Below are 281675 nucleotides of genomic sequence, written 5' to 3'. Positions count from 1 at the left end.
ATCTCTCTCTTCTCCCTCCTAAGTTACTCTTTCCTTGTGCCTTCACTTTGAATTTCTGATGAGGAACCTTTGATTGACCCAGTAAATCTCCATCATTTCTGTTGGGGTAGAGCTTTCTTGCCAGGATACCTCAAAGGTTTTTGGTTGCTGCATTTGGGTCAAGCACCAACTGGATTCTAATCAGGTATGCCAGGTTGGGCAGGGGGTGTGTCACTGAGAACAGATCATGGCCACTGCTCTATAAGGCCTTGTCTAGGAATCCTCCTGGGAGAGACTGTAGGTGAGGACGTTCCCTGAGAAGTTCGTTGGAGGTATGACCATCCCTATTGTCAAGCATGGATGAGTGGATTTAGGGAACAAGTTGGATCAAGCTATCCGTTAACTTGCCGGAGCCCTCTTGGGATAGGTTAGTAAGATGACTAGCTGTGTTTAGAAATCCACTGTGTGGCTTTCTAACTCATTGTGTGGCCATGGAATACAAGAAAGCTAACTGTCCCATGCCTGTCCTAAACATGCCCCATATTTAAAACTTGAAACTTAGGCCTTATTGGTCTTAGTTCAACCCAGCTAACTGGTATCAGTGACTGTGAAAAGCACAGACACTAGAACAAAGTGTCTTTATTTCTGGTCCACCATAGACTCCTACTTGTCTCAAGTCGGACACCATAGATCCAAAGACAGATAAGACTTGCAACCAGTCCTTGCAGAGATCACATAAGAATAGACGTTATATTGTTTGATATAAATAACTGAATTGAAATGGCAATAGGCTGGGAGCCAGAGGGCCGGAGTTCTGGTGCCGACTCTGCCACTTACTGGTTGCATAAGCTTGACTCAGTTATTTGAATCCTCGAACCACAATTTCCTTATTTTTGAATGGGGATAATAAAACTCACCCTGCTTGTCTCTGTGCTTGTCAGAGGGACTAAATAAGATAATATATGTGAAAATGCTTTACTTTAAATTGCCAAAGCAAAACAAGGCTTTAAAAAATTATTGCCTTAGTTTTGGGTATTATTGGCAGGACCGAACTACTTATTACTGGCGCCATGCTAGTTCCTATCATTAAATACATTCTTTGTCCTCTCAAGGTCTTTGTGAATAGATTTAAAAGAAATCTGATCACGCTGGAAACATGTATTTTAGTGGTATGCATTTGGTTTCAAAGAACATCTGATAAAGGCTTTAAAAGTTTAAAAGTACAAACTGAATATTAAAAGCACCAGTTAAAAGTTAACGAAGCAGGGGCTGGCCCCGTGGCCGAGTGGTTAAGTTCGCGCGCTCCGCTGCAGGCGGCCCAGTGTTTCGTTGGTTCGAATCCTGGGCGCGGACATGGCACTGCTCGTCAAACCACGCTGAGGCAGCGTCCCACATGCCACAGCTGGCAGGACCCACAACGAAGAAGATACAACTATGTACCGGGGGGCTTTGGGGAGAAAAAGGAAAAAATAAAATCTTTAAAAAAAAAAAAAAAAAAAAAAAAAAAGTTAACGAAGCAAGGCCCATCAGGAAAGAGGCTGTTTCCTGAGGGTGACACCGTGCCTCTGTCTTTTGAAGAAGTTTTGAACACTCAGAGTTATGCTAGAAATTTCCAGAGGGGTTGATTGGTATAATGCCTACAGTTGTATCAAACTTTATGTAGGACTTTTGCCCATGGGCCCCCAAAGTTCCAGAATGATTGTGATTTTAAATGATTGATTCATGCTGAGTAAGGTATGTGAATAAGAGTGCCTTTTCTGATTTTAGTCTGGTAGAATGAGGTCTGTGAGTTGGTTGTTCACATAACAAAGTAGCAAGGACTTTTTTTTTGAGATTTTTTGATTCTCTGCATGTCCTTAGTACTGTCTGGGCCAGTGAGGACTTAAATTGTTTATGTTCTTGAGTGTTACTGAACTCTGTCTCCAGTCTCCCCAGTGCAACTGTAAGATCCTTGGGGACATAAACTGTGTTCGACTCCTAAAACTACTTACAATACAGTAATGGATACTGCGTTGAGAGACCATAAGCCATATTGAGGCAGAATTCTGAACAGGGGATAGTTATGCATTTTCACCCTTTCTGAGTTCCAGAATCTCACTGATAACAGTCCGGTATGGTTTGCTGGATCAGGTGTCTGTATGTGACAGCACTTGAAATGGTTCCTTAACTTTAGATTTTACGAAGCCAACAAAAGGATCTGTTGAAAATGACTCATCTACCATTGAAATGAGGATCATATGTAGTTTACTGATCATATCTCTAAACAAGGAACTAAAAAATATCCATAGTGGTATTCACCACCAGTTATCCTTAACTGAGGAACTGGCAGTGATGCTCAACCAGCATTGTGGTTAAAGAATTTAGGTTCTGGAGTCAGGCAGACTTGAGTTTGAATTTCAGCTCCACTACTAATCAGTTCTGACCTTGGTCAACTCACTTAATTCCTCTAAACCTGTTTTGCCATCAGTAAAATGGGGACAATCATAGTATGTCCTTGATAAGGGCTTTTGGGAAGATTAAATGAGGTGATATATGCTATAGTGCTTAGCAGAGAGCCCAGCACATGAGATGTGATCAAGGACTGGTAGTCATTACTGTTAGCTGAGGGACTAGTCTTTGAGCTGGTCCAGGCTGCAACCCATTTAACGTGCCCCTCAGCATCCTGTCTCAAGGGCTCTGTGCTGGGTCTTCTGTTGTTGCTTTATTAGTCACTATAGATTATTCCCTTTGTTTTTGGAGCCTAAGAATGGCTGCATAATGAATGTTCCTGTCGCTACCCTGAGTTAGAGTTAATCCTGTCTCATCTACTGATTGTATGCAGGGTCAGCCATAGTGACTGGAGGAGGATTTAAATTTCTGTAGCCAAAAGGAGTCACTTTCTGCCGGGAATGTAAACTGAAAACAGATTCACCATCCACTCAGGGCTCATGATGCGTAGCATCATTAAATAGCCCAGCAGCAGAGGCTCCGGCCATTATAGTTCAATCACTTCATGCCAAGCGCCATATGGCAGAAGGCAACTTCACGCTGGATACTGAAGCTCTCCATTAAATGAATGCCTTTTAATTTAATAATCATTAGCATTACATAGATGCTGAATTCAAGCATGGGCTTGAGGGAGAGGTGAAATCCGGAATGCTCTTTTAAGGTCTTTACTTTGAGGTAGGCCTCCGTCTGAATTGACGTCTCTTGAACTAGCCCAAAGTGAGTGGCCTTTTGGCATTAAGGATCATTTACTTCACAAAAGCATTGGTTTCTTGTTGGGCTGGGGTGCCACTGCTGCCAGCTGGATGTCAGAATCTCCTGTGAGCTCTGAGGTTTATGCCAGATCCGGTTCGTTTGGCCAAGGAGAATGTTAAGAGAGGGAACGTGACTCATTCCAGGTAAGCTTGTAATGAGTTGATACAGCTCTGCTGTGGGAAAAGAGTAATCCCCAGGAGCAGGTATCTCACCCTAGAACCGTTGGACTAGAGGAAAGTGGAGCTCTCTTTCTATGAACTCACACCTGTTCTCTGCTGACGTTCCAGACTTCTACCAGCCTTCCCTCAGCTTTCTCTCCCAGCACTGTTGGCACACTGAGGGCTTCTAGATTCAGGTCAAGGAATCATAGTTACATCTGGTCCACTAGGTTAGTGTAACAAAGGCATCAGCTAATCAGAACCCTCAAGCTTGGAGGAATGATTGTGGTCCCTGAGAATTTTAATATACTTTGAAATTTAATAGAGTTTGTAATGTTGCCAGATGGTATCCAACCAGTCTAGTTCTCACTTAACTGAAAGTCCCTTGAGAGTGGGGACTGCTTTTTGTATTCGTATACACCCCATCTAGCCAGTGGCAGACCCACAATACATGCATGTTGAATAAATGAATGAATAAATGGGTGGATGGATGGAAGCATCTGTAATGGGCTATTAAAGATACTGTAGTTTACATTTGGTGGAAGAAGCAACATTGAAGGGAATGAAATGGTTGCCAGAAGGATAGTAAGTACCAACCAATCAATGTGGAAGTATTAAGGGAAGGTGAGGAGAAGACAGTGAAGCCAAAAATAGATTGAGTTTGGTAGAACAGAAGCTCACAAGTAAAGATCGAGGCAAAATTCCCTTCTAAACAGACGCAAAGCCTATTCTTTGTCTTAAAGAAATTCTCTAACATCACTCATGCTTCCTTCTTGAGTCAAAATGTTTTTGTCTCTGTTTCAAAATAGTCCCTTTATTTCTATACTATATTTTGAGCACATTTTAATCTTTTCATGAAGGCAGTGGACAAGAAAAATGTTCTTTCTGTAAAAAGCTGCTCACCTTTTCTCATTTGTTCATTAAAAGTAGGATTTTCAAAGTGACACATCCAGACCATCCCATAATAGATTTCCCTGGAAGCAAGTATGCAAATGAAGGTTTGAGGTGAATTCAGTCCTTGAGCTCCACAAGTTTGAAAGTTCTTACAAATATTTCACAGCAGTCTAATAAAATCTTTCTGTTTTCCTAGGATGAAAGACCACATAAGTTTCCTCCTCACTTTCAGCAACTTCTCTAAGAACATAAGAGGAATTAAGCCTCGATACATTGACAGTGGCTATTGAAGATTTAGTTTCAAAACCATCAATTACTCTCAGCCCAGCCTTAGAAGTATTAAGTGAAAGCCATCATGTAAAGTTATAATTAGAGATCGAAAATGCTGACCAGGGAGCTCATACGGCCTTTCAAAATGTTCCCAGGAGCTTGCTCAATTTCAAAAGAACAAAATTAAAGTCAACAGGGGGAAAAAATCCTCTAACAATTTCAGGGTGAGAGAAGGGTAGCAGCCAGAAGTAACTTTGATTAGAAGCTTGTCCCCTCAGCTTCCCTTTGAGACCATCAATAAAAACTACTACAACATAAGACTGAGTGACATCCAGAGTTTCTTTGTATATCAAACCTTTTGGGTGTGGAGTTAAGAAGCTTAATTCTGCCGTGTGGAAGAGCAGAAGGCCAGCTCCCATATGGGAATTATTTCATGGTATGAAGAATTAGAGAGCAGAACCAAGCACATGCCTAAGAACTGGGGAAAATTTCCTACAACTTAGTAAGATAGTATAGTTTTCATTTCTGTCACCCTGGATAAGAGGCCTGTGATTTTCAGCCCATTAGGTCTGTAATTTAACACACAAATGTTTATAAAGACCTACTATGTGTTAGCCATCATAATGGCATGGGGACGCAAAGACTGGCCTTGTCCTCAAGGAAATCGCAGTCTAATGGAAAGAGAAAGGCAAATAAATAGGAAAGTGATTGAGACAAACGCATGGTCTCTGTAACTGGAAGAGAGGGGCAGGTACAGGGAGATAAAGAGAGATCTTTTTGTCTGTATGGAAAGTGGCTGCCTGTTTGGTACATCCAAGGCAGTGCAGGTTAGGTCAAGATTTCATGAGCGGGGTGGGAAAGCTAAGCAGAGTCAGCATGAAGGCACTAAAGAGGAAAATGGCTTCTCTTTCATTTTACCTCCTTTCCTCTCCGTGGTGCCCTCTTGTGGGAATGGCAAAGAGCCAAGAATGCTTAAATAATTGACTTCTAAAATGTACATTCACTGACAAAAATGCTGGTGAACAATTAGGTCTGTTTAAGTAAGACATCTGACACCCTCCATTGCAATGCTGGAGGGGAGAAAAGCCAAGGGCAACATAAAGCTCATGACTTTATCCCTAGGGGTTTACAGTAAGAAACAATTGGCAACAAGACTTTCAAAAGTTAACTCTCTGATAGCAACACCATCGAATGAACCTAAAATAATGCACTTTGTCACCTGTCACCCTTACCCTCCCTGTGAGAGGCCTGCACATGCCTTCCTTCCTAATTATTTATCTGGAGCCCAGGGCCAGGATTGGGAGTGCCGTCTATGGGCTGTGTTGGGGGAAGAGTGCGGTAATCAATTACTGATGTCTGCTGAGGGCATGGGATGGGGTGGGTGACAGCACCTGTGCTATGTATTTGCCAACCCTGGACTAGGGCATATTCTCAGTAAACTATGTCTGCAATGTAACTGTTGCCTATAAAGCTAAAATGCATTCAATTGTAACTTCTCTGGCATGAGATAATGGTGATTTTGGTGACATACAATGGGAATTTTCACAGACTTTACCAGCATTTTTCACTATGACAGACACACTGTGGTAGATACTAATAGTCCTGCGATTAGATAGATGTACTCCGTTGTAGAACAGAGACGGTTCATTTGTAGTGCTCACATCCTGGAGGATGCATCTTTCGAGACCTTTAAGTCTCCTGTGGTCTGGTTTGATACTTGCCAAATGCCTCTGAAAAGGAAGGATCCTGATTAATTGAAACCTGTATTATTGTTACTGGAAAGTTATTTCTTCAATGGCGACAATAATAGTATCTCCTTGATAGTAAGTTGGCTTTTGGAGATATATGCCAACTCTTTGTAAGTGCAAATTGTAAAGAGATTGATCTCTCTGGGGGTTTGGTTAATTAAGTTTTTCAGCTTAATTGCTCTGCAGTGGGACTTCCACCCCGAGAACGCTCTCCCACATAGAGCTCTAACTTCAGCAGCAATAGGGGCTGAGTTGCTTGCTTGTTGCTGATTCAAAGTTGGTCGCTGTTCCTAACAGCAGTGATAACCAAGCTGGTCAGTGCTGCTCTCAATAGTAGATGATATTACAGTTGGTAGCAAAAATGATTCAATTACGTTGATAATAATGTATCCTTTTTCATAATGTACTTTTTAGTTCATACTTTTTTTGGTTAAAGATGGAATTGCAGACAGAGGCATATTTTGGGCACAGTCAAAATTTCTTTACTAGTGAATAATCTAACATCATCATCATTATCTTTTTTAAATCTTATTTTTAAAAAATTATTTATATATTTATTTATTTTTTCTTCTTCTTCTCCCCAAACCCCCCCTAGCATGTAGTTGTATATTCTAGTTGTGAGTGCCTCTGGTTGTGCTATGTGGGACGCTGCCTCAGTGTGGCCTGATGAGCGGTGACATGTCTGCACCCAGGATCCAAACCAGCGAAACTCTGGGCTGCTGAAGCAGAGTGTGCAAACTTAACCACTCAGCCACAGGGAAGGCCTCTAATATCATTATTAATGTTAGAGATTTAATTACCTTTTTGTGTTTAGTGGCATAGTAAATAAAAAGAAGTATAAGACAAATAGCTCCGTGTTCTACCATGTATAATCTAGTTGGGGACACAAAAGATGAGAAGAGCAATAATGATGCAAGGTAGTATACACTTCATTACAGAGGTGTGCTGGGGTTGCTCAGACTGGCTTGCAAGAGCCAACTGCTAAATTTTCCAGAGTTTTGTTAGCTGGTTGCTAAACACAGCCATTATTAAAGATTAAATTATATAAACTTATAATTACAGAAGTTATATTAAAAGCAAAGGTAATAAATGGCTGAAACTCATCACTCCCTAACTATTTGACTACATTTTGCTAATATCTCTGATCTTGAAGTTACTCATGTCTATTGTATCCGTATGGTGGAAATTCTCTATAATGGCACGCACTGTGCATCTCTTCCCAACTGTGTTCAGTGACATCCGGTTGGGGGCTTGAAATCAGCCACAGAGGGAACATTTACCCTACGGAAACTGATGAGCTCTACAAACCAAGACTTCCTCCTCTCTCTCTGCTCCAACCAGTTGTTAAACATTTGTATAGCACGCCACTGGATTCAAATATCGAATAGGAAGAACAGACACTAGGAACTATCACAGGTCAGAGGAGAGTGCCGGGGTCAAGGAGGCAGGTTTACTAAGTTGGCTCTGGAGCAAACTTGTTTTGATGTGGGTCAAGACCACCCTCAGGGACATTTAGAACCAGGACAAATCACAGAATGCGCACATGTCCCCAAACATTTCTATACAGGCGAAATCAGGTTAACGTAAATATTAAAAGCCTCTGAAGGTGAAACAAAGTAAGTAAGAAAGTAGCGGTGAGCCTGAGAGGGGAGTGTGTGAGGGTGTAAGGTACTAGAACAATCTCGCCCACTCTGGCTGGGGGCCAGGAAATGAGCAGATAACGATGGTGATGGCCTGTCGAGGGTTAAAGGCCTTTCTGTGCTTCTCTTCCTGCCAGTAGCTGAAGCCCCAGGGTCGAGGTGTTCCCTTTGATCTTGCTGTATAACTGTAACAGAAAAAAAGAAATTGAAATAAGAAAAAAAAGGTAGGCTAATCGAGAGAGTGTATTTAGGTGGCTTTCTGGAAGTGGGAGAAGCACCGTCTTTGAACTAGCACCCTGGGTCACTGTTCTTTTCTACTCCAAATCATTGCAGGCCTCGAAAGCCTCCTGGGAGAGAACAGGGGCAGTTACTGGTTTTTAATCAAGAAGGTTTTTCTTGATGTAAAGAAAAAGAAACCTAAGAAAAAAATTAATAAACAAAGAGTAATAATAGTGAAACAAGGTGATAGTGACGAGCATTAAGGAGTTTTGGAAAAGTAAAAAGTAAAAAAGAAAGCATGAGCCTTAATAACTGGCCGCTGAGTAGGCTCTGCAGCCAGCCCTGGGAGGACCATCATGGGGAAGACAGAGGAAGAGGAAGCCTCCAAGGACATGGATAGGATCCATTTGTCCCTTGGGGCTGGAGCTGATGTCAGGTGAGGAGAGGCTATTAATGGCATGAGATTCTTATCTGAAGAATACAGGTACCATATTTTATCGATGCTGAAGTGCCATTTTCTTACAATTTAACAACTTTGAAATTAGGTTGCAGCTTACCATTGATGGTGTCAAAGTCACTGTTGGTCAGGTGGCAGACATGACATTGCTGTGCTCACAGAAACTTGGCATAGGTGTTCATATCATGGTCAGGTGTTGCCTCATAATCATGTATTTATATCAAATAAATTTAACACAACAGAAAATGAAAATTTCTAATAAGAAAGCATGGGGTCGTGGTTTAATTGGTGTCTCTTTTCCTCCACGACAGATTAAATAATGGTGTGTCTTGTGATCAGTGGCACTTTAGCTTCAGTGAAATACAGGTTAATTTGCTGTTTATGTATCTAAGTTAACTGTTTATAAATTTGTGTCCTATTTACACACATTTGGGGCTTCTCATGTAATATTAATAGTTTCTGTTGAAACAGAAATGTGTGAGTTTGATCCAGATGATCATCCAGAGGTGACTATTCTGTGTTCAGAGTTGGCTGACCATTTACTAAGTTTCGTTGTTCATTTATAATAATGCGTGCCCAAACAGAGACCATTTTGGCTTGGTACTGCTGGCTGCTAAAGCTTATAATTATATGTAGATGGGTGAGTTTCTGGGGTTTTCTTGGCATCAAAGAGTTGAGCCACACTCTCATCTGTCCTCTTTGTGATGGTGAGCTGCCGCTGACTACATCAGATCAGTGTCCTCCAACGTGGGCGGCTGGGACAACACCCAGCAATTTGGTATTGGCTCCCAAATGGCTCTGCAAGCAGAGTGAATGGCGTAGTGATCAGAGAGCGAAAACTCTGGAGATGGTGGGTGGTCATGTGTCTGGAGTGGATTGGGTTGGTACGGGAGAAGGGTTACAGGTAAAGATGGTGAGTTTGACTGGTGCCGTGTATGGGGACAGGTCAAAATCAAGGCATAAGATGCACGCTGACATCCATGGACAAACCAGCATACAGAATCTTTTGTTAAGTGAAATGAGCAGGCTAATGAGGGAGTAGGAAGCAGCCAGTCAATGATGCAAAATTCTTGGCAGGCTTTGTCAAAAATCAGGGCTTCTCTTCCGGGTGCAGAGTTGTAGGGCATAATCCATTTCACAGCTGGTGGCCTGTTTTATTTTTCAGAAGGGATCGGAGAGGGACGTAAGAAACCTATCCCCTGGTGGCACAGCAGAGGCAGAGGTGGGGAGAGGGGATCCAGCTCATTTATTTCCCTGTCATTAGGCCCCTGCAAAAATACAGACTAAGGATTTAATTGCACTGTTGGCTTCTATCTCTAGAGAAGCTGAATTAGTAATTGCATTAGCTGGTTACTATGCTTTGCTCGTATGGGGTAATATAATTTTAACTACTGCTTCTAATTATAGGGTTTTCATTATTCTGAAAATCCCATTCAGCATGTGTTCCATTTTCACTTTTATGAAGTGTATCGTGGAAAAACGGGGCCTGCTTCTTTGAAAGACCCAAGCTGAGCTGAAGCTGTGACTTGCCCAAAGCCATTACCTACTGTGAAAAGCAGGGTGCGATTGTGATTTTTATCCTCCTTTGATGAATAATGCTGTTGGCAAAGACCATATGCTCTGTTGCACGCTGGAGCACTGCACAACAGAGGGATAATCAGCTCGAGCCAGTGATGGTTTTTACTGGGTGGTAGTAACGGCGGAAGTAACGACGGTCATTAAAATCATGCTGCAAATGGCCTTGGGCCTTCAGACCACAGTTAAGTCAGGATGTGTCAAGGACAGGTCAGTCCCAAAAGCTGTCTGGAAGGGACTGCCCATCATCTCTTGTATCTATGCTGGGGTGCTTTTGATGTTTCCAGAAGATCTTTCTTAGGTGAGAATCAAAGTGGACTGATACAAAACCGAGTTCTTTATGAAAAGGTAGCAATATCCTCGGGAGGTGTCCCTTCAATTCAGCAAATATAAACTTTGCAATAACTGGATGCATTTGTTGTTATCAGCGCTGTTGAGTTGATTCCGACTCCTAGTGCGCTCGTGGACAGCAGAGCGGAACCCTGCAGTCTTTTTGCGCCATCCTCTCACCTTCCGGCGCTGTATCAGACAATCCTCCACTGCTATTCATAGGGTTTTCACGGCCAGTGTTTTTGGAAGTGGGTGGCCAGGTCCTTCTTCCTGATCTGTCTTAGTCTGGAAGCTCCGCTGAAACCTGTCCACCATGGGTGACCCTGCTGGTATTTGAAATACTGGTGGCATTGCTTTCAGCATCACAGTAACACTCAGCCACCACAGTATGACAACTGACAGATGGGTGGTGTGTTTCCCCCGGGGGGAAACAAACCCGGGCTGCAGTGGTGAGAGCACTAAATCTTAACCACCAGACCAGCAGGGCTGGGTATCTTGGTGCATAAACAATGCTAAAAGCTAGGAGAGGTTTGGAGACCAGAGTGGTTACTATCTTGTGGGTCCTACTGTCTGTGGCGGGAGGAATCTACTCACAAGGAACTCTGGAAGGCAAGGCAACAGGTGCTACTCTATATGTGTTACAAGGAACTGGACTAGTGAGGGGGCTGTAAATTGGTTCAGACTACAGGGATTTGAGAAGACATACCTGGGGTACAGGGGGAAATACATGAGTTAAACCTTTCTGTAAATGACACAAAGGTGACCTAGAACAAATCATTTAATCTCACCGCTGTCAGTGTTATCATCTTTAAAAAGGGAATAACTATCTTAAAGATTATTGATAGGAGAAAGAACCACTCAATACACCTCATTGAAAATTTCAGATTTTAACAAAACCCTGAATTCTAGGTATGACTGGATAGGTAGAGATGGAAGAAAAAAGAATTCCAGGTGGAGAGGACAGCAGGAATAAGGGCCCAGCAGTAGGAAAGTGCTTTTCTGGTTGGAGCGTGGAGTTTTTGTGGACGTTGGTGTCTATGTGTGTGTATATGTTGGGGTGTGTGTGTGTGTGGAGGGGTATATGCACGTGCCCTTTCTTCGTGAGGATAATCCTCCTTTACCCTCTCTCTTTACAAGAGCCCCTTTAAGATGTTAAGAAACCCCAAGAGAGAGGTAGATTTCTTCTTAGGTTATATCTGCAGAGATGTTTGCACAAAGAAGGGGAAATGAACAAACAGATGATTCTTAGACTTCTTGACTCATACAGAGTCGTGCTTGGACAATGACTCAGGGGCGAATTGAAAATGTGTAGCTGTCACCTTAACTAAGGGAAGATGTTGCTTATAGTAGACAGTCTGAGTGCCAACAAACACATTTTTATAGTCTGGTTCCAACCTGCGGATTTCTACCTGCAGGAGCACCAACGCTTGAAAAGATTATAGGAAAATGAGAAGACTGAGCATAAAAATTGGAGTAAATAGAATTTTATTAACAATATTACCTTACATTTATTTAGTGCTTTATAGTTTGTAAAGGGCTTTCTTCATTATCTAATCTTACGCTCACCAAAAACCTGGGAGAGGAGTTTTTCTGATATGACTGTGCCCATTTTCCAGATGTGGAAACTGAGGTTCCACAAGGATATGTGACTTGCTGTGAATTTTACACCCAACAAGTGCTAGAATTAGAACTTGAGCTTTGGACTCTCTCTCCAGGCTCCTTTCTAGCCCATTCTGTCGCCTTAGGATGATGCAGTCAGCCCACTTTTCTTATTTTTTTTGAGGAAACAGGTCCAGAGGGTTGAAGTGATGCACTCAAGATCACATAGGTGGTGGCCGCGTTGGACCTCGAACTTGAGCTTCCTAACATCTTGCTCAGCGCTCTTTTCATAATGCAAGACTTTGTTACAAAGGACACAAGTGTGAACTAAAAGCACTGTGGAATTCTTCCACACGGTATTGCTCCCATAGGACAATCTCACTGTCAATGTCACATGGTAAAATTCCTACAGGTCATTTGAAGGAAAATGAATAACGCACTTACTGTGCATTTGGCTTTTAAATTATTTTACATGAATTAACTCATTTAATCCTCCCAGCTACCCTCTGAGATAACTGTGATGATCATTTTCATTTTGTCATTGGGGAAACTGAGGCACAGAGAGGTTAAGTAATCTGGCCAGGGATAATCAGCCAGAAAATGGCAGGCTGGGATGCAGATCTAAGGAGTAAGGCCCTGAAATCTATCCTTAGACACTCGGTTATTAAGCTAGAATACACCAATACTCGGAATTCAAAACAGGTGCCAAAATGAAGTCACATCTGCTTAGGAAACTCTTTTAACAAATTGAGCAAATTAATAACACAAAAAAGCAGTGTAGGGTAAATGTTCAGACCCATTGAGCACATAACTAACTACTATCAATTATACATCATCTGATCCAGTCACTAGCTGAGTACATCTACTACTTGCTTAGACGACAGCAGGTTTGGAAATCACACGCCGTTGCATTTTTAAAAACACAGTCTATGCACTGCCTTTTCGCTCATTCAGATCAGCATTTCTATTGTTAGTCTGACGTCCCAAAGTTTCCTATCCATTATATACTTGCCTTCATTATCATGTAGTAACGGTATCTTGGGATTATGAAGAATTGTCTTCTCAGGACCTTGGATCATTTTATTTATTTTCATGGCACATCAGAGCAGGTAAGTGTGCACAGGCTTTTTTCTCTCTGTCAGAGATGGGGAAATGGGCTAAGGGATTCTCAGACGTCCTGGAGGAAAAACGGTCAGGGGACAGAACCAGGGTAATTGCGCCTGTCTTTAGAATGCTGCTCCAGGGGTCAACCGAGAGAGGGAGGGAGCAGTGCCTTTGGAGTCACACGGGCATCTGATGAGGTTATCTTCTCTCCTGGTGAGACTCAGCCACTGTCTACAGATTCTGTAGTCAGTACAAACACTCAAGGAATTCTTCTGGGTTTTGTATGTCCCAAAGCAGAAGCTTGCTAGCTTCCCCTTGCTAGAAAATTTACTAGTTCAACTGACACTGAGCACAGTGAATGAGCAGAGACCTCTGAGTCTCCATGAAGCATTGACTGTCCGTGTGAGACACCGTCCGGAAAACTCTCTGTGTTTGCAAGAGTTGGCTTCTTCCTGAAGATGTGCAGCTTGTGGAGAGCTCATTACCCAAGCATCCCTGGGGGCGTGCAAATATAGACCCAGCCAGAATCATGATGAAGAAGAGGAGCCCTCATTTTCGCTCCTTTTGGTTCTCTTATTTCCGTAAGTACAAATTCTACCAACAACTTCAGTCATTTAGTAGTTCCTGAATTATAGGAAAGCTAAAAGCCACTTATTTTGCTTATTACTTATAAAGAGCAATAAAAAGTTTGAGGGACGTCAAAATTTTCTAACTATGTTTGTCTTGTCTTTCCAAATAAATTAAAACGGATAATAATGATAATGTTATTATTTAGTCCTTGTGATGTGGCAGACCGTATAGAACCACGCTCTCATTTACTCCTTCCCACAAGCACCAGAAGTGGGTCTTATGATCTTGAGGACTGTGACAACCGCCATCAACATGACATAGCTATTTGGATTTAGAGCTAAGATCATTCATGTCAATATGACTAAGTTATTTGTTCCATAAAACATTTGCCTCGGAAAGATAAGACTGTAAACCAGTAAATAACTTCCCTGTTTGCTTCAGGAAATTTCTGCAGATCAGTTTATCTGAGGTAACAGTCTGCTCACCCTGGTCAAACTTCTTGTTCACATCAAACCACAGTTATCCATCGAGACTTGCTTTAAGATGCTCACCCAGCTGTATCCACCGATCCTAAAGCATTATGTCGATATCCTGGCCCAATTCCAGACAGTTCCCTTCTTGAAAGACTCTCTTGCAGTCGTTTGAACCCAGACCCCCAAACCCATAAACATCCTCCTCTGACTTCCCTTTTCTGAGATGCTACCAAGAGTTTGCCAAGGTGATGTCTCCCTTATTTAGTTATCTCGTAATGTTTTGGAGAGTTCCATAATCCTTAACTTACAAATGAGCAAAGAGAAGCCCAGAGAGTTCCAGTAATTTGTCCAAGTTCACCCTCATATTTAAGGGGTTCCTATCCAGGACTGTCCGACCCCATCCCACGTTGCTCATTAAACTTTAATTTTTTCAGTTTTACTCCTCAACTTATTTGGCTTTCTAAGATTACAAAAATCCCATAATGCTGTATGTCAATTATATCTCAGTAAAAAAAATTGGTCATTTTTAAAAGATGATAGAAAACTAAGTCATTATCTTGGTAACTGCTAAATAAAAGGAAATATTAAGCAAAAAAAAAAAAAATTCAAACAAAGGTCTAGTTTACAATCCTGTAAAATGCAGTTGCTATGTGACCTTATGCATCTAATTAGCCATAGAAATTTAACACTCTATTCCTTTTATATATATATGTTTTAATTATTTTGTTTTATTTCATTTTATTTTTATTATGGTAACCTTGGTTTATAACATTATATAAATTTCAGGTGTACATCATTATAGAGTTCGTTTTCTGTGTAGATTACATCATGTTCACCACCCAAAGACCAATTACAACCCATCACCACACACATGCGCCTAATCACTCCTTTTCCTCTCTTCTCTCTCCCCTTGCCCTCTGGTAGCCAGCAATCTAATCTCTGTTTCTCTCTGTTTGTCATTTTTTGAATTTTCTACTTATAAGTGAGATCATATGGTATTTGACTTTCTCCCTCTGACTTATTTCACTTAGCATAATGCCCTCAAGGTCCATCCATGTTGTCACAAATGGCCGGATTGCATCATTTCTTATGGCTGAGTAGTATTCCAGTGTGTATATATACCACATCTTCTTTATCCATTCATCCCTTGATGGGCACCTAGGTTGCTTCCGAGTCTTGGGTATTGTGTATAATGCTGCAATGAACATAAGGGTGCATGTGTCTTTATGCATTGGTTAACACTCTATTTCAAAACAAACTCCAGCAATGGTGACTCACCAACATTCTCTAAATAAAGGACGTAAGTCAAGCAAGAGCTAGGAGAACCAAACTTGTGATTGGTGTGACTTTAACACTGTTAATAAATTATTCTACTGGTATATTAGTTTCCTGGGGCTGCTGTAACAAATTACCACAAAGTTGGTGGTTTAAAACAACAGAAGTTTATTCTCTCACCATTCTGAAAGCCGCAAGTCCAAAATCAAGGCGTCAGCAGGGCCGTGCTACCTCCGGAGGCTGCGAGGGAGAATCCGCTCCATGCCTCTCTCCTAGCTTCTGGTGGCTCCTGGCAACCCTTGCCCTTCCTTGTCTTGAGATTCATAATTCCAATCTCTGCCTCTGTCTTCACGTGGCTTTCTCTCTGTGCCTTCTTTTCTGTCTGTTATAAGAACATTCATCATCGTGTTTAAGGCCCACCCTCATCCAGGATGATCTCATCTTGAGACCCTTCTCTTCTTTACGTTAGCAAAGACCCCTATTCCAAATAAGGCCGCGTTCTGAGATTCCAAGGAGACTTGTCTTTGAGAGCCACAATTTAACCCACTATAGCTGGTAACATTTATTACCGACCCTATGTTATCATCAACATTAAATGAAATAAAAATGCCAATGAAAAATAATATAAAGAATAATGTAAAAATGTCTCCTTTTAAAAATATGCAGTCTTTGGAAAAAAATTGATATTAAAGCACCATTCTATGGGGTATTCTAGTGATCATATGGAAATTCGTATATGGAATTTTCAAATACTTTATTCATATCATTGATTGTGATGCACATACAATGACTTTGTGAACAGATCATTTTTCAGAACGTATCGATCGAATGCTTATCCAGAGCCTTTGATGTTCCAGGCGCTGGGGAGGTACTCCAGTGATAACAGTGCTGTCAAGACTCTTCCCTTCTTTAGTTTGCAAAAAAGGGAAAGCAGGAAGGAAGATGATGAAATGGTTACTCGGTGGCCAGTCCTAACTTAAAACCATCAGTGGAAGGACAGATTAAGTCCCAAAATATATGATCCCTATACATGTTAGCAAAATTATTTACAAAAACTCAGTGTTTTCTTCCTTTTTTACCCCCACGTTGACAGTGTAGCAGAGTAATTTCTGAATCACAGAGTTTAGTTAGCTAGAATTTTTCAGGTTTTTTTGACCCTATAGAAATGCATTTTACATTGGGAATCTAATATATGTATCACTGAAATAAAATTTCACAAAACAGTATTGACTCTTAGAACCACGATGCCTTCTGACTTTTCTATTCCATTGTATTTCATTAGTCATCTAAACTCAAAAGTTACTAATGGATAACCATAGTTTATTAAATAGTGTTGCCCACTCCTCACCATATCCACTCAACACATACTCTATTAACAAGATTTCAAAATGAGTAGCATTCTTGCATTTTGTGCAGTAAATATTTAACCGAAGTCTCATTTACATGACTTTGGTGGGAACAATATTTCTGGGGACTTTAAAGATAGTTCAATAGCTGTGAAAACCATGTTGGATGATTTTACATTAGATTGTATATTGTTAGAACACATTTTTTCCTGGATATATTAAAGCCTTTACAACATCAATAAACGACACTTTGCATCTGCTCCCTTTCGTCCCTAGACAAATTTTTCGACTGTCCTATAGAAGCTTTGGCTTCCTCCCAGTTTTGGGTTGCCATGGCTCCGACTCTTTCTCTACCTCTGCAAGATCTTATAATTTTCGAGCTCTCCTCTGGTTCAGTCGCTCAGTTTCTGTGACTCTATTCCAATTCTCAGCAGAGAGCTTGATCAGCTGCTCACCTCTGGTCTCGTCTGCGGTGACCTGAGTGTGTGGGCTCATGTAGGATACGTGGCTGCCTTTCCACGGGTCTCTGAGAGAGTAGGTAGCAGTCAGGGTCCCAGCAGAAGTAGAAGACACACGGAAATTGGGAAAACTGGAGAAGATTTTAACAAAAAGGTGATTTATAAAGGTCCGGGCAGGGCGTAAGAAAACCACAGGAAACCACAAGGGAGAGTAGCGCAGGATCCTTGGGTCAGTAACATGGGGTGCCATTACCACTCCTAGGCCCAAAGCGGCAGTGGGAGGCAGCAGTTACCAGAACGTGGGGAATGAGAGAGCTGGGTGGAGAGGACTGCTCCACAGCAACTGTGACCTTTGGTGGGTGGACATAGCCAGTCCACAGGGACCCCCCCCCAAGAGAGGGCACGAAGGGAACAAATATCCCCACCTCACGCTCTTTCACCCTCCAATTTCCTGCTGGTTCTCTCCCCCCGACTGGCCCCACTCAACTGGAAGCAGAGGGCAAAGGCAGCACACTGTGGTGGGTCAGGATCCAGAAGAGGAAAGGAGTGGGGATCTGGAGGAGCAAATGCGAAGTCTCTCGAAGCATAGGAAGTGTGGAAAGGAGGGAATGACTGGCATCGCAAGTGCAGGGGGAGATCACGAGTGCTTTCTAGAGGCACTAGCATCTTTGGTTGTACATACTGCCGCTAAAGATTTAGAGACCTCCTATGTGCCAGGCACCATTCTAAGTGTGTTATCTGTTTTGATTCACTGAATACTACAATAGCCCTCCGAGGAGGACATTATTGTCCTCCTCATTTTGGTGGGGAGGGGGTACTTTTTATGGAAATCTAACACACATATAGGAAAGTGCACACAGAAGTGACAGCTCAATAATTTTCACACAGGCAACCCACTCAGGTCACCAATCCCCAGATCAAGAAACAGAACATTACCAGGCTCTCCGAAGTCCCTTCCCAGTCTCCACCACCCTCAGTGGTACTCACTGTCCTGGTTTCTAACACCATGGATGATTTTCGCCTGTTTTTGAACTTCATGTACTGACGTCAAACAGCACTAATTCTTTTGTGTGACCTCTTTACTCAGCATTATGTTTGCAGCAACAGCCTTATTTTTTTTAATGTGGTAAAATATATATAGCACAAAATTTACCGTTATAATTTTTCTTGCTTTATTGAGGTATAATTGACAAATTAACATTGCATATATTTAAAGTATATAACTTGATGTTGTGATATATGTATACACTGTGAAATAATCACCACAATCAAGCAAATCAACATATCTATCACCTCACGTACTTACCATTTTCTTTTTTCATTTTAACTGTTTCTAAGTGTGCAATTCAGAAGCATTAAATATATTTACAATGTTGGGCAACCATCGCCACTATTCATTTCCATAACTTTTCATCATCCCAAACAGAAACTCTATCCATTAAACAATAATTCCCCATTCTCTCCTCCCTCCAGCCCTAGAAAGTTCTATTCTACTTTCTGTCTCTATGAATTTGCCTGTGCCAGATGCTAGACCTTCAAATACCCAACACATATCTCCTCCACACCCTTCTCTTCACCAACTCAGTAATCATCTCTTCCATCTAACAAGTTGCTCCAGTCAACTTGTTGGAAGTGAGCCTGAATTTCTCCTCTCCTCTCACACTACATCCAAATCATCAGCCAGCCCCTATGGCTATACTTGGATCATACAATATTGGTCCTTTTGTGTCTGGGTTTTTTCACTTAGCATAATGTTTTCCAGGTTCAAATTGTCATCCTCATTTTACAGGTGAGGAAAGTGAGGTGCAGAATCATTAGAGGAGGCAAGAGCAGGCACGCTGCTTCAGAACCTGAGCACTTAAGTGCTTCCTTAGGCTGTTTATCAGTGGGTCTTGTTTTCGTAAAGTCAATGATAGCTATTTAAATCATAGGCCAGCTGGATGGCTCTGACTATTCTCAGAGTCTACCCATCTAGAGTAAGATGACTTGAAATCCACATTTTCTCTCCTGTGTTGCAAAAGGAAGAGTTTCCCTTTGTTTTCTTGTGTCTGATTAAAAGGGCAGACTTCTTCTAATTGCAGACTCTGCCTCCACTGTTTCCGCAATCCCTGCCATTTGTCAACTCTAGGATAACTCTGCTCCCGTTCCTAAGCCTGGCTTCCCACTCCAGAGCTGTCATTTGGTTGTCTCAGTTCCCTATTGGGTAGAACTCATCATCCCACCACTCCTAACTCCGGACCATTTGCTCAAATTATCAGTGTGCTGCAGAGCCTACTGTTGACATGGGAACCAGAACAATCCCTTTGGAAGCCAAAGATGGCAGCCTGGCCACTGTTAGGAACTGGGGAGCCTTGTTGGGAGACACCAGTCTGTCTCATCCGAGGTGAATTCAGGGGCCAGCAGAGCCCGAGTCAAGCTCCTCCCTGTCTTTGAGCAGTCAAACCGCAGAGAGCTCATACATATTTACAAACAGTCTGCACATGTCTGACTTCTCCCAGCCAAAAGTCCTGAATCCCCACATCTCAGAATGCTGAGTGCCAAGAGAAGGCAGGTAGCCAATGATCGCTATCTTGGATGGCATGACTCAGCGGCAACGGAGCTCTCAGCAAAGAGGTGCTGTCCTTTGATTGCAGGAGTGATGCAGCAACAGCGCAACACAAGTGACTTTTTAAATTGAGAATTTTCAAACATAAGGAATATTTTAATTTGGGAATTTTCAAACTATGTATCTATCATTCAGTTTAAAAAATATCAATATTCTGCCAACAGATTTTCTTCCTGCAGTACAAATGAATTATCTTATCTTTCTGGTCCCATTTGTCATCAAAGACAAGAGACAATCTACCAAAATGCTGGTTCCTCTCTTCTACTGGATCTGTAATTCTCCCCCTCTATCTACATTCTCCTCCTGTGTGGTCTCATCCAGCTAAGGGGGCTGTAAATACCATTCGTTCTTGTCAGAAATCACTTGGCTGTGAGTAACAGAAAGTCAACTCAACTATCTGAAGCAAAAATGGGATTTATTGACTGACATAATCATGAAGTTAATTTCAGGAATGACAGCATCAAGGGCCTCAATGCTGCATCAACACATTGCCTCTCTCTTTTGGTCACCTGAATCTGTTTTCTGCTGTATTGACCTCATTCTCATCAGACTATGGCCCCAAGGTGGTTAAAAAAAAAAAAAGGCCTGGTGGCTCTAAGCTTGCATTGTACCAGTTTAGCAATCCTGCCAGAAAGAGAACTCTTTGTTCCTGATTGTTCTGTCAAAAGTCCTTTGGCCAATTCTTACTGAACTGACCTAAGCCATTTGAGCATCCCTTAAGAATTTCTGTGACAAGCCGAATGATGTAAGCTGACTTTCCAGGCCTGAGATCCCCGATTGCTATTCGGCCAGAGGAGGGTTTGGCACTTGATTAATAACACCATCAAGATTACTAACCAAGAAGGAGGAATATTTCCCCCAAGGAGATTCAGGATGCTTTTAGCAAAAGACATGGGACATTATGCGAGACACCACTCTATCATCTACGTATTGACAATCCACAAGTTTATTCCTCTCCATCCCAGATTTCAACCCTGAGCTCCAGGTGCATTTATCTAACAGCCTCCTTGATTTCTCAAACTTGACCTGTCCAAAACGTATCTCTTGGTTCTCAGCACCCTAACCCCACCCTGTTTCCACCCTGTACTCCCTTTGGTTACAAGCAACAAGAACTGGCCCCAGCTAACTTAGGCAGAGGGAAGGTGCTGGAAGGCTTTGGGACTCACAGAATTGACGGGAGGCTGGAGTCCCGGGGTTGGGAAGTAGGAAGCACAGCTACTGCCTTTTAAAGGAAAACTTTGTTAGCAGGCTGCCCCTGGAAAGACTGAATTTTGTTCTTCTGCTCGATTCATATTCCAAGAAAGGAATATCTAATAGGACTACCTCTTGGCTTGGCTGCTACCCATAAGAAAGAGGTGTTCCCCAACAAGAAACAGGGATGCTGTTAGGGAAATGGATGCTAGACCTTCAAATACCCGACACATATCTCCTCCACACCCTTCTCTTCACCAACTCAGTAAACATCTCTTCCATCTAACAAGTTGCTCCAGTCAACTTGTTGCAAGTGAGCCTGAATTTCTCCTCTCCCCTCACCCCTACATCCAAATCATCAGCCAGCCCCTACGGCTATACTCTGAAAAGGTTTCCTGGCAATCCCAATTTTTGTCTCTCCTCACCGCCCCCTGCCTCATCCACACCATCATTATCTCTCACCTTGACCCCCACAATGGCCCCTAACAGGGCTCTCTGCCTCCCCTTTTGCTCCATGCAGCTGCCGTTATGATCATCTCCAAATATAAAGCAGGTCCTGTCACCTCCCTGCTTAATGCCCTTCAATGATATCTCGTTGCTCTTAGAATAACATCCAAACCCCTGATCACAGGATGGCCATATAGCAGAGCGGTTATGAACTCAGATCCAGGAGGCAGATTGCCTGGGTTTAAATCTAAGCGGTCTCCCTTGCCAGCTGGATCTCCTTGGGAAAGTTACATAACCCTTCTGGGTCATAGTTTCCTCATCTGCAGAGTGGGGATAAGAATAGTATTTAGTTAACAAGATTGTTGTGATAATTAAATAACTAATACATATAAATTGCTTGAATAGTATCTAACATATAGCAAGTGCTCTATAAACGTTAGCTACCATTGTTATAAGACCCAAATGATCTCAGGTGCCTGGTCTCCTATCTGACCATGTTTCCCTCCACTCTCCAACCTTCGTCTCCATGGTCCCACCAGACTGACATCCTGATCTTCTTAGAACGGTCCAATTCTTTTTACCTCAAGGCCTTTGTATTTGCTGTTCCACACACCCACACGTTCTTCCACCGGGTTTCATACGGCTGGTATCGTCTCAACTTTAGGTGTCAGCTTAAATGCCACCTTTTCCAGAGCGGCCTCATGCCATCCAAAGTCATCCTCCCTCTCCCCGCCTTGCTACTCTGTCCCATCACCCTGGTGATTTCCTTTAGTGCACTTATAACATTGAAATGGTCCTGTTTCTTTCTTTTTCTATTTACTGCCTGTCTCCTTCTCTAGAATTTGAGTTCCATAAGAGCAAAAACCTTAGCAGCCTTGTTCAAAACCCTTAAAAACATGCTTGGCACCTAATATGTGCTCAAGAAATACTTGTTGAATGAATGAATGGAGGCTGACGGGAGGAATGAAATGTCTGCTAAGTCAATAGGACTGACTTTTATCAATGAAACACACACATTTCTACTCCAAGAGTTCCCAGTGGTACACTGCGCTGTCACTACTATGAGAACAACTGGGGTGGTAACTCCCAGAAATCAATTCTGTCCCAGATGCAGTTCTGCTTGCTGTAGGTTTCAAAGGGCTTCTGCTTCTCCTGTTCTGTGACTGAGGCAGCCGTGGGGCCAGGGAAGCGTGAGAGACTTGGAGTCAGGAATCCTGGCTTCCCACGCGGGACCTGCTCCTTAGCAGCTGTGTAACTGCGAGGAAGTCACTACTTCTCTGAGTCCCAGTTTGACTATAATACGGAGCTAAAAAAATAATACGTTCCTAGGATGTGGAGAAATTGGAACCCTCGTGTATTGCTGGAGGGAATGCAAAATGGTGCAGCTGCTGTGGAAGACAGTAAGGTGGTTCCTCAAAAAATTACAGACAGAATCACCATATGATCCAGCAATTCCATTTCCAGGTATAGACCTAAAAGAATTGAACGCAGGGACTCAAACAGATACTTGTGCACCAACGTTATAGCTGCGTTATTCACAATAGCCAAAAGGTAGAAGCAACCAAAGTGTCCAACAGATGAATGGAGAAACAAAACGTGGTATGTACATACAATAGAAAATTATTCAGCCTTAAAAAGGAGGGAAATTTTGGGACTGGCCCAGTGGTGCAGCAGTTAAGTGCGCACATTCCGCTTTGGCGGCCCGGGGTTCGCCGGTTCAGATCCCGGGTGCAGACACGGCACCACTTGGCAAGCCATGCTGTGGTAGGCGTTCCACATATAAAGTAGAGGAAGATAGGCACGGATGTTAGCTCAGGGCCAATCTTCCTCAGCAAAAAGAGGAGGATTGGCAGCAGATGTTAACTCAGGGCTAATCTTCCTCAAAAAAAAAAAAAAAAAAAAACCCCAAACAAACAAACAAACAAAAAAAAGGAAGGAAATTCTGATGCATGCTCCAACAAGGCTGAACACTGAAAACATTATGGTGAGTAAAATAAGCCAGACACAAAAGGACAAACGCTATGTGATTCCACCACATGAGGTGCCCAGAACAGACAAATTCATAGAGACAGAAAGTGGAATGGTGGCTTCAGGGATTAGGGGGGAGTGAAAATGGGGAGCTGGTGTTTAACGGGCACAGAGGTTCAGTTTGGAATGATGGAGAAGTTCTGGAGATGCATGGTGGTGACGGTTGCACAACAATATGAAGATACTTAATGTCATTGAATGGTACACTCAAAAAGGGTTAAAATAATAAATTTTATGGTAAGTATATTTTACCACAGTAAAAAATAATAATAGCTTTCTCACAGGGTAGTTTCAAACAGTAAATGAGATGGTGTACATCGCCACTTACCATAGTTGGTATTCAGTTAAATTGGTGTGAAATGAGTGGCAAACAAGGAGCACCTTTGAGCCTTGAGACATCGCTCAGCAGAGACATTACATGCAGGGAAGGCCTAGTAAAAAGCCTTTAGCACTAGTGGATGAGGTGTGCACCCAGTTGGTCTTTACCAATATTCCGCCGCGACCTGACCCAGGTTGAGGGGAGGGAAGTCTTTTTCCTGAGCGCACACCGGGTCATTACACTGGTTGACTCTAAAGCAGGCCAACAGGCCAGGGAAGTAAATCCTGTTTGAGAACGGTGACAAGACGCCAGGGTGTCCCCCACACTCAACAGCAAGGCCTTCGCCACCGTCTCGGAAGGGTGGCGGTGGGGGCAACATTGGGAGTGGGCTTCTCTGGACTTTTCTCTGCAAATAGCACCCTGCCCCGTCTTCTTCCTTCATCCCCCTTCTCAGTAAGGAACCATCACTCACCCAGCCCGTGAAGTGGAAGGAACTGATTCTTAGCTCCAGGGTGAAAAGTCACAGAGTATGAAGGGTGCACAATTACACAACAATAGGGGCTCAGTGAAGTCACAGAACTGGTGCTTTACCTCCCGATGGTTCCTCTACCTCCAGGCCTCTCTAAGTTTTCTTGCTCCCATTCCCTGGGTCCTAGAGAAAACGATACTCCCTCTGGCAGGTTCTGGGCCCTTGCCCTCGGTTTAGGAAAATACTGCTCTTTGGTTGGCTTCCTGCGTCCCATCTGAAGACAACTGCCCTGCCTCTTGAGTCCCCAGACCAGTTGTTCCCTGGCTGGCCTGGTGTTTATGTGCCCAACATAGCTCAACCGTCTAAGGATTCTCCCGCAGTGCCCGTGCCTCCGGCCACTGAATCACTCCAGGTCTCAAGACCTCCGCCCCGCTCTTCCTTTTGTGGCTTCATCTCTAGTCATCTCTTTTACTTGTTAGTTGGAGGTGAGCCTCTGTGTCTTCTGGTCCATTTTTGCTGTCGACTTCGGTAAGGTGACTGCCCCTTGCAAGCCTCAGTAGATTGCATGCCAAGCAGGGGAAGGACCAGCACTCAGCAGTGTAACCCATGTGAAACTGAAGCGTCTCACTTTGCCGTCTCAAGGCTGTGTGAGGAGAGGCGGGATGGCATCACTGCGAAGAGCACAAGCTCTGGGGCCAACCTGTCACTCACAAAGTGGGTAACCTTGGGCACATCTCATAACCTCTCCAGGCCTCAGTTTTCCTCTCTGAAAATGGGAAGAATATAATAATAGTACCCAACTCACGGGGCTGTTGCGAGGACTGAGTTAATCTTCTGAAAGTACTTAGAATACAATCGGCATATAGTAAGTCCTCAATAAATATGGCTTCATCAAAAAAGTTATGGAAATTTGTCCCTAATTGTTTTGAGGGGGTGGCAACGGAAGGGTGGGGGACACAGTCCCTCACGTTACACAACATGTAACAAAACCTCTTGTATTAGGACACTTTTGGTTGCAAGTGACAGGAACTCAGTTCAAACATCTTAAGGAAAATAGAGAAAGAAAGGAAAAGGAGGTTAATTGATTCCTGCAGTTGGGAAAGATACTAGAGCAGCTCAGGGAAAGGCTTTAGGAATCGCTGTTTCAAAAACCGGAAAGAGACTCACCAGCTGGAATTTTCTCTCTCCCATCTGGCTCTATCTCTACTCCTGTGTGTTGGCCTCATTGTCTCCTGTTGCAGATGGCACAGGGTTTTCTACATAGCAAGGAATGTGTCTGCTGGCCACCCTAGCACAGCCATGTCAGCAGAAAAAATGTCCTGCCTCGATTCTGTATCAGCTACACAGGCCAGGATGCTGTAACAAACAGACCTGACCATGCTTTTTGTTCACACTGTGCCTCAGGGGGGCTTCTCCAAGAAGCAGACTTGGAAAGCTTCGAGTGCGGGATGTTTATTATTGTTAGATTGAAAATCTGTAGAAAAGAAAGAAAGGAAGCAGGATTGGAGAAGAGAGAAGTTGAGCTGCAAATCAGGCGTGATGACAACCTTGGTCAACCCCACAGAAGCGTTGGACTGCAGTGGCTGGACGTGAGCTCTCACATTGCTTGGTCTCTGGATGTGGTCTTTCCCTGGAAGGGCATGACCTTGGATGAGGCAACTCTCTGAGAGCTGAGGCAGTCCCTGAAGGGGCTGAGAACTGAAGGTTCTGCCGACAGCACTCCCTTAGCCGGGGTAACAAGTCCTTCACTGAAATGGAATCTAGGTGGTGGATCACAGAGTCCACCATGCAGTAGAAATTTATTTCTTGCTCGTCTAACAGTCCTGGTAGGTGTTCAGTTAGGGAAGCAGGCTCTCTTCCATACAGTCATTCAAGGACCCAGGTCCCTTCCGTCTGTGGCTTCACCCCAAAACATAGGATCTCACCATCGTTTGCATCCAGCTGAGAGAAGATGATAACACACAGAGGAGCATGCACCGGAGGATTTTATGGGCCAAGTCTGAAAGCGGCACACATCATTTCTGTTCATATTCCATTGACATGGTGACATTAAACTGCAAGGGAGGCTGTGTGCCAGGAAGAAGAGAAATGGATTTTGGTGAACAGTTACCCAGATGTTTACCCCTCCCCTGTCACCCCTGGCTTCTGACACCAGACCTTCTCATGACATAAACCTCCTGGAAAGTGATTGCTTTTTCCTCAGGTGGGGGCTTCCTCTTCCTCACCCACTTGCAAATCCTGATGAACATGATCCTCTCGTTACCTATTCACGTCCTCCAAATTCCCTTGGTTTGCTTTTCATACTGGAGACTTTAAGCCTTCAGAGTAGATAGCATCCCTTGATAATGCTTCTCTCAGGAGCCCCATAAGCCTCCTCTTTCTAGAGCCTTTCCAATCTGGCAGCTTCCCAGCCTTCTCTTCTTCTCCCTCCCTCCCTCAAGCTAAGACACGGAACTCACTCAGACATACTCACACCCTCGTCTCCTACTCCTGAAACCTACCTTCCTCTTTCTGTGCTTCAGACATGAAACAGCTATGGGTTTCCCCGTATTTTTATTTTTATTTTTATTTTTATTTTTATTTTTAGTGTGTTCTGAGTTTATTGTTTAACTGCTTTCTACATCTGGGTTTTTCTGGTTTTTTTTGAGGAAGATTGACCCTGAGCCAACATCTGCTGCCAATCTTCCTCTTTTTGCTCAGGTAGACTGGCCCTGAGCTAACATCCGTGCCCATCTTCCTCTACTTTATATGTGGGACGCCTGCCACAGCATGGCTTGCCAAGCAGTGCCATGTCTGCACCCTGGATCTGAGCTGGCGAACCCCGGGCCACCGAAGTGGAATGTGTGAACTTAACTGCTGCACCACCAGGCTGGCCCTACATCTGGTTTTAAGAGTCTAACAGATGGGAAATTTGAGCAGAATTCTTTGCACGGAGCTTACAAGCTAGTGCTTATGTATCTTGCCATTAAGTTCTTCCCTCCTTTTCTCCCTCCCTTCTTCCCTTCTCCCTGCAGCAGACTTAGCTAGCTGTCTACCAAAGGCGCAGACTCTCTTTCCGTTGTGTGAATCTTGCCCAGCCAGGCCCCGTTAGTGACGGAGTGGTGCCATGTGACTTGTTCAGGCCAGTGGAACAGGGGTAGAAGTCATTTTTGTCACTTCCAGCCAAGGTGGTGAGTGTCTACGGTGCCTTCCCCTGCCCTGTTTCCTATGTGCTGTGCCCTTAGGGACCACACGCTGATGACGGCAGTGTTACAAGTTGGAAGCAGACTGGATCCCTGAGTTACCACTTGCAGGAGAGCTGCCCAACCAGTCACATCTGCTTCAGACTTTGCGTGGTCTTTGCATAAGTTGGGCTTGTTTGTTACTGGACATACATTTAGCCTACTCCGACCAATACACTTTCTTGCCTTTGTCAAGTATTTCTTAGCCCCTACTATTTGCCAAGCACTATGCTGAGTATTAAGGATGCAAAGATAAATAAAACACAGTCTCTATCCTCAAAGAGCCCACAGTCTAGGGGAAGATATTGATGTATACTTAAAAGTTTTGTAACAGTGTATTAAGTCCTATGTTACAGATATGTACAGGGTATTATGGGAGAGCAGAGGAGGACATCTAAGCCAGCCGCATGGGGATGGCAGTGTGAACGGAAAGATGATAGAGATCAGCTAGGCCCATTCCAAAGAGATGGGCATAAACAAAGGTGGAAGCAGAGAGGGCAAGTTCATGGGTCTATATGTGCTGTGGGGGGAAAAGGCACAAGAGATAACAAACTAGGAAATGTTGATTAGGATGGGCTATTAGTGAAATTCCACGGGAGGAGACATTTACTCAGAGGGGAAAATTATAACAATGTCTCAAATGTAATTAAAGCTCTACTTAAAAATAATAGTTGCCCTGTGGGACCATAAATCCTGTGACTCTCCAGGGACAAATATTATTGGGACTCAGCTTTGGAGGGTTATTTTCACATAATCCTTAAACTCTAATGTGTGCTTGATCCCAATGGAGCATAACTCCACTTAAAGGGGACCAAAGTGCTATTTTGGAGACAGGCAATTACATGCTTTTCATTTCCTGCGTGCTTAGCAAATCTACCTTCTAATGGGGTATTTATCTTATGCGCTGCTTTCCAGGGAGTTCTAGTAGCCAGTAGACGAAAAGCTTGGCTTAAGTCTTAGTTCTACTGATGGCATTACATGAAACCATATGAGATGGTCAATAGTCAAACATTTTGTACCTAAAAGATGGCAATTTCACAATGATCTACGTGATATAAACGTGAGCTGTAAATTGAATTCTTGGTCTCCCAATTCTTCACTCCCGGTAGTAATATTAAACCTTCACACCCTTGTCCTAGCCTCATCATAGGAGCAGTAACTTCCCTGACCTTGGGTTTTGCCGTGGAATTTGCTTTGGGCAATGGAATGTTAGCAGATGTAATGTAAGCAGAGGCTTCAAATGTGCATGTGTAGTGGACTTTTCTTGTGCTTCTGTATCGTGAAGAGAAGTACATGCTCTCAGGTAGCCCCTGTGCCTTCACGCTGGGCCTAGAAGGAGGGAAGTTTCATCTTGATTCTAAAAAGGGATTCAAGACAGAGATATTCCTTTTCTACCTCTCATGGTTGTCATCTGCATGTTGATTAGATCTAGGCAGCCTTCTTGGGACCATTATAGGAGCCTGCCTTAAGAAGACAAGCCATTGTACAGAGGATGGTAGAGAGGCAAGATGGGAGAAATATCTGTCCTGATAATGTCACTGAGCTACTGAATTCGCTGACCTTGGAACAGCTCCATCTCATGCTTCTTGCTACATGAGATAATAAACATTCCCATTTTTTAAAGCACTTTTGATTTTCTATTACTAGTACTTGGTAGCATCCCAATGAATCACTCAAGAATCATGTCATGACTTTAAATTGCTAGAGATGTTTAAGGTTGTAAAAAGTCTTAAGTGAAAAATTGAATAATTATCCCCACCTTAGAGATGGAGGTCCTCATCAGCCTTGGTAGGAAGATGCTGCTGGAGAAGGTCCTTTGAGGGTGGATCAAGTCTGATTTCTTTTGGCCTGAACCAATCATTTTGGTCCATCAGCAAATTCTGTCTTGTGTTATCATTTCCACTCTTTTTAAGAGCCTAATTTCCTTAAAGGAAGGAAACAGTCCTAGGGTCTAGAAGTTGTATATTATGCATTTTGTTGGTCTGGAGCTTACAAGAGAGGATAACTTGTGATTAATGTCCAGGCACACTCTCACCCTGCTGCACCCACCTTAGGGAGAAGGTAACACTGCATAGATGGAGGACAGGGTCTTTGGAGTTCCTCAGTCCTGAGTTCCGGTCTTGGCTAGCTGGGGAGATCTGGTGCAAGTCACTTAATATCTTTAAGCCTCGGCCTCCCCATCTGTGACATAGGGATAATGATATAGACTTTTAAGTTTGGGGAGTGAAATATAAAGTGTCTGGCACATAACAAATGCTCTGCAAGTGATCATTGTCTTCTTTCTCCTCATCTTCCAGCGCAAAATGTATCTTTGATTATAAAGAAGACTAGGCTAAAAATAGTAAGTCGCTGGGCTTGGAAAAGTCCATCCTTGCTACTAAAATCAGTAAAAATCATTTTCAAAAACCAGGAACAAGACAGGGCTGTCCTCCTGAAAAGTATTATGTGTTCTCAGGAAGAAAGATGGAACAGTAGCACAAGGAGGTATTATAGCTACCCTCACCTCTGTCCCCCAAACCATATATTTATTTTTAATATAAAGCATGTGATGAGTTAGACATCTTTGAATATGGCAAGTTATTTCTAGATTCTTCTGCCACCCAAACTCAGGAGTTAGGTTCCTTTTCCCCATGACTGTTCTAAATGTCATTTTTCTCAGGACGTCTCTCCCAGTTAGTTTGGTTCTCTGGAATTTGGTGATGTCAGTTCCTTCAGCCAGGGTGTAACATGTGCACACGCACATGCACACACACACACATACACACACAAGTCTTCTAAGGGCAAGAGTTCAAAGCTAACTGGTAGAATCCAAGCTCTGTGGACCAAACTGGAACGACCTATCCCCTACAGGATCCCTGACACTGACTCCTATTGGTTTCTTTGTACCTTTCTTTCATCCCTCAACACCGCCTGAAAATCAGAGATTGCCTTTGGGCTGTATGAGCTAAGGCTGTGGCCTAACAGGTTAGGCAGCTCATGACATCAAGTGCATAGTTCAACAGCAGGAATGGGGCCTCTGGGTGGAGAACAGACTTGAGGTAGAATCACCAACTCATAGACTTTTTACAAAGGGCAAAATTAAGCACAAAGAGGTAAAAATGACTGCTCAGTCTCCCACTAACTGGTGCCAGTGAAAGGCAAATGATTGCGAAGATTGCGTAAAATCACCCACCATACATATATTGTGTGTCAATTACAGGCAATTCTAGTTATAGTCATTCTAGGCAATGGGGCTACAGCAGTGAGCAAAATCCTAATTTCAGGAACTTACATGCTAGGGAAGAGAGACAAATGATATATAAGAAAATAAGTATCAGTTTCAGTGTAAGGGCTTTGGAAAACAAATAAAGAAGGAAAGGGGGCTGGGATGGTGTATGGGGAGGGTTTTGCCATCTTAAGTAGGGTAGTTGGGAAAGCCTACCCCAGGTTACATTTCAGAAAAGTCTTGAAGGAATGAGATGTAGGGGACAAGGATTCCAGGCAGAAGGAATGGCCAGTGCAAAGGCCATGAAGTGGGGACATGCCTGGAAGCTCAAGAGAAAGCAAAGAGGTCTGTGAGACTGAAGCAGAGTGAGCAAAGGGGTATTGTCAGATGGTTTCAGGGAAAGAATGTGTGTGGTCCAGTTGCGGGGCTGCCTTGCAGCACCGTAGACTTGAACTTTTCCTCTTAGTAGATGGGAAGCTGTTGGCTAATTTTGAGCGGTAGAGTGACATGATTTGACTCTCATGTTGTAAAGATCCTCTGGCTGCTGTAGTGAAAACAGATTGTAAAGGGACAAGGGTGGAAGTGAGGAGACCACTGCAATAATCTGAGTGAGACACGAGGGTGGCCTGGACCAGGCTGGTGGCAGTAAAGGTGGGGAGAGGTAGAGACATTCTGCATTACATTTTGAAGGTAGAACCAACAGAATTTCTTGACAGATTGGGTACAGAGGAAGAGAGCAATAGAGGAATCAAGTATGACTCCAAGGCTTTTGACTTGAGTAATTGGAAGGATGGAGCTGCCATCAGTTGGAATGAGGAAGACTGTGCGTGGAACAGGATTTGGCGGGTAAGAGAAGCAACTCAATTTGGGATGAGTTTGAGATGCCTCAGACATACAAGTGAGAATGTTGGGTGGACAGCTGCTTATATGGGTCTGGAATTCAAAGGTCCTGAATATGAAGTCCAGTCATCCCCCCAGCCCAGTGCCCGGAGCAGAGTGGATGCTCAGTAAGCGGCAGTTCCCTTTTCTCCCCATATCCTTGACTCCCGGATTTGGCTCATAAATACTACACAGAAGAGAAAACGCCCAAGTCAGTACTGACTGTAATACTACATGGCATCTCCTTACTTGTACAAATCTGGAGTTGCTTTATTAAAAAAAAAGAAGTGTCTTGATCCAAGGACCAAGTTTGTTTTTTCAATCTCATCTTTATAAAGAGGATGACATAATTATGGACACAATTCCTTTTCTCACCTTCCAAAGGAGTAGTCAGTAAAAAAATTCAACACCCCCACTGAGCTTTCTCCATATATTCTCTCTCTAGCCCTTAAACACATACCTTGTACCAGGAGAACAATTTCCTCCCTGGATCCCTCAGAACAGCTATCCTTCATTTTCTGCTTTAGCACCGCCCCCCATCAATAGTTTTAGTTTCTTCTTTCCTGTCTTGGAACGGTCTTCCTCTTGGCCCTCTCCTTTCTCTAACGCTCCCCACTCTCCCTAAGCCTCAGAGCTAGTCATCTTCTGGGGTTTCTATTTTTACAGTCTTCCTTGGACACTGAGTCTTGGTTTCCTTGGACAAGGTGATAAGGAATTATTTGGGAAATTCATCTGGAATTAGCTCCTGAAGGCAGAGCTGCTGGAGAAGTCTCAGTCCAACGACCTCTGGGAATTTGAGTGATGAAGGTGGTCATAAGAGACTCGTGCTTCTGTTCCCAGGAGCGGTAGGTGTCCCCACTCTGCAGGCCCTTTAGGTTTGCAAAAGCTGGCCGTGAGCCAAGAGGTGGACGCCATTCAGCTTAGAGCATTTAGCCAGTATTTACTTTGGGGTGGAAATTTTATCAGAAGGCCAGCTCCTTTGGAGTTTCAGCTTTGAAGTTGGTCCTCAAAGTTTGGGGAAAGTACACCAAGTGGAAAAGGAGGTAAGAGGGGGCACATGTGGAGGCAGCTCAGACTTCTTACCTCCTGACTTCTGTCTGTGCAACAGGGGAGGGGATTGCAGAGGGCCAAGGGACCCGTGGGTTTTCTGCCTGTGTTCGTGCTTAGTGCCATTTCAGCAAAGTCCTTGTTTCCCAGGATCAGCTCTAAACAGGAGGCACCTGATGTTTTCTGAATGGCTCATTGGCTTTTACATGACAGGTGTGTCTGGTGGCAGGAACAAGAGCTCAGTGTGGCCAAGTCTGGTCAAGAGGGCTTCTCAGCACAGTCTTCTCTTCTGTTTCAGCTGATCCTTGGGTCTGTGCTTGTGAGCATCTGGGAAACTGGGCATGGACGTAATCCCACCCTTTGTTCAGTAACTAGCAGACACACAGGCGAGACAAGCCAGGAGCACAGCCAATTCCCTTAAGGAGTGTGGGCAGAGACCACACCGATGGGAGGAACAGGGCGGATGGGCACTCAGCACTGCCACAAGGGCACCAAGCCAAGCTGGCAGCCTCAGCATCTGGCATGGGCTCCGAGTCTCTGACCCCCATCTTATTCCATCCTTCCTGACGATTCATTAAGAGTGCTTAGGGGAACACAGAAGGCTTTTTATAGGCATCCTGGTTCAGCCTTGGTAGGGTTGCTGAAAACAAAAAAATATTTCTGGAGTGGAAAGATCTTTAGAAATGTCCTTGCAAAGATTTTTTATGTAGTTCTCCATCACGGGACATACTGAAGCAAGGAGGCTTTTCCTAACACCTTCAGAGTTCAGAGGGGTGTTGTGTGCATGAGACGTTTGCGTCAAGAAGATCAGAGGAGCAGAGGGGAGGGAGCATTTTAGCTTCAGTTCTGACACTTTTAAACCTGTGGTGATTTCTGGAAATACCAAGTCCTGTGGGGACCCTCAGCTACCACACTCATTGTTTCCATGGAAACAAAAGAAATTTCTGTTATAAAATAGAAGGCAACCTATGGACATCATCCTTAAAAAAAACAAAGGTCTGGTTTTCATCTCTGCTTCTTGAGCTGGGGCCAGCTTTGCTTATTGTCTCCTTTCTGGAATTTGGAAGAAGGAGTGAAAGGAAAACTCCTAAATGGGAAAAAGACGTTCTCTCTGAGTCCAGACAGGAGTGAGTAAACCGGTTTCCAGTTCACAGGCAAGTTTTAACTAGCGGCTTCGCTCACGACCTTGGAGACCCCACACTGAGCTTGTTTTGAAGTGGACCCCTGAGTTTTTCTTCCTGTTTTCCGGCGTAACTGTCTGGACTTCTAAATTACAGGGGGATCAGCCCAGGAACAGAAAAGCTGCTCTCATCTGCTTTCAGTCCTGCCACAGACTAGAGAGAGAAACTGCCACTATCTTGAGATTTCCAGTGTGGCCTCTCGGATCGGCTGGTTGGAATAATCCTCATGAGATTTGGAGAAAGGGCACGGCCACATGAGCATTTACAACCCCTGAGTAGAATCTTTATCCCTTTCAGGTTCATTGGAATGTCACTGTCACCACAGATAAATCAAGTGCGTCATCTTTTCTGCTACCTCAGCCCTGTGCTTGGAGGGCACCACGTACTGGAAGGGACCCCGCAGCCAGGGGCAGAGTCCCAGGTTCTGTCCTGATTCTGCCTCCATGAGCTGTGTGACTTTAGATGAGTCCATTACTTTCTCTAGGCTTCACTTTATTCATCACAAAAGTAGGGGTGGGAGGATGCTAGATTATTCTATTAAAAAATTTTTTTTAATTGTGGTAAAAACACAACATAAAATTTACCACTGTAACCGTTTTTAAGTGTCCAGGTCAGTAATGTTATGTATATTCACATTATCGTGAAACAGATCTCCAGAACTTCTTCATCGGGCAAAGCTGAAACTCCATACCCATTAAACAACAATTCCTCTTTCCCCCTCTCCCAGCCCCTGGTAACCACCATTCGACTTTCTGTTTCTACGAATTTGGCTACTTTAGATATGTCATAAAGTGGAATTGTACATTATTTGTCTTTTTGTGACTGGCTATTTCACTTAACATATGCCTTCAAGGTTCATCCGTTGAGTATATGTCAGAATTTCCTTTCTTTTTATTTTCTTTTTGAGGAAGATTAGCCCTGAGCTAACATCTGCCATGGATCCTCCTCTTCTTGCTGAGGAAGACTGGCCCTGAGCTAACATCTGTGCCCATCTTCCTCTACTTTATATGTGGGATGTCTGCCACAGCATGGCTTGACAAGTGGTGTGTAGGTCCGCACCCAGGATCTGAACTGGTGAACCATGGGCCACCGAAGCGGGACGGGCAAACTTAACCACTGTGCCAGTGTGCTGGCCCCGGAATTTCCTTTCTTTTAAATACTGAATAATATTCCTTTGTACGTGTGTTCCAAATTTTGTTTCTCCATTCATCTGTTGATGGACATTTGGGTGGCTTCTACCTCTTGGCTATGGTGAGTAATGCTGCTATGAACATTGGTGCACAAGTATCTATTCGAGTCTCTGCTTTTAATTCTTTTGGATATAGACCTAGAAGTAAGATCGCTGGATCATCTGGTAGTTCTATTTTTAATTTCTTAAGCAACCATCATACCTTTTCCCACGGTGGCTACACCATTTTGCATTCCCACCAGCAGTGCACAAGCGTTCCAATTTCTCTACATCCTCCCCAACTCTTGTTATTTTCTTTCTCTTTTTTAGATGGCAGCCATTTTAACGGGTACGAGGTGGTAACATTGTGATTTTGATTTGCATTTCTCTGATGATCAGTGATGTTGAGTATCTTTTCATGTGCTTATTGGCCATTCGTATATCCTCTTTAGAGAAATGTCTACCCAAGTCCTTTGCCCATTTTTAATGCAGTTATTTGATTTTTGTTGTTGTTGAGTTGTACACTAGATGAATCCATTGGCTGTCATCTTATCGTTTATAACTCTAAGTTCTTACTGTCTTCAACCAACTTTTTCATCTCTCTTTCCTTCCTCTCAGGGGACAGATAATGGTTGATTGCCATAGGATATGTTTGCAAGAAATTGAATCTATCAAGGACTCTGACAGACTTTTGTGTTTTGCCTGCTGAGTTTTTGCTCCACGTGAGTGACAGGAAGTGAAGGGGCATTGCTCAGGGTTTGATATAATTGGATGTCCATCCCTTGAGGGAAAGTGTGCAGTGGGAATCTTTTTCCTCCTAAAGCAAATGCTGCTTCAGGACTAACTATATGCTGATCAATTTTCTAAGTATTTTACATGTATTAACACATTTAATCCTCACAGCAACAGTACCTTATGAGACAATTGTTAGTATTATCCTCATTTTATAATGATGAAACTGAGGCACAGAGAGAACAAGTAACTTACCTAAAGTCACACAGCTAGTAACTTGAGGCCAGAGGTGTCTCTGCCTCCGTCCCTCTCGTCTTTAGCTGCTGCCTTGGATACAGACCTCTTTAGTCTTTATTCTGTTATATGGTATCTTTCCAGGATGCTTTCTGCCTCTTTCCACTTCCTCCCTTCCTTCCACACCTTTCCACCATGAACCCTGGAACACTATTCCACGATACACAGAGTCCCTATATCTTTATCATTCCTACTAAATGCTCCTCCTGCTTTCAGCCATCAACTGAGACCTTGGTTTCCTCTGAGGTTCCTGCTTCCCTTTTATCCTTCTCAATGGCAGGGAGCTCACGCTTATCTACCCTCTGCCCCTCAGCCTGGGAGTTGGGAATTAATGTCTCGCTTGCTCTCCTGTTGCCAGGCCACTATTCCACCCCCTCATATACAATTCCCTTTGGCTTTGAGGCTCACTTCTCATCCCTGTGTCATCCCTGTCATGTGTCAACCTGCTGATCAGTCTCTGCTTTCACAAAAGATTTTGGCGCAGGCTCGTGACCTTTCTCTCCCCCAGGTTCTGCCAGCTATCAACCTGGGTGACTCCAGTGTCCAGGAGGAGGACCCTCCTGACCCATTAGGTCCTCTGAGTTTTAGCTTCAAGCCCAGTATTTTTCACTTGGCCTCTACTTTGCCGTGCTGGTCTTTCAACTGCCCTGACCTGCCGTGCCATCACTCAGGACTATCCTATCCCCAAATCTCAAACTCCAGTGTCCTCCCAGCTCATTCATACCCTCACTCCCACTAGTTAGTTCACGGAGGTGTCCAGATACTCGATTCTTCCGTGTCCGCCAGTCTATATCACCCTCCTGGCCAACCTCCCTCCATCCTCACTTAACCTAGACCTGAAGTGATCATCTGAACTATTTTCTCCTTAACATCCTCAGAAGCATTTACACTCATCTCCACCCTCTTTCCTCCTGTTTTGGAGAATGAAGCATCTCTCCTTCCTCCAAATTTAGTGCTTCAACTTGTGCCCCCCACCTCCTTCTCTGTCAATCATTCCCTCTGCCCTGCGTCTGTACCCTCTCCCTAGCTCCCTACGAACATTCTCAGCTCTCTCCATTCTCCATCCTTCCCTTGACCCTGCACCCGTACCCCAGCTTCTATCCAATCTTGCTCCTTCCCCTCCTCTAAATTTCTAGAAAGAGAGTCTCTACTTACTCAACTCTTTTTCACCTCTCAGTCCACTGCAATTTGGCCTCTATTTACAAGGAATTTAGGTACATGTGAGGCTGAGTGAGACATTTGAAGAAGTGAATGACTGGTTACCTCCACTGACTCAGTGGAGGGGAGGCCAAGTTGTTTATCTAGTAAGAATGCAGGACAAGGAGATGGGTGAACTTGGGGAGCACAGGAACATTGCAATGTGTCTGAGGGGGGACGAGAGCAGAAAAGGATACTAAGCGCCACTCTGTGCATCTTAATTGAAGGTTAACTTGCACAGCGCCGGGACATAGAAGATATTCAGTAAATGAGTTCCCCCCTCCCTTGTTCCCTCTCTTTGGAGCTCAGTTTTCTTCTTTGTACAGCGTGGGGTTGGACCGAATGATCATTAAAGCCATTCCAGCTCAACCCGTCTTCATACAACAGAATTTCTCCTAGCAATGTCTTGAGTTTGCAATGCCTTGGAGACAAGCCTTTCAAGAACTGCTTACAAAAAGGCCTGTGTTCTTTCCACAGAGCATTCTAAACAAATGTCAACAAAAAATGTTTTTTAGGAGACATTGAAACTCATTGCATAATAGCCTCTTACCTTATTGTGCCTCTTCTCGAGTAACCTAAACCAACGTGTGTGTGGTGGTGGTGGTGGTGTTGTAAGGATTAAAGCAGTGTTGCAATTTCCATCCAAGTCAGTATATGTCCATTTCAAAGCAATATTTAGGGTTTAGCCCATCAACCTTGAGGAGTAACTTGATTTGGTCCAATTTTGGACTAAACAAAGAAAGGCTGATCGCTTTTAGACAGATAGGGGCTTTTGTGGACAGAGCTGGACAAAAAGAATAGGAAAAGAATGTAGAATTCAACCAGGCGTTAAAGAGATTAGTTGAATCCAGCCTAGGCTGGAGGGTTGCTGAATTCCATCTACCCAAATTAAGCTTCTCTAAAAAGGGCCAGGATGTTTGCTATTTCAAGAGAATGTAGCATATTCTGACCCTAAAAGATTGTCTTTGTGATTTCAATATAAAATGGGTAGCATTTTAATCTTGAGGTTTTAAGTTGAGAGGTATAAGAGATGATGATGAAGTTCATAAACAGAACTGGATTATCTAGGAGAACTCAACTTATGATTTATTTTTATTTTTATTTTTGGTGAGGAAGATTATTTCAGAGCTAACATCTATGCCAATCCTCTTCTTTTTTGTATGTGGGATACTGCCAGAGCATGGCTTGCTGAGTGGTGTGTAGGTCTGCACCCAGGATCTGAACCCGTGAATCCCAGGCCGCCAAAGTGGAGCACGCGAACTTAACCACTACACCACCCACCTGGCCCCAAATTTATAATATTTTTAAATTTATTTGATTAGAGTTGCAACAAGAGAGCTTTAAATGCTAGGAAAGTTTTTGCTTGTTATGGTTGTAAAGTTGTCCTGTAAGACATTGGAGGCATGTAAAATAAATTTGAGTATATTACATTTATACGTGCTGTTTAAAATGAAGACTATTTAGTTGATTAAATTTGTAGATGGGGCTGATTATTTAAGAAGTTTAGTCTATCAATTGGAGTTTCTGGAAACTTGTCAGAGAAAACTTGAAAGTGATTTTCCTATTATACTAGTTTTATAGCTAGAGTCATAGGTTGGACTGAAAGTAATGAAAACCAGGCTTTTAAATTTGTAACTTTGAGAACTTGAGTCAAATAACTGAAAATCCTTTCTATGGGAAAGGCTCCCGTTAGGAATTGGATAAGCCAAGACGGGAAGGATGGAACTATCAGAGTGTACGGGCAAGGTGAGCTGTCTCGTGCCGCAGGAAAGTAGGTACCCAGGGATGTAATGGCAGATATCATGGGGAATAATGGAGTGTATTGAGTGTCCTGAGGATTGTGACCTAAAATATTTTCTCTTAGATATTTATCATGTGAATACTTCTGAGAACACTCTAATTCTTTATCTTTGTGTCTCCTTATTTTACAGGTAATAGGTCAGGATTAAACAGAACAAGTCAACACTCAAAACTGGCTGACGCGTTAACTCGATGGGGAGTATTAATTGGTTTTCCAGCAGTTCAAGTGCAATATTATCTCACTGTCAAATGGTTTTCTTATTTTGACTCTTTTGGAAATTGGGGACCAGAAAGAGGTAAAGAAGAAATGAACAGAAGTTCCTAAATAACCAGCAGACAAAGTTAAATCCATTATCCTTTCTCGCTCTCTCAATTGACTTGGACCCGATGGTGAAGCAGGAGAAGCAATTGTCTTTGAGATGCCCCAGATTTCCCACTCTCCTTCCCCACTTAGAGTTAGGCCTTTGTCTTCGCTGCTCATCAAATTCTGCTCTCAGGAAGAATCTGAGTGTTGATTGACATTTTAACGTAAATTAAAGTTCAAGGTGTAGTTTTTCTCTAAGTCTGGCCTTTAGTGGCGGAATGGAAGTAACTAACGGTATGCGGCCATCACCATCACGTTCGCTGAATGTGTCTCCGGGGAGGGTGAGGTGCAGGTGGGAGAACCACCTATACTTAATGTTCATCTCTTTCGAGAGATTTGTGTAAGAGAAGGGGGGTCTGGTAATAATGACTCTGGGACTGTCCGAGTAGATGGGATAGATGGTGGTCCTATGTATAGGCCAATAGTTCCTAAATCTGGCTGGTCATCATAATCACTTGAAGAGATGTTTTTTTAAAAATTCCAGGCCCGACATTCTGCATTCAAATCCCAAGTCAGTTGCTCTGGGGTGTTGTTCATGGTCAGCTCCCTCAGGGGGACGCTGTCGTAAGACCAGTGATGAGTTTACTATCCTGTAACGACTAGTAAAGAAGCAAGTTTATACTCCATTCACCTCTTTTTATTCTAACAACACAGTTATGATTTAGGGGCACAGATTTCCTCTGCTCTTGCTTATAAGCAAGCAGAAGCCCTGATGGCTATAGGTTCCAACGATCTCTACACAGTTTCTGTCTCGCCCTTTCTCTCTCTCTGTCTGTCTCTCTGATCTTCCTCTTCTCCCTCTCTGTTTCTCTCTAATACTCTCAGAGGCTGCCTCAGCCTCTTTTTAGTCGCTATCTGTCCTTCTTGTTTTTATATCCTTCGGAAGAAGTAAATCTGAGTACATCCCTACTAGTTATGGAGAATAGGGTGCTGATAATCTCTCCTCCCCTCCTAGATGAAGTGATAGGAGTATCTACTATACGCCAGACACAAGAGTGCAGTCTTACATGCATACTACTCCATTTCCTCCTCAGCACAACCCCGGAAAGCAGGAGCTTGACTCAAAAAAGTTGCCCAAGATGACTCTGCTCAGAACTGACTAATTTTAGTTTTCTTCATCATCCGCCAGCACTGATTGAGTACTAGAGGAGGCAGAGCACCGAGACCTGCCGAGGCTGTCCTGAGCTTGTTAATTAGATCATGCTGCTCTTTCTTGGGTACATCCTGTCTTGTGGTATTGATTAAAACCAACACATTAAAAATAAACCTGGAAAACTTTAGACCTTTGTCTAGCTTTTTTAAAAAAACATTGTACTCTCTCCAATCCCACAAGTGCTACAATTTGAAAAGTTCAAAAAAGCACAAAGGAGAATCTAAAGATCATCAATAATTCTATTAATCAGAGAAAATCACTGTTAACTTTTTCATGTATCTCTGACCTGCTTTTTGCTAAACACACACACACACACACACTTATGCATCCTTATACTTTAAAAACATGAATTTGACAAATCCAGGTTTATGTATCATTTTCTATTTTCCACAGTGGGTGCAGCAAATGTAATGGCTGTATGAACCAGGGTTCCATTATTTAACTGAGCATACTTTGTTTATTTAACCAATCTCTGATTGTTGAGAAATTGGATTGTTTCCATTCCCACTTTTAAAAACACGGCTGTGTTATCTAGCCCAGTTGTCAAGACTATAGGCAAATAGTTTTAAACACGCGAGAAGTCAGCATGTACGCAGTCCTGATCCCATCCGGAGAAATCTATCAGACAATGAACTGTCTCCCACCAGGGATGACTGGGGAAAGAGCAGCAAACCACTGGTGATGAGCTCTGATTATATTTAACTGTAGCTCTAAGACTTAAACAAAGATGGGAAAAAAGTGGAAGAATAATATGTAAATTTTAAACATTCTGATAAATTAGAAATAGCACAACTGAAAATACCGGCAAAAAGAAAGGGAAAAGTGAAAGTAAAATAAGACTAATGATTGGCATGTAGGTAATACACAATGACAAGTGGGAGTCAAAAGCTACCACTTAAAAGGTCTAAACCAATTGCAGGAGTCTAAGTAAGGGAAAAGGGGATTATGACCATTAAAAAATAAAGTATTAGTGTAAAGGTAACCACTATAGTAAAAACATAAACTTCTTAAATGCTGAAATACATAATAATAAAAAGAGAGAAATATTTGCAAAAATAAATATATTAAAGATAATCTACAAACTCATAAAAATAACCACCTAAGAGAGTTAGAGGTAGTAAGGGTATAAAAGATAGAAATGGGAATACGACTTCTCTGAATTTGCCTTTTTATAAAGTTTTGACTTTTGAATCATGTAAAAATTATACGTATTCAAAAAATTAAATTCAATTCAAAGAATAAAAAGGGAAAACATTCAAGCTGAATATAGACAGAAACAATTCAACCTAGCTGCATATCAGATTATACATCAAATATAACTACGTAGAAAACGAAATTAATTCAAGTATACTTTAATACACGATCATAGAATCTAGTCTAGGAACAGAAAGAATTTTAAAGAAATATTATTTCATTTTACTTAGTCTTCTTTGTTATCAGTAAGTAATTCTGAGACTATTCTGTGTGTATTGAAGTATTATAGGAAGTGAAAAAATATCTTAAACTTTTTGAAAACTAGGATTCTCACTATGGGAGAAGATAAAAATATAAAATGGGGTAAGAGAGGAATATTTCTGTAATATTGCATTTGAATTAGAGGTGTCAGTATGAACTCGTGATTTTTTGAAAAAAAATATATTTCTTGATTGTGTGCCCTGAAAGGGTCTAGAAAGAGTGATACCCCACTAGCAATGAGCATACCAAATGCCAGATCTTGGTGTCTAAATATTGTTCTTCATTGAAAAGAACCAAGATTCCCTGGAGAAATAGCTGATTCCAAGTCTGAGACAGGAAAAGTAGAAGATGAGCCTAGAATCACGTGTGCCAGAAAGCAAGGAAGTGCTCAAAGGCCAATGCGACAGTGTTGAAATGATGCAGAAGCCAGATTATAGCAGCTCCCATTGGACAAATTTGTGTCAATTTGAGAACCTAAAAGAATAATGATGGTAATAGGGGAAAAGAATACAAACGAATGCCAGCTAATAAATGCAGAAATGATGAAAATAGAAAATTATGAGACATGATACCACTGCAGTGCATATATACCTTGATAGGACTCTGGATTTAAAATATACATATTATAAAGACCATTCTGGGATAATTGCAAAAGTTTTTCTTGAATTCTGCATTAGACGATATTGAATCAATGTTAAGTGTCTTGAGTGTAATAATTGTGGCTATGGTGAGAACGTCTTTGTTATTAGGGACAGAGGCTGAAGTATTTTTAAGGTGAAGTGTCACAATGTCTGTGTTCTACTTGGAATGGAAGAGCAAAAAATAAGAATATATGATGAGAGTGATAAAGCAAATGTGGCAAAATGTTAGCAACTGGTGACTCTAAGTGAAGGTTTATGGGTATTCATTCTATTGTGACTTCAACATTTTTCAAAGTAAGAAGCAGGGTGGTGGACAAAGGCTACTTCATTATAGAAGAAACAGATCTAATAAAACAAGAAGGTATTACAAAGTTACAACATCATTTTTAAATTTCTGATGAAATAATGGATTTAGGCAATGATCAATCAATCACTGCTAAAACCATTAGGTGAAAAATTGATGAGAAAATGTAAAATTGGGGGATTAAGCTGAGAGCATCTGAATCCATTAAGCGATGTAAACATCACTAAAAGTTAGGTGAATAGGCCTTACAAGCACTTGATATTTGACATGATGTAATATGACATACACAGAGCCACCTACGCAGCATTCTTGACAAAAAAAAAAAAAAAGAACCTGAATTCAATCAAAATGCTAGCTCTGGCTACCAGTTTCAAGGAGATAGAGGAAGATATTAAATGATACAAGGCAGATACAATCAGCTAAATCCAGAAGATGAGAAATTCTACAGGCCAAAATGACCTGATTTTTTTCAACCAATAAATAGCATAATAAAAAGTTAAAAAATTGTAATAGATTACAAAGACTTAAGAGAAATAGGAACTAACTCTAATAAAGGAACTTTTGGGATCCAGATTTGAATAAAGTGTAAAAGACATTTCTGACATCTTGCAATTACACATCAATGGGTAGTAGATGATATTAAGAAATTATTGCTAATGTGGATTGGTGAAAGAATGATGTGAGGGGATATCACCTTACACTGGTTTGAATGGCTATAATGACCAAGACAAAAAACAACAAATGTTGGAGAGGATGTGGAGAAAAGGGAACCCTCATACACTGCTGGTGGGAATGCAAACTGGTGCAGCCACTATGGAAAATAGTATGGAGATTTCTCAAAAAATTAAAAATAGAAATACCATATGGTCCAGTTATCCCATTACTGGATATTTATTTATCCAAAGAACTTGACATCAATGATCCAAAGAGATTTATGCACCTCTATGTTCGTTGCAGCATTATTCACAATAGCCAAGACGTGGAAGCAACCCAAGTACCCTGCTACGGATGAATGGATAAAGAAGATGTGGTATACATATACAATAGAATACTACTCAGCCATAAAAAAAGACAAAATCATCCCATTTGCAACAACATGGATGGACCTTAAGGGTATGATGTTAAGCGAAATAAGCCAGACAGAGAAAGACAAATATTGCATGATTTCACTCATATGTGGAAGATAACAACACATGGATAAAGACAACAGACTAGTGGTTACCAGAGAGGATGGGGGTTGGGAGGGTGGGTGAAAGGAGTAAAGGGGCACATATGTTTGGTGACAGCCAAAATTAGACTATTGGGTGAGCACAATGAAGTCTATTCAGAAATTGATAAACAATAATGTCCACCTGAAATCACGCAATGTTATAAACAATTATGATCTCAAGAAAATTATTGGGAAAAAAAGGAGTGATGTGAGAGTAAGGCTAATTTTAAAAATCCTTAGTTTTAGAGATTCAAACTGACATATTTAAGAGTCAAATGCCACAATGGCTGGGATTTGCTTTAAAATATTCCAGCAAGAACAACAGCAGAAAAGATGGGGATAAATGAAACAAGAACTGGGCAAAAGGTTGATAATCTGTAAGGCTGGGTGGGGGATACACAGTGGTTTGTTACATTATTCTTTGCACTTTTGTGTATGTTTGAAAATTTACATTATAAAAGGTTTTTTTTAAAGCTATAATGAAATTTGAAGTACATATATCTTTATAAAGCTTTCTGATTATTTATCGGAAATAAATTCCTGGAAGAGGAACTGTGAAGTCAAAGACTGTGCAGGTTTTGAAAACTCTTGATGTCTATTGCCTTATTGCAAAAAAAAAAAAAGAAAAAAAAGGAAGAAGCTCTCTTTTAACCAAAATTATATATTAGCTTCTTCAGAAATATGTCATTCATATTAAAGAAATCTCAACATCAATGAGCACATGAGAGTGATTTTCATTTGTTTTGTTATTTGTCAAGGGAAAATTGTCAGTGCCTCTTGTGATGACAGTCCCTATTCTTATAGAATAACCCCTCAGTACTGTCTTGTGGATGCTGAATTAGTTGCAAGGCCGTGCAGGTGCTTTCACCAAATAAACTTCTATTCAGGTTTTGAGTAAGAAGTTAAGTTGGCTTCTGTATTTGACTTTTAGTTAAGAGAACTTAGGTTTTTGTTTCTTAAAATAGGGACGTCAGGGGGATTTCATTCTACAGTGTAAGAATCATTGAACTGTGATTCCTTTCCTAGGGGAATCTAAGAAGACAGCACAGGTGGAAGTTATGCCTGGGGAGAAACAAAAGGATCAAAAGGTAGTAAGGAGGATGAAAGGACTAACAGAGAAGGCCGCCAAGGGTTTCAGGCAAAGTATGATAGCCAGAACTCAAAGGAAGATAGAAAGGGAAAGAAACGATTCTTTCTTAGCTCTCATGTGTCAGTGATTTGCTGACGGTGGCCGACATGAGAGATATCGTAGTTGCAAGAGAGATAAACATAAAATTCTCAACGATTTCTCTGACTCCTCCACTACCGTCCATCCCCACCCGCCCCTCACTGACAGCCAGCACTGCTCTCCTCCAAGATGGAAACTCGGGGTTCGGGGAAAGCGTCACAGGATTTGTTCAGACACTGTTCTTCAGTAAGTATGTCAAAGTGACAGTCAACATTCTCTGCTTAACAGCCGTAGGGCATAAAGTGAGGAACACATGCATATTGGGAAACAATTTTGCCACAAAACTGAAGTCCAAAGGTTCCTGTGAATACTCACGATAAATGTGATTTTGAAAGATGACTTGTACCTTGCAGATGCATTGTCGTGTGTAGACCCAAAATATTGTATGGAGAAACTCTTCGTGGCATAAGGGGGTTGTAGATACTCCCCAAATATGCCCACCTGTCACTTCAGCTGGTCTCACTTTGTTACACCATAGGTTAGTTCCTATCTCATAGTTCCTTCTTGGGGGATCTTCCTTATAAGGTGACTTGGTCTGGCAGTGGAGTCTTCATAGGAGCTTCGATGCCCCTGAAGATTAGAGGATGGAGTGGTCAGGAAATCAGCCTGCAGGAGCTCCAGTCTCCAACCCTCCAGAATATCTGGCAGCATGCAGTGGTCTAGGTGCCCTCTCTTCACCTGAGATCTCTGGAGGCCCAGCTTTCCTGGAGTTGTCAGAGCACGAGGTATTCGTATCAGCCGCCTCAACAACCTGGAGGCAAATTTGTTTAGATTCAAGATTCTGGTTGAAATGAACTGAAACCCATTAAAGCTAACTTCCATAAAATTTAAAAGAAGAAAAGAAGGAGGGATGGGAGGAGAGGAAGTGAGGAAGGGAGGAAAAGACAAAGACATTTTATAAAAACACAGGGTTTCTCACAGAGACCAAAGGCACATTTACAGCTGAGCCTCAAGAAGGAATTGGGACTTAGGAGTTGGAAAGCCAGGGAATTCACTCTTTTTTCTCTCATCTTCTTCGTTGAGTTTCAGTAGACCATGCTTCCGAGTTCATGTGTTACAAGTACAGCTGCCCTAAGAAACTGTCTTAAAATCTTAGTGCCAATCTCATCGGCTCAGCTTGAATCATGTGTAAACTTCTGGCCCAATCACTTATGGCCAGAGAGGAGAGTACATGTACAAGTACAGCTGCCCTAAGAAACTGTCTTAAAATCTTAGTGCCAATCTCATTGGCTCAGCTTGAATCATGTGTAAACTTCTGGCCCAATCACTTATGGCCAGAGAGGAGAGTACATGTTGCAGATATGGCCACCATGCCCAGGGCCCAGAGACGGGAGAAAGGTAGTAAGCAGGGCAGCATACTAAAAGTTATCTACTCATCTTGTCCAGTGTTGTAATCTAGGTGTGCATTTCCACCCTTCTAGGCCATTCTGTTTCATTGTCAACTATATATTAAGTACCTCTGGTGGGCATGCTTATGAATTAGATGCCACGAAGACACAAAGAAAAAGTCAGCTATGTCCCATCAACTTGGGAAAATGGGACACTTAGAAATTAAAATAGAAATTTAAATTTTTAAAAAGTAATAGTTTAAACTTTTAAATAAAATAGACAGAAATTAAAATAGAAATTAAATCAGAAGTTAAAATAGAAATTGTTAATCTATTTATAGATTATTTATATATTTATATTATGATCTTGTGTTAAAGTAACTATATATTAGGTGCATTAATCAAATCAATATTAATAAAATTAAAATAGAAATTAAATTGCACTCCAAGGTGTTCAGCAGAAATGACCATAGTAGAAAACTAACACAAGTCAGTTTGCAGACGATGTGAATGGGAGATCACAGCACATCTTAGGGGTCAGCGGTACAGGCTTCCTTTCGCTTGCGGGATTCCTTCTACAATACCAGTGGCAGATACTGGGTCCACCAGCCTCTCCTTGAATGTATTCAGAATGCTTTGTGAAGCAGAGAACATTTTGCGTTGAGGCACAATGTTAATTATTAGACTGTTCTTCCTTATAACAAAACAAAATGAGCTTCATAATTTCTGATCATTGATGCTACTTTGAGTATCCTTTACACATGACAACCTAACCAATATTTGTAGGCTTATGATGGCTTCCTCTCCCCACACACACACCAAAGAGTTGACTACCTTCCACCCTAAATCATCCCAAATTCTTCAATGCTTACTTAGAAAACTTGTTTAGATTCCTCTTGACACTCATTCCCCTCATGTGAATGTTTTATCTATATCCTTCTTAAATTAGGGAACCAGTCCTAGACACTATGTGGGGCTTGACCTGTGCAGACTACAGAGAGAATCTGATGAGATATTTCTCTGATGCTGCATAAAAAAGACGGATGGCTTTTGGAGATGGTGGGTCTGGGGCTTCCAGAAAATGAGTGTTTTTTTAAAAAAATCAGACTGCTGCCCAAATGATAGCTAATCCTATGGTCTCTCATGAAATGCGGTTCACAGACCACCTGAATCCAAATTAACTGAGATTATTTGTTAAAAATGAAAAATAAGGGCTCCTACCCTAGACTATGGAATCAGAATTTCTGGGTGTGGAGTCTGGGAATCCACAGTTTTAATAACTCTCCTGATGTTTCTTACATACACTGAAACTTCAGAACCATCAATATGGTGATTGGGAATACAGGATTTTCCAACTTCTAGCTGTGTGACTGTGGGCAATTTACTTGACTTTTTGAGCTTCGGTTTCCTCATCTATAAAATGAGGATAATAACTCCTTGGAAGATAATTAATTAAAATGATAATGTATGTGTTAGCAGATACTGTTGCTTATCTACCCAATTGCCATTTCCCAGCCCATCCTCCCCTTCTTTGCATGTGAGGCCCAGTTTTGTTTGGGTAGGGTGGTCACCATCCCATGTGTTCAAGGAAGGAGGGCCAGGGATGAATCAAGATTAGTCTAAGATGATATTGGCGATCTCATTCCCCTTGCCACTGATTGGTTTAGGTATGTGTAAGTGCTTTGATCCTGGACAATGAGATGTGAGGGAAATCTGTAGGGACCTTCTGGATAAGGTTTTCCAAACCAATAGAAAGAGACATGTAGGAGATCTACTTGTCTAGATGTTGAGGTATCTCTGTGGCACCTGGAATCATTGCAGCCATTGTGCAGCCACAAGGGGAGATGTTGCCCACATACCGAGAATAGCCATTGGAGGTTGGATCCTCCATGATGCTGTTATGCTTCTCAATCAACCAACCCTAGAACAGCCACTCCTCACCAAGGGTTATGAGATAGGAAACCCCTACTACTTAAGCCCATTTTGCTTAGGTACTCTTTCTTGCTGCTGAAAGCATTCTAATGGACATGGCATATAACGCCCTGAGTATAATGTCTAAAACATAATATTTGCACAATAAATGGCAGCTGTCATTATTTTATTATTATTATTATTAATGAAAATATTGGACTTCTTGTATATTAAATTTAGGGTAGGGATTATAGTGCCAATCTATCACAAGACACGTCTCAAAAATATTGGCTGAAAGTTTGCATTAATTCTCCTTGGCTTACACATTTTGTTTTAGCCTATTGAAATCATGGTGGTTCTATTATAGAATGTATATCAGCTCTTCTTCCTAGCCTTAAATTTGCCAAAAATTTGACATTTTTTTAGCCTTTTAAGTTTCCCTTAAATTTGGCCTCTCTTAAAAGGTGGTTATGATTTGAATAGAGAGAGATAGGCGTCTATGTTGGAGGTGGGAACACACCATGACTGCGAATTATTCAGGGAACAAGCCTGGTTTCATGATTTGTCATGGGTGATCCTAAACTAAGCATTGTAAAGGCATTTGAAGAACAGCTTGTGAAGCGTAAGTGTTGGAAATTTATCCCATAAATTCCTGGAGGTTTTTGTCTGGTTAGGCATCCGAGGCAGTTAGCTGAAGTGAGGTGCCCTGCCCAAGGTCATTCAATGATGCTGTGACCCAAGAGGGATTAGAATTCACAGTCACAGTTCCTGGAATTCCTGTACGTGACTGGACTATGCTACGTGATGTTACTTGGGGGCAACAGTAATTATTGTGGCAACAATATCTCCAGAGAACAAGGGTAGGGACAATGGTGGAGACAGACTCATTGACTCACAGAATGGTACAACTAGAAGAGATCCTGGGGACTGTCTAGTCCAACACTCTCATTTTATGGAGGAAGAAATTAGCATCCATAGAGGTCGAGTGACACATCTAAGGTCATCTATCCACCAAGTGGCAGAGCGGAGATGATGACTTCTGTCTTATGATGCTTGGCTTCCTGCTTTTTCCCTTCATCATTTCTGCTGAATTTATTTAAAAATACTCTTTCTAGAATTTGAAGACATGAGAACTGCAAACAGTTGGGAAAATTGTGAAGTAGACTGCATTCTCTGATTAGAGCCATTGCTTAATTTTCATTTGTTCGACTGTCTGGTTTTATCAGAACTTCTTGTATTTCTTTTGAATTTGTAGCAGATGTGCTAGGCCAGTGCTTACTTTCATGGCTGGTTTATCAAGCCATATTTGAAAGTATGTCCATAAGGTAAAGAGGCTGACTCTTTTGGGGCTCCAGAAAGGAGTGTTATTGCTTTATACTCAAATAGCATATGTGAAAATTGGGGAACTATTTCTTCTGACTGAACTATCAGGATAGTGCACCAATTACGTGTTGCAAATTGATTTTGGCACAGCACACATGGTCTATCATTTTTATCCTTATAAAGAAGCTGAAGTTCGTGCTACTTTGGCAGTTTTACAGATGAGGAAAGTGGGGATCAAGGTCACACAGCTAAAAGTCATAGAACTATAATTAGAAGCCAGGCCCATTTGAATCCAGAAAACTTGATGGATTTTTTGAAAAAGAGGGAATGGGAATTCTGATGGGTTTAGAGATACAGAGAAATAATTTGGGGCCTCAGGCACAAACCACAGAGGACAGTGTTGGGAGTGGAGTCATCTGGGTCATCTATAGAGGTGGTGAGGGCATGGAATTCCAGGAAAAACGATCACCAGAAATCAAGAGGGTTGCCTATTTCACAATAGTGCCTGGAATTGGCCCTGCTTCTGAACATCTACCAAAAATATGTTCGGTTTGGAAGGCAACATGACACCATGTACCAGCCAATTGAAGATGCCAACTAGGGGTTGTGGTTTTCAGACTGACGCTTCATTCACAAAAGGAACCGTGCTCTTGAATTCTGCACCGGGGGGAGAAGGAGCCTTATTCAGTTTTGACAGATGTAGTATCACGCAGGGCCTTAGAGCGTGGCCTATGGGTTTAGACTTGGTCTGTCTAGTTCCAGGTCACCAGTTACCAGATATGGGACCTTGGATTGGTGACTTTCATCTCTAAGTTCTCATCTCTAAAATGGAATAATAATAGCACTTACCTCATAGCCTTGTTGTGAGTGTTCAATGAGATGATGCGTATGTAACACTGGGCACAGAGCAAGGCTCTCAGTAAATAACCGTTCACAGGGATCGTCATCATCGGTGTTGTTAATCTGGTGGCTCCATGTGAGGAATCAAGGAGAACAGGGCTCTACGTTTTCACTTCTACAGATCTGCATTCTGATTTTCTTGAGTAGGTCATGCAAGTTTTCTGGACTTTGGTGTCATGATGGAAAGTCAACATGAGAGTGTGTGTCTCAGCGCCTCACTGTGCCACGTGGAAATAGGCAGAGATGAAGAGAGAATGCCTGGCTCCCATTCTGGGCTGTGTGTTAGAGTCGCCCATGATGCTTATGTGAAAGTACATCATCTCTGAGCCAGATTTGGAAGCCAACCTGCCATGTTCCTAAAAATGACTGCAAAGGCCCACTGTCTCCTTTGTGTCCATAGGATTTTAATTTATGGAGGTGACTGAGTGACAACACGGAGAAGCCAATACCACTGAAAGAACAATTTATTACTTACATTTCCTGAGAGGAGTGGGCAGGCCATGTCATGCAGGGCCACATGGGGAGCACCAGGTTTGGTCAGGAAGCAGAAAGGAGCAAGAGGAAAGCCATTATTGGGGTATCTGCAGAAAAGACAAGGCATGGCAGAGTAAACAGCTAAAATTGGCTACTTTGAGTAATTCTGGCAGGCTTTGGGCTACAGGGGTCGTCTCCAGTTGCGTGGTGCCTGGCCCTGGGATGATTTAGGGCAGAGGAAATATTGGCTTGGTGTGTGCTAGTTAGATAATGGAAGTGACTGGGGGATATGGGCTCAGGATTGATTGATTTGCATATGAAAGATGTGCTCAGGGGTAAGATGGTATCTTTAGGAATTAGATAGTCCTGGGAGGGGCACTCTCTGCCTGGGTCTACAAAGTCCCCAAAATGTCAAAACAGAAATTAAAGAACATGATTAATACACCCATTCATCTGGTCCCTACTCTCATTCCCTGGTCCCCCAGCCTTCAAAGTTCTCTAAAAAGTAGACGAACGAAGTCATAGATATGAAGGTCAAGAGCACAAGTCAAATTGTTTTGGGTAGAAAAGCAAAACTTATATGTTCTGGTAGATGATGCTAAAAGTAGCCTTGCATTATCTCTCAGGGTCTGTGGTGTCACACAATCTACAATCTGTTTACAGCTTGCACAGAGTAAAGAAAAAGAAAGGCAATGACTAAGAGTCCCGAGAAAACCTACTGCAGCCGCTGTAACTTTTTGGTAGTGCTACCAGGCAAGCAGCAAATTCCCATCAGCCCTGCAGCTGCCTGTTGCTGGCTTAGAATCTTCATGTTGCCATATCAGAAAGGAGTCTATGTGATAACTGCAGATTTCATCATATAAAAGGTGACAAAGGCAAACACCACTTCACTCCCACCCACACAAGAGCTTTTGTGTTGTGAATTATTCACCGTATCTGATTTTCTTTTATGGCAGCTATTTTTGTAGCAGGTGTAAAAGATGCAAAAGGCTGAATCAGCTCTCAGAGCGTAGTGTTTTACAGCGGCTAGTTAACCAACGCACATATTCCTGAGCCTTGAGCATTTTATAGAATTATGCTTCATGCTCATCCACACTTGTCACCCAATAAACTGGAAACCCAGACTTTAGTTCTGTTTTGTTACCACAGACCCATGCCTGGTCTCCAAGACGCTATTCCCATTGCAATTTATCTTGGGTGACTTGCCGATGCAGGTCATCTTGTTGGTTGGTTGGTTTGTTTGTTTTGCAGAGAAGGATTCGCCCTGAGCTAACATCTGTGGCCAGTATTACTCGTTTTTTTTCCTTCTCCCCAAAGCCTCAGTGCATGGTTGTATATCCTAGTTGTAAGTCTTTCTAGTTCTACGTGAGCTGCCACCACAGCATGGCAACTGACAGACGGGTGGTGTGGTTCCTTCCGTGACCAGGAATTGAACTGGGGCACCAAGGTGGAGAGTGCAGAACTTTAACCACTAGACCATCAGGGCTGGCTCATCATCAAGCTTTTGATATAGTAAAACAAATCTTGAGACCACAGTACTGAAACAATTACATTTATTCTCAACATTGCACAAAAGCATTTTCATTCGTCTAACAATATGAGGCATATACGTTGCTTTGATCTCTAATACACGATCTCTCTAAATCTTCATTGAGCATCTCTTAGATTGTAAGCTTCTCAGGGCCTGTTCATATTTTTATATCCCTCTCACAAGCAGTTAGCTGTATTAGGCACTTCCTGGAAGCTGCAATGAATAGTCGATTAGGTAATTGTTTCACTACAATGTTTCTCAAGGTATACTCCATGCACTTGAAATGCCTTCTGACAGGCATCGAATGAATGAATCAAACAATGCAAGACCTTTCTGATCTAGGCGTCCTAGATTTTCACTATTACATACTAAGACCTACGTACTAGTAAAAGTTTATTGAAGGTTTCTAAAATTAGTTATTCATATTTTGTGTTGAATTTGTTGAGTATTCCATTAGAGAATTCTAGATTGTCGAGTATTCCACGTGCAATGCTTGTCAACACTGCAAAATGCCCATTGCACGCATACATATGCAGGCAGATAGTTGGACTTCCCACTGTATTTGGGAAGACTCTTTGTTATGAGTGCATCACAGATTCTGTCTTGAGCTGATCATGCTTTTCAATTGCTATTATACTTGAGTTAACTTATATTTTAACATTTTTGCTTTTGTAGTCTTTGTTACTGTTGAGTTAGGTTTTTTTTTTTTTTTAGGAAGATTAGCCCTGAGCTAACATCTGCCACGAATCCACCTCTTTTTGCCGAGGAAGACTGGCCCTGAGTTAACATCGGTGCCCATCTTCCTCTACTTTGTGTGTGGGACGCCTGCCACAGCATGGCTTGCCAAGCGGTGCATAGATCCGCACCTGGGATCCGAACCGGCGAACCCCGGGCCGCAGAAGTGGAACGTGCGAACTCAATTGCTGTGCCACCGTGCCGGCCCCAAGTTAGGTATTTTTTGGAAAATAGAATTGGGTGGACTATAGGAACCACAGGAAATTTTGCTGTGACTAAACTGTTCCCATAAAAAATCTGGAGAGCTACAGTTCTAGACATGAGTTTCTCATGTCATGATTGATGTGATCAACTGAGAGGTACCATGTGAATAATTTATTACTACTAATAATTGAAATACCAAGTTTGTGAACAATTTGTCTTGCTGTAGAAGTTAGTGGGGACTCAAGGTTCCTCCTGTCATACGGCTCTTCCTGCTTACTGCCTTCAATATGCTTTCTTGAACGGCAGAGACACGGGAGAGAATTATAAAACTGGAAATTGTATCCAACCTGAAATTACCTTGTTAAAGCCAAACCCTGCAGTGAGTGGCTGGCTGATATTCATAGCAGTGGCAATTACCAATTATTGCGGTGCTTACGAGCAGTGACTTTACGGCTTTTCCAGTTTTTTCTGTTTGTTTGCTTTATTCCTTCCTGAGTCTGAGGCGTGAGTTATTGACGGCTTCAAGAATGTTCCCATCTCCCTTATCTACCTTATAAATTTTATTCTGGCATTCATGCTCGCTAACACAGCACACCATTTTCTTTCTAATTTGATCCGTGGGCAAATTTGTAATAAGGAAGAAGGCAAGGGAACCGTGATGATTTCCCAGAACTGAACAGTCACAATTACCAAACGACAGGCACCTGGAATGAGGCTGTGCCTGAAAACTCAGACCACCATTTTTATTATTTATCAAAAGTCTGTACATTGTAAATTTTCAATTTTAAACACACAATGATTTATGTGTGCTTGTTCTTTTTTTCTTTTTTATTAAGGATTGGCACCTGGGCTAACAACTGTTGCCAATCTTTTTTTTTTTCTGCTTTATTTCCCAAACCGCGCCCCCCACCCCGGTACATAGTTGTATATCTTAGTTGCAGGTCCTTCTAGTTGTGGGATGTGGGACGCCGCCTCAACGTGGCCTAACGAGCGGTGCCATGTCCACGCCCAGGATCCGAACTCTGGGCCATGGCGGAGCGCGCAAACTTAACCTCTCGGCCACGGAGCCGGCCCCAATGGGTGTGCTTATTCTTAAATAGAACTTATTAATTGATTTAGCAAATTTGTTTTTAAATCAAGACTTTATTTATTTAAAGATTTTATTTTTCCTTTTTCTCCCAAAGCCCCCCGGTACATAGTTGTATATTTTAGATTGTGGGTCCTTCTAGTTGTGGCATGTGGGACGCCGCTTCAGCATGGCCTGATGAGTGGTGCCACGTCTGTGCCTAGGATCAGAACCTACAAAACCCTGGGCTGCCGAATCGGAGCACACAAACTTAACCACTCGGCCACAGGCCAGCCACAATTTAGCAAATATTTATTCATACCTTACGTGTTGGATGTAAAATGGTCAATAAAGTAGTCATGAAATTGTTTCTCCTGAAGCTGGTGTTGTACTGGGGGGGGGAAATGGGGAGACACTGGTTGGGGGCAGGAATAAGGGATGGGGCCAGGGCCATAGAAAAGTAAACGAGCAGTCACAGAGCAGAGCATTAAGATCTTTGGTAGGGTAAGTTTGAGGTCCCATGGGGGCACATAACCCCAATTTGAGGGAGTCACGGGGAAGTTTTTAAGAGGGAAGTTATATCTAAGTTGAGATGCAAACAATAAAAAGCAAATTGATTTATGATATTATCTATAGAGTGGAAGGCTAGAAAAAAAATCAAGATTCCTTTTTCAAAATATAGTTTAAAAATGTCAATTTGATTTGCTATGTTTTCTTGTAAGATATGGGTATATTTTCTTTTATAAGAGCTTTGGAACCTTTAAATGGCCGATTTCATCACTCACATGTTTGTAAAATGCTTCTGAATTCTATGCCCCAACCCTATCTAAAGCAAAATGGCACCATTTGTTTTACTTGCCAGAAAATTAATTTTAAGATTTGCCACAATTTGTATATTCCCCAAGGACATGTGCCCTGCATGAGAATGACACTGTCATATGTATCACAATGAGAAAAGAAGATTGAGATTTGTTCATTCTATACTGACCATTTATTGAGCACTTACTGTGTACCAGGCAGCGTTCCTGTGCTGGAGATATAGCAGTGACCCAAACCACGTCTTTGCCTTCATAGTACATACATTCTAGTGGAGAAGATAGATAAAAATAATTTAATGTACAAAATGTCAGGTAGGGGTGAGTACCACGTAAAAAGGCAGATACAGTGTGATGGGATGGGAAGAAGCTATTTTAGATGGGGTCATTGGAGAAGCTCCTATAGTGAGGTGACAACTTAGTAGAGACCTGAATGAAGTGGAGGAGTGAGTCATTCAGCTATCTGGAGAAAGAGTGTTCCAGGTGGAGGGAAGAGCAAATGTAAATGTCCTGAGGTAGGAATATGTTGTATTTAAAATTGACTGCCCAGATGATGACAGGTGGAAAGTTACATGGTGGTAGGAGGAATAACATTCGAACCTAGCATTTTTAGGAGGAAAAAGAAAGATTTGAGTAGTGTCTCAACTGTCAGATCTCTGTAAAGGAGTTTAAAAATTATACTTTAAAGAAAGTAACAGTTCTGCCCTAGAGTCTAGATTATTGGTTCATATGCCCCAGAGTATTTTTATTTCTATTTCTGATATTTTATAGACCCAAAATAGTCCTCTTCTGCCTTCACCTTCTTCTGTTTGTTTGGATGAATGTCAGAGAAGAGAAGGATAGGTTTTTTTTCTTATAATCACTGCTTTCCTCCTTACATTATCTGCACACATACTGAGGAATCCACCTCTGCAGCCCCACTGACGTTTACCACCCCCTTCCCGGACTTTTCACAGATCAGACACCTAAGGCTTAAGCACCCTGTCTATCTTAGTCTGCTCAGGCTGCCATAACAAAATACCATAGATTGGGGGGCTTAAACAACAGACATCTATTTTCTCACAGTTCAGGGTGCCAGCATGGTTGGTTTCTGGTGAGGATTGTCTTCCTGGCTTGCAGATGGCTTCCTTCACGCTGTGTCCTCATAAGACAGAGAGAGAGGGAGAGAGAGAGAGAGAGAGAGAGAGAGGGAGAGAAAGAGAACAAGCTCTTTGGTGTCTCTTCTTGTAAGGTCACTAATCCCATCATGAGGGCCTCACCCACCTAAACATAGTGACCTCCCAAAAGTCTCATCTCCAAATACCTTCATAATGGGGGTGGGGCTTTGACGTAGGAATTTTGGGGGGATACAACTCAGTCCCTAGCATTGCCCAAGGCACATGGTGGATAAGAGGAGAGTCCAGGACTCAAGCTTGGGTCTTTGGTTTCCATATTTGGTACTCTATCCCTTTGTTATGTTTTTACAAAATGGGAAGTTTGGTGATTACTGAAACTAATTCTATTTATTTTAAAATACTACAGTAAGCAGTGAATTATGCTTAAACGTTGGTTCCCCAAACAAAATATTTCTCTGGGTTTTGGTTTCCACTACTTCCAGCAAGTCCCTTGCATCTCGTGAGCATGGGGACTCATTATGCAGCCCCTGGAGAACGTACCATCAACTTCAATAGTTCCTCCATCTGTGAGTTGAAGCCAGTAATTATAGAAAAAATAAATCCACAGTGGTAACAAATGTCAATATTGACCATAGTTGCTCATCAGAGAACACAACTGCTCAATAAGGAAAATCCTTCAGATCACCCATTGATGTTTCCTCAGCCATTGGGCTAACAATGTAGTCAGTTTTAATACAAAAGATCATACAGAAACTTTTCTTAAAACTATAAGGAAGAAAGAATTTGTCTTCTGCCTGGAGCTGCTGAGAAAGTAAGAAGTAAATCAACAGCTGATGGTCACTGTGTTGTCATCATAAGGGGAAGTACTACTTGAGAATGGAGTCAACCCAGAGGAGAGCAGAGCCATGACATTGTTTGAGAACCTGGAACCAGCTATACCTGAAGCCAGGATACCTCTCCTTGGTCTTTTCAGTTATATGAATCAAAGAATTTTTATCAAAATTTAATTTTTTCTGTATTTTAAAATGCTTCTTTTCTTGGGACAATTAGATTGAGTTACTGTTATTTGCAAGTGAAAGAGTACCTTTCTTCTGACTCCCTGATGGCATCTCCCAGCAGGATACTATAGCATCCAAAGGAGGGAAGATGAGGGGAGACCTGTACCTCTCTATTGCCAAGAGGAAAAATTTAAATTCTGGACATATGATGGGGTCATCCAAAGTATACAAATCAGTTAGGTCAGTTTTGTGAGTTATGAAACCTAAGCCTTTGTTCTTTTTGCTCTGCTACAAATAGAATAGAGTCCACCACAACTATGTCTAGTCTGAGCCCTGTTCTCCAAAAGTTTTAATCATGCAAAGCCTATGTTAAAAGATATCTTCAAGAAAAAACACATAAATTGGACTTTATTAAAATTAAAAACTTTGTGCATCAAAGGACACTATCAACAGAGTGGAAAGACAACCTACGGAATGGAAGAAAACACTTGCAAATCATATATATGATAAGTGATTAATATCCAGAATATATAACTCCTACAACTCAACAACGTAAAGAAACCAACCCAATTTAAAAAGTGGGCAAAGGACTTGAAAAGATATTTCTGCAAAAAGATATACAAATAGCCAATAAGCACATAAAAGGATGCTCAACATCATTAATCACTAGGGAAATAGAAATCAAAACCATAGTGAGCTATCCCTTCACACCTATTAGGATGAATATTATATTAAAAAATCCAGAAAACGTGTTGATAAGGATGTGGAGAAATTGGAACACTTGTGCACAGTTGTTGGGAATGTAAAATGATGCGTGCAGAATGGAAAATGGTATGGTGGTTTCTCAAAAAAAATAAAATAGAGAATTACCGTATGATCTGGCTATTCTACTTTTAGGTATATACTCAAAAGAACTGAAAAGACACTTGAACGGGTATTTGTACACCTATGTTCAGAGCAGCATATTCACAACAGCCAAAGGGTGGAAGCAATCTAAGTGTTCAATGACAGATGAATGGATAAACAAAATGTGGTATACACATACAATGGAAAATTATTCAGCCTTAAAAAGGGAGGAAATTCTGACCCATGTGACATCATAGACAAACCTTAAGGACATTATGCTAAGTGAAATAAGCCGATCACAAAAGGACAAATACTAGATAATTCCATTCATGTGAGGCACCTAGATAAACTCATAGAAACAGAAAGTAGAATGGTGGTTTCCAAGGGCTGGGGGGAGGGAGGAATGGGAAGCTGTCATTTGATGGATTGCAGTTCAGATTTGCAAGATAAAAAAGTTCTGGAGATCTGTTTCACAACAGTGTGAATATATGAACACTACTGAGCTGTACCCTTAAAAATGTACAGTTAATTTTATATTATGTATATTTTGCCACAATAAAAAATAAAATAAAAGATGTCTTCCAGAAGAATAGTGCTCCACTGAACAAAAAGAAGAGGCTCAAATCTTAGTTGGTTGATATCAGGAAAATAAAAAGGGAGGAACAATTGGCTGCCATGATTGAGATTCATTAGCAAACCTTGGTTCTTAAATTCAACTAAATACCATAACTGGGTCATTTTCAAACATGGAGCCTAACAGCGCGAGCTTTCATCTTACTGAGGCTGACGAGGAGGAACAACAGACACGCGGTTGCTAGCTGTACCCTCTATATTCTTTGCATATTCGTTAATTGTAGCAAGAAAGAAAAGCTTGTCTTTATTTTTAGCTTAGCAATAGCTCTGCCAGTTTTGTTTAACTTTTGAAATTCTTCATTTTCTCTAATGTTCTGAATGCAGTCAACATGAATTTTTTCAAGTTTGACTAGACATGACGGTCAGTGGTTCCATGCGGGTTATTCTGCTTGCTCTTCTAGATAGATCGTTCTCAGCCCTTCTCTGCCCCATTCTCTGTTCCAGGAGGAGGAAATTACAGACGGCGTCACTCTGGCTTCTAGCAGGTTTTGGCGATTGGGAGGTAGCAACAGGAGATCAGAAGGCAGGCAGAGAGCAGCTGTCCCTCTCCGGCTGCTCCCTGCCTCGCCATGGGTTATGCAGTGGGCAACACCTCTACCACCAGAGCTCCTGCAGGGCGGCTGCGCTCCCTTGACTGTAGCTTTCACAGAGCCTGGAGCACCAGTTCTCTCCTTTGCCGGTTCAAGCCTAGGGGAGGTAACAACTCCCCATTATTGCTAGTTGCTGTAAGCAATTCCATCCCTTGTTGGATTCTTTCACCCTGCCGAAATCCTTGAATTAGTCTTCATATGCTCTCTTCAATTTGTCCTTTGAACCAGACATTTATTTCCTTCTAAGTCTGTGACTGACACAGCCACTCATATGCCACCAATACATAGTCTGATCTGATGATCTTACATCGCTAATAAATAATGATATGCCCAGAGAGAAGAGGTTAAAGGGTCAGGTTGTTGTTGATGGGTTGATGTGCATATCTCTTAAATTTGCTGATTATATGCAAAGCATTAAGCACAGTTCCTGGCCCACAATAAACTCAATAATAGTGATTATTATTGCTGTTGTGATGTCATTTGAATAGCCAGAGAATGGCAACCATTGTCTTTATCTATTAAAGAGATTAGCCTTATTTAACTACTGATGTTTTATTTCAGCTTTGTGGAGGGCTTCATATGTGCCAGGCCATTTAGTGACTTTACCTCATTTAGTCTTCACAACAGCTCTACAGGTAACTACTACAGAACTGTTATCTCTGTCTTACAGATGGGGATACCAAAGTTTGGAGAGCATAAATGATTTGACCAAAATTACACAGAGAGTGAATGACAGAGCTGAGATTTGAACTCAGGCTGCTGGCTTCAGAACCGAACCTGTGTTCTTATCAAGTCATCCACAGGCCACCAGGATAAGAGGAAGATGGTCCCTCCTTTCTTGGAGCTGCAGGAGAAAACAGGAATCAAACAAGTAATTACCAATACGATGCATCTTACCAGGAAGATCTAATGTCATCTGGAGAAAGTGACATGTAAGCTGAGAACTGGAGGAATAACAGATGTGAGAGACCTCTGTCAGGCCTCTCCTCTGCAGATTTGGGAGCAAGTTGAGGCAGGGCAGTCTATGTCTTACCTTGGATTCCCTCAGCAGTACCTAGCATCCTGCAGAACAAAGTCTATACTCAACTCATGTTTCTTGACTCAATTAAAGTAAAGATATTTAAATTTCTTCTATATCACTGGTAGAAATCTTCCTTAATAATTGTTTGTAAATCAAGTCTTCACAGTGCCTTATTAGGTCACAGAACCAAATTCTTCTCTCAGTTACCTGTAAGTGACACCCACTAATTTCAATGGAAGCCACATATATTTACTTGAAGGGAGAATTTGGTTGACGGCATATTGCAGAGTAATTAATGACAATTCCAGCCCCTTTGAATGCACTTTAAGTTTCTATAATCATTGTTTAAGAAGATTACATGCCACGTGAATTAGAGGTTGTGGAGTCTGAGCCACCTCCGCATTTTGATAGTTGCACATTCCTTATCTTGTACTCCGGTTACTTTCCTTCTTAGATTAACATCATGATATTATTATTATTTTTTTAATACCTAATTTTCCAGGTTTTAGAACAAGAACCACAGTTTAAGGAATTTTTCTAAAAAAGATGGAAGTGTTTTCTGAATTAAAATGTAAGAGAAAAAATATCCTGCCAAATATTGCTCCCTAAAGATCTTTGCAAATTGGAAGTTCGTTCCAAAGACCTTTCTAAATTGTCCATCCACAATGGTCCAGTTGGATTCTGTCTGCTGCTGACCCAAGGGATCCTCTCTGGCCTTGTGCATCTGTTCTCTATTTTCTTAGCACCATGCTCAGGAAGGAAATGCTGTTGTCTCCTGCTTAGGCTGTGGTTTTGGATCTGTGAATCATCTGGGTATACTTTTGCATGCTAAAAAATATTTCAAACAAGGAATAAACCAGTAAATGTTTAATGGCTGGAAGCTTCAGGCTATAAGGCTGAGATGTATGAAAACAAAAGCCTTTAGAAAAATCCTTCTAGGAGTGACATAACCGTCACAGTGGAGTGAGCTCTTGCCTTAGTCTCTCCCCTATAAGATACAATAAAAAGGACATTCATAAACCAGCAGAAGACATTCACACAACACAATAGACATCTGAGAGATCCACACAGCCACAAGTCTGAAGGTGGGGGGCTGGACCCCCCAGAAGGCAGTGGAAGGACATAAGGGAATCTCCTCTCCCTGATGAACGACAGCAATCTAGGGCACAGGACCTCACATGGCAGCCAGCACTCGACTCCGAGAGGAGAGGGGGGAAAGGGCAGCCCTCCGTGGGAATGACTTCCCTCTTGGAGTTGCCTCCCAGCCTGTGGGAATGCTCCACTTTGAGAATGCTAAGCAGCTACAGGGGTGTCTTCAAGCCAAGCAGCCCAGGAAGGTAAACAACAAGTGCAGAGTGGGAATGCCCAGGATCACACACACAAAAGAAAGCACCCCTCTCCCTCCTCCTGCTGGGTGCATCAGCTTGGCGGGTGGGCCAGAGCAGGGGACCCCAGCCAGAGTGCCTGTGCACTTATGTATGTAAAGGAGAAATGGCCAGTGGGTAAACGCAGACAGGCCCTGTCAGCACAGCTTCCAACAGACAGGCACTGGTGCCAGAGACCACAGCAGGCTCAGAATACACAGCTCCTGCCTCTTCCAGTGACGGCAGGAGGAATCTGTGACCAGATACTACCACAACGTGATGGCACAAGTCCATCCTATTGAATAGCAGGAAGAGGTATATTAACACTCCAGACCAGAAGGAAGATGACAGGTATCCAGAAATAAATCGTGAAGTCACAGAAATTTACAAGCTAAATGACAAAGAATTCAAAATAGTTATCATAAAGAAACTCAATGAGTTACAAGCAAACTCAGAAAGGCAGTTCAGTGTGCTCAGGAATAAAATTAATGAACAGAGGGAATTCTTCAAAAAAAGGTTGAAACTATAAAAAGAAAATCAGAAAAGTTGGAGATGAAAAACACAATGAATGAGATAAAGAAAAATCTGGAATCCTTAAATAACAGAGATGTTATTGTGGAGGACGTAATTTGTAATTTGGAGGACAGAAATATAGAAATGCTTCAGATGGAGGAGAGAGAACTAAGACTAAAAAGAAATGAAGAAGATCTCTGAGAAATATCTGACTCAATTAGGAAACGCAACATAAAGATTATAGATATCCCAGAGGGAGAAGAGAGGGAGACAGGAAGAGAGAGCTTGTTCAAAGAAATAATTGAGAACTTCCCAAAGCTGGAGAAGGAGCTGGAATTACATGTAAATGAAGCTAATAGAACTCCTAACTACATCAATGTAAAAAAATCTTCTCCAAGGCATATAATAGTAAAAATGGCAAAAGTTAATGATGAAAAATATTAAGGGCAGCATGGCAGAAAATAATAACTTACAAAGGAACCCCTATCAGGTTTTCAGTGGATTTCTTAGCAGAAACCTTAGAAGCTAGGAGAGAGTGAAATGATATATTCAAAATTCTGAAAGACGAAAACTTTCAGGCAAGAATATTCTATCCAGTGGAAGAAAGTATCCTTCAGACATGAAGGAGAAATAAAAAATTTCCCAGATAAACAAAAGCTGAGGGAATTCATCGCCACAAGAACTTTCCTACAAAAAATGATCAAGAAGGCCGTCATACCTAAACAAAGAAAGGGTTTACAAAGCCTTGAGCAAGGAGATAAATAGGCAGACAAAATCAGAAAATTGCAGCTCTCTATCACAAGAGGTTAGCAAACACTTAATTATAACATTAAAGATAAAGGGAAGGAAAACATCAAAAATAACTATAATCACTTCATTGTAATCACAAACTCGCAACACAAAATGGAATAGGTTGTGACAATAATAACTTAGAAGGGGAAGGGGAAAGGGATGGAACCTGCTTATGCTAAGGAAATGAGTCTATCAGAAAATGGACTATTTCATCTGCAAGATCTTTTATACAAACCTCATGGTAACCAATAAACAAAAAATCAAAACAGAGGTACAAATTATAAATAAAGAGAAAATCATCATAGAGAAATACCAAACTGAATTGGCAGTTGGAAATATAGGGGATGAGAAACAAGGAAAATACAAAACAACCAGAAAATAAGTGATAAAGTGGCAGTACTAAGCCCTGATACATCAATAATCACTCTAAAAGTAAGTGGATTGAATTCTCCAATCAAAAGACACAGAGTGGCTGGCAGGATTAAAAAACAAGATCCAACAATCTGCTGCCTCCAGAACACATCTCAGCTCTAAAGACAAACAAGGCCCAGAGTAAATGAATGGAAGATGATACTCCAAGCTAATGACAAACAAAAGAAAGCTGGTATTGTCATACTTATATCAGACAAAGTAGACTTCAAGATAAAAAAGGCAATGAGAGACAAAGAGGGGCAGTGTATAATGATAGAAGGGACACTCTACCAAGAGGACGTAACACTTATAAATATATATGCACCCAATACAGGAGCATCAAAGAACATAAATTGAGTATTAACGGACCAAAAAGGAGAAATTAACAGCAACACAATAAGAGTCGGAGACCTCAATACCCCATTTACATCAATGAATAGATCATCCAGTCAGAAAGTCAACAAGGAAGTAGTGGAATTAAATGAAAAACTAGAGCAGATGGACTTAATGGATATATATAGAACACTCCATCCAAAAACAGCAGAATACACATTTTTTCTCAAGTACACATGGAACATTCTCAAAGATAGAAGATATGTTGGGAAACAAGGCAAGTCTCAATGAATTTAAGACAATTGAAATCATATCAAGCATCTTTTCCAAACATACTACTATGAAACTAAAAATCAACTCCAAGAAAAAAGCTGGGAAAGCAACAAATATGTGGACACTGAACAGCATGCTACTGAACAACCAATGGATCAATGAAAAAGTTAAAGGAGAAATCAAAAAATATCCAGAGACAAATGAAAATGAAAATACACCATACCAACTCATAAGGGATTCAGCAAAAGCGGTCCTAAGAGGAAAATTCATAGCAATACAGTCCCACCTGAACAAACAAGACAAACTTCAAACAAACAATCTTAAACTATACCTAGGGGCCAGCCCGGTGGTGCAGCAGTTAAATTTGGACGTTCCACTTCTTGGTGGCCCGGGGTTTACTGGTTCGGATCCCGGGTGCAGACATGGCACTGCTTGGCAAAAAGCCATGCTGTGGTAGACGTCCCACGTATAAAATAGAGGAAGATGGGCATGGGTGTTAGCTCAGGGCCAGTCTTCCTCAGCAAAAAGAGGAGGATTGGCAGTAGTTAGCTCAGGGCTAATCTTCCTCAAAAAACCAAAAACCACACCTAATAGAAATAGAAAAAGAAGAACAAACAAAGCCCAAAGTAAGTAGAAGGACAAAAATAATAAAAATTAGAGCAGAAATAAATGAAATAGAAACCAAAAAAAAAAAGTAGAAAGGATCAACAAAACTAAGAGTTGTTTGTTTGAGAAGATTAAAAAAATTGACAAACCCTTAGCCAAACTCAGTAAGAAAAAAGAGAGAAGGCTCAAATAAACAAAGTTAAAAATGAAAGAAGAGGAATTACAACAGTTACCACAGAAATACAAAGGATTGGGGCCAGCCCCATGATGCAGTGTTTGGGTTCAGCACATTCCACTTTGGCAGCCTGGGTTCATGGGTTCGGATCCTGGGAGCAGACCTACACCACTTGTCAGCCACACAGTGGCAGCAACCCCACAAATAAAGTAAAGAAAGATTGGCAAAGATGTTAACTCAGGGTTAATCTTCCTCAGCAAAAAGAAAAAAAAAGAAGAAAAAAGAAAGGAAAGAAAGAAAGGAAAAGAAAAAGAAATACAAAGGATTATAAGAGATACTATGAAAAACTATGTGTCAACAAATTGGACTATCTAGAAGAAATAGATAATTCTTAGACTCATACAACCTCCCCAAACTGAATCAAGAAGAAATAGAGAATCTGAATAGACCAATCACAAGAGATTGAAACAGTAATCAAAAATCTCCCAAAAAATAAAAGTCCAGGACGAGATGGCTTCTCACAAGAATGCTATTAAACATTCAAAGAAAATTTAATACTTATCCTTCTCAAACTATTCCAAAAAATTGAGGCAGATGGAACACTTCCTAACATGTTCTACAAGGCCAACATCACCCTGGTCCCAAAGCCAGACAAGGACAACACAAAGAAGGAAAATAACAGGCCAATATCGCTGTTGAACATAGATGCAAAAATCCTTAACAAAATACTAGCAAATCAAATATGACAGTACATTAAAAGGATCATACACCATGGTCAAGTGGGGTTTATACCAGGGTTGCAGGGATGGTTCAACTTCCATAAATCAATCAATATGATACGCCACATTAACAAAATGAGGAATAAAACCCAAATAATCATCTCAATAGATGCTGAGAAACATTTGACAAGATCCAACATCCACTTATGATAAAAGCTCTCAATAAAATGGGTATAGAAGGAAAGTAACTTAATATAGTAAAGGCCATGTATGACAAACCCACAGCCAACATCATACTCAACAGGAAAAAACTAAGAGCCATCCCACTGATAACAGGAACAAGACCAGGTGTCCACTCTCATTCAACATAGTACAGAGGTTTGGGCCAGAGCAAGTAGGCAAGAAAAAGGAATGAAAGGGATCCAAATTGGCAAGGAGGAAGTGAAATTCTCACTGTTTGCAGATGACATGATTCTATACATAGAAAACCCTAAAGAATCCTTTGGAAAACTATTAGAAATAATCAATAACCACAGCAAAGTCCAGAGCAAAAAAATCAACTTAGAAAAATCAGTTGCATTTCTATTCTCTAATAATGAACTAACAGAAAGAGAACTCAAGATACAATCCTTTTCGCAATCGCAACAAAAAGAATAAAATATCTGGGAATAAATTTAACCAAGAAAGTGAAAGACTTATATAATGAAAACCGTAAGACATTGTTGAAAAATATTGATGACATAAAGAAGAGGTATGATATTCCATGCACACAGATTGAAAGAATACACATAGTTAAAATGTCCATACTACCTAAAGCAATCTGGAGATTCAATGCAAACCCAATCAGAATCCCAGTGACATTTTTCATGGAAATAGAACAAAGAATCCTAAAATTCTAAGGGGCAGCAAAAGACCCTGAATAGCTAGCTAAAGCAATCCTGAGAAAAAAGAACAAAGCTGGAGGCATCAGAATCCCTGACTTCAAAATATACTACAAAGCTACAGTAATCAAAACAGCATGGTCCTGGTGCAAAAACAGACACACAGATCAATGGAATAGAACTGAAAGCCCAGAAATAAAACCACACATCTACAGAGAGCTAATCTTTGACAAAGGATCTGAGAACATACAACAGAGAAAGGAAAGTCTCTTCAATAAATGATGCTGGGAAAACTGGACAGCCACATGCAAAAGAATGAAAGTAGACCATTATCTTCCACCACACACACAAAAATTAACTCAAAATGGATTAAAGACTTGAAGGTAAGGTGTGAAAGCATAAAACTCCTGGAAGAAAATATAGGTGATACACTCTTTGACGTCAGTCTTAGAAGGATCTTTTCGAATAACATGCCTACTTGGACAAGGGAAAAAAAGAAAAAAGAAACAAACCTAAAACTAAAGAAAACTAAAAACCTTCTGCAAGGCAAAGGAAATCAGGAACAAAACAAAAAGAACCTACCAACTGGGAGAAAATATCTGCAAATCATATATCCTACAAGAGGTTAATCTCCATAATATATAAAGAACTTTTCATACAACTCAACAACGAAAAAACAAACAACCCTATCAAAAAGTGGGCAGAAGATATGAACAGACATTTTTCCAAAGAAGATATACAGATGGCCAACAGGCACATGAAAAGATGTTCAACATCACTAATTATTAGGGAAATGCAAATCAAAACTACAAAGAGCTATCACCTTACACTCGTTAGAATGACTATAATTGCAAAGACAAAAATCAACAAAAGTTGGAGAGGATGTAGAGAAAAGGGAACCCTCATACACTGCTGGTGGGAATGCAAACTGGTGCAGCCACTATGGAAAACAGTATGGAGATTCCTCAAAATATTAAAAAGAGAAATATCATGTGGTCCAGCTATCCCACTACTGGGTATTTGTCCAAAGAACTTGAAATCAATAATTAAAAGAGACTTAGGCAGGGGCCAGCCCGGTGGCACAGCTGTTAAGTTCACACATTCCGCTTTGGCGGCCTGGGGTTCACTGGTTCGGATCCCAGGTGCAGACATGGCACTGCTTGGCAAGCTATGCTGTGGTAGGTGTCCCACATATAAAGTAGAGGAAGATGAGCACGTATGTTCGCTCAGAGCCAGTCTTCCTCAGCAAAAAAAGGAGGATTGGCAGCAGATGTAAGCTGAGGGCTAATCTTCCGAAAAAAAAAAAAAAAAAAGAGAGAGACTTATGCACCCCTATGTTCATTGCAGCATTATTCACAATAGTCAAGACATGGAAGCAACCCAAGTGCTGATCCACTGATGAATGGACAAAGAAGATGTGGTATATATATATATACAATGGAATACTACTCAGCCAAAAAAAAAAAAAAGACAAAATTGTCCTATTTGCAGCAACATGGATGGACCTTGGGGGTATTACGTTAAGCAAAATAAGCCAGACAGAGAAAGACAAACGCTATATGATTTCACTCATATGTGGAAGATAGACAAACACATGGACAAAGAGAACAATTAGTCGTTACCACAGGGGAAGGGGGCTGGGTGGTGGGCATAAGGGGTAAAGGGGCACATATATTTGTTGACTGAGAAATAATAATGTACAACTGAAATTTCACAATGTTATAAACTATTATGATTTCAATAAAATTTTTAAAAAGTGAAACCAAGAAAATAATTCCATTTATAATAACAACAAAAGGAATAAAATACTTAGACACAAATTTAACAAAAGAAGTATAAGATTTATACACTGAAAACTATAAATACTGTTGAAAGAAATTAAAAATCTAAATAAATTTAAAAACATACTATGTTCGTGGGTCAGAAAATTTGATGTTGTTAAAATGGTGGTACTCCACAAATTGACCTATAGATTCAATACATTCCCTATCAAAATGCCAGCTAGCTTCTTTTTCTTTTTTTGCAAAAATGACAAGCTGATCCTAAAATTCATACGGAAATGCAGGGTATCCAGAAAAATAAAAATCATCTTGAAATAGAAGAAAAAGTTGGAGGACTTACAGGTCCTGGTTTTGAAACTTACTACAAAGCAACAGTAAACAAACAGCGTGGTACTGGCATAAAGAAAGATGTACTTCCATAGAATAAAATTGACAGCCCAGAAATAAGCTGTCATATTTACAGTTAGTTTATTTTCAACAAGGGTGTGAAGACAATTCAATGGAGAAAGAACAGTCTTTTCAACAAATGGTGCTGAGACAATTGGATATTCATATGGAAAAGAATGAAGTTGGACCCCTACTTCAAACCATGTACAAAAGTTAACTCAAAATGGATCAAAGACCTACATGTAAGAACTTTTAGCTATAGAATGTTTACAGTTTATGAAAAAAACCTATAAATTTTAAAGTTGTAAGTTTATAACTAACATAAACTTTATAACATTTATAAAACTCTTAGATGAGAACATAGGCATAAATCTTCATGACGTTGGAACAGGACATGGTTTCTTAGATACGGCTCTGAAAACTCAAGCAACAAAAGAAAAAATAGGTAAATCAGACATCATCAAAATTAAAAACTTTCGTCCTTCAAAGGGTACCATCAAGAAAGTAAAAAGACAACCCATGCAATAGGAGAGAATTTTTGCAAATCACGAGGAAATTGTATCTAGAATAAATGAAGAACTGTCACCACTCAACAACAAAAAGTCAAACAGCCCAATTAAAAAATGGGCAAAGGACTTGAATAGACATTTATCCAGAGATCATATACAAACTGCCAATAAGCACCTGAAAAGAATCTCAACATCATTTGTCATCAGGGAAATGTAAATCAAAACCACAAATTCACACCTACTAGGATAGCTATAACAAAAAAGACGGATAATAATGACTGTTGGTGAAGATGTGGAGAAATTGGAGCATTCATACATTATTGGTGGGAATGTAAAATGGTGCGGCCACTTTGGAAAACAGTCTGACAGTTCCTTAAATGGTTAAACATAGAGTTACCATAAAACCCAGCAGTTCCACTCCTACCTATGTACACAGAGAATTGAAAAATACGTCCTCATAAACACTTGTACATGAGTGTTCATAGCAGCCTTATTCACAATAGACAAAAAGCAGAAACCCAAATGTCCATCAGCTGATGGATGGATAGACAAAAAGGGTTATCCATATAATGGAATATTATTTGACAATAAAAAAGAATGAAGTACTGATCAAACTACAAATAGATGAAACTTGAGAGCATTATGTTAAGCGAAAGAAGCCAGTCACAGAAGACCACATGTTGTCTAATTTCATTTACATGAAATGTGCACGATAGGCAAATCCATAGGGATAGAAAGTTGATTAGTGACTGACAAGGGCTGGGGGAAAGGAGTTGGAGTTGGGGAGTGACAGTCAGTGGGTATGGAGTTGCTTTAAGGAGGAAGAAAATATTCTAAAATTAGACTGTGATATTGTATAACCCCGTGAATATACTAAAAATCACTGAATTGTACACTTGAGATGGGTTAATTGTATGGTATGTGAATTATATTTTAATAAAACTGTTCATTTTTTAAAAGTAAAAAAAAAATCCTTCTAATAATGCTCCTATCTACCTTCTCTTTTATTCCCTTTTTTTCTCCTTTTCCTTTCTTCTGTCTCCTCCACTCGTATTGTAAGATGGAAAAATACTAAATGAAGAGTATGAAAACTGAAGTTCTGGATGCAGTTCGGCAATTGACTTTGGCACAGAGCCAAGTCACTGAACTTCTCTTGGTCCTGATTCCTTCTTTTGTTCAATAAATATTTGTTGAAAACCTACCACGAGCACTATTTTACTGGGGATTCACAGTTCCTGCTCTCGTGGAGCTGACATTCCAGTAAGAAAATGACATGTGACCACAAAAAGAGAGGAACTCAACCTCATAATGTGAAGTCAGACAAATTGCCCAAATTTCTATGCATCTGTGGCTTCTTTGCCCATAAAATTATATAGCATTATATGTGCTATATCTCCCAGACATTAAGTGTTATTAAAAATGCAGCACTGCAAGGGATCTAGAATGGCTGGGACAATTTCTAAACAGAACAAAGTTGGAGGACTTATTCTGTCTGATTTTAGGACTTACTATAAAAGCTATAATAATGAGGACTGTGTGTTCATGGCGTAAGGATAGACACAGATTAATGCAACAGAGTTGAGAGTCCAGAAATAGACCCATACTTACATGGTCAATTGAGTTTTGATAAAGTTTGCAAGGTAAGGAATGGATAGTCTTCAATAAATCATGCTGGAATAACTGGATATCTAGATCAAGAAAGGTACCTTGACCTTTTCCTCACAGCATAAGCAAAATTTACGTCAAAACAGATCATATACCTAAATCTAAGAGCTAACACCATAAATCTTCTAGAAGAAAGTACAGGAGAAAATCTTTGTGACCTTGGATTAGGTAAAGTTTCTTACAAAAAGAACGAATCGAAAAAGAAGTATTAGTAAATTGGACTTCATAAAGACTAAAAACAGTTTATCAAAAAACACAAGAAAATGAAAATGTAAGCCATTAATTAAGAGAAAATATCTGTAAGGTGTATATTTGAAAAAGGACTCATATACAGAGAACATAAAGTTCTCTTACAATTCAATAATAAGAAAACAATCTGGGCCAACCCTGTGGCCGAGTGATTAAGTTCACGCGCTCCGCTTTGGCGGCCCAGAGTTTCGCCGGTTCAGATCCTGGGTGCAGGCATGGCACCGCTCATCAGGTCATGTTGAGGTGGCGTGCCATATAGCACAACCACAGGCACTCACAACTAGAATATACAACTATGTACCAGGAGGCTTTGGGAAGAAGAAGAAGAAGAAAAAAAAGATTGGCGACAGATGTTAGCACAGGTACCAATCTTTTTTTTAAAAAAAAAACACAACCAAGAGAGTTGGAAAGTTTGGGAAATGATACAAATATTTTTTTTAAAAAAGAAAACAATCCAATAATAAAATGAGAAAAATATTTGAATAGATGCTGCACAAAGGAAAATATTCGGATGGTCAAAAAGCACATGAAAATATGTTCAAAATATTGTTAATTAGAGAAACGCAACTTAAAACCACAATGAGCTACCACTACACATACACTAGAATAAGATTAAAAAGACTGACAATAACAAGAGTTGGTGAGGATGTGGAGCAACTGGAAAGCTCATACATTGCTGGTGGGAATGCAAACCGTATAACCACTTCAAAAAAGGAAGTTTCTTAAAATGTTAATTAAAATGCACTTAGCCTATGACCCAGCAATTCCACTCTTAGGTATTTACCTAAGAGAATCGAAAACATAGGTCCACTGAAAGATTTATACATGAATGTTCATAATATCATTATTTCATAATAGTCCCAAACTGGAAACAATCCAAATGCCTATCAACTGATGTTTAGATAAAAAGAAAATGATGATGTATAATGAAATATTAAGAACTAAAATGAATGAAGTACTGATACAACAACATGGATGGATCTCAAAAGCATCATTCTAAGTAAAAGAAGCCAGCATCAAAACGACATATACTGTTCTGTATGATTCCATTTATGTGAAATTCTAGAAAAAGCAAAACCATAGCAACAAGCACATCAGTGGTTCCTTAGGGCAGCGGGGAGGAGTGGGAATTGACTGCAAAGGGGCATGAGGAAAATTCTGGAGTGACTTACGTTCTAAAACATGATTGTGGTGGTGGTTGCATGGCTATACATTTACTAAAATTCATTCACAGTTAAAATGGGTGAACTTTATTGTATAGAAACTAAATCTCAATAAGCCTGTGAAAACTGTTGATTCAGAATAAATGCTTGGAGCTTATAAAAAGCAGCACATTCTACAGGGCAATATTTTGGCAGTCACAGAGGACAAGGGAGAAGTTGGTAAGCAATGGAAGAATTTTTGAGGTTCATCCAGGAGAAACTTCCATTCGTGATGAAACCCTAGAAATCCTAGGTGATATAGCACTCTACTTGGGACACTGTCTGGCTGCACAGGGAGAAATGTCAGGCACCGGAAATAGGTTTCTTATCACCCACACAGAAATCTCTGTCAGAGGCCACAGGCGGTGGCTTCACTGCTTTATCTGGCTAGATAAAGCCTTAAGGGTTTCTCCTCATCTGCTCCCTGGAGGTCTGGAGGCGAGAAGTCGGGAAGAGTGGAGCAGCCCAGCCTTCCTGGTCTGGGTTTGACTCACTGGCATGTAACGTACCCTCTTAACAGTGGAATTTCTGCAGCCCTCCAGCCACTCGTATTTCTTCTTGGAATGTCATGTTTTCTAGTTTCCTTTGAGGTCTCTGTCACTACACGTTCAATCTGGGACTTTGAGGTTTCCTGTGGTGCCTATGTCTTGAGGGCACCAGCATCCTAAGCAGTAGAGCCGAAGTTTTACTGAGTATAATTAACACAAGGCTTCTCTGAAGAGACCCTCCGAACCTGAGCTCGTCTCCCCCTCCTCAACCCCTCAACCCAATTCCATGCTGTAGTCCCCCAACTTTCTTCCCTTTCAGCACTCAATTAGCTGCAACCTCTCCTAAGAAGGGTTGGTGAAAAACATGATTTAAAACTTGTTGAACTCGCCCCGTCTGAACAAGCATCTTAGAAACTCACTCATTGCTTCTTTCTACGTATTAAGATCTGTAATATCGCAAATTATTAAAATACAAAAAGACATTACAGAAAATCTAGACCACGGTTTTCCAAAACATCTTCCTGGGAACTGAGGGGTGTTAATAAGTGCTCGGTGGAAAATAGATTCCATGATCAAATACATTTAGAAAATGCCAATTAAACAGGTTTCTACATACAGTCTGCACTGCTTAATGATGGGGGTGCATTCTGAGAAATGTGTGATCAGGCGATTTTGTCATTGTGCAAACATCATAGAGTCCCACCTAGGCTACATGGTACTAATCTTATGGGACCACCACCAGATGTGTGATTCGTCGTTAACTGCAAACGTCATGTGATGCACGACTACTGTATACTACAAGAAGTCTCAATCTACTCACTTTGATAATGAGCATCATGACTTGGGACAGAGGGCTGGGGAGACGTGGGGTGGGGATGCGACATGCAGTGTTTGATCAGAGAACTGTTTTCTTCTCTCAGGTTGTAGCACAGCACTGTCAAATAGAAATGATCTACGAACCATGGCTGTGATGACGTATATAATTTTAAGTGTTCTGGTAGCCATGTTTGTAAAAGTAAAAAGAAACAGGTGAGCCTAAGTTTTTACATAAAATTTTTATTTACTTATCTATCATTTTCTAGAGCAGTTTTAGATTCACAGCAAAATTGAGTGGACAGTACTAAGAGTTCCCATACGCCCTCTGTCCCCATACTATCCCACAGCCACATACTATCCTAATTTTAATAATATATTTTATTTAACCCAATATATAAAATTATTATTATTTCAACATTAATCAATATAAAAATCATTAATGAGGTATTTTACCTTTTTTTCCGCTGTATACTGCTTTAGTTTTTACAGTTTAAAATGTGGCCCTAGCCATGTTTCAAGTGCTCAACAGCCACATGTGGCTAGTGGCCACCTATTAGTGCAGAAGAGAATCAGATGTTCCAAGGAACATAGTTTAGGAAATGCTGGTCTAGCCACACCTGCCCATCACACAGATGAAGCTGTGGAGCGAGGAACGTTGGAAGTGACTCTCCTGACATAGAGACCCAAGTAGCATCAGAGGTGAGATCAACACACAAGAGTAGTTCTTGCCACTACACTGTGACTCAAACATAAATCTTCTCCTTTGTAGGAGGGAGAATTCCACCTTCCTTCCTGTGCCCTGCAGGAGAACTCTCTTCTGTTCCTTTGACTTGAATTAGAATGGGGCTTAGCCTAGGGCCAGGAGTCCTGAGCCTGCAGTGACTATCCCCAGCCTTTCATTCTGCTATAGTTCTCGAATCTCTGTGCTGTCTTAAGATTTGCACAGTATCCATTCTTAGTCAGCTTAGGTGTATCTTTCAGGCCATAGTGTACTGGGGTCCCTAACCGCAGGGTCATTGGTCACTGGGGTTCTGGAATGCAGAGGACAAGAGGAGTCTTCTGTTCATCACCCATTCAACAAATACTCATTGACCACCCAACAACGTGATGTGTTCCAGGCCCTGGGGACATATCAATGAACAAGCCAAGTCCTTGACCTCTGGAATTTAGATTCCAGTGGTGGGAGACAGACAAAACACAAATATGTAAATAGATGGCACATCAGGTAGGAATAAGCTTTACTGAGAGAAGAGAAAATAAGGGTAAACAGGAGTAAGGAATGGAGGTAGGTTGGGGAGTGAGGGATTCTTTTGTTCTCTAATCATGGCTCTTATTGATGGAAAAGGGGATTGATTTAAGGAAAACATTCTTCTTACCCTATATTGTTAACGTGTGTTTAAATGCCTTCAACACCTTTGTGAATGTGTCGGCATGTCAGCCCTTTAAGTAAATAATGAGAATAATTATTAACAACTAAAATGCATGCTGTTCACTGGGCACTGTGCTGAGCACATGACAAAGGTTTAGCAATTTAATGAGAAACCAAGCCTCTGCTGAGTATTCATTTTCCTAGTCTCTGCAGTTAAAAGATGTCAGGAAAGTAAAAATTGTCATAATGAGCCGGTCATTTATTAAAATCAGTCTCCTTTTGTTACCGCCCAAGGTGGGTGGTCTGCCTTCCACAAGATATGCCAATGGTCAAGAGGCAAGGTAGTAGGAGAGAAAGGACGTTATTACAGCTCGCTAGCAATGGGGAAGTTGGCCAACTAATGTTCGAAAGAACCCTCTTCCAGAATAAAGACTACAGGCTAGTTATATAGGGGGCTGCTTTCCGGGTGGGGGAGGCATCTGGTCTGTGGGTGGAGCATCCCTCTGATCTCCAGGTGGGGGCAGACATCTGATCTAAGTGGATCATCACAGAACTAGGAACTCGAGAGAACAAAGCTATCGACTTATAGCAGCTGGGAAGGGCCATAAAATCTACAGAGCATGTCTGGGTTAGTTAATCAGAGGTCATTCAAAGTTACAGTATGGTTTCTTTTCTACACTATGGCTTCCCTTATGTCAATCTTGTGTTAAGCTGGTGTCACGTTCAAATATCTCTTTCTGTTCTACTCTAGTATCTATCCTGGTCAGTGGATCTGTCATCTTTATTGGTCACAGACTCATTGATTTTCAGATATTAAAACATGAGACTGTCCAATGAAACTACAAAGCAGATGAATTGCGAAGGGAAAAAGCACAATTTGTTAAACATTTAGGATTTCATGAAGGCAATGAAAGTGATACGGCAGAGCTACTAGAATCACCTGCAAAGCCATTGGCAAATGTGGACTTGGCATGATTTGACCTGTTGACAATTGAAGAAAACAATGACGGGGAGAATGACAAGGGCTTCAGAAGGAAGGATTCAATAACAAAGGAACAATAGAGGTCCTTGGAAATCGATTAAGCCCCAGAATAGTTTTGCATAATGAATATCTTATTATTATTCCTTTGAAGGTCAAATATGAAATGAAGGATGTTGTATGGTGCTATTATAGTTTTGTTTGAAAAATTGAACAAAAACCTCCTAATTTATTTGTTGGGTTTTCCCTAAAATATTATAAAGTTTAAACTTTAAATTTGCTTAAATGTAAGGCAATTTTATACTTTGTATAGTTTTTAGTTCATTTGTCAAGAAAATACTCCAATAACACCTATTTTTTTCAATGACATTTTGGTGCATGCATTTTAAGTGGCCTTTTCCAGGTACCAGTCACCCTTAAACGACAGGAAACAGCCTGCAGGTGCTATTAGTATCTCCACTTTTCAGGTAAAGAAACCGAAATAGGAAGAATTTAGGTAATTTGCTCAAGGTCACATACCTCCTGAGAGGTAGAGGCTACAAGAAACCCAGCTGAGCTAGTCTAGACCACAGCTCCACTACACAACACTGCCTCCTAGAGGGGTCACAGCGGTTTAGCTTATTCTTGACAAAACTCAAACTAAAAGCCTTGCATAAAAAGATGTTTAGTACCTATTTCTTGCAGACCTCACAGGTAGGATTGATTCTAAGTGAAATATTTCAGCTCAAGGTGGTTTTGAGCAGTAAATGAGCACATTGTCTATTGTCTCGCCACCATGGTTTACACAGTCGAAAAGGTTTGAAGTCTAAACCTCCTAACTACCAGTTAAAGTCTATTATCTTTGTGCTTGCTTAACCTCTGCAGGACATATCAGGGAAGTTCAACACGTCTGTTATAAATGTTGGGTATCTAATTGCCTTACCTTATAGCTCAGCCAGAAGGCAGACACTAAATAAAGAAAACCTCCTGGCTCACAATGACATACTGTCTTTGTACGTCTTTCAAGCAGAGGGAAGATAATGGCCATGTATGACTTCAGGCAAGACTGCTGATTTGCAGTCTCTTCAGGAAATTGTAGTGTTTCCGAGGACAATATTCCTAGTCAAAATAGATTAAGCCTGAAGCCAAAGTGATGACCACAGTCAAAGTTAATGATACAGTGTGTTTGGTTGGAAACAACTGGAGGAAAAATAAGCTATCATAGCAGACAGTCCACTATCATTCCTCTTTGTTCTCTGGCCCTTGTCACCAGTGGGATGGAAGAGAATAAAATTTTCTCTTTGAGTACTTTGTGTTTGTAGATAAGACAGAAAAACCCTTCACTATGATAAAATGGAGTCTAGGGTAGGAGGAGGTATGTTTTAGAGAAAGACTTGCTCTTGACTTACCCAGTTTGAAGACAACAAGGCAATCCTATAACATTCTCCTGATTATGGAAGGGGAATGGCATGCTGCCATCTGGTAGCCACAGCCGCACCAGTTTGACAGAGGAGATGGGAAGGTAAGCCTTCTCTAATAAAGATGGAGAATTGTCAGGATTAGTAGACCACCAGTTCCACTTCCGGGTATATACCCCCAAAAATTGTTAAGCGGCAACTCAAAGAGATATTTGTACACCCATGTTCACGGCAGCACTATTCACAATAGTCAAAATAGGGAAGCAACTCAAATGTCCATTGACAGATGAATGGATAAACAAAATATGATATATTTATATACAATGAAAAGTTATTCAGCCTTAAAAAGGAAGGAAATTCTGACCCATGTGACATCATGGATGAACCTTGAGGATATTGTGCTAAGTGAAATAAGCCAACCACAAACAGACAAATACTGCATGATTCCACACATGTGAGATACTTAGAGTAGTCAAATTCACAGAGAAGAAAAGTAGAATGGTGGTTGCCAGGGCCTGGGGGGAGGAGAAAAAGAGGATTTATTATTTAATGGGAATGGGGTTTCAGTTTGGGAGGATGAGAAAAATTCTGGAGATGGATGGTGATGATGGTAGCACAAAAATGTGAATGGGCTTAATGTCACTGAACTGTACGCTTAAAAAATGGTTAAAAATGGTAGATTCTATGCTACTAAAACTATATGTATATACTTGTAGGCCAAAGAGTGGTGAGGGTAGTGCTATCGAAGACGATGGTGGTGAAGATGATGAGGAGTGACGAAACACAGCTCTAAGATTTTCTAACCACGCTATGCCATGAAAATGGTTTAAAAGTAAAGGGAAGTCTTGCCAGGTGCTAATCGTAATACTTTACTGAGTGCTTACTAATAGCCAGGAATTATGCCAAGGGCTTTAGGTCCATTAACTCATTTGTTCTTCACAATGACCCCACAAGAGTGGGTATTACTGTTACACTCTTTTGAGATTCAGCAAAATTAACCACCTGATAAGCCATGGAGCCAGTAAGTGACGATAGATCTGGGATTGGAAGCCAGGATGTCTGAGGAGCCCGGCAGCTCTCAAACATTAGTGTCCATCAGAATCACCAGGAGGGCTTGTTAAACCATAGATTGCTGGGCTCTATCTTCAGAGTTTCTGATTCACTAGGTCTAAGGTGGGGCCCAAGGATTTGCATTACTAACAAGTTCCCAGACGAGGATCATGTTGCTGGTTGGGTACCACACATTGAGAATTAATAGAGTAGCCTATGTTCTTAACCAGTACAAGATAATAGTAGAAGGGCTTGCTCTGTCCAAGAGGAACCTGAGGAAATGACACACGGCAACTGGATGTATTGGCAGGAGCTACAGCTGGTCGGGGGCGAGGGCGGTGGATGATGAGCAGAGTTCTACCCTTTCTTAGCTGTGTCCCATCTTCACTATAACACAGGGGCAGCTGCTAATCTCTATTAGCGGGGAGTGAGCTTTGAGATGTTTTCCCTGGAAGGAATGAACAAAGACTGACAGAGTCATACCTTTTCATCAGTCTCTTTCCTCTAGTCTATCCAAATATTCCACATCCTTCAAGATCAAGATGAAATCCCATCTAAGGTTGATCTCTTGGTTCTCACAATTCAGATTGTTTTTAGACTCAGTGTTACATGTAGTAGAGATTATTAATCTCTAATTTATTTACGTACCTTTGTCTTTCTTCTCCAGTTAGTTTAAAAGCTTTTTGAGGTCAAGAATAGTGGTTTATATTTATCTAGGATTTCCAATGTGGCTAGAACCATCTTAGACTAGCTGTACAATCAATGATTATTGAAAAAAAATTCAATGAGTTAGAAATTACCATTATATCAATATTAATAAAAATAACAGTAAGCATATAATGTAAATATTGCAGAGTACTAAATGTTGGCTGGATGCTGGCAGTCCTATTGCTAGTCCTAACGATGACTTTGGAGGAAATAGAGGTACCTCTGGCTCAAGACACCTTACTGGCATCCACATAAATCTAAGAAGCCTACAAGGAGATCCTGCACCCTGCAGTTGTGCAGTGCACACCTTGCATAACTCTAAGAGGTGGCCCCATGTATTGGGTGGATCATACAGGTTCACCGCTCCCTTCTAAGGCAGGTGATGGTTTTAATAAGTATCAGTACTAACAGCTCTCCCATAATATCTGGTGCATATTTCTATAACTACACTTTCACAATATTCTATAATTTCCTAATCCCTGGTCTTTCTCCTCCATTAGGCTTATTAATAAGTGCCCTAAGAGTAAGGACCACGTCTTAGCTTTGTATCCCTGGTATCTAGGGAAGAATACTGCATGAAGTGGGCCCTCAAAAGAAATGTTTGCTAAATGAAGTAATAAGTTAATGAAACATAAATAGTCATTGTCCATTTCTGGAGCTCAGGAATGATGGTATACAGTAAAATGCTTTGAAATTTGCTTCCAGATTGTTTGGAGAAATAGCAAGACAGTAGGCAAGTTCAAGGGAGAAAAAGTTAATGATGCCATTCGAGTTTTGGTAATTTACCTTTGCAGAGTCCTACAGTGAGTTTTCTTAGCATTCCCAGTAACCATCCAGACTGGCAGGTGGATAATTTCATCCTCTTACTCATGAGAAAATTGCTCCTGTCCCAGTTACACAAATTCCACCATTTTTTCTTCAGTGTTATTTTTCCTTGATGAAATTGTCAGATCAGGATACCTGTTTCCTTCAACAATCATGCTGTTCATATAGAAGGCCTTTAGGGGGATATTCCATCTGAGAAATTTCTATGGAAATGTAACAAAGCTCATAAAGGCCTTATTCTTTTGATCATATTCCTTCATTTGACCTTCTAGAAATATCTGCTTTTCACTTGGCCTTTGTGTTAGTCATCTGGGCTGTTCACCAGGTGTTGTCAACGTCCCACCCTCTCTTACCATCATATGGCAAGATTGGACTTACCTTACTGCTTTAAAGTTAGGTGGGCTGTATGACTTGCTCTGGTCAGTGAAATGGGAGTATGGGAGAAACGTGTCACTTTTTGGTGGAAGCTTTAAGAGCCAGTATGCGATTCCCTACTTTATTTTCCCCATTGTACTGGTAATGGGTCAAACTGAAGCCTCCATCAGCCCGAGGTCTCTGAGTAATTTCTGTGAGTAATATATTCACATTTATTATTAATGAGAAGTTAAAATGATCAAAGGAAATGTTTCTTTGAAGTGCCTTAGTGAAATAATTGGCTAGCTGTGTATATTTCAATTTCTCCCTGTTTCTTTGAAGACGTTACTTCACAGTGCATTATGATCTGCATGAGCAGGGGTGTCTTCAACAGCCTACGCAGGGTCAGCAGTCCCTCCCAGAGCAAACACAGGTCTGCTGTGTGTTTGATTACTGCCCTTCACAGCCGTCAGTCCCTGTCATTATTAGGGACCCTAGACTCACAGTCAGAATTACAAGCCTCAGGGGCTGGCCCCGTGGCCGAGTGGTTAAGTTCGCGCGCTCCGCTGCAGGCGGCCCAGTGTTTCGTTGGTTCGAATCCTGGGCGCGGACATGGCACTGCTCATCAAACCATGCTGAGGCAGCGTCCCACATGCCACAATTGGAGGGACCCACAACTAAGAATATGCAACTATGTACCGGGGGGCTTTGGGGAGAAAAAGGAAAAAAATAAAATCTTAGAAAAAAAAATCTCTTTAAAAAAAAAAAAAAAAAAAAGAATTACAAGCCTCAGTCAAAAGAAAGGTATTTATTCCTCAATCCAAAGAGTTATCTGAAAGTTGTCTCTGCTCCCTAGTCCTTCATAGCTAGGTCATTCTACATCTTTTCCCTTCCTTTTGTTCTTGATTATTCCACATTAGTTCCCTGCACAGAGGTCCATTGCTGTCTTTTATTTGCCCGTATCCAGAGCTGGGCTGTGACGGGCACCCCTAAAGTACAGGTGACTGGCTATAGAACTCAGAAAAGGAAGAAAAGGAAAAGAGACAAAATAATTTCAGAAATAAACACCAAATTAAAAGAAACTCAAGTTATAGAAATAAGAAAAACAAACAAAAAGAAAGAAAAATGTAGAAAAAGATTAAAAAGCACTACAGAGAAAATGACATGTTTTAGAAGAATACAAAGAGGACTATATGTGTGTGTATAAATGTGTGGATATAAATCTATATATACACATAATTCACCCAAATACTAAGAGAAATCAAAACAATGAACCAAAATAATTTTTTTTTGAGGAAGATTAGCCGTGAGCTAACATCTGCCATCAATCCTCCTCTTTTTGCTGAGGAAGACTGGCCCTGAGCTAACATCCATGCCCATCTTCCTCTGCTTTACATGTGGGACACCTACCACAGCGTGGCTTGACAAGCAGTGCATAGGTCCGCACCTGGGATCCTGCGAACCCCAGGCCACCAAAGCGGAAGGTGGGAACTTTGCTGTGCCACTGGGCTGGCCCCCAAAATAAATATTTTTAAACATAATTCAAGAATAATAACTGTTGGACTTTGTGGCTGCTGATCTTGCCTTCTCCCCTTGGGTTTGGAGCCAGGGCTGACCTTGGACAAAGTATTAAGTAGATTAACTTTGTTCTCAGCCCTACACATCCCTTTTCACACTTGGGCAACAGCACTGCATTAGACTACTGGGGACTGAATCTCGAACTACACTTACTAGTTGTGTGACCTTGAGCAGATGACGTAAAATCTCTAAACCTCAGTTTTCTGATCTCATAAATGCTGGTACTATCTCAAAAGGTGGTTGTGAAGCTTCAGTAACATAATACATATGAATGATTGGCATACTGTCATCTCTCAATATATTTTAACTTTTATTAGTAGTAGTATCAGTATTATGAAGATGCAAATGACTGACAAGGCATGGTTGTGCACCTCTTGGGCTGTGAGAAGCCTGGTGTGTAGGACGCTGGTGTGAACTCAGGGAGAGAGAGACCTGTGACAACAGAGCACGCGCACCTCAACATGGTTCTCTTTTCTCTACTCACCAATGTATGTAGAACAGCTCTGCTGAAACAGCTCATTTCTTTGTGAAAACAACGTTTTAAAAAGGTTATCAGCTGGTGCCAGCGACACAGATAAAGGAAAAGGAATGAGCTCCAAGAAAGTGATGGTTCCTAGCCAGAAAACTGTCAGAAGTTTGGGATAAATGACAAGTGGAACGTTAAGCTGGGCAGTGCCCAAGACTGAGGATGTGAATGAGTCCACCACACATATTCTGTGGAGAAAGGAAAACACAGTTTGTGAAACCGTTTGAGTAAGTCCTCCAGATAGCACAAAATTGCTTATTAAGTGAGACACAAAACTGTAGTGAAAGTTGGAAACAAAAGACTGGTGTGAGACTGTGTGCAGGAAGTGTGAGTCTTGGTGGAGCTGAGACATGAGAGAAGTGAGGGACCTGTCTGAACGTTCCATGTTTGCAGACTGAGGGACTTGTGTAAGGTGTCAGGTATGATCGTGTCCAAAGTCAAGGGGCGGTCTTACTTTGTTGGCTTGTGTCTGCCTCTGCATTGGCCGACGGGCTGCTTGAGGGAGGGGTTTGGAGCATCACTGTTCTCTCTCCAGAATCAGCCCTGTGCCTGGCAAGTGGTAGGTGTTGAATAAGTGTTCAGTGAGTGAGCAATTGAGTGAGCCCATCTCAGGAACCAGGTTCCAAGGACTGAGCAGGACTAGCATATGGGAAGCTGTACCAGGACAGTCAACTATGACCACAGAGTTTCCGCCTAGGGACGGAATGAGTAGAAGCATCTGGGGTGAGGCAAGCCCTTGCTGAGACATTCCAGCCGAGAAGTTTGGAGATCTGCAGAGACCTTGAATCCAGCATTGCAAAAGCTTCCTGCTTCCATTGAGGAAGATGAGAAAGAAGGTGGGCTAGAGACCCCTGGCAGAGCCCACAGCTTTGTGGAAAGTATGGAGGCAAATTGGTACCAAACTCTCTCAGGCCTCAGAAGGCCACCCCTACTTTGGGGATTAAGCTCTCTGTATTTAGAACACATTGTAAAAACTCATATTTCAGGTACCCAAGGCTCTTACCTGGATATGATAGTGACCATTTATTGAACACTTCTACTGTGCTGTGTTGTATTTACTTTATCTAATCTAATTCTCACAATAACCCCATTACTCCCATTTTAAAGATGAGAACTGATGCTTAGTAAAGTTAAGCAACTACTAAACCACAGATCAAGGATTCAAATCCATGGCTGTATGACTGCAAAATCTTATGCCATAAACCACTAAGAAGAATTCCTAACCTTATTTTATTTTGAAGTTAAGGTGCGTGAGTGTGTGTGTAAATATAAAAGATCTTCCCTCATTTTACAGTTCTCCTACAAATGTTGGTTCCATTACTCCTTAGCCATATCCTTAAATTTCTAGGGCTAGGGAGATATGGACTGAGGCAGACAAGCTTTCGGGTGGCCCCCATGATCTCTGCCTCCTGGTGTTTGCACTTCATATAATCCCTTCCCTTTGAGTGTAGACAGGACCTGTGACTTGCTTCTAACCAATGAACTATGGCAAAGAGGATAGAGAATCACTCCTGTGATTACGTTAAGCTATGTCCATCTCACCAGTAGATTCACACTAGAATCTCTCTCTCTCTCTTTCTGTTGCTGACTTTGAAGAAGTAAGTTGCCATGAATCCTACAGTGGCAAGGACATAAATTCAACAGCCTGAGAGAGTTTGGAAGCCACCCTTCCCCAGTCAAGCCTCTGATGAGAACCCAGCCCTGGCCAATAACTTGACCACAGCCTTGTTATACTCTGAACAGAGGACCCAGCTAAGCTGTGTCCAGACTCCTGACCCCCAGGAACTGTGAGATAATAAATGTGGCTGTTGTTTTAAGTCGCTAAGTTTGTGGCAATTTAATATGTAGCATAGAAAATGATAGAGATCATTTCTTGAAAAAAAAGAGAACACTGCTATTTGATGATTAGACAGACATATATGTAGGGTTCAGAGGATGGTGCAAAGCCATTTTTTGGCTTTCTCCATTGGTGGAAATCAGTTCATGAGAATTCTCCCTGGTGGGCGACAGCGGGGGTCTTTCTCCCTGTTCCATCTCCCATTGTTCTCCAGCCAGCCATCTCCCTCCTCGCTGGCCCTCAAGAATCCTAGCTCTCAAGCCCTCAGTTGGAGCTGGACAGTGGAGGGAAGGTTCAGGTCTCTTCCATTCTGCCCACTGGAGGATCATAAAGGAAAATGGCTTACCTAGCGTGGCCTCAGGTAAGGTGAAGCATCTCTAAGATAAACATCTTTTTCTTACAGATATTAATCACTCTTAATCGTGTATTTCTTTGCATTTTTATGCCAGGAGTTTCTCTTTCTTTCCTCCATGTTACCAAAGATCCCTTTCTATTATTTCAGTTGGTACAAAACAGTTAATTATCTCACCCCCGGGATGAGGAGAAAGAAGAAAATTCCATCAGGCCTCACCTCTTATCAAAAAAGGTTTTATTACTGAAAGGAGGGAAACTGCAGGTTAAAGGCCAAATTCCTTTGACTATAATGTAATAATAAAGCTTTTTTTTTTTTTTTAAGGATCAAACAAAGCCTGTGCTTAAACCAGCTGCATGTGCAAATACAAACACTGTCTCTCTTGCTGTGACATGTTTGTGCTGGCTGAGGCCTGAAGTATTCCCAAACTGAGCCACACAGGGGTTTGGGTGGAGAGCTGATCCTGAGCAGAGAGGGCAGGTGACCTATTGATTGCACACAAATCCCCTCCCAAAAAGCCAAACAATTGTGCCACCGTCACTTGGCATTCCGCTCAGTTGAGGGGCGGTGGGAGAGTACGTGTTTTGCCCTCTTTGTCACAAGGAGGAAAGAGAGGGTTGGTCTGTTCTGGATAAGGAGGCAAAGGTGGGATTCCTGTATTTTTGTTGGATCCCTTTGCATAAACAACCTCACCTGTCAAAACATGATGAAAAATGGAAGTGGAACAAAGGAGAAAGAAGCAGGAACCAGTGAGAAGATGGACTGAACCATCTAGGGCCTTAAAACGCAATCTGTAAAATGTCTGATTGCAATTCATGTTATAGCTGTTGCACTTTTCATTTTTGGCTAAATTGTGTTTGCGTGTGTGTGTGTGTGTGTATTCATACATTTATCTTCTATGACTAATTATAAAATCATCGTATCTAGGCCAATGGATATTCTAAAATACTATCATGTGTATAGATGCAATCATAAATAAGTAATTTCTAGACAACAAGGATCAAACATTAACTTGCTTTGTACAATGTTGTTCATCACCTAACTATAGCTAGTAATTTCCAGCTTTTTAAGACACGGTATTTATAAACAAAGTACTTTCACAGGGTTATCTCATTTAGTGGTCTAAATATCTGCTTACCCTCTTCTTCTCTGAGGACTCCTGGAACTTCCTCTCTGACTTCCAGGCCCAGGCCAACAACAGTGTGTCCCTCAGAATTTCAGGATGTTCAAGTTCATCCGTCACTTGGGCTCTGCTCTCCAATCAGACACAGAGCCATATCTCCACTCTCAGCCCTTCTGGGAGTCTGAAGCCGCCCTCCTGCCCCTCCAACAGTGATCAGCTAATGCAGCATTTTCTGCAAATACTCCCTTCACCTGTCTGCCTTAATGGAGACCTAGAAGTCTCCTGAGGACATTTCTGCCCAACGGCGTCTTGAAGGGTAGGATGGTTTTTTGGTTTGGTTTTTTTTCTTTCTCGTACCCCTTGTATCTTTAGGCTGAGAAGTAGAAAAAGCATCTCCTGGCTCCCCATTGCTGACTGCAGAGCATTTCTCTCCCTCCCTCCTGAAACTGCTCCCTCTTGCTCCTTCCCCGACCTTGGACCTATCATTTCCTTAACTTGTTCCTCCTCCCGCTCATTCAAGGAACACTTGAGCCCCTGACCCAGGCACTTCCTCTCCACCTCAATCCTGCCATCATTCTTTGACCTTAGCTTTCACAGGTGACCTCCCTACACCCTGACCTCCGAGTTCCTTAACCCTGCCAATCCCTTCCACTCCCGCTCAGCTACCCACCCTCTTGGCGGCCCCTGGACCTTTATTTATATCACCAGTAACTACTTCCTTTTCGAAATCTCCAACCACTACTTCCTTCCTAGTAATCAGCGGACTTGCTTTGTAGCTACACATTTTACTTATGAGTAGAATCTAACAAGTAAAAAGAATTATCCATAAGCTTCCTCTCATCTTCATTTTTTAGCTTGTCCATCTTAGAGTCCATATCCATGATATCACATGCTTAAATATACTCTTGAAGGGCCAGGCTGGTGGCGCATCGGTTAAGTTTGCGCAGTCCACTTTGGTGGCCCGGGGTTCACCGGTTTGGATCCCAGGTGCAGACCTACGCAACACTTGTCAAGCCATGCTGTGGCAGGAGTCCCACGTATAAAGTAGAGGAAGATGGGCACGGATGTTAGCTCAGGGCCCCTCTTCCTCAGCAAACAGAGGAGGATTGGCGGCAGATGTTAGCTCATGGCTAATCTTCCTCAAAAAAAAAAAAATACTCTTGACTCATTGGATATTCATAGGATATCCTCATTGGATAGTCATAAATAAATCTTCACCTAAACCTCACACTGTACACAAAAATTAACTCAAAATGGATCACAGATTTAAATGTAAAATGTAAAACTATAAAACTTTAAGAAGATGATACAGGAGACAGTCTTTGGGACATAGGAGTTGATGAAGAGTTCTTAGATATGACACCAAAAGCACAATCCATAACAGAAAAAAATTGAAAAATGGGACTTCATCAAAATTTAAAAGTTTTGGGGCTGGCCTGGTGGCATAGTGGTCAAATTCGTGCACTCCCCTTTAGTGGCCCAGGGTTTGCAGGTTCAGATCCTGGGCACCGACCTATGCACTGCTCATCAAGCCATGCTGATACAGCGTCCACTGTACAACATAGAGGAAGATTGGTGTAGATGTAAGCTCAGTGACAATCTTCCTCGAGTAAAAAGAGGAAGATTGACAACAGATGTTAGCCCAGGACCAATCTTCCTCACCAACAAAGAAAAACAATTTAAAGTTTTGCCCTGCAAAAGACCCTATTGAGGATGAAAATGCAAGCTAAAGACTGGGAGAAATATTTGCAAATCACATATCTGATAAAGGACTAGTATCCAGAATATCCAGAATATATAAAGAACTCATGAACTCAAATTTAAAAAAATTCCAACTTGAAAACTGGTAAAAAACTTGCAGAGCTCTTCGCCAGAGAGGGTATATGGATGGTAAATAAGCACTTAGAAATATGCTCAATATCATTAGCCATTAAGGGAAATGCAAATTAAGACCATGACTATACACACATAAGAACAGCTAAAATAAAATCTACTGATAACATACTGATATAAATAAATAGTCAAATAAATGGAAGAGAATAAATAAAGCTCCCTTGCAGAATTCCAAATAATTTATATAGGTGCTTCACCCTCTAGGAGATGGTGTGTAACTCGCCACTTAAGGGTGGGCTACACATAGTGACTTTCTTCCAAAAAGCACCATATGGAAAGGGGGAAAATAACCTCACAATGGAGAAATCTAACAAACACAGCCCTAGCTAGGCAATCAAGGTGGATATCAACAGTGATAAAGTTATGTGGATGGTATGTGCCCTTGATATGATGTGTTGAGAATAGCTCTTTACCTGTGGGGTCTTCCTCTTGCAAACCCATCACCCCAGTCTAAGCATGAGAAAAACATCAGAAGACATCGGGAAATCAAGTAATTGTTGAATAGAGATTTGAACTCAGCATTTCTGTCCCTAAAGCCAGTGCTTTTTCTACTATGCTTAACTTACAGACAAACGGAGGGTGCGTTTAGATGGACATGAACTCAGCCTTCAACTAGATCAACCCTTGAGCTGTTCTGGACCACGTGACATTCAGAGATTCAGAGACTGAATGACCCACAGCACTAGTTCCCAACACTGCTCAGGGGACTAAGTTTTTACTTGCCCTTAGAACTCCTATTGAGGAAATTTCCAGCTTCGCTCTGTAAGGCAGGGACGGCCATAATGGTTCTGTCCCAAAAGTGAGGAGCAATGACCGGGGAGGGCCCCAGCCACTCACCTGGCCTTCCTAGCTGCCTATTGTGGGCAAGGTGGAAGAAAGGGCTTGGGAACATGAGAACTGTCGTTCCTTCGCATCTCAGTTTGCCTAAGACTATGTCAAATTAATTGAAACAGTATTAGGACTGACATTTTCTATTTTTCTCATATCAACGTGAAATGGAATTTTTGATAGTGACTGTGATGAAAATGAAACATCAAAACAAGTTGCACTTCACAGCCCTTCCTCATGGGTGCTATCAAATACATTGAGCGCTACCGAGTTAAAAGAAAACTTGTACCAAGGAAACATAACATACGCTGTACTATAAAATAAAATTTAATGCTGTAAATGTTTCTGCATTTATATAAAACCACAAATACATCCTTTAAAATTATCTCTGATTAACAAATAGTGTTTTTTGGGAAGAGCTTTCTTTTGTTCTGAAATTATAAACTTCCTACATTTTTGGCATTGAAATATCCTTTCCTTTCTGAAATGAGGGAAATGGTAGCTTTTGTTTTGTTGTTGTTGGCAAAAATGAACAGTTTGGCAACTCTGTGTTAGCTCTTTCAGTTGCTTTAGGAAGTTTTATTGTCCTGAAAAATTTAAGTGTAGGAACCACTAACCAAAGAATGCTATCATTCTAACATATAGGAGGATTAAATAGACAAAAATTAAAGAATTACATGTAAATTGAGAACTCAGAAATTTTGGCTGGTTTCATCAGTTCGTGTCTCACATAATCTGCTTTCTTCTACCACAACTACTACAGTTGGTTGTTTTATAAACACCAAATCTGAAAAATCTGAAATGGTAGAAACTGGAATATAGTATAGCTACATGGTATCATATATAATAGCTCTTTAGAACATACATATTTTTCACTGATTAATGTATTATAAAGGTTTTGTCGTGGATGTTTTCATTTGTTGTGTGTGTGTGTGTTTGCTTTGATATTTGTGCTCTTGCTGTCACATGAACCCCATGCAACAGTGAAGATTGCAAAAGGTGCTCGACAGCTATTGGACTGGTTTCTTATGTTTGAATCAAGAAACTAAGTTGGTGAAAAATATGGAAATGTGCTTCTGAGGTTAGTTGGTTTTTCCCCTTTATGTTCTATAATATAAGCATCAGAGCTATTCCATGAAAGTTGAAAATAATTTCCTCACGAATTCTATATTCTACTTGGGACATTTTGAGCATGGGTGTAGTTTCGCGCTGCCCAGCTGCTCAAAGACTTCCTAAGGGTGTAAAAATGAGGCACTGATTGGATTTTCCCTTCATTTCAGTCCATGCCCCAATTCAAATGAATCTCATTTTGCCTCATTAGAAAGCAGATCCCTTTACTCCATTCCATCTCATCTCCATTTCAATGAGCTGTAGAAGGAAAACACAATTTCCACGACACCTTTAGTTTCAGAATGAGACCATTTGCAGAGGCTGAGTGTTTCACCCACAGCAGGTGGTTTTACATCAACCTGTGTTAATAGCAAAATTGGAAGAGGTAGCTTGTGAGTGATTCCCCGCTCAAGCTGGAGACTGAAATGTGCCACGTTGTGCCATATTTTTTTTTGAAAATTCATCCCCCTTTGGATTACTTTGGCATTCCAAAACATACTCAGACTGTAATTTTTATAGTTGATATTTAGAAACAATTTAGCAATGGCTACTTAGATACAATATGTTGCAGTTGTCACAACTTAATTACAACTTGATTTACAAATAAGCAGATGAAAAGACGTAAGGTCTTAATTTGAGGCAGCTTCTTACATCCAAGTAAACAGAAAGCAAATTCTTTATCAGTGTCAACTGTTTTTGAATATTGAAACATCTGATGGACACAGCTTTGTAGAAAAGAGTGATTTAGGAAATACGGAAATATTGGTGAGGTCAGAGGACAGAGGAAAAGGAGCCAAAGATCCCAACAATACTGAACACATGAAAGTATAATGTCCAGAACATTTGGAGAAGGGTGGTCGAGTTCAGAGATGGGAAATAAATTTATGGGAAATGACTGCAACACACCAAAATTCCCAAACATTTTAACCTAAAACTATGTGTATGTACTAAGTTCTTGCCAAAGGGGAGGAGATGCTAATATTTTTAGCAGGAAAGAACCCTTAGCAAATTCACAAATTACACTCTTGTTTATTCTTCCCTTGTGAAGGCTACACATTTGTTAGCTTAAGTAAGACCTCCTACCTTCCACAGTTTCACTGTGGAAAAAACAATATTGACCAAGTCTCTGATTGTGCCTGACATGAAATTAATACACACTTAGACTCATGGAATTTTTCAGCTGGAAAGTACCTTTGGATGAGATTTAAAGGCACTAAATTACTTGATACTTTCACACCAGTTATCATTTACAAGAAGTAATGATACAGATGGTTACTAGACTGGTTGTGGTGATCATTTTGTAACGTGTCCAAATGTCCAATGATAATGTTGCACACCTGAAACTGATATAATATTGTGTGTCTACTATACTTCAATAAAAAAAGAAGTAATGATAAATATCATAAAGAGAGAAAGTTTAAATAATTATACTGAATAATAGCACAAAAGAAGTCCTAGTTAATGAACTTGTTAATTCTCTCTTCTACGACTGATTAAAGCCCTTGCATAGAATTCTGAAGTTTTTGAAGTGAACAACACTTTGGAGATGACAGTCTGGCTGTTGTATTGTGTACAGATGGGGAAACAAAGAACTCACAGCCACTTAGTGATAAAGCCAAGTTCAGCAGAAGGAAAGACCATAAACTTTCCGCAAAAAGAAGATGAGGACCCCTATTCAGGGAAGCAGCCTTCTGCCATAGACCAGTGCAGCCTCAGAAGAGGGAGGAAGACACTGAAGAACTCAGACAGTACCGAGAGGAGGAACTCAGACCAGACTGAGCTATATATATACATATATATATATATTTTTGATGCTGAGGAAGATTGGCCACGAATTAACATCCACGGCCAATCTTCCTTTTTGTGTATGTGAGCTGCCACCACAGCATGGCCACTGACAGACAAGTGGTGTAGGTCTGTGCCCAGGAACCAAACCCAGGCTGCTGAAGCAGAGCACACTGAACTTAAGCACTAGGCCACCGGGGCTGGTCCCAGACTGAACCAGACTTTGAAAGGCCTTTTGTCTGTTTGTTTGTTGATCATCTCCTTGGTGAGAAAGAACTGTTAACTTACATCAGGACCTCACAGAGTATGATTTGTCACTTGTATTATATAAAGGAACTTAAATGAACTGTTTGGAAACCTGGCAGTAGTGTGCTAGAGTGGTCGGGACCTTGGACCCCAGCTGCTTGGGTGTGGTTGTAGGGTGAGAGAGAGGAATCACCATGCAAGTCTTTATAAATCATGTCAGAGATTTTTGTTTTTAATCCTGACAGCATTGGGAAATCATTTAAACCAAGTGTTTGAAATAGAAGGCTGTGCCCAAATTCATACTTGAAAAGCTTATGTGACTCCTACCTCTGACCATTGCTAGTTGTGTGAATTTGGGTGAGTATTTATCCCGCCTGCACCCTGAATTCTTCATTTGTAAAATGGCACTCACCTTTTACTGTTGTTACAAGGATTAAATGAGGCAATGGTTTAAGATGCCCCAAACAGTGTCTGGGACAGAGCAGGCACTCAATGGCTGGTAATGATATTCAGCTTTGCATGCTCCATACTATGACCAGGTGGTCATAATAAGTGGGCAAAGCAAAAGCAAAAGACCCAGGGGAGCTGAGAGTTTGGCGATAAAGAGAGAAGAAAAGGTGGGAGAAGAAGAGGAAGTGAAGAAAGCTCTCTAGAACTGTTGAGAATTGGTGGTAAATAAGAGATATAGAGGAGGAAATGCTCTGGGTTTTGAAATTGGACTTCAGAGAACTCTCACCTTTTATCTACAGCCCTTTGAAATGCTGAGTCATCCATTAATAGCATCCTTTGCTTTTCAGCGCTGAAAAATTGGCAGCCACTCTGCCATGAATTGGGCTGTTTTCTTGGAATATCTAGTGGCCAGTTATTCTTTGAACTACAAGAACATTGATCATAGCAAACTCACGTGGAGGGAAGTCTCACAGTTTGGCATACGAAGCTCGCTGAAACCTGGGCCCAAGCTGAATTGAATTCCCATGGCTCCCCAACCTGAAGGATGCTTGAAACACATTGATGCTTCAACATCTAGCCCAGGCTCTCTGATGTGGCATCCCATCCAACCTCCACCTCCCTCTCCCCTGCCAACCTGCCACTCCTGGCTTGCCCTTCACACTCTCACAGCAACACTGAATGACCTGTAGTTTCTGTTCTTTCTCCTGTCAATGAATAAGAGGCATAAACTGCAAAAGAGGAAAAAAGTTTATTTGAGAGTCTCAAGAATTGCAATTCAGGGAGCACAGATTCAGGTAGAAACCCAAATAGTGTGCTGCCCGCCATTAAAACTCAGGGGCTTTTCAAGACGAAGCAGGGAGGTTGTATTTTAAAGAATCTTAATTGGAGTTGGAGGCAGAGAGCTAATCTTGGCTAAACGTTGAGAGACTACTGATTCTATCTTCAGAAAGTCCACAATCCTCAGTATTCGTGGTCAGAATGTCCCTTCCCTGCTGATTTCTCAAACAATTCAGCAAAGCAGTTTCTCTGGAAAGGCAGCTCTGACTCCATTTGAAAATGGCTCCACTACAGTCAATTTTGGCACTCCCTATACTCCAAGTGAATCTTCTAACCTGTGCTTTTGCTCAGAAGTGTCCTCCACCCACCCTTCCTGCCCATTCTGACCCGTGTGAGACCTATTCCCACTTTCCTCCACCAAGAAACCTCTGATGCCTCTGACCAGGAGAGGTACCCTTCCCATCATATCTGCCCCCACACACATTAGAGTTCCTGGTCCTCCTGTTGCCACTGAGCTCTTTGCATCCAGTGTATTGAGCGCCTGGCTTGTACAAGGCTCTCATTATAGTGAGTGAGCCCCTTGCTCCACACAAACAGCTCACCCCCTGTCCCTGGGCTTGTCATTCTCACCGGGATAAGTTCCTTTCATTTTCAGAGTTACTGCAACTCTTGCTCTGTGTATTACCTGGCTGTTTGTGTTGCTTTTCATTTCACTTTCTGAAAGTTAGGTCTTTCCCATAAGCCAAGTATTTGGGAAAAAGACAGTAGCTTATACATCTCTTTATCCCAATAATTTTAATTTAATGTCCCACACATGGATGTGCTTGATAAACAGTTGTCAGTGATGAAGATGCCGACTTCCGTGTTTACTCTGGCTTCTGTCTTCCACCCACCACATCCCACTCCTCCTTAAGGGCTCCTTCTCCACGGATCCCTGCAGTGTTTACTGTTTTTACTTTTCTTCAGGACACTTAATCATTCACTCTTGTTTACTCTTATCTAACTGCTCTGTGTGTGTACATCTTGTGTCTTGTACAAGTGTCGTTTTGTTTTTTAGCCAAAACTGGGTCTATGCCTCATATTCTTTTGCAACACTTCCCTCTCCTGATGTGTAAAGTCTTCCTTGTCAACCTCATCAGATTGAAGTGAGCAGGAAAGGAAATGACGAGAAGCAGGTGAATGCCTTGCATGTACATATATTCAGGAGAATATGAGGTGCTAGTCTGGTTGCTTTGGGAGTGATAATGTGAAACAAAAGGGCTTTTTGTAGAACTATATGAAGGATTAATTGCTTAAATAATTGTATTCATCAATGAAAATACTGAAAACACTTCAGAAAAGTGGAATGAAATTGGTCAAAGGTAAGATACACAAAAACATGAATTTGGCTAAAGAAAGCATGACACGTGGTGGTTAGAGCTTGGACATTGGCGTCAAACAATCTGGGTTCCATTCCTTGCTTCCCCATTCACTGTGGGACTCAGGCCAACAATGTAATCATTTCAAACCTCAGTTCCTTCCCTTGTTCTACAGGACTGAGAGGACCTACCACAAAGGATTACTGTCAGAATTAAATGAGCTAACGTATGTGGAACACTCAATTCAAGCCCTGGGACAAATTAGCTATTAAGGATGATGATAAGGATGCAAGAGATTGAAGGGTAGAATTACCATTGGTTGGTAATTAAGGAGGGAGGAGGCTTTTTAGGGGGCCTAAGAATGGGTATGAATGAAACTAGAGGCAATGGGGAAAAAAGATGAATGAAATAGTGAAGAGCTGCCCACTGAAGGAGCAAGCACCTAGTGGGAGAAAAATTAAAAGAAGGAAGATCAAGATGTGAAAAGTTAAAGGTGGGGCTTATTAGAAAGGAGTATAAAGAGCAGGAAAACAATAAATTATCATCCCTCAAAACTCTTTGGCACCACCGCTTTCCCTATCTTGGCTAATGGTGCTGATTTTCCTAAACTCTAGGCTAGAAAATTTGTCTCTATCTTCTGTCTCTTCTTCTGTCTCGCATTTTGGCATCCAGTCAATTGTCTCTGTGGTAATTCTTGCATTCATCTCTTTCTCTCACTGCAACTGCCTTAATCCAGGCATTCATTTGTCTAGAATTTCAGAGTTGGAAGAGAGTTCCTTTTACAGAAGCTCAGAGTGGTTAAATGACTTGCCCAAAGTCACATGGGCCGTCAGTGGGCCTTTCAGACCAATCAGCCGAGCCTATGGGTCGACCAATTTTTCTTTTAATCCCTTGTTTGAGGTGCATAAAGATAACCACACAGCAAAACTGAGTTAGTAGACCTCAGAGACTCCAAGGGCAAGCTCATGACTTTAACTCGTACCTCTCAGCAAATAACTGACAAATCCATCCTCCATCCTAAATCTTTTTAAACTTAGTTTCACATTTCCTATAGCCTGCTGGATGTCTTCAATTGAATGTCCTGCCAACACTTAAAACTCGCTATGTCTAAATGGAAACTCCTCATTTTCCTTCTCCCCACCCAGAATGGCAAAGCGTCATGATCTAGATTTTAATCTCACGTCTGCCACGTACTAAGTTAACCCCATGAAGCCTCAGCTTCTTACATTGTAAAGTAGAAATAACAATAGCACTTACTTAATAGAACTATGGGGAGAAGCAAGAGACATAATTGTTATATCAAGTGCTCAGCATAGTATCCATCGTGCAGTAATTGTTCAACTGTGTTAGTAAAAATCTCCCAATGAGAAAGCTCAACATTCTCTTCAACTCTTCTTTCTGGTTCCCCAAATCCAATCAGTCACTGAGTCCTGACGACTCTACCCCTGCAGTGTCAGTTGGATTCAGTTACTACTCTCTACTCTTACTGCTAGAGAAGAGAGAACGTTGGCTGATAATTTATGGATCTACAACTAATCATACCGTGACTGCCACAAAAATAACTTTCTTCTCCACCCAGTTTTTCCCTCCCTTCCTCTAAGTAGATCTAAAAGGACTTGGGTTGCTCAGGTGGAAGTCATGTGGATTGTATTTCATATGAATAGCTCACCATATAGCATAGTAATGTCTCTGCACAGGAGTAAATGAATCAGGTCAAGTTTTCTGCAAGTTTTCTTCCATTGCAGGGTTAACATCTACAGCTTACTTGTTGCCTTATTTAACAGAATCTCCTGCTTTCAGCTCAAAATAAATAAAAAGGAACATTTCCAGTAAAACACCAGGTAGCCAAACCTGCTTTGCTTTGCCCAACCCACGTTATACGTTATACGTCAATTGTTTCATTTTACTTTGTTTATTTACAGGGAAGCTGCTGGTATCTAAGATGTAAGGCATTCACAAAAATTGTTCAGATAATGGATTCACAGGACCTAGATTCCCTGTGACTCAGTCTTCCACAAATGTGCTATTAGGTGAAATGCTCATGGATCAGCAACTGTGCACTTTTGTTGGCAGCACAAACATTGCTGATGTGCACAATTTTAAATTGCAAGCGGCTTCCCCAGCAAAAACAATGGGAACAGAATCACAGCATGAAACAGTTGGCAGGGAATTTTAGAGATAACTTAATCTACCCCTTTGTTTTGAACACAATCCTGCTTTAAACTATCTTAACAGATAAAATCTATGCTATTTTAATGGGTCTTCATTAGTAACTGTCTTCAAATATCCCAGCCAGTATGGTTGTCTAGCCAAGAGCCTTTGCCCACTTTGCGCTATCGGGTCAAGAGCCAATTTGAAGGGGCTGGCCATCCCTTCCCTATGTGTTTCAGGATTAAATTCTGAGCAGTCTGAGCCTGCCAGTGGTTGGTTTGGAAGGGAGAGGTTCTGTGCAATAAAATGTAATGAGAGGTCAGCTGGGAAAGGTTTCCTTACTCCTAAAGGGAGACTTACAGGAAAAACAGTCCTTATCTTTGGTTGGGCATGATACTTGGAGCTGTGGGAGCTCCCTTGAAGGGCGCCAGCCAAGGACAAGGCCATATGGTGATGATGGCAAAGCACAGATATGGCAAGAATCTGGGTCTCTGATAATATCATTGAGCTGCTGAATCAACCAACCTGGACACAACATACTCCAGGATTTCTTGTTATATGAAATAGTACGTTTTCCTTACTGTTTATACATTGGTGACTACAAATTGGTGGCTTTGTTGTCCAGAATTTTGCTGGAGACTAATGTTCAAATTTCCAAATCCAGATAAAAGTCATTCCAGAGAATGAAATGATATTTCATGTTCAAGCATTTAGAGAAAGGAAAGATAAACAGTAGGATCTATTTTGGATTCTCTAACACCAAGTGTGCCAAGCAAAAATTATTTCTTTTTTGATAGAATTGGTAGATTACATATCAGAGAAAGTCATGGACATCAAATCTTTGATTTCAGCAAACATCCGAGAAAACTGCTTATAATATTTTGGTCAATAAGATAGGAAAATATTGAGGAAGAGATACAGATGTTGAAGAAAGACAAGATGCTGGAGGAAGACAAGACTGGTTGACAGGTATGGTATTTTGAAGGTACTGTGACAGGTAATAAATAGGTGATGCTAAAGGCAAGCAATCAGCATGGAGGAGGTTGACAAGTGTCTAATACAATGGTGGGACACACTAAAAGATGGACAGTGTAAGGGAATCAGATCCAAATAGTAATTGGAAACTTAGGCAGGCAAGAGCTGGCACCACAAAAAAATTGACAGGTTGCAGGCTTCGCATTTTTGTATCAGAGGTTGGGGGTGGGGGGATCTTTCTGTGGTGATTTAGGAGAGGTAAATGAAAAGACCCAAAGTTTAACTATTTCTTTTTTTAAAGAAAACAGGTCTCCAGTCACAGGATAACAGGGGTTAAAAAGCAGCTCATCAAGACAGTAATTTAAGAATCGGCCACATGGCAGAAGCCGAGCTGTTATACCTTGGATAAGGGCCAGTACTATACTAGGAAGAAACATGACCCAATGCTGAATTCTAGAGTTTTGGTCTGGAGACCTTCAAATTCCTGGGATTATTCCCAGACATACAGGGAGGCCAAGACCATAGGTGGAAGTCAAGTGGCCCCAGCTACAGAGAGAGCAGAGCTACAAAGGGAGGGGATCAGGAAGTGCCTTACCCAAACGTTGCTGATAATCAATGGGTCCATATCAGCTTTCTGCAAAATCTCCTAATTATTTTTCTGAGAGCTTTGTCTATGACTGTGACCTAGTCAAATATTTTTATTATGAACTTGAATGAAAATGAAGGAGATATGAAAATCGAATTTGTGGTCACATGAATGGGTAAAAACTACTAATATGTTGAACTCAATAATCTGAAAGTTAAGAGTAGTTAAATCTGCATCTGGTCAGCAGCTCTTAATGTGGCTCTTTCCAACTTCACAATAAAATGCTTATGAAGACAAAAACATCTTGAAGACACAATCCGGTATACTGGGACCATATCCAAGGACTGGCCCATTTTGAGTACCTTGGAGGAATTTCTATGAATTCCGAGGCCAAGAGAAAGTAATTGAAGGAGGTAAGTGGTAGATCCATGTGCTTATGTGGGGAGACAACCTGCTAGAAATGGTTTGTCTCTCCTCTGCTTTCTGGCTCTGGATCAGAAGCCCAAGATCAGTATCAGCTGGAAACATAGACCACTGCAGGTTTTTTTTTTTTTTTAAAGATTGGCACCTGAGCTAACATCTGTTGCCAATCTTCTTTTTTTTCTTCTTCTCCCCAAAACCCCAGTAAAAAGTTGTATGTCCTTCTGGCTCTGCAATGTGGGACGCCACCTCAGCATGGCTTGATGAGTGGTCTAGGTCTGCACCCAGGATCCGAACCAGTGAAACCCTGGGCTGCCAAAGCTGAGTGCGTGAACTTAACCACTCGGCCAAGGGGCCGGCCCCCACTGCAGGTCTTTTCTCTGCCTGTGTGTGTGAGGTGGAGTTCTAATTTTTGTCCTCTCCCAAGGGTAACCAATTTTCTCCCCACCATTTATCAAACAATTTATTTCTTCCCTACTAAGTTTTGATGCCACCTCTTTCATACATCAAGATCCTGGGATCTGTTTCTGGACTCTATTCTGTTTCATTGTTTGATCGTCTGTTCTTGTGCTACTAACAAATTGTTGTTTTTAAATTACCTTGGTTTTGTAACGTGTCTTAATAGATGGCAGGGGAACTTTGTTCTTTTTTTCCCTGAAAAAAAACAAAAACACCCAAATTTTTTTTCATGTAAATTGAGCAAATACTCCCAAATTTTACTGTGATTTTGGGTGGAAATTGTGTTAAAATCATAGACTACTTTGGAGAGAATTCGAATCTTTACGATTGTTCATTTTCTCCACATGGGCATGCCTTGTATTTCCATCTATCCTTTTGAGTACTTCAGTACTATGCTACACAAAGTATGGTCCATGGACCAGCTACATGAGCCTCACCAGGGAGGTTTTGAAATGCCAACTTTGAGGTCCCTCCCAGAACTACTGAATCAGAATCTGCTTTTTAAACAAGATCCCCAGGTGATTTGTATGTACATTGAAGCTGGAAAAATACCTCTTTAGTCAGATTTTAAAGATTTCGCCAAGATATTTGCTGTTTATTTATTAGGATAATTCCTAGGTTAACATAGTCAGAAAGGTATCCAGACCCTTTGCTGAACTTCACCAAGAATTCTAAATAGTGCATCTACCAAATCTCTTTGGAGTTTTCTGTGAAGATTTATATCATCTGTAAATAATGACTGAGCCTCTTGACTCTCTTCCCTTCCCATCTTTATTCATCTTTCTTTCTCTTGATTTATTTTATTGGCCACGACTTCCAATAGCACATGGAAATTATGGGTGAGAAAAGGCATCCTAGTCTTATTCTCAACCTTAAAGGAAATGCTTCTAGTATTTCTTCCATAAATATTAAATTTGCTGCTGAGTTTTAGTTGATGACCTTATCAGGTTATGAAACGTTTTCTCTATTTCTAGTTTTCTAAAGAGCTTTTTCAAAAGTTCACTATAGATTTAAACATTATTTTCTGCATATATAAGAGAAAATCATGTCACTTTTGTCCTTTGGTCTGTTAACATGAATTACATTGCTACAGTTTCTCTCTTTGAACCATCCTTACATTCCTAGAACAAATTTTATACTGTTAAGATTCACCCTTCAACACTCTCTCTCTCATTAGATAATGTGGAATAAAGAATGTAGCTTTTTGTATTAAACAATGAGAGTAAAAGTGCAACTGAACTTAATTTTGTATGTTCTCATTCTCTGCCTCTCTAATCAAAAGAACATGGGCCAAAGCAAACACATAAAACTTCTCAGGGAGATAAATTGCTCTTGTTTGTGACCTCAATAAGTATTTGGAATAAAGGAATAAATAGAACTGTTGATTTTTTTCCCCTGGTTTTTGGTTCAATAACCTAGACAAATTTTGAAAATGATCTCTAGAGACGGATGTCCTCAGCCATTCCTCACATGTGGTATTCTCATGGGATGACACGGAGGTTACGTTAGGGTCAAGCTCCTCCCTTGCTGTTTGTATTAGAAGACGATGCTCTTGACTTCAATTACCATCTCTGTGTAGGTATGGAACAGAAGACTCAGCCACAACCATTTGATATACTGCTTTATAAGATCTCTTCTTTATAGCTAAAACTTCTGGTTAATAGAGCCCAGTGTGGTTTACAGTTACGCATATGGACTGAGGCCTCCACTCCAGAAGCCACTCTATTGCTGATGTATAACATGCCAGGCTGGGATTCTCTGTTCTCTTAATGCAAAACAGCCGAGCAAGGCTCTTGGCAGTCAAGCATCCATAGTTTCTTCTCTGTTGACCTGTTATAACAATGATGCTCCTCTATTCCCAGTTTATGAGTGTCTCCTTTGAGCAGGGGTTCTTAATCTTTCGAGAATCCACTGGAAACTCTTTTCAGAAAAATGAAAAAAAAAGGCATATTCTTCCCAGAAGTTCACAGCCATAGTCTGAGTAGGGGTCTGTGGGCTATAGGTTAAAACCCCTGAAATAGAGTCAGAATAGAAAAATGGCTGGAAGCACCACAATGTGGTTGACATTTAGCTTCAGTACAGCCACGCAAAGGATATGCTCATTTTCTTGATGGTTCCAGTTTTTCAGGTGAATGGTTCAGGGAACAGCTAAACTGAACAGCAGCTTGCCAGGGACTTTGTGCTGGAGATGTGGTAGTGTATAAAGAGTACAGAGTTGCACAACCTCAGATCTTCAGGCCCTGTGAGAAATTGTGCTAACAGCCAAAAACATCCATAATCCTTTTAAGATTTACTTTCGTACAAGTTTCTAGAGAACAGTGATCATGGAGTACTCCTGGAAGACCATAAAAGGACTGTGGATGACACTCAGGGCCTTCTCACTTGGGCATTGATTCTAATTCCAGCCTCCCTGTCATGTGTGACATCCTGGGTTTGACTATACTCATTCATCTCCTCACTCATATAGTCATCCATTCATCAAATATTTAATTGATGTCACCATAAATCCAACTAGGCCTCCTAATGGTGAATTTTCATCTTCTCCTTTGCCAGGAAACATACAACGAAAAAATATTCTTTAGGATAAGAATAAGCTAAAGAGAAAGGAATGCTCTTTTCATTTAACGGCCACAGCATGAGTCCTCATTCAGAGAAAGACAAGAACTGGAGCAGAGCACAGCATGGAAGAAAAGCAGGACGAGGGTCTGCAATTCATCTCTTACGTCTGACGTGTTGTGGTGGAAAGAACAACAGTGATGTAGTGATTTTACACCTATTCCGATTCTTATATTTTAGATCTTGAACACTTGTATAAATTTTAAGCAAAGCCAAAAAATATGCAAAAGGAAAAGAGCACATCTTTATATTTTTGGAGAAATAATAGAGGTGCCAAAACATATGCTCTCAATTAGATTTTAATAAATCCAATTACACTTTAATCAAATCCATTTGTGTTTTAAAGACCTGAAATCTGTAAAACCATTGAATAGGGTATCCTACTATTTATAACGTAATGATTTATACTTTTAATTGACTTCAGAACATGGGGTTATTTTATTTGGTCTCTGAAGAGTTTCTCCACCCTGGGTCCAGAAGAAAAGCACAACTAGAAACCACAGCTGATTACATAACAGAAAATTCCAGCGAGGTACAAATCTGATCCTCACTTTTAGTCTGGTTTTCTTTGTTTATTTGTTTTTAAATGAAAGCACATATAATTTTTGAATTATGATTAGCTTTTTTGTTTTTCCATTTTGGAAAGCTATCAGTAACAGTTTTTTCAGGACCGAAGCATAAAGGAATGTGGGGAAAGGATTGACCTTTTTCTCATTGTCTGGAACCTTCAAGAATGCAAAACTGAGATATTATAGTCTCAGTTAAGCTATTCATTGTTACCAGTTGGTAAAATGCAATACCGTTTATGTTGAATTTCTGCAACCATGGAAAGTACTGACAAGAATTGCTTTTACATAAAAAAAAATAAAGTCTAGATCAGAAATGAAACATAGATTAGAAGAACACTATACATCATTCTTCCAGACCTGCTCTGTCCAATACTGTGGCCACTCACCATAGGTGGCTATTGAGTGCTTGAAATGCAGCGTCAGGTAAGAAAAACATCCTCTAACCTCTTAGGTTCAGTACCTGGGGACCTGCAAAATAAACCAACAAGAGAGAGATTAACAAGAGAAAAGGCACACAATTTTTATTACTATTTATGTGCTTAGGAGTTCACAAAAAGGAAGTGAAACTCAAAGAAGCAGTTAGACTTGGGGGCTTATATACCATTTTAACAAAAGAAAGAGGGTTTGGACTTGAAGGGATGATAAATCATGCGGAAGTGACTAGGAAACATGTGGGGGTACTAATGGAAGACAAAGGTTATCTTAGTAAGGCCTGTTGTTGCAAATTCATCTCAGTGTCTCCAGTGATAACAGTTGCTCTTCCCTTCCCGGTACCTGGTATGGGGAGGGGGGTACCTTCACAAAAGGAAATGTATGTGCTGCTTTTAGGCAGACAAAGGAAGGGCAGAGAACTTCCTGAATCTATTCATTCTCAATTGCCTTTAGTTCAAAATAATCCTTATGCCAAAGGGGCATATTTTGGGGTGGCATACCAAGATCCCCTTCAGTAGCAAGTCTGAATTGAGACGTACTGTAAACGTAAAATACACACCAGATTTTGAAGACGTAGGATGAAGAAAAAAGAATGTAAAGTATCTTATTAATGATTTTTTTATACTGATTACCTGCTGAAATTATATTTTTGATATACTGGGCTAAATGAAATATATTATTAAATTAATTTCATCTGTTTCTACTTTTTTTTTTAAATGTGGCTACTATGACATTTAAAATGACATGTGGCTTGCATTATCTTACTATGAGACAGTGCTGTCCTGGACATTAAATAAATGACTCAAGTTGAGGGTGTACTTGGTTTTTAACAGAGTGGCCTTCATTGCCAGGTGGACAGCAGAGGTTAGCTAATTTACTAGAATGACAACAATTTAAACTCAAAACTGATCTAAACAATGGGAAGACCTCCTGGATTGCTCAGAATAGTGAGAGCATTTTTATTGTTGTGTTTGTTGGTTTAAACTTTCAGTGATATGTGGTTAATCTATCTGGGGTGACACTTTTCATGTCCACGCCAAAGACGGCCCTCAAATCGTTAGAGTGTGAGACAAGGACGACAAATCCCGAGTTGAATGGGAGGGAAGAGATGAAGTTAAACAGAAGGAAGGTCTGATGGAATGAAAAGTTAGCTGAAGAGCACTTCCTGACAGCGAGCATCCGTGCAAAGAATTTGACCATTGATGCAAATGTAATGTAGCAAACATCTCCCAGGTAACTTCAACCTGAGACAGACTGAGGGGGCAAGATAATACTAATTAAAAGAAAAACTGAGGCCAGCCTGGTGGCACAGCGGGTAAGTGTGCACATTCCGCTTTGGCAGCCTGGGGTTTGCCAGTTCGGATCCCAGGTGTGGACCTATGCACTGCTTGTCAAGCCATGCTGTGGCAGGCATCCCACAAATAAAGTAGAGGAAGATGGGCACAAATGTTAGCACAGGGCCAGTCTTCCTCAGCAAAAAGAGGAGGATTGGCAGCAGATATTAGCTCAGGGCTAATCTTCCTCAAAAAAAAAAAAAAAAGAAAGAAAGAAAAATTATCATTTTGCACAAGCCCTCATCAGCTGATTCCTGGATTTGTTCTGTGTCTGTCCTGATGGCTCAAGTTGGCCATGAGGACGGCTCTGAGTGAAACCTGAGGGGTCTTTTTGTCCCACATTTTCTCTTGGCTCCTCAGTTCTGAAATAGCTCCCAGTCATTTCCGAGTCTTTTGGGCCAGAGACGGCCACACCTATGACCTGCCAGTTCTGCACCTGCTCCCTTGACACTGGTGGAGCTGATGTCACGCCACAGAGTGCTGCTTCAGCAAACCCTGCAGGCCTCTGTGTGCCCGGGGCCAGCAGTCCTGAGTCTCTACAACAGCTTGTCCCTCTCCACCAGAAACTGGGACCTTCCTAGCTTCTTTCCTGACCCTGCCCATGGGGAACGTCGGCCTTGGCTTTAAGCAGCTTGAGCCTGGGCAGTAGGCCTGATGTCACTCTCTTTTGTCCTTCTTGTGCTTCTGTTTGGACAATGTTGAATTTTACCTGAATCTTCAGACAGACCCTAACCCTTTTGTGTCCCAGAAAATGGCTTACTGCAAGACACACCATGCCCCACGTGACTCACAGAAGACTCAGGAAGGCCCCCCCTTGCTTGCCTGTGGCAAGGCCAGACACACAGACCTTCCAAATTCCCACTCTTAGCCTCATAAATGACTAATTGGACTGCTTATCTCCACCGATCAATCAGAACAATGCGTTTGTCAACCGAACTTTGGTTAAGCTTCTCTCCTTACCCCAGGTCCCTGAACTTTGGCCCACTCTCAGCAGGGCCCAGCATACAGCCCTGCCTTGAGGGCCCCTCCTTAAAATAGGCTGGCCTCAGGGGGAAACATTCTCTGATTTGCTATCCCGGCAGGCCAGGCCTTCATCCCACTTCCCCACACCCAGTTCCGGTTCACTCCTCCCTATAAAAGAAAACCCCCTTTGGACTAACTCTTGAGATGCTTGCAGACCTTATGGTCAGATCTTTCTCCCTGTTGCAAGAGTCCCTTTCTCCTCCTTGCAAATAACCTTTTGAATAAAGCCTCTCCTTACTAAGTCTGGCTTTGCTTTTTATTTTTTAGTTTTTATAGGCAGAGGGAAGGATACCTCAGAGAAGGCCCAGCCCCAGAATCTCACTTCCTTCAGAAACCCACATTTACTTGTCTTTGTTTACCTCATACTAAGCTGAATCAATGTATTGTGATTTTTAAAAAAGGATTTTGCTATACTGGGTACATTAAAAGGACTTCACAGAGTAACCCACCAGCAGCATGTGTCAGTATCCAAGAATGGGGTAGTCAGGAAATCCTGGGCTCTGGGAAGCACGTGCCTGTCTGTCACCCACCACAGCTGTGCAGCATGGTGATGTCACCTTCCCGAGCCTTATTTTCACCCCACTACCAGACATTGCCAAATGGCAGTCCTGGGACCAAGTTCAGCCCCAGATTTCCTTTATTTGGCCCACCCAGTATTGAAAACATTTCTTTTGATTAGTTACCACTGTTCTTTAAAAACCAGGGGAGTTCACATAAATCTTCTAGCTTCTCTTGAAAAGTAGGACCTGGACCCTTTGTTTACATCTTCCGGTGGGGGAACAAGTCCTCATAGCCGGCCTGCTTTGCTCACTTACATTTCCTGTCTGACCTGTGGCCTTAAGTGGTTAACCTTGATCACGGCATGGAGTGAACAGTACTTCCCTCACTCAGTCACAGTGAGGTTGAAATAAGGTAGTGTCAAGTGGCTTCCAGTAAGAACTCCATAACTGTTACCTCTTCCTCCTTGCTGGTATTTAGGCTCTTGGGCTAACATTGACTTTTAAACATTTAAGTAGATTTTTTCCTACTTTGAGTACACAGTTAATGGTTAAAAATAACAACAGAGGAAAAGTTAAAAGAGCATCTGAGATGAAGCGAATCCTTAGGGGAAAAGAGGATGACTTCAGAATCTTGAAAATGTGTTTGAAAAATAGACTTTTAAAAAAAATTTAAATCTTAGACTGTAAGTATGTCTTCCAGGAAAATCATTTAATCAATGAGATAGTTCATTGGTGAAATAGATGTTTTTCCTATCCTGTGCCAAAAAACTGATTTGACTGATTTTACGATTAAATTGAGGGAGGCAGCTGATTGTTTTTGCAAACTCATTCCTCGCCCTTTATTGATTCGGTTTAAAGTTTAGCCATTGGACATTACGGTAAAGTGACTAATCCACCTTGAACTGACAAAAGGAAGGTCAGTTCCCAATTGAAAACATCATACATAATAAGATGTGTCACAGTACTTATGGATTTTTTGAATCCAACTTTTCCTTGAAACTTGCATCTGATCGCTGGAATATGAAGGCTGGAGTACTCGGATTACGAATCTCTGCCTTGAGGTTAGCTCTGGGCTATCAAAGCAGCCTCAACAGCTGCTCCTTCTAGAGGGCTCAGAAGTAATGAGAACTCACTTGCGGGTTCCATTTCCTCTCCTGAAGACTTCTTTGCAGATCCGAACCTTGACGAGGCTTCTCCCTCCCACCAGGCTCCCTTGTGGGTCCTGCTAAGCCTACTGTGAGCAGCTACATATTGCAAAACTCTCGAGTGGGTCTTCCTCCCCACAGTCCTTGCTGAACGGTGAAGCCCAGGGTCAGTTTCAAGAAGGCTGTGCCCAACAGCTGTCAGAACAATGCGCCCCGTCTACAGAGTCCACAGGCATCTCACGCCAGGCCTGCCAGTCCCCACTGCCCACGTGAGCGCAGGCTGGAATCTGGAGGGGCCTGCCAACCCCTCGTCCAGGACTCGCCACTTCTCCCAGCCTCAGGCTTCTCTTTCACAATATGCACAACATTCCCTTCTTCTAGATGCTTCTCTTAGCCTGGCTTCTCTTCTTTATGTTTGAAAAATGATGCCACTTCTTTTCCCCAGGAGAGGTCTTTGAATGCTTCTGGCATTTTCACAGATTGCTTTCTTTTTTCCTTAAACTTTAGTTATGATACAAAATGTGGCAAATTTAAATGTTTCATCAGCTGTTACTAAGCTGCATCCCTGCTTCCTTTGTAAACGCTTTCCAGGACTCAATGAATTGTGTCACATTTTAGTTTTTTGAAAGGAACTAGCACCCTCTACAGGCCGACGTTTGTATGAGTCAGAAACCGCATCTCACAGGGAGTGTTTCTAATACTAGAGCCTAAGGCAAAACATCACATTTGTCAAAATTATCCCTGAAAATCCCTGAAATTATCAGCCAGCATAAAAATCAAGAATTGACTTCTTTTTGTGTGTGTGTGAGGAAGATTGGCCCTGAGCTAACATGTGTGTCCATCTTCCTCTATTTTATATGGGGGACACTGCCACAGCACGACTTGATGAGAGGTGTCTTGATCCGCGCCCGGGATCTGGGCCTGCGGGATCTAGGCTGCTGAAGTGGAGCACACAAACTTAACCACTAAGCCTCTGGGCCAGCCCCAAGAATTCACTTTTTTTGTTTCTCTTAATTTGGTGGCTGTCTCCCTTTACCTGGAGCAGGGGAACTTCAACAGGGGAAGGAAGATTAGGTTAAATAAAGACAAAGTCTCTTTCTCCACCCCTCTTTTTGTCTCTCATCCCCCTACCTCCCTGTTTTGAGAAGCTCATATTCTTCCATTCCCATCTAGTATATTCATTCAGCAGCATTTGTTGACTGTCTACTAGATGCCCACCACCATTCTGGTTCTAACACAGAGACATCCCTGCTCACATGGAACTTATATTCTAACGAGGAGATAAAGAAGATTAACACCCAAGTTTTGAAAAGAGACATTTTTTCCGGAGGGTGGTAAGTACTCTGAGGATAATAAAACAGGACTGTGGCCCAGAGAGTGGTGGGAGCAGAGGGATAAACTGTCTGAAATAGAGCAGTCACAGCGGGCCTCCAGTAGGAGGTGACTTTGAGCTGAGATCTGAATGAGGAGACAGGTGTGTAAGCTTGATGACTTACAAACCATGGAAACGGGGGTTGATGAAACTGTTCCTCAAACCCTTTAGCTCTTACACTGCTGAATTCAATAGTTTGAGTTTCTTTATTGAATATCCTCTTCTGGTTTGTTGTCTAGACTTTCATTTAGCTTAACATGTTGTTGTTAACGTTTAACAGATTATTCTTATTTATTTTCAATTATAGGATGAAGTGAATAATTCTGAGCTGTTCTTGACTGCAGGAAGTGAGGGGTGGGAGTTAAGAAACAGGATGGGCAGGCTATTTGAGGCCAACCTTTGGAGTGGAACAGAAGTCTTCCTTCCATAGTCACTCCTCCTCCATCCCGGGAGCACCTCCTCAAGCTAATGTCCTGCCTTTGCCATCTTCTCTGAGAAGGCTCTTCAAGGCCAGGGTGACAAGGCTGTTCGGACCTTGAAGAATCCAGGAAATAGGAGAAGTATCAATCTACTGATGGTGATCATTTACAAGTCTGTTCCAAATCGTGTCTCTCTGACAGTGAAGAGTGGAACTCCCCAACAGAGTGAGAAGGAAGCTCCAGTCCCAAGCAGGGAAGTAACAGAAAGAAGAGAAAGTGATTGAGAGGGGAGGTGGAAGTGAACCCAAGAGATTGAGCATTAAGCCTAAAAGGAATGAGGAGGCTATTTCATTTATTCATCCATTCATCAGGTATCTAGTGGACATTTGCAATATGCCAAGCACTGTGATAGACACTGGGCATGTTACAGTGAACAAGACCTAGTCCTGAACTCAAGGTTCAGGGACAATCCATGTAAAACATTGTCAAGTCCATCAAGAGGGCTCCTATGATGCTACAACCCTCAATCCAACATTCCCTGCCCATTGGGCTGCTGTTAGACTGCCCAGGGCTCTCAGTTTGGGGACATACCCTACTTTAGACACCTCTTCATATTCTACTTCTTCTTCCGCCAAACACTGGTAGACAGAGAGAACAGAGTATAATGATTGACAGCATGGGCTTTGGAATCCCAAGCTCTTGGTTTCAAGTTCTGATGTTGCCAGTTACTGGATACCTGGCTTAAAACATTTAATGCCTTAGTGTTCTCATCTCAACAATGGGGATTAAAACAACTTCTTCAAAGGGTTTCTATGCAGACTAAATGAGAGAATTATGTACAGTGTTGAGCCAACTATTTGGCACTGAGTGAGTATGGTAGGCTAAATACTGACCCCAAAAGATATCCAGGTCTTAATCCCCAGAATTGTGAATATTACCTTATATGGTAAAGGCATTTTGCAGATATGATTAAATGAAGTGCCTTGAGACAGTTAGATTATCCTGGGCTATCTAGGTGGGTCCTAAATGTAATAACAACTATGCTTATATGAGGGAGACAGAGGGAAATTTGACCACAGAAGAGTCAGACAGAAGGCAATGTGGTGATGGAAGCAGAGACAGATTTGAAGATGATATGCCACTAACTTTGAAGATGAAAGAAGAAGCCATAAACCAAAGAATGCAAGGAATACAGCTATGGAAACTAGCAAAGGCAAGGAAACAGGTTCTCCCCAGAGCCTCCAGAAGGAATGCAGCCCTGCCAGCATCTTGACTTTAATCCATGAAACTGAGAGCCTCCAGAAATGAAAGGAAATAAATTTGTGTTGATTTTAGCCACAAAAATTGTAGTAATTTGTTATGGAGGCAATAAGAAACTAACACCAGGGGCTGGCCTCATGGCAGAATGGTTAAGTTCACATGCTCCACTTGGGCGGCCTGGGGTTCGCTGGTTCGGATCCTGGGTGTGGACTATGCACTGCTCATCATGCCATGCTGCAGCAGCATCCCACATAGAAGAACCAGAATGACTTACCGCTAGGATATACAACTGTGTACTGGGGCTTTGGGGAGAAAAAAATAGAGGAAGATTGGCAATAGATGTTAGCTCAGGGCCAATCTTCCTCACCAAAAAAAAAGCATACCTTTAAAAAAAGAACAAAAAGAAACTAACACGGTAGACAATAAATGCCTGTAGAAGAGAAACATGTCACAGTGAAATATTAATAACTATGATTTTTTGAGAACTATTATAGTCTATGTTCTAAGTGCTCTACATAAATTAAGCCATTTAATCCTCACAACAACCTTGAGTTAAGCACTATTATTGCCTTCTTTTTAAAAGATGAAGAAACTGAGGCACAGAGAGGTTAAGTAATTTGTCCCAGATTACACAGCTACAACCTTGACTGAGCTGGGGTACGACTATAAGCAGTCTAGTCCCTAAATCTCCATTCCTAATCTCTATGCTTACTGCTTACCACGTGTTGTATGTCAAGCTACAGCACACAGATCCCATAAAAGAAGACTAAAATGTTGTCACTGCCCAGCCTTCCCCTTTTGGAAATGGAGAGCTCAAGAAGTCTTGTCAACTGGGGGCCACAGTGGTGGTGATGGGGTCGGGGGTGGGCAGCTCGGGTAATGGTATTTGTAGTTTGAGTGGGTGGCCTTTTCAGATCCTCAGAGCTCACAGATTCTCTGTGCAGAGTGGATCCTATTGTTCACAGCAGCAAGCTGAAGCAAGGAAATGGGTTCCATTTTATGAACATTTGATGCTGTCTCTCTTCTTCATTTACCTCTTACACTCAGGACACTGAACCGCTGGAGAGAAGATTTCTGATAAAAGGAAATCTTCTGGTTGAGTAACTAGACAGGAGGCTGAAAATGTCATTTCCTCCTGGCTGAGTCCTGCATGAAGCTATCTTTTGTGGGCAGCCTGACACTCCTGGCCAAGAAATGGGACTGGTCAGTGGAGTGCACATCTTTCTCTGCCTCTCCAAGTCAGATTCCTTCACGATATCGCTTGTCCCATGACAGTGGGTTAAGGCAGTGTGTCAAAGAAAAGCCAGAGAGAAACACAGGGTAGTCATGGGGGCACCAGACGTAGGGTGGGAGGAATGAGAAATAAAACACTTGGCAGATCAAATTGGTCTTCTCAAGAGCTTGCTTCCATGATCAGAGTTGCTCATTGTAGTCATAAGGCAAAACGATTGACAATGCCCAGAGAGAAATGGCTTCTGAAATGATATGATGATAGCATGATGCTCGAGCCGTTGTAGGTGGTCAATAAATGGTTAATGAAGAAGTATGAAAAGCAATTTGGGTTAGAAATACTATCTAAATTACACCATGCCATGGGTACCAATTCCTTAAGGGTCCTTTCGAATTGCTTTTTGAATGATCAAGTGAGAGGTTTGCAGTGGGTTGAAAGCATGTGTGACTGGAGCACAAACTGCCTGTGAGGCCCAGTGAGATTCTTCCCAGCCTTAACTGCCCACAGGGTGTTTTGCTCTTTCTATACTTGAAAACACACAGTGTGAGAGATTACTCCTTTTTGAGCTCCTGTCTTCCTTGGTGACAACTATATTCCAAATTACCCAACTTGAGTCAATTTGGTAATTGATTGTTGTTAATGAATAAAAAATTTTGTATTATGGAATAAACTGTGGCATGGTATTTAACTACCTAAATTCATATCTATCTATATCTATCTGTCTGTGTTTCTGTCTCCCTATCTATCCGCAAGTCCTTGACTTTACTAAGGAGTGACTTGTTTCCCTGATTTGGGTATTCTGGTTTTCTGGAGGCTTCCACGAGCATATTTGTTCAACACATACTTGTATTTTCCCAGGAGCAAAACTGAACATAAAATTCTGGTTTTACGGATTAAGAGCCTTGATTACTTACAAGTAGATTATTTTAAATATAATTTTTGAATGTATGAGAAATATGAACTGGATTGTCACCATGCCAGATTGGCATACCTTTCCGCAAGAGAACTAAACCTACATTAGTCACAACTGACTCTGTCAATCTTATAGATGAGAAAAGGGATTTCAATGGTAGAGAGAAGAAAATATCACCATCAAGACATCTGAGAATGCCTTTACAGGTCTTTTTTCTTTACAACCACTTGAAAATGGGATTTCCAGATAAGAGGACACCTAGTTCAATCTGAGTTTCAAATAATCCAAAAAATAAAATTTTAGTCTAAGTATGTTCCATGCTATACTTGGAACCCATTACACTAAATATTGTTTTGTTCCTTCTCTGCAATTAAAATTTAACTGGGCATTTTGTATTTGCATTTGCTAATCTGGCAACTCTACTTTAAAACAACTCAGTTTACGATCCTCAAGGATCATCTAATTGCAGTTCCTGTGGAATAGCTGGATCTCTTGGCTAGAATGGGTTGGTTTCCCTGAGATCTGATCATCAGGCAGAAGCATTTGGGGCATGATCTGGGTCATACAGAACAGTTCCATGCATTGTTGTGGCACAGACTGCTCATTGATGCTCCAACATCTGTTCTCTTCTAATTCAGTATCAATAGAAGTTTAGGATGAGCACAAGGCTTCCCAGCTCAAGTCAACATTTTCCTGTCTCTCCTTCAGCTAGCTGTGGCTGTGTGACCTGCTCCTTGCCTTTAGGATGTGAATAGGTGTGGTATGCCACTTCCAAATCATGCCCTCAAAAGGCATTCCCTTGGGACTGGAGTCAGTCAATGCAACCACGCAGATTCACTTACCTTCCCCCTCTAGACCTTGCTGTTCACCTTGCTTCGGACATCTTTCGTTCCTGTGACTGTAACCACCCCTTTCTCGTTTTCTATTACCAATGGTTGCTTCAGCCTCCCGGGCTCTGTTACCTCCACAGCTATAGGAGCATCTCTCGCACTCAGGTCAGAGAGGCTCAGCTTCCTTAGAGACTGCCTGAAGGGGGAGTAGTCCAACTCAGAAATATGAGAGTATTAACAGCCCATGGGATGAACTTGACCAGTGAGAGACGAAAATCAGACACTGCTACCAGGTAAACTGCTTGCCGCTCCCACCCCTGACAGTGTTCTAAGACCTTGCCCATATTGCCTTCACCTGGTACTTTGTTCGAAATGCAGAAACTCAGGTGGAAGCACAAACCTATTGAATCATCTCTGTATTTTAACAGGATCTCTTGGAGATTCATATGCATATTAAAGTTTGAAAAGCATTGCTCTTATACATAGCTGTTCTGCAAACAAAACAAAACTAGCACCTACACACATTATAGTCAAACTACTGAAAACCAAGGATAAAGAGCAGTCTCTAAGGCAGTCAGAGCAAAAGGACATATTACAGAGGAGCCAAGAGAAGAATGACGGCAGTCTTCTTGTCAGAAGCTGTGTGAGTCAGAACACAATGGAGCAACATCTTTATGAACCGAAAGAACAAAACTGTCAAAAAGATCTGAAAAAATAAAGGATAAAGAAAGACTTCTTCCAACAAACAAAAACTGAGAAATGAATATGAGCAGACCTCCACTCCTAGAAATGTTAAGGGAATTTCTTCAGACAGAAGCAATATTACGCTAGACAGAAACTTGGATCTGCACGGAGAAACAAAGAGTGCCAGAAATGGCAAAAATAATGGGAAATGTGCAATTCCTTTTTAAGTCCTATGTTCTCTAAAAAGATAGGTGATTCAATAAAGCCTATAGGACAGGGAAGTAAAACGTAGCACAAGAGTGGCACGAAGATGGGAGGCAGGAATTGGGAGCGTACTGCTGTAGGATATGATAGTATTTGAAGGTAGACTGTAATTAATTAAAGATCAACCAACTTTACTAATTAACATTTGCAGAACCCTCGACCCCAAAACAGAACACAAAACTATGCTTTTGAGCCACAGCAGAAACGAACTAGACGTTAATAACAGAAAGATAGCTGGAAAATCTTTCAATATTTGGAAGGTAAACAACAAACTTCTAAATAACCCATGGGCCAAAAACCGAAGACTCAAAGACAATTAGAAAATATTTTGACTGGAATGCAAATGAAAACTATTGGTGACATGCAATCAGTATTATAGGGAAATGATTAAATTATGGATCCCACCCATTATCTAGGCTCCCCTGTTGGTTTCTAGGTCATTGCCTAGAGGCTTCTTTTTCTACCAGAAACTACGGTAAAGCAAAAAGAAAACAAAAAATCCAAAGAGGCTCGGCCGATATCCATAAAAGTGAACTGAGGCACAAATGAAAGAAGTTGTCAAATAGAGTTTTTTGAAATAGAGGTAGACAGTGGAGACCATGATTTTAGGGGGAAGCCACTGTGGGGCACAGAAGAGAACTTGAAGAGAAAAGTGTCTAAACTATATTTCAAAGAGTTTTGCTGCATATTAAAAATATACTCCAACTTAAATATTTAATCAAAAGACTAAGCAAAGATTTAAGTTTCTTTTGATTTTAGTTTTCTGAAGATGGCTGTTTCTTTGAATGTGACTCTAAGAGAGCATGAGGCCCATTCAGCCAGAAACAGCCCTATCCATTCCCCTTTCTTTCATCCATTTCATGGAACAGTTTTTCCTTCTTCCACATTCTCCTTAGGCTGCAGGTTGTTCTTTTGTAATTTATGTTCTTCCCGAATGCCTCTCCGGATATTCATTTTAGTTTCCTTGGCTTTACAAGGAAAAGCCTCTATGAGGAAGAGGCCCCAGGCATTCCTCTGCCCAGGAAGGATTGAATTCCCTAAGCCCTCTAGAGTGGCTCTGGACATCTCATTTGAGAACATATAAGCTTTCTTGCCATCAGGCATCTGGATACTCGAGCATTTTGAAATCCCATACATCCTCCTCCCACAGCCACTGTCAGCCAAATGATGAACACATGATTCAAATGAACCCAGGAATTTGAATCCAGAACATAAAGACACACAGTTGGAAGATAGCTGAGGCTGAGTCATTTTGCTGGCAGCCTCCAAAGGGGACTATTCCAGGAATTCCTGGTACTGAGATCCCTGGAACTGCCCTAGTCTGGGTCTTTCTGAGACTGTTTTTTTTCCCTTCAATTATGCATTTTCTTGTATCATTCCAATCAGTTCTTCACTGCCTGAATTAGCCAGGATCTGTTTCTGCTGTTTGCAAACAAAGGACCATAAGTGAGACAAGTGACAACATAAAAATGGTACTGAGTGCTGTGCCAGATTCCTTTGAGTTGAGCCTACTTGTGCTGATGTAGGCTGTGTGATGATTCAGTGCTCCCACAATTTTCCTTGCTTGTTCTCCTTGAAACCTCTGATCTTACAATATGCTGAGACATCATTTGTCCCTGACTTGGTGCAAAAACATTATTTATTTTAAGTCCACATTTTTTCTTTCTTATTAATCGGTGCGTCAAGTAGTGGTACTTGACACCATAAGAAACCACTTGGATCATAAAAGTAAATAGCATCCCTTAGTTATAAAGTGGACATTCAAATAATCCAGAATTGGTTTATGTTAATTTTTTGACATTATCATTGAAATGAAAGCACATCACTTAAAAAAACTTTAACAAGTGTGTTGTGGTAGACCTGTATTTTCTGTTATATCATACCTCAGTGGGGATCAGGTTCAGCCTTGATAAATGTGTAGTTGAGTACCATAAGCTTAGAAAGCTAACATGCAAGGACATGAGCAGAAAATTCACATAAAAGGAAGCACAAATGGACAATAAACCTAGGAAAGTGTGTTCAATCTAAGTAAGATCAAAGGTATTTAATGTATCAATCATGACGGTCCAGGTTAATACTACAATAACACTCAACCACAAATGTCAGTGGCTTAAAACAGCAAAGGTTTATTTTTTGCTCATATCTATCATGGCTTAGCTGGATGCTTTGTTCCGTGGAATCGAATAGCATGGCATGTTCACTTTAATCAATTAGGGGACTGAGGCCACTTCCCAGAATATTCCTGGCAACCAATAGCCAGATTGAAAGAGAGATCTGTAGAGTCTTGCACTAGCAATGAAATACTCAGCCCAGAGTGACACATATCATGTCTATTCACAATCCAATGACCAGAACAGGCCACATGGCCCCGCCTAACCTCAAAGTCCATGAAATTCAATCCTATTATATGTTCAGGAGGTGGAAAGTCAGAAATATTTTGTAGGCAGCATTAATGACTCCAACATGTAATCAACACAATAATAAGCTGTTATTTTTCAGCTATCAGAATGGCAACTTCATAAAGATAAATAAAACAACTGTTACCAAACCAGGTTCATTTTGCCTGCCACATGGTAGGCCAATCACTGAGATGACAAGTTTTGTAGCAGAAAAAGTGTTTATTCATGAGGCAGCCAAGCAAGGAGATGGGAGAACAAGTCTTAAATCTACCTCCCCGAAAATGGGGATTAGGGATGTTTATGGGCTAGAGGGGCAAGGTAGTCTGAAGTGTGGGAATAGATGATTGGAGGAAAGCAGAAGAGAGGTAGCTGATGATCTGCACAAGTGTAGTCAGGCTTGATGGCTATTCTTAGGACCTATGTTCACAAAATAGTGGTGTTAGCATGATCTAGGGGGGGCTTTTGGCCCCCTGACATCAAAGGGTCACCTATGGGGCATTCTGTCTCCCCTGTTGAGGAGTTGGTGGTCTTAACCAGCCTGAGCTGGACAAGGAGTGGACTAAAAACAACCTAAGTGCCTGTTATGATGGTGACCCAAGCATCAGAGATGTTATCTACAGGGGAGACTTTAGTGAGCATTATCTAACTACTTTTGCAAACAGACAACTAACTGAGTATAGTTAAGCAAGCTGGCCCTCGGTTTCACCCGGTCTCAGCAAGTGTGTGGAAATGAGCACTCTCATACATCAGGAATGAACATGTGCACATCATTTCTGGGGGCAGTTTGACAGTATACACAAACACACGCACACACGGTATGCATATACTTTACCCTACAATCTCACCTCTAGGAATTTAACAAAATTTTACAAAACATTCATTACAGGATTGTGTGTAACAGTGGAAAATAGTGAACAACCCATAAATGCAACAGCAGAGTAATGGCTGAACAGCTTAGGTTACAGCCATTTGACTACATATTATGGATCCATTAAAATTATGTTCGCAAAGAATTAATAACTAAGCAAGATCTTTATTTTATAACCTTAAATGACATAAGCAGCCTATACACGTTCAGTATAACTTCTCGCTGCTCTCTGCAAGTGGAAAAAAGCCCCTCAGAATTCTCCCTGCCTGCCTTTCAACCATCACAGGTCCTTCAGCAGAGGCTGTATATCTGCTATTAGGGACCCCATCAGGGCTGCCCTTCCATGGGTGACCCTTAACACTGTTTCATAGCTCAGCTGTTCAGCATCCAGAGAAGCTATGCTGGGAGCAGGATGGTGGATGTTCATAGAATGGCTTCCATTTCCCTGGAGGCTCATTGCTGCTCAGGCCTGCGGAAGAGAGGAAAGTACTGACTCCATTCCCAGAGTCCTTCTTATGATTGAGTTTTCCTTCCCTAAAGAACCACTCCTGCTCTCTAGAGATTAGCGCTTTTTTTTTTTTTAAAGATTTTATTTTTCCTTTTTCTCCCAAAGCTCCCTGGTAAATAGTTGTGTATTTTCAGTTGTGGGTCCTTCTAGTTGTGGCATGTGGGATGCCGCCTCAGCATGGCTTGATGAGCAGTGCCATGTCCGCGCCCAGGATTTGAACTGGTGAAACCCTGGGCTGGTGAAACCCTGAGCTGCTGAAGCAGAGCACACGAACTTAACCACTCAGCCATGGGGCTGGCCCCGAGGATTAGCACTTCTTCTAACTTTGGTTCTTCCTTCCTTTCTTCCTTACTTGTTTCCTTCTGTCCCTCCTTCCTTGTTTCCTTGAAAGAATCATTTATTGAGGAGATTTAACCATCAGCTCTGTGTCCTGTACTAAGAATACCACAATGAACGAGATACTCTCCTTGCCCCCATGGAGCATTCTATTTATTGGGAAAAAGAAGGAAAAGAGACAGATGCAATATATCCCTGTGGTAGGCATCTCTAAGACTGCCCAAATGACTCCTGCTTCCTGGTATTCACATCCTTGTGTAATTCCCCTCCTGAGTGTTGGCTAGACTTAGGGATTTGTTTCCAACAAATAGAATATGGCAGAGCAATGGGATGTTACTTCTGAGATTAAGTAATAAAAAGACTCTGGCTTCTGTCATGGGTTTCCCGCAGCACGACCTCTCTCTCTCTCTCTCTCTCTCTCTCTCTCTCTCTTTCTCCTGTTGCTCTGGAGGAAGCAAGCTGCCATGTGCCTCACCACTATACTGCACAACCAGTGTCATTTGTCAGAAATAGAAGATACTTGTAAAATAATCACAAGAAAAGCAAACCAATGCTTTAAAATCCTAACAAGACAAGATGGTTTGCTGAAAGCGCTGAATCTAAGACCTCCTTGCTCCCTCTCTCTGTGTCACTCTTAAGGAGAGAAGTGATAAAAACTTAGTGCCAATCTGAAATTTTATCTTTGATGTGATCAGAAGTAGGTTAAGGGAAATTGAAAGAGGACTCATATGATTCTATTTTAGTTACTGCTGTTATCCATATACTACTAAAATTCATCTTTTATTCATGAAGCACTTTGAAAACACTCCCCTACACTAACCAGCCAAGACACTCAGCCGCAAATAGGGGTCAGCACTCCTCAGGCAGGGAAAGCTGTTTTTTAAGGCAGACCTATGGCATAGTTCTGCACCTGGGTGCATGGCACAGTGACGTTCCATGAATTGACACGGTGTGTTACCACATTTTGATCGATACATGAAATTGATTCCCCCCTCCAGCTGAGGATACACATTTTTATGTATGTGTGACAGAAGGCCCTGCCAAGTGAGTTGGGTAATGGGTATCCCACTCTCTATTCTTAAGAAACATCACCTCTCTGTGGGAACAGTGAACTGGAACATTGTCAGGGCTATCAGCACAAATGGCTACATAGCAATAAAGGGTGACCCAGTGAGTAGTAAAATAACTCTAGAAATGCCTTCCATCTTTCCCAACACTCACTTTTTAAAAACCATCATTCACCTTTTAATGCTTTTGAGCACACTGCTCAAACTTCTAGAAATAAAAAATGTGCCTAAACCTCCCATTTTAGGGTTAAGAGTTAAGACTCTCAACTCTAAAGTATGAAAAAGTTCAAAGTTTATAGGAGGCAGAATCCTTCCACAACCAAATTAAATTTCAGAATTCTTGCCATAAGGGTTGTGTTTTCATGGGAACAAACACTTCTTATTCACTTGTTCTGTCAAAACAATAAAATACGACTAGTGATTTGCAGAGATAAAATTCTTTCTGAAATCCTTCCTAACATGCCACTTGATCTTTTTTTCTAAGATATATTGTGAAAATCACTTTGAGCTTATAAATGATTTGTTCCAAATGACAACAGAGAATAACATTTCCTAAAGAAACAGTGTTTTTCCCATTCTCAGAATTTTGGAATCTGCTTGATATATTTCTAGACAAATGAGATCAAACAACCAAACGGTATATTCATGCCCCAGAAGGGCAGGGGTGAGGTGGAAGAGTGCAGGACAGCAGTTAGGGGCATAGTTTTGTGCATAAGAACAGAAGAAAAGGTACAGAGTTAGAGAATTGTTATTACTTTTCCTATGGTGCAGAACTGGGCCAGCTGGGTGCCTGGAGTGAGCTTGGCAGAAAATCACTTGCTTCCCTATGTGGTTATGTTCCACAGGACTTTCTGTCCACATTACTGTTTGAGTGAATGGCCTATTTGGTAAACTCAATGCCACAGTATTTCCACATACCCAAATTAGAAGAAATATGCTGACCTAACATATGAAAATCCATTGAGATGACAGACTTGGTTCTTTTCTTATTTAAATTTCGAAAGAGATACTTGCCTAGCATCCCCAAAAAGACTTAAATAAGTATCTAACACTGATTGAAATGTTTGTGTCCCAGACAGGAAAAAAATGAAAATAAGTCACGAGAAGAGATTGCATAGGAGAGAATCAAGTACCACTTTCTTTCCTAGGAAAGATCTGTGACTCAACCATCACCATTTTCTGGCCTCTAAGAAGGAGCTTCCCAAGAAGCAAAATAAGTTCTTTTTGCTTAAAAGTTCAAATCAAGCATAATTATATTTAATTGGGACATTAATAATTGAGGAAAAAGGAAAGAAGAAAAAGGACATTGTCATACTCTAGCAGGCCAGCCTCAGGGCATGCAGGACCTCAGGAACTGTCTAGTGGGGAGGAGGTTGAGCTGGACTTAGGCTCAGGAACATGATATGGCTGTGGATCTGATCCCCAAGAACACTGGGTGATGGGCCAAGCTGATGTTCAAAGGGGAGGGATAAATGATGCAATTGCATCCAATGCTGATATCGAAGGGGGTGCAGTTTACAGGTGGAGCATGTCATCAAAGGTCTCCATACGCAGGCAATGCTTCAAATTAGCAGGGAACTAATATCAAGCTTACAAATGGTTCCTCTTTTTAGAGTATAACCCTAGCGGGCAACTCGAGGGTCAGTGGAGAGTCTCCAGTCCTCCAGGAAGAGGACTGGTGAGACTTGGCAGTGCTCCAGCAGAGCAGTGCTGGGCTCTATTTCTCAGGGAAATTGAGGCAGTTCAATCATACAAATCCCACAGTGAGATTTAGGGGAATGTTATAACTCAGTGAACCCCCACAGGCATCAGAGGTACCGAGTCTACAGCAAAACACCTATTTTCAGAACCCACCCACTTGCAAAGGTGGGACTCAATGACACCAACTTTGAAGGCAGGAACTGACATTAGTGTTAGGAAACCAAGCACCTTTGCCATGGCACGGAGGATTGGCAACACTCATGGAGGGTGTGCTGTGTGACACCCCTGTACCACATTTTATAGAAAGGAAGTGTAAAAGAATTTATAGAATTCCAAATGGCCAATAAACAAATGAAAATGCCCAACCTCACTGGCAATCAGGGAAATGTAAGTTAAAACCACAATGGATATAATTTCATACCTACCAGGTGTACATAAGAATGTTACTGCAGCATTGTAAAAACATTAAAATTTAAAAAAAATTAAAATTCATCAATAGGATGGATATTTGACTTAGTAACAAATCCTTACAGTAATTTAAATTTTGTATTATATTTTGCAATGGAATGCTATAAAAATGCAGTAAAGCAGTGAACATGAATGAACATGAGCTAGCAGTGAAAACCAAAAGCATATTCATGAAATATTTAATAACATATTTCTAGTGCAACACAAGTTTAAGTTAAAGAATATATCTAAATACCTGAGTTAATGCAGAAAAGCACTTTATTCCTACTTCTAACATAACAATCCCGAGGTTATATTGCACATTTTTATTTAGGTGCCTAGTGGCCCAATATGATGGTAAGATCTTTGAAGGCAGGAATCCAGCAGAATGCCTTAACAGAATAAGTACTAATTAATGTTAGCTGAATGAGTTAGTCAGTAAGTGAGTAAAGAGTTAAAGAGACAATTGTGTCAGTTGCTTAATTTCATCATTTGGAGCAAGGTCAAAGTCACCATTGCTAATCCTTGGTCCCTGCTCCTCCTTCTGTCCAACCTGGCCTTTTTCTAGAATCCCTGAGCTTCCCCCCTTACTCACTTGTTGCACCAGTCAGGGCAAGTTGGGAGAGAGATAATCTGTCCCTGTAGCTCACTCTCTGTCCACACTTTTCATCTCAGCTTGGACCGTTTGGGACTATCCCCAAGCACAATGAGATGTCTTTGAGATGACCTTGAGAATAGATCACGTTTTTCTATGATGTGTATTGGCGTATGTGCGTGTGTTCTCACGTGCATGTGCATAGAATACCAGCATGGGCTGAATGTTGAGCTTTCCCTCTACCATATCACCCCTAATTTTAGGGACACTCAGAAGACTCATGCACAGAAGAGTAAATAAAAGAAACAAAACGTAAACACTGGCTGCTCTCAGAGCATGTTGATGGGCCTTGACTATAAGAGGCATTTCAGGGATATACCCAGAACAAATCCAAAGAGTAACATGTGCCAGGAGGGATTGAGGCCTTTAAAATTTCTTAAAAAGACAATAACTAAAGGAATGTTCAAGGTGTATTTGAAGGAGGAGAAACAAGAAAAAGGATAAACCTACTGCCAAAGGAAGACGATGCAGTGTTCACAGATGGCACAGAGAAAATGGAAAAACCTCACTTCATTTTGCTTTGATCTTCAAAAACAGCATTTCCCAAAGTGGGTCCCACAAAATGCTATTTCTTTAATAGGTTTTGCAGGAAGAAGAGTTGCATGTTGGGAAATTCTGGGAAAATACACAGATTTCTTAACCGCTGGAGTTTTTGGATGCTTTAAGATACTACAGTGTTCTTTGAAACCCAAAGAGAGGGGTAGAGTCTTCACTGCAATTCAGACTTGTGTAATAATTGACACTTTTTAGCTGGAAGCATCTCATGGGCCTAGTGCAGAACACACTTTCATAAACACTCTTTAAAAGCAAGAAGAATGGTCTCTAGCAAAAACAGGTAGACTAAATAGTGCAAAGAAAAAACTGCATTAGGAAACTACAGTTTTGTTTTTGAGGAAATCTAAGAGAGAGAAACAGTACTTCACCATTTTCAAGTATTTCAAAACTGTCAGCCCAGAAAGTACGTTCCAACTACTAAAATAAGTTTTGAGAAGTAAAAGAAGATGTTAAAGATTCCACCAGACTGGAAATGAGCAAGTCATATATCCAAAGAAAGGTTTTAAAAACTTGAGACCATGGTCTGGCCCAGTGGCAAAGTGGTTAAGTTTGCACCTTCCGCTTCAGTGGCCCAGGGATCACGGGTTCGGTCCCGGGTGCGGACCTACGCACCGCTTGGCCAGCCATGCTGTGGCAGGCGTCCCACATATAAGGTAGAGGAAGATGGGCATGGATGTTAGCTCAGGGCCAGCCTTCCTCAGCAAAACAAGAGGAGGATTGGCGGCAGATGTTAGCTCAGGGCTAATCTAAAAAATAAATAAATAAATAAATAAATAATAAAATAAAAACTTGAGACCAAAATGCGATCACCATTTTGATCTAGGATAGATTTTCATTCCATTATGATTCTTCTTTTGCAAGTGACAGAATCAATGTACTGGCGGGACTTTTACTGGGAAGAAAGAGGAGAGACTAGAGACTCAGGCTTGAAACCAGGGCAGGAACCACGGAAGCCGTGGGCACTAGAGCCTGAAAGACACGCTGTCTTTTCCCATTTCCATGGCTGAAATGAATTCCTTCAAATGTTTTTCCCTCTATCAATTACTCTATTAAAGACTCCAAGTCCTAGGAAGGGAGTCCAGCTGGAATTGTTTGCTTCTCATGCCTGCCTCTTGGCCAAGGAAGAGCTGGGCACCAGGAATGCACATAATGGGGAGAATTACCTAAAACAAAGTGGGTGCTTGGTGGGAAGGGAAAATGAATGGAGAGTGCTGAAAATCAACAAATTCCCACTACATGTTTCCTAAGAACAAGTTGTATCAAATGAATCTTTATCATTGATTCATTGCTTATATTGAATTCATCCATTCATTTATAAATATTAAGTATGAGCCAGTAAACACAAGGCACTAAGGTACACAACTCCCTCTAGTCTCTTGCTTAAAACCTTCAATGGTTTACACTTAGGATAAAATACAAAATCCGTAACGTGGCCTCTAAGGCCCCAGAGCATCTAGACTCCTGACTCTCTGTCCCATCCCTTTCCGCTTGCCCCATCCCTTCCAGCCCCAGTGGCCCCAGGCTTCCCACACAGCGCTGTGACTGGCAGGCACATTCTTCTCACTCAAGCCTGAATATTCTGAGTGACTCCTGGTCTTCATGGGCCTCAAGTTAAATGTTGGCTCCTCAGAGAAGTTCTGCTCCACCCTCAGTCTGATTCTGTCTCTCCTGCTGTTCTGGGCCCTGGAACCCTGGTTTCTTCTTTCATAACGCAATCTGCATTGTCCTATTTTTCCTGTTGATTTATGTAATGGCTCTCTTCCTCAGAAGATGGCACACCTCCAAATCCAAGGACTACATCTATTTTGTTCATTTCTAAATGTAATATCTAACGCAGACCTTGACCAGTGTTGGCACACAAGAAATACTGGTCAATGAAGATTCAGAAAGGAAAATGAACTCTATTTACATGGAGTCTGTGTTCTAGGGACAAGAAATATGCTATCACGGGGGTAAGTGCAGTCCTAGAGGGTTGTAGAAAGTACCAAAGGAACACCCGGAAGGGAAGGGTTATTTTGGCCATGAGGCAATTTCACAATGCCTCCCTTCAAATCCTTGTAGATTTCTTCAGTTGGGTGAAATGAGGGGCAGAGGGCAACAGCAGGTGGCAAATGCACAGAAGGAGGGAGAAGGGAGAGGGTGGTTTGAGGGGTGCAGCTTTTGGGTGAGTGCAACAGGATTATGGCTGTGACCCTCTCTGCAGCATTTGTAACCAAGACTTGAATAGACAGAAAGAATAATTATCAAATCTGCACATGACACAGAACTGGGAAGAATGACTAATGTGCTGTCTTGTCCTGAAATTCTATTTCATCAGCTTTGCTTTAAACACGCATTCTATATTGCATTCCTTAATGGAACATTTGCTTTCCATTAATTAGTAGTGCCTTTGTGTTTAAATATATTTGTAATTAAATTCAAATGACTTGGAAAATGGGGTTTCTAAGAGAATCAATCAACGACTTGATATACTGGAATGTTAAATATTTTACAAAGTTAATTCATGATGCCAGAGTTAAAACAAAAACATAAAAACCAAAGGCTTCACATTCCTTTTTCAAACTCATGTGCTATCAGCCTTTCAATCATTACCATGACATGATTTTTATTAAACTCTTACTTTTCTTTCATTTACTCAATTAGGCCTAAATTCAATGTTTTAGCAACACCATGAAAGGACCATTAGCCAATTTATGCTTACTCAGTTGTTAAAATGAGGTAATAAAAACCAATTACCCTTTCCTCCCTCCTCCCTCTCTCTTTCCCTTCCTCCCTCCGTTTGTCCTTCCTTCTTCTTTCCACAAACTTTTAGTAAGATCCTAGTGCTAGCCTGGAGCTCTGCTGGGTGCACATATTTTCAATACATATAATTCAAGATTATTCAAGATTATTTAACCAGCTTTGTCCAGAATGAGTTTAACATGATTCATTTGGCCCATTATAGTACACATCCAAAAACATCTCATCCATTTTCAAACTCCTTATTTCAGCCCAATTGGATGTAGCAGGATTGGCGTTTCCCCAACTGCCTACATTTGTCCATAGATACTGATTCACCACCAGGCAGCTCTTGGTTAGCTTATTGTTCGCTCCTACTTTGGCTGAGAGCAAAATAAAAATGTACTCAGCTGACTCTTAGTGAATCACTAGGCCTTCTTTTCATTTCACAATTCTAGTTCTAGCTAAGGCTGGAATAAGCAGTTCTCCACCTAGCAACTGTAATTAAACTCATTAATTAAAAAAATACACATAGACCATACTACATTAATCAAAGTGGTTATAGGTTGTATCTACTATAACATGGGAATCAAACAAGTACATAGTTTATTGTGTGACCTATTAAACAAAACTGGGCTCATTTAATTTATCTGCTATATCACTGTGGACCTGCTTCTTTGTCTTCTGCTGTTTTTAGAAATGTTTTCCTTTCTTGATTTGTTGTTGTTGGTATTTAGGAGACCACCCAGGTCTTCTCGAGTGAGAACAGAAGACAAAAATTTGTTAGTGCTGTACATGACGTTCACTAACATTCCACTGACACATGAAAAAATGTCCTGGAGAGTATTATCTAAATTTGAGTTTCCCTAAATCATTTATTTTAAAATAAACTAGAAAATTTTGCATGTTTAGCAGAATTACTTTATAAAGTGAAGCCCTGGGTAAATCTAGCAGACTTTCATGGATGTAGATTGAGATTTTCCTCTTGATAAGAATTTAAAATACAGCCTCAGAGGTGTAGACAATGGGTGAGGAGCAGCCCCCCATTTTAAAGAAGGGCTCTCAACATATCTGCACAGGCCTGAATATGAGATGAACATTCCAGTCCAGCAACCACCACTTCCAATAGCCTTTAGTAGAAAAGGCCAGAGACTTATTCAGGCAGATGCATCTTCAGAGGAACTTCACAAGAAGAGACAGCACAGCAGCATTTCTTCCCAGGTCTGCATGGGACATTGCCTGTCCCAAGGGAGCCAAGTGAAGTGAGGCAGTGATGACCCCCTTAGAAGCGGGAGTGCTAGGGAGAAAGGGATGCCAAACTACCACTGGCTGGCCAGATGCTTGCTGGGCCGGAGCAAGGTGTATGCCGGCCCTGTGGAACTACAGGAGTAGAAGGCAAGCAAGTTTGGGGAGAATTTAACAAGGGTCCCCTAGAGTTTGAGGGGTAGAGAGAAATCTGCAAACTAGAGGCTGCCCTGGGAGCAAGTTACACTTCCCCATTTGATTGAGTAGGAATGCACAGTGTTTCCCATGGACCGAGGGGACACAGTGGAGACTGTCCACCAAACGCAGTGAAAGGACAGGCTGTGCCTGACAGTTGTAATAGGAGGGAGCAGGGAGGGGGGAGATTTGAATTGGATGAGAAATTAAAGTTTAATTTAGACTGGATGGGAATTTTCCATAGCTGAAAATGAGACTCTTCTCATATCTGAAAGTGACCCCAAAGGTACGGGATCTGTCTGAAATGTCACTGGAGGCAAAGAAGGGAGATCTTCTTTGAAGGCAGTGGTGGCAGATGAAATGGCAGTTTACTGATTATAATCACTGATTCAGCACATTTAATAAAGCCATTACACAGTTTATTTAAAAAGTAAGCTGTCACACCATCAATGGAGTATTCTTTCAAAAATAAAAAAAAGAATTTTTTTGAACCTGAACTTAATCAAGCCTCTTGAACTAACTACCAGCTTACGGGAAAGACGGGAGATAGAAGAACCTGTTAATAACACCAGGAGGATATGTCAGCCAAATGTAGAATGTTAGAAATTCCATAGGACAAAAGGTCTCTTTTTTCTTCAACAAACACATGGAATAGAGGAAAAGAATTGTTATGGAATTGTCATAAGTTAAAAGAAACTTAAGAGAATATCTGACATGTGTAATATGTGCACTGTGTTTGGATTTTTATTTGAACAACTGTAAAAAGATATTTTTGAGACAATCAGGGAAAGTTAAACTTGGATTGGATATTAAAAACATTAAGAAATTATTATTAATTTGGGAGGTATGATAATGTTATTTTTTTCTTTTAGGTTGTCAAGCACCAGAGAAACATACTGAGTAATTATAGAGGAAGAGATCTGATGTCTGGGATTTGTTTTGAAGTACTCCAGGAGAAAATAATAAAAAATAAACACAAATTAAAATAAAATAAAATACTCCAGGATGAAAGGAAAAAAATGTTTGAATTTGGGGAGAGGATTGACGAAAAAAGAATGGTGCAATGGGAATAATTGTTGAAGCTAGGTAATGAGTGCATGAAGCTTCATTATACTATTCTTTCTATTTTTGTAGGTATGAAATTTTCTATAACAAAATGTTAAAAAATAAAAATAAAATAAAGTAACTGTTTAAATAGCAAATATCTTCACTTTTATTTATTTATATTTTTGTGAGGAAGATTGTCTCTGAGCTAACATCTGTGCCAATCTTCCTCTATTTTTTGTGGGACCCCACCACAGCGTGCCCTGACGAGCAGTGCTAGGTCCGTGCCCAGGATCCGCATCTGCAAACCCAAGGCTGCTGAAGCAGAGTGCATGAACTTAACCACTACACCACCGGGCCATCCCCCCTTTATTTTTATTTCTATTTTTTAAGGTCTGGCTGTGGTATGGCATAATGGTTAGAAGTTCAAACGCTGCAGTTAAAGTGCACTTTGAATGTGGCTACAACTATCATTAGTTATGTGACCTTAGGCAAGCCACTTCACTTTATAAGCTACCATTTCCCCAGCTGCAAAGTGAGAATAATAATAATGCTTATTATTGTTGCTACAAGGATTTAATGAGATGATACGTGTAAAATATTAACAAAGCACAGAGCTGCTGTGAGTCTTAGAGTAACCAGGAATCAGGAACCCCTGCAAGTAGGCACACAGTGAGTACAAGTAACAGCCTAGTCAGATTGAATTTTCACTTCTCTCTGTGTTTCCATTTTAAGCTACTATCTTTGATGCGATAATTGCCTGTTACCTTAAATCTGAAACTGTAATGTAGAAGTGAAAACGTACTTAGGCAGAAAACCTTAGGGGTGGAGAACCGGCTTTATATATCGTTACCTTGGAATGCACCCAGACCTGACCTTTGATCAGTTAGAGTTCTCTGATTGCGACTCACACAAACCAATTCTGAACAACTTAAGGAAAAAAAAAAAAGGGTATCTGGATCTGGGAAGGCAGACTAAGGGCAAGCTCAGGAACCAGAAAACTCTAGAGATCCAAGCAGCATGAAGTCATAATGTTTAGTTTCTTCAGGTTGTCACAATCAGGATGAATGATCTTCAACTATTGGGAAGTCTCTCCATCACTGTGTTCAAGATTTCAGTTTCAGAGAGACAGCATCTGAGTGGCCCAGTTTGCGTCACATGCCCAGCCTTGGTTGGAATGGAGAGGGAGTTGGGTACCTCTAATGAAAGTCCTATCAAGACTGTATCCAAAGATGGAGGGATTGTTATCGCTGTCAGGCCGCTAGTTGTTCCCTAACATTCATTCTTCCCCTCTTCCATGGTAATAGAGTTTTAGCTGGTCGAATGCCTGCCCAGATAGAGACTACACTCCCCTGCCTTCCTAGAAGCTCTGTGTGGCTATGTGACTAACTTATGGCCATGGGCAATAAGCAGAAGTAATATGTGACATGTCCGGGTTCTGCCCTTAAGAGAATTGGACATATGTTCCTTGAGTCTCTTTAATCCCTTCTCATTGCTGAGAGAAGGCCAGAACTGAAATAGCAACCTCGGACCAATAATAGAAGTAGGACTGCAAGATTTAGCAAATAAAAATACAGAATGTCCAATTAAAAATGAATTTCAGATAAATTCTTTTCTTAAAAAATAAATGTCCCATGCAATATCTGAGCATAGGTTCAATGTATATTGTTAAGTGAGAATAGAGCAAGGAACTGGATAGTATGTACACATTGGTTAATGACCTGCACGCTAGTATGTGTTAAAAAAAAAATCTAGTCTATGTTTAAATACGACCATTCTGGCTGTGATAGGATCAATGACTTAGAGGGGAAGGAGGGGCAGGAAAGAGACAACAGTCACCTAGACAAGGTGGCAACATTAAGAATGGAATGGAAAAGAGAAGACAATTGATCATATATATTCAATATCAATACACGTGTTTTGAGGATAAACTGAATTGTTATCAGTAGTTTTCAAATAGTGGGCAGAGTATAAAAATATGTGGGACTTCCGCATTCTACCTCATACATTTCTGCAATGTCTTAATAGGAAAGATTGATATTTTTGACTTCCTAGAAATAAGAAAAACTATGTGTGTTTAAAGGTATCATGAGAAGTAATAAATGCAAACTTGGGGAAATTATTTGCAAAATATATGCTGCACAAAAGCTTAATAATCCTAATACTACATAAAGTGCTCTTGCAAATCCAAAAGACAGGGATTAGCATATCAGTCGAAAGTGGGCAGAAGACACGAAAGTCACAAAAGAAACACAAATTTCCAATAACGGAAAACATTCAATCTCATTAATCAGGAGAGAAGTGCATATGACACCTAGATCGTATTTTCCTCCTAAATTGGCAGTTTAAAAAAAAAACAATCCCAACGCTGATTATGCAAGTTCCTTGAGGCAGGCTGTTATCAGAGAGTGGGATTCGGGAGTTTAGTTTGTCTACAATGAAGGAACTGCCAGTGACGACAAATCCAAAGACGGTCCCGGGAGTAGGTCACACATTGTGAATGGGATGACAGTGGCCAAGCTATTGGGAGATCACAGTGTCAGGTGGGTTATCAACGTTGTTTAACACAAACGACAACAATAACTATCTGTTAACTGAGTATTTAAAATGTGCCAGGCAAATGCTGATTGCTCAAAATTTTTATTGAAGGAGGTGCTACTTTTCTCCACACCTTATCAGGAAAGAAACTAAGTCTTAGAAAGGTTAAGTAACTTGCTAGCTTTCCTGCATTTACATAGGTGGCATATCTGAGATTTAAATGACTCAGAAACCCGTTTCTTAACCACTGTGCTGTACTTCATTCATGCACACAGTGTTAATTAAACACCACGCGCTAGGCACTAAATTAGGAACTGTAAGTGCAATAGAGAACAAAGTCCTCGTCTTTGTGTGGCTGACAGGCCGGAGGAAGATGAGATAGGTAAGCAGGCACTTACACTATAGGGCCATGTTGCTGGGAGTAGGGTTGCCAAATTTAGCAAGTAAAAATATAGGATAACCAGCTAAATTTGAATTTCCAATACATACCAAATAGTTTTTAAATATAAGTATGTTGCATGTAATATTTGGGACATATTTATACTAAAAATTACTCCTTGTTTATCAGAAATTCAGATTTAATTGTGTCTCCTATATTTTATCTTGCAACCTCAGGTGGGAGTATTGACACTATGGAGATCAGTAAATTGTACAAATCAGACACTGCTGCCCCTCCCCAGAGAGCTGGCTGTTAAGCGTTTGCCAGTACACAACTGCCTGAATCAACAACAACAGAAGACTAAAAGTCATAAGATGTAAAAAGATATACTAAGCAAATACTAACCAAAATAAAGGTGGTATGGCTATATTCATATCAGAGACTTTAAAACAAAAAACATTAGTCTGATAAGGATAAACACATTGATAGAAGATTCACTTCATTAAGATTTAATAATTCAAACTTGTAAGGGCCTCATAGCACACCTTTAAAATACATAAAGTAAAAGGTGGCAGAACTACAAGGAGACTCAACAAATCCACCACCATACTAGGAAATCTTGATATATCTATGTCAATACCTAATAGGTCAATCACAAAAGACATCAGTAGAAATACAGAAGATTTGAAAAATACAATTTACAAGCTTGATCTAATGAACACATATAACTCCTATACTATACCTCACAACTGCATTACATACATTCCTGTCAGGTGCCCGGAAAGCATTTATGTGAAAACTGTCCAGGGATATGGCCAAAAAGCAAGTTTGAATAATTTTTTTAAGAACTGGTACACGCAGACCATATTCTTTAAACAAAATGTGATTGAGTTAGAAATGCATTTTAAAAGATTTTTAAAAATATAGTATGCTTGGAAATTTTAAAACATACTTATTACAGGGGCCGGCCCCGTGGCCGAGTGGTTAAGTTCGCGTGCTCCACTGCAGGCGGCCCAGTGATTCGTTGGTTCGAATCCTGGGTGCGGACATGGCGCTGCTCATCAAGCCACGCTGAGGCGGCATCCCACATGCCACAACTAGAAGGACCCACAACGAAGAATGTACAACTATGTACCGGGGGGCCTTTGGGAAGAAAAAGGAAAAGAATAAAATCTTTAAAAAAACAAAACAAAACAAAACAAAACAAAAACAAAAACAAAAACATACTTATTACAGAAACACATGTCTCAGAGAAGAAATTATAATGGAAATTTAAAATACTTAAACTTGGATAGTAATAACAATACATATCAAAAAAAGAAGAAGAAAGTCTTAAAGGAAGATGCGTAGTTCTCAGTGCTTATATCAGAAAGAAAAAACGTACCTAAGAGATAATGAGCTAAGCTTCAAATCTAAGAGATTAGAAGAGAGAACAAAATAATAAAACCAATGATAGTGGAAAAAGGGAAATGATGATAAACAGAAGTTAAAAGGAGAGAATGCATAAATGAACAAATTTAGGAAAAATTATTAAAATCATAAATAACAAATTGAATTGGTACTTTAAAATCTTCTCCCACATACAAAGAAAATCCACCAGGCCCAGACAACTTTACAGGTTAGTTCTAACACTTTCAAGGACTAGAAAATGGGGAGAAATGCTCCCCAACCAATTTTCTCAAGTTGGGTATAATGGAGATTTCAAAACCAGACAAGTTCAGTGTCAGAAATGCAATTTATAGGCCCGCTCACTTATGGACATAGACACCAAAATCCTAAAACAAAATATTGCCAAACTGAATACCATAAGACATAGAAAAAGACCATAGAGCTTTGCCAAGTTGAATTGATTACAGGGATGCAGGGTTGGTTCCACATTAGAAAATCAAATAGTGCAATTCACCACATCAAGAGAGTGAAGGCAATATGATCACCCCAATAGATATGGAGAAAACATTGAATAACGTTCAGCAGCAATTCATGGTTTAAAAAGCAATCTTAACCTGATAATAAGTATCTAAAAAAATGCATAGAGCAAACAATACACTTTAATGGTTAGAATCATACGTTTAAAATCAGGAAGGAGACCAGGATGCTTGTCATCACCTCTTCTACATAAACATTTCAATGGAGGTCTTATCCAAAGCAATCCACAAGATAAAGAAATAATGACTAGAAATAGATTTTTTAAAAACTGCCATTATTCACAGAGAAAATAGCCTACAAAGAAAACACAAATGTATCTATTGATTTATTATTGGAAATAAAATAGAGTTTAACAGACTATTAGACCTAAGTTCAAAATATAAAAGGTTAATTACATTTTGATATGGCAGCTGCAGTTAGAAAGTGCAAAAAAATACATACCTGGGAATAATCTTAACCAAAGATGTGTAAGACCCTTTCATAATAAAGTGTAAGACTTTATTGAATGGTTTTAAAGAGGATCTAAATGAACGCAGAGACAAAACACGTTTATAGATTGGAGGATTCAATTTGAAGATTTAGTTTTCCCAAAACTGATGACATTGATTCACATCAATTTCAATTAAAATCTAAACAGGATTTTCTCTTTGTGGAATTTGTCAAAATGTTTCTAAAATTTATACAAAGAGCAAAGGCTAAGACTAGCAAAGTTAGACTAAAATAAGAATAAGTTGACATCAAGACATTACAAAGCTATAATAATTAAAATAATGTGAAACTGGCAAGAAATAGGCAAATAGGCCAATATAACAGAACGGAAAACCACCTACCTAAATTACATATATGTTTACATAAAAACCCAATATCTGACAGGGCTGGAAATGCACAGCAGTGGGAAGAAGTAAGAACAATTCAATAAATGTTACAGGTAAAATTGGTTATCCACGTGGGGAAAAAAATGGAAAATTGGATTTCTGGTTTATACCATGCATAAAATCAATTTCAGATGGATTAAGATTTTAAATGCGAAAGGCAAAGGCTTACAACTTTCAGAAGATAGTATAATGTCAGCATAGAGAAAGATTTCTCAAACACATAAAGGAAAATAATAAATTTAAATTTATTAAAATTGAGAAGTTGATTTATTTAAAAATAAAATAGAGTGAAAAGACAAGCCACAATCTGGGAGAAGATATTTATGACACACATGATGGACAAAATACTAATAATCAGAATATGAAAATGGATAAAAGCATAAATAGGAATTTCATAGAAGAAGAAACTCAAATGTCAAATAAAATTGAAAAAAGTGCCCAACCTCCCTAGGAAATGCAAACTGAATCCATGCTGATCCTCCTTTGACCTGGTTCTAGACATGCCATCCAGACTAGGAAGATTTGGACTCCTTGGGGCCCTGTGAGCTACAGTCACATTGGCAAGCATGGAAGCACCAGGGGGTCATGGTAATGCTGGTGCCATGTCTCAGCACAGGTTCAATTGTGACAAAAATCACCAGGTTACTTTGGGAAAATTGGCATGAGGCATCATCACCCCTGTGCCCAACTGTCAACCTTGACGACCTTTGTAATTTGATCAGTGAGCAGACAAAGGTAAAATGTTCTCAAATCAAGACAGGAATTGCCCCAGTCATTGATTTAGTGCAATTGGGCTATTGCAAAGTTCTGGAGAAGGAAGAGCAGCTAAAGCAGTCAGTCATGGGGAAGCCAAACTCCATTAGCAGAAGAGTTAAGGAAATTAAGAAAGTGTGTGTCCTGATGGTGGTCTGCAGTCACATCAGAAGGTTTATTAACTGTTATACATGTGCAAGCACACACATACGCACACACAGATACAAACACAATGAAATGCCACTTGAAAACACCTTATTGGTGAAAAATTAAAATTCTTACAGTATCAAATGCTGGTAAAGATGTGGAGTAAAGAGAATTTATTTACACTGATAGTGGGAGTACAAACAGAAACAACCACTTTGGAAAATAATTTGGCATTATCTGCTAAAGTTGTAGATGTGCATGTTACGGAACCAGGTTTAATTCTGCCTATTGCCTGGGAAGCCAAACACCAAGACGATGAGATTGCAGCAGAGAGAGGGTTTTAATCACAAGGCAGCTAAGTGAGGAAATGGGAGAATGAGTCTCAAATCAACCTTCCTCAAAATGGGGACTCAGGGATATTTACGGGGTTGGCAGCAAGGCAGTCTGAAGTGTGGAGATAGATGATATGAGGTGAGGAGAGGTGAGGTAATTGATGATCTGTGCAAGTGTAGTCAGACTTCACGCCTCTTCATAGGAGGCACGTTCACAAAATGGTGGCGTTGGCATGATCTGAGGGTGGAGTTTTTAGCCTCTTGATATCAAAAGGTTATGTACAGGATATCTACACGGGCCCAGTTAATGGGTTGGTGGTCTCAATTGGCCTGAACTGGACAAGGTGGTCCTAATTCCTGAAAAACAGCTCAAACACCCATTACCATAGTGACCCAGGGTCCAGGGAGATGTTATCTATAGGAGCCTAGTGGGAGTCAGATAGCATATTGCCTAAGCAGCACAATTAGCAATGGGCGGGTGAACAACCAAAAGCTATAATCAGTAATTGCAAAAAGGAAAAACAACTTTATTTACTAACTACTCAATCATCAATGGCTAACTCTTGACTGGTTTCATGCATACCTTAAATCCAGCAATTCCAATCCTAGGCATGTATCTTATAGATCCTCTTTTACATATACATCAGGAGACATGGACAAGAATGTTAATAGCAACATTGTTGGTAATAGCAAAAAGTTGGGAAAAATTCAAATGTGGACTGATGGAATTGATTTTGTGGCATAACTATCCAATGGTATATACACAAGAGAAAAAAATTAATGAAGTACAGCTACATACATTAAGATATTTGAATCAAAAGGCTTTAAATTAGGGGCCAGCCTCATGGCCAAGTGGTTAGGTTTGCGTGCTCTGCTTGGACGGCCCAGGGTTTCACCAATTCAGATCCTGGGCGCAGACCTAGCACCACTCATTAAGCCAGGCTGAGGTGGCATCCCACACAGAACAGCCAGAAGGACCTACAACTAGAATGTACATCTATGTACTGGGGGACTTTGGGGAGAAGAAGAAGAAAAAAAGCCTTAAACTAGAGCAGAAAAAAGCAGAAAACAAGAGACCAGATATAGTATAATTCCACTGATTTAGAGGTAAAAAGCAGGCAAAACTAAAATGTATGTTTTGTTAAGGAATGCCTACATATACAGTAAAATTATAAAGAAAAGAAAGGACATAAGTAAAATACCTAAGTGAGATGTGTTTGGGGGAGGGGCACACAAAAAACTCCAGTGGATGTTCATTTTACTTTTTCTTTCAACTTAATATATACATTCTATAGACTAGCTATTGGCAAAGTATAGCCCACGGGCCAAATCTTGTCTGCCACCTGTTTTTGTACAGTCACAAACTAAGAATTGTTTTTACACTTTTAATAGTTGAAAAAAACAAGAAGATTTACAATACATGAAAACTTTATGAAATTATAATTTTGGTGTCAATAAATAAAGTTTTGTTAGAACACATACCTGTTTAGGTATCATCTGTGGTTGTTTCACACTACAATAGCAGAGTTGAGTAGTTGCAACACAGACTGCATGACCCGCAAAGCCTAAAATATTTATTATCTCCTCTTTACAGAGAAAGTTCTCCAATCTCTGCTAGACAGCTCATAAGTGTGTTGTAACAACTAAAAATGAAATCATATCATAAAAATATTAACATTTTAAAATTTATAAAATTTAAAAGTTACTACCTTACTTTAGCAGATGCCTCTAGACTAGAGATTTGATTCGATAATAAGAAATTTCTATGCTAAAGACTAAATAAAATACTCCAGTGTATTTTTGAGGATGCAAGGAACCATTTAAGAGCCAAATTTTCTCATTATGGTTTGAAGTAAGTCTCTAATTGAGACAGCAAGTTTTTACATAAAAGCTTGTCGACTTGGATTTACCTCAATAAATTCCCTTTTCTTGTCTAATCACCAGATGGGTTAGAATGACTTGAGTCAATATATTATTGACCCAGTGATTTAAGACTACTTATGTGACAGCCTTAAAAATATCAAGTCAAAAATATGACCCTATTTTCAGAATAGATGCCAGCAAGGGAGGTGAAGTAGCTGGAAAACGTAGGGGAGGAAAATCTTTTTTCTCTGTCTTCATAAGGTTCAGTGGCTGGGGCCCTGCAAATTGAGCTGAGAAAAGACAGATAAACAGGAGAAGGAGGTTTGTTTCACAAGCATATAAGATGCCTCACAGAAATGAAGTGAAAGCCCCAGAGAGATCAGACCCAAAGTCTTATATACCGTTTCAGCAAAGCACAATACATTTGTGGAGAAGTGACGAGACAAAGGAAAAGGGATTTGAGCTTCTAGGAAGATGGAAGTTAAGGGTATTTGGCAAGGTTCATCATGCAGATTCCTGAGGTGCCAGACTCTGGGCCAGTAAGGGTCTGGAGCTGTCTCCAGTGATGAAGAGTTCCAGCGGTTGAGAGTTGTTCTCTTCTTGGTACAGGAGAGGGGGAAACCTTTAAAAATGGAGTTGGATGTCCTGCTTTTAGCCAGATAGGGGGAGGGCACGGAGCTTTTTACCCATGCCTGCTGTTTCTCAATTGCCTTCAGCCTGAAATAATCCTTAGGCCCAAGTGGCATATTTAGGGGTGGCATATTCTGGTCCCCTTCAATAACAAGTGGCTTCTTGAGGTAGGATTTCTCTTGGTGAATTTCCCCACTTGGATCTGGTTCTCTTCCACTCGCCACATAGCCCTCCTCAGAGAGCACATAGGTTGTCGCCTCTCCACTTTTCCCTTGAGAATGAGGGGCTAACAGATTTTCTACAGGTGCTGCTTGTTTTTCCACCTCATCATATGTCATGTCTATTAATCTCTCTCGAAGAAAGTTGGGCAGGAAATTTCCTCTATTGAGCACCAATATGAGGGCATGGGTATCCTTCAGGTAACCAATTTAGTTTACTTTTTAATTTACTTTGTACCCATTTACCTTACATTTTCCCCCTTAAAATGTCTTGTGTTCTTAAAGCCAAAATGAACAACATCCTTCTTTGTTTTTATGCATTTATTCATTTAACGCATATTTTTGAGTGCCTACTATGTGTCAGGCACTGTTTTAGGTATTGGGGATACTGTAATGTACAAAATGGGGAAAAGCCTCTGCCTTTATATTCTAATGGAGGGCAAGGACAATAAACAAGGTAAGTATGTAAAACTTGTAATATGATAGTGATAAATGGTAAAAATGACTCTGTAAGAGTAGATGGTAAATAGTAGAAAACCAGACAATGATCAATGCAAATAATCCTTGTGTGATAGCAATGCAAATAACCTTTGTCCCATAGAGACACACATGATTCGTGTCTGGTAGAAGAGATTACAATCTGAAGATTAGTTGTATTGTCCTATGGGGCATTCACCAATTTTTATGTAATTTAGTAATTTTTTTTTTTTGAGGAAGATTAGCCCTGGGCTAACATCTGTGCCCATCTTTCTCTACTTTATACGTGGGACGCCTGCCACAGCATAGCTTGCCAAGCACCGCCATGTCTGTACCCGGGATCTGAACCGGCAAACCTCGGGCCACTGAAGCGGAATGTGTGCACTTAACCACTGGGCTACTGGGCTGGCCCCTAATTTAATAATCTTATTCCAGCATTTTCTTCTCTTAGTGAGTATAATAGTTTTGTCTGTCCTATGTCCCGTTGAACCGACTTTATCATCCTGCTGGCTCTTCCATTAATGAGGTAAACAAGTCTTTGACTCTTTTAGATATGTACTATGAAAGTCATGGTTTTCGACTTTTGAAAATTTTATATTAACATATAGAATGTGGCTTATATAATTCTGATTTGCCAAACATCTTCAACGAGCAAACAAACAAAACTAAAAAAAATGTATTTTAAAATATAGATTCTAAAAAAATAATAGAAATAAAAAATCCTTAGTCAGTTGATTTTTAATATTCTAATGTTGATGAAATATTAGGGATTAGAAATGGAAATTATAAAGAGTATATAGTTATAGGGGATGAAAGGTTATACGAATGTTTTAAAAATATGTAGATAGTGTTAAAAGGTAAACTGAGGCATATTACAATTTTTAAGAGATTATTTGAGCAAAAATCCATTTGAATCTTGCAATGCCAAAACAGAAGTGGTCAGCAGCGCCCCACCAAGAGGAGCTAGGGGAAAGACTTTTGCAGAGAAGGTGCGGAAGCAAAACAAGACATTATTTGATTGGCATTTGCCTTATCTGGAAAAGTCTAGTTGCTGTTTGTGATTGGTTGTCCTTAGGTTTTGATTTCTTACACTTGAGGCATTTCAGGCCTAGGTTTTGGTTGCTTACAGAGGCTGCTAAGGTATTAGAACCACCTCAGTCTAATGGCTTCCTTATTTAATTTATCACACTGGAGATGGAGAGCCGGCACCGAGATGAGTCTGCATAAACAAACCTTACTAAAATAACTCTTATCCTCCATTAGTTCCTCCATATATTTCCTAGTCACTTTCTCACAATTTATCTGCCCTGGAAGTCCCAAGCCCGCTTCCTTTGACTAGTCACTTCACAGTGTACCGCCTTTTGTCCAAATGATATGTAAGCCCCCAGTCTAACCACTTCTTTGTTTTTTTCACTTGTTTGGTGTGAAGTCCTCATGCAGGTATAAATATTAACATCAGTAACAACTGTACGCCTTTTCTCCTGTTAATTTGTCTTTTGTTTAATTTGCAGCTCCCCAGGTACTTAAGCTAGGTAGAGGAATAGTTTTTCCTCCCCGCCAAGGTAAAAGGGAGAGGAGGGAGACTGCATTTCCTCAAGGGTGTTCTTTAATTTTCTTCCCAGATTAATTCATTTGCTTATTTTTTGCCCATTTTATAAAGTATTAACCCAAATACGTCCAATAAAATAAATTTTGGATCCCGTTTTTAGCCAACTAACTTGTAACAAGCATCGTCCTTAAAACATTTTTAAAAAGTGTACCGTGTTATTTTTTATGTACTCTTGCAAATGCTGATATCAAATATATTTTAGTATCTTTTAGAAGGGATAACATGAATGAGGCGATTGCCCTGAGTTATCAGGTAGATTTTTTCCTCCCTTAACAGAGAAAATAGTTTCCTTAGTGGGGCGGGGGGGGGGGGGGGGGGGTGGCGGAGAGAGGGAGAGAGAGAAAGAGAGACGCTTTTCTACTCAGAATATTTTTTACACAATAATAATCTAACTATTAATAATAATTATATTAAATAAAATACTTTATCATCTCTCATTCCTCACTCACGCTACCACCTCTGAGGTGGCAAGACATTTTCAGATTAGTTTTTCACAAAGGACCATTTATTTGAGCCCTGACTACAATAGCCTACTTTAGATTTTCAGACTATTCTAAGCAATCCACAGGCTTATGCAATGTACTGTTTGAATTAGAGCCTCTGGAATCTTCTATTACTGAATTTTTATCAAATCATAAGGGGAGATGGAAGTGCAGTAGGTCTAAATTTCATATAACTCATCATTCTAATGATGCTGCCTAGGGAGGCCAGCTGGCAGGCTGTCAGAAGACCTTAGGAAGTTCATTTACATTGGTAAGTTCACTGTGGTACAAGCTCTGGATCTTTGCTTTGCAGAACAAGCTCTGGATCTTTGCTTTGCAGGCTCAAAATTTGAATTTTTGTCAGCACATTGAAAATAAAGTCTTCTCTTGGCAAACTCATGTTATCCAAGCTTACAGAGACTGAAATGTCATTTTATTAATTTACAATGGGCAATAAAATATTCATGTGGATGGTTAGGCTTGAATCAACAGGACCAGTGCATTTATTCTTTAAGACAAAACTACCTTGGAAGCCAATCATAATTGAAAATTTTTTGGGTCTGTCTTCAGAACAAGAAGAGGTCATTGAGTGATGCAGCTTAGGGACAAACTTGTCATGTAGCCTAGAGTGTTTTGAGTCTGTGACCCAAAGTCTCTTCTCCCCCATAATAAGGTTGAGTACAAAATGGAGGCACACACAGGCCATGTAGCCTAGTTTGGGGGTGAGGGTGAGAATTGGGGATAAGTAGGAATTAGATAGACAGGAGGAGGATGAATGTAAGGAACACTCCAGGTATATGGAATAGATACGTAATGACCCAGAAGGAGGGGAGAGACTGTGATGAGCCAGAAAACTGCGATAGTTTAGCATGCCTGAAGAACAGTGCAAAGAAAATAATGTCAAGAGATAAGGACAGAGGGGTAGCAGGAGCAAGAGCATGTGAAGGCTTTGCAAACCACAGCAGAGTTTGGGTTTTTATCCTCAAAATGATGGGGAACTAGTGAGGAATTTTAAGCGGGGAGTAATGATGATCAGATCTGTGGTCTAGAAAGGTCACTCGGCTGCAGTGTGGAAAATGAATTACAGGGATGCAGGACTAAAATCAGAGATGAGTTGGCAACCAAAGTTAGAAGGGAGTGAAATGAAAAATGGGTCAAAGTGAGGTAAAATTTATAGAACCGGATGACTAATTGAATATAGGCAGAAATAAAAAGGGAACAAAGATGACATTCAGATTTCTAGCTTGGGCATGGTGGAGCCAGTCCCGATATAGGAAGCCGGGAGCATCTAGGGAAGTGAGCGAAGGGTGGGCAGAAGAGGCAATGATGAGTCAGTGTAGAATTTGGACATTTCAAATTGAGCTTGAGGATTCTGTGGGATATCTAAGTGGATTTGTTCAGTAGGCTGTTGGATATTTGGGTTTCATATTCAGTAGAGAAAGCCAGAATGGAGATTTGGGGATCACTAGCAAACAACATGTAATAGAAACCATAAGAGTGTCTGGTAACCAACTGAGAATGTATGGGAGGTAGTTAATAATGGTCCTCTGGCTATAAACCTGGGTGCAGGTTGATCATCTCTCATACTTCACTCCTTCAAAGGAAGGACAATTAGATTCTACGTTTTGGTGGGAGAAGTGGGTCAAACAATTTGCAGATATGTTTAAAATCAACATAGTCAGGGGAAAAAGAGGCTACACGTTTTGGAGGGTTTATCCAGTAAGTAAGTAAGTAAGTAAGTAAGTAAGTAATGAACAACTGGTCTGAAAATTAATTTTCCTTCCTTCCTCCCTCTCTCCCTCCCTTCCTTCCTTCCTTCTCTTCCTCCCTCCCTCCCTCCTCCCTTCCTTCCTTCCTCCCTCTTTTCCTTACTTCCTCAGTTTCTTTCTCAATCTTTCTTTCTTTCTCTGCCTCCCTCCTTCCCCCCTCTATCCCTTCCTTCCTTCCTTTCTTACTTTAATTCACTCAACAAATATTTATTTAGTGCTAACCTTTAGCTGAACACTGTTTTAATTATTGAGGATACAGCAGTGAACAAGAGACAAGGTCCTTGCATTCGGGGAACTTACATTCTCATTGGAGAGACATAAATAGACAAGTAAGAAAAGTCAGAAATGGTAGTTTTCTCTACTCTGCAGAGAATTAAAATGAGTGATGTGATAGAGTGTGGAGACCACGTTAGATGAGGTGATCCTTGAAGATGTCTCTGAGGAGACGACTTTTAAGGTACAATATGAATGCCACAAAATTAACCACAAGATCTCAGGTAAAGCATTTCCTAAATAGCAAGTAGTTGGTGCAAAGGCAGGAGAAAGCTTTGTGCGAGAGAGGAGGCTCTATGCCCCAGGGAGGCTGGGGCATAGAGAACCAAGGGAGGAGTGTTATAAGTGGAAGGCAGAGAAGCAGGCAGGTCCAGCTCGACAGGGTACGTGAACCAGGATAAGGTATTTGGATTTTACTGTGATTGCGATGGGAAACTACAATCAAGGAGGTAGAGACATTATTTGATTTGCATTTTTAAAAGTTGTTCCTAGCTGCTGTGTTCCTAGCTGCTTCTCTAGCCAAAGTAAAAGTACGGAGACCAACCAGGAGACGCATAGTAGTCTGGATAGGAGACTGAGGTGCTGTGGACTAGGGTGATGATAAAGAGAAGTGGCAGATGTAGGATATATTTTAGAGACAGACCTGTCACAATTTCCTGATGGATTGGCTGGAGGGAGGGAAAGTGATGAGATAAAGAAAGAAATTAACCATAATTCCAAGAGTTTTGGTTTGGCCCAACTAAGTAACGGGTAGTAGTACATACTGAGACAGGAAACCTGGTGAAGAAGCAGTTTTGAAGATAAAAATGAATGGTTTTGTTTGGGCCACGTTAAGTTTGAGATGCTCATTAGACATCCAAGAGGAAACAGGAAGTAGATGGTTTGTTATACAAGTCTGGGGATCTGGGGAGAGGTGAGGGCTGCAGATATAGATTTGGGAGTCTTGGGCAAACTGATGAAATTTAAAGACTCCAGACTGGCAGAGATCACCTCTAAGCTGTGAGTGACAGATAAAAGGAGGGTTCCTAGAGCAGAGTAGGGGGCACTGTAACATTAAGTGGAGTCTGAGAAGGAATGGTCATTGAGGAGAAAACCAGAAAGTATATTGTCAAGGAAGCCAAGGGAATAAAATAATTCAAAGAGAGAGTGGTCAACTGTTTTCAATGTAAAGGAGAGCCAAAGTCAAAACAATAAAGTTGTCACTGGATTAGGCAACAACTAGGTCATTAGTGATCTTAACACGAGCCGTCTCATTGGAATAGGTGAGAGGGAGGCTTCATCAGAGTGAGTTAAGAATAAATTGCCAGGGAAGACAGTGAAACACCTATAGGTGTGAAGGACATTTTGGAGATCTGGAGAAAGACAGGAGGAAAGTGTAAAAGGTCTGCTGCTGGACAGTCTTGAGTCTTGAGATCTGTGGCTATTCAAGTAAAATGAGCCCAATCGTCCCAGGTGTATATGGGTCCCTCTAATGATATTCAGCTGCTCTTGTGCAGCACAGAGCAGGTGGACAGCTGGCTGTGCGTTCTGCTAGATGAAAACAACGGAGGAAGGGAGAGCTGAACAAGTTGAGCATATTTGCACAGGGTGGGGAGTAATAAAGTTGGATCATGGGCTTTAAGCTGGGTTTTGATGAAAATAAGGATGCTTGGGAAATGGCTGATAGTAAGCAACTAAGAGAGGCCAATGGACTTGAGGTCTTGATGGAGTCAAAGAATTGATGGAATATTAATGTAAGGGAGCTGAATGGCTAGGAATTAGTGGCCAGATGGAGGAAGCAGGACCACTATGTGTGGGAAGCTGCTAAATTAGTGAGGGATATTCTTACATGATTATCCCTCACTCACTGCTTCTTTTCCTTTGGAGGAATTAAGTTCTCTGGTGTATTAGTCCAGTGATGGGGTTATTCAGTCTTCTGCATAAGCCATCTAGCTAAGCAGTAGATGAGAGTCTATCATATCAGTCACAAGATTCCATGGGAGACTTCCAGTACAGAAGGCCTTAGTGTGAGACATCCACAAGAAGCTTTAAATTAATTTTCCAAAAACAAACAAAAAAGAGAAACAAATGTCACTTTAAATGGAAAAACCTGTTTCCTTACTCTACTTAGAACACTTCTGACACCAAATGTGTGGGGTTTTATTCTACACCAAGCAATTCTCTAAGTCTCTGGACACCAACTGGGCGTCCTACAATTTAATTCAATTCTGGCACTAACTACCTGAAGTTAGTGCAGACCCCACAGGTTAGGGGCTCAGTCCCCCAAGACTGCCCCCACTTCAGATACCAATCTCAAGTTCCAGGTTGCCAAGTGTACTCTTGACCAACTGGCTACAAATTGGGGGTCCCCACGACACCCTCCACAGGCTTGATAATTTGCTATAATGCTCACAGCAGTCTGGGAAACACTTTACTTACTATTAGTGGTTGATTACAAAGGATACAACTCAGGAACAGCCAAACAGCCAAATGGAAGGGATGCGCAGGGCAAGGTATGGGGAAGAGGTACGACCTTCCCTGTTATCTCAGGGCACGTCATCCTCCCAGGACCTTGATGTGTTCACCAACCCAGAAGCTCTCCAGACCCCATTGTTTAGGGTTTTTATGGAGGTTCCATTACATCAGCATGATTGATTAAATCACTGGCCATTGGTGATGAACTCTTCTAGCGCCTCTTCCCTCCCTGGAGGTGGTGGAGGGTGGGCCTGAAAGTTGCAACCTTCTAATCACACCTTGGTCTTTCTGGAGATCAGCCCCCATTCCTAAAGCTATCTAGGCACCCCCAACCATCATTCATTTCATTAGCATACAAAAAGACATTCTTATCACTCTGGAGATTTCAAGGTTCTCAGAAGCTCTGGTGTCAGGAACCAGAGTCAAAGGTCAAATATTAGGACAAAAGATGCCCCTAGCACCCTATCACTCAGGAGATTACAAGGGTTTTAGAAGCTCTGTGTCAGGAATTGGGGGCAGAGATCAAATGTTTATTTATTACGTCACAGTTTTTTCACCCTAGGTCAGTGAAAATAGTTCCCATATCGTTTGAAAACCAAGCATTTTGTGTCTGGAAAGATGAAAAAGTGTGTGCTTTGCTATGTTTGCCTGGAAGTATTTAAGTACACTATTATCAATAGTGATTAATAATGTATTAGTTACAGGCACGAGTCTTCTGCTGCCCTATGGACACACACACACACACACACAGAGTAAAAAACAGAACATGCCTGGGATAGAAACAACATATTACGTTATAGAATGCTTTATACTTTACAAAACACTTTTACATTTTGCTGCATCTTTTTGAACGCTCTGGAAGTACTTTCCAATAAGCTCTCCATTCATTGCTCGGCAGAATTCAGGGTCTGTGTCCACCCCGCCCTCCTCCCCAGGCCCCAGCAAAGTGAACTGCATTATTCCCTCTCTTTCCCTATTTACACAATATTTAAGGCTTCTCTCTTCATCCCGGGGTGAAAGTCCAGCCTCTTAGCTTGAGAATACTAGCAGAATGGGAGGACTCGGGAGCTGTGATTTTTGAGTTTATAATGACATCCTGTCTGGAAGTCAGTTCCAAGTTCACGCCCTTGATTTGGCGTGCTGTTTATCCGTGACCTCGTTATTTTTTCTTAATCTGTGAAACAGAGGAATTCATGTCGACTCAATTCATAGATCTATGAAGGGAATACGATTTAAAATTCCTTAGGAGAACGGGCCAAGCATGCACTTGAGAAAGTGCAACATGTTAGCGACATCAGTCCTTTAAGTATTATGTTGCTATGGTTCAAAAAGGACAACCCCAAACTTCTCTTACAACTCAAATTCCAGTTTCTCCCTACCTTTTCTTCTGATTCTTTACTTTCTCTTTGGCTGAAATTAAGAATCAAGAAGGGAGCAGGGGAAGGAAACCAGGGGCAAGACGCCCAACAGACGGGTTAATCGAGTCTGCGAGGCTCTCCTTTGCTTCCACCCAGGGGCGAAGAGCTTCCAGCAGCCATGAGGATCCAGCCCAGACTCGGTGAAGGCTCGGGTCCCACGGACAAAATTTACGGAGCTGTCACAGGTGCCGTCGCAGGTACCAGCCCCGGATCCCTTCCTCCGGTTGCGGTCGGGGACACCCCAGCCGGGGCCGCAGGCCTCCCCACGGTCCCCCTCACGGGCACGCGGTCGGCGCGCCGGCGCGGCCTCTGACGGAGCGCGGGCGTGCGCTCGGCGGCCCCGGCGTCCCCCCGCCCGCCCAAAGGAGCGGCGGCGCCGGCGTCCTGCCGCCTGTCCGTCACGCAGCCGCCCACACCGCCGCCGCTTGCGATTGGTCGCAGGCCCTGGCCAGGTCCCTTCCAGCCCCGCCCCCCGCGGATGGACAGGCCGAGAGGGCGGGCCGGCGGCGGCGGCGGGCCCGCCCAGCTGTCAGTTACGGGGGCGGCCCCGCGGGCGGGCGGGCGCTCACCGGCTGGCTGGTCGCTCGCGTGCGCGCTCCCTCTCGCCGCCTGTGGAGCAGTCCGGGCTGCCCGAGCGGCCGCCGCCACCGCCTCGCCGCGACCTCTTCCCCGGGCCCCTCCCGGCTTAGGCCCTCCCGGCCGCGCAGCCCGAGTATCAGTGCCCCGCGGAGGGTCCGGGCGTCGCGGCGGCGGCCCGGGCGGTGTGTGAACCATGCTGAGGAGGATTTTACAGAGGGTAAGAGAGGGAAACCGTCTCCCGGCGGCACGTGAGCGGGGAGCCCGAGCCAGGGCCGCGCGGAGGAGCCGGGGCGGCGGCGCGGGCGCTTCCTTCCTAGGCCCCGCAGCCCGGGAGGCGCTTAGGCCGCGGCCGGCCGCCTCGGGGGCGGGGCGGGGCGGCAGGCTGGAGCCGGGGGCGGGCGCCGAGTCCCTCACGGCTCCGCACGCCGAGGCCGCTCCCGCTCCCGCGCGGGGCCGTCAGGGCGAGCGGGGCCGCGGGAGGGTGTGGTGCTGGGCCTCCTCCCGGCTCCTGGAACGCAGTGTGGACGCCTGTCGGGAAAAAACACCCGGGGGAGGCTGGCTTCGGTCTTCCCCCGCCGTCCGTGTCCCCAACTTTGCACGACACGCACCTGCGGCGCTCGGCTTCGTTTCGCACCTGGTCAATATCCGAGGGTCACGTGGCGAAACCCCGCCTGGCTTGGGCCCAGTGGGGTTCCGACATTACTGGCCGAGTCAGCTGGGAAGGAAGATCTTACTCACTGTTGGAAACTTTTTTTCCCCCCAGTTAAAAATGCGTTTCCCCCTCCTAGCCCAGGATCTTTTTGGAGCTCTCCAGGAATAAATCCGCAGTGAGCTGTGTCCAGGGCTACAGACTTACTCCTTCACTTTCTGCCAGCGCTCTCTCTACTGGAAATCTGCAACAACCTTAGGATGTAAAGATTAGAGCATTGGGAAGCTGTAGGTGTATTGTTGGGGAACCAGGTCCTAGAATAAGAATTAAAATCTCTTTTCCTATAAGAGGCACAGTACTCAAGTTTTTGTTTTGGATAGCTTCTTTTTTTTTTTTTTGAAACTGATTGCTAACTAGTTTAAAGGACAAAAGAAATTATTGGATTTGTAGTATTTAGCTAAGGACTTGTGCCAAAGGGAGTTGAGTCATCCACTATATGGAAAGGGAGTGTTCCTGCATCTGCAGAGCTTTGTGAAATGTTCAAGTCATGTGCAACGTGGTCGTGTATTGGGGAGAAATAGTTAACTTCTGGATCTGCCACCCGCTGTTGACATTTGCTGATTCTTTTGCAGTGGTCTTGTCAGTTCTTTGAAATCTTGATGAGCCGAGGATTTTCGCAGTAGCAAGAGCATGCCCTTTACCGTGCCATCAGTTCCTGTGTTCAACAGGAAAGACATCTGTGCCTGATTTACTTGCAAGACTTAGGGATTGTTCTTTTATTGGACTTGGAGGAGCTGATTACCTCATGCCTCAGATTGTGTTTCGGTCATAGTTCTTTAAGTAAAAATTAGTTTGCCTGTGGTTTGCTTTCAAGTTGATAAATAAAACAAAGTGTTTACTGACTTAAGAGTAGCTTCTGGTAGGTATAAACTAGTTTTCAGAAATATGGGATGCTTTCTGGTATTCTTAGTTTAATGTTATTAAGCATTCAGGTTATATAAAGATCATTTTTAGTGTTGGTGCATGCATACACATCAACTGTTACCGAAGTTTCAGTTGAAATTCCAAAACTGGAATTTATTCTGGTTATTGCTGAGATGTGATATGGGATCATCACATATGAATAAATCTGTTGACAACTGAGTTTCTCCACCATGGCGCTGTTGACATTTGTGTCTGGGTAATTCTTTGTTGTGGGGGGCTGTCTTGTACGTCGTAAGACGTTTAGCAGCATTCCTGGCTTCTACCCACTAGATGCCAGTAGCACCCCCCAAATCTCCTCCTTCCTATCGTGACAACCAAAAGTATCTCCAGATTTTACCAAATGTTCCCTTGGGGCAGAATTGCCCTTGGTTGAGAAGCACTGTGTTAAGCATATATACTCTGATAGGAAAGTTTGAAGTGTTTCTCATAGTTAACTTTCTTTTCTTCCGTGTCCTTGTATTGAGTGTCAGTTAATGCCCAGTGTTATGCCAGGGTCTGGGGAACAGTTAAGTCCTCCCTTTGGAACTCACCCTGGTTGAGGAAGTGGACAGTGCTATGGAATAGAAGCATGACTTGGCCTTGGGAGCCACTTGTGGGAGGGTGTTGGGGCAGTCAGGAAAAGCTTTAGGGAGGAGGGAGTATTTGCTGCTTAAAAGAGGGAAGGGCAGAGGGAACAGCAAATGCCAAGGCCTGGAGTCATAAGAGGGGCAGGTAATATTAGGGGGAATGTGAACAATTAAGTTTAGGAAGTGAAATGACGTGTGGGGATTGGTGGGAGATGAGGCTGCAGAGGTAGCTACAAACCAGATCACGAGAGGACCTACAGTCCCTTTGGAGTAGTTTATCTTTTATCTTGTAGATGGGTCAGTGTTAATGCTCACCATTTAGTAGGGGCATTTTGATAAAAGCCTTAAGGAAGTCTTGTGATTTGTATTACTAGTTTAGAACCTGGAATATGTATTTGATTAACTCCACAGGTAGTATTTACTAACAAGTATAACTTGAATCTTTATGTAACATGGCAATCATTTTATTTTACCCCACCCTGATAATCTTATTTCTCAGTGGGGATATTAAGATATGAGATGAAAACTAAAGTTGCTGATTTAGAGATTTGTTTGAAATGGTCTCCATGCTTTGAAATTATATTTCATTCTTTTATCATTCTGTTTTTAGATGACCTTTTCATTTTAACTGTTGTAATTTTTTTCTGAATAGCGTGCTTTAAATAGCGCTTTTGAAAGGAGAAACAGACAATGTGGTTATAATCAGTTATAGCTCAGAATCTTTGAGTATCACCAGTAAGGTCCCCAGGGTACTTTATAGAAAATTTAGTTTCTTCTGGTTCTTCTTCTTCTTTTCTTTTTTTTCCCTTTAGCTTGTTAAAAGATGTCTCTCTCAGGCGTGAAAGGGTCTGGAAAAAAAAATTGAGATAGCTCCAATATGTATGTATTGACTATTTTGCTTAATAGTCCTTAGAAGAGAAATGTGAATTTAAAGTGCTTAATGGCCAGAAGGACGATCAGCGTTTAGTACTTAAGGCAGTTTGTAAACTTTGTTGCCATTTCTTTCTTAAGGAACTTACTCTGATTTAACATTAGTATATTAGATTTCCTTTTCCTGTTATATATCAATAATATTGCTAAAGAAAAAATGGATTTAATTCTAGAATTGTAGAAAGAGGAGGCCTCCTTCATGGTCAACAGGTTTATCTTTCTGATTTAAGATGAGGAAGGAGAAACAGAAAGATTAAGTGATTTATCTAAGGTAACACAATTAGTGGATGTCAATACTGAGACTAGATCCAATTTTTCCCAACTCCCAGTCCATTTCCCTTATTCTGGTGCTTTGTTGCCCTTTCCCCCCCACTCGACTGATATGGTTAGCACTATATGCTAGTCACTGTGGAAGATACAGGAAAAATGCACATTTGTGTTCCTTAAGGGGCATATATGATTAAGTGCCAAAGTCAGTGATATAGGCAGTGAAGGCTGTAGTAGTACAGAGGAGGACAGATCAGAAAAGAACCTGCGTGAGTGGGGAGTCGCGTTGGAGAAAATGGGCATGAGATGGGGTTTTGAAGAATGTGTGTGATTAGGAGAAGAGAACAGTTTTATTCTAGGAATGAGTTACAGTATAAGCAAAGAGCCAGGGGTGGAAATGAGTTCATTCTTCCTGCCTGCCCTCCTTCCTTGGCATATTGCCTTTCAGTAAACAACTATTTGTAACACTTGCTGTGTGCTAGATTCTGGGGATACAACAGCATAAGACAGTAGTCCCCACTGTTAAGTAATTTAAAACCAAGTGACTTTGGAGATGGAGATCTGTTTCGAGCGGAATGAAATTGAGAGAGAGATTTACAAAGATAGTGTGACAACTCATTGTGGAGATTCTTGATTGTCTAGCTCAGCACTGTCCAGCGCAAATATGAGTCACATATGCAATTTCAAGTTTCTAGTAGCCACATTTTTGAAAAGTAAAAAGAGGGAGATTAATTTTTAAAATATATTTTCTTTGACTCTATATACAGTCATGTGCTGCGTAACAGTGTTTCGGTCAACAAAGGACCTCGTGTACAACAGTGGTCCCATAAGATTTGTACCATGTAGCCTAGCTGTGTAGTAGGCTCTCCTATCTAGGTTTGTGTCAGTACGCTGTGTGATGGTTCACACAATAATAAAATAGCCTAATGATGCATTTCTCAGAACGTGTCGCCATTGTTAACAGATAGCTGTATCTAAAATATTTCAACATGTAATCAATATAAAAATTTTAATGAGCTATCTTACATTCTTTTTTTTTTTTTTTTTTTACTAATTCTTTGAAATCTGGTGTGTATTTTGCACTAACACTGTGTCTCACTTTGGACTGTTTCAACTGTTCAACAGCTTCGTGTAGCTAGTGGCTACTGTAGGTCTAGTTGAATACATATATAGTTAACTTTTTATTTGGAACTAATTTCAAACTTAGAAAAAGTTGCAAGAGTAAAATAATACAAGGAACAGCTGTTTGCTCTTTATCCAGATTTACTTATTGTTAACACTTCATCCTATTTTATCATTTACTCACTTTCTTCTCGTCTCTCTCTTTGTATGTGTGTAATTTTTTTTTTCCTGAATCCTTTGAGAATCAGTTATGGTCCTTTATCTCTGAACACTTCAGTGAAGAATAGGGATATTCTCTTATATAACTGCAGTATAATTGTCAACTTCGTAAATTTGTATTGATTCAATTTACTATCCATAATCCCAATTTTGTCAATTGATCTGATAATGTCCTTTGTAGCATTTCCCTCTGTTCAGTATAGGGTCCAGTTAGGGTTAGATATTATATTTAGTTGCCATGTCTCTTTAGCCTTTTTAAATCTGGGAGATTTCCATAGCATTTCTTTGTAATTTATGACATTTTTGAAGAATACAGATCCCTTTTTTTTTTGCCTAGAGTGTTCCGCATGTTGTGTTTGACGTTTTCTTGTCATTAGATTGAGATTATGTGTTCTTGGCCAGAATCTTGCCTCTTAGAAGATGTGTCCTTCTCAGGTTATCACATCTGGAGGCCCATCATGTCTTTCTGTCCTTTATAGGTAATGTTGATCTTACTTACCTTGTCCAAGGTCAAGGTGTAGCCCAATTTTCTGACTGTATGATAATTATTTTGTTCCTTCTTTTGCGATTAATAGGCAGAGACTTATAAGATCATGCAAATTTCCTGCTCCTCATCAAAATTTCCCTCTAGATTTAGCAACCATTGTTGATTCTTGCATGATATAGTCTTTACCATAATGACTCCAAACTGATGATTTTTCCTCCTCCAACACTCCGTCTGTATTTACTCATTGGTCCTTGGCTTTCCCCTTGTTCCCTCCCTCCTTCCCTGCCTCCCTTCCTTTTTTCCTTTCTATTGGTATAGACTCATAATTTCCTTTTTTTTTGCTGAGCAAGATTTGTCCTCAGCTAACATCTGTTGCCAATCTTCCTCTCTTTTGTTTGAGGAAGATTTGCCCTGAGCTAATGTCTGTGACAGTCTTCCCCTAGTTTGTATGTAGGTTGCTGCCACAGCATGGCTGCCGATGAATGGTGTAGGTCCACTCTCAGGAACTGAACCTGGGCCGCTGAAGTGGAGCACACCAAACTTAACCACTAGGCCACAGGGCTGGCTCCATAATTTCATTTTTTAAATGGTTTATAACTCAACACTGTACTTAATTATTTTGGTGCTCAAATTGTCCCAGATTGGAACAGTGGGAGCCCCTTCAGGGTGCCTCCTATGTCCTTTTGACATGCCCGTATCACTTTTTTGAGCTCTTCCTTACTTTCTGGCATAACAAGGTATTCTAAGCTCATCCTTTATCTGCCATTTCCCAGCACTGAAATTAGCCATTTCTCTGAGGAGCCTTGATTCCTTTTGGTGGGGAATGGTATTAGAGACCAAGGTCTGGGGTGGCTTTCCTTCTTGTTTCACCAGACAGATGTCACTAAAATTTTGAAGTTTATTCTGTAGGTGTTAGGAAAGCAATAAGATTTTATTAAGCAGTGAAATATATTCGGCATGTAGAGGAGGGAAAATCCTCCTCTACCCTCTTTGGGTTTCTGGCTGGGCCTAAGAATTAAACTGACGTAACATGAATTAGCAAGAGAAAAGCACACACATTTCATTAAATTTTGGCATGTACCTGGGAGCCTTCACAAGAGAATGAAGACCCAAAGAAGTGACCAGAGCAGGAAGTGTTTATATCTTTTAGACAAAGAAACAATGAATTTGTGAAGAATTGACAAGACAAAGCAGTTTGGGCTAGGAGTAGAAAATGGTGAAGAAATAACTAGGAAGGTAATGATTAGTTTCACAAGGTTTGTTTGTACAGATTTCTCAGCCCTGAATTCTCTGTCTTTGATGGTAAGGATGCCTTCTACTCTCCTGGTACAGGAAGGGTGCCTTTCATCTGGGAGGTCTATCTCCTGCCTTCAAGAAGTAAAAAGAGGGTCACAGTGTCCTTGTACCTGCTGTTTCTTAAGTGCTTTTAATTCAAAATAATCAATGTGCCAAAGTGGTGTATTTTCGTATGATATATTCTGGTTTCCTTCAGGCACGTGGTAGGAGTTAATAATATATACTGAATGAATATCAAAAGAAATGTTTTAGGAAGATTAATTTGCCAGTGTTGCATGGGATGTATTAAAACCATAGGAGATAATAAGCAGAAATCAGATGGGAGTGAGTTTAATATTTTAGGTACTAGATAATTGTCATTTGCATTAGGATGATGGCAATGTGAGCAGAAGAAAAGGTGAATAGGGAAGACCTTTTGAGCATATCTACTCCCCAAACATCTGTTTTGAGCCTCCTGTGTGCTGTGGACCCGTTGATCAGTAAAACAGACATGAACCCTCGAGGAGCTTAATGTCCAGGGGAAGAGAGAGGAATTGTTTGAAGAATCACATAACTGTATGGTCACATCCTTGGATGAGTGTTAGGAAGGAAAAGCACGGGGAGTCCCAAGAGCACACAGCAAGAGGGCCGTGATCGAAAGTAAGATGCGGGGGAAGGCTTCTCTGATTAGTTACACATTAGGTTTGGTGAAATTATTAGTCATTTATTGAAACAAATTTTAAAAAGTGGGATTATTTTCTGTGTGGATTTATTTTTAGTGTGTTAAGAATAAAGAAGAGATTAAGATATAAAAGAACCACGGCTAGAACTCAGTTTTCTCTTCTAATCCCAGTGGTGTTTTGCTTGAGCTAAAGAGACAGTATAGTTAGTGGTTCAGAACCTGAACTTTGGAGCTAGACTGACTGGGGTGGTATCCACACCCCATTTACTAGCTGAATAGTTTTGGGCAAGTTACTGGACTTCTCTGTCTCATTAAAATGCTCATAATAGTAGTACCCTTCTCATAGGGTTATTGTGAGGATAAAATGGATTAATACATGTAAAGGTCTTACAAGAGTATCTGGCACATAGTAATCCTCTCTATAAATGTTAGTTGCTGCTAATGTTGGTGTTTTGTTATTATTATATACTCCAAATTTCTTCACAGATTACTTTCCTTATCACTCCCTTCTTTTATCTTTTGTTCTTAAACTCTATTTTTTGGTGTGTGCGCAGTCATTCATCATGCTATTGAACATTTCTTCTGTGCTAATTACCGTGCTGGGGTGGGGTTAAAAAGCTCTGAGGAGTTTGAATGGGGGAGACAGATACTTTAATTATAAAGCAGTGTGATAAGTGGTGTTAATAGATAACACAGAGAAAGAGTTTGTGAGCACAAAAGAGACAGTACCTAATTCTCTGGTGGAAGGGTGGGGCAGTGTGTTTGTTTAGGGGAAACGGAATGGGGATTGTTGAAGACCTTGCAGAGGCTGGAAGTAACTCAGTCAATGAGGAGCAAGGGAGAGAAGGCATTTGAGAGACAGAGACGAAGGAAATGCAAGAGCGTGAAACAGCCTAGCACAGCATAGGGGAATTATGAGTGTTTCTGTCTGTAGATGGGGTAATTCTAAGAGATGAGACTGGAAAGGGTTTTGGGCTTTTATTATAGACAATAAAGAGCCATGGAAAGTTTTTAAATGATCAATTTTATAATAAGGAAAACCCTCCCAAAATATTTTTCCTAGGTAATCTTTATAAAAAGCAAATCAGGTGAATCACTCTTCTAAAATCTGTTGGTGACTACTCAGTGCACACAGGAGATGTTGAAACTACCGTGACACAGAGGCCCATAATGCCCTGGTTCCTTTATACCATTTCAGGTTCATCTCCGCATACCTCTGTACATGCACTGGCCTTGCCATCCTTGCTAATTGTGATTCCCACAACTTACCCTGTTTTGTATCTCCCTTCATACCTCTGTAGAAGCTCCTTATTCTGCTCAGAGTGTCCTTTCATCAGTTGTCCACATTGCTCAGTTCATGTAATGCTAGGAGTTACTTGCTTGTGTTTTTCTTTTTTCTTCTTCTCCCAAAGAACCCCACACTAGTGAAGAGAACGGGGTTTTCCAATTAGACCATCATTTAAACCCGGGGCTGCTCTACTCATGAGGGTGAGAACTTGTCCAAAATTTCGAGCTGCCTGAGGCCCAGTTGTAAATTGAGGATAACGTGTACCTCACAGTGTTGTTGGAAGGATTAAATGAAATAATGTCCATGGAGCACTCACCACGTATCCACCATTCAGTAAACACTTAGTATATAGTAACTGTGACACTACATATCTCCAGAACGTTTACAATATTGTTTTTGTAATTTGTTTACTTGATTTCTCTCCTACTAGACTGAGCTTCCTTAGGGTGGGGATTTTGTTTTCTTTCTTAGTGTGTAGGATCTATTTTAGTACTTGATACTTGGTGGTTTTTCAGTAATGTATGTTGACTAGTTGGTAGCTTTGTAGAGAGCATGACTGCATTAAGGGGGAGGCCAGCTAGACAGTTACTGTAGTTCTTAAAATTGTTGTACATTAGAATCACTGAGACTCCTTAAAAAAAACAGATTCCCAAGTCCCTCCATTGAATCAGAATTTCTGCGTCTCTGATAGTCTAGGGGATGATGAAAGCTTGAATTTGGGCTTTGGGGAGAGAGAATAGATTGATTTTCAAGAAAGTTAAGAGAGAGACTTGATAGGACTTGTTGAGTGAGAGTAGTTTGCCCAGCTGAGAGAATGGTGGCATGGGCTAAGCTGAAGAATAGAGGAAGAAGAACAGGTTTGGGGAGGAAGATGAGTGTGAACTAGAGGTGTGGACATCTCAGTTGAGATGTTCAGTAGGCAGGTGGAAATATACATCCCACACTCAGCAGAGAAGTGAAGGTGAGTATTAGATATTTCCAAATATTGGGGAGAAGTCAAGTCAAATAAGAAGTGAAAAGTGTCCACCAAATGAAACAGGTCATACCTAGTTCAGTTTCAGGAGGGTATTAGGGAGAACTGATTGACTGGGAGGTAAGGAAATAGAAACAGGGAGCACAGACTACCTACTCTTCTAAGAAATATGGAGGAGAGGAAACAAGGTAATTAAATATTAAATGCGTGAATGTAATCTGTCATCCTTGGACCACATTCTAATAAGCGCTTTATTTTCAAGGACTACAAACTTTCTCAAATCAATTTAAGTTGAAAGGGAGTTTTATTGTAAGGTTTCAAAGTGATCCAAGAACAGGAATAGCTGTACAGTTGGGTCTCTAGAGGGTAGGACCTCGAGTGGTGTCAGGGACAGAAGCAGCTCTTCTCTGCGTTGGACTCTCCCATGGACCACTGACATCTTGTCTCTGAGTCTCTGCATCCATCCTCCTGGCTGCTGCTTACTCACTATGTTCAGGACCCCAAATGGCTATCTGGCCACGTGATTCTACATGCTTTTCACCTTAGCTTTGCATAGCCAAGTGGCCCAGTGTCTCAATGCCCAAATCCCAAGAGAAGAATTTAAACATCCTCCTCATTATTTTTTCTTGTCAGGTCATGCATAGGTCTCTGGCTGGCCAGTAAAACTGCCTCCTCTGAGTCAGGTGTCCATTGCTGGTTTAGTCAACTGAGATTGGGAGTGGAGTGGGGTCATATGATGCTTAGGATTCCTCCTCTAGAAGTTGAGGCACCGTGGACACATCTTTTACAGATCATTCTTCTAGAAATAAGATTTACCAGCTCTGAAACAATGATAATAGTTCTGATTAGGTTCTTTTGGTTCTAGGAATAAAGGGTCCATCAGGTTAACTGAAAAAGAGGGTAATGGTCGTTATAAGGATGCACTCGGCAATAAGAAAGATGGAATGTCATTGAAATGCAGAATCAAAAATTAAATATGGGACTGAGCCCCTGAAACATTTTTACTGGCAGGCTTTTTGAAGGGTCCTGGGTAGTGCTATTCAGACCTCCGTGACAGGGCTTTGTAGATTTTTCACTCTAGGGTTCAGCTGTTAAAGGACTCAGGGCCTCTTCACATATTTGTGTCCCTTGTATCTGTATACTTTTGTTTCTGCTATCAGCTGATTTTCTTACCCTCTATTCTAGTTTTCTTTTCATAGCTTCTACATGCTCAGAGTCCAGGGCCTTTTGAAACTTTGGCTGGGTTATAACTTTGATTTACTCAAGTCGCTCGTATGCTCTTACTTTACCTCATGACTATACCGTATGTCAGTTTGAGGGGCTAGTTAATCACTTCTCTTTATAGTTTGCAATTCAAAGGCCTAAGCATGGTGCTCAGCAGTATTTCATTCTTGGCATTGGAGCATTTTTTTCTTTTTTTGGGGGCCACTGAGCCATTTTATTGGCTGCTGTCTACCTTGTGAATGGCTGCTGTTGGGTCCTGGGGATCACGTGTCATCAATCGGTAATAGACAATGGGGTCATATAACCTGGCTGTCTATGTTCTCAACATGGGCAGTGGTAAGGTAGTTTCTTTTAGGATGGATCCATGGCCTTTGCCTGCACTGTGGTTGATTGACATATTAATACAATAACCTGAACATTTAGTTGCATAGATATCTGTTAAGTGTTGCATGGGTCACAAAAGTAGATGAAATTTAATAAAAATCACATTATTTCCCTCATCTCAGTTTTTAATATCAGACTATGGTTAAGTTTTATTTAAGTATGCTATTATAAAAGTTTTTCCAGAGTCTCACTCTTACTTTATTTGGACTTTATTAGCTACATAATATTTGTAAAATGTTTTAAGAATCTTTATACAATGCTATGCTAAAATACATTGTTGTGTGGGATGGGTTAAGTGGTAAATCATAGTGATTTAGAGCTCTCAGAAGAGAGTATAAATTTATTTTGTTCTGTAAGACGTTTCTTTTTCTGATATAATGTTCTATCTATTTGCAACTTCTAAATGTTTTTTTTTTTGTTAAAGATTGGCTCCTGGGCTAACAACTGTTGCCAATCCCCCCCCCCCGCAAAGATTGGCATCTGGGCTAACAACTGTTGCCAATCTTTTTTTTTTTTTCTTCTGCTTTTTATCTCCCCAAACACCCCCTGTACACAGTTGTATATCTTAGTTGCACGTCCTTCTAGTTGTGGGATGTGGGACGCCACCTCAACGTGGCCTGACGAGTGGTGCCATGTCCGTGCCCCGGATCCGAACCCTGGGCCGCTGCAGCAGAGCGCGAAAACTTAACCACTTGCCCCTGAGCCGGCCCCACAACTTCTAAATATTTTAAGCAATGATTTAGTTTTATAAATAAAAATATTTGAAAGTAATAAAAGAATATATTTCTGCTTATGAAAAGAAATCTTATACATTATAGAAATTTGAAAAGTTCAGGAAAAAAGTTGCCAAGAGGCATAGGGCTGCGGCCTAGTGGATGATGTAATATGAAGAGCACAAGCTTTGAAGTCAGGTGGAAGCCCAGCTCTGTGCGTTATTGCATTTGTGATCTTAGCTAACAACTTATTTAGCTTCTTTAACCTTACTTTTTCTCTCTTGGCTAATGGGAACAATCCCTTTGACTTTATTCAGAGGATTGTTGTGTGGATTAAATGATATAATGTAAATAAAGTGCTTAGCCTGTCATAGAGATCATATGTTAGCTATTATTATCATTAATAGAAAGGTAAATTATTTTCTTTAGCAGACTACCAATCGAAATTTCTTTAGTCTAAAACTGAAGTTTCTCATGTGCTTGATTTTGGAAATACAAATGATGTAGGGGGGGTTGATATTCTGAGCTTTACAATAAGAGTCATGCCTCAGGGTTATTTTGGTTTTGTTAAGGTTTTGAGGATAAAGGCACCAGAGCAAGTAGAGAAATCACTGAATTTGGAATTACAAGACCTGAGTTCAGGTTGTACCTCTGCTCTGAGTGTGATCTTAAGCGAATCATTGAGCTTCCCTTGGCTTCGCTTTCCTTATCTGTCCAACGAGGTCACCACCTAGGTGATTTGTAAGGTGCTTTTTCAGGGTAAAAGTGTTATTTAAGAAGAAGGAAGTGGTGTTTGGAGTCTACAGATCATTTGCAGTCCCAAAGTAGCATTTTAGGTGAGTTATATAACAAATTCTGGTACTTTTTTTTTTGAGGATGATTAGCCCTGAGCTAACATCCACTGCCAACCCTCTTTTTGCTGAGGAAGACTGGCCCTGAGCCAACATCTGTGCCTATCTTCCTCTATTTTACATGTGGGATGCCTGCCACAGCATGGCTTGATAAGTGGTGCTAGGTCTGTACCCAGGATTCGAACTGGAGAACCCCAGGCCACCAAAGTGGAGCGTGAATACTCAACTGCTGTGCCATGGGGGCCAGCCCTACAAATTCTGGTACATTTTAACCCTATTTTCAGCATCTTTGCTGGCAAAAACAATGTCTTCAGGAATCAATAATTTGGTGATAAAATTTGATGTCATGTAAGGTGACCTGCCCAATAGTAGGCTCCAGAAGATAGTAGGTGTCCTTCTCTACTGAGATCTCCGTGTGTGTGTGTGTGTGTGTGTGTGTGTGTGTGTGAGATCCTGTCATCCATGTTGCCTCCTGTCCCCCGCCACCCAATCCCCAGCCAGTTTATAGCCCTTTATGAGTATCTCTAATGCAGGTAAGGTACATTCATTGTAGTGGATGCTTTGGTGTGGCACCTAGATCCCCCTTCAGGGCTGAGACACATTCCCCTAGCTGCCTGCAGTCATGGCTCCTGAGGGCTCCCAGCTGCATCCTTCTCTGGGAGTTGCCCTTGCAGAAGGAAGCTGCCGTTCACCCAAGATTATGTCCCCTTCCTGGAAGCAGCCTGAACTTAATTACTGGCTGATGTGGGGGATACAAAGAATCATCCCCTTGCCTTGATTAGAGCCTCTGTGAAGGACCATCCAGCTTCAGGACTCTTGGTAGGATTAGCTGAGGCTGCTGTTGCAGCTGTGTTACTATCAACGCTCTTCAGCTTCTCCCTCGGCCCAGTCTTGCTGCCCCTGTGCCCACACAGATGTTCCTGAGAGCTCTCCCTGGTAAACCTCCTGCTTGCGGATTCCAGAGTCTCAGAGTCTGTTTCCTTGGGAACCAGAATTGGATAGGCTTTCTCAGGGATTTTTACATCATAAAAGATGATTATATTCAAGGTGGATTTTAATTTTATGGATTTTGTCTTCTCCTTCTTTGAAACTGATATTCTACATATCTTTCATGACAAGACTTCACAGCTAGTAGATTAGAATTCCTGTTAGGTTCTAAAGCACTAGGTAATAGGTCTTCAAGCCGTTTGCTGGGATTTTGAGTGTGGCCACAGATGCTCTGTTCAGGAAATTTTATTATTAGCACCTTTCCCAGTTTCCCCAAGTGATTTTAAGACAAAAAATGACATCTTTTTATTTTTGAGTTTCATTTCATTCAAAAAATGAAAATTGGCTTCTCATAACCCTTATTTTAGTATATTTTTTGTCTGCCTATCCGTATTTGTTGAATCAAAACACCTGGTAATCTAAATGTGCTTAAAATATGTAGATCAATTTTAATTATATGTTAGATATTTGAAAAATTTTAGATATTAAAAAACTTTGATTCATTTACTTAATATCGAGTCAATTGTATGAAGTCTGTAAACCCAATTTATTTTTACTAGTAACTTATCTATAATTAGTTTTAATATTTAGTAGTCTCAGTCTCTTACTGACTTGGCTTTTTTTTTTTCTGACTTGGCTGCTTTTGAGGGGTAAATTACTTTCATGTATCTATTAATAACTGGTAACTAAGTTTTAGAGTTTCGAAAGTGACTATATGAAAGCTTAGCATAGATAGAGATTGGAAATATGTTTGACTTTAAACACGCTGTTAAGTTAGCCAGTTTAGGGCCGACATGAATCACGGGATGAGAATTTTGGAGCTAGAAGGACACATGATCTTGTACTAGTCCTCTAATTTATAAGTGAAGAAGTTGGGATTAGAGAAATTAAGTGTCTTGATGGGTATTACAGAGATGACCAAGAAACATTTTAGATGGTAGAGAGAATATTGAATTGGGACCTGGGAAGCCTAAGTTTTAGTTGCAACTCTAACATTAGATAGTAGAGTGATGTCAGGTAAGCTGGTTATGCTTTCTAGGGCTTAGTGTCTTTATCTGCAAAGTGATGCAATTGGAACATGATTTCTGAGATGCTTCCCAGCTTTTAAATTTTGATTCTAGGTCTCTTTTGGGAGAGATGCACTTAATAATAATATAAGTGCCAAATGCCAGGCACTGATTTAAACATTTTACATTTGTCATTTCATTTAGTCGTCACAACAGTTCTGTGAGGCTGCCATCATTAGTGCCACTTTACAAATGGGAGTTTGGGGCTTAAGTAAATTTGCAAAGCTTCTAAGTGGGTAAACTGGAAGTTGAATGCAGTTCGATTGTGTGACTCCAACTTCTGTTTTCTGAATCACTGTTCCTAAATTTAGGTAGAGTTTTGTCTTTGGAACACTTGACAGGCCCTCCTGAAAACAGGAGCCAATTGCATTTAGATAGATTTCTGCTTCTGACCCATTCTCTGGCAGGGTACAGTATTGTGTGCTGGCGGGTTAGGCAGGGAAGACTTAGGATGCGGAAGTACATTATATGCTGGTGCTTGGGAAGTTTTGGAGAGGGCTGGGATCAGATGCAATAAGGGGGATAGCCTCTTGGAGGCCACTTTGAAAGACAAATTGAAGAGGAATTGCACTCAGTTCAGCATTAACAGTTTAACGACATGAGTGACTGCTCATTAAAGTTGTAGATGGCTCTAGGTTAGGTGGAATTGCTCACATTTCAGAAAATAAGAATTGTTCACAGCTGAAAGCTGATAAAAATGAGTTAGGGTTAAATGTAGTGTATTTGTAAAGAAGTTAGGATATATTTGTAAAGAAGTTTACTCTTGTGCCTGGTTTTGTGATGGATAGAAAAGTGTCTGTGGAGTTATATGGTCCTATAAGTTTTCCAGGTCTGGGTCGTATTATGGTGAAAGTCTGAGTAAGCCTTCTACTTCAGGGTTTGGTATTGATCAGGATAATTTCTGTTTTAAGAAGATGGTGGAGAAATGAGAAAGAACTCTGAGGACCAAAAAAAAAAAGTAATAAGCAAAAATGAATTATGAGAGAAGTTTAAAGGTGTTAGAGTTATAATGGAGATTAGAATGAAGGGTATTAGTGACCGTTCAAGGTTGAAGATTTAAAGCAAGCAGGAAAAAACTTGAGACATTTTATGTGAAGTTTGAGGCTGACACCTAGGAGTTAGGTTTAGGAGTATAGAGGTATAAAATGAAAAGTGGAAGGTCTTTTCCCCAGTAGTCATTGCTGATAGTTTCTTGTGTATTTTTCCACAATTTTTGATGCACGTATCCGTTAACATTATACAAATATGATCCTGTTCTTCATATGAATTTGAATTTTTTTTCACTTAACATAGTTTGGAGATCTTTCAGCATAGGCACTTTCAGAACTACCTCTTTTATTTGTTTTTAATAACTACATTATATTCTATTGTATGGATTATTTAATGTAACTAGTCTCCTGTTGAAGGGCAGTTTATTTCCAGTTTTGTGGTTATAAACAACATTGCAGTGAACATGTACATATATAGGGGATACTTTTGTCTTCTGGGTAATTTTCTGGCAGTGAGTCAGAGAGTATGTAGGTTTTCTGTATTTAGTTACACTCCCGGAAACAATGTTTGAGAGTGTTCATTTTTTTTCAACAGCAGTGAGTATTGTCGAAGAATGAAAACATCTTGATTTTACTCAAATAGCCTGAAAACCAGATTGGCAGTTGTCATTTAGTCTTCCAGTTTCTTGTTTTTAACTTAAAAAGTTAAAAAAGAAAAGATACAAAATAGAATGATGTAAATCTTGGAGTAGTTACATTGTTCCTTTTTTAAGGTGGGAGAACTATTGTGTGTCAGTTAAATTCAGATGGACAGTTTTATTGTGTCCTTACTAGGAATTGTGGTGAATACCTCGCTCTGTACAGGGCTCCCATCTTCACAAAGGTTCCTTTTCTCTTTTGTGAAGAAGATACAACATTGCATCTACCGTGTATAATTGTATGTATTGCTGCATAATAAACCATCCCCAAACTTTGGCTTTGACTTAAAATAAGCACCATTTTATTTGCTCTACATTCTGTGGATGAGCAGTTTGGGCTAGGCTTATCTGAGTGGTGGTTCTGCTGGTCTCTCTTGGAGTTACTTATCCAACTGGGATTATCTGCCTCTCTGATTGGGGTGGATAGTCTAAGGTGGCCTCACTGAGATTGCTGATTATATTCAGTTAGCCACAGGGCTTATAAGGTGGCAGAACATTTCAAGCAAGAAGAGAGCAAATCCCATTGTGCAAGCACTGTTCAAACACAAGTCTCTGCTTGTATCTCGTTTGCTGCTCAACCATCAGCCAAGGCAAGTCTCGTGGCCAGCCTAGAGTCCATGTGGGAGAGGCTTACACAAGAGAATTACAAGGACATTGAAACATAGGCGTGATTCATTGAGCGTCATTGCTCTAGCAATCTACCACAGATACCACTTTCTTCTTCCTTGTGTTATGAGTAAGTTTTACAAGAGAAATATAAATAAGAGACATCGTAGAATTTGAAGGACAAAGATTTCTTAACTGATGGGGAAGATTCAGGAAAGGTTTTATGATGTCATTTAAGTTGGAAAGACTGATTTCATCAACAGTTGCAAAATGGTGATTTTGTAAGTCTTTCATTCCTTCTACATACGTTATCTGGCATTTTTCTGTAAAGAACTTTTCAGCATCAACCAGGGCTATTTTATTACCATGAATTTCAGTGCATACTGGAAAGGCAGGATAAATGCTCAGTTCTTTTCTTTTAATTACTAATTGTCTCAATAAGAGTTGATACACTACTCTAGTAGTGATCAGTGAGGCTTGCTTATTTGTCTTTTGACTTTCGAGAGAACTTTTGGACTTTTTTGTATATTTTATGAAGTCATGGATTTATATATATTTAGTGGGTTTCAATCAGTTGGAGTAAGTGTGATTTTTTGATGTGCAAGTTGTCCCAAGTTTAGCTAGTAGAAGTGCCTTCAGGGTAATTTACATCATTTGAGGGGACCCTATTAATGTTTGATAGCTTCTTTGCTTTTTGGCACAACAATATGTCCCGGGTTCAGCTTGTAAAATTTCTCCCCCAGGCTAGAATCGGCCATTTCTCCAAAAAGTCCTGGTTGTGTTACTGAACCAAAAGTGGGTTTACCTCCTCACCACTTAAAATCAGACTCTCAACCAGAAGTTGTCGTCACACAAAGTAGAACTTATTTGCAACAAATAGGAGGCCACGAGGAATCATTTCCAAAGTCGTGACTGTCCCCAAACACAGGAAAGCCAGGGGCATTTTATTTTGGATGGGTAATGAATATTCAAAAGAGAGAGGTGGGCATTTTCTTGCACGGGCTTGGTTGGAAAACATGCTTCCACAAACACTGCCAGGGATGATGATAAGGCCTGAGCTCCTCCCAGGGAGTACCTCTTAGCATTGAAAATGAGGCAGAGATCTCAGGCGTGCTCTTGTGGTGGGGCTTGTCTGGTTCAGGGTAGTTGGTGATTGTATCTGTTAAAAAGTTAAATGCTTCCATATCACCCTTGAGTTCCTTGGGGCAATTAGTCCATGATGGTTCTTTTTGGTGGGGAGTGTTATTGAGCTATCACTGTCTGGACGCACAGAGTGCTTCTGGCTTGTCATTGCTTTTAAGCTTTTAAGTGATAGGAACTAGGATACATATGTACATATAAATATATATTTAAAAAGCAAAACAAAATGAGTTCAAATGTAAGATTATAAAGTGGTTTTTGGTTCTTTAAGTTCGTATTTTTTATCTTATACCAAATACCTTGGTTCTGAACATTAACATAATTATTTTTCTTAAAAATATACATAAAATAGCTTTAACATAGTAGTACTAGTGTTACTGTTAATTAGATTACCGAATGAATTTTACTATTTTTTTTTAACCAATTCTTTTTGTCCTATACTATGTCTCACTTAAGACTATGTAGTCCGAACACTGTGTTCTTAAATCACTTGAAATAATTATTTTTTCTGTATGGCTGTACCATCAACTTGAGATTCAGTTAGGTTTTTAAAAAATTTTTAAAAGTGTGATAAAATTTATACTATTTTAAAGTGTACAATTCAGTAACATTATGTACGTTCATATTGTTGTGCAACCATCACAACTGTCTATCTCCAGAACACTTTCATCTTCCTAAACTGAAACTCTGTACCATTAACCAGTCACTCCCAATTCCTCCACCCCCTATCCTCTGGTAACCACTAGTGGTAACCGCTATTCTACTTTCTGTCTCTATAAATTTGACTATTCTAGGTTCCTCAGACAGGTGGAGTTGTACACATTGGTCCTTTTGTGTCTGGCTTATTTCACTTAGCATTGTGCTTCCTAAGGTTCATCCTTGTAGCATGTTAGAATTTCCTTCCTTTTAAAGGCTGAATAATCCACTGTATGTGTATACCACATTTTGTTTATCCATTCAACCATTCATGGACATTTGGGTTGTTTCCACTTTTTAGCTATTGTGAATAATGCTGCTGTGAACGTTGGTGTACAAATATCTATTCAAGTTCAGTTAGATTTTAACTGAGGTTTTTAATAAATGAAGATTATTATTAATTAAGCTAGAGAACATAGGAGGAAAAGAAACTTTTTCCTAGGGATGGTAAAGGGTTGAGATAAATGAAGGGTTTGATTTTGGATATGATTCTTTTGAGATGCATTGGGAGATCAATTAGAAAGCAACTGGAAATGTGGGTATAGAGGTATAGAGTGTTAAATTAGGTCTCAGTTTTATAGTCCAGGTGAGAGATGATGGCACCTTGAGCTAAGATAATGGCAAAGGAGAAAGAGAAAGAATAGATTGAAAATTTGTGTGGGTGGTTGAATAAGTTGGCGATTGATGTGGCTGGGAAGGGTAAAGAGAGGAGTGAAGGGTAATGTTTGGATTTAGGTGAGATGGGTGGGTGATGTTTCTGTAATCTGAGGTGGAGACTGCAGATGGGTGAAGGGTTTGTGAGAAAAGATAATGAATTTGGTTTTGAATAAACTGACTTTGGGGTGCTTTGGAGGGATTCAGGTAGAGATATTCAGCAGGACAGGAGAATATGATTTGAAGTTCAGCCAGTTCTAGATTAGATTTAGGGTTTTAGTATCATCAGCATTGGAGGTAATTAAAATTAAGGCAGTAAATGAGCTCACTAGGGAGTGTACGGAAGCTGAGAGATTGAGCTGGAAACTCCCTGGGAAGCTCTGGAATGCTTTCCATGAAAGTAAAATTTTTTTTCCCTGTGAAATAGTACTTGTCATGTGCAAATATACTTTTTCACTTCATCTGTCTATGGTAAGTTCTTAGCTCTTAATATTAGGAAAGGGGTCATGAGGGCGCTAAGAAATCTTTGGTTATCCGTTTACAGTACCAGGATCAGGTAACGTGTTTAAAGCACCCTTCTCAAGGTCTGCATATAGTAGATGGCTCTTCAGACTTATTGAATTTCTGAAAATCTTCCTGGTTGGGTTTTCTTGTGGGCTAGGGGTGAAACAGAGTAACAAAATCAGTGCTGAAAGTTACATTTTGTAAGAAGTCCTTATAGATGTCTTATAAATCCCCAAGGTTTTGAGGTTATGTGTTATTTAATTTCTAATACTTGTATTCTTTCTAGTTTCAGAAATAATTTTGCTAAGTATAAGGTGTGTATAGTAAACCCTATAACAAGGGTTTTTTGTTTTTTGGTTTTTTTTTAAAGATTGGCGCCTGAGCTAATAACTGTTGCCAATCTTCTTCTTCTTCTTTTTTTCTTTTTCCTTTTCTGCTTTTTCTCTCTAAATCCCAGTACATAGTTGTATACTGTAGTTGTGGGTTCTTCTAGTTGTGGCATATGGGACGCCGCCTCAACACGGCCTGAGCAGCGCTGCCATGTCCGTGCCCAGGATCCAAACCAGCGAAACCTTGGGCCACTGAAGCAGGGTGTGCGAACTTAACCACTCGGCCTTGGGGCCGGCCCTACAACAATGTTTTTTTCAAGGACTTTTATAAAAGCAAAAATTTGTTTTTAGTCAACTCACCTTTTTCTGGGAATTAGTCGCTTATTAACTGAGCTTTTGCTGCCTTGCCTTGTTTCCTGTCTAGTTTCAGCTAGAGCAGTGTGGGTTGTGCATTTGCCTGTTAAGGGTTTGTTCTCTCTCTTCTGTGTGCAAAGACTGTTCTGGTTATCACTTTAGTCGGTTTTTGTGCTTTGCTGGTACATAAAATTTAGAGATGAGGTTTTTTATTTTTACTAGCAATTAAGTTGTGAAACTGATTGAAGAGTTATTTTCTGAATGAGGTTTTTCTCTTCCTACTTGATCTTCTCTAGAGTGAAGTCATATATAGAGTTGGGAGGGGTGGGGAGAGTATGTTGAGAGTTTGGAAGCTCTGACTGAGTATATCACCAGATATTAGAAAAACTTTTGTTATTCATCTATTAAAATAGGTGTTGCTTTTTTTGGTTTGTTTTTGATGAGGAAGATTGCCCCTGAGCTAAGATCTATTGCCAATCTTCCTCTTTTTTTTTTCGCCCCAAAGCCCCAGTACATAGTTGTAAGTCATTCTGGTTCTTCCATGTGGGATGCTACCACAGCGTGGCTTGATGAGCTGTGTGTAGGTCTGTGCCCAGGATCCAAACTGGCGAACCCTGGGCTGCTGAAGCAGAGCTTGTGAACTTAACCACGAGGCCACTGGGCTGGCCCCCAAGAGTTGTTCCTTATATGCTACAAGGTATATTTTTGTTTCTGTTTTTCTTTGCTATTAGATTAAGACTTTTAGTCACAATTGGAAGACACAGATATCGGTTGCTTTGGATTACAGTAGTGCACTTGTGATTCTCACATGTAGATCATTTAAATTGTATTCAGTAAACAAGTAGTCTGTAGTAGATCAGATATAGTTTTCAAAGAAACTTCATGTTGTTACAACTTCTTTGATAGTGAGACTTCCTTTCAAGGTATTGCTAAAGTAAACAATGATAACATTTTTTTTTGCCCAGTGAAGTGCTGTTCTTCCTTCAAAGACTTGTATTTGATTCTTTGATAGCAGTTTTTGCAGAGATTAATGCTGCTTTATACTAATCTTATAGCTGTTGTTAGTAGGACTCTGTTTTTATATTACCAACAAGCTAGGGTGGCCTATATATTGCAGGCATCTGTTCTTATTGGAATACTTTGAATACCATATAAACATTTTTCCCCCTGTAATTTTTAATGTTGATTTGTTTGGCTGAAGCCACTAAGCATTAATGATAGGTGTTTGATAACTGCAATTATCTGGATCTTTTTGCAAGCCCCAATTTTTTTTGTTTTATTTTAAAAAAATCTGAGAAATTTAAAAAGTAATGTGGCCACACTAATGAAAAATTTTTGTGGGGGGTAGGTGGGTGGTTAACAAAATCACCAACACAAATTTTATGCTTTTAATAACCTAGGGAAAAAATAGCAACAACAACAAAAATAGCCCTAACATAAAACTCATCAGTTTTATATGACCTTTCGCTCTGTGTTTATATTTTTACATAATTGAAGCCATAATATATCCAAACTTTGTACTTTGCCTCTCTTACCAATTCAGCATTATATTACATGCATTATCATTTTTCTATATAACCCTCACACTTGTCATTTGTAATTGTCAAGTTTGTTGAATGCGTATGTCACAATTTAGTTAATTATTTCTTTGTTTTGAACATTTAGATCGCTTATAATTTTTCACTTTTGTGAATAATGCTTTGCTTGGAATACCCATTCATCCTTGCCTAGAAAAGGTTTGATCAGACTTCAAGCCCAAATGCAGTGCTTGGTGGACTTTACAGCAAGGGGTAGTGGGCTTCCCCACTCTGAGTTCCCTCGTGGGCCTCGCTCTCTGTTACCTACCGTGGAGGGGACGTTTTGGTCCAGTTATCCTGTGAGAACCTGTTGCCTCTACCTGTTGTAGTTCCCAGAACTCTGTGTGTTTCTGTTTTATTTTTGGTCCACTGAGATTCTTTCTTTGATTTTGAGCATGGTTCTACTTTTTTAATGTTTAAAAAATTCTTATCTGTTGCTGATCTTTGATTGGAGCTGAGGCAGCTTGGTTTCTCTGTGAATAGCAAGTGCTACCTGGACTGGAGTTGTGGACAGTCTCTCTTTACCATGGCGTATTTCAGTGTTTTATATCTCCTACCCCATTCCACGTTACCAGTTTAACCTGTTTGATACCTGGGTGTGTGTGTGTGTGATAACTTTCCGTCAGACACATTTATTTTTCTTTACATACAGTGTTCTTATTTCTGCCCTGTCTGCGTGTGTGTGTGTGTGTGTGTGTGTGTGTGTATGATGAGAGGTTCATCTAGTTGGAATGATTGCCATTTTACTTAATTAAATTTAACTTTTCCTTCAAAGAATAAGTTTTTTTTTCAATTACCACAACTAGTGTTGATCTCTTCTTTCTCAGAATTCTACTTGCGTTCAGAACTCCTCCATTTAGGGTTTGATTTTTTTCAAGTTGTTTCCTACCTCTTTTTGTATACATTAGTTGGATTTCCCCAGCCAGGTTGTTGTCTGCCTGAAGGCATGGTCCTTGTTTGTCTTACATGCCTCATGCCCAGGGTTCTGTTTGTCATCCAGAGCCTTAATGCTAGGTACTTCATGGGAGACAAATAAATATCTATTGAAGAAACCATTAAACAAAATGAATGTGTTGTGCAATTTTTGGTTACTGTAAAAGATATCTAAATTTATGTAGTAATTTTTCTGAAAAAACACAATTTGGAGGTATTTATCTCCCTATCACTTTAAATTTTTAGCACAAATTATTCTAATCCCATTGTTTTTGCAAAGTAAAACTTTTGTAAATGGAAAACTTAGAATGCTTTCTGTTGTTTCTTCAAGGTCAGTGTTACTGTAATGGGACCTCTCATTGAAGTAATGGGATTTTGGTGGCCTGAGAACAGAGCAAGTTCTTAGAAATTTAGTAACAATCAGGGGGAATATGTTTAAAATATGGGCATTAAAAGCATCTTATGATGGTTTCCCTATTGTTTCTCCTTTTACTTCTCTTGCCTCTTGGGCTTTATTAGGTGTGTTTAACTAGGATTATTTTAGGCAAATTGGAGAAAGGATGTTTTTTGTGATGGTAATAAGATGGTGTAGATATTTCTTTGAATTGCTTGCTTCTTCTCAGGCAAGGTAAATCTCAGGTGAAAAGCCATCTGGACTCTAGAAAAGTAAAGGATACATAAATGGGGAAAATGTAGTTTTTGGGAGGTACAGCTTTTGTTTCCAGTGCTTTTGGGGATGAGGTCACTAGTTTTAAAAGCCATTCTGTGGGGCTGGCCTGGTGGTGTAGTGGTTGGGTTTGCATGCTCAGCTTCAGCTGCCCATTGTTCATGGGTTGGGATCATGGGCATGGACCTACACACCGCCCATCAGGCCATGCTGTGGTGGCGTCCCAGATACAAAACGGAGGAGCATTGGCACAGATGTTAGCTCAGGGACAATTGTCCTCAAGCAAAAAGAGGAGGATTGGCAGCAAACCATTGTGGTCTGAAGTTGTTGAAATGTCGAGTCAAAAATGAATTTCTGGTTTTATACAATTCTTTATATTAAGTATATAATTTAAAGACTTTTCTTTAACTTTTTCACCAGTTACTTTTTTGCCACATCCATGAGTGTATCGTTAAATCCAGATAGCTGGTTTTTATTTCTTTATAAATTCATGTCTGAAGTATACCATTTTGGGAAAGAATCTTACTTTGCTTTCTGGAGGAGAGTAGTTAATATAGTTAAAATGAGAATTTTATGGCCGTTAAATGAACACAGTAAAGACATACTCTGGGTAAGTTTAGAAATTTATATTTTGGGAAAAATATGATAGGAATATGGATCATTCAATTTGGAGAAGTCTGCTTATTTTTAATATCAGAAAGAGTTTTCAATGTAAAAGTAATTTAACTATGAATCTAAAATTCTGAAAAAATATAACAAAAACTGAAAAACTAAAGCCAAAACACCCATAATCTTGTCTTGCTACAGAAATTATTATTTACATTTTGGGATATTTCTTTTGAATCTCTTTTCTTATATAAACAATTTTTGTATGTGATTATAATCATAGAGTGTATGTGCTTCCACTTTCCTATGCAGTTTTTATAATCATTTTATGTGATGAATTTCAAAGTAGATGTAATTCATCCTTATTTGGCATTTATGTTGAGTATTTAGTAGTGATGTACAGGATGTTTGTGCATTGAGGCAAATGTATAATGAATTATTCTCAATTTGGGGTGCTTGAGGTGCATCTCAGTGGAGATGTCCAGAAGAGAAGCAGTATGGGTTACTAATTAAGAGCTGGAATGCTTGAGTTAACATCTTTACTTCCATTTATTAGCCATGTGACTTTGGGCAAGTTACTTAGTTTGTACACCTTGATTCTCTTGGGCAAAGTGAGAATAATGATAGCATCTACCATGAATGTTTTTTATAAGGATTATTGAGTCAGTCCTTGCACTCTGAATGTTTTTTGTTCAGTGTTTTAACTAGATTTCCACCTCCTTCAAGGTAGCACCTGCCTAACATGATGATGTTAGAAGATAAATGGTGCAGGAGGGAAAAAAAGACCTTTAATCCTCCAAACTGTACTTTGGTGATGGAATGTCAAGTATTGGAGACAGTGGTAATGATTGGTGTGGGTGGTAGGTGGATAGTTGGCTGGCTAATTTGGACTGTGTTGATCTTTTTAGCAGCCTTCAGAACATTGTAATTTAGTTGGTGTAGTAGAGAGAGCTATGCAACAGGAGTCAGAAGATCAGCATTCTAGTTCTGCTTCTTTCTAATTTTTGTGAACGGTACAGTCTTGAGAAGTCCCTTAGTTGCTTTGAATCTGTTTTCTCATCTACAGAGATAACATTTGCTCTGCCTTTCTCAGAAATGTCATTATGGTTAAATAAGATGTTCTGTGAAAGTGAGTTGATGACTGTAAAGTGCTATATACAAAAATAAGCTTTTTATTAATTTAAAAAGACTAAAAATGAGAGAATGCATATAGAGATTTTGCTACCGTATTAGGCACAGTCAGTCTTCAGTGAAGGACAGCTGCTAGTACTGTTGGTTATTATTGAGAAGACAGTCATTTTATGTGTAAGGCTAGCTGTGACTACTGTTACGGTTATTAAATAGTTTAGGAATATGTTGTTAATATTTGCTTTGATTTTTTTTTTCCCCTCCTGTTTGTGTTTCAGACTCCTGGGAGAGTGGGCTCTCAAGGTTCTGATTTAGATTCATCAGCAACTCCTATAAACACAGTGGATGTCAATAATGAAAGCTCCTCAGAGGTATGAAAATAAATTTGGCAATAAAATTCAATGTTATTTAAGGAAAAATAGCTAATATTTGGAGTAACGATTGGTAATTTAAGCTTTTGTAGGAAAAGTTTTCATAAGTCTCTTAACAAATTGGAATGCAACTTTTGAATCACACTTGTAGATATGTGCTAGTGCTTAGTTGATAGACTGAGAAAGTGCCTATTAAGACTGAAAAATAATATTGCCAATATGTGTTCAATGCTTATGTCATCTCTGAGGATTTAAAAATCTGTTTATGAAGAATTACCAGTTAATTAGTGTCTATTTATGTGTCTATACTGTCATGAACCACTGAGCTAATGAAAAATTAGGTTATCATGAGATGTATACATTATTTGTTGTCCTCATGTATGACTTTATAAGAACTTGTATCTTTGAGAGCTTATTAAAAATTAATGGAGAAAGTAAACAACTCTAAAAATGAAATAACTCAAAGTTTTTGAGAAGTCAGTCTTAGTAGTTGCTTTATTATTATTATTTTTAACAAACAGTATTTGCTTGTTATAGAAAAAGAAGGTAAAGAAAGAGAAGAACATAAAAACTACCCATAACACTGCCCCTTAGAGACTGACACATTCATATTCTGCTCTTTTTGTTAGTTTTCTCTTTCTGGGCCCAATTGTACGGTCTACCCCGTCCCCTTTTCTCTGGTCTCCCCTAACCCACCTCTTGGTCGGTGAGTCTGTCTTACATGTGTTTCTGGGTATGTCTCTTTCTATCCATTCGTCTCTCTGTTTTGTCGCTCTCTGACCAGCTGTCTCTTCATCTGGCTGTCTTCATGTATGTGTATATTAACTATAATACGATCTAACCAGAGCAAGAAGAAAAGTATCAGTTGAACTTTATTAAGATCAAGTTTAAGAAAATGTCTTTAGGAAAGATGTTCCAAACTGTGTTCATGACATGATGAGCTCAAAGTGCTCAGTAGTAACCCTGGAAAGGAACCTAGTAATAATTGTTGACCTCAGTTAGACCTAAAAAAAGAAAAAAATCTCTGATGGGTAGTGGGCAGTTCCTGGTAATCCTGCTACATTTTCTTATTGGGGTCATTTTCCTACTCTCTGAGATAATTGTACTCTCTTCCCTATCCTCAAATCTCCCATGTGTCTTACCCTATTCCCACCTTTTCTCAGTCACCTTCTATCTCATTGAGAAAATAGGAACCGTTAGATGAATCTCTTCATTTTGTCACCAAAGCTATACTTGCACCCGTTTTCTCTTTTTTACTTTAATACATGGAAGACAGGCCCCTTGTTCTGTTGAATTTTAATTCTTTCTCTTGTGCTCTGGATTTTATTCTCATTCTCAGCTTATCTTCTCTCCCTCCTGCCGCTTTAGTTTTTACGTGTCTTGCATTATTCTCGTTAGCATACAAATACTGCTCTAGCGGTGCCACTAACCTGGGACTCCCTTAAATTAAGTTTAGTGCTTGACATTCTTCAGATTATACAGTAGTGTAAATTTCAACTACTAACCTAATTGAGGGCTGTTCGTCATTATGAATTCTCAGGGGAAATTGTTTTTTCCATATGCCCAGTGCAAAGGTACACACTTGTCAAGGGTCTTGGTCAGTGTCTCTCTTTCTCTCTCACACAATCTCTTTCTCTCTCTCTCCCCCTCAGTCTCTCTCTCAGATTTGTTTCTCTTTTACCCTGAGGTGAGCTTCCTCTTTGAACAAAGTCTAAGTTTTCACACTGTGCCCTTAGCAGCCATGTAAATGGAATTTGAAATAACGTGGTCTTCAGGACTTTAAAGAAGTAGAAATAAAGCAGTAGCTTGCTTTGGTGCTCATTTGTGTCATATTTTATGTTTTATTGTATATAACATGTATAATATCATTTTAGTCAGTATGGATTATTATAACAACAGTACCATAGACTGAGTGACTTAAATAACAAACATTTTATTTCTCATAGTTCTGGAGGCGGAAACGTCCTAAAGCCTTCAAGATCAGGGGTCTGGCAGACTCTCTGTCTGGTGAGGGCTTGCTTCCTGGTTCATACATGGCTGTCCTCACGTGGTAGAAGGGTTAAGAGAGCTCTCTGTGGTGTCTTTTATAAGGGCACTAACCCTATTCGTGAGGGCTCCACTCTCATGGTCTAATCACCTCCCAAAGGCCCCACCTCCTAATACCATACATTGAGGGTTAGAATTTCAGCATGTGAATTTTGAGGGGGTACAGAAACATTCAGTCTATAACAAGTATAATACATAATGTAATGTCATTTTTTATATCACTTATTTGTTAATATCAGGACAGTTGTTCAGACTATTTAGTATACTATATTGCCAGAAGCACATGTCTTCGTTCATTCTTTCTTTCCAATCTGGCTTCCATCACCCAGTGAAACTACTCATTAACCACCTGTGTACTGCCAAATCTGATTTTTATTTAACTAGTCCTTTGGCTAGAGAGACCAGAGTTTTCTTGGGGAATTTTTTTAAGTGGCCACTGAAGTTTCCAGGTTGCCAACTTCTCCAGCATCTAATCTGGAATATACAAGGCAAAAAGAAAACCCACAGTACTCGCCACTGTGTCAGTCCTTGGGTCCTGAGATCCTTAGCTGGTCTGCCTTCTCTTTATCCTTCAGAGTCTTCAAATGTTTGTTTTATATATAGTGTCTAAGGATTTTAGCTGTGCTTAGCAGGAGGAATAGGGACAAGTATATCTATTCCATTTTGTCTGGAACTGGAAATTTGCCCATTTAAAAAGTTGGATTCTTTATCTTTTTATTATTAAACTGTGAAGTTCTTTATGTATACTGGGTACAAGTCCTTTGTCAGTGTATTGATTGCCTCCCTTTTACCCCATTGGTGTGGGAAGAATTCCTGCCCTAGGGTTATGGGGATGGCTGAATACATGATTAACCCGAAACTGGACAGATGAGCTCAACAGTAGTTTATTAGTCACACATACTCACAGTCCTGGGGAGGAGGACACTGCATGCCACATAGGGCCACACGAGGATTGCACTTGGGAACAAAATGAACCACCAGGGGCAGTGAGAGGCGGGCTGTATAGTATCAAGAGGGTGAGGTGTCCCTTGCTTCCTCCAGGAGGTTGTGATTGGCTCGTCTGAATGATTCCATGGGCTGGCAGGGAACTGAAACCTGCCACTCAGGGATGAATAGGTCTTGTGGTGGTTCCCTGTGAAAAGGTGGGTTGACTAGAGGACCTTGTCTGTGAGAGCAGAGTAGGGTGTGGAACTTGCAGGGAGGCCATTCGAAGCCCTCTCAGTTTCATCAGTTGTCAAGGCAGCAGATAATATTGGGACGTAGTTTTAGGTCTCATGCCACAGTCGGATATATGTGATATGGATATTTTCTCTCAGTCTGTGGCTTGCATTTCGTTTTGTTAATGGTGTCTTTTAGACAGAATAAGTTTTTAATTTTGGTGACGTCCAATTTGTCAGCTTTTTCTTTTATTGTTAGTGCTTTTTGGGTCCTTCTACAAAATTTTTTGTCTGCCCTGAGGTTGCAAAGACTTCTCTTATGCTTTCCTCTGATTTAAAAAAAGATCATTTTAGCATGTACATTTAAGTCTATGATTTATTTTAAATTCTTATGTATGGTATGAGATAATGGTTCAGGCTTATTTGTTTCATGTGGATATGGAAACCACATTTTCCATATGATTGTTTCAGTACCGTTTGTTGAAAATGTTACCTTTTCTCGTTGAATTACATTTTCACTTTTATGAGAAAGCAATTGGCCTTACATGTATGTTGTATTTCTGTGCTGTTTATTCTGTTTCATTGGTCTATATTTATGTCAATCCTGTCTTGATTTCTGCAGTCTCGTATTAAGTGTTGAAATCAGGTAGTATAAGTCTTCCAGTTTTGTTGCTCTTTTTCAAATTTGTTTTTACTCTTATGTTGTAGGTTTTTTGCATTTATCTGTAAGTTTTAGAAAAGTTGTTTTAGGATTTTGATTAGGATTACATATAAACTACAGATTGATTTGGGGGAGAGAGGCTATCTTACCAATACTGAATCTTCTAAATTGTGCACATGGTTTAAGTCCCATTTCTTTAATTTGACTCAGCTAGGTTTTGTAGTTTTCGTGTAGAAGTCTTATCCATCATAAATTGATTCCTTAGCAATGTTTTTCATGCTAATGGAAATAGTGTCGTTTCTAATTGTATTTTCCAATTGTTTGTTTCTGTGATACAGAAGTACAGTTAACTTTGTATACCTGTCTTTTATTTTACAACCTGACTAAATTCATGTATTCATTCTAATAGGTTTAGCTTTTTTGGGGGAGTGTATTAGGGTTCTCCAGAGAAACAGAACCAATAGGGTTCATATATATATGTTCTTAGCATAATGGATGGAGCATAGTAATCACACTCAGTAAATACTTTTTGAATGAATGAATAGCTGTATGTGGAAACTTACATTGAGGAAACCAGAGTAAAGTGAAATGCAGCATAAAGCTATCATGGCAAAAAAATGCAGTGATGCCTTCTTTTAAAGTAGTAGCATACTGTAGTTTTATTAGCACTTGGGACTGTGGTTACCTAGAAGACATCCCTTTCATCAGTTAAAAAAGAATGGATTCATGTTCTTCCTCACTTTCGTCTCTTGACTAATCTCTTTTAGGTGTTGTTAACAGAAGGAATAATGATACTAATGATAGCCAACCTTTATTGAATCTTTTCTTTGTACCAGGTGCTATGGTAAGCACTTCGCATGTATTATCTCATTTAATTCTCATGAGACCCATATGAAGTAGATGTTATTGTTACCTCGTTTAACAGATGAGCAAGTTGAAGGTCATATAAGCTGTGGAGAGTGGTGTGAATCCAGGATTCAAGCCCAAGCCTAGCTTTTAACTGCTACTTTCTCTTGCCTCCCCCTTTGGCACTTTGTTTGCAGCCTTCTCTCCTTCGTTGCTGTTATCCTAAGAGATGTTAGTTACTCGTGGAGCAGCCTAGCCTTCCATTTCTTAATGTTATCAGTGATCTTTATCACCTCTTTTCTAGCTACTCATGCTGTGGCAGTGTCTTTTACTTTATTATCAGGTAGAATAATTTCACCTGAAATGTTAAAATCGTATCCCCCATTCCTTACCATAGCTGTCTATCCCCTCAAAAACTTTATCGTATTCTCATTACTTGACTTCTTGACCTTGCTGAGTATTTCAGGATTTTAATTTCTGTCTTTTCTTCTAGTCTCTGCCGGCTTCATTTTCTTTCCTCTCTAACCTTACATTTAATGACAGTTAATATTTGTTGAGCACTTACAATGTCTTGGGCATTTGAGTCAGCATTTTATGTACTACACAATAACTCTAGGACAATAGGTTCTAATATCAGCCTTATTTTATAGGTGAGGAAACTGACACTTAGCAAAGTAAAGTGATTTCCTTAAGGTCATATAATCAACATAGATTTAGACTCAAATCCACATCTGTTTTTGACACCAAAACTCATGACATTATAACCTACTATCCTCCACCACTGTTCATTTTATTTACTTTCTTCCTGATGCTCTCAATTGCTCTATTCTCTTGTCCTTCTGCTATTCCTATCTGACAAAACCCCAAAGCGTAGATCAGTGTAACAGCCCACATTTTAAAATACAGATATTGTTAGGTGGAGGGAATTTGGAAGATGGTTTTAAAGTGATTTTATTTGGCTCTGAAAAGTAGAATGAAGGGTCACCTGCTAGGAACTATGGGTGTGGGCAGGAATGAGATCTCAGGCTAGTGGAGTATGGTGAAGACTAACAAATGGCTTTCAGTGTAAGAACTTTTTTGTTGAGAACTTTCTATCACATAAAGGTATTTGTTATTATAACTACCAATCATTTCTTGATCTAAAACAAAAGCTAACTTGCCGGTAATAGCTCTCAGATAACTAAAGGCAAAGTGTCATAAGCAAAAAAGAAGAAGAATATTCTAACTAAAGCAACTGGTTACTATAATAAAAAAAAATTGAACTGATGGGAATTTATAGCATAAGATGGGAACTAATTTTACATGTCCTACTTGGATAGATCTTTCACCTTTTGTGTAGTTACTACTTGAAAATTTCCCTTACTTATACTAAAAAATGATACACTAATTATTTTCCTGAATGTCTATTTTTGTTGTCTATATTTTGTTTTATAAATAACTTTTTATGTATATCCTCCTAAAAGTTGTTATTTCACAGGGTTTCATCTGTCCGTTATGTATGAAAAGATGTATAACTGCTATTGATTTGTCGGAGCATTACCAGAAAGTGCACCCTGAAAATGAATCAAGAGGACAGGAACTTCTTAATGACTCCAGTGTTACTGTGGGTCTTGTGTGTTTTGTTTTAGCAGCTTGGTTATGGGTTGCTCAAAATAGCTTTGTTTTTCCTTGCCTCGGTGTTGCTTAACTTTTGATGCTACAAGGGAATATGGATTGCTTTAATTATGCATGCTTTCAAGAAGGTTCAATAAGGAGAACAGGCTCTTGGGAAGTCAGCTTGGTTGCTCGTACTGTTTGCAGCTGTCTTTTTGTGAATCTGTAAATAAAAGTTTAAGTTAATATTTTTGCATATATTTTGCCATGAAATTTGAAATGCAAAGTGAATGATATTTTATTTCAACATTTGTAAGTTATTTCTTTATTTTTTAGTTAATGTTTTGTTAGTGAATGTATTTAAATGCGTTAGGTTAAGGTGCTTAACTCTTACATAAAAAGAGGACTTTGCATGAGAACTGTTACTGTCTTTACTTATTTGGGAAAATATACAGCATTAGAACCTGGATCTTCCACTATTTCAGTCTTTGTTTTGACTCCCCAGACCTGAGGGAGGTGACAGAATGACACACACTCCTCTCCCAAGTGTTTCTCTCTAGGCTGTGGGGCTGGTGCATGTCTAAGGCTGGGGATGGGAGCCAGTGAGGAGGGGAAGTGTTGTCCATGTTTAGGCTGGAAAAAGTTCCTCAGATGTTCCTGATATATCTCTTTCCTTTGAAAATCATTACAGTAGTCTAAACAAAGAGAAAGATAGCTTTTTTGGATTTTTTTTACAAATATTATAGAAGAATGAAACTTTTTGTACCAGGAAAGACAAATAATCAGACCAACTTTTTTTCTGTGAGGCAATTATGTATATAAGAAAATGATGTCATCAAACATTCATGTATTTAGCATGTTACTAGATTACCTCTTTTGTGCTAGGTATTTTGTTAGGTAAAGGAGATAAAAAGGTCAGTGAGATATGATGTCTATCCCAGGAAGTTTCTATGATAGATATTATTTGCAAAAAGAGTGCAAAGGCAAATTCAACTTGAGGGAACTCCAGAAAAACTTCCCTGGGCAACTATTAAACCAGACATTCTCTGGGATGATGGGGAAAATGGGTGCATATAGGAGGACACCAGTTAAACTAGTTGGAGCAGTGCAAGGAAGGATGGAGGCAGAGGAGAGTCTAGGAACTCTGCTTAGCATTTTACCACTTGTCTTCCTTCCAGAACATGGAGGTGAACTTTTCTTTTTTATGAGTTAGCCAAAATCAAAAATGACAATCTCACTTACCTATTACTTAAATAAGAACTTTCTTTTTAACTAAAAGGACACTTGCTACAACAGGGATACCATAAGCATCAAGTTCAAGTGAGTTCTTAGCTGCAGTAGTTCTGAGAAAGGATTACAGATAACTGAGTATTGTTTTTAATTTTAAGTAAACTCTGTGTGTGTGTTTGGAAGTTGGTGAGATATTTGGAATGATTAAGGGAAATAAATGTAGCTGGCTATTTTTAGGGTTCTGTTGTTTGCTAACAGTACTTTTTTGGAAGTTATCTAGCTAACAGCCTCAATCCCCTTGAAGGTAATTTAGAAAAAATAGAGAAAGAGTCTCTTAATATCCAGAATTAGTATCACAAAGTCCGTGAACTGAAGATCACGCCATCTATTCATGGGACACCTCTCATTCTGAGCTTATTTTACTTTTATTTTAAATGAGTTATATGATTTTAATAAACTTTTTCCCTTAATCTACTCCTCCCCTCCATATCAGGCTAGCATTGTTAGAAATAGCACATGAATAATTTTTAGAAATGATTGTTGAAAGACAAAACAGAGTGTAGGAAAAACTACAAAATGTGGGTACAGGAATTAAAGAGGCTTGCCAGAATTAATAGAGTCAAAGACACCCATTCAGTGATTAATATTTATGCCTGTGAGACATCAAGGAAGGGTTTAATATCATCTATTTAGGAAGATGAGGAAGTCTGTGTATTTTAGAAAGATTTATTTTTATCAGAAGTGTCCCAAAAGTTGAAGTTTTATTTAAACATGCAAAATTCACTTAGGTGGAATCTTTCTCTAATTCACTATATATTACTGAATTTCTAAAATTTCTCTTTAGGGATGAATCAGTTCTTTCTGGAGTATTAACCTGGTAATATTTAGAAGCTTTAAGAAGGTATGGCATACCTTAATGTGATCATTAGCTTTCTGGCATCTTTAGGTATCTAGAGCCAAAACCTGCAAGTAGAGACAATAATCAAAAAGCCAAAATTGTGAAGATGAAGTAGTGTCATTGGGATGTGGATTCTCTGAGGAACACTCTATAATTTGCCTTCTAGTTACTAGCAGAAGCTGAGACACAAAAGAGAAATGACAGGCTAAATATTGTCAGGGTTCATGTGCTGTTGCACTAAAGGCATGTCAACTGCTGTGGTACAGCAGTTACTGGGCAGAAGGTATAAGAATGCCTAATTAAGCATAACGTAGAGACATTATGAAACATGATGGTAGATAATAGATGTTTTTGAAGATAGAGTGTAATGCCAGCTAGATTAACAGCCAGGCTGAGCATCAGATATCTCTGGAGCCTAATGGCATTATTCTGATATCCAAAGGCACATCCTCAGTGCTACTGTCTGCTTACTTCAGGACATTCGTTGGGGATCATTGCATTATTCACCTGTCGTGTCCTGCCCTTCTCTGTGAGCCTTACTCTGGCTCTGTGATCAGAACATACCTCTCTTTCCCAAAAGCAATGTGACTGTGTTTCATCTCTCTTCCTGCACCTTTGTTCATGCTCCTCCATTTGCTTAGAATGCCTTTTATTTTTGGCAAGTAAACCTCCACTCATTCTTTAGTACCTAATTCCAGTGTCTCATAATATGTATGTGTATTTGTGTTGTTTTTTTAAAGCATTAACTGCTTCCACACCAGAGTTGGTTACGTCTTCTCCTGTATTCCTATAGTTCTTTATATGTACTTGTGTTATACCCCTGTCTGCGAATGTTTGTCTACATATCTCCAATACTCAGTGAGCCTTGATTCTGCCACATAATGTGCATAAATGATAAATGAGGATATACTGTTTGCAAAGCACCCAGTGAAGGAACAGATGTTTTTATTTGTTTGTTTTTAGTTTTATGTCTTCAGAGTGCTTATTACTTAGCTGAGTCTATCCCTTGGAAGGTTTTATGATCGGCAAGCTGTTAAAGGTGTTCTGTTCTTCTTTTTTTTTTTTTTTGCCAAATTCTGCCCTGCCAGTTCATTTGTATTTCATTAAATAAATACACAATGTAGAAAATATATAGTATGTCCAAAATACTACACTAGCCATTAGGAAAACATGGATGGAAGCTCCAGTGTGTTGTGCGTTATAGTGAATGTAGAAAGTTGACAAGCTAATGAGGATAGTGCTGGAGGAAAGAAGTGGTATATACAAAGGCACAGAAATGTGAGCTAGCATGGTGTGTTCAGAAAACATAGGTACTTCAGTACATATGAAGCCTGTGGTATAGAGTGAGAGGTGTCCAGAGATCAGACTGAATCGGTCATTGGGGAAATACTCATGCAGGACCTCATATGCCATAACCGTATAATAATTTGGGCATTATTTATAGGTTTTTAATATTTTATGGGACTGTGTATTAGATTTAGGTTTTTGCACTGTTAGGTTAGCAAGGAATTTAGAGTACTTCTCAACCATTGTTAGGTTCCCTCTGGTAATTACGAGTTATTTACTGTATTACCTTTTGCCTCAGTGATCAGAAGGCTTCACGTTCTTAAATTTTTTATCATTCCTATGAAGTAGATTGGAGCAGATATTTTGCTAATGGGGATATCTAGAGAGAGGATATGTTGGCAGATCTCAGCTAGTCTTCTTGATTAGAACTAACTTCTCAGATTAGAATTCTATACTCTAGCAATTAATTTATTCAACGTAAAAGATTATTGTAAGAGTTTTCTTTATATTTTGTAGCTTCCCCAGAATGGACAATGATGTACCTTTGCACAATATTAGAATTTGGGCTTAAAATCCTAAATTACAGTTTACTTAATAGCACCACTGGTGTGAATAAGACATTTGACTATATTTCATAATATACAAATCGTTATTGCAATATTAAATTCTATTTTGAAACCTTTCTCTGCCTCTTTCTATAGGGTTTCATATGTCCCCAGTGTATGAAATCTCTTGGATCTGCTGATGAACTTTTCAAACACTATCAGGCAGTTCACGATGCTGGTAATGATTCAGGTCACGGAGGAGAGGCTCTCGCTTTGAAGCGGTACAGTGTAATAGTTTTAAAGTGTAATGTTGTATGAATGCATGTGATATCATTGTTTAATCATGAATAATTAGTTTGTGAAAATGGTAGTGTTTTATATTATTTAATTTTTTAAATCTGTCTTCATTTGGCATGGCCTTCCATCTTTACTGTTATAAACTATTTTGTCCTTGAGCAGCAACTATCTATACAAGCATCTACAACGTGGTACAGAGATTGCTTTAAAGAAGGTTGTGAATTATCAAAAGGTTAAATTATATTTAGCATATTCTGCTTAATAATGATATTCTTTGTTTTGAAGATTTTGTAGTAAGTTGTTAAAGTAATGAATTTAGCCAAGAATTAAATTTAATCATTACTTCTTAAAATTTCTTTTATAATCACCAATATAACAATGAACACACATGCACAATCTGCTTCGTGGCAGTTTTGCCTAACCGTTTTAAGAATTAAGTTAAATTAAAATGTAATTACTTAAAACAGCATTCAACAATATAACTTTGCTTTTCTACTGCTCTTGGTGAGAACTCTTGTCTTATATTCCTACTAAAGAAGAAAGCTTGATTGCATTCTATTTGTTAAAAATTTCTTTGCATAAATGCCTTTTGGTTGGTTAATCTGCTGTAACACAAAGGACACCACATAAAGGAAAAGTATTATGACTACATAACTTTGTGGTTGATAGATAATGTAGAACTGTAAAATATGCTTGTTTTAATTTATTAAAGTATGTGGGAAAACCAATGCTTTGGGAAGTATGAATCTTCCCTTTTACATAACTATTAATGCTCCTCAGTACTTTTTGTGTGAGTTAATAATTTGGGGTACTATTCTTTTGTTATTTGTTAGTAAATAGATACAAAATATATACTCATTAAATCACATTATCAATGTTTTTATATTTAGTATCAATTTAAGAGAGTTGCTTTTCAGCTGTAAATTAGACAATGCCCAATATGTGAATTTTCACCGTAAAAATCTCCACAGTCTGCTCTTGTTCTTGCTTCTTAACTTTTCATACAGTGTTTGGCTCACTGAAGCCTGCCTTCTACCCTACCATTCTCTTGAAACTGCTCCTACAAAGGCCAACAGTAACCTGGATTATTTTCAGTTCTTAGCTTACTTGACCTCTGTTTTGGTTATCTATTACCTCGTAACAATCCACCCAAAACTTAGTGGTTTAAAACTGTAACAGTTTATTATTTCTCATGATTCTCTGGGTTGACTGGATGGTTCTGCTTTAAGTGATGTAGACTGGGATGCTGGGAAGACCAGAAAGTCTAAAGTAACCTCTCATTCATGGCTGGGAGTTGGTGTTGGCTGCTGGCTGGGAACTCAGTTGGGGCTATTTGTCAGGGACCTCATTTCTCTTTCATATGGGCCGTCCATGTGGCTACTTGGACTTACTCTTGAGACAACGTACGATTGTGATCGTTCTTTCTTGATCTGTTTTGTGTGCTCTTTTTTGTCTGTATAACCTACCTGGGTTAATATTCACATCCATGACTTCCTCCTAAACTACCTCTCCAATGTAGCATTATCTCCAAGTTGTCTCCTAGGTGTCTTGTGTAGGTGTTCCAGAGGTACCTCTGGCTGTTGACATTTTGAAAACAGGGCTCATTATATTTCCTTCTAAGTTTGCTCCTGTTCTACTGTTACTTCTTTTGGTGATTGGCAGTATTATCTTTCCACCCAGTTACTACAGCCAGAAAATGGGATGTGCTCATTTTTACACACCTGCCATGCTCCCCTGTCTGATCTGTCACAGAATTTAGTTAATTCTCTTTTGACAGCTCTCATAAACTTTTCGATCTTCACTGCTACAGCTTATTTTAGGCCTCATCATCTCTCACTTAAAAATATTTTTCAGTATTTATATTGGCTCTCTGCCGTCAGTCTTGTACCTCTCCAGTTAACTTTCCATATTGCTTCCAGAGTAATATTCTTAAAATGCCAGTTTGATTGCTGTTGCTCTAAAGAGTAACTTTCACTAGTTTCTCATTGCTTATGGAATAGTTACTGTGTACTTTTCCAGGTTTATTTCTTACTATATCGGCTCTTCCCATCTTCCTGCGTCTCTCCAGTCTCTGACAATTACATCCTGCTGCTCTCTGACACACTGGATAACGTGTGACTAAAGGCAGGACATATCTTTTAAATCAAATCCCACATGACTTGGGTGGGTTGTGAAACGTCGTTTTAAAAGCTCTCTGTTTATCAGTTTACATGTGAATTTCATCAACATTGTCACATATTGAAACTTGATGCATTAGTAGTTTTTTTGGGGGTCAGATTTTTAAAATGTATGTATAGATAGCATAAATAGTGTACAAAATTCAAATGATTCAAAAATTGTCTGGTGAAAATTGACTCCTTGCCACCCCTTTTTTCTAGTCTCTTAGTTTTCTTCACTTTTTTGTGTATACTTCCAGAAATAGTCTATGCATATATATACATATGCTTGTATCTGTGAATACATAAAAAGAAATGTATAAATATATGTAATCACATAAAAGAGCAGTTCTGCACTGTTGTAGACCTTTTGTTTCTCTGTGTATCATATGGATTACTTTATATCAGTGCAGCTACAGCTATCTCATTCTTTTCAATGACTGCATGGGATTTTATCATTCTCCTGTTGATGAGCATTTAGGATATTTCCAGTGTTTTGCAATCCAGATGATATTGTGGTATATGTCCTTGTGGACACATCATTTGAAAATGTTTGTATCTGTAAGATAAATTTCTAGAAGTAAAATTTTTGGACAAAGTTTCCTTTAAAATTTTGATAGATGTTGCCAAATTGTGTTTTGTAGATATCCTAGGTTGTTTTGATAGTTACACATTTCAAAAGATTTTCTTTGGTAGGTAAATTACTTTCACAAATTTGTTGAAATGACACTTTTTAAAAGATTAGTGGGAGCAACCAAGTCCACCCAGTTCGAAGTTGAATCGGGAGCCAGCCCTGATGGCCTAGTGATTAAAGTTCGTCATGCTCTGCTTTGGTGGCCTAGGTTTGGTTCCTGGGTATGGAACTACACCACTTGTCTGACAGTAGCTGTGCCATGGTGGTGGCTCACACAGACGGACCAGAAGAGCCTACAACTATACGCAACTATGTACTGGGGCTTTGTCGGGGCAAGGAAGAAAAAAGGAGGAAGGTTGGCAATAGATGTTAGCTTAGGGAGACTCTTCCCCTGCGGAAAAAAAAGAAGTGGAATTAGAATCATCTTCCTTGGAATTTCATTCAATTTCATGTGAGCCGTTCAAATATGTTATTAATTTCTTTCTTCATCATTTTAGTTTTTACATAGAGTTGGAAGATGAATAAATAATAGGTAAAACTTAAAATGCACCCACACTTTTCCATACACATATAAACACTAAGTGTCCTTTAGTTGGCATGTGGTTTCTGCAAATCAGATTAGTTTGTGGGCCACATGAAAGAAAGGGAGAGATGAAGATGTACACACACACACAACAGAGAAATGAAAATTTCACAAAAAGACAAATTTTAAGAGTCAACAAAAGTAGCAGGAATTTATTATCCCTTGTATTTAGAGATTAAAGACTTCACCACAAAGGTTACCTCCATCATGAAGCCCTTCCAGGTAGAAGTGACTACTATTTTTATGCTTCTCTTTTTATTTCTGTCACAGAACTGATGATGGTCTGTTACTCTTACTTGTTTACTGTTTACTTCCCCTATTAAACTGAACAGCTTGATAGTCTGGCCTAGACAGCAAATGTCTGCTGAATAATGAATGAATTCTTTACATATGAATGTCTACAAGAAGTACAGGACTCATTTCTCCATCTTTTACATTTCTCTTTGTTGGCAGTTTTCTTCCTTTTCTACTGTTAACCCTGTTTCACAGATGAAGCTGACTCTGTCCCTTTGCTCTCTACCCCCGCCCCTATCCCAGAGAATAATTCTCCTACCAGTATGTGCCATTGTCTTTTACCTTGCTGATATGCTTTAGGTGGTGTGGACTCACTCTTCCTCATCATTAGAACTGATGCTTTTCTCTTAGTCCCTTTATATTAGAATCAGTTCATTTGAGTATTCCTCATCAACTCATTTCAGTCTTCTGCCATGGCAACCATTGGTACTGGCATGGAATAAGGAGAGTCCCTTTTTCTGCTGTTTACATTCCAACAGGTGAAGATATGTTCCTGACATCCAGAAGAATAATTCCAACTGTGTTTTCTCATGGAATTTCTCTCCTGTGTTAGGGCTCGTGCAGTCTGCTTACATTCTTTGTCAGACTGACCGTTAGGTGAGGGGAATAGAATGTGGGAAGGTTTTGATAGGAGAGAGCACTTCACGCTCAAGGAATAGAAGAAAGCCAGTGTTGCTAAAACTAAGCAAATGATGGGGAGAATGATAAGGCAAGGATTAGATTGTACAGATTTTTTAGTCCTTGATAATGAGTTTAGATTTTATACTAACTGCCGTAGGAAGCGATTGATGCTTATTGTTGGTAAATTAATGGTAGACGTTTTGCTTGACAGTTATATCATTTCCATGATAAAGTGTTTTTCCATTTATGAACAATGACCTTTAGGAATAAAATTATTTTTCTAAGGGTTTTATACATATGCCACAATATATAAAATCTACAGTAGTGTTTTTTGTTTAAAAAATTGAGAAAACCGGCATATTAGTGTACAGTCACTAGCCATGATTTGTTGAGACTGGGTTCTTAAACAACATTAGCCATTAATTCCTTTTTTCCCCAATTTATGTTTAGAGATGATATAACACTACTCAGACAAGAGGTCCAAGACCTGCAGGCTTCACTTAAGGTAAAAATAAAATTATTATATGTGTTTATTTTTAGTTAATACATCTTTTAAAATTTACCAATTAAAAATCCTTTTTGTTTCCTTAGGAAGAAAAATGGTATTCAGAGGAATTAAAGAAAGAATTAGAAAAATATCAAGGGCTGCAGCAGCAAGTAATTGTTTTTAAATACTTGAAGTGTGTTTATTCATTGTTTATTTTCATTTTTGAAAATTAAGCATAATACTTTTTTGTAAGCAGGTAGCCTGATATAACTTCCTAATTTGTTTCTCTGTGTTTAATAGTGTACAGTGTGTATCCTTTGCAGTTTCTAATGAATACAAACAAATATATGGGAAGCTAAGATGTAACTTCTTAAAGATGCTTCGTTAACAATCAGTTACATGTGGATTGTTTTTTTATACCAGGCTACGTTATTCTAGTTTCTACAATATACCTAAATAGTTAAAAAATATAGATTCAAACAGTAGTGAAACACTTCAAAGCATTTGTGTTTGTGACAAATTGGAAATCACTAAAATGTCTATTAGTAGGGAGAGAACTGTTATTAGCTGTTTATAGTTTATACTAGTGAAGATTGTTTGAAAAAATGGGAAAACTGTTGTATTAACCATATTAGGTTTTAAAAAACAATATAAATATTTATATTTACACACACACATATATCTACTATACAACTTTACATAAAAATGATACATAGAAAATAAGAAAATCACTGTAATATCAAAAGTGGTTATTTTGGCATGAAATTCTTTTGGTGTCTTATGTTCTTTATAGTTTAATGTATTTTCTAGATAAATGTCTTAACCAGTTATGGTTTTTATAAGCAAATTATATTGATTTTTATGCTAAACTTATGTAAAGAATCATAGAATAATGAATTTTACCAAATCCTTATATAGTTTTCATTTGTAAGAATAAAGTGGATACCCTTCAACAATAGTTCTAATATTTTTCTAAAATAATTAGTGATCCCTTTGTACATTATCTTAATGTAATAGGACTCTCACTAAGTCTTTCTGCCTTTTTACCTAAAATTGTCATTTGGACTAGAAAAGAAAAACAAATAAATGGATAACAAGAGATCAGTCTTATTTTACTACTCGACTTCTATAGTTGAGGATGCATTAAAGAGGTTTTTAGTAATCTAAAATACTTGGAGTTCGTTTACTCATGTTTTACATAGATGCTGTTAACAACTGATTAAACATGGGCTATATTATTTTCTGTACCTGAAAACAGAGAGGAAGTTGTTTACCATTTGGGATGACTATTTCATATTTAATAAATTAAATAAATTCTCCACAGTGCAAGATAAAATTGTCTTGGTAGGGAACTTCCCTTGGGGGAAAATGTATTTTAAATTATGATGATTCTTAGCAATCCACATGTCTAATCTAATGTATAGGAAAATAAAAAGTCAGGCATACTCTCAGATGCCTTGTTAAACTCTTTCAGATATGTATGATTCTTTAAAATGTGGAAATAATGACTAGGCAGTATATTATTTTGTTCCTAATGCATGTGATAAATTAAACCTTATTGAATATATACTTTATTTGTGCTTCTTTTACAGATGATTTATAATCCTGAATTAAAAATTTATCCTTTTAAAGCCAAATTTTTTAGTAGAGATAGTTCCATGGCATATTTTAGCTTATGCAGATTTTCAAATATCATAGGATTGAATCTTGCCTTCTGACTTAAGTATTTGCTGTAGAATCTATTATTTATAATTATAATAATTTATATTATTTATTTATAACTGAACTTATGGAATTCAAGTTGCCATCTATTTCAAGACCCATAATAATTTAATATATGTTAACCTAAAAAAATTCTTAGAACCAGTGAGGTATGGTTCTATCATTATGCCAATCTGCCTAGTGGTACCATAGAGATCTGGAAGAATGTGAGCAAGTGAAAATTTAATTTTCATCAAAATCTTGCTGCTTGCTTGACAGAATGTGGCTTTCACAGATTTTTTTCACATTGTTAATTGTAACAGTTTTGTCTTTTCCTTTTAATGTATTTGTTTATGTCTTTTGTTTTCATTGAGGAGTCTAAACCTGATGGATTGGTGGCTGATTCATCAGCAGGTAACTTTATTTAAAGCTGATATTTTTTCATTTTTCTTTTTATTCTTTATCGTCCTTTTTAATTTTTTTTCTCTCCTCTGATGCCTGCTATGTGAATTTTGTTTTGTGGTTTTTCTGTACTGTATAGCTCTAAAACAGTGAAGATAACAGTCATATTCTAGGTTTAGAGTGCTTGTTACCTGTGAAGTTCATAGTTTAATCAGATCAGCAGAAATCTTAGTATTTTCTTAGTTCATTATATTCTGAAGTTATAAATAAACTTCTGGAATATTACATTAATATGATTGTTTAATGAAAAGTTAAGTCTATATTAAAGAGTGATATTCTCTTTTTGTCTTGAAATAAAATGATGAAACTAGCAGCTTTGTAACTGACTGTAACTGGAGAAATGCTCAATGAATGATCAAAATTATATTTTGAGATTAGCTCTTCTATTTAATTTCCCTCTGAAATCTTTTTTCTTTATAAGAATGAAGTATTAGGACTTGACTACATATTTTAATTGATTCTTTTTTTTAATTTAAGAGCTTGATTGGTTTAAACTATGTCTAATTTCATTTTGCATTATAGCAAATTTTATCACAGGAGCAGAATATATTCCTTGTTGGTCAGTTGGCTGATATATGAAAATAACTGTGAATTGTGAAATCAAAATAATCATTAAACAAATATTTATAGATTATTTGAGTGTGATGCTAAATATTCCTTTCATTTGTTTTATATGTTTGTAAATTATGACTTGTGCCTTAAATGAATCAGGGATGCTTAATTCTTGAAGTGTGAAGATATTCTACATATAATTGGATAGTAGACTCATGTTGATTGTCTTTATTACAAAGATCATGATATAAATAATAACAATTTAGGAAATATAATTAACATTGTATTTGAATAACTACTATATTTTTTTTGTAGAACTACAGTCTTTGGAACAAAAATTAGAAGAAGCCCAAACAGAAAATTTTAATATTAAGCAAATGAAAGACTTATTTGAACAGAAAGCAGCCCAACTTGCTACTGAAATTGCGGGTAAATTGAATCTCAATTTTTAGCCAATAAGTCAGTCTCGTTATCTTTTTGCCATTATATATCCTAGAAATAAACTTCATATTTTAGTGTGACAAAGCATTTGTTATAGACTGTGATGGTGATTATTGGAATCTAATGATAATCGAGTTGCTATATAAATTATTCTGTTTGTCCTCCCACCTCCTCCCTTCAAAGGACTGGTTTTCTCCGTAGAATTCTTCTTGAATTTTAGAGAAGATGAATTTTCTTTTGGGGTATGCTTAAAGATTAACAAGTAACATTTTGAAGAAGTAAAATAATATAGTGTAGATTTAACATTTGGTTATGCTGTCAATTACATAGTATTTTTTAACTACATGCTTTTAGGCAAAATATTATGTGTGATTTAGTATATATTAAAATGCTAATTAATAACTTAGTGTTGTGTGGAATTTATGTTGATGAAAACATTTGATTATTTTAAGTTCATTATTTAATGTAATCAGAAGTACTATAATTTTATTGTATATATTTATGGTTATCTAAGGAATGGGAATTTGAATTAGAGTGATACATAGATATGCCCTGTAATATACAGGAATTTACAAAACTGTCCTTCCCTAGAGTTAATGTCATGAAAGTAATATTTATATAACTATCCTTAATTAGATATAAAGTCAAAATATGATGAAGAAAAGAGTCTTCGAGAAGCTGCTGATCAAAAGGTGACACATCTGACAGAAGAATTAAACAAAGCAGCAGCTGTAATTCAAGATCTGAAGACCGAACTGGTAATTTAGAAACCATTTGTTGGAGTGTACTTTTATAATTTTCCAAACTAAAAATGAAACACTTACTTTGATGAAAAAGTTTTAAAAGTATAGCTTGAGTAAAATGGAGGAAATAAAAAGTTTTTTATATTTCTACCACCTACATATATTGTATGTATGATATTTTTAAATAAAAATGGAATTTTATGATACATTTATTACCTTCAACGTTTTTGTTGTTTCTATCTTAATATCATCTGTCTTTTCAGTAGTTTCCGTATCTGCATCTCTGATCCTGACCTTCTCTTGCACTTTCTTTTATAAATACGTCTGCTTTTAGGATACTTCTGTTTGCATTTCTAGCTTTCATTTCAAATTCAACAAGTATAAAATCAAGTCAACATATTTCCTGCATAACTGTATGTCTGTCATTGGTGCCATACTTCTTCAACTCTCTTCCCAGGCTTAACAACCTTGGAACCGTCCTTGATTCCTTTCTGTCCTTTATTTAGCACTCAGTAAATATATAAATAAATCAATCAACTACATTCAGCCTGCAGCAAACCCTAATTATGCTTACATCTGCACCTTCATTTTTATTACTAGTTTTTTAGGATAGAAAATGAAGGAATGTAGCATTTATCTAGTGACTGTTATGACCAATGGCTGTAGTTTGTGAAGGAAAGGAAAGCAAATGAAGCACTAAGGATAATTGTGAATTTGCTGTTTTCCACCTTGAGTGGTAACGCTATTAAATATGAGATAGAGTGGGAAGAGGAGAGGCTTGTTGGGGGAAGGATATCAGTGTTTGATATTTGGAGTCCAGTAATTGATATTATAGATGGTTTTCATTTTGTTTTCTTTGTAGTGAAACCATTTAAAAATTGTGTATTATTTTAGTTTTTCACTGTAATTTTTAATTAAAATGTGTTGCTTCACAGCTTCAGAGACCTGGTATAGAAGATGTTGCTGTGCTAAAGAAAGAACTGGTCCAAGTTCAAACACTGATGGACAACATGACCTTGGAACGAGAGAGAGAATCTGAAAAACTCAAAGATGAGTGCAAAAAGTTACAAGCAGAGTCTGCTAACTCCGAGGTAATGAAGTTCACTGCACTTAAATGTGATCGAGGTTAACTTGTTTAGTGTATACTGTTGACTGAAGCCAGAATTTGAGATTTTTCTGAGTGTCTTGTCAAAATAGTATTTGCCTTTCTTTCTTTTGCTCTGAGTAATATTATTATATAGTCGGTATAGTCTAATAGTCAATATTTTTTGTTTTTGCTTTATGAAGCTAGACTCTTAGAGAATCTTGTTCTATTTAATAAGTGATGTATATTGTGGAGAGAGATTTAAAGTTAAATTTACTCCAGGCTAGTTAATAAGTGGTAATTGAGTTTATCTCAGTTTGATAGGGGTAAAGGAAGTATAATTTCATTTTCTACAATTTTAATACTAATGTTGTTTAGAGAAAATATTTACGAAAGACTTATTTTCTAGTAAGCTTGTTTTTCGTTTATCAATTATTGAATTACGTTGTTGAAAGAAATCTTAAACATCATCTAGTCCTGTAATTTACATGTACCGGTTCCAATTCTCCTCAGGAATTACACAGAATAAATTATACCGTTGAGATATTTGAAGACTGTTCATATTTACTCTTGAGTTTTTTCTTTTCCAGAGTAAACATTCTCAGTTCTTTCTACCATTTCTTACATGACATGACTGTGGGCTGTAAATCCCTTATATAGTTATGTCAGCATATGACAAACTCTAGGATATGTAAAAGTATATTTGCTTGCAAATACTAGCCCATGTCCTTTTTATTGTTCTACAGGAGATATTTTGTTATGGTGACTATTATTTGTCATTCTTAAGCTTCCTCTTGTGATGCTGCCTTCTGTTTTTCATATTTTCAGTTTAAAAAGTTAAGTTATAGTGACATTTCGGTTTGCATCTCTTAGAGTTTTTAAGCTGGTGATCTAAAGCCACTCTATTCATAATTAGCAACATATTGGTGAGCTGTGAAGTATAACTATTACAGATAACCCATGTCATCCTCTATTTTCCTTCCTCCTCTATCTTATCAGTGGGGGAATGGTGAGAGTTTATGATATAGTATACATAGGCGTGTGAGGCTTTCTGATACTTCACACTTCAGACTTCACATTTATGAAGTTCAGGTGCAAATTTTTCAAAAGTGATCTTTGTAGCCAATAATCCCACAGTTTTTCAAACAATTTCAGAGAGTTCATGAACTTATTGAAGCCAGTTAAGAGCTCCTACTGTATAATCAAGGACAGGGTGAATCAAAGAAGTCTCATGAGGAAAATTCCTATTCAGATAATGCTAAAGTAGAAATACGTGAGCCTGGGTGAATCCAGTCATTTATTGCTGTGCTTCAGTAAGAATTACTTTTCATTAAATCTGCCTGCCTACTAGTATTTCTCAATTTAAAAAAATTATACTCTTTTGATTAAAAAATTTCGTTAATGTTTTTTGAAATTTCAAAACAAATGTCAGATGGTGACTAAAATTGAATCACAGAATGTATCTATTTTAAAGTGCAGTTGTCTCTGACCTTTTCCAGCCGAGAATTATAGAATTGTACATATACTTGTTACACGAATAGACTTTGAACAATGAGAAGAGATTTGTGTATTTATTTGCATTTTGGGGAAAAATGTGTGGGAAAATCTGAGTAATATTTAAGAATTACTCTAAGTTTAATATGGATGAATTTTATAAATTTGTTTTTGTTTATGTAGACTAAAATATCTTTATAAGTAATGCGAAGAGGTTATTTATGATGAGAAAGTTAACTAAACTTATAAATTTCGAGTGAATCTATTTAGTGTCTTCCCACATTGTCCTCCTGTCAACAGAGGTTATTGTAGGAAACAGTGTTTTTTTTTTTTTCTCTAGAAAAGGTGTTTCTGGGAAAGAAGAAAAATAGGTTAGAAATCCATTCTTCACATCTTAACTTCTTTCAAGTTTTCATAAAATTTATCTTTTCACGTTTTGAATTGCATTTTAAAATAAAGAGATTTATTCTTGCTGAGTGATGATTTAACATTTGATTATATTTTTAGTAAAACATGGATAATATTTACTCCCTACTTAGTTAGTTAATAGATACGTAGTGATAGAGACCTCTGATTATGTTGAAATACTTTGAACAACTTTGGGAAATGGTAGTAAAGAGTCAGAATAATATTATTATTGAAAACAGTCTCTTTTTGAGCATCACTAGGTTTTGGATACTATGTTAGACACTTTAAATATGTGGTCTAATTTGTTTTTTTAACCCTTGAAGTTAGGTTTGTTTTATATGTAAGGAATCTGAGGCTCAATGAGGTTAAATAACTTGTTCAAGCCGTATACCTAAAGAAGCTAGGATTGGAACCCAGGTCTTATGCAAAACTTGTGTCTTTCTGTGTCATGTTATCTCCCATTTAAGGTGGTCTGATGATTGCCTTATGAGTTAATTGGTGCTATTAATCTTGATCTAATATTTATTATTGCATTTTATATTTTGCCATATTGTATGTTGTAATATTTGTGTTGAGTATAACTTAAAATACTTTTGAGTTGTGCCTCATACCATTTCCATATGAAAAAAAAGTGCTTCATAAATACATCATCTCATTTGTTTATAACTGTTTTTAGCTTCTGCTTTTTAAATATGTTGAATATATTTTATTTATTAAAAGTCAATTCTATTTATTCTCAGTGAAGTGTGTTGGTTACTTATAGCACTTAGAAGAACTTAATAGAAAAAAATTTTATTTTATGTGTTACTGCTTTACTGAACCTAAATATTGGCATTAGGAACAAAATGCTGTAAAAGGAATTAAAGAAGCTAAGAATGGAACAGTTTATTTGGTATTTCTATTTGAGGCTGAAGATAGGTAATCTGGTGTATACTGTTAAATATGCCTATGTTCCATTACTTTATTAAATATATATCTTAGGAACTTACTGACTTTTTTTGGGGTGTCTAGATATTTTAGAAGGCATGTAGAAAACTCATTCTAAAGCATTTGAAAGTACTTTATAAATAATTAGCTATTTTATACATCAGAAATTGAGGATTTAAAGGTTAAAAAAATATTTTTTCTAGAAATCTACATTATTGGAGATATCAAAGCTGTAATCATTGTATATTTGGTGTGGTCTTTAATGAAAATGATTTTTTAAGAATTTCATTTGTATTCCAAATAAACTCATAGGAATCCCAGTTTGAAAAGCTGAAATGTTTATAAATATATAGGGTAAGTATGATTACACTCTTGCATAGTTATTAAAGAGAATATGAAAGTATCTCTTAAAAGTATGCTAATATTAGAGTTCAGATTTAGCAGTATGTTTGGACGTTTTTATTGTGTGGTCATTGTGTACTTTTTCACTCTTGTCTTCCACCTTTCATCCATCATTTTATTATTTTTTTTCTGCCTTCTAATGGAGATGCTTAAACTTGAGGTAATGTGTTTTGGGGAGGCTTTATAATGTAATATTAGTAATACTTTTAATATAGCACCTTCTGTTGTCATATGGCAATTTTGTGTCTTAAGGCAATCTCAGAACTTCAAAGATATGCTCATTTTTGTTTTATTATGCAAAGTTTCAACCATCTTTAAAAGACTATTTACTAGGAAGAGTAGACTATTAATTAGGACAATAATTAAAATTCTAAAGCAGTAGCAGGATGGTTTGCTCAAAATATCTTTCCTTAATTATTTGTAATTTAAAGTTTTTAGTAAAAATTCAATCTCGAATTCAGTAGCATGGTTTCGAGGAAATGCCAACTACTTTTTAGGGTCTGATATACTGTTTCCTTAGGAACAAATATCTATTAACTGCTTGGAGATAGACTCGCTCATTTATTTAACAAGGGTTTGTTGAATGCCTTAGTGTCAGCAGGTCTTTTAGATGTTGCTAAGACAGAGTGCCTGCTCTCATAAAGCTTATATTCCTTTGTGGAAGCCAACCAATGTATAAGTGAACCAAATCATGATAGAAAGTCAGTTAATGCTTCGTGCTATAAAGAAAAATAAAGCAGGAGGGGTGGGCAGTAGTGTAGCTGGCGATAATGTGGGACAATTTTAGATAGAATGGTCAGGGAGGGTCTCCTCAAGGAGGACATGTATGAGAAAAATGAGGTGAGCAAGAATCAGGATGAAGAATTGGGAGCAGGCATTCCTAGCAAGAGGGAGTGCAGGTGCTAAAGCCTTCAAGACCCAGGTGAGCTTGGCCTGTTCAGTAATGAAGAAAGTCAGTGTGGCTAGAGCAGAGAGCCGCCTTTGTTTGAATTTCACACACAGTGATATCTGAAGAGGGAGTATATTTATTTGCTTTAAAATTTTGTCTTTCTTTTATCTTTATTTTTCCCAAATATAAACATAATACATGATCATTGCAAAAGATTAAAATGATACATAATATGCAAAAAGAAAGTGAAAGCTGCCTGTAATTCACTCCCCTCCCTCCCCTTCCCCATAACTAAAGTCTACCTTTTGGTGAATACTCTTCCCATATCGTTCTTTTTTCAGCCTTAAGTAGATTAAAAAATTTTAAATGCATGCTTTTATCATTTAGAGATTCTGGTTTTAAAATATATACATATTTTGTGTACAAAGGATAAATGATATATCTAATGTCCAATTCTTTAGGTGTTAACATTATAAAATCATTTATTAGAACATATATAAAAGCTATAAAATATAACAAGACATTTTTGGACATATTTGCTTTGCGTTTTTCCTTGTGTAGTTTCTTCTACATGTTGGAATTTATCAGCAGGATAGATACTAATAGATGTTACACTTGACTTACTACATCTTATAAATCTCAATGTGGAATCATGGTATAGTAAAGAAATTTACTCAGAATTTGCCTTTTAATATATACTGTTATTTCTGTTTATTATGTGCTGGATACTCTGCTAAATCCTTTGATAAGATATTACAGGTAGGGATTTAAATATGATAATTTATTTTCTTTTGTGCTATATGATTAAAACATAGTAATTTAAAATAGCCAAATTATTCCTAATGTTTCTATTAACATCCATAACGTTACTGAGATTCAAAGTTACAAATAGCAATTTGAAATGAACTAATACCTGTGTCCATGTCACGTTTACATGATCAGTTTAAGACGGTGTTGGTTATGCCTTTAGCTTAAACACAGTTGAAAATACATGAATGTTTAAACATTTCCTTCTTTGAAGTAAGTGATGTATATATCATAAATATATATCTGTTATTATGTATTATAACGAGACACCCTGTATAAGGTGTAACTATAAAGTAATGTGACAGATCACCTTTCAATGTTATCAGAATTGCTTCATTTACGTGAATGTTTTCCTTAAAAGGTCAGGCCATGAACATATGTCAGACATACTGTCATTCCTAAAAACATTTTTTAAACCTCTTTTAATTGACTTTTAATCCAGTTGGTAACTTCTTTGGCCAAATGCTTTCTATTACTTTCAGAAAGATGATTCACCACCTTTCAAAGGTGATTTTCTGTTTTCTGTTTGCATTTATCACATTTTTAATGTAAAAAGAAAAGGCTGTGCTGTAGAAATTGGGAGAATTGTAGGCATAACTTGCATGCTTTCTCTAAATTCAGGAGGATCAAAGTGCAGATTTTCAAAGCCAGTAAATTCAAGTTTGCAGTTTGATGCTTACTTCAGACACATGAAGTAGGATGTCATCTTTTCATTTCATCTATTATTAAATGAAGTTGTGCATTTCGGATAAATTTTAAAAATTGGTTTTCAGTTAAAAAGGTGGGATGGCAGTAGGAGTGGTAGGATAAAGAACCAAGTTGAAACTTCCAAGGATTATTTCAATTTAACAACAATAGTAATGACAAAAATCTATGTAACCTTAAAACCTTTGGATGCTTTCATTTCCTTTTTCATTTTAGTTTCTCTAATTTTTTTTTTAGGCTACAATAAGCCAGCTAAGGAGTGAACTTGCCAAAGGCCCTCAGGAAGTTGCTGTATATGTGCAGGCACTACAAAAACTTAAAAGTTTAGTTAATGAATTAACACAAAAAAATCAGGTGAGAATTTAAAAACTCCGTATAGCAGTGAATTGATTTTATATCTCTTAAATTTTAACTTGCATATGTTATTTTTATATTGGCACAGTACATTGTGACTTATTCTGTTTTTTTTTTAATTGAGGTTATGTTGGCTTATAACGTTGTGAAAATTTCAGGTGTACATCATTATATTTCAGTTTCTATATAAACTGCATCATGTTCACCACCAATAGTCTAGTTTTTATCCATCACCATACATATGTGCCCCTTACCACTTTCACTCCCCCCTCCCTTCCCCTCTAATAACTACTAATCTGTTCTCCTTATCCATGTATTTGTTCACCTTCCACATATGAGTGAAATCATATGGTATTTGCCTTTCTATATCTGACATATTTTGCTTACCCTAATACCCTCAAGGTCCATCTGTGTTGTCACAAATGGCATGATTTTGTCTTTTTTCATGGTTGAGTAGTATTCCATTGTGTGTGCGTGTGTGTGTGTGTGTGTGTGTATATATGTATATGTATACCATATCTTCTTTATGCATTCATTCATTGATGGGCACTTGGGTTGCTTCCACATCTTGGTTATTGTGCATAATGCTGTGATGAACATAAACACACGTAAATCTTTTTGAATTGTTGATTTCATGTTCTTTGGAATAAATATCCAGTAGAGGGATAGCTGGATCATATGGTATTTATATTTTTAACTTTTTGAGAAATCTCCATACTGTTTTTCATGGTAGCTGCACCAGTTTGCTTTTCCACCAGCAGTGTGTGAGGGTTCCCTTTTCTCCACGTTGTCTCCAACATTTGTTATTTTTTTATCTTGTTAGTTATAGCCATTCTGATGGGTGTGAAGTGATATCTCATTGTAGTTTTGATTTGCATTTCCCTAGTAATTAGTGATGCTGAACATCTTTTCATGTGCCTGTTGGCCATCTGTATATCTTCTTTGGAAAATTGTCTGTTCATATCCTCTGCTCATTTTTTGATAGGGTTGTTTTTTGTTTTTTTTTTTTTTTTAGCTTTATGAGTTCTTTATATATTTTGGAGATTAACCTCTTGTAGGATTCCCAGATACTTTCTCCCAGTTGTTAGGTTCTTTTCGTTTTGTACCTGATTTCCTTTACCTTGCAGGAGGTATTTAGTCTGACGTGGTCTGGTTTGTTTATTTTTTCTTTTTTTCCCTTGTCTGAGTAGAAACAGTATTTGAAAAGATACCGCTAAGACTGATGTCAGTGAGTGTACTGCCTATGTTTTCTTCTAGGACTTTTATAGTTTCAGGTCTTACCTTCAAGTCTTTAATCCACTTTGAGTTAATTTTTGTGAATGGTGTAAGATAATGATCTACTTTGATTCTTTTGCATGTGGCTGTCCAGTTTTCCCAACACCATTTATTGAAGAGACTTTCCTTTCTCTATGTTCTTGGCTCCTTTGTTAAAAATTAATTGGCCATATATGCATGGGTTTATTTCTGAGCTATCTGTTCTCTTCTGTTGGTCTATGTGTCTTTTTTTGTGCCAGTACCAGGATGTTTTGATTGCTATAGCTTTGTAGTATATTTTGAAGTTAGAGAATGTGATAGCTACAGCTTTGTTCTTTTTTTCTCAGGATTGCTTTGGCTATTTGTGGTCTTCTGTCATTCCATATAAGTTTTAGGATTCTTTGTTTTATTTCTCTGAAGAATGTCATTGGGATTCTGATTGGGATTGCATTGAATTTGTAGATTGCTTTAGGTAACATGGACATTTTAACTATGTATAGTCTTCCAATCCATGAACATGGAATATCTTTCCATTTCTTTATGTATTCTTTGATTTCTTTCAATAATGTCTTATAGTTTTCAGTGTATAGGTCTTTCACCTCTTCCTTGGTTAAATTTATTCCTAGGTATTTTATTCTTTTTGTTATGATTGTAAACGGGATTGTATTTTAGACTTCTCTTTCTGCTAGTTTATTGTTAGTGTATAGAAATGCAACTGATTTTTGTATGTTACTTTTGTATCCTGCAACTTTGCTATAGTTATTGATTATTTCTAATAGTTTTCTGGTGGATTCTCTAGGGTTTTCTATATATAGAATGATGTCATCTGCAAACAGAGTTTTGCTTCTTCCTTCCAGTTTGGATCCCTTTTGTTTCTTTTTCTTGCCTAAGTGCTCTGGCTAAAACTTCCAGTATTGTGTTGAGTAAGAGTGGTGGGAATGGGCACCCTTGTCTTGTGTTTGTGCTCAGAGGGATGGCTTTCAGTTTTCACCATTAAGTATGATGTTGGCTGTGGGTTTGTCATGTGTGGCCTTTATTATGTTGAGGTACTTTCCTTCTATACCCATTTTGTTGAGTTTTTTTTTTTTTTTTTTTTTTTTTATCATAAATGAATATTGGATCCTGTCAAATGCTTTCTCTGAATCTACTGAGATGGTCTTGTGATTTTTATTCATAATTTTGTTAATGTGGTGTATCACATTGATTTGTGAATGTTGAACCATCCCTGCCACCTTGGAATAAATTTCACTTGATTGTGATGTATGATCCTTTCAATATATTTCTGTATTGTGTTTGCTAATATTTTGTTGAGGATTTTTGCATCTATGTTCATCAGTGATATTGGCCTGTAATTTTTCTTCTTTGTGTTGTCCTTCCCTGGTTTTGGTGTCAGGGTAAATGTCAGCCTTAAAATGAGTTAGGAAACTTCCCATCCTCTTCAACTTTTGGGAATAATTTGAAAAAAATAAGAATTAAATCTTCTTTGAGTGTTTGGTAGAATTCACCAGAAAAGCTGTCTGGTCCTGGGCGTTTGTTTTTTGTGAGGTTTTTGGTTATTGTTTCAATCTCTTCGCTTGTGATTGGTCTATTTAGATTCTCTATTCCTTCCTGATTCAGTTTTGGGAGGTTGTATGATTCTATCCATTTCTTGTAGGTTATACCATTTGTTGGTGTATAGCTTTTCATAATATTCTTTTATAATCCTTTGTATTTCTGTGGTGTCTATTGTAATTTCTTCTTTTTCGTTTCAGATTTTATTTATTTTAGTCTTCTTTTTTTTCTTATTGAGTCTGGCTAAGGGTTTATCAATATTGTTTATCTTCTCAAAGAACTAGCTCTTATTTTCGTTGATTCTTTCATTTTCTTAGTCTCTGTTTCATTTATTTCTGCTTTGATTTTTATTGTTTCCTTCTTTCTGTTGCCTTTGGATCTTGTATGTTTTTCTAGTTTGTTTAGGGATAGGGTAAGCTTGTTTATTTGAGATTTTTCTTGTTTCTTGAGGTAGGCCTGTATTGCTATAAATTTCCCTCTTAGTACCACTTTTTCTGCATCCCATAAGAGTTGGTATGTTGTGTTTTCATTTTCATTTGTCTCCAGATATGTTTTGATTTCTTCATTGATCCTCTGGTTTTTCAGTAGCATGCTGTTTAGTCTCCACATATTTGTGACTTTCCTAGCTTTTTTCTTGTAGTTGGTGTCTAGTTTTATAGCTTTGTGGTCCGAAAAGACACTTGAAGTGATGTCAGTCTTCTTAAATTTATTGAAGCTTGCCTGTTCTGCCAACGTATGGTCTGTCTTTGAGAATGTTTTATGTGTACTAGAGGAGAATATATATTCTGCTGTTTTTGTATGGAATTAAGCCCATCTGGTCTAGTGTTTCATTTATGGTCACTGTGTCTTTCTGTCTGGATGATCTATCCATTGACCTACTGAGGTGTTAAGGTTCCTTACTATTGTGTTGCTGGCAGTTTCTCCATTTAGTTCTATTTAAAGTTGCTTTATATTCTTTGGTGCTCCTGTCAGGTACATATGTATTAGTAAATGTTATGTCTTCTTGGTGGAATGTCCATTTTATCATTATATAATTCCCCTCTTTTCCTCTCATTATCTTTTTTCTTGAAGTCTGCTTTGTTGATATAAGTATTGCTACACTACTTTCTTTTGCATGCCATTTGCTTTGAGTATCATCTTCCATCCCTTTGCTCTGAGTCTGTATTTGTCTTTAGAGCTGACATGTGTTTCTCAGAGGCAGCATATTGTTGGTATTGTTGGGTCTTGTTTTTTACTTCATCTGGCCAGTCTGTATCTTTTGATTGGTGAATTCAAGCCATTTACATTTAGAGTGGTTATTGGTATATGATGGCTTAATACAGGCATTTTGTCTTTTGTTTTCCAGTTGTTCTATATTTCCATTGTTTCTTTTTCATTGTATTTCTGACTGCCATTTAAGTTTAGTGATTTTCTTTGATCATCTTCTTAGTTTTCTCTTTATTTATGAGATGTGACTCTGCTCTGATTATTTGTTCTGTGGTTACTATGAGGTTTGTAGAAAAGATCTCATATATTTTGTACAAAAGATCTTGTATAAAAGATCTTGATGAGATAATCCTTTTTCTGATAGCATCTTTTCTCCATTAGCCTATGCAGGTTCTATCCCACTCCTCTTCCTCTTCTATTTTTTTGTTGTTACAAGTTACTCCTTTTCGTATTGTGAATTTGTGACCAAATTGAAGTGTTTATAGTTGTTTTTGATGCTTTCTTTCCCTTTATCCTTTATGTTATAATTAAGTGTTTGCTAATGTATTCTGATAGAGAGCTGCATTTTCCTGATTTTTTGTTTATCTCCTTGCTCAAAGCTTTGTAAACCTTTACCTTTTTGTTTCATGTAGGAGGGCTCCCTTCAACATTTCTTGTACGGCAGGTCTGTTGGCAATGAATTTACTCAGTTTTTGTTTGTCTGGGAAAGTTTTTATTTCTCCGTCATACCTGAAGGATAATTTTGCTGGATAGGGTATTCTTGGCTGACAGTTTTTGTCTTTCAGTATTGTGAATATGTCATTCCACTCCCTCTTACCTTATAAGATTTCTGCTGAGAAATTCTCCGAAAGCCTGTTGGTGGGTTCCTTTGTAGGTTATTTTCTTCTTCTTGCTGCCCTTAATATTTTTTCTTTGTAATTGACTTTTGACAGTTTTAATATCATATGCCTTGAAGAATGTCTTTTTGCATTAATGTAATTAGGAGTTCTATTAGCTTTGTGTACTTGCATATCCAGTTCTTTCCCCAGGTTTAGGAAGTTCTCAGCTATTATTTCGTTGAATAAGCTCTTGCTAATTCTCTCCTTCATAAGGTCTACTCTATTTTTAATGCTTTCTGCATTATTTTTTATCTCATTAATTACTTTCTTCATATTCCAGAATTTGTTTTCTTTTTACAGCTTCATTCTCTTTGGTGAGATATTCCTTCTCTTCATTAATTTTATCCCTGAGTTCATTGAACTGTATGAGTTTCTTGTAACTCATTGAGTTTCTTTATGACAGCACTTTTGAATTCTCTGTTAGTTATATTGTAATCTTCTGTGATTTCAAGTTTGATTTCTGGAGAGTTATCATTTTCCTTCTGTTCTGCTGTGTTACTGTGGTTCTTCATGGTGTTTGATGAATTGATCCTCTGCTGGCACATTTGTGGTAGTAATCACCATTTTTTTGTTTGTGTATGGCTTTGGTTACTGTGGTTCTTGTAACCTGGGTCTCATATTCCTCCACTGGCTGTCTGCGGGCTTGGATGCTGTTGTCCTGTGCACCACTTGCGCTGCTGTTCCCCCGTTGTCTGGGGGTGCTGGTTTCATCACCAGGGGTGCTGGTTTCACAGGTTTGCTGTTGCTGTTGGGGGCCTGGAGACCCAGGGACTTGTGTGCAGTTCCTGCTGCTGGTGGAGTTGGTCTGGAGGGTGCGTCACCCTCAGGGCTTGGTCTCCCCTCCTGTCTGCTTGCAGTTGTGTGGATCAGGCTGCTGCTGCTCCACCAACCGTCACAGGTCAGGGACCCCAGTGCACCACTGCTGTTGCCGCATGGGCATTTGCATGCGTAAGTGGGCTGCTGCCAGCTGTGTATTTTTTTTTTAGTGTTAAGTGTATTCACAATGGTATGCCACCAATTTCAGGAACTTTTTTCATCTTGCAGCACTGAAACTCTGTACTCATTAAGCAGCTCCCCATTCACTGCCTTCCCCTCCCCCCACCATTCTACTTTCTATATCTATGAATTTACTGTTCTAAGGTAAATCATTTAAGTTTACAGTATTTGTCTTTTTGTGCCTGGCTTATTTCACATAGCAAATATCTTCAAGGTTCACCCATGTTGTAGCATATGTCAGAATTTCCTTTCTTTTTTGTTTTTTTTGAGGAAGATTAACCCTGTGCTAACATCTGCCACCAATCTTCCTCTTTTTGCTGAGGAAGACTGGCCCTGAGCTAACATCCGAGCCTGTCTTCCTCTACTTTATATGTGGGATGCCTGCCACAGCATGGCTTGACAAGCAGTGTGTAGGTCTGCACCTGGCATCTGAACTGGTGAACCCTGGGCTGCTGAAGTGGAACATGCAAGCTTAATCACTGCACCACCCAGGTGGCTCCAGAATTTCCTTCCTTTAAGGCTGAATAATATTCTGTTGTATGTGTATATCATATTATCTATTCATACGTTGATGTCGATTGCTTCCATCTTTTTCCTATTATGAATAGTGCTCCTCTGTTCATTAGTATACAGAAATCTCTTGGAGACCCTGCTTTCAATTCTTTTGGGTATATACCCATATGTAGAATTGCTGGATCATACGGTGATTCTGTTCTCATTCTTTTTGATAAAATAACCATACTACTCACCATTCTGAGGAGATCACCATAGTCGCTGTATCCTTTTACGTTCTCAAAAATTGTACACCAGGATTCTACAATTTTTCCGCATTCTTGCCAACATTTATTTTCTGCTTTTTTTTAGCCATCCTAATGAATGTAAGGTGATATCTCATCCTGATTAATTTACATGTCTAATGATTAGGATGTAGAGCATCTTTTCATTTGCTTCTAAGACATATAATTTTAATTGAGTTGTTTATTTTTTGTTGGTGAGTTGTGGTTCTTTATGTTTTGGATGTATTAATCCCTTAGCAGATATATGGTTTACAGCTATTTTCTCTCATTTCTTTGGTTGGCTTTTTACTGTTGATATTGTCTTTTTGTAAAAGAAAAACACTCCTCCTGTGTCTCATCTGCTCTCAATATTCTGCTACAGCTTCACTTCTTACACAGACGTGTGGGTGTTCCACACATCAACACTTCTGTGACACCAGCTGGCTGTCCTACAGTTTAACTCAGTTCTGATGCTATTTGCTTGCAGATAGCATCGATTCCACAGATTAAGGGTTCATTTCCACAAAACTGCTCCCTACCCACACACACACTTCAGACATCAATCGAAAGTCCAGCTTGCTACCTTACTTCTCATCAACTGGCTTTAAATGGGAGGTTCCCATAACCCCTTTCTTGGGTTTAATTAATTTGCTAGAGTGACTCACGGAACTCAGGAATACATTTTACTTACTAGATTACTGGTTTATTATAAAAGACTTTTTAGGGGAGGAAGAACTATTCCTGTACCCTCTAGGTCCTCATGGCTGGTCTAAGAATTAAATTGATGTGAGACAGAATGATAGGATGAAATCAAACAAAAGTTCAATAACATGTATACATGGGAGATACCCAGGAAAACTGAGTAACTTGCCAAAATGGCTGAAGCCACCACAGTAACTACCATCTTCAGCTAAAGACAAAGGAGGATGTAGGGGATAGTAGGTTGGGACTTGAAAGGGGAGGCAGCGATTCACATGAAGACGAAAAAACAAATGTTGGGTAAACAGATGTTTGCCATACCTTGCAAAAAAAAAAAAAAAAATAGGATAGGGAGAGAACTTTGATTAGATGGGCCTTGTTAGGTTCCTCCCTGTGTGCCACACCTAGAGTTATCTATGGTGATTGCTCCTTCTTGGGACAGACCTTCTATTTTAATTTCTTTTAGGTAGTTAGGGGGAAGGTCAAAGTACTTTTTCAGAGTCTTTTGTTCTTAAAAATAAGCCAAAGAGAGACATTTTGGGGTGGCAAATTCTTATCCCCCACAACTTTAGCTCAAGAACAGCCAGATGGAAGAGATGCATAGGGCAGGATATGTGGGAAAGGGTGTGGACACACTCCATTTGGTCCATGCTTCTCTGGGCACACTCTATGTATTCACCAACCCAGAATCTCTCCAAACCCTTTCCTTTGAGGTTTTTATGGAGGTTTTGTTACATAGGCATGATTGATTAAATCATTGGCCATTGGTGATTAATTCACCCTCCCATCCCTTTACCCTCCCTAGAGGTGGGGGGTGGGCCTGGAAGTTCCACCTCTGTAATCTGGATTGGTTCCCCTGGCAACCAGCCCCAACCCTTAGGGGCTTTTGAAAAATCACCTGATTAACATAAACTCATAGGTGGTTGAAAGGGGCTTGTTGAAAATAACAAAAGACAACTTTATTTCTCTTGTTACATAGGAAGTTCCAAGTGTTTTAGGACTCTGTTCCAGAAATGAGGATGAAGACCAAATGTAGATTTCTTATTATAAATCACAATGTCACACCTTTTATGCACAGAAGTTTTTAATTTGATGTAATCCAATTTATCTATTTTTACTTTTGTTGCCTGGGCTTTTGGTGTCATATTCAAGGAATCATTGCCCAATCCAATGTCATGAAGTATTTCCCCTATGTTTTCTTCTAATAGTTTTATAGTTTCAGGTCTTGTGTTTAGGTTTTTGATACATTCGGAGTTTCTTTTAATAGTGCAAGGTAAGGTCCCCGTTTCATTCTTTTGCGAATGAATATCCAGTTTTCCCAGCACCATTTGTTGAAAAGACTGTTCTTTCCCTATTGAATGGTCTTGGCACCCTTGTTGAAAGTCATTTGACCAGGTATGTGAGTGTTTATTTCTGGGCTCTCTTTTCTTATTCTGTTGATCTGTAGGTCTGTCTTTATGCTAATACTACATTGTTTTGAGTAGTGTAGCTTTTAATAAGTTTTGAAATCAGGAACTGTGAGACCTCCAACTTTATTCTTTATTCTGTATTTTGTGATGTTAATATTTTCCTCTTTGTTTCTTTATAGATGAGCAAGAGATAATATTTTTTGGGCAGAGTAGGTATTAGTTGTCAACCTACAAAACTAGAAACCAGTTTGAAAGACAAAGCATTTATTTGGGGTCAAAGAATTGCAATTTGGGGAGCACAAATTCAGACAGAAACCCAAGTAGTGTCCCAATTACAGGAGAGGGGCTCAGGGTTTTTATGGGAAACAAAGGAGGATGAGATGAGGTGTATTAAAGAAGAGTTCATTGGTGCTAGATAAGGTAAGGCCAGTTTTGTACTTTGTAGATTGGCTTGAGATTCAGTCATCAGGCAAAGGGCTGGATTGGTAGGTACTTCATTAATTGGTTAGTGATCCAGTCGTCAGCAAAGCCTAGGTCTGTCAGTCCTTACAGAGGATATTCTTGTCATTACTGACTTCTTCAAATGTTGGTGCTTTGGTCTAGTTTACAAGATAAAGAAAACAAGATGCGCAAGACAATTCCTCTGACATGGCTACTCCGGCTTTATTTTAATATGGCTCCACTCATGTCATCTTTCACGTGGTATCAGTACTTTTTTTCATGTCTTTATCCTTCTGGTGGTGGGGGAATAGGGAGTTATTAAACTCTTTATTCAAAAGTATGGTGAATTTGTTGGCTTTGCTTTAATAACTTGGACTTAATATTTTGGTGAAATATAACAGAAAAAATCAGGAAAGGAAACATGGTAGAAGGGGAAAAAGAGATAAGTGTAAATATTAGGCTGTAAATATTAAGCCTCTTGCCAGCAGCCAGGTGAACAAGGTTGGACGCAGATCCTCCTCTTGTTAAGTATTCAGAGACTGCAGCTCTGGCCCGGAGCTTACTACAGCCTCATGAGAGACTGAGGGAGAGCCAGCCAGCCACGCTGCTGCTGGATTCCTGACTCTCAGAAACTCTGTGAGATAACAGATATGATTTTAAGCTGCTAAGTTTTGGGGTGATTTGTTGCTTGTGCCCTTGGCCAACAGTCCTCAAACTTCTTGATCTCAGGGCTGCTTTACATTCTCAAAATTGTTACGGATCCTGAAGAGCTTTTGTTTTTTTGGGTTATATCTATAGATAGTTACCGTACTAGAAATTAAACCCTAAATTTAAAAAATGTTATTTATTTTAAAAACATAAGCTATTAAATATTAACATAAATACCATTTCTTATGAAAAATGACTGTATTTTCCAAAACAAAAGAACAGTGGTGGAGTTTTACGTTTTTGCAAACCTCTTTAATATCCAGCTTAATATAAGACAGATGGATTCTTGTATCTGTTTTTACATTTAATCTGTTGTGATATCATTGAAGTGTATGAAGAAAATTCAGGCTCACAGATGCACAGTTGGTAAAGGGAGGAATATCTTAATAGCCTTTTCAGATAATTGTATCTGTTTTTATTTGATACTATACTGAAACTAGATAAGTTATAGTCTCTCAAAAGTTAGCTACAATGTAGAATCTGAAACCATATCAGTACAATTTTTGTACTTTGTAATATTAAAATTCATTTCTCTGTCTCCCATTTGAGGATATCTTTCCTGTGCGTGATTTTGTAACAGTCGTGCATTAGTCATGTGGAAAATATTGGTTCACTGAGTTATGCAGATCTTCCAAATATTAGCACTTTTCATTGTTCAGTATAAGAGTAATCACGTTTGTCAATATCACCATCAAGCTCATGGTGGTGGATATAAGTTTTCCAAAATTCTAAGCTTCATATGAAAGCTTGAATTTTATCATTGACAACAGATGCTCTCAGTTCTATTCTTTGAAGTGACATGTTCTCTTCCAACTCAGGTCTGAATAATCACAGTTTTTCTGTCATTCTTTCTGGTAAAAATTGTGTTTCATGAATAAAAAAGCTACTAGCTCAGTTTACAATTCAATCAAATAAATGCATTTCCATGTGACAATTATATTATTCTTTGGTATGCAGCAGAAGTGATCTATGCATACCTTCTATTTTTTCACCCTGTTTTTCTTTTTCCTTGCTGATACAAATATTGCAACCATGAACATTCACATGCAAATCTCATGCATTTCTGCAAGAATTTCTCTGTTATATACTCCCAAGTGAAATTGCTGGGTTGGAAGCATGTAAACTACACACATGCTTAAATTGACTCACAGACCCCAAACTATTTTCCAAAGTAATTATACCAGTTTGGCATTGTCCATTTCTCTGTCAACTCTTGATTCTGACTGGTTTTTAAAATTTAACTTTTTTGTGGCTTATGAAAACCTCTGTGCCTCCCTTCCTCTTTTTTTCCTCCTGTCAAACTGTACATAGAAAACATCTACATACAATTTAGTTTTATGTTCGTCCCTCAGTTTGATATTTAATTTCTTTGAGATTGGAGTTGACCTTCTACCTCTTGGAAACTGACCAGGATGTGTACATGCAGTGGATGATTATGATCAGTGTAAATTATTATGTGTTTTGGAAACATTAAACTATTAATAAGGGACATGATTTGACATTGATAGCCTAAAATTTATAGTCAGGTAATGAAACACAGATTGTATACACACACACACATTATTAAAGGAAGTACTATGGCTATTTTATGAATAATACATGGAATCAAGATGGTTTAGTATGTTAAAATTGGAATTTCTTTTTTTTATTTTTGAAGATCTAATTGACTTTATTAAATGATTTATGAACTGGGCAGCCTCTAGCAACTAGAACGGAGCTCCCCAAAATTGAAATATTTTTTATTAGGGGATAATCGCATTTTCTACTACTCTTAATAATCCTTACATAAGTATAAGACGTCACAATTTTTTTTTTCAAAGTGTTTTTCTGTTTAGGATTTGCTCACCAGTTAGAGCAAGTAGAAAGGTGCATCTGCCTTTTTTTATTATCCTTGCTATCTGCCTCCCCCATTCCTCCTCACCCCGTGTCCTGGGCAAACCATATTGTTGAAATGGTGATATTCAAGTGTTTTGAATTTGGAAATCTCTGTATATGGTTTTTTTTCATTTTGGTGAGGAAAACTGGCCCAGAACTAACATCTGTGCCAGTCTTCCTCTATTTTGTATGTGGGACGCCACCACAGCATGGCTTGAGCAGTGTGTACGTCCCTCGCCTAGGATCCAAATCTGTGAACCTTAGGCTGCTGCACCACCGGGCCGGCCCCTGTATATGGTCTTTTGAAGGCTATTACATAAAATGCCTTGGGAAGCTTTTGTGGGTCATAGGCAGCATCTGGGTGGATGGATAACATTATAATATATAATGAATGGAAAAAATAATTGCTTTTGTGCTAATGTCAAGATTTTCAGCATTAAACCAGTGTTTTGTAATTAATAGCTTTGAAAACTTAAAAAACAAAGGGCAATATTGAAGAAACTTCCTTCTTAACTTCTAGTAAGAATTATATTCTGATGCTTAAACAAAATTCTACAGCTCAATTTAACTATTTCCATGTAAATTCTGAACAAAATCATATGCTTATTTATAGCTACTAGTATAATATAGGTCATTGTAAGAAACTGAGTTAATTTTTTGGGTCTCACTTCTCACACCTTCTCAGCCCTTCATTGCTCTCCCCTTCCCAGTATTAAGATGCTCATAGGCTAAAACAGTAGCCAGATATGGCAAGTAGTCATATTGCTGTGTTTTACCGCTGTATTGCAAAGTGGTAAATTGGTATGAACAGTGTAGTACAGTGGTCAAAGACATGTGTAAATCCCAGCTTTGCCACTGACTGGCTGTGACACTCAACCTCTCAAAGTCTCTTTCCTCTTCTGCTGAAACTCATTTGCCTCTTAGGATTGATATGAATATTAAATAAATTAATAGATGTTAAAGTGCTTAGACCAGGGGCGGGCCCCATGGCTGAGTGGTGAAGTTCGCACACTCCGCTTCGGCAGCCCAGTGTTTCGCTGGTTCGGATCCTGGGCGTGGACATGGCACTGCTCGTCAAGCCATGCTGAGGCAGTGTCCCACATAGCGCAACCAGAGGCAATCACAACTAGAATATACAACTATGTACTGGAGGGCTTTGGGAAGAAGAAGAAGGAAAGAAAGAAGATTGGCAACAGATGTTAGCTCAGGGGCCAATCTTTTAAAAAAAAAAATAGTGCTTAGACCAGTGTCTAGGTTTTACTAAGTGCCTCAGTGAATATTTTTTATTGTTTTTATTTGGTAAGTGTTGTGATAACAGGGTTGGATCAAGACCAAGGTGGAAGTTTTCCTAACTTACTGCCTAGTAAACCTGGAAAGGCTTTTGTAGAAGACAGAGCTTTTTAGCATAGTGTTTAAGGTTGCTAAGGAGCATTTCACATGGCTGAGGGGTTAATGGCATTTCATTTTGAGAGCTAGATATGGGAAATATTGGAGCACAAAATATGAGATGTTGGAAAGCTACAGGTAGTTCACTTTGTTCTTTCTCACCAAACTGTTTTGAGGAACAAATGAGATGAGATCCTTGAAACCACTTTGTAAACTATCAGGCATTAAAAAATGCCGTTCTTTACCATGTCTATTTGGGTAAGAGAAACAAAAGAAAAAGTTAACAAATGGGACTACATCAGACTAAAAAACTTCTGCAAAAGCAAAGAAATCATGAACAAAACGGAAAGACAACCCCCCAACTAGGAGAGAATATTTTCAAATCATTTATCAGACAATGGGTTGATCTCCAAAGTATATAAAGAACTCATACAACTCAACCAAAAAAAAAAAACAACCTGATCAAAAAATGGGCAGAGGATATGAACAGACATTTTTCCAAGGAAGATACACAGATGGCCAACAGATACATGAAAAGTTGCTCAACATCACTAATTATTAGGGAAATGCATATCAAAACTACAATGAGATATCACCTTATACCCATCAGAATGGCTATAATTACCAAGACAAAAAACAACAAATGTTGGAGAAGATGTGGGGAAAAGGGAACCCTCATACATTGCTTGTGGTAATGCAAGCTGGTGCAGCCACTATGGAAAACAGTATGGAAGTTCCTCAAAAAACTGAAAATAGAAATACTGTACAACCAAGCTATCCCACTACTGGGTATCTACCCAAACAACTTGAAATCAACAATCCAAAGTAACATATGTACCCCTGTGTTCATTGCAGCACTATTAACAGTAGCCAAGACACGGAAACAATCCAAGTGCCCATTGACTGATGATTGGATAGAGAAGATGTGGTATATATATCAATGAAATACTACTCAGCCATAAAAAAAAAGGCACAATCATCCCATTTGCAACAACATGGATGGACCTGGAGGGTATTATGCTAAGCGAAATGAGCCAGACTGAGAAAGACGAACACCATATGATTTCACTCATGTGGAATATAAACAAACACATGGATGAGGAAAACAGTTCAGTGGTTACCAGGGGAAGGGGAGTGGGAGGTGGGCACAGGGGTTGAAGGGGAGCACTTATAATGGTGATGGACAAGAAATAATGTACAACTGAAATTTCACAATGATGTAAACTATTATGAACTCAATTAAAAAAAAATGCCATTCTTTTTGCATTCATTCTCATTACCTGGACAAGCAACAAGGGAATACTGGAGCATCATACAGGGAAAAATTGTCTTTGTAAGAAAATCTGTTGAGAGAACAATTGGTGAGAAAATCAAAAGAGGACTGGACATTTGGAAGGAAAGAATTTTGCTTACTCATTGATAATTGTATTATGAGTTAGGCTTACCATTCATTTTATAATTTAAACTTGGATGGGATATATGTTGAGGAGCACAGATTGACTCACTGAGTGTTTAAATTGTGTTGTGAAACATTTATTGGACTTAGGGGGCCAGTCTGGTGGCATAGTGGTTGAGTTTGTGTGCTCCACTTCAGCAGCCAGGGGGTCTGCTGGTTTGGATCCTCGGTGTGGACCTGCATACCCTGCATCAAGCCAAGCTGTGGTGGTGTCTGACATACAAAATAGAGGAAGACTGGCACGGATGTTAGCTCAGGGCCAATCTTCCTTACCAAAAAAGCAAAAAGCAAAACAAGACAAAACAAAATTCATTGGACTTAGAATCATAATATGTGACTGTGTCACTTGGCCGAGTCATATCAGGTTCTTTCGACTTCAGCTTCCTCATCCATACGATGGGGATGATAATGTCTATCTTGTATTTTGTTATAAGGATTAATATGGAGAAGTGAAAGTGCAATTATTATTTTCTTTAGTGGATTCTACTGTACTTTAAAAAAAATCAATCTTCAAAAACCATGTATTCACTGTACTGTTTTGCTTGAGATTCTATGGGAAGACCATAAAAGGAATGAAAAGTTTGTGGTAACTAAGTATAGTTAGCCTTTTCCATGTAAAAGTTATATGGTGTGAGTGGATTAGGTTCTTTTAAAAAGAGTGGTTCAGGTTCTTTTAAAGAAAATTGAATTATCCCTCATCTGTGCAATAAAGCAGGTAGATTTTGATTAATTTTTAGGACAAGTGAATTCTAAAGAGTCACCATTTGTTCTGCATTTTTGCGTTTTAAAGAGTGAAGCTGTCTGAGGGATCGTTTATGTGTAGAACTGGCGGAATTACTTGGTCAGTTTGTAAGCAAGCCTGTGGAGAAGACGACTCACTAACTCAGTACTAGCCTTGATTTTTGTAGCGTGTTTTTAAATCCTATCCTCTGCAGCTTCTCAGTATTTGTGAGCATGATTGCATTCATGAGATTCAATAACTTAGAATTTTCTTTAAAAAGATGGGAAACATTTATAGATCAATGAATAGACTTAATTTAGCTTACAGATTCTAAAATGAATGCTGTTTTCTTAAAATAAAGAAATGTAAAATTGTATTAAGAAAGATTTGGAGTTACTAATCAGTAACACAAAGAAATCTTTATAAAAAGAAAATTTTCCTAACATATGGTTTGACCCAAAAGTATTTTTTTCTTAAGTCTTTTGGCTCCACCTCTTTTTTCTGTTTCTGTTGGTTGGTCAAGGCACACATCTCTTGGCTGATTTTGCTGCAAACTTCAGGTTGCTCTTCTTTACGCTAAGCTTGTCTCTTATCTTGTCTCTCTCATATATACTTGTCATCTTTCTGGACACTGCTTTTTCTATAGGATATTCCTACGTGATAATTTACGTTAATGCACTTTTTCTCAGACAAGTGTTCAAGAACCTTCTCTTCTGCCTTTCCCACTTTGGTACCTAGACTTACTGTTTCCCTTGAGGTAATAATATTTGCTGTTTCCCCATGTGCAACTTGTTTGTCTGTTTCTTTGTGTCTTTTTATATATTTGTGTCTTTTTGTATAGAGCAGATGGCATGAGTCCTGTATACCTATTACTTAACTCCTCTGACCACTAAAGCTCAAACTTTATTTTCAGGTAATTGTAACTTACTTTTAGTCCCACCTGATTTTACTTATTTTATTTAAAAAAAAAATTATGCACTTAAGAAATTTGACACAGCTTTTGTATTAATCCATTTTTACTTGCACATTGTGTTTTAACTTTCTTAAAAAAGACTTTTTTTTGGTGTGTGTGTTTCATTTAGATAATAGTCTGTTTAAAGGCCAGAGGTTTTGCTTGTCCTCGGCTACTTCTTTATGGTCTCCTTCTAGCACGCTCGACTCATCAGCTGCTTATACTGCCTTCTTATCCTGGCTATCTTTCTTATAGAATTGAGTCAAAATTCTGGTCCATATCTTATGTGTAAATGTGTTGACTTAAAATGTTCAATATTAATTGTAACAACTCCACTGAGACCGGAATTTGACATTTGGTTAGACTGGTTGGTCCAGATCTTTGATTGGAGGTATCATTTTTGTATTTTGTACTTGACAGTATTGAGTAAAATAATAAAATATGAGGCAGGTAAGTGATATTTTTAGATCACTATTTTTACATACATAGAAAGAAGTTCGAGTTAGTCTTAAATTTGTGACTTTTAAAAATAGTCTTTACCAGAGCCAGCCCAGTGGTGCGGTGGTGAAGTTCACATGCTCCACCTTGGTGGCCTGGGGTTTGCAGGTTCGGATCCAGCTGTGGACCTCTACACTGCTCATCAAGCCATGCTGTGGTGGCATCTCACATGTAAAATAGAGGAAGATTGGCACAGATGTCAGCTCAGGGCCAATCCTCCTCACTATAAAAAAAAAAAGGTCTTTATCAAGAAGGGCAAGAGTAAAGAATCAGTAGGATCAGGCATATTAGAGCAGTGAATAGTATTGGTATGCTGAAACTCTTACCAACTATGAAATTGCAAAGCTAAAAATCAGAATTGCCATAGTATATTATTTAAAATAATTTTTCATGATATAAGAGCAGTTTTAGTTTCTAACTCAAATGGGAGAATATGAATATGTTGCACACGCTACAGAATGTAGTATATTTTAGTGTTTTCATTTTATGTCAAAATTTTGTTGGTAATTCTTAAATTATATTAGTAGAGCGTAGTCAAGTAGACCAATAATAAAATCATGTTAGTATGTAATAACAATCCTTCTTGGCTAGAATATTTTTACTATTTTTATATTGTATTATTGACTAAAATACTTAGTAGGCAATGGTACTGCTCTGAAGATTGTTTGAATAATTAGAATAATTAAAAATATTAGGAAAGGAAATAAATTGTTAAATTGATATTTCAGAACTTGACTGAAAAACTGCTGAAGAAAGAAGTGGACTATACTCAGTTAGAGGAGAAACATAATGAAGAATGTGTGAGTAAAAAGAATATACAAGCAAACCTTCATCAAAAAGACCTAGATTGTCAACAGCTTCAGTCAAGATTATCTGCATCTGAAAGCTCCCTGCAGAGAATACAGGCAGAACTAGGTGAAAAGGGAGAAGCTACTCAAAAGCTCAAAGAAGAATTATCAGAAGCAGAGACCAAGTACCAGCATCTTAAGGCAGAGTTTAAACAGCTACAACAACAGAGAGAAGAAAAAGAGCAGCATGGGTTACAACTCCAAAGTGAGATTAATCAAGTAAGAGATGTTACTCTTATTTATTGCAATTCCCCCTGTGGTTTCTTCTTAGTATGTTTGATGATTATTTGATCATAATATAGTTCGTTAAAAAAATTTTGTGATTTTTAAAAAGTAACTCAATTTTCACAACCTCTTGTATTGAGTCAGATCTCATTTCCTTTAATTTCACTTTCCTTTACTGAGAAAAAAAATGGTAGTGTCTATCATGAAGTGTTTATGAATTAATACGTATAAATTGCTTAGGATGGTACCTGGCACATTGTAGGTACTTAGCAGGTATTAAGTAAGTATTAACTGTTGTAATTAATTCAAATTGTTGACCATTCTTTAATTTTAAAATTCTTATATATTTTTTTTTGTTATTAAATTTTCAAAATGCAATTATTGTTAAACCAACAATATGAAAATTAGATATTTTAAGAGAAAACAAATTAGTCCTAACAACTATTTTTTATAGGTAAATAATGTCTATCAGATGAAGTTTAATATGATTTTGACTTTGCCATTAACTTAATTTTTAAATTTTGTATTCTAATTCTTCCTTATAGATAACATTAAAAATTGGTTTAAAAATGAAAATTTTGGGGAGATTAAAGTCTTCAGCCACTTTTTTGATAGCGTTCAACTATTTTCACTTAAATGACAGTGATATTTGCTTTTGTGGCGTCAATCCTTCTGACTTCTTGGCCTGAAATATTCTTTCTCTGCCTTATAAATACTGCTTACTTCACTTACCACTTTTCTAGATATCCTTTTCTGAACATTGCCACTTCTTACTCCATTCCCAAAAAGATGGTTTTAGCATATACATGTTTTGATTGTTTTACTTACCGCAGTATAGGATATTATCATAATTTGTGCCTCTCTTCACTAGACTCTCAACCTTTGGGTACAAAGACCATGTGTTACTCATTTTTTATCTTCACTACCTGGCACATTGCTTAATCAGCAAACGTTTTAGTGAGTAAGTAAGTGAATGAATAAATGCAGGCTTTCATAATTGAAGGAAACAGAGGCTTGGGGATATCAGTGAATAACTTAAAAATAACTTAGACATTTGACTTTCAGTTCAGATAAACAGTTGGGCATTTATGGTTTCTAAAAGACACCATGCCTTATTTGTTAGAAGATATAGAGATGAAAGTGTTCTACCTTAAATGATTATGTAAGTCTCATTGAAGATAAGGCGTATACTGTCCTATACCAAAGAACATGAGTATTAGAAGAAAATGGTCTCATACACTATGGGACTTTGACAGAGCTACGCTCTTGTTTTCTTCCTCATAGTACTTCGTATCCTGTAATTGTTTCATCTAGTTATGTAATCAGGAAAAGCTTTGTGTGAGAGAGAAGTGGTGCTTGAAATTGTGAATATTGGATGTTGTTTGACATGTGGCAGTTTGAAGGCAGGAAGGTCTCCCAGGCAGAAGGATTAGTGAGAGTAAACTAGTGGCAAGAAAATATTCTGAGAACCAGGAAGAGACACTGATTTGCTTTCGGGATAGGGTATGTATAATAGGAGTGGACTATTGTGACTGGAAAGAGCGAGTGGAACTTTATTGTGGAGGGCCTTAAGTAGCACGCTGAAGATTTGGGCTTTATTTGGTTGTCAGTGGGTGGAGCAGCATCAGGAATTTTTGAGAGCCTACTCAAACACATTTTTATAACAAAGACCTGAATACGTATGTGATTATTTGGTTTAGTCACAATTCTATAGAAAATAAAGAGGTCATACTGAAGACCTTAAAGTGATACTGTGTGTCTTCTTTCTTTCAGCATGCTGTCTGCATTCTGCCTTCGAAGTATGTCCCAAATCTGTCCACTTTTCTTGATCTACACTGCTACCACCCTCAGTCTAAACCACCATCACTGCTCACCTGGGCTACTGTATTAGCCTTCTTACAAATTTCCCTTCTTCTAGCGACCTCTTTAATTTATTCTCCATACGAAGCGAGAGACATCTTTTTAAAACATGAAGGATATGACGTCACTTTATCCTTCTGCTTAACACCCTCCTGTGGCCTTGCATTATACTTTGAATTGAATCCAAATGTTGTTCTTTGGCTTGTAAGCCTCTGCATGGAGTATGACTCATACTTTGTCTTCCGCTCATCTTCTGCCACTGTGAAGCCATGTTGATCTCCTTTCAGTTCCTCAAACACACCAGCACTTCAAGTGCTTTCCTGCCTTAGGTGCTTTGCCCATGTTTTTTTCTTAGTGTGCTCTTGGCTTCAGTTCTTCCCAAGACTGGCTTACAAGCCTTTTCCTCACTCAAGGCTTCCAGGACCACTCTATTTAAATAGCTTGTTTCCATATATTCTAGACTGCTTCTTTATTTAAGCCAGCTGCTGCTTTTTTCTTCTTTGTAACACTTTATGTTGTGTAATTAGTTTTTTGTTTACTTGCATATTCTCTGCCATTCCCATTGGACTGTGACCTTCTTAGTGGGAGGAATTTGTTTTCTTCTGTACTCTATCAACCTCTATACTTAGGGCTTTCAGTAAATATTTATTGAAAGAATGAAAGTGAACCTCACTGTAAACCTTTTTTCACTATCCTGAAAGAATATAAGCATGAACTGGGTTTGGTTTGCTCTCCACAGTATCCTCACCCCGCATTTCAGTGCTGACAAACCTAGATAGCTGGCAATTGTCAACAAAGGACTTGAAAACAAAATAGCCGATGTTCATCCTATTTGTGTTCATGAATACTTCTGAGATAGCCCCAGATGTGCAGAGAATGATTTGTTACCTAATTAAAAGATTAGATGTCATCAATTTAATTTTTAAAAATTATCCAATATGCCATCTTGAATGACACAGTGGTTTGTAAGTGGATTTAGGGACCAGTGCTTGAGTTCCAGTTCTGTGGCCTACAAATTGAGTGATCGTGGGCAAGTTCTTTAATTTGTGCCTCTGTTTGCTCATCTATAAAATGAGGATAATAATGGAACCCTCTTCGTGGCAGTATTATAAGGATCAAATGAGTTAATATTTGTGAAGCATTTAGAGTAGGGCCTGGCACTCAGTAAACATTATTAGGAGTATAATGAATAAAGAATTATGTATATAAGTTATATGTATAAATTTACAAAACTGAATTTATTAGGGAACATATATATGTATATCTTAAAGTGTGACTTTAGCATAGACCATTCTGTTAATAATTCCAATGTGTATTATTTTTGCTCTTTATTTATCCTGTTTTCCTTTAACATATTTACTCTAAAATGGTATAGGCATCATTGTTTAAGTGATTTGGCCTGCTTCCACCCTTGGGCAGCTTTGATTTGAGATTCATTTCTTTGTTAAAGATGAGGGATTTATCGGGAACAGTACAGCAGTGAGTGACTAAGTTATTTATAATACTTTTTCTCACTTCTTCAGTAAATCTTCACTTCAGAGCAATAGTTATCTTTTAAATCATTGGTTCTCAACTCTATGTGCACATCAGAATCACCTGAGGAGATTTAAAAAATAACCGATATCAAGGCCTCACCTTGGATCCAGTTACAACAGAATCTTGGGGCATAGGCCCGGGCATTGGTGTCTTTACATGTTTCCCCTGTGATTGTACTGTGCGGTTGAGATTGAAAACTGCTACTTTTTGAAGTGTTGCTTTTTGGCAAGTAACTTCTGAACTTTCCTGAAACCAAATATCATCTGAGTCTTGTTATGAAAACATGGATTTCTGGGCTTCCGCTCAAATGTCCTAAATCTAAACTCCTAGAGCAGAAGTCTGCTTATCTGTGGATTAACAGTGATATCAAGAGATTCTTACCCAGCAAGTTTAGGAATTAGGGGTGATGCTTGTTTATAAGAGATCAAGCGCTTGGATGCTTGAAATATGAGTTCACTTTGAAGGCCTCCTTTTCTTTCACTTGTTAGGTTTGGAGCTCATTCTTTTAATGAGAAGGAGAAGGTTTGGGTAGTTGTTATAGTACAAATTCACTGCATTTTAAGAAGAAGAAGAAGAAAAGGGAGAGATATCAAAGTGCTGGCTGAAAACAAGGATAAATTAAATGCATTCTCTTTAACTGTTACTCATTCCTGTTTTACTTAGATGGAAGCCTGTTTTAATTTAGAAATTAACTTTGGTCTTTATTAAGGATAGCATATATTCTGAAAGCCACAGCTTGTTTCATAGCATGAGAAAATAGTGGGTGTCTGCTTTTCTGGTAGAACTTTATTTTTTCCTTGCCATTTATGAATTTTTATGGAGAAATACGCAAATACAGAGCATGTAAGTATAAATATGAAACAAAGGCTGTAGATTCTTAATGTTTTCGTATATCACCTGAATAGTTTGGATTGAAAGAAATTTTATAGACTGCTTGGTAGTAATTTTTAACTTTGTTGAGGCACATGAATTTAAATGAAATGTGTTATGTGTTATGAGGCTGGTGTGTAGGAGCACTGTCAGTGCTAAGCAGTGTCAAATGTCTTGCATCCTTATCTCCATGCAACTCTTTTTTTGTTCTATACACCCAGCACTTGTGTAGGCATTCTTCTGAGATTCATACAAACAATGTTTCTTTTCTTAATGGGGAAAAAACCCCCCCAGTAAACCTCTTTACCCCTCTCCTCAAGAGAAACCAGCTGTTATTTCTGGTAGTGTCAGAGAAAGTAAAGAATTTGAGAAAGTGATGTTCTTAGCTCCAGGACAAATTTCTCCTTTAGTTTTAACTGGCTGGCAATTTTAAAGTCAGTGAATGAGGATCACCTGATATTTTTTTGACTATTCTTTCCTCTGTTTTATTTAGAAATTATATGCCAGTTTGAGGACTTGGGGATGCTTTGTGCTCTATTCAAAACCCAAATGTAAGAAGTCAATTATGGTGATTCACTATTAAGGAAAAACACTGTCACTGTGGAGTTTTTAAAAAATACTGTGTAATAGGTCTGAGTGTGCCCTGAGTGTCTTAATTTTTGTTTCATTTTATTTTTTTAAGTCTCTCAAATGATTCCAACGCTTATGTCCAAACAAGAGCCTCTGAGTCACCGTATTTGTTTTTTTTGGTGAGGAAGATTGGCCCTGAGCTAACATTTGTTGTCAGTCTTCCTCTTTTGCTTGAGGAAGATTGTCCTTGAGCTAACACCTGTGCCAGTCTTCCTCTGTTTTATGTGTGGGATGCTGTCACAGCATGGCTTGATGAGCGGTGTGTAGGTCTGCGCCCAGGATCCGAGCCCGCAAATCCCAGGCTGCTCAAGTGGAGCACGTGAACTTAACCACCACACCACTGGGCCAGCCCACACTGTTTTTTTTTTAAGAGAGCACAAAAATTGAAAACTGTGATGTTTAATCACAACTTTATGTGATTCATGGTAATTTATGTGATTAAAATTCAGTTGAATTTTAGATTTCTTCAAAGTATCATGAAAATTAAAGTATACTTATATCAGTGAAAAATAAAACATTGTTTGGAAAGTGGGTGGTGGTAGTGATGGTGGTGATGTGTGTTCTTGTGTTTATACATATGTGTCTACTTTTTTTTTAAGTTACATAGCAAACTTCTGGAGACAGAGCGCCAACTAGGGGAAGCTCATGGTAGGCTAAAGGAACAGAGACAGCTTTCAAGTGAAAAGCTGATGGATAAAGAACAGCAGGTGGCTGATCTGCAACTCAAACTTTCTCGTTTAGAAGAACAGGTAAGCTACCATTGCAAATGAGTTTATATTATTAAATATGTTGATAGATTTGAGGCATCTTAAATATTGTTATGGTTAAATCTTTTCATTGTCAAGAACTTTAATTGGAAATTTTTTTTAACTTTAAATTACAGCATTTATTTCTCCTCAATAGAAACAAGCTACTTATTAACTGCATTAAGTCATTTTGTTGTGGTTGTAGTTCCTAAAGTTCTTAACAAGTATGTTCAAAGAAGACTACTCTTCCAGCTTTGGGCAGGAAAACTTCTGGGGGTGAATTCCTATCAGGCTGCTGCAGGAGCAGCCTTCCTACCCAGGAAGGACCGCTTCCTAAAGGAATAGTGAGAAATAAACTGTTGGTGAGGTCGTTAAATAACACGTAGTGATGCACATAAACTTTGAGTTTGCATTTGAGGATTTTCACTTTTAAAAGTGAAGCATAAGATTGAATGCTATCCTAATTAAAAGTGTGCTTGCCAAAAATGGTAATGATTATTTGGTTAAAGTAAAAGTTATCATTAAATTTTGTATTTTATTAGAATTGAATAAACATTGAGAGTTAAAATCTGTAACTTCAGCAGCAGATTTTCCTCTATACTCTGAATCTTGGATGTGGTAGACAATCCTATTCTTTTCCAATAAGTGATAATTATGATTGTTTTGGAAAAAAAATGAAACAAAAATTGATACCATGGTTTAGATTATTGTTCCAAACAGTTTGTATGTAATTAATTTCTTGATCATATTAGTATACAAAAAATAGTAACAAATGTCAACCTGGAGAAGGAACTGTATTCTTCTTAGGATGAGAGTCTATTCCTAGGGAGTAGTTTCTTAGTCATGAGATTAAGATTCTATAAGTAGGGGCCAGCCCACTGGTGTAGCGGTTAAGTGCACATGTTCCACTTTGGTGGCCCGGGGTTCACCGGTTCAGATCCTGGATGCAGACATGGCACTGCTTGGCAAGCCATGCTGTGGTAGGTGTCCCACGTATAAAGTAGAGGAAGATGGGCACGGATGTTAGCTCAGGGCCAGTCTTCCTCAGCAAAAAGAGGAGGATTGGCAGTTGTTAGCTCAGGGCTAGTCTTCCTCAGAAAAAACCACAAAAGGATTATATAAGTAATGAGATACTGCTTTTAAAGTTCAGTGTATATATATTGCCAGAATTTAGTTTTCTCTTCGGACTTGAGAATTGTGAGATTTACTGTAATGCCAGGTATTTATGAATGATAGCATTATGCATTTAAGTTGTCAACTGACCGTCTATATTTTGTTTAAGTTGAAGGAAAAAGTAACAAATTCCACAGAATTGCAGCATCAACTAGATAAAACAAAGCAGCAGCATCAAGAACAACAAGCTCTTCAACAAAGCACTACAGCAAAACTTCGAGAGGCTCAGGTGAATATTATTTGAATTATTAGCCTTTTAGTCAAAAATTAGCCAAATCATTATCCTTTTGTTGTGATAAAGCTAGATAATGCAAAAATACTTGATTATGCAGGGTTGTGATAATTTTCCGTATCTGGATAATCGAAAATCTTTTAATTGCTATGTTAAAAATTTTCTCTAAAATATTTTAAAATTACTTATAGGTTTATTTATTATGAGTAAATTTGTTTATTTCTAGACAGCATTAAAATTTATCAAATAAATTTTTGTAAAAATGTATTATTTAAATTATTATTATATATGATACATTATTTATTATTATTTTTAAAATACCTTTTTTGAAAGATAAAAAATGCAAATAAAATTTCCTGGTTTAGTTAGCCCAGTAAAAAAAGAACATTTTGTGTTTCCTACAGTAGAACTTAGTGTTTCTTGGTCATGTCTTCCCCTGCTTCAGAACTATCTTATGAACGTTGGAATCTTAGGTATAGAAAATATGAACGATTGGGTTAAATTTATGAAGCTTAGAAGCTTGGGTTAAATTTATACAGATTCTATTGCATAGCTTAGAAGATTGGAAGAAGTTAAATTTTTGTTTTGTTAACAGTGAGAGGAAGAGGGTGTGCAATGTGTGAAACAAATTTGGCATTCATTATTTCTTTCAGTCTTTCATTAATTCATTGAATGATATTGAGCACTGTACGTCAGGCATTGTGGTAGCACTGAAAATAAAGAGATGAGTAAGACACAGTGCCTATCTTCTGGGAATGGCAGTCTAGCTAATGATGTGCTCACAGAAATAATGTTGGAATTTGAAGGAGGCAGTAAGTAATATGCCTCTCTTACCTTTCTGAGTTTGGAAAGTAGCATGAGTCAGATGGATAGAGATCAAAATAGTATTCATTTATTTGTTCTTTTATTCAGTCAGTCAACAAATATGCATTAGTCTGTACTGTTAGCCAAGGAAGTGATTTTGTGGATATGGCAATGAAGAAAGCAGACAAAAATGTCTGCTGTCAGGGAGCTTATGGAGCCAAACAAGCGCCAAGGTAAACAGGCCAATGTATTGTGTTTTAGATGGTGATAAGTGCTATGATGATGAAAAAAGCACTATGATAACAGGAAATAGGACATGTCTTGGGATCTGGAGGTGGGACTGCGATGTTAGATAGGGTTGACAAGGAAGGCCTCTCTGAGAACATGAAAGACCTGAAGGAAAGGAGGATGTGAGCCATGTAGGTATCACAGAAGAGCATCAGTACATTAAAAGGCCCTGAGGTGCATGTTCAAGGAACATCAGGAAGCCAGTGGCTGAAGTTATGTAATGATGCGAAGGATTAAAAGGGACACAGTGATAGAGATCACGGAGGGTCAGAACTTGTTGAGCCTCGTAGATAATTTTAAGGATTTTACTCTAAGATGAAAAATCACTGGAGGGATCTGAGCAATGGAGTAACATGATCGATTTATAATCTCACAAGATTACTCTGGCTGCTGTATTGAGAGTAGACTGTAGGGGCACACCGGTAGAAGTAGAGAAATTAGGCAATAGTCTACTACAATAATCCAGACAGGAAATGATGTGGCTTGGACCAGAGTGGAAAAAGTATAGGTAGTGAGAAATGGTCAGATTCTAGATATATTTTAAAGGTAAACTGACAGATTTACTGATAGATTGATGTGGGGTATTGAGAGAGAAGTCAAGGATGATTGCAAGGATTTTGGCCTGGATAGTCAGAAGGATGGAGGTCAAGCAAGATGAAGGCTGAGAATCCTATAGGATTTGGTAACATGAAGGGCATTGATGACACTGATAAGACCAATTTGGATAGAGAAGGAGGGACAAAAGCCTAGTCGAGAGGGTTCAAGAGCAAATGAAGAGAGAAGTTTGGTACAATGAATATAGGTAACTCTAGGAATTTTACTGTAAAGAGTAGCAAAGAAATAGCTAGTAGTAAAGCTGAGGTAGAGAATTTGGCATGGGTCTGTAGCCAAGTGGGCTTTCTTGTACTGTACTCCAGAATTAAATTCATTTATCCAGTCACAGACAAAGCTGGAGATGACAGCCTTTCACCTTCTTTTAGGCAGGTTGTCTCTTACACTGAGGGGAGAGCAAGGGATTGAGTTAAATGTGCTTAATTCCTTATTCCAAACTTTCCAATTAGTTAAATTCTCATTCCCTGGGGAAGAATAAGAAACATCTGGCAAATAGGCCAGGCAAAGTCTGATATTATGGTAACATGAAAGTCCTTAAAAATGAAGTAGAGAGATGTAATGCGTGCAGTTCTAAGTCTATCTGCGTATATAAAATTATTACAGTAGCATGGGGAGGACACTTATGTGGCTCAGAGCCTGGGGAAGAGCAGTCACTGAAAACTTCTTATAAGTGACAATCTGGGTTGCAAAGATGGTGATAGTGAGGAGCATACTCCAAGTAGAAGTTACAATGACAAGGATACTGAAGCTGGTATGAGCTAAACTGTTAGGTTTTGCTGGGGCTTAAAGTGTAATTTAAAGATTGGTTAGAGAAGAGGTCAGAGCATTAGACATGGGTAAGTTTATGGAAGGCCTTGTGTGACATTTATCTTTGAAGATAGAAGAGTTTTGAAGGTCTTAAAATAGAAGTATCTAGAAGTATCGTAGCCAGATTTGACTTTTAAATAGGTTATTCTTGTGGTTGTGTGAAAGATGGATTTCAGAGGGAATATTCTGAAACAGGAGATCAGTTAAAAGGCTAATACATGCAGTAGTTTAGATGAAAAATAATAATGGTCTTAGTTCAATCAGTTGTTAGAAAATGTCAGAGGGAGAAAATTGAGTAATACTTGAGAGGTAAAAAGTAAATAGGACTTGTTCACTTAATAGTTATAGGGAATGAGAGAGAACGAGAATGACTTCCAGGTTGATAACATTGGGTGCATGGTAAATGGAGGTGTCATCAACTGTGTAAGTGAACATGAGACAACTGGCCATTTTTTAGGGCAATGTGATGAGTTCAGTTTTTGACAGGTCTTGAGACAACTGTGGGATATATTAATTTAAAGCTTGGAGGAGGAGCCATGCTGTATATATTAGCTGTGAGAGACATCAGTATATATGGGGCCAAAGGGATTATTAGAATAGACGTGATCAGCCAGCGAGAGAATATAGTGAGAAAAACAGACACCTGGTAACACAAGACTCCTGGGAAACACTTAAGAGATGGATGATTAGAGGAAGAGCAGTCCAAAGAAAGAGAGAATGATCAGAGTAATTAAGGAGAACTTGCAGAGTGGAAGCCAAAGGACTAGGGAGGATCACAAGTTGGGAGTAATCAGCAGCTTCAAGTGTGGGTCTGTGGTGGGGATGCCCACTATGATAAATGAAAAATGTCCATTAGATTAATAAAATATAATTGAATAAATTAGTGACTTTCTAAAACTTAATTTCAATAAAGTGATAGAGAACAAAATTTGCTTTTTGATTAATGAGTAAGTGAGAGATGAGGGAGTTGAGAAAGTAAATAGGCATTACTTTTGAGATTTAAGTGTGAATTGTGTAAAGACCGTGCGGAAACTGGAAGGGGGCTTGGTCTTGGAAGGGTTTTTGAGAACGAGAGATACTTGGATATGTTTATAGTCTAGGAGCAAGGGACCGGAAGAGAGGGAATACTTGAGGATATTGGAGAAGGAGAAGTGGCTGAAGGAGTAAGGTATTGATAAGCTTTGATGTCACTGATATGAATGGTGGTGAATTTGAACTTATCCTCTGAAGGCTATTCTTTGAAGCTTGAGGAAAGGAGGCAAATATGGATACATATGGAATTTTGTGGTAAAGTGATGGAAAATCAAGGTAGATCATTCCTGAAAACCCATTTTTTTGTGGGGGCAATAAAGTTGGAGATAGTAATAGCTGAATGTCAGGCAGGCAGAGATTAAGAATTTGAAGACATTATTGAAGCTTTTAAGTAGTTATCGAGGGGAATGTTTGAGGGTGAGAACCTTACTCAAGTGAAGGATTGACAAGATGATTCTGAGAACATAATGGAGGTTGGAGTCTAGAAAGTTGTAGTGGCACCAATCTATGGAGGTTTGTGATTCTGTTCTAACAGTGCTTAGAAAAGCAGGTGTGGAGAAAGCAGATTGCAACACTGATCTAGGATTAAACATTTTTGTGCTGGCTGTGTTGGAAATTTTGGGGTGAAAGGAAATGGAGAATACAGTTGAAAGAATCCTTAAGGTTGGTTTATATCCATATATGAGGTTCACGAAGAGAAGCTAGGCATGTGCTAAATCAGCTAAAAGAAAATAGAGGTCATTGTCTCTTTGACATTGAAGAGCAGAAATGGAGGTCCTGAAATTGAAAGACGGTTGGGAAGTTATGGTCACAGAGTAGAATAGTTGAAATTCTTCATCTGGAACAGTTTTCAGGTGATCACAAGATCCTACATGTGAGTGACTGAATAGAATGAGTAAAGGTCCAGGAATTAACATGATATGAATGTTGAGGCCATGCTCTTAATTCTCTGTGTGTTTTGTATTTCCCAGGAAATTGGCAGAAATTGGGATTGAGAGAAAGACTAAATCAGGTCTCAAGTCTTCAGTGAATGAGGTAGGGATTTATAGATGATAGCAACATAGCAACAGAGAATAGAGGGTAGAGTAAATGAACGACATACTCCCCAAAGCAGCATGAAACTTTCCATGAGGGAAAGAGTAATGGTGGTGAAAAACCAGAAAAAGGTCAACCTCCTCTGCTTGCCCAGGCGAATAGTCCTTATGTATCAGAGACGGTTAAGGGACAATCAGCATCTGTAAAGGGAGAACCAGATTTCGGTTGCTGCTTGGAAATAGAGTGACTGTTTTGGAAAAAAGCTTAGGCCTGGATCTGTGGTTCCAGAGGATTAGTGGAGTGTGGAGAAGAGGAGTCATTAGTGACAGGAACAGAGGATGAGAGCAGAGAGGTTAAGTTGCCTTTCTTCATTTTGTGATTGAAGCTTAGAGGGATGAGAGGCATGTTTGAAAGTGACTGATCTCAAATATTTAGATACTGGCACAAATCGTTGAGGGTACTAGGTGGTTGCTGGCTCTGTCTCAGCACGGTGGTGTGGGCTACTGCAAGGTTTGCAGAGGGGCTTGTTAGAGCCTTGTTCTAGATAGAGGCTCTCGGACTCTCTTAAAATGATTAAGGCAGAGGCAAAGTCTGTGGGCAGATAGCTCCAAAACGTTAATGGGCATTGTTCTGGGTGTAGCCTATTGCATTGTGTTCTCTTTAACATTGAGGCCCTTGGTAAAGTAAAAGAAGAGGTGTGTTAGAATGTAATCGTTTATTTCTCTATTCATTCAATAAATATCTTAGAGCGTATGTGTCTTGGATACATCAATGAATACGACAGACAAAAATTGCTACCTTCGTCGAGCATACATTCTAGTGAGGGGATGGAGGGAGGCAGATAAACATGAAAAATAAGTAGATTATTTATTGTGTGAGAAGATAAATGCTAGGGAAAGAAAACAATATTGAGGAGAGGAAGTATTGGGAAGGACTGCAATTTTAAATGGAGTGGTCAGGGCAGGCCTGTTGAGAAGGTGACATTTGAACAAATACTTGAAGGAGAAGGAATGAGCCGTGTGACTTTGTGGGGTAAGTGTGCCAGGTAGAAGAAATAATTAGTGCATAGGCTCTGAGATGGGAGTGTGCCTGGTATGATCAAGGAATGATGAGGAGTCTCATGTGTCTGAAATGGATTGAACAAGAAGAGTAGTAGGCGGTGAGGTTGGGGTGTCAGAGTAAGAATGTGGTTAATTGAAGGTTTTTTTGTTAAATTCTAATTTATTATCAATAATATAGTTCTGTATTATTAAATATATAGTCCTAATTATTTAATTAAATTTGCCATGTTAAAATGTAATGATTAGTAAAAAAAGTAAGACTAATTTTGAGTTGTAAAATTTATTATCAATCATTTTATGCCTGAGGCATAACTTTTTAAGTTCTCTATCCTTAAGGTAGTAGTTTTCAATTCTTTACAGAATGATTTGGAACAAGTACTACGTCAAATTGGAGATAAGGACCAAAAGATCCAGAACCTTGAAGCCTTATTACAGAAGAGTAAAGAAAATATTTCCTTATTAGAAAAGGAAAGAGAAGATCTTTATGCAAAAATTCAGGCTGGTGAAGGAGAGACTGCTGTTCTTAACCAGTTACAAGAAAAAAACCATACATTACAGGAACAAGTAAGCTTGTCAAATGTATTCTGTTTCTAAAATTTATTTTTATCTTTCTAAATTTTGCTAAGTGATATTTAAGTGATTCTTCTTTCTAGTTATTTTTAGTACTTTTTTAATATTATGTATTTTTGACAAATACCATCTCTTTTACCTTAGAGGTGAGCTGCTATTGTAGTGAAAGTAAGTTAATATGATTTGACAAAGAAAATCTCAGTTCATGTTCCAGGATGTAACTTATTACCTTTATAAACAGGAGCAAATCATTTCCCCTTGTTAGCTGATTTGGAAAGAGGAGAGGTTATTAATAATGCATGCTTGCCTCATGGCATTTTGTGATATTTTGAAAAAAAAATGAATAGGAAAATATATTTATAAACTAAAAGTACTAATCAAGTTGTTACTGTGTATTGGTTAATATTCAGACTTAGTGGTTACTTATATTTTGATAATGTATATGTCTTTGGAATATAAAGCTGCTAATAATTTTGGTAAGTTGCCTTATTGTTCTAATGTTCGTATGTAGTTCAAGAGAAACTTAGAAAATTTAGCTTAATACGTTTTCATTTGAGCCTTCGCTTTTTCTTGGTGAATCCAGCTAAGGGCTTGTCAATTTTATTTCTCAAAGAACCAGCTCTTAGTTTCATTATCCTTTTTACTGTTTTTTTAGTCTTTATTTCATTTATTTCTGCTCTGATTTTTATTATTCCCTCCTTCTGCTGACTTTGGGCTTTGTTGTTCTTCTTCTAGCCCTGTTAGGTGCGTTTTGAGATTACTTATTTGAGATTTGTCTTGCTTGTTGAGGTGGGCCTGTATTGCTATGAATTTCCCTCTTATGACCACTTTTGCTGCATCCCATAAGAGTTGCTTTGTAGTATTTTCATTTTCATTTGTCTCCAGGTATTTTTTAATTTCTCCTTTGGTTTCTTTAGTGATCCAACGGTTGTACAATAGCATGTTGTTTAGTCTCCACATATTTCTGACTTGCCCAGTTTTTTTCTTGTGTTTGTTTTTTAGCTCCGTAGCACTGTGGTCAGAAAAGATGGTTGGGATGATTTCAATCTTCTTAAATTTATTGAGGCTTGCTTTGTTTCCCACCATATAGTCTATCTTTGAGAATGATCCATGTGCACTTGAGAAGAATGTGTATTCTGCTGGTTTTGGATGGAATGTTCTGTATATACCTGTTAAGTCCATCTGATCAAGTGTTTCATTTGAACCTACTATTTCCTTGTTGATTTTTTGTCTAGATGATCTGTCCATTGATGTGAGTAGGGGGTTGAGATTTCCTCCAATTGTTGTGTTGCTGTTAATTTCTGCCTTTAGGTCTGTTAATAGTTGCTTTATGCACTCTGGTGCCCCTGTGTTAGGTGCATATATATTAATAAGTGTTGTGTCCTCTTGGTGGAATGTTCCTTTTATCATTATATGCTGCTCCTCTTTGTCTCTCATTGTGTTTTTTAACTTACTTAAAAAAGTTCTTACTTAAAAAAGTGGAGTCTTCTTTGTCTGATAAAAATATGGCAACACCTGCTTCCTTTTCTTGGCCATTAGCTTGGAGTATGGTCTTCTATCCCTTCAGTCTAAGCCTGCGTTTGTCTTTGGAGCTGAGATGCGTTTCCTGGAGGCAGCATATTATTGGGTCTTGTTTTTTAATCCATCCAGCTACTCTGTGTCTTTTGATTGGAGAATTCAGTCTATTTACATTTACAGTGATTATTGATATATGAAGGCTTAATATTGCCATTTTATCTCTTGTTTTCTAGCTGTTCTGTTTCCATTGTTTCTCTTCCTTTGTATTTCTGACTGCCATTTCATTTTGGTGGTTTTCTGAGGGGGAGTTCTCAGTTTTCTTTCTTTTTGTGAATTGTGGCTCTGCTGTGATTTTTTGTTTAGTAGTTACCGTGAAGATTGTATGAAAGATATTGGAGATGAGATATTGCATTTTCTCATAACCTCTTATCTCCATGAACCTAAGCAGGTTCCTTCCCTCTCCTCTCCCCTTCTGAGTAGTTGCTGTTACAAATTGTTCTGTTTTTAGTTTTGTGTTAGTAGCTAAACTGAAGTGTTTATCATTACTTTTGATGCTTTCTTTCCCTTTCTCTTTTAAGTTGTAATTGAGTCTTTGCCTCCCTATTCTGGTAGAGAGCTGCAGGTTTCTGATCATGTCTGTATTTATCTCCTTGCTCAGAGCTTTGTAGACCTTTGCCTTTTTGTTGCTGGTGTGAGGGCATCCTTAGTTATTTCTTGTAGGGGAGGTGTAGTGGCGATGAACTCCCTCAGTTTTTGTTTATCTGGGAAAGCTTTGCTTTCTTTTCTTTTTTTAGAGGAAGATTAGCCCTGAGCTAACATTTGCTGCCAATCCTCCTCTTTTTGCTGAGGAAGACTGGCCCTGAGCTAACATCCGTGCTCATCTTTCTCTATATATGGGACACCTGCCACAGCATGGCTTAATGAGTGGTCTTATGTCCGCACCTGGGATCCAAACTGGCAAACCCTGGGCTGCCAAAGCGGAATGTGTAAACTTAGCTGCTGTGCCACTGGGCTGGCCCCTGTCTTGGAAAGCTTGTATTTCTCCATTGTATCTGAAGGAAAGTTTTGCCAGATGGAGTATTCTTGGCTGAAAGTTTTTGTCTTTCAGTATTTTGAATATAATGTCCTATTCTCTCCTAGCCTGTAGGGTTTTTGCTGAGAAATCTGCTGAAAGCCTGATAGTTTCCTTTGTAGGTTAGTTTTTTCTGCCTTTCTGCTCCTAATATTTTTTCTTTATCATTAAGTTTTGTCTCTTTTACTTTTATATGCCTTGGAGAAGTTCTTTTAGCATTGATGAATGAAGTTGGGTGTTCCATTAGCTTCATTTATTGGTAAATCCTGAACCATTCCCAGGTTTGGGAAGTTCTCAGCAATTATTTCTTTGAACAAACTTTCTGCTCCTTTCTCCCACCTTTCTCCCTCTGAAATTCCGCTAATCCTTACGTTGCTTTTCCTAATTGAGTTGGATATTTCTTAAAGAATTCCTTCATCTTTTTAAAATCTTAGTTCTATCTCCTCCTCCACCTGTAGAATTTCTACATTTTTATCCTCTAGCAGACTATTTCTTTCCTCCACAAGATCCATTCTATTTCTTAATGATTCTAGATTATTTTTTATTAATTGTGTTTTTCATATCCAGAATTTCTGCTTGATTTTTTTAATAGTTTCAATCTCTTTGCTGAAGAGATTCATTGTATTGCTGAGCTCCTTGAATTGTCTTTCCGTGTTTTCTTGTAAGTTGTTGAGTTTCCTTATGACAGCTATTTTGAATTCTCTGTCATTTAGGTTGTAAATTTCTGTGTCTTCAGGATTGGTTTCTGGAGAATTGTCATTTTCCTTGTGGCCTGAAATGTTGCTGCAGTTCTGATGGTGCTTGACGAGCTGTTCTTTTGTCGGGGCATTTGTGGTATTCTTAGGACACAGATTACACCTGTTACCACTGGGGGAAAGCAGGAGCAGAGTTTATGGCCCCACCTTGTCTGCTGGAGGCTGTGGGAATATTGTGGGTGCTTGCCCCAGCCTGGGACATGTTCAGGCGCTTGTGTGGACCGTGCTTGGTGGGCAAGGCTTCCTTGCCGGACAGAGCTAGGGCCACTATTTGGTGCTTCAGGGGCAGTATGAACTCCCCCTCCCTGCCCAGAAAGTGATCACCAGCAGGCTAAAAGCTGCTGCTGCCTCTTCCCACAGCCACTAGTACATGTTCCCTCTTACTGGGCTCAGCAGCACTATGAGCGCTGGGGCGCATGGGGCCTGGGCTGTGTTTGCCCCAGCACGTAGATCTCCTGTGCTTTCTGTTCATGATCCTCAGGGCTGCTGTTTTTGGCAGGCGGGGCTTCCTCTCTGGGACCCGGGCTAGGGCCGCTCCTTGGTGCTGCAGGGGCACAATGAACTCCCCCTCCCCACCAGGAAGGTGAACCCGAGCATACTCAGGGCTGCTGTGCCACTTCCCACAGCTGCCTGGGACATGTTTCCCCTTTTGGGGCTCAGCGCACTATGAGTGCTTGCTCGGGCCTGGGGTGTCCTTGCCCCAGTGTGTACAATCTGCTGTGGTTTCTGTTTATGGTCTGTAGGGCTGGTGTGCTTGGTGGATGGGGCTTCCTCGCTGGGACCTGGGCTAGGGCCGCTCCTTGGCTCCACAGGGGCATGATGGGCTCCCCCTCCTCACTGGGAGAGTGAGAGTGATCATGAGCATGGGCTTGAGGTGGTGCATGTTCCCACTTTTGGGGCACTTGTGTGCCAGGCTGGAAAGCATTCATGTGCAGGCACAGGGCTACCAGGGGAGAGCAGGGCGTACTCACCTATCTCTGCCACTTTGCAGGTGGCTAGTCCATCCACCCTCAGGTGTATAGCTGCATGTGTCTCTCAGGCATCCTGTTGTAGTGTGTGGGCTTCCTCCATTGGTCAGTGAATGTCCATTTAATTGTAGTTCAAAAGGGGGAGAGACGAAGGGAATAGCTCACTCTGCCATGTTGCTGACGTCTAGCTTAATACATTTTCAAACAAAAGAATTTACAGTTGGTTTTGGGGAAGAATTGTCCAATGAGAGAATTATTATTATCTAAAAGAGAAAGTATTAAAGTATCAGTAGGTCATATCACTTTCCTAATTTGAATATTGGAGTACAGTCATGCATCACTGAATGATGGGGATATGTTGTAAGAAATTGTCATTAGGTGATTTTGTCATTGTATGAACATCACAGAGTATACTTACACAAACCTAGATGGTATAGCCTACTACACACCGAGGCTATATGATACTAATCTTATGGGCCCACTGTCGTATATGTGGTCTGTCGTTGACTGGAATGTTGTTATGTGGTGCATGACTGTATAAAACAAATTTCCCCCCTCAAAGTTAGGCTTGGTTACCTAGTTTTTATGAAGAATTCTTTAGATCAGTAAGTTGCGTACAACTTGACATTGCTTATCAGACAAATATCACCAGAAAAACCCATGCCTTTTTTTAAAAGAATGAATAAAAATAAATCTGTGTACTTCTGACCAGGTTGGAGCAACTGATACCTATTTAGTGTTCCCACCATAAACTAGAAAAGTGGGAAAGAATGTGTTAAACCACTGTTTTCAGAAATTATACAACAAGCAGTTCAGGGCTTTGATCCCTGAGAGAAGAGAAACAAGTGAAGTGAACTTTTTGACCACTCCAGCTTTTGACCCAGAGACATTTTCCAGACTGTGGTGCAAGTCAGGGGAATCCAGGGAGAGCACAGTGGTCTCACTGAACTGAGGAGTGAGAAATTTTAGTTCAGGGAGGTTGAGGCAGCTCAAATTTGCAGGGCAGAATATCAGAGCAGAGGGAACAATGGAGAGAAAAAGCTCCAGAAATTTGCATAGGGATCCACTTGAGCCTTTAGCTGAGTGCTAAGCTTTACACTTATAGAGTGGGGTTCCATGACGCCATCAATGAACAATTATTAGGAGCTGCAGGCTGAAAACTATCAGAATTCACAGGGCTGGGAGGTGTTCAAGTTGCAGCCAGTCAGAGAAGAAAGATAGGGTTGAACACTTGGGGACATTCGGTAGAAACCTTAGAAATGTAACACCTGAGTAGTAAAGCTAAACTAGCCATAGAGTAAAAGCTAGGGTACGCCTGACCTAGCAAAGCATAAAAACAAGCCTCGAAAGGATCCAGCTGAATCGCAAGTAGATTAACTGCCTGCTGAAACAGAATTCAACATTCTTTGAAAGAAGACAGCAAAATCCAGACCTGTCACAATAAATATGAAAAAACTATCAACATACAAAGAAGCAGAAAACATGTGAGCTATAAGCAAGAGAAAAATCATTCAATGGAAATAGGCCCTGAAATGAGAGATGATAGATTTGTCAGACAAGTACTTTAATACAGCTCTTAAAATATATATATGAATATAAAGGAAAAACTGTAGTAATGGAAATAGAAGTGGAAATGATAAAAAAGACCCAAATAGAACTCTAAACATAAAACAGAAATCTGAAGTGAAAATTTCTTTGGATGGACTTAATAGATTAAGCAAGTAGAAAACAGTATTAGTGAACATTAAGACAAGGTAATTGAAACTGTCCCAAATAAAGCAGAGAGAGCAAAAAGACTGGAAAAAAAAAATGAACAGTGCCTTAGTGACCTGAGGGAAAATATTATGTCATCTGCCTTACATATAATTAGTGTCACAGAAGGGTAAGGAGGAGGAAAATATTTATGGAAATAATAGCTGAAAAAATTTAAATTTGATTAAAAATATGAGTCCACAGATTCAAGAAACTCAGTAAACTCCAAGCAAGTTACACCAAAGAAACATCAGATGAATTGGATTTCATCTAAATTAAAAATGTATGCTTTTCAAAAGATACCATTACAAAAATAAAAGGCAGGACACAAACTGGGAGAAAAATATTTGCAATACATGTATCTGACAATTCAGAAATATCCTGAATATATACGGAGCTCTTATTACTCAGTCAGATCAGTGGTTGAGGCTAGAGATGAGTGGAGGGTACTGACTGCAACGGAGCATGAGGAAACTTTTTGGGGTTATAGAAATGTTTTCTGTCTTGGTGTGGTGATGGTTAATTGAGTGTATATATTTATCAAATCTCCTGAAACAGTACAATTAAATTGGGTGAATTTTATTTCATGTAAATTATGGCTCAATAGAGATGGTTTTAAAAATAATAAGAATTTCCAAATTTAATGTTATTTTTTATGATTTTGAGAGATTATGTTTACTTATTTTTGGAAAGTTGTAAACAATTTTTATTGAAAAAAGTTGATAACCTATCATAGAGCACTTTAATATTCTCATGGTGCTTAAATTTCGGTTTCTTAGTTCTTGTTATATTATTTGTGACCTTCATAATTAGAGTCTTGCTTGTATGGTAGGTAACTCAACTAACAGAGAAGCTGAAGAATCAGTCAGAAAGTCATAAACAAGCCCAGGAGAATTTGCATGACCAGGTGCAAGAGCAGAAGGCACATCTTAGAGCTGCACAAGACCGTGTGCTTTCCCTGGAAGCCAGTGTCAATGAATTAAGTAGTCAATTAAATGAAAGCAAAGAGAAGGTCTCCCAGCTTGACATACAGGTAATATTGAATTATGCAGTTTAATATGCGTTTGTGTGAATAAAGCATCAATTTGGCCATCAAATGTTTAAATTCTGTTTCTCTCCCTCTCTTCCTCTGTTTCCCTCTCTCTGTCTTACTTATGAATGAAAGAAAATTAGGAATAAGAATTAAATAAAGGTTGTATCTACACAGTTTGTTGAGCTTTCCCGTTTTGCCTTGTCTTTCTCTCTCTCTGACAGACTACATCTCCTGAAACCACCAGATCTTTTAGCTTTTCTTTGTTTTCATGAAGTCTTTATTATTGTTTTTGAAATTCAAAGTAGCTTGATATTACACTGTTAGATTTCTATGTTCAATCTTTTTGTACTTTGGTTTTTTATTTTACTTTAAAATTTTATTTAAAAAATACCTTTATATGTTACCATTTTGTGTTATATAGTCTTTCAGAGGCTAATGTAGAAGTCTTTCTCAGTGAATCAGTCACAGGGTGGGAATTAAGACATGTTTCTTTCTTCATTTTCATCATTGGTTTCTTATTCTATACTGTAGTAAAGTTATAAAACATTTCTAAGCCTTGATTTTCTTTATTTTAGGAGAATAATTCCATTGGAAATAAGAAATATAATGAAATAACAGCTATGCTTATTAGAACTTGGAGAAAAAGGATACACATTTCTTTCTTTTTAAAAATGTAATTATTTGTTAGATGAGTTCTATGATAACCCAATATGTGGATATCCACTTTAAGAGAGGGAGAAGGGTTTTGGGGTTATACAGGGACATCTTTTCATCGTTTATCCAAACGTTATTAGAAGTCTTCTCCCCTACTCATTCCGGTTTGGGGGATTATCACATACTTATTTTTCAATGTCTAAATCTTCATGTTTTTTTGCCAAAGGACTTAATATTTTTAAATAATTTAGTGACCAAAACAATTTATGTTCAAAATGGGAAATCAGGAACTAAATATGAATTAAATGACTTGTGAATTTTGTTACAGGTTAAAGCCAAAACTGAATTATTGCTCTCAGCAGAAGCAGCAAAAACTGCTCAAAGAGCAGATCTTCAAAATCATTTGGACACAGCCCAAAATGCGTTACAAGATAAACAGCAGGTAGGGGAACCTGATGCAGTTCCATGCCATAACCTGATGTTTTGGTAGATAAATTAATTGTAAACGTGTAAAAATGATACTCAGTTTTATATAACGTTGTGATCGACTTGCTTGTTCTCGATTATTTGTCCCTGAGTTTACAACCAGTTGAGTGGTAGATGAAGGAGTCAGACGGAGAAAAAATATCATGTTTGTTTTTGGTAAAGCTTGACTGATGTGCAGCTGTGATTGGGCTTCTTAATACTGCGTTTCTCCCCTAGTCTAGACCTTGGTGTGGAGTGAAGTATGTACTCCTCTAATTGTTGAATTGTTGCCTCATTCCATTAAGGGCCAATGATTGGGAAAGAGACACAGACTTCCACACCTGTTTTTAGTAGGTAATCCGGGCCATGACCCAGATATACTTACACTTGGAAGCAGGAAAAGAGGATTGTATATTTCATCTCAGTAGTAAGAGTTACTTACTGTTCTTGCGCGTGGAAGTAAGTGGTACTGGAGAGGATAAAGAAGTTACTTTCTGCAGTACTTCTGATAGAATAAAAGCTTCCTACTTTAGGGCCAAGTCAAAATGCTGGTAGATTTTTCTTGCTTTTTACCAGGTAGGAGTTTTTACAATTTACTTTTATTTATTTATTTTTGGTAATGAAGTTTGGCCCTGAGCTAACCTCTGTGCCAGTCTTCCTCTAGTTTGTATGTTGGACACTGCCATGGCTGGATAAGTGGTGTGTAGGTCCACACCTCACATCTGAACCTATGAACCCTGGGCCACCAAAGCAGAGCGTGTGAACTTAACTACTATGCCACTTGGCTGGCCCATAAAATTTACTTTTTATTTGAGAAGTAATACTGGTTGTTGGTCCAATTTTTTTTAACAATATAGTAGTATATCAAGTTAACAAAACAAAACAAAACTGTTTTCTATATTTACCCTAAATCCCAATTGTATTTTCTTCCTTAGATGGAATGTTTGGTATTAAATTTGGTATGTATCCTTCCAGACTTCTGTAAGCATTGAACAACTATATATGTGTGTGTGTGCCCGTGCACACACAGATACTTTTCCTTTATGCACATAGAATCACTATATATGTTGTTCTGCAACTTCCTTTTTACTTACATTATTGCTAAACACATCTGGAAAGTATTTTCTAAGCACAAGATCACTGCCAGAAACTATAATGGAAAAAGTATTTATAAGAATAACCACATAAAAGTTTAAAATTTGTCTGCCAAAAAATATCACTAACAAAATTCTAAAGCAAATAGCTAACGAATTTGCTGAAGTGTGTCTAATAAAGGGTTACTATCTTTGATCTTTAAACCTCTTTCACATAGGAAGTAAGTGAACCTACAAAAAAAGGTAAATCATCAAAACTATATTAGCAATTGTTCAAGTTCATTAAGAATTAATTGCAAATTAAGACAATAATGGAATATGTCCTTATTGAAGTAAAGTGTGTGTGTGTTTAATTAACACTGGAAGGATTGGAGATGGTATAGAAGAACAAGCCACTTTTATACATTGCTAGTGGTAGTATGCATTAGTTCAGCCTTTTGATGGTGGTGCGGGGAGCTCTTAGACAATATATTTCAAGAACTTGAGGATTTTTCGTATTTACTCACTTTTAGTTCTTTATCCTAGGGGAATAATCATAGCTTTAAGGATGCTGTTTGCATCTCTTTTAATAAACCCAGAAAATTTGGTAGCAATCTAAGAATCTAAAATAGCACATTTGGCTAAAAAAATGGTTTGTATCAATAAAATGGAAATGTATGCAGTCAAGTGTAATGATATTTTAGAAAATAATGTCACAGTTTCATGATGCATTGTTATTTAAAAACAAAGCAGGTTACAAGAAAACAGTATGTAAAGTGAGATCTTGTTTTTATTTTAAAAGTTCAAATGAAAAGATAGAATCTAGCATACAAAAAAAACAGGAAAGAAAGTTATCAAAACATTAATAGTGATTACCTGTGGGTGGTGGATTTTCTAGTCATTTTTATTTTGTTTTCTTCTGTGTAACCAGATATTTCAAGTGAATTGAACAAGTATCATAGATGTAATCACCATAATATTTTTTAGTGTTATTTAAAAAGATATTATCTTGAGCATTAAAAATGTTTAATTAGAATATAAAAGTGTTATTTTATTATTAGCTTGTTTAATATCCTATTGTATCTTGGTTCCTAAAATAACTATTCCTGGACAAAGTTATTGACCTGTTATCCACATAAACTTAGTATGTCAGGCTATGCACACCTTCAGTTCAGGTCCTTTCTGCTAGTAGGTAAACAGAACCTCGCCTATATCATTAGACTGTTCTGTGATCTTATTCCAAATAGAGTCTTAAATAAATGTAGAGTTTTCATTTTACTTTGACCAAACATTTGGACACTACAATAAAGTAAACCTCACCAAAGTTTTCTTCAATTGTACTTTTCTGTAGGAGTTAAATAAGATCACTGCTCAGTTGGATCAGGTCACTGCAAAGTTGCAGGATAAACAAGAACATTGCATTCAGCTGGAAAGTAATCTTAAAGAATATAAAGAGAAACACCTCTCTTTAGAACAGAAAACTGAAGAATTAGAAGGTCAAATTAAGGTTTGTATAAAAGAAATTGAATTTAGATTTCTTTTCTACTGCTGTGCAAAGGAAACTGATGGCCTGGATGGAATCAAAGATTTTAAATTTGTGAACAGAGGTTAAGTTGTGATGTACAGTCTTTAAAAATTATAATTTTTCATGTCTTAATTTTGAATTCCATGTTTACTTTTTTTTTCCCTAAAGATTGGCACCTGGGCTAACAACTGTTGCCAGTCTTGTTCTTTTTTTTTTCTTTCTGCTTTTTCTCCCCAAATCCCCCCAGTACATAGATGTATATTTTAGTTGTGGGTCCTTCTAGTTGTGGCATGTGGGATGCCACCTCAACATGGCCTAGTGAGCGGTGCCATGTCCGCGCCCAGGATCCAAACTGGCGAAACCCTGGGCCGCCAATTAACCACTCGGCCACGGGGCCGGCCCCCATGTTTACTTTCAATTTCTTCAAAAGCCATTGGTGGCTTTTGCAAACTTCAGTCAACATATATACTGGTTCCACTGTGAAGTATAACTATTTCAAAGAGACAGCCAACCAGGGATCTACTCTATGAGGAACTTACTTTTTTGTGGCTGTGAAGTCTCTTCTGTTCCATCATTGTGAAAGTATAACATATATATAGTAACTTGAGAAATTTTTAACTTTAGTAGTTCCAATTTAAAGGACAAAGAACTCAGGTCAAATCCTTCTCTGATGTGTCTAGTCATTTAATGTCTTTAGTAAATCAACATGTTCCCTTTAGATGGAATCTCATCTCTTTACCTCCTTATTCCAATATAATATTTCAGATATGATGGACTTCGTCCCTTTTTAAACTTCGCTTTTATACCCTTTGGATTTTGTTTGTAATTTAATAATAAATTTACGCTGTGGTAAACTGCTTCTTACTTTAACACAATTTCAAGTGAAAGTGTTGATTTACTAAAGAGATTAAATGGCTAGACATATCAGAGAACTATTTGACCTGAGTTCTTTGTCCTTTAAATTGGAAATACTATCAGTTAAAAATTTCTCAAGTTACTATATATATAAGTTATACTTTCACAATCAGATGAAGCACTTCTGTACAATTGTAGAATCATGGGATGTGTATATGTGTAGAGGACATCTATATAGCAATGTAACATGGAAGAAGAATTACATTTACTATTCTGTTTATGAGTTCCATTTTCTTTTTTTCAATTTTATTGAGGTCATAATAGTTTATAACATTGTGAAATTTCAGTTGTACATCATTATTTGTCAGTCACCATGTATTTGTGCCCCTTTACCCCTCGTGTCCACCCCCCCAACCTCCTTCCCCTCTGGTAAGCACTAATCTGTTCTCTTTGTCCATGCGTTTGTTTATCTTCCACATAGGAGTGAAATCAGTGGTGTTTATCTTTCTCTGTCTGGCTTATTTGGCTTAACATAATGCCCTCAAGGTCTGTCCATGTTGTTGCAAATGGAATGATTTTACCCTTTTTGTAATGGCTGAGTAGTATTCTATTGTATTTATGTACCACATCCTCTTTATCCATTCATCAGTTCTTCGGCGCTTGGGTTGCTTCCATGTCTTGGCTATTGTGAATAATGCTGCAATGAACACAGGCTGCATAAATCTCTTTGAATTGTTGATTTCAAGTTCTTTGGATAAATACCCAGTAGTGGGACAGTTGAGTTGTATGGTATTTCTATTTTTAATTTTTTGAGAAATCTCCACACTGTTTTCCATAGTGGCTGCACTAGTTTGCATTCGCATCAGCAGTGTAGGAGAATTCCCTTTTCTCCACATCTTCTCCAACATTTGTTTTTTTTTTTTCGTCTTGGTGATTATAGCCATTCTAACAGGTGTAAGGTGATATCTCAGTGTAGTTTTGATTTGCCTTTCCCTGATGATTAGTGACGAACGTCTTTCATGTGCCTATTGGCCGTCTGTCTGTCTTCTTTGGAAAAATGTCTGTTCGTATCCTCTGCCCATTTTTGGATAAGGTTGTTTGTTTTTTTGTTGTTGAGTTGTATGAGTTCTTTGTGTATTTTGGAGATTAACTCCTTGTAGGATATATGATGTGCAAATATTTTATCGCAGTTGGTGGGTTGTCTTTTCATTTTGTCCCTGATTTCCTTTGCCTTGCAGAAGCTGTTTAGTCTGATGAAGTCCTATTTGTTTGTTTTTTCTTTTGTTTCCCTTGCCGGAGTGACATGTTATTTGAAAAGATCCTTCTAAGACCAATGTCAAAGGGTGTACTACCTGTATTTTCTTCTAGGAGTTTCACGGTTTCACATCTTACCTTCAAGTCTTTAATCGATTTTGAGTTAATTTTTGTATATGGTGTAAGGATGATGGTCTGCTTTCATTCTTTTGCATGTGCCTGTCCAGTTTTCCCAAAGCCATTTGCTGAAGGGACTTTTCTTTCTCTCTTGTATCTTCTTGGCTCCTTTGTCAAAGATGAGCTGTTGATAGATGTGTGGTTTTATTTCTGGGCTTTGAATTCTGTCCCATTGATCTGTGTGTCTTTTTTTGGTACCACTACTATGCTGTTTTGATTGCTATCGCTTTGTAGTATATTTTGAAGTCAGAGATTGTGATGCCTCTAGCTTTGTTCTTTTTTCTCAGGATTGCCTTAGTTATTCGGAGTCTTTGTTGTCCCATATGAATTTTAGGATTCTTTGTTCTATTTCCGTGAAGAATGTTATTGAGATTGTGACTGGGGTTGCATTGAATCTGTAGATTGCTTTAGTATGGACATTTTAACTATGTTCTTCCAATCTATGTCCATGGCATATCTTTCTATTTCTTTATATCATCATCGATTTCTTTTAGTAACGTCTTATAGTTTTCATTGTATAGGTCTTTCATCTCCTTGGTTAAATTTATTCCTAGATGTTTTATTCTTTTTCTTGTGATTGTAAATGGGATTATATTCTTGAATTCTCTTTCTGCTAGTTTGTTATTACAGTATAGAAAGGGAACTAATTTTTGTAAATTGATTTTGTACCCTGCAACTTTGCTGCAGTTGTTGATTATTTCTAATAGTTTCCCCAGGGATTCTTTACTGCATTCCATATATAAAATGATGTGGTCTGCAAACAGCACTTCTTCATTCTCAATTTGGATACCTTTTACTTCTTTTTCTTGTCTAATTGCTCTGGCGCAAACCTCCAGTAATGTGTTGAATGAGAGTGAGCACTCTTGTCTCATTTGGAGGGATGGCTTTTAGTTTTCCCCATTGAATATGATGTTGACTGTGGGTTTGTCGTATATGGCCTTTATTATGTTGAGGTACTTTCCTTCTATACCCATTTTATTGAGAGTTTTTATCATAAATGGATGTTGGATCTCATCAGATTCTTTCTTGGCATCTATTGAGATAATCATGGAGTTTTTATTCCTCATTTTGTTAACGTGGTGTATCACCTTGATTGATTTGTGAATGTTGAACCTTCCCTGTGTTGCTGGTATAAATACCAGTTGATCATGGTGTATGATCCTTTCAATATATTGCTGTATTCAGTTTGCCGGTATTTTGTTGGGGATTTTTTCATCATCTTATCAGCAATGTGGTCTGTAATTTTCCTTCCCTGTGTTGTTCTTGTCTGGCTTTGGGATCCGGGTGGTGATGGCCTCATAGAATGAGTTAGGAAGTGTTTGGTCTTCCTCAATTTTTTGGAATAGTTTGAGAAGGATAGATATTAAATCTTCTTTGAATGGTTGTAGAATGTAGAATTCTCCAGAGAAGCCATCTGGTCCTGGACTTTTTTATTTGGGGGGAGATTTTTGATTACTGTTTCAATCTCTTTACTTGAGATTGGTCTGTTCAGATTCTCTGTTCTTGATTCCACGTTGGGAGATTGTACGAGGCTAAGAATTTATCCATTTCTTCTAGATAGTCCAATTTGTTGACATATCGTTTTTCATAGTATCTCTTATAATCCTTTGTACTTCTTTGGTATCCATTGTAATTTCTCCTCTTCTGTTTTTAATTTTATTTATTTGAGCCTTCTCTCTTTTTTCCTTAGTGAATCTGACTAAGGGTTTGTCAATTTTGTTTATGTTCATTGATCCTTTCTACTGTGTATTTCATTTCAATTTCATTTATTTCTGCTCTAATTTTTATTATTTCCCTCCTTCTGCTGACTTGGGCTTTGTTTGTTCTCTTTCTAGTTTGATGTAGTTTAATGTTACTTCTTTGAGATTTTTTGTTTCTTCAGGTGGACCTGTATTGCTATGAATTTTCCTTTTAGTACTGCTTTTGCTTCATCCCATATGAGTTGGTATAGTGTATTTTCATTTTTGTTTGTCTCCAGATATTTTTTTGTTTCTCCTGTAATTTCTTCCTTGATCCATTGATTGTTCAGTAGCATGTTCATTAGCATATTTGTTACTTTCCCAGCATTACTCTTGCAGTTGATTTCTAGTTGCATAGCGTTATGGTCAGAAAAGGTGTTGATATGATTTCAGTCTTCTTAAATTTACTGAGGCTTACCTTTTTTCCTAGCATATGGTCTGTCTGTGAGAATGTTCTGTGTGCACTTGAGAAGAATGTGTATTCTGCTGATTGTGGATGGAGTGTTCTGTATATCTCTCTTAAGTCCGTCTGGTCTAGTTTTTTGTTTAATTCCAATATTTCCTTGTTGACTTTCTGTCTGGATGATCTGTCTACTGATGTAAGTGGTGTATTGAGGTCCCCTACTATTACTGTGTTGCTGTTAATCTCTCCTTTTAGGTCTGTTAATAGTTACTTTATGTACATTGGTGCTCCCATGTTAGGTGCATATATATTTATGTGTTATGTCCTCTTTGGAGTATCCCTTTTATTGTTATATACTGCCCTTTTTTGTCTGTCATTGCCTTTTTATCTTGAAGTCTGCTTTGTCTGATATAAATATGGCAACACCTGCTTTCTTTTGTTTGCCTTTAGCTTGGAGTATCATCTTCCATCCATTCACTCTGAGCCTGTATTTGTCTTTAGAGCTGAGATCTGTTTCCTGGAGGCAGCATATTATTGGATCTTGTTTTTTAATCTATCCAGCCACTCTGTCTTTTGATTGGAGAACTCAATTCATTTACATTTAGAGTGATTATTGATATATGACACTTAATACTGCCAGCTTATCACTTCTTTTCTAGTTCTAGTATTTCCCTTGTTTCTCATCCCATGTATTTCTGACTGCCAGGTTAGTTTGGTGTTTCTCTATGATGGTTTTCTCAGTTTTCTCTTTATTTATCATTTGTGTCTTTGTTCTGATTTTGTCTGTAGTGGTTACCATGAGGTTTGTATAAAAGATCTCTGACAGCGTCTTATTTCCTTAGTCTAAGCAGTTTTCTTCCCTTTCCACTTCCCCATTTAAGTTATTGTTGTCACAACTTATTCTGTTTTGTGTTGCGAGTTTGTGATTAAAATGAAGGGACTGTAGTTATTTTTGATGCTTTCTTTCCCTTTATCTTTAGTGTTATAATTGTTTGCTAACCTGTTCCGATAGAAAGCTGCAATTTTTTATTTTGTCTGTTCATTTATCTCCTTGCTCTAGACTTGTAAACCCTTTATCTTTTTTCAGATGTGAGGACCTTCTTGATCATTTCTTGGCGGAGGGTCTTCTGGCTATGAACTCCCTCAGCTTTTGTTTATCTGGGAAATTTTTTTTTCTCCATCATGTCTGAAGCATAGTTTTGCTGGATAGCATATTCTTGGCTGAAAATTTTTGTCTTTCACTGTTTTGGATATATCACTCCACTCTCTCCTATCCTCTAAGGTTTTTGCTGAGAAACCCACTGAAAGCCTGATAGGGGTTCCTTTTTAGGTTATTTTCTTCTTCTTTGCTGCTTTTATTATTTTTTATTTGTTGTTTACTTTTCCAGTTTTACTGCTATATGCCCTGGAAAATGTTTTTTCACTTTGATGTAATTATGAGTTCTATTAGCTTCATTTCCTTGTAATTCCAGCTCCTCCAGGTTTGGGAAGTTCTCCACTATTATTTCGTTGAACAAGCTCACTGATCCTTTCTCCCGCTCTTCTCCCTCTGGAATACCTTTAGTCCTTTGTTACCTTTACTAATTGAGTCAGATATTTCTCCGAGAATTTCTTCATTTCGTTTTAGTCTTAGTTCTCTCTCCTCCAACTGCAGCAATACTGTGTTTCTGTCCTCTACATCACTGATTCTGTTCTCCATAATATCAGCTGTGTTTTTTAAGGACTCCAGGTTTTTCTTTATCTCATTCATTGTGTTTTTCATCTCACTCAAACATTTATCTTTTTTTTGTAGTTCCAGTCTCTTTTGTGAAGAATTCCTTCTGTTCATTGTTTATTCCTGAGATCATTAAACTGTCTTTCTGAGTTTTCTTGTAAGTCATTGAGTTTCTTTATGATGAGTATTTTGAATTCTGTGTCATTTAGCTTGTAAATTTCTGTGACTTCAGGATTGATTTCTGGGCACTTGTCATTTTCCTTCTCATCTGGAGTGTTAATATATTTCTTCATGCTATTTGGTGGGGTAGACTTTTGCCATTGCTAGTGGTAATATTTGGTCACAGATTCCACCTGCCACCACTGGAGTGGGGGAGGATCTCTGCTTTCTGTGCCCTCTGTGACCCCTGGCAGATGTGCCTGTCCATTGGAAGCTTTGTCAACATGGCCCATCTGCATTTGCCTGCTGGCATCTGCAGCTTTACACACATAGGCGCAGGCACTCTGGCAGGGACCCTCTGCTCTGGTCGACTGGCTAAGCTGGTGCAGCAGCTGTGGTGGGGGGATGGGTGCTTTCTTTCACAGGCGTGATTCACCATGTCCTTGCTCTGCACTCACTGCCCATCTGGGTGGCTCAGCTTGGTGTGGAGTGTTCCCTCAGGCTGGGAGGCAACTCTGAGAGTGCAGTCATTCCTGCAGAGGGCTGCCTTTCCCTCTTCTCCTCTCAGTGCCACATGCCAGCTGCTGCACAAGATCCCAGCCCTAGATCACTGCTGCTTAGTAGGGAGAGGAGATCCCTTTACCTCCTTCTTCTGCCTCTCGAGGGTATTCAGCACCTCCACCTTCAAACATATGGCTGTGTGGATCTCTCAGATGTCTGTTGTGTTGTATGAATGTCTTCTGTTGGTTTATAAATGTCCTTTTTGTTGTATCTTAGGGGAGAGAGACTAAGGGAAGAGCTCACTCTGCCATGATACTGACGTCATTCCTGTCCTTTTTCTTTTCTTTATGGGAAATGATAACAATAATGACAAATTATGTAATGATTGAAGAGAACAGGAAAACTATTTTACTGAAAAGCATCTAATGAGAATTCTGTTAGGATATCTTTTCAAAATAGTTATTTAGAACCAATAGTGTCTATTGTGATTATCAGATCTTTAACATGTTGTAATTATTATTTTAGGAAGTATTCCATATGTTTTAGATAGACATGTTATAGAATTAATATAGTTACATCAAATATCCAGTATAAGTGTTGAGTAAGAGCCACAGCTACCTACTTTGGTCTTTAGAATATTTAGGTTGCAAAATTATTACATCTATACAAGAAAGTTCATTGCTTGTACATATTCAAACTATATGCTTAACAGTTTGATTTTGTAAATTTGTAAAAATACACACAGTTATATGTATATGTATTAGAGCAAAACTATGCTATGAAGAACAACAATCTCTAGACCTAGAGATTAAAGAAGGAAAATTGGGAATTTAATTGGCTTTATATTTAGAGTCAGTAGGTCTTAATGAGAAGAACTACATGGCAACTCTATTTTAGTTTGAGCATCTATAAGTACATCTCTAGTGTTAACTGTGAATATAAAGGATATTATATTTTAAGTGGGCCCATGTGTCAACCTGTTCCTTAGTTTTTTTAATATTTGAATTAGTAACTTTTACTCAAGTAATAAATATAAGAATTTTAAGTTCATTCTCTTATTCAGAGTTAATTTTAAAAAGTAAAAGCTTAGTGACTGTCTATCATATGTAAACCCTGCTGCTAGATTCTCCAAAAGATTGTAAGATAAATAGCTCCTTTACTCAGGAATGGCTTCCGAATGTGTTTTTTATTATCACATAAAAATTTTATGGTTATTTTTGTGTGTTGTGTCAACACCAATTTGAGAATAAACAAAAATTTAATATTTTATATAATACTATTTCTTATAATTATATAATTATAAATCTTACATAGTTACAGTATTTAGTAATAGATATATAATTATTGACATTAAAATGGTTACTATATTGTATTTCCTCCATAGAAACTAGAAGCTGATTCTCTTGAAGTTAAAGCAAGCAAGGAACAAGCTCTACAGGATCTACAGCAGGAGAGACAGCTGAACGCAGATTTAGAGCTTAGAGCCACAGAACTGAGCAAACAACTTGAAGTGGAGAAAGAAATGTAAGCTAAACTACTTAAGGGAGAGGATTATAAACTAAGTAATAAAATTTCCTTAACATTTCAATTTTGCCATTATAATACTTAAAGATTTATTAAATGTTTCTTTGTATTGATTCTGTAACTGCTGATGTTAATGTGAATGAAAGTAAAGCCATCTTAATATGGTTAAATTTACCTTCAGTTGAAAGGGCTGAAAATTTGGGTCATCTAGTCTCTTTTAAACAGTAAGAAAGTACTTGTTTCACTGGGTTAAAGTGATTATTTTGAGTTATTCACCAATTTGAATAAATTAATGTCAAATTAACAGATAGAGAGGAGTGTTTATATGTAGCACCCAAGTGCAGTCAGGCTTTTGCATTGAGGCACTGTGCCAAGTAGGAAATGGATACTTTCTTATAAGCAATGAACTATTTTAGCTTTGTGGTACAGTTTGGCAGATTGTCTATGTTTAAGCACAGGAAAATGCCAGAATTGGTGTACCTTTTTATTATTATTATTATTATTATTTTACGATGCCCCATTTGCTTGACTTTCTTTTTTTTTTTTTCCTGAAGATTGGCCCTGAGTTAACAACTGTTGCCAATCTTTTTTTCCCTTCTTCTCCCCAAAGCCCCCACTACTTAGTTGTATACATTCTAGCTGTAGGTCCTTATAGTTCTGCTATGTGGGATGCTGCCTTGGCATGGCTTGATGAGTGGTGCCATGTCTGCACTCAGGATCTGAACCAGCAAAACCCTGAGCTGCCAAAGTGGAGCACGCAAACTTAACCTCTTGGCCATGGGGCTGGCGCCTTTATTTTTTTTTATTATTGAAGTAAAAGTTGCACACAGATCTTAGATGCATACAGTAAAAGTTGCATATAGTTGCATACAGATCTTACATATACAGTTTGAGTTTTAATAAGTTTAGACTCCGTGTAACCATGTGCCCTCCCCACTCCTCCCTGCCGAACATTTTCATCCCCTCTGGAATTTCCTTGTATGTCCTTCTGGTTAATACTTTACCCTTTTGCCATAGACAACCACAGTTCTGTTTTCCGTCTCCATAGATTAATGTCATGTGTTTTGAAATGGAATCATACAATATGTTCTTTTTTTGTTACTGGCTTTTTTTCACTCAATGTACTGTTTTTTAATTCATCTATATAGTTGAATACATTAGCAGTTCTTTCTTTTTAATTAACTTGAGTAGTATTCCACTGAATAAATACACTACAATTTGTTTATTTAGTCTTCTGTTGATTGATATTTTTGGGTTGTTTCCCAGTTTTTAGCTATTATGAATGAAGATGCTATGAATATTCTTATACAAGCATTTTGTGAAATTTCAGGGTCATGGTGGGGTAGATGTATGTTTAGCTATATTAGAAGCTGCCAGACCTTTTCCCAAAGTGGTTGTACCATTTGATACTCTTACTGGGAATGTTTTAGTTGCTTCATATTCTTGCCAGTATTTGGTCTTGTCAGTCCTTTTAATGTTAGCTGTTTATTAAGTATGAAATGGTTTCTCATTGTGGTTTTAATTTGCATTTCTCTGATGAGGCTAAGCACTTTTTCATGTTCTTATTGGCCATTCAAATATTTTCACTTGTGAAGACTGTGTTAAATTATTTGGCCTATTAAAAATTTTTTTCCCTTGAGTCTTTTAGTATTAATTTGAAGGAGTTCTTTATATATTCAAAATACTGATCCTTTACCAGGTATCTAGCCAGCCAGTCATACAAATAGATTATCAAGCCTTTTTTCCTAGCAGCTTTGCTTTACATTTCTTTGGGCGTATCTTTCAATGACTAGAAGTCTTAAATTTTGTTTAAATTCAGTTTGTCATTTTTTTCTTGTATGTTTAGTGTTTTGTGTCCTTTCTAAGAAATGTTTGTTTATCCCCAGAGTTTGTGAAGAGTTATTTAATGTTTTCTTCTAGAGATTTGATAGTTTTAGTTTTTGCATTTAGTTCTAGCATCCACCTTGAGCTTGTTTTTGTGTGAGGTGTGAGGTAGGGGTCTAGGATCACCTTTTCCCCCATACATCATTAAGCTGTTCTAGTACCAGTTGTTGATAAACCTTTTATCGCCCATTGAGTGGCCTTGGTACCTTTGTCAAAAGCAAATTACCTGATATATGTATGTCTGTTTGTGGACTGTATTCTGTTCCATTGATCTATGTGTCTATATGGTATTCTGACATCAATACCATTGTATGTTGGTTTTTGTGGTAGGTCTTGATACCAGGTTGTATCAGTCCTCTAACTTATTTCTTTTTTTTCTGGATTGTCTTGACTCTTCTAAGTTCATTGCTTTTTCCATGTAAATTTTAGTATTAGCTTGTCTTTTTCTACAAATAAAATTACTGGGTTTTGATTGGAACTGCAGTACATCTGTAGATCAATTTGGGGAGAATTAAGATTTTAACAATATTAAGTCTTATAATCCATGAACATGTTATCTCTCTTCATCTATTTACATCTTCTTTAATTTCTCTGAGGAGCATTTTGTTGTTTTTAAAATAAGAATCTTGTACATCTTTTGTTAAATTTATTTGTAGGTGTTTTATGTTTTTAAATGCTCTTGTAAATGGACTTGTTTTTTAAATTTAATTTTATGATTGCCTGTGGCTAGTATAAAAATAAAATTGAGTTTTGTATATTGACTTTCTATCCTTTAACCTTGTTAAATTTACTTTTTTGTTTTAATAGTTCTGTAGAATCTTGAGTTTTCTAAGTAGATGATCATGTTATTTGTGAACAGCAACAGTTTTATTGCTTTTTATTTTTTCAACCTATAGTGCTTTTATGTCTTTTTCTTGACTTATTCCTGGCTGACAGCTCCAGTAAAATTTTGAGTGTAAATAGTAATAGTGGAGATCCTTGCACTGTTCCCAGTCTTAAGCAGGAAACATTAAATATTTCTTCATTAATTTTGAGGTTAGCTGTAGGTTTTTTCTAGATTCCTTTATCAGATTGAGGACATTCCCCTCTATACTAGTTTTCTTTAAAAAAATTTTTTTTGTCAACTTCTTCTACATCTATTGATAGGATCATACAGTTTTTCTCTTTTTCTGTTAATATGGTAAATTACATTGATTGATTTTTTTTTTTAATGTTAAACTTATTTTGCTTTCCTGGGATAAATCCCACTTGATCATCCTGTACTATTCTTTTTATATATTGCTGTATTTGAGTTGATAATACTTTGTTTAGAATTTTCCACATATTCATGAGGGCAGTTGGTCTGTAATGTGTTTTTTTTAAATATCATTGTCAAGATTTTGGAATCATAGTTATGTTGGTCTTAAAAAGGAATTGACAATATTCCCTCCTCTTCTGCTTTCTGAAAGAGTCTGTATGAGCTGCATATTATTTATTAAATGTTTGAATTCACCAATGAACCAACTATCTTGAAGTTCTCTCTCTGGGTTGCTTCTTAATTTGGAGTTCAATTTATTTATTAGATACAGAGCTCTTCTTATTTTCTAATATTTTTCTTGAGTTGGTTTTGGTAATTTGTGTGTTTCAAGGAATTTGCCCATTTCATCTAAACTTTCACAATTATTGATATAATGTTCATAACATTATTGTACTTTTAGGGTCTGTAGGATCTGTAATGATGTCTCATTATTCTTAATAGTGGTAATTTGTGTTCTTTTTTTCTTGATCTAATTAGAGATGTATCAATTTTATAAAAAAACTTTTGATTTGATTTTGTTTGTCAGTTTCCTGTTTCATTTATTTCTCTTTTTATCTTTAGTATTTTCTTCCTTAGGCTTTGGGCTTAGTTAGCTCTTCTTTTTATAGCTTCTTAATGTGAAAGCTTCCTTTTTTGTAATATCTTTATTTTTCTCAGTTCCTCACCCCCTTTGCATTTTGTCAATACTAGATGTCAGATTTCTGCAGATGGGAGTTTCTTAGTCTAATAAAATCGGTATAGTATGATAGTTTTTCAGTAGATGGAATAAATTATCTTGAGGAAGATTACCCTTTTTTTCATTTGCACCAAGTGCCCAATGGGCCCGCAACAGCCCTGAGTATAAGGGTGGATTAATTTAGAAGCTATCAGCATCTAAAAGATTATTTGGTGTATGAAATTTCAAATGTCTTTGGTGGCAGAGGGGGTATGTGCTTCCAGACATATCCCGTGTAGCCATAAAAGTGCTGAATTGGGGCATTTTTCCTTCACACCCAAGGTGGAATTAGTCTTCCCAAGCGTGTCCTTAATCTTGGTGCTTGGATTGGGTCTTGCTGTGAGACCTTCAGTGGACACATAACTCACCACAATTTTGATGGATAAAAATCAGTTCGACCCCATTCATGTGGATGTCTTCACAGGAGGGCTTGTGACCAGTCACATTTCATTAGATTGTGTCTTTAAATGCCTAATATGTCACTCTGACAGAGTTGGCAGACTTATCTGCGTCAAGGGGATGTGGGTTCTTGACTTTTATTAGTAAAGATGGAGGCTGAGAGCCTGTGAAAGGTACCCTTCAGGGAAATGAAGTAAAACCCATCAGAGCTGATGATAATTAAGTTGTTTCACACCTTCATGGTTTCATCCTTGTTTGGGGAGTGATGATAAAAAATTTCCTGTTCTCACTTCTAGTAAATTGGATCTGGATACTTTGAATTTGAGGATATAGGGGTGCATTTTGTACCTCCAATGGCATTCTTCTTCACTGTTAACATCAGTGTTTCCAGTGTCTAGGTATTTAGGCAGCTAATCTGTTCTTTTATATCACTCACTGAGTGGTTTGTCACCTCTGGAACCCAGTCATCAGTCCATGAAGGTCACCTCTGAGTTGGTTCTTATTCTCTTTCTCAAGGCCGCTATTTCTAATGGGCTCAGTGGAAATGGGCCCGTTTCCGTTCTGTGTTGTAATTTCATGGTTTAGAACTTACTCAGAGGCTTCCGCATCATATTGGGGTAGGAAAACCTTTTAATACTAAGATTTTTTTTTTTTGTCTATACATTTTATGCAAACATTTCTTATATGGGGTCTTGCATTTTGAGAGTACTACCTAGAAAGGAGGGCTGGGTAAACACATCTGGGCTTTGACTAAACCTCATCCCTGATCCTAGGCCTCAACCCAAATAATAGGGTCCAGGGCTCTTCTTTCTCAAGGCCCACCTACATCTATGCATCCAACTCTTTCCTTCTAATTCCCATCTTGCACTGTATTGTCATTACTGTGCAGTTTAATGTATTTTCTAATATCCTTTGTGATTTCTTCTTTGATGCATGGGTTCTTCTGAAGTATGTTGTTTATTTTCCAAATATTTGAGGCTCTTCTAGATATCTTACTGTTATTGATTTCTAATTTAATTCCATTGTGGTTAGAGAACATACTCAATAAAATTCAGACTTTTAAAACTGTCTTATTTATGGCCCAGTGCATGGTTCATCTTGGTTAATTTTCCTTGTATCCATGTGTGTACTCTGTGTTGTTGGGTAAAGGTAATTGATATCAGTTAGGTCAAGGTAGTTGACAGTGTTCTGCTAATCTTCTGTATCCTTACCGGTTTTTTCTCTGGTTCCTCTGTTAGTTTCTGAGAAAGGGGTATTTAGATTTCCACCTATGATTGTGGATTTATTTATTACTTCCTTTAGTAATTTTTTTAAAATATAGTTTTACGGTGACTATGCAATCCTTTATTTCTGTTTTTCTCTCCTTAATTCGCATAATCTTATGATTTTATAATAATTATTTACAGGGAAGTTAAGTAGCATAGTAAAAAATATATCAAGTCCTAAACTTAGGGTTGCTTGACAGGGATTTTAAGTATAGTAAAATAATAAAATAATATTAGTATAATGACTTTTCTATTTAGACCTTTAAAAACCAGTGAGGTACAGTATCCTATGAATGTACTTAACAACTTCTTTTCTAGCTACATTTTAGAAAGTAAAAGTAAGTTTCTGAGACTAAAAGTTGGAAAATTTCAAGGTATAAACACAGTTCTGGTAGTGTATTAATACCCAACTTCAAATAGGTGGCTAGTACATCTTTTAACAGCATCTCTTTAACATATTGTTGAATGTATACTGATTATAAAGTACATTGGAAATAGTATGCGTTCTAGAAATAATACTTTGCATCTGGTTTTATTTTCACTTTAAAAAAATGGTTGATCTTTATTGTGAGTTTTTCTTTTGGTATATAATATGCATAATTTCATCCCTTTTATGAAAACAATAAAACTCTTTAGTTGAACTTTTCTAAAGCTATATCTTCTTTTCTTCATTCTTAGAGCTTATTCATTCAGATGTAGAAAACTTATGTTAAGGGACAAATGATAAAACTCTTATATAATCTCTGAGGTTCTAAAACTAAAGTAAATCTTGTGTCTTTCCTCTGTGTTTGAAATGAAAAATTTCTTTTATTTTTTCCTTTATTTTTTGTGCGTCACCCCTAGGTGTTTTGAAGTTTAAGCTCTATCAAACACATAATGTGTTTTATTTTTTCAAGGAAAGAGGCACATGTCTCTGTATCCTAGTAGGTTAACACAGTGAGTACGTTCTTTAGGGTACAAGGAAAAACTTTTCTGGCTGTTGTGACAGAGGGTTTCCTGGATGCACAGTTTTCCTTGGAGTCCATTGTGGTGGACAAGGCTGGATTAAGTCAGGAGGCTTGGGTGGGCTTGGCTTTACCACCAACTTATTCGACGTGAGGAAAATCATCTTCATCTATAAAATCATCAGATCAGATGTTCTAAGGCATTTTTCAGTTATGTGGTTTTATGACATTAAATTATTATTTTTACTTCTGAACTATACAGGAAAGGTTTAAAACTCAGTAATAATTTACTTATTAATTTTGAATGGCAAATTAGAAATGCATTTCTAATTTAGAAATTAGAAAAGCATTATTTTTAAAAAATTCTTTTTTAAATGTTTAGAGTATCCAGTACAAAGTTGGATCTACAGAAAAAATCTGAAGCCTTTGAAAATACTAAGCAAATGCTTACCAAGCAAGAGGAAGAAAAAATAATCCTTAAACAAGAAATTGAAAATTTAAGTCAAGATGCAAAAATGCAGCACAAGGAATTAAACAACAAAATTCAAACAACAGTAACAGAACTACAAAAAGTGAAGATGGAGAAAGAGACTCTAATGACAGAGCTTTGTGCAGCAAAAGAAAAATTATCAAAAGTTTCTGATTCTTTGAAGAACTCCAAAAGTGAATTTGAAAAGGAAAATCAGAAAGGAAAAGCTGCTATATTAGATTTGGTTAGTTGTTTACATTTACTTTCTTAAGTAGAAGTGATTTTTATTTAAAATGTACTGACTTTTCTGCTTAATTCACTATTGACTTTTCATCCTACATTGAAATGATTTTAAACAGTTCTTATGAGGAAAGGAATTGGGATTGCTTAACCTGAGAAAAAGATGGTGGTGTCTCTGTCTGTAGTTTTCCACAGGGCCAGGAAATCTGCAGTTGAATACACAGTCTTCCCTATTGTTGGGAGGATGCTAGGTTTGGGAGAGACTGCAGCATGTTTGTGCTCAGGGACAGAGAATAACTCATAGCTACTAGTTGAATTGTTGGTCACTTGCCTGAAAAAAAAGAAAAAAACTCAGAAAGATCTTGATGATTCTTTTAATTCTCACACTGTGTAAATTCTCTAATTCTTTATTGAGTATTCTAAGACTCTGAATAATACCATGCATTAGAGACACCATAGAACATATTTAAACTATCAAGAAAAAAAGGTCTCACAGTATCAGGGAATACTTAAAGGGGCATGTATTCTCAGAAAGTTTTCAACTGAGAGTAACACAGAGTAACAGCAAAAGTAAAATTATTTGTTCTCAATATGAAGGCCAGTGAAAGTGTTTAGCAGCATAAAAAAGTATATGTTATTAGTATGTTATCCTTATGTTCCTTTCAGTTTGGAGAAAACATCTTCTATCTGTACAATTTTCCTCTTAAGGTGTATGTCATTATTTTTTGATTTTTATTGTTTTAATACTTTTTTTAAAATTTCCTTCTATTTTCTTGAATCCTATTATTCTCCCTTTAAAATAGCATAAGTGGATTAATTATAGTAAATTTTGTGACATAAGAATGTGGTTTTGAAAGTGTTCTAAAATACTGTCTAAATATTATCTAAAGTATTTATGACTGTTGGTTGATAATAGAAACTTGGCCTTTCTTGTCCCTCCCTCTTTACTGCTATATTTACCTGTTTTTATAATTGAAATGAATGATTCTATCCCATCTTAAACCAAACAATTCTAGTTTGTTTCTTTGTGTGGATCTTACTAAGCTTATAAACCAAACTTCTTAAACTTACTATCAATATTTTCTGCATAATGTAGTTTCCATTTTTTTAGGAAAAAACTTGCAAAGAATTAAAGCATCAACTTCAAGTACAGACAGAAAGCACACTTAAGGAACAGAGTGAACTGAAAAAGTCACTTGAAAAAGAGAAGGAGGTAAGATTTTGTTTTTTTGTAACATAAAATATGTAAAGCATAAAAAGGTCTTTATATTTTCAAAATATTTTCAAACTGATATTTAAGTCAAAGGAGGGTTTATTTCTCTGAAATATAATGGATCGTATATACATAGTTTAAAATTGTCATTTACGTTCTACCTACTACTAAAAAGATTTAAGCTAGTTTACAATAAAAGGCCCCAAATAAAGGATTATAATTAATAAAGGTGGAGAATTGAGTCAATTAGCTATAGAGTTATAATTAAATAATCTACATTAAGGAACGTTATTATAGTTGAAAAAAGTCTTAATAAACTTTTCATAGAAATGGCATTTTAAGGGCTCTTTATTTCATAGACATTTGCATTAATGATAGATTTGATAATGATTGTATAATCATTATGATTACATAATGATTGTATAAGAAAAATCTATGGTTAATGCTTCTCTTGCTCTTCATTACAAACAAACAAGCAAATGAGAAATCAATGGGTATAGTGCTTGGGTGTCGTTCTTGGAAGACACACCCCTAGCGGCTAGAGTCAGGCGTAGACTGGACCGACTTGCTAAAGCAGCAAACCTGATGCTGACAAGTCTTTAATGTGATCGTATTCTGATTGTTGATTGAAGGAAGATACCTGTGCTTTAAGTGCTAGCCAGGTAAGTGGCTTAGTGCCCAAGCTCTGAACCCAGATTGTCCAAATTTATATCCTGGCTGTGTCATTTATTAGCTATCCTGTCTTGCCTTGTCTTAGGCAGATTACTTAATATCGCTTTGCTCCAGTTTCCTCAGCAGTAAAATGGGGCTAGTCATAGACTCTATGTCATAGGATTATCAGGAGGAATAAATGGGTTAATATACTTTAAAGTGCTTAGAACATTGACTGTAATAAAATAAATGCTCAAATGTTAGCTATTACTTTATCATTGGTTATCATAACATAAACATCATTTTTGTTACACTACTTAACTCCTGTTTGCCCAAAAATATTTCTCTTTGCATTGGAGATAAGCTGAAGCATCCATATATTGCACTGTAACTTTTTCAAAAGTAACTTTGAATATTGTTAAATGCTCAAATTAGGTTCTTAATGAAATATGCATAAAACACTGAAAGCATGACTTTGGCTGGAAGGGCAGAAGGTAGTAGTAGTTCACCTTGGCCTCAGAGGAACCTTAGTGTAACTTCTATGTGATATCTAATTTTGAACAGAAATGTATCCTAGTAGATTGTAAAGACAAAGTAGTAGCGAAATATGCCCCAGATCTCTAAACGAGGAAACTATTATGTGGTGTAGATTAGTGTCATCAGACAGATACTAAACATACTTGCCAAAAATGAGTTTAGTTTTATTATAGTTAATATAGAGCTATTCTTTCTGATTAACTGTGGCCAACAGGCTCAGTTAGCATTTTGAGAATATTCTTGAAAGACAGTAGGCATTCCAGCAGTCTGAAGATTGATGCTGATATTCCTACTTTCTGTGATACAAGGGAATACTAGTCTAGTTCATTTACAAGCTCTATACAAATATATAATTATAAGTGAAAAAGGAAGGTAGGATTAAACAAATATTGAAGATTATTCGTGCATGTCATCTCATAGTGAATAGTGTCAGTTATGAAAGCTCCCTGAGGGCAGGAATTTTTCTTTTTGGTTTCCCACTGATTGCCTGTGGCCAACAAGCTTGGTGGTTTCTACTAGAGTAGTGGTTGGCATGTAGTAGGTACTCAATAAATGTATGTCAAATGAGAAAGTGAATGCTAAACAGATTTGATTTTCTTTTAGACCTCTCATCAGTTGAAGTTGGAACTCAGTTCAATGCAGGGACAAGTCATACAAGCCCAGAATGCTTTAAAACAAAAGGAAAAAGAAGAGCAACAACTGCAGGGGAACATGAATGAGCTAAAGCAGCTGACTGAACAGAAGAAAAAGCAAATTGAAGCCCTCCACGGGGAAATTAAAATTGTTACTTCACAGAAGGTAGTGATAGGATATTTATTCTCTTTTTGTGGAAAGAAACTTTGCAGTTAAGATTATAATATGATAATTAACACAGATGAGTTGGAGCAAAGAAAAAGTTATATATGCTCAAAATTTTTCTAAGTTAAATGTGTAAGAGCACTTAATTATATGATTAAATATCTAAGTCTGCATTTTCATTCACTATAAACATGTTGTGAGATTCTTATTTAAAATTCTATCGCTAATTGTTTGATAGACATAAAACTACCCTTTTGTAAAATAACATATAACTAACACTTAAGGGAATAATTTATACAACCTTTCTAGTGTATTAGAAAATTTTAAAGGAATTTAAAAATAAATTATCCTTATTAAGGGAAGATACTCAAGAATAAAAATTACAAAATGGGATATATTAAGAAAATTCAGTAGTGTATATTTCATATAGTTATAATTTTTTGATATTTTAAGTTACATCATAATGGTTTCCATTTCCAAACCTATTCTAATTTATTCAGCATTTGTTTCTCATTCTTAAATATGTTTTAAAGTTTGTCCAGGCCAAGATTTGATAAAAATGGATTGTACTTAGTATTTGAACAAAGTGAGTTTTTCCCCATTGTTGGTATGTGCATGTTAATTGGTCCATGGAGAAGAGGGAAGTAAAAATCTCTAGTATCTAGAACAAACAAAATGTCATGTCATTAAGAGTTGGCTGTTGTATTACTGGGGAAAAAAATTAACCCCACAATTAGGCTTTTTATGTTGACAACGGTTTTTAAAATTACTGTTGTGCCACTTTAAAAAAGCGTAATTTTTTAATAGCACAAACAAGAGTAGACAGACTTACCTATCTTTTTTTGTGTTACCATATATAATCATAAGTCGAGATGTAACTATCACAATATGTATTTTTTTTTGCTTTGATATCTTGAGGTCATTTTTTGCAAAATCTATTAGCCTAGTATCCAGGTATTCCCCAGATCTTCATTTTGATAGCATCACAACTTAATGAATTACAAAAACAATTTTTAGCACATTTTCTTTTTTATTAATTACAATATTATTTCTTTCAGATTTATGATTAACGTATATTGCTTATGTTTTCCACAGCTTTACTAGATGACACCTTAAAGTTTATGAGATTTAAAGGAAATGTTCTTATTGGTAGCTGTCTTAGTTTGGACTGCTATAACAAAATTACTATTAGCCTAGGTGGCTTAAATAATAAACATTTATTCCTCACAGTTCTGGAGGCTTGAAAGTCCAAGATAAAGGCACCCTGCATGTCCCTTGTTTGGTGAGGGCCTACTTCCTGGCTTGTAGACAGTTGCCTTCTTGCTGTATCCTCGTATGGCTGAGAGAGATGATCTCTCTTGTGTTTCTTCACATAAGGGCACTAATCCCATTTGTGAGGGCTCCACCCTCATGACCTAATGACCTCTGAAAGGCCACACCTCCAAATACCTCACACTGGGGATCTAGGCTTCAACATAGGTATTTAGCAGGGACCCAAACATCCAGCCATAGCAGTAGTTCACTTCTGTTTGTGTATAGATGCTAGAATAAAGAACACACTTCTTAACCTTGGGGAGGACAACATTTTCAGGAGTGTTGAGTGGATAGTCAGTCTGTAAATTAAACTTGAAATTTAGAGTAACTGGAAAATCATTGAAAAGCAAGAATAGTTTGGTTTTGTTGGGGAACAGTTTAACATCATGGAAAGAACATAAATTTTGGAGCCAGGAAGTTCTGAATTTAAATTTTATGTGACATATAATAGGTTTCTGATCACAAGGAATTGATTCATCTTTCTGTGCTAAATATAATTGAGTCATAGAATTATTGTAAAGATTGAGATAATGTATTTAAAGTACCTAGTACTGTGTCCAGTGTGGAAGCAAAATAGTTGTTGGATATTATATGGAAATATAGCAAACTATGATCTGAGAGTGTCAGTGTAATTGTAATGGTAGACCATGCAGTGATGGTCCGTGACAAAATTGTCACTGCCCCACAGTGAAGTAGGAAAAACAAAGATAAAATTTAAATGGGTATAGATGTATATGTGTACATACTTATATACATATATGTGAAACATACACACATGTATACACATTTCATGTATATATATATATATATGATAAATGTATATATATGATTGTTTGGGAGACACTGATCAAGGATCCAGCAAGCAGCCTGTAAGTCAACAGTCCCTGCACCATCTTTATTCAAAACCTTGTGTGGGAATACAGAATGAATAGGATATGGCCCCCTATACTCAAGTAGCTTATAATTTAATGAGGCAGCAGGTATATAAAGAAAAAGAAAACTGTAATATATAAAGGAGAATGAAACAAGAATGCAAACAGAAATATAAGAAAAATGAGAACTTAATGGAAATTTTGACTGGTTTTCTAGAGAAGCTGGCATTTGAACTGGGCCTTTGAAGAGGATTATAATTTTGAAAGGTTAAAAGGAGGAGGACATTAGACATTTCAAGGAGAGGAAATAGTATTAACAAAAGTTTGCAAAAGTTAAAAAATATCATTATAGAACATTAGCTATTGGAGTGCATGGTAAGTGGAGAAGTGAGGGGAGATAAGACTATAGAATTGGATGAAGTCAGATCACAGTCAGGTTGTATAGTTGTTTCTACTTAAAATTTTTAATATTGGAGGACTAAAGTCTTTTAAGAAGAGAGAAATGTGATCAGATCTGTTTTAGAGCAAAACTGATCAATTTGTGAAGGATAAATTATCAATGACTGACTCTTCTGTATTCTCCTTTGGAACTTTGGGTTTACTTCTATTAAAGCAATTATCAAACTGTTGCATTGATCTGTTTTTGTTTAATTTTTTTTTAAATTTTTTTTTTTTTGAGGGGGAAGATTAGCCCTGGGCTAACATCTGCCACCAGTCCTCCTCTTTTTGCTGAGGAAGACTGGCCCTGAGCTCACATCTGTGCCCATCCTCCTCTACTTTATATGTGGGACGCCTGCCACAGCATGGCTTGACAAGTGGTGCATAGGTCCGCATCTGGGATCTGAACTGGCAAACCCTGGGCTGCCAAAACAGAATGTGTGAACTTAACTACTGCGCCACTGGGCCAGCCCTCTGATCTGTTTTTGTTTTTAATTTAACTTCTCCATTAATAGATTTGAGTTCTTCAAAGTCAGAGAACTGTGTCTTTTAACAAATAAGCTATCAATAATTTTTAAATGAATGAATGAATCAGTCTGTCAGCCAGAGTAAAGATAATGAAGGCCCAAATGCCCAAAGAGCCATTTGGTCATTATTGAGACTTTGCAGAGGGCTTAGTTGAGAGCCATAATGGTGATTAAAGAGAAAGAAAACTAGATTTGTGAAAAAAGTGTTAAAGAAAAGAAGTCGTATTCTATAAAAGAAAATGTGTAAGTGTGGTATAGTCTTCAACCTGAAAAAAGATGTCCAGGAATTCTTCATCATGAAGAATCTCAACTGGAGGAAGTGAAAGAGAGGTGACATGTTACTAGATGATATACAGGGAGAAGAACCCTCCTTTCCTCCATAGACAGTCAGCACCTCCTCCTGTCAGTGTGCCTCCTAGCTGTCTTGACTCCATCCCCTTTTCTCATTTCCCACTGCCACAGTCTTAGTTCAGGCCGTCCTTTTCTCTTATCTGGGCAATTACAATAGTCTCTTAGTAGACTTCCCAGGCTTCTCCACCTCTAATCTATTTGTCTCATTATTCAAGAAATATTACTGGGCACCTATTTTATGCCGTGACACAATCCTGGGTGTTGGAGCTCTAGCCATAACAGGCAAGGAACCTGTTCCTGTGGAGCTTATACTTTCTTGGGTGAAGAAACTAAACAGGGCGATGTGATAGACAGTGATGGACAGAGTTCAGCTAAAGGTTGGATGATCAAAGAAGCCTCTCTGAAGAGAAATGAGCTGATACATGAAATACAAGAGCTAGCCATACAAAGGTCGGGGAGGCAAATGGTGCAAAGACCTTAAGGCTAAACAAGCTTGATATTTTCTACAAACAGAAGACCAATACAGGTTAAGTATAATGGGAGAGTGGAAGAGTAATATGAGATGAGCTCAGAGAAGCAGACGGGCCAAAGCATGTACTTGCAAATTTGTAGGTTGTAAGATAAGAGAGAATGATACATTTTGTTCTGAGTACAATTAGAATCAATTGGAGAATTTTCAACAGAGAGTGGTGCGATCTAACTAAGAGGAGACAAAGGAGCAAGCAGGGAAGGCATTGAAAAACTATTGCAGTAGTTCAGACAGTACTTGGTGATGGCATGAAGTCAAGTGTTAGAAGTGGATGATTTAGAAATATATTTTGGAAGTTGAGTCATTAGGACTTGCTGATAGATTAGATGATGGGAGATGAGAGAAAGAGGAATCAAGGATAACTTTAGGTTTGCAGTGTGTGCAGGTGGATAGATGGCCATTTTTACTGGGGGAAGTAGCAGCTCTTTGTTGAGCAGGGTTGCTGTCAGGAATCAAGAACTCCACTTGAGATAGATATGTATCCATCAGTCAAGTGGAGATGTCAGGGAAGTACTTGGATATAATGAGCCTGAGTTCACGTGGAGAGGTTGGAGCTAGAGACATAAATTCAGGAGTCAGTTGTAAATAAACAGTATTTTAAACCTTAATTGAGACCAGGAACAGAACCCTAGTGTCCTACAATATCAAGAGATCAAACAGAAGAAGAGGAGCTTATAAAAGATTTTAAGTAGGAATGACCAGTGAGGTAGGAGGAGAACCTAAAACATGAAGTGCCCTGGAAACCAGGTTGAATGTTGCTAGGAGGGAACATCATCAGTTATTTCAAGTACCGCTGGAAGGTCAAGTAATGCGTGGACAAGGACATGAATGTTGGATTTTGGAACAGGAAAGTCACTGGTGACCTCAACAACAGTTTCATTCAAATAGAATGTTTATTTTAAAAGCCACGTGCTTATTTTCATATTTTTAAATTATTTTCATATATATTAGTTATGTCATGATTTGTACATTATCTCCTGAATCTTCTTAAAGACCAAAGACAAGTTGAGAGTTTAGAGGAGTTGGACCTTTGTGAGATTTTCTTTTTCTGCCTTGATGTTAATAAAGATGACCTATAAGGATTTCCTAAGTTCATACCTAGATACTTAGGACTTCCTAGAGAAATGCTTTTTTCTTTATTTAATTGCTTTTTCATTTTTTGGTTTTTAAATTGGGACTTGTTGGATTTTGTAATTCTTTAACTTTGTAGCTATAACGTAAGTAAGTTATTCTTTATTGAATTAGAAGAATTTTAGGGCATAAATGCAGTTCACTTTGTTCTCAGGAATCTTCTCAGTTGTGTGGATTTCATTTTGTGTTTGTAACTGGTTTTGATATGCATACTATTTTAAATAACTATTGTATGTTTCAGACAGAACTTGAGAATAAACTGCAACAGCAGTCAACACAGGCGGCACAGGAACTCGCAGCAGAGAAAGAGAAAATATCAGTGTTACAAAACACCTATGAAAAAAGTCAGGAAAATCTAAAACAGCTTCAGTCTGATTTCTATGGGAAGGAATCTGAGCTTCTTGCCACAAGGCAAGATCTTAAGGTAAGTAAACTATATTGTATCATATAAACCCAATAAGTTATTTATAGACATTCATTAAATGATTGATTTGAACCCAAACAGCTAAGGGAACATTAGTATTTGTGGAATATCATGCTTGTTTTCTATCAAATTATTATTTTTGGAGTAGCATGCTTTTTAAAAATTAAATTATTTTATATTATAACAAAGTACATTTGTAAATATAGCCATTTAAAAATAACAGCATATAGGGGCTGGCCGCTGGTGCAGTGGTTAAGTGTGCATGTTCTGCTTTGGCGGCCCGGGGTTTGCTGGTTCGGATCCGGGTGCAGACTTACACACTGCTTGTCAAGCCATGCTGTGGCAGGTGTCCCATATATAAAGCAGAGGAAGATGGGCATAGATATTAGCTCAGGGCCAGTCTTCCTCAGCAAAAAGAGGAGGATTGGCAGCAGTTGTTAGCTCAGGGCTAATCTTCCTCAAAAAAAAAAACAAAAACAATGTATAGTAGTAAAATACTTTAGAAATATGTTAATCGCCACATTATTACCTTATCTGAGGACTTTGCTGTCTTTATGTAAAAAAAAAAATAACTTTTAGAAAGGACTGGTATTAGAAAATCTAGGGAGTTATAAATGTAAACCACTTGTGAAAATGCGCGCAATTTTACTGATGCTTGTCCCACAATGTTGACTTTAGTTCTATATATCGGTCCTCTTCCCAAGACTATCAGAATGCTTACTGATTAAAAGTAGGAGATTATAGCTCACAGTAAACTTAACCTTGATTATCTAAACGTATATGGAAACTTCATCCTTGGCAATACTATTTGATTAGGTAAAGTATCACATTTATTAAAATGAAGGATATGGAAAAGAGTAAACAATTTTTATGTAGTGTTAAGGTATCAATTCTCTAAGGGAAATGGAACATTTGTGTTCTCTCACAGAAGATCCAGCCATTTCTCTTTTTTTTCGGTCATGGCGAAATACTATGCTTTTTGTTTCTTTCCTACATTTGGATTTTTTGTTTGTTTAATTTAAAGTTCATTATTGAAAGATTCTGTTGAAAATCACAGAATATTTATGTATATAATGTATATAAATATACTATGTCTGTATTTTATTCATAGATTGTTATAATGAAGGCTTTATGAAGGAGGTAGGACTTGACCAGGTCCTGAACGATGTATAGAATTTGAATATATAGACAGTCCTAAGAAAGATCATTTCACTCAGGGGCACATTTGCTGCAGTGGGAATGGGCAAAGCCAGGAGATGGTTAACATAATTGTCTTGCTAGAGTGCTGGTTTGTGTTTGGAAGTTAAGGTTAAAAAGGTTAGGATCAAATTGTGAAATGTCTTAGATGCCTAGTGTCGACCTAAAAATAAAACAGCCAGTTATTTTACCAGCAAAATGAGTATACTTGGGAATAGCGAAGGAATTACAATTTGGAATAAGCAACCTGTAGCAAAAGCCATAAGCAAGTCCAGCAAGTAAAGGAGAGGAATGTTATTTTTTAGAGAAAAAGGAGGAAAGTGAGAGAGGTTGTTCTGAACAAAAGCCCTAGGGTGGAAAGGGAGAGTTCAGGGTTGTGTGGGTTTCTCAGGGGCTGAGTTGCTAGGGTAGTTGATTTCTTGTTGGGGATGCAATGTCCATCTCTTCCTGTTGGGGTCTGACTTGATGATTCTTCCTGTAATTGACGTGGAGTGGTAGTGCATGAGGACTCTCCTTTCTGGCCTCCCGACTCCATTTTTTTTTTAAGATTGGCATCTGAGCTAACATCTGTTGCCAATCTTCTTTCTTTTCCTTCTTCTTGTTCAAAGACCCCCAGTACATAGTTGTATATGCTAGTTGTAGGTCTTTCTGGTTGTGCTATGTGGAACACCACCTCAGCATGGCCTGATGAGCGATGCCATGTCCGCACCCAGGATCCAAACTGGTGAAACCCTGGGTCACTGAAGCACAATGCATGAACTTAACCACTTGGCCATGGGGCCAGCGCCCTGACTCCATTTTTTTCTTTAAAGATTGGCACCTGAGCTAACAACTGTTGTTGGTCTTTTTTTTTCTGCTTTATCTTCCCAAATCCCCCCGGTACATAGCTGTATATCTTAGTTGCAGATCCTTCTAGTTCTGGCATGTGGGACGCCACCTCAACGTGGCCTGACGAGCGGCGCCATGTCCGCGCCTAGGATTCAAACCGGCGAGATCCTGGGCTGCCACAGCGGAGCGTGCGAACTTAACCACTGAGCCACGGGGCCAGCTCCTCCCAACTCCATTTTAAATGAAGTTTCCCTTTATTAATTTTCACACTAGCGAAGATGATTGGACTTGATGTTTTAAGGAAAAATGAAGAGTCGAAGCAGAGAAATAAAGTAAAGAAAATAGTGCTTTAGGCAACTTAACATGGAAGTGGTTTACAGACAGCTTGAATTGGACTTGGGGTAAACTAGTGGTTGGGAGATTAGTTAAGAGGCAGTCTCCCCTCCTTCTCCCATAAATTCCAGTAATCAAGGTGTGAGCTGGTTAGAACTGAGAATAAAGTTAGAGGATGGAATAGAAGAGGTTAATAGGGGAGACAAGATGAAACAAAGGGCTGAAAGCATACAGGCTGCAAGGGAAGTGAAGGGAATCAGTGGCGACTCGTGATTTGACAAAGAGATAGGATATTGGGTAAAAGAATTTTCATAGTGCCAACTATATATATATAGTTTAAGTTCAAAATTAGCAAGAGTTGTTATAAGAAAAAAGTACCACCTGACATTTAGAAAGTGTCTTATTTACTATGCTCTCCAAGTAGCTTTATTATTTTTTTCTTTACAACACTGTTGAAAGTCAAGGAGGTTCTGTGGAAGAGTTTGGACTTTATCCTAAAGTCAGTAGGACTGCTGAAAGGATTTGCTTGGATTTGTATTTTAGGCCAATGACTGGCTACAGGATAAGGAATGGATTGTAGGGGAACATGACTGAATGTCGAGACAAAAGAGGAGACTGCAGTCGTCCAAGTGCAGATGATAGTGGCTTACTTAGGCTGGTAATAGTAAGGATGGAGAATGTGGAGGAATTTGAAGGATGTTTAGGTGATAGAGGAAATAAAACTTAATGATTGATTGTAGAAATCCTGTAGAAATCATGCTGTTTTTTCTATATGGCTGTATTATTTACCCAAGAGCATAACATAGTAATAGGATTTAGATCTCTTAAATCAATATTCTTTCATTAAGCCAACAACAGTTTTTATTATGCCCGAAAGCTACATTGTGTACTAATAATTTTATACGTGAAAGAATAATTCAAATGTATATATGGACAAAAAGAGAAAGACGGAAAGATAAGGCTGTGGAGTTTTATAAGTGTTAGGAAGCCTTGGATAGGGCCGCTATTCCGAAGCTTCCTTGTGCAGATGAGGACACTGAGGCCCGGCTTGGTTTGTGACAGGCCTAGTGTTGCACAGTAACAGAACCATGATTAGATCTCAGTTCTTCTGATTCATTAACCTTTATTCTTTTACATCATTTCACTAGAATTTGTTTTTATAAAATAAGAGTATTGATAAATTCTATAGTAATGCTTCCAAAATGCAAAGTATCTGAACTAAGGAAGTTAATTTAAAAAAGAGAAGTAAATTCCTAGGGAAGTTCAAATGATATTTATAGACCAGAATCAGCCGTTATTTTTCTTTTGCTTCAGTGATGTTACATAATCTTGTGTATAAGAGAAAAAGGGAGAGGTTCAGAACCTTGTAACATGACACCTACCTAAGTCAAGGCTGCCCTCTGTGGGCTGAGGAAGTATACCAAGACCCCAGTAGAATGGAAGACTGATTGGCCTGATCTATGCTTCTAGCACCATCTGCTGGATTATTTATGAAATACTTAGGTTTATTGAATGGATATTTCAAATTGGCTGTGCTGTGTGCTGTCCTTTGTTGTCGAGGAAAGATAAAAGTGGAATTTAACTGTAAATTTTGCACCCTGAGTAAAGTGAAAATTCTAGCCTAAGTTTAGAACTAAATATAAATCTTCTTAACCTAGTACTTTCTTATGTCATCTCATCAGACATCAAGGAAAAATAATAATTAAAATGTCTAAAGTTATATTTTGAAAGAAGGGAAAAGTTGTTAAGCAGACAAAAAAACAATAGCTACCACAGAACACTGCAGAAATTCTTTTTTAGCTACACTTCTATACTGTGATTGGGGTATTCAGGGTCAAGGTTAATAGTCGATCTACTTGGGGATTTGTCTATTCCAGTGGGAGTGGATGGGTTAAAGATGGCCCCAATAAAACCATGAAATGGGAGAGGGGAGTTCCCTAAGGGAAGAGATGCCTAGCAGATGAAAACAATGTGGTCTGCAACAAGAAAAATAAAAGGAATATTTAAAATGCATGGCAGTATACTACTGAATGACGTAGGTGGATGTTCAGAGGCAAGGTAGAGCAATGTGTCTTGGCATCTTCAGAAAAGAGTGGTCCAGATTTTGAACTTGACTTTAAAGATTTAATCACTGGGTTTTTGTGACTGAAATTTTACAGGCCATTATTTATTTTTTTTATTGAGTTATTGATAGGTTACAATCTTGTGACATTTCAATTGTACATTAATGTTTGTCAGTCATGTTGTAGGTGCACCACTTCACCCTTTGTGCCCACCCCCCACCCCACCTTTCCCCTGGTATCCACTAAACTGTTCTTGGTCCATAGTTTTAAATTCCTCATATGAGTGGAGTCATACACAGATTATCTTTCTCTTGCTGAGAAACATAATTCTCTCAAGGTCCATCCATGTTATTGCAAATGGAATGATTTTGTTCTGTTTTGCAGCTGAGTAGTATTCCATTGTATATATGTACCACATCTTCTTTATCCATTCGTCTGTTGATGGGCACTTAGGTTGCTTCCACGTCTTGGCTATTGTAAACAGTGCTGCAATAAACATTGGGGTGCACAGGACTTCTGGGATTGCTGACTTGATGCTCTTTGGATAAATACCCAGTAGTGGGATGGCTGGATCGTATGGTAGTTCTATTTTTAGCTTTTTGAGGAATCTCCATAATGTTTTCCATAGTGGCTGCACCAGTTTGCATTCCCACCAGCAGTGTATGAGGGTTCCTTTTTCTCCGCAACCTCTCCAACATTTGTTGCTATTAGTTTTAGATATTTTTGTCATTCTAACGGGTGTAAGGTGATATCTTAGTGTAGTTTTGATTTGCATTTCTTACAGGCCATTATTAAACCATGGGCATTTTGCAGTTCTCGTGGGCAGAGATTGGGGGTGCTGTTGCTTTCAGGATCTAGCAAGCCTTGGTATTCTTTAGCATTAGATCAGGACCTCTGTTACCTAATTACAATTGCTGTAGACTGTGTGGACTAGGCTGTGTCAAATTTTATTCTCTTACCTGAAATCGCTCTCCCTCTGTGTGATATTTAGGTCAGTTCCCACGTGCACCACGGAACCTTCTGTAAGCACATTGCACAGGGAGCTCTCACCTGCATAGTTTTTCTGTGCATTTGACACATAGCACATGCTCTACTACCCTATACAGCTTCATTTTCCATGCTGGTTGTGTTTTTCAGACTATGTAGTTGGCTCCTTTATGTCAAGGACCATCTTTTTACTCTCCTGTTTATCTTAGTGGTATACTCAATTAATGGTTGGCTGCTTGATTAATAAAGAACTATATGACTTTAGATCTTTCCTGAAATGGAAGCCTTAGGGTTCTTAGTGTTCTACTGGAAGCCTTTGAACATTGAAATTTAATGTATATCAGAAAGACTTCTGAGCTGGGTTACTTGTAAAGAATAAACTTTCTCTTTCAGAAAGCTTAAGAAGCCCCTAAATAACATCTTCATTCATTCATTCTTTTTTTTAATCTATTTTTTATTGGATTCTTACCATAACCAAGTCTAGCCAGCAGGGATCCTTCCTAGTCATATCTTTTGCCTCCTTTTCAAAGGAACTACTCTCGCCAGAGTAAGAAAGATGAACAACTTCTAGATGGTAGAAGAGCATCTTAGAGTTAATTTGCTTCTCTGCTGATTCTTAGCAATAGCCGCTGAGACTGGCAAGGTTCCTGCCATGTCCATTACCCACCTGTTACTGGTTGGTCAAGAAGCTTGCTCTTTACCCCAGCTTTGGCTTCTCAAAATATTTGGGCCTTAGAACAGTCTGTGGGCTGTGTTAACTAACAATGCTGCTTCTACCACATAGATGGGAAATTAAGAGGATGGGGTGATGGCCTTGCCGGAAATAGAGCCTCAGACGTCCGGTTGACTTTCCTTTTAGTTCACTTGATCAGGTTGGCAGATGTGAAATACAGTTTTTTTTTTTTCCACGACAGAAAACTCTTTCTGTTTATTAAAGGTTTTAGCAGATCAAGGTGCATCATTGACCCTACAAAACCTATGTATACGTAACATAACATCTAACTATCTTTCTCTTTAAATTGTTTTTTTTTTTCATGTCTCCCCATGTCTTTTCTCTAACCAACATATATGTTTTCTGAGTGTGTTTGGTATGGTCCCTACCTAGTTGATATTCCTTCATATCACTTAGCGAGTAGATAGTTATAGATTATTTCCAGAGGTTTGGGAATTGCTTCAGTTTTAAGTATTTTATGCTAGAAATGTTATCCTTAGGCAAGAGAGTTAATTATCTAGCATTCTTTCTCTTTTACGTGATGTTACTGAAGGGCATGGCATATTCTCTCTTTATAGTGTATTGCTTTTCAGTATGCTAATGTTAACTGTTATGTTTCTGTTGAAATTTGCTAAAAAAAAGACATAATAATTTGGGGAAATTGTTTTTTTTAAGTCTGTAGAGGAGAAGCTTTCTCTAGCACAGGAGGACTTGATTTCAAACAGAAATCAAATTGGAAACCAAAATAAATTGATTCAAGAACTGAAGACTGCCAAGACTACTTTGGAGCAGGATTCAGCAAAGAAAGAACAGCAATTAAAGGAGCAGTGTAAAGCACTACAGGATATTCAAAAAGAAAAGGTATTTCATTTTCTGACTAAGTCTAGAATCTGAGAGTTGAATGGCCATAGACATCATCTAGTCAAACCTATTACCCAGTACAGGCCTCACCTTTGTTTTCAACAGCTCTCTCAGATTGACTTCTAGTTTCTGATGAAACTCTTTTGGTAATTGGAATTTTAATGCTAGGAAGTACTTCTTATAGCCTTCTTGTTCTTTCTACCCATTTTTCTTACTGTTCTTTTTTGTTTTACAAACAAATCTATTTTTTATACCATAGGCCGTTGGTTATTCAAAAACAGATGATATAGACCCTCAACCACTTCTCATGTAACATGTTATCTTCTAGATGTGTGAACGAGATAAAAAGGTCTAGAAACAATTCTTAAGCTTGTTAAGAATTCTTAAAATTAAGAATCAGCTTTTTCTAAGGGGAATAGGAGATGAATTTTGTACAAATGATGCTAAGCTATAAAGTTGAAAGCATTGTATTATATAACTAGTACATTTAAAAATCAGTTAAAATTCTATGTGAAAGAGAAATTCAGATTCTAGGAAGCATTTTATTTTTGGTTGCATAGTTGAAATCATACATTTCCATCAGCTGATAGGATATTATTCTGAAGTGTACAATTCCTGAGGTTCTTGGTATATCTAAATTGTGCCATTCCTGAAATTCTCGTTAGTTAAAAAAATCGAAGGATATTTTTGTGGGAGTGGGGCTGGTGAAGCTGAAATGAAATTCATGATTTGTGCCTCAAGTTTAGAAAATTCTAACAGAACTGTAATTTATAGGCCTTTAATTGCAAGGGCTTTAGATCAAGCAGACTTTGTTTTAGTTTTGGCTCTACCTCTAATAGATTATTTAGCTTTTCTAAGCCTTTGTTCCTTTACCTATAAAATGAGGATTAAAAAGAGCTTCCTAGTATAGAGGTTAAATTAGATGATATACAATGCTCCTAGTTAGTTGCCTTATGTAAAGATAATGCTAGTAATAATAATAACAATGATAATAGTATTAATAAGAGTAAGAATGGTAGTTCTGGCTAAATTTTATAGTATTCTTACTGTGGCCAGGCACTATTCATTTTACGGTATTAACTATAATTATATAATCTTTATAATGATCTTGTTATTATTGTTCACATTGTATAAATAAGGACACAGAGGCAAGAGAAGGTAAGCAGTTTGCTCAAGTTAACTTTGGTAGAAAGGAACAGAGACAGTGTCATAAATAGTAGCACCATTTTTCTTACATTAATTTTCAGTTAAGTAGTTTAAAATTATTTTTCGATAAATCATTTTTCTACAGGCACTGAAAGAGAAAGAACTAGTAAATGAAAAATCTAAATTGGCAGAGATAGAGGAAATTAAGTGTAGACAAGAAAAAGACATTGCTAAATTGAGTGAAGAACTCAAGTCCCACAAGCAGGAGAGCATAAAGGTATGTTAAGATAATCATTGTTCTTCCTTCTGTATTCTATTACTGTTGTTTAAATTGAAAAAAGAAAAAAATATATATAAAAATTCATTTATTGAGAACCTACTGTGTGCTTGGCACATTGTTTTTTGTTTTTGACAAATACTCTTGCTGTCAGTGTGCTCTTGTGTTGCATAATATCTATACACATATTGAAACTATGTTACTTTTATTTTCAAATTACTGAAAAGTAACCTGAAAGTTTAGATTTTTTTTGAGATGATAATCAAGAGAGCTATTGATTTAGAAAATTATGCTTGTAGATAGTAAACTTCAAAATATGTAAGAGTTTAGAATCAAAATTTTAAGGGATTCTGTTTTTTCAATTGTTTTTCTTCCTAAAATCCTTGAATAATCGCTTGTTTTGAACATTTTTGCTGTCATAAGCATAGCTAGGGTGCCAGATGAAGAAACTAATTGTTTATAGTTTGCTTTGTAAAATGTTATTTGGTTTTTTTATAGAAAGATTCGATTCTTTCCTCAGTGGTCTTATAATACCTTTTATGTCAATCAGTATACTTACCATTTTGCTTTATAATTAATTAGCTCTATTTCATTATGTTCTTCCAGACTGTGACTTCTTTAAAGCAGAGAATGTATATAATTCATCTTTATATACATCCCCTTAGAACCTAACACGCTATGTGATGCCTAAATGGTGACCAATAAATGCTTGCTAAGTGAAGAAAGAAAATAGTGGGTAGAAAATTCTTACATAATTTAATCAAAACATACCCATGCAAAGTATCACTTGAATTTAAATGATTGTTGAGCAGGAAGTAAATAATCTTGCATCTTTCTCACCAGTTGTTTGATATACTGAACTTTAAGAATCTCATAAGAGAAGAGGCTAAAATCCATATTGTGTATATTGTTGTGATAAGTTGCATAAATTTCAGCTACATTTTGAAATATTCATTATAAAGGATGGTTTACTTTTGGCCTTACTTTTTCAACAGGAGGTAACAAATCTCAAGGATGCCAAACAGCTTTTGATTCAGCAGAAATTAGAGCTTCAAGGGAAAGTAGATTCCCTGAAGGGAGCCCTTGAACAGGAGAAGAGAAACCAGCAAATGCTGAAAGAGCAGATGAAAAAGGAAGAAGATGAGCTGAAGAAAGAGTTTACTGAGAAGGAAGCTAAACTGGTCAGTAAGTTAATGGTGCGAGGTGTGTGTTGTAATTGATTTTGTAAATCCAGTAAGAGAAAATTTTTCTACTTAGAAGTTATCATTCAGATGCTCACCTCACATTTTAATTTTTGACTAAGAAAGGAGATCTGATTTGTTTAAATAGCTGACATGTCGTTGGATATATTTTATTCTGTAATTACATTTTGGTTTATGTAAGTGAAAATCCAATAAAACGTAATTCAAAAAAATAAGAACACTTTTAGTACCAGAAAAACAAACAAACCCACAGCTATGTAAATTGAGGTAAATGTTGTGAATGCCAGCCATGTTAAACTCATTTGTCTGGGTAAAGTGATGTTGATAAGGGGGAACGGAAACTCAGTTTGGAATTATGATGACCAAATTTTACTCTTCCTTCCCTAAGTTGTGCACGCCAAATGGGAAGCATCTGGCTTTCCTCTGTTCATCTGGCTATTGAATTAAGTCCAAATATCCCTAGATAAACTTGACTGCTGAATGTTTTAGTTGAAGAATTGCAATTTCAAGTTGACATGGTGATTTAAAGGGTTTGTATTGTTTTTTGGTAGGTTGATAGAGGCAAAAGGAAACGTATGGAATTTGAGACATAAAAAGTCAGCTTTGTCTCAGGGCACTTTGCTGTCTCTAACCATATGTTCTTCCCTCGCTCTAGTGGAAAAAAGGAAAATCTCGAATTGCTTTACCTTAGCTTGATCTTATAAGAGGGTTGCTGACCATCATTTCAGCATTATGGCCTTTGAACCAGTTCAAATTATACAAATGTTTGTGGAATCAATTTTATTAGTGTATAAAGAAATAGATTCTCCTGTCTTCTTTCCTGAAGAAATATTATTTATGTTGCCAGTATTTTAAATTCAGTAACTATCTTAAATTTATTTTGCACTACTTTTGTGATAATTTTTTCCCCACTCTTTTTCCTTTTCTCAGCATTCTGAAATAAAAGAAAAGGAAGCCGGAATGAAGAAGTATGAAGAAAATGAAACTAAACTTAGCATGCAGATTACAGCATTAAATGAAAACCTGGGCACTGTAAAGAAGGAGTGGCAGTCCAGTCAACGGAGAGTTAGTGAGCTCGAGAAGCAGACGGATGACTTACGGGGTGAAATTGCAGTATTGGAAGCAACGGTTCAGAATAATCAAGATGAAAGGAGGGCACTACTAGAAAGGTGATTGATATCTAGTAACATTAGTTTGTCTCCATTATAAGGATAAAAAGATTGTCATATTGCACATTTGTTAAAATAGAAGAAAAATCTTGAGAAAAGTGCATAGCTCCTGCAGATATTTAAGTAGCCATGTTAGAAACTAACCCTTAAAACAATCAGATAGTTGGAATTAATGCGTTACATTTAAAGTTACTGAAGTGGTTCATTATCTGTGTTCTAGAAGGGTCTTTAATGATTTTTAAAAAATTATCTCTTGGCAATCTATTCTAGGTGTCTTAAAGGAGAAGGTGAAATAGAAAAGCTTCAAACCAGAGTGCTAGAATTGCAGAGAAAGCTGGACAACACAACTGCAGCAGTGCAGGAGCTGGGCCGAGAAAATCAGTCCCTTCAGGTGAGTCCCGGGTGCTGTGAGGCAGTGTTTTAGTCTAGACTTTACCTCTTAGTGAAAAGCATATTTTCAACCTTTACAAAAACTCATTTGTTTAATAAATACATTTGAATGGTTACTGTCTGTGCAGCAGTATTGTAGGTGTTATGGGTAATTAAATATGAGAGAGAAAGAAATTGTCTTGAGAGACCCTAGGGATTACCAGAGAGCCGTGTCGGTCACGAATTGTCAGTGCGGGAAAAATTCAAGAATATCAAGGAGTAGATAAGTCGCTATGTGTTAAAGAAGTGACCTGAATGTGCTCAGAGTCGTGAGGGGGATTGATCATTAGGGTTAGAATGGATGGGAAATCACCAAAAGTTAAAGATTACCAGTGCCTTTGAGGAGTAAAATTTGATTCACTTTATTTATTTATTTTTGGTCATTCAGACTTAAGAATGTAGCACCTTTTGACAATGGAAGTTAACTGAAGAATTTCTGATGTTAAAAATTTTATGCCATGGTGCATATAGTCAAAATTTTATAAAACTTGGGCACCAAATTAGAAATTATCTATCATTCTTTAAAATGTTGAATATTATAATGTATTGAAACTTTTGTTTTAATAGATCAAACATACGCAAGCGTTGAATAGAAAGTGGGCGGAAGACAATGAAGTACAAAACTGTATGGCCTGTGGGAAAGGCTTTTCAGTAACAGTAAGACGGGTAAATGATTGTGTTCATATTGCTGTGGTTTGGATTTTATTCCTCAGTGATAATTAATGTTTTAACCATCAGAATAGTCCTGCATTTGACAGATTTAAAAACTTTTTCCATTTATTGGTTAATTTTCATTTGCAACTACATAGAATAATTAAATTTCATACAGTCTAGTTTTTGGTTAGCATACGTATTTCAATTTTAGTTTTAAAATCAGTCTTTGCCTTCCTACTGACTTACTCTCTGGAATAATCATTTTCTGAACCAGTGTGCCAGTATTAAACTCATATGTTTAAGTCATCATTGGGTTCTTTTAAAGAAGGAAAAAGCAGAGATTAAAAAAGTTTATTCTAAATAATACCATCATGTGATGTTTCAAGTTTATGTCCCTGCTGGAGAAATTATGCCTGAAACATTTGGCAAATAAGAAGTTTTTCATCTGATAGAGTTGCTTTATTAACACTTTTAAATGCCTCCTAAGTTTCTTTTGATAATTCCATGATAAAATCCATATAAAATGTTTAGCATAGTGTCTGATAAATAGGAAGCATTCAATATAACTAAGGGATTAAATTGACATATTCAAATATTATTTTATTAAATCATACACTAATCACTTGAAAGTTAATATACCTTCACAGTGCAGTTTGCAATATTCTTATAGTCTCATAATGCTTTTGGTATAGTTTTAATGCTTGAAATTGTTTAATTCTTGTCATTTACAGCATCACTGCAGACAATGTGGGAATATCTTCTGTGCTGAATGTTCAGCCAAAAATGCCTTAACTCCTTCTTCCAAGAAGCCTGTTCGTGTCTGTGATGCATGTTTCAATGACTTGCAGGGATAGTGGGTTATCACAACTTCAGAGTAATATTACACTAACATTAGATTTTTAATAAATGCACTTAATAGAGGTCTTGGACTACTATTTGATTTGGACAGTGGTTGCAATACTAGACCAAATTAGAATTGGTATATTTTGGAATGTTATCAATATCAAGTAAAACTCTTCTATTTTTGTGAGACTTGGGCTCATCTTTCATTACTTTTTTCCATTTAACCCCGGAACAGCTTTCATGCCAAGTTTAGAATTAGCCAATGAAATGTAAATAAACTTTGGATGGAAAATAGCAATGTATTTTTTTAAATATAATTTCATTGTTCACAAATCACATGAATACACTTCCATAGCTTCTATTTTCTTCCAAATTTAGTGTACAGAAATGTACATGGATGATGTTATCACATCATATATGTTGCACAATAACACATTGATTATATTAAATATTCTCTTTGTGAAGTCATGCACAGAACTATAAAACTTTCTTTTTTTCTTATATATAGGTCCATAGCTGAGTTGCATTATTATGTTATAAATTTACTACTCAAGTGTTCTAAGTACAGTTTATGTTGAAATATGTATTAACCATGAATTCAAACATGGTTTTTGTTTTAACGATACTGATTAAATTCTCTTGGGTGGATTTTATGAAAACCTCTGTAAAGTCATTTTGCGTGCTTTATGGTTATTCTGGGGTTGTATTTTAAAGATTAGGGTTAATTGTTCTTTTTGTCTTTTTCTATCTCGTGTTTAAACTCCCACGTAGTCTCCATTAAGAATCCTACACAGCTTCCCACCCTGACCTCCAGTTGGAAGATGAAACATAATTGTATACTGTTCCTATTCTCAGATTCTTCTAAACGGGAGTCTTCTGAGGCTAGCCTTCATGTTCACCCTCAGTTTGTCTTTCCAGCATCTTTAGGAATCGGTCTGCTTTTTAAATGGACTTTCTTTTCTCCTTTATTTGGTTTAACCTTTCTGAGCATAGCTCAGCTTTCCTTCATTGCAATTGTTTTATAATTTTGCATCTTAAAGCTAGTAACTGATATTGCTATAGTCTCATCTGTGAAAACAAAATACAAAATGGAAAGGAGATATTGAATATTCTACTTTATATTTTCTTCTTACCAAATACGGAAGAATTTTTAAAAGTTGTGAACTTGGCTTAAATTTAAAATGGTTCTCAATTTGGGGTTCCATATCAACAGGTAAATCTCTTTACTTTGCAAAAATAATGTTGTGAAATTACCTTGAAGTAACAGCTGGAGAATAAAGTATTACTGAAAACGTATTTAGGGATCCCAAAGTTACAGTCAGAACTGAAGCAGAATGGCTAATTAAGGATAATTAAAAATTAGCTTATTTGTATGCTGAACAATGAAACTGAACTTCAATTATGGTTCTAATAATTTGGAAAATTGGAAAACATCTGAAGAGAGAAGTCATTAATATTGGTTTTATTGCTCTTTCTAGAGAGGAAATGGACAGTTATGCATTTGTTCAGCACAGTCATTTGGTGATAGTAGCAGGAAGGATAGGAGTTAATATTTCATTTACAATAAAGAGTTTATAATATATACTTGCTTTCAAATATCATGCTGAAATGAAATTATTATGTTTCTGCTATACTTGCAACATATAAACTAAGAGAGATTGCCACATATTCATTTAATTATTAAAAAAACCCATTTAAGTAAACCCTGTTGTCAGTAGCTGTTAAGGACCCTGATTGAGTCCCTAGACTTGATAAACATATGTCGTTGAACATATTTAATGAAGAAATACAATGGCTCTTTATTAAAAATAATAGTTGGATAATATAAAGTGAACTAAAATTATGCATTTTCATATACTTATAAATCCTTTCAAATAGTCTTAATTCTATACTTTTACATATAGGTAATGTAATAAATGTGTTGGAAAAATAGATATTCACAGCACCACTGTTTATTATTTTTTTTAAGATGATAAAACTTCATGAGAATTCTTCTGGATTAGAATATTTGTTCACTTCATCTCCTAATTGGGTGCACTGAAGCCCTTTTCCATGTCTTGTTTCCCTACTCATATACTCACAAAAAACCTATGGGGAGAATAAGTAAAACCATATATGTTTGAGTGATTTTCTAAGTTTTATCTAGCTAATTTCATTTCATAGATCCCGAATAATTTACCCTAGGCTACTATAGTCGTAATATTAGAAATGAAACCTAATATTTTTGCTGTTAAACTCTCACCAGTGTACGGTGTTTTGGACACAAAAATTAAAGGGTTTTCTTTTTCTTTTAATTAAAAAGTCATCATTTGAGTCCTTATTGGCTCTACATTTTAGATGTCTGTTGGTATTATTTGTCAGTGAGTTAGAGCGGGCACAGAGAGCATCTCCCAGCTCTTGGCTCTAAAGCAAAGCATATTGGCATCACGAGATAGTAAATTCCAAACCCCAGCACAGAAATGTGAGTTAAAATCAAGTCTTGCTGGGTTAGTGTACAGTAAACTTTACCCACGGAATTTTTTAATAGAAAGAAGGCAAAGCTGCTGGTATAGGATTTTTTATTTTGAAGAAAAAGAGGGAAACAAACACAAAACCTCAATGCAGTGTACAAATAACATTTTGTTCAACTACCTCTTAATGTGGAATTAGCTAGTTTAATAGTTTCTTCACAGTAATGTTAAATGGTAACTGCCAAATTTGTTAGTTTCTCATCTCTTAAAAAGGCTTTATGATTATTTTATAGTTTTGAGAACTTTAAAACCAGTGTTTTTTTTTAAAATTTGCAGTTGCATAAAAATGTTTAGCTTTTAAGTGGAGAGCAAATTATGATCATATATTTTGATATTCATGACCTATTTGATTAGCAGTTTTTTTTTTAAATGCACTTTGGCTATAAAACCATGGATGATTTGACCCATAAGATTTAAATGTGCCATTAATTTAGCATTCCTAGACATGAGCTTGATGAATGGTATTCTGTAGTTAAAATGTGCCACACATCATTGTGTCTTAATTGCCCTTTGCCTGAATTTTAATGATCAATTTGTTATTGTTGCAGATGTGAATATTGTGCATAAACTTACTAAATTTATGTAAAATTGTATAAAATAGAATTCAAAATAGTTAAATTCTTTGTGTAGAAGTACTGAATTTGTTGTAACATGATGCAGTTAATGTATATGACATTCTGTGCTTCCTTGAACTGGATCATATATTCATAGCTTCTGTAGATAGTTTTGCATGAAGATTTTCTTGTTTAGTTGTTGGATTCATTATTTGTATTGTGTTTACTATGTGTGATTATGTAGTTGTGCCTTATTTTGTGAGAGAGTTTGGCTCAGTGAATACTGTAATTTCTAAACTCAGTGATTGGAAGGTTATTGATTATAAATGTATCTGATAAATTACATGACAGCATTTAAATCTGTATAAAGAACAATGGAAGGATCCTTATCGAATTGTTGCTTTTGTTTTTTTAATATGTTAAAGATGATATTAAAAAACCATTTCTTTCTAGTAGATATATTCTGTGACTATAAATTATTTTGTTTATTTAAAAAAGAAAACAAGTATTAACCGTTTTGCATTAATTTATTTGTAGAAGGTTAGAACTTTGCACTTGGATATGGACAGTGGGTATGCTTTAATGTTCAACTTAGAAGAGTAGTTAAGTTCATAATTTCAGGAGAAGTTACTAATGCCATTTTGCTTGAGACATTCCCTTTTCACTCCATTCATTATTATGGAGAATTAACAGAACTAAAAAAAATATATTAAACAATATAAGTTAATCCTTTCTTTCATTGTATATCCAAGTTTTATACCCAGGTGACCATTTAAAGATATTTTTCTGAAGGTTCAATGTACCTTTGGTTTTTACTGTTTTTTCCTAGGAACCAAGTTCCAGAAGTGCTTTTTCATTTTACTCTAATGTGCTTCCCTCCAAAGAGTTTAATGTGTACATCCTCAAGCACTTACCATATTAGATATTAGATGTGTTCTTTTGTAAGCTTTGTAGAATTGCAGTTTAAATATATAGCATATTCTTTTTAAGGATTTTATTTTATTGTGGTAAGAACACTTATGACATCTCCCCTTTGACAACATTTTAAATGTTCAGTACAGCAGATCTCTAGAGTTTACTCATCTTGCTTAACTGAA

General features: G+C 38.6%; 1 protein-coding gene and 3 long non-coding RNA genes across 11 annotated transcripts; 1 reads left to right on the top strand and 3 right to left on the bottom strand.

Annotated features, from left to right (window-relative positions):
- Positions 1-25830: 25830 nt before the first annotated feature.
- On the bottom strand, positions 25831-56956 carry LOC139080223 (uncharacterized). 2 transcript variants are annotated; one of them, XR_011534545.1, is made up of 7 exons: positions 56824-56956; positions 55952-56029; positions 51411-51516; positions 46152-46224; positions 45789-46043; positions 29665-29796; positions 25831-26460 (listed from the first exon to the last, which is right to left on the bottom strand). It is a non-coding gene; the product is annotated as an uncharacterized lncRNA (long non-coding RNA). The 2 variants fall into 2 exon arrangements; XR_011534544.1 differs by lacking the exons at positions 25831-26460; positions 29665-29796 and having other exon boundaries at positions 43903-46043.
- Positions 56957-100876: 43920 nt separating this feature from the next.
- LOC139080225 (uncharacterized) lies at positions 100877-146141 on the bottom strand. 2 transcript variants are annotated; one of them, XR_011534549.1, is made up of 3 exons: positions 145698-146141; positions 131463-131653; positions 100877-102916 (listed from the first exon to the last, which is right to left on the bottom strand). It is a non-coding gene; the product is annotated as an uncharacterized lncRNA (long non-coding RNA). The 2 variants fall into 2 exon arrangements; XR_011534550.1 differs by lacking the exons at positions 100877-102916; positions 131463-131653 and adding an exon at positions 145108-145492 and having other exon boundaries at positions 145698-146088.
- A 62-nt stretch (positions 146142-146203) lies between these two features.
- EEA1 (early endosome antigen 1) lies at positions 146204-281033 on the top strand. 5 transcript variants are annotated; one of them, XM_070599479.1, is made up of 31 exons: positions 146245-146532; positions 172143-172235; positions 178423-178548; positions 182655-182779; positions 187534-187588; positions 187675-187740; positions 189646-189685; positions 190601-190714; positions 191363-191484; positions 192405-192560; positions 195930-195944; positions 198423-198539; positions 216074-216412; positions 221914-222063; positions 223343-223462; positions 229465-229668; positions 236572-236772; positions 237755-237868; positions 240316-240471; positions 248676-248815; positions 255702-256032; positions 257140-257241; positions 259033-259227; positions 264631-264813; positions 271609-271794; positions 273086-273217; positions 274213-274398; positions 275350-275588; positions 275859-275979; positions 276585-276683; positions 278286-281033. In XM_070599479.1, the coding sequence occupies exons 1-31, from the start codon at positions 146509-146511 to the stop codon at positions 278319-278321; spliced, it is 4287 nt and encodes a 1428-aa protein (XP_070455580.1). In that variant the 5' UTR covers positions 146245-146508; the 3' UTR covers positions 278322-281033. The 5 variants fall into 5 exon arrangements, with proteins under 5 accessions (XP_070455581.1, XP_070455582.1, XP_070455579.1 ...); XM_070599477.1 differs by having other exon boundaries at positions 277403-281033; XM_070599480.1 differs by lacking the exon at positions 178423-178548 and having other exon boundaries at positions 146204-146532; positions 277403-281033.
- Positions 149211-159904, bottom strand: LOC103562501 (uncharacterized). 2 transcript variants are annotated; one of them, XR_547679.2, is made up of 3 exons: positions 159703-159904; positions 154766-154917; positions 149211-149362 (listed from the first exon to the last, which is right to left on the bottom strand). It is a non-coding gene; the product is annotated as an uncharacterized lncRNA (long non-coding RNA). The 2 variants fall into 2 exon arrangements; XR_011534543.1 differs by having other exon boundaries at positions 154790-154917; positions 159703-159895.
- Positions 281034-281675: the final 642 nt, after the last annotated feature.

Source organism: Equus przewalskii, chromosome 29 (assembly GCF_037783145.1).
Source record: "Equus przewalskii isolate Varuska chromosome 29, EquPr2, whole genome shotgun sequence".
In the NCBI taxonomy this organism is placed as follows: Eukaryota; Metazoa; Chordata; class Mammalia; order Perissodactyla; family Equidae; genus Equus; species Equus przewalskii.
Note: the sequence above shows the minus strand (reverse complement) of the source record. Positions and strands in the feature narration are given on the sequence as shown.

Coding starts and splice junctions, on each gene's coding strand:
- EEA1 (XM_070599477.1), top strand. CDS start 146,509: ATGCTGAGGAGGATTTTACAGAGG. Junction 198,540..216,073: donor AATTAACACAAAAAAATCAG/GTGAGAATTTAA, acceptor TTGATATTTCAG/AACTTGACTGAAAAACTGCT. Junction 264,814..271,608: donor CCACAAGGCAAGATCTTAAG/GTAAGTAAACTA, acceptor GTTTTTTTTAAG/TCTGTAGAGGAGAAGCTTTC.